At 45.8% G+C, this 288358-nt stretch overlaps 4 protein-coding genes across 6 annotated transcripts; 2 read left to right on the top strand and 2 right to left on the bottom strand.

Annotated features, from left to right (window-relative positions):
- Window positions 1-14233: 14233 nt before the first annotated feature.
- Window positions 14234-20299, top strand: IGBP1 (immunoglobulin binding protein 1). Of its 2 annotated transcripts, none has more exons than XM_029607272.1 (6): window positions 14234-14495; window positions 15846-16148; window positions 18137-18332; window positions 18553-18635; window positions 18971-19083; window positions 19824-20299. In XM_029607272.1, exons 1-6 carry the CDS (start codon window positions 14320-14322, stop codon window positions 19967-19969), a joined length of 1017 nt encoding a protein of 338 aa, XP_029463132.1. In that variant the 5' UTR covers window positions 14234-14319; the 3' UTR covers window positions 19970-20299. The 2 variants fall into 2 exon arrangements, with proteins under 2 accessions (XP_029463132.1, XP_029463131.1); XM_029607271.1 differs by having other exon boundaries at window positions 14236-14495; window positions 19821-20299.
- Window positions 20300-44891: 24592 nt separating this feature from the next.
- LOC115094324 (diacylglycerol O-acyltransferase 2-like) lies at window positions 44892-121804 on the top strand. 2 transcript variants are annotated; one of them, XM_029607269.1, is made up of 8 exons: window positions 44892-45196; window positions 50414-50542; window positions 72032-72139; window positions 82348-82418; window positions 91692-91896; window positions 92841-93015; window positions 118921-119123; window positions 120142-121804. In XM_029607269.1, exons 1-8 carry the CDS (start codon window positions 45157-45159, stop codon window positions 120294-120296), a joined length of 1086 nt encoding a protein of 361 aa, XP_029463129.1. In that variant the 5' UTR covers window positions 44892-45156; the 3' UTR covers window positions 120297-121804. The 2 variants fall into 2 exon arrangements, with proteins under 2 accessions (XP_029463129.1, XP_029463130.1); XM_029607270.1 differs by having other exon boundaries at window positions 44892-45249.
- Window positions 121805-123920: 2116 nt separating this feature from the next.
- Window positions 123921-139412, bottom strand: P2RY4 (pyrimidinergic receptor P2Y4). Its single transcript, XM_029607268.1, has 3 exons — window positions 139278-139412; window positions 127408-127447; window positions 123921-125962 (listed from the first exon to the last, which is right to left on the bottom strand). The coding sequence occupies exons 1-3, from the start codon at window positions 139297-139299 to the stop codon at window positions 124828-124830; spliced, it is 1197 nt and encodes a 398-aa protein (XP_029463128.1). The 5' UTR covers window positions 139300-139412; the 3' UTR covers window positions 123921-124827.
- A 19821-nt stretch (window positions 139413-159233) lies between these two features.
- Window positions 159234-275940, bottom strand: LOC115094710 (phosphatidylinositol 3,4,5-trisphosphate 5-phosphatase 2-like). Its single transcript, XM_029607963.1, has 21 exons — window positions 275882-275940; window positions 274252-274339; window positions 260562-260648; window positions 259735-259803; window positions 256969-257083; window positions 253941-254047; window positions 246864-246966; window positions 246310-246506; window positions 240464-240581; window positions 239566-239662; window positions 238218-238356; window positions 236964-237063; window positions 228626-228714; window positions 192094-192175; window positions 191893-191982; window positions 188425-188538; window positions 173376-173464; window positions 173198-173285; window positions 171872-172027; window positions 161611-161689; window positions 159234-161189 (listed from the first exon to the last, which is right to left on the bottom strand). Exons 1-21 carry the CDS (start codon window positions 275938-275940, stop codon window positions 160562-160564), a joined length of 2694 nt encoding a protein of 897 aa, XP_029463823.1. The 3' UTR covers window positions 159234-160561.
- Between the last annotated feature and the right edge of the window lie 12418 nt (window positions 275941-288358).

Here is a 288358-nt window from a genome sequence, read left to right as displayed (position 1 = left end):
CACCTCGACTTTAGTTCATAGCTGTGGAAGCAATCAGATGGGAGAAACTGAATCTAAACCTTTCAATTTTGTTTCTTTTGTGAACGGGAAAAAAAATCTACTACAAGGATTAAGGTCATGGAGGGGTTGAGCCTTTCTAGCCAAAAAAAAAAACTGCCCCGGTCCTCCCCTTCTGTAAAGCTGCCAGGGCCCCCTCCACTTCTGCATCCTGCCTCTAAAAGGGTAGGAGCAAGGCCTAGTCCCTTCCTACCTGGTTCCAGTGTTTTAAAAGTGGTGCCAGGGCGATGGCACTGAAGGGATGTCATTTCAGTACCTTCCAGGGGGTGGGGGCTGGCAGATTTTACATAGGAGAGGGGCCCTGACCTCTGAACTGGGCCAGGCAGTTATTTTGGCTTGGGGAAGGCCCAGCCAGAGCTGCTGGAGCAGTGCTTATCTCTGTGTGTGTGTGTGTGCGCGCGCGTCTCTTAAATTGATTTTTTTGTCTTGGGGCTTTTTTTCCCTTGTTCAATATTTTTTTCTTCACTTTGGCAAAACACAGCCAAGCAAAGGAGAAACAAACAAAAAAAAAAAAATCCTCCCTGAAATGAAAAAAAAACAAAACCCCAAAGCAAACTGACAATGGTGGGGGCTGTGGTTCCCTAAACAAAACAGAAGAGCGGCTGCCGGGGAGTAAGAATGGGTGCGGATGTGGCGTTTTTCCAGCCATGGGTGCTGTTCTACGCCCCCTCTTCACAGGGCCGTTCTCTGCTCGTGGATTTTCAGTGTAACTGCCTCCGGCTTTTTTAGGCTGCTTGCTGAAAGGGGATCGGTGTAGGGGAAAAAATGGATCTCCCCTTCTATCACGCGGAGGGGTAGGATGCAGGTTCTTTTGAGGTTGGGAGAAATGAACAGTTTCAAGGCCGGCTGCTTCAGTCCTATGAGAGTTTCTTACAATGAATTAAGAGCACCTCTAATATATCCCCGTGAAGTGAATGCCCATAGCAAATAGAATTAACCACAACTTTACTAACTGGAAGTGGTAAACATTATAGCAGTAGCGGTGTGCTTTACATTACAGGATATACACACTGATTTAACATAAATGGATTCTAGCAGTTTACAGGATTAAAGACTTAAAAGTTCTCTGTGTGCTCAAGAAAAAGGGAAGTGTTGCCAATAAAAATAAAACATGCCAAAAGAGAATTAGAGATCCCGAGGTGGAGCATGTTGGCTTTCTTTTCTTCTCCCCGTCGCTCAGAGTGCTAGCTTTTACTTTATCTTGCCACTTCTTGTTGATACCTTTACTCGCTTTAACCTTTGCATGGGAAGCCCACAACTCGCGGTTCTCCAGTTGGATTTTTGTACTCTTGGAAACTTGCTCAACACTGCTTTTTCCCTCAGGGAACCTACCTTCCACTCCATCGCTGCTGCACGCCGGCTCAGTCTCTTGGACACTGGACACCCTCACGTGTTGGGATTGTAGTAACTCAGTGCCATCTTAGCCTTCTCTCTCTCTCTCTCCTCCTAACTGCTTGGGCAGCAGCTGCCTCCAGGCCAGTCCTCGCTGTAGCTCTGGTCGATGCGCTCTCTGTCCCTATCTCTGGGCCTAGAACACAAGCATCCTCCTCCCCATGAAACTTGCTCTTGATGGACTGAGAATCCTTGCAGAGCTGTGTTACTCGCTATGAAAATTGTTTAAAAATCCTCACCCATTGCAATATGCAAGATTGATCCTACCAAGTATCAGTCCAAACTTAGGATCGCTTTGGGTGCTGGATGCCATTATTGTCCAGCCCATTTAGCCTTATAGCTCAAAGCTTTAACAGGGCAAAGGCACATGAGGTGGGGGGCCTACATCAATGGGAAGGTATCCAGGTAGTTTATTGTGGAACATGAGCTTAAAAGTATCCACATATATTTTAGGAGGGATCGTCTTAGTCCCCTACTAAAACTTGGACAGGAATATACTGTTTAGTATGTGGCCAGAGACAAGTAAATAATAAACTATTAATCTAACAATTTCCACCCTGCCTATCTGCAATGCTAGGTGGGTTACACATAACACATAATAATTACATTAAAACATAAAACTATGAATATGCTAAAACAGACAGGGCCAGATTTTAAGATGCAGGCGCAACCCGGTGTGCACAAATGTACACCCGATTCTAACATGTGCGCGCATGTTATAAAATGCGGGGTCAGCACACACAAGGGGGGTGCACACGCCGAGCCCTAGGGGAGCCCCAATGGCTTTCCCCGTTCCCTCCGAGGCCGCTCCAAAATCGGAGCGGCCTCGGAGGGAGCTTTCCTTTCGCGCCTGTTTTAGAGGTTGCACCTGCCTCTCTGCAAGCATAGGTTGCACGTGCCAGCCAAGTGCCGGCGCGCAGTCCCCCGGCGTAGCGGCCCTACGGAGGTCTCTGGCTGTGCCCCGCCCCTTTTTCAAGCCCCCGGACGTACGCGCGTCGCTGAGACTATGCAAAATAGGCGCGGTGCGTGTAAACCCCAGCTGGATTTACGCGCGTAGGGCTTTTAAAATCTGCCACGCGGCATAAAAACAAATAGATTAAAACCAATATAAAACATTTTGGGCCGGATTTTCCAAAAGGTTATGCAGGCCGTGCCCATTTTAAAAAGGCTGGGGGGTGCGCGTAAAGCCCCGGGATGCATGTAAGACCCGGGGCTTTACAAAAGGGGCGGGGTGTGGGTGGGGCCAGAGGCCTGCAACACAGCGGCCATTGCCGCTGTGTCGAGGGATCGGAGGCAGGCGCAAAAGGTAGGATAAAACTTTTGGGGGGGGTTTAGAGTAGGGCTAAGGGGGAAAAGGTTAGGGGAAGGGGTGGGAAGGTCAGGCTCAGGGAGAGGGAACGGAGGAAAGCAGCGTGGCTCAGCACGTGCAAGGTGCACACTCGTGCATCGCCTTGCGCGCGCCGACCCTGGAATTTATAACATGCGCGCCCATGTTATAAAATCGGGCATACATGTGCGCATGCCGGGTAGCGTGCGCACACGTAGACCACGTGTGCATGTTATAAAATCTACCCCATTGTGTGCTCAAGTTCAGTCCCTGCCTACTAAATGGACAATTTCAAACGCTAAAGCTCTTCATCACTCATGTGCTCCCTCTAAAGCGAGCACTCTGCATTTGGATCTTAGTTGTAATAAACCTATCTGTTGCCATCGGATTCCCTCTTGAACTCAGCATCTGCTGTTGCAGCTCTTCCCTGTGGCAGCTGGCAAGGGTAGTGTTCTCTGTCTTTTTCTAGAGAGATCACCAATGTTGCTCTCCTGGATCCTTCTTTGCTTTCAAGGAGGTGTGTTCTTCTCATTTTTCTATGTTCCATTTTAACCCCCTCCCCCATCCAGGTCTCCCTCATTTATTCCTATACAGATGTCCCCTTCACCATGTTCTCCCCTCTACATGTTCTGCACCCTCCCCATACCTGCTGACACTCCCCATTAACCTGCTCTCCCCCCCCCCCCCCCCCCCCATCTGTGACTTTGAAAAGTCTCAGTCAAGCCAGACACACACAGCTATAGCTGACTCTGTACATAGGGTCACAGGTACTGAGGAGTTTCTACCTCAGTCAGTGACCAGAAGCTGCATGCACCTGGTCAGGAATGGAGGAGGCCAGAAATGTAACTATACTCCCCCCACCCCAATGAAGGAGAAAAAAAAAAAAGGACTAAGCAGTCCTGCCACTTCTGCCCAGGCGTTTTCAGAATGCCTGCGCTGGGACAAGGCCCCCTGGGTACATGCAGAACACACGCATGACATTCGCGGCAGAGAGAACAGACAAATTTTGGCAGGATAGGATTTTCTTTCTGCAGAGATTTGTAGTTGTAATCTCCACACACTTTCCATCATGGCCAAACCACGCCCTTGGGGACGTCCTTCCCTACACGTGGCTAGAGGGCAATCATTCTTCACAACACGCGTGTTATTGTGGGGGGGGGGGGTCCCATTTATGAACATAATCACATTTACTTTTACTGGGTAACAGACCCTTGCATTCAGCTTTAATAGGAGCTTGGCTGCTGCCCCTATGAGGAGAGGCAGGATGAGACAGGGCAGATTTCAATACATCAGCCCTCCATGCACAAGCAGCAAACTGGTTTCAAGGGGAAGGAGGTTCTAGAGCAAGGGGTCAGCTAAGAAGCTCTGGAGGTGACAGAGGGAGGAGACGTAACACATCTTCATGGAAAGAGCGTTGGGAGCATGCAGTGACTTCCTGGAGCGGGTGGCAGAGCTGAAGAGGGCCCTTAGTTGCTAGATGTGGAGAGATGAACAGCATGTATTTACATGTTCATAGCATCGCTCTCCTGAATCAATGCCAGAACATATGCCAAAATAGTTAACATGAGACGCTAGAAGCCCTAGCAGTAAGGTTTCCACATGGCTTGCATTATCTGACAGGCTGCAATGGCACCTATCGGGATTACAACAACAGATCTACAATTAACCAGAATTCCTAGAGAGCACAAAGTTCTTACATAGATGAATCTCTAGTCTAGAGGCTGGCCATTTGGGCAGTGATCACACCAGTATCGGTGGCTATTGAGATGACACAGCTGTGGGGGTTAGGCAGAAGAAAAGATGGGTGCTGGAGGATGACTTTAAGATGGGTGGAGACTTGTTTTGAATGAGAGTTTCTTTCCTCACTCTCATTCCACATTTTACATATTTGAGTGTTGGGTTCCTTCCAAGTCCTCTTTGGGACTCGCTTTTAAGCTGTTTTTTGACTTTTTTTTTTTTTTTTTTTTTTATTTATTGAATTTTTCAAATATTTCAAAACATTGAAACTTTAACAAGTAAATAGGGAAAAAACAAATACAACTTTCTCAAGTAATATATTTCCAAAAAAGCAAAAAGTTCCCATATTTTAAGTAAATGGGAGACCCAGGAAAATATAGCGAATAATAGAGGCAATTTCCAAATAATATTAACGCACGGTTATTTGCTGAATATACTACTACTTCAAGCTAACACTTCAGGATATTAATCAGAGTGAGAGTCTAGATATACACGCAATTGTTCCAATTCAGTAAATACATATCTGTTATTGTTGTGTACCAAAATACACCGACAGGGGTATTTTAAGAAAAATTTTGCACCCCTAGCTACTATTTCATTCCTCAAGGAAAGAAAGGCTTTTCTTTTTCTTGAATTTTTCTTGTAACATCCGGGAATACTCTAACTTGGTATCCATAAAACAATTCAGACTGTTTCTTAAAGGATCTCCTCAGCACTTCATCTCTATCTGACATTTGTAGAAAGGTTAAAGAAACAGTTGCTCGTTCTGTAATTCTTGCTTCATAAGATTTTTCAATAAGTCTGTTAAATTATCAGGGGAGATAATTTCTTCCGACAAGGCTTCTTGATGTTCTCTCTCTTTCACTTTCCCTCCAAAAGTGTAATACATTCTTGTCACGGTTGGTATTTCTTCCGTAAAAAGTAAAACATTTTTAAAGTAACTTTTAATTAAGTCCCTTAATGGTAGCCATTTTGTTTTTGGAAAGTTTAGTATTCTTAAGTTATTTCTTCTTAGTTGGTTCTCCAAAAAATCTATCTTTCCATTAACATATGAATCTGATTTATTAGGTTGGTATTCACTTCCTTGATGTTACTGATATCTTGCTCCAGCAATACATATGTGAGTCATGTTTCTGCACTTCTTTCTTCTCCAAGCACTTAGATGTTTCTATATTCTGTTTCACAACGTTAGTTAAATCTACTATAGCTTTGTTCATTTGCATCAACGCCTTCCAAATTTCTTCAGATGTAATCTTTTTTGGGGTTATTAAAGAATGTTGTAATAATACGTGTAATGTCTTTTCCTCTCACCTCCTGTATCCTGAAGGTTCCCCTCATCTCTCTCCTCTCGTTCTGACCAGGCATTCCTCCCCTGGAGCCTGCACTTTCTAGGCTCTCCGAAGCCGGTAGAGTGTTTCAAAACCGCTTCTCTCCGGGGATCCTCCGATGTTCCTGGAGGTTGGTTCAGTGAGGTTTCTCGCAGCTGTTGTTCTCCCCCTTCGCAATCCGGGGGCTTGCATGATAGAGAGGGGATAGTCGGCTCGCCGGGACTTAGTGAGATCTCGTCGGCCTGGGCGTATGGCGTTCGCTCACCGCCATTATCGCCAGCGGCCCCCCTCACCGGCTCAATCAGCAAACCTGGCAGCACATCCTCGATTCTCGTCTGTCTAGTGGAAATAACAGGAGTAGAGGCCATCGCCTCTCTAATTCTGGCCTTACGCTTTGTGTGTGGCATAAAGGCGACTAAAGTCCAAAAAGAAGCACTTCAGGTTTAGCCAGCAGGAAAAAGACGCGGAGCTCGAGAGACTGCTTGTTCACCGTGCGGCGGCCATCTTAGGTCTCCCGACTTTTCAATCTAACAACTGGAAAAGGTTCTCGTCATGCAAGTGGCACCTCGCGCACTGGAATCCAAGGAGAGGATGACTTCCAGAAATGAAGAGGAAGGCGAGGAGATGGACCGCTTCACTGGAGGGTGAGGAGAAACGAGACAAGAGGAGAGAGACTAAACACTTTAAAAATATATTTTAATACTTCAGCTACCCTGGGAGCCAAGCGTCCTAACTTGCCTTCTCTTTCAATGCGAGGGAAGATATCCTGTATCTGAAGGAACTAAGTAATGTTGGAGAAACATCTGAACTTAAGAAGTTACAAACTTTAATAAAAGCATTTTGTAAAAAAAACATGGAATGACAAGATGCTTAAAGGGCGCCCTCTCGTGCTGGACTTTCTTTTTCCTTTCCTCCTGTAAGTTTTTCGTGAAGATTGTATAAAGATGGAGTGTTATATGAATGTTAACTGATTAAATGTAGCTGTAAATGCTTGTTCATATTATGAAATGATTTTTATTACGAAAAAACATTTTGTATCATCTCAAAGGAGAAGTACCACCGCTGTAAAGACTTAAAACGCGTCAGTGCCTCTTATCAGTAAAGAGAAATGTTGGAAACCACCAAACAACTCTCGTGTCTTATTGAGTAGTGACCTAGCTCTCCTCTATGCTGAGATTTTCAGTGCTGTGTGCAAGAGACTTTAACTACAGGAACAGTAAAGAGCAAGGTGCGGGCCTTGAAAGGACACCCCTCCCTTTGCAGGAATGCCTGGAGTATAAATCTGACATCACTACAGAGCCCTTCTAAATAGAAATATGAGAGATGGCCTCTGGGACTGGTATCTGGGCTCAAACATCACAGGGGTTGTATTTTACAATGGTGCAGGCAGCTTAAATTACCCCCAACAGGTTTAAACGTTAGGAAGGGGAAAGCAGTAGACGGACGTAGAACTAGAACACAGAAGCTGGGATTTGGACACCCTCACTTGTCATGCCGTCAATTCCTGATGGAAGGGCCTTTCGCCACCTCTGGCTCACTTCTTGGTTTTCAGAAAATAATCCCCCCCCCCCTTCCTTTTATGAAAACTGAGAGACCCCCCTCCACCCTATGCTCCTGTGAGGTCCGCTCTCCATGCCTGAGGCAGTGACTGGCCAGGTCTGATCTCCATGTCCAAAGCTGAGTAGGAGCAGCAGCAGCAGTGGTGAAGGGGGGAGGTCTGACCTATGCAAGGCAGAGCAGTGGTGACTGTGACCTTTAGCCCATACTTTCAGCAGAGGGTGGCCCGTTTCCCAACCATTGGAAGACCCAGGGGCCTGCGAGTTGGAATCGGCAGATCTGAAGCGTGTGAGGGTCTTACTGCTTTTAGCCCGGTAGTAATTGGGTCTCCTAAGTCTCTAATCTGTGTATTTATGCTAGGGGGAGGAAGTACCTTTTAAAGGAAGCTGTGGGAGAGGAGATGGATCTGCCCCTGTTTATGCAATGTAATTTGTACGAGAGGAGATGGTCTTTACTGCCAGCGGGTGGTGTTGACTGTAAATCTATGGGCTGCTTCTTGTTCTGAGGGATGGATACAATGTTACCAAATGACTTCAGATACTGCAGCGCCGTTAATTTTCAGGTTTAAAAAAGTGTGGTCATTTCTTTGTTTTTAAAGAATTGCACGGGCTGAAGATTAAAATTCTGAAGGTGAATTTAAGAACGTTCAAAAGTTGTGCTTGGAAAAGTTACCCCTTATGCGTATAAAAGAACATATCTGTGAGAATATGCTATTTTACAAATCTCAACCTACACCCATAAATCACGGTCTGAGTATATTTGTGTGTAAAAAAATAAATAAAAAGGGTGGGCCAGGATATTCTGGGGAGGGGCCAATGATTATGCGAGGAAATTGCTATTTTCTGCTATTAATTGCATCAGTAGCATGGGATCTTCTTAGTGTTTGGGTAATTGCCAGGTTCTTGTGGCCTGGTTTTGGCCTCTGTTTGAAACAGGATGCTGGGCTTGATGGACCCTTGGTCTGACCCAGCATGGCAATTTCTTATGTTCTTATAGAGGTAGGCGGCAAAATAAAATGGCCAGTGGCCCGGCAAAGGTCAGATCCAGAAGTCAGTCCGAGGGGAGATTAGGCAAGCGGAACTGAAGAGACAAGGCAAGGTTGGGCTGGAGAAACGAGGCAAGGACCAGAAACACAAGAACCAAGAACGAAGAAGCAGCAACACACACTATACAGGTCTGTTGCTGACGCAAAGTGGATGCATCAGAGAAGGCCCTTATTAAAGGGCTTGAGCTAGTGAAGTCATCAGAGAGCACCGTGGCCTATTCCTGCTGCAGGCCCTTTAAATTTGTTGATGTCGGGCATGCGCCTAAGTGTGAGCACTAGGGGCGGTGGCTGTGGTGGCATCCTGCCACATGGATGGAGGTCGGCGACGCTCACTGCAGGGGAAAGGGCCCATATGGCCGGCAGCATTGTGGTGAGTGCAGTGGATTGCGGGGATGTACTGCAAGCAGCCAAATGTAACAAACTGAAACAAATCTCAGTGAACCTGGAAGATGTACTAGGACTAATTGACAAGCTAAAGAGTAGCAAATTATCTGGACCTTTTGGAATAAGCATTGCAGGTGGTGATGTTAGGTAGCCCAGATTAAAGGAGATGGGGGATGACTGTCACCAGTTGAAATGCAGTCGAGGTTAGGAAATGCTAGAAGTAATTAAAAGCCAATTGTCATTTGGTTGCTTCCTCGGCAGGTGTGGGTCAATGTCAGGTCTGTTTCCATTGGACCCTAGAAAAATGGGCTATCCAGAAGTGGCACTAATTAGATTTCATTTGGCCAATGGCTATGGACAATTAATTACCCTCTTTACAGCACCTGCCAAGCAGTTTCTTGCAGAGTAAGAACAGAAGTGCATCGATGGGATGGTACGCAAGAAGTTTGCACTGCTGCTGGGTTTTGCACAGTAAATCCAATCAGGAGTCTTTCACAATCACTTGAAAATGTTTTTACTATTGCCAAAAACAAATAAAAAAAAAAATAAGCAGTATATGAATATATGGAATAATGAAATGAAATGTAATAGTTAATGCTTACTCTTGTCTGCTACTGCAGTCTCTCTCTCTCTCTCTCTCTCTCTCTTACAGTCATTGTTCTTTTTTTGCCCTTTCGAAGTAGTCTTTGTGGGGAACCAAAATGTGACTGCAGTTTCTGTTCTCCTTGCTTTGTCTGTTAGCTTATGTTACAACTGCCAACTTTCTATTGGAATAGTCAAAGGAGAAAAGGGTTTAAGAAATAAAACCGGCAGTCTCTAAGGTTATTATACAGCTAACTAGGAACTCCATGACTCCACAGTCAGGGATTCATAATGGCAGGAAAAGGTAGTTTGAGACTGAGAGCCAGGTGTGTACATGCAGGAGGGCGGAAGGAGGAGGAGGCGTGGGGAACTTAGAAGTCGGTATTCACTCACTGTCCTCATAGCAAAAAGAGCCAGGAAAACTTATTCGACTAACTTCAAAGGCTATATTCAATTGTGCAGCCGCACTATTGAATATAGCCAGCTAATTTTATCTGGCTAACTTTTGAACAGCTCTTTGGCTCAACCAGACGTAGGCCTGGATTTATCAAAATACACTAAATATTGCATGCGAAAGAAAAAGGGGTGTGGTTTATGGTAACAGGCAGTATATTGCAATTTGTCCTAATACCTATATGAAGCGCTAAGTTACCGCAAATTGCGATACCTTTTTTGCAGTTTGAGATAAGTGCCAGAATTGTGGTATTTCCTACATACAACCACTGGGAGGACCATGTTTACTATCAGGGCCACTGAGGGGGGGGGGGGGGAGGGAGAGGGAGAGAGAGAGAGAGAGCCTGGCCGTGGTGCCCTCACACTAGATGGGTGTTTGTGTCTCTATGGGGGCCCACCTGGTGGCTCAAAGGTGGGGTTTGGGGGTTGGGGGCCACTTTGACGTTCGGGGGTGGGACGTGCGGGCAGGGCAGTGCTCTCTTGTGGGGATTTAGTGACCTTCGGAGTGGGGAGGCTCGCTCAGGGATGGGATTTGTGCAATGTTCTCTCAACCTAGCTTGATGTTACCCAGATAGAGAGTTCATTGGGCTGGGTTGAGAAAGCATTGCACAGGTCTCGTCTTTGGGTGGGTTTCCTCGCTCCGAAGGTCATCGAGTCTTTGCGGGAGGGCACTATTCTGTTCGTGCGTCTCACTTTGGGTGTCGGGGTAGCCTGGGCTACCCCGACAGGTCCAGGCACAAGTGTAGCCCCTACACTTGTGCCTGGACCTCGCCTCGGGTTGCTGGGTGGGCCTCACATGGAGATGTAGGTGCCTGTCTGGTGTGGGGGCATTGTGATTGGGTGCTCTCTCTCTCCCCATTTGAGAAGCCTTAACATTAAAGCCGTGTGAAAGGGCTTCGCAAAACAGTGAACCCAGCCTGCCCCTAACTCCTCCGCATGTGTTGGGGGGTTTTCCCATGTGTTAAAGGTGCTTAATGCATGCGAAAACACCATAACGCTATTTGATAAATGACAGTTAGCCAGCTAGCAGGGTCATTTGTCAAAATGATTTAGTGCCATAATGTGTTAAATGCAGTCTAATGCACGTTGCAGGAGTGATAAATATTGCAATGCAAATTTTGAGTATGCAAATGGGAGGAGTTAATGCAAATTAGGGTCTCTTACCGCGTTCCGTGCTAGATTAACACACAATAACGCAGGATTTAACATCAGACATAACTACTCTTTTTTTTTTTTTTTTTTTGCTGTAGAGGGGAAATGGTCTGCTTTCACAGTGGAAAAAAGTAAACAGTCAAGTGCCTCAGGGATCTGTACTTGGACCGGTGCTTTTTAATATATTTATAAATGATCTGGAAATGGGTATGACAAGTGAGTTAATTAAATTTGCAGATGACACAAAATTATGCAGAGTAGTTACATCACAAGCAGATTGTGATAATTTGCAGGAGGACCTTGTGAGACTGGAAGATTGGGCTTCCAAATGGCGGATGAAATATAATCTGAACAAGTGCAATGTGATGCATATAATAGGGAAAAATAATCCTTGGTGTAGTTACACAATCTTAGGTTTTATCTTAGGAGTTACTACCCAAGAAAGAGATCTCGGCATCATAGTGGATAATACATTGAAATCATCAGCTCAGTGTGCTGTGTTGATCAAAAAAGCAAACAGAATGTTAGGAATTATTGGGAAGGGAAGGGCAAATATAACGGTGAATGTCATAATATCTCTGCATTGCTCCACAGTGAGATCGCACCTTGAATACTGTGTGCAATTCTGGTTGCCGCATCACAAAAAAGATATTGTTGCACTGGAGAAAGTATAGAGAAGGGTGACCAAAATGATAAAGGGGATGGAATGGCTCCCCTATAAGGAAATGCTAAAGAGGTTAAGGTTGTTCAGCTTGGAGAAGAGACGGCTGAGGGGGTATTTGATAGAGGTCTTCAAAATCATGAAAGGACTTGAACAGGTAAATGTGGAATGGTCATTTACTCTTTTGGATAATACAAGGACTCCATGAAGTTAGCAAGTAGCACATTTAAAGCAAATCGGAAATCATTCTTTTTCAGTCAATGCACAATTAAGATCTGGAATTTATTGCCAGAAGATGTGGTTAAGGCAGTTAGTGTATCTGGGTTTAAAAAAAGGTTTAGATAAGTTCCTGGAGGAGAAGCCCAAAAACTGATATTAATTAAGTTGACTTAGGGAATAGCCACTGCTTTACTGGAATTAGCAGTATGGGATCTGTTTAATGTTTGGGTACTTACCAGGTACTTGTGACTTGGATTGGCCATTAAGCCCAGTATCCTGGAGACAGGATACTGGGCTTAATGGACACTTGGTCTAACCCAGTATGGCATATGTTATGTTATGTTCCTCTCCAAAATGTTGCCCAGTTCCTAACAAAACTAAATCCCTCTTTCCTGCACCATCATCTCATCCACCCATTAAGACGCTGGAGCTCTGCTTACCTCTAGAGTTCTATGCGTGGAACAGGAAGCATTTTAGAGAATGCTACCCTGGAAGTTCTAGATTTCACCTTTGTACCTAAGAGCCTAAATTTGGCTTTCAGAACTTCCCTCCCACATCTTCTTATATCATTGGTGCCCCATCCCCAATCTTTCCTCCTTCCTTCTCCACCCCCCATCCTGATCTTCCCTCCTACTCTCCATTCCTGATCCCTCTTCTCTCCTCTCCCTCCCTCATTCCTTTTCCCTCCTGCTGGAAATCTTTTCTTCATTTTCCAGTTTTGAGACATCCTTTTCTTCTGTAGTTTCTCTCTTTCATTTCTAGATTTCCATACCTGGGAACGCTCCGGATTTAGCCCGGAGACTCCGGAATTCTAAAAGAATTACTGGGTCTCCGGGTCAATACTGGAAATCTCCGGGTGCTGCAGCAAAACCAATCTGCTTGGACCCAGAAAGAAGAAAGGAACGTCATTGGTCTTGCGTAGCTGAAAAAGAAGCGATTTCCTGCCCATGCATCAAATGAGGAGTAAGAAACGGGCAGCGTCCACTTCCGCAGCACAGGAGAAGGAAGAGGCTGCTGCTGCTCTAGGAGCACAACTTAGAGTCTGCTGTTGCTAGTGTGTTTTGAAAGGGGGGGGGGGGGGGAAGAGAATGAATGAGCAGGTCTGAGAGTGAGTGAGTGTGTATTTGTGTAGGAAGAAGAGATCTGAGACTGGATGTAGGTGAGTAGGAGAGAGCTGAGTTGAAGTGAGCATGGGTGTGAAAGTGAGTGGGCGTGTGTGTATGGAAGAGGGAGAGACGTGAGTGTTTGTGTGTGTTGAGAGAATGGCAGAAGTAAAGGTGTAAATGGACATGTGAGAATGTGAGAGAATGAGCAGTGAAAGTAAGTGTGAACATGTAAGAGTTTTTGTGAGAGCAAATTTGTGAGCATCCGATCCCACTGTGCAGTTCCCCTCCTCCCTGCCCCCCCCCCCCCCCCCCCAATCCATGGTAATCTCAGGGTGACTGGAAGTGCAAAGTTCCCAGGTATGTAGATTTCTTTCCTTCCTTTCTCCACTGCCCCAATTACTAAGCTCCCTTATCATCTAATAAAGAACCAAATAAATTAACTGGACATAAAGCTATTTTTATAAACTTTTAAAAAAAAATAATTTTTAATATGTAAATATGCCACCTCATTGCTCCAGAATCTTGAAAAATACGCTGCAGGAAACTGGGGGTACTGCATATAGCTCAGCAATGGTAATGCCCAGGGCTTAATTGGTGGGGAACGGCCAAGAACGCTATTTTTGCCACTTCTTTTCAGATTTAAGAGATAGAACAGGGGTGTTCTGCGCCAGCCCTTCTGGATTGAAGAGAAAGCTTGTACTTTAGTGGGAGAAGAGGGGGTTCAAGGATCAGCAGGAATAAGGGATTTGTGATCCCCGCTGGGGATGGAGGGCAGAGGGGGTTAGAGAGCAACATTCTATTTTCCTTACCCCAGTCATCCTGCATCCCCAACCCCCCTTCGCCTACGAGTGCTCATCGAGCATGTGAAGAGTGGGTTCAGGTAGGTGTATATGAGAGTTCTCGTCCACCCCTTTACGCAGATCACACCTGGCCTTGGCCCTGCCTCCGTCCCCGCCCATCTCACCCCACCTTCTTTTTTTGTCTACAAATTAAGCCCCGCTATAGCATTACTAGCCACATGGATCACAGTACGAGACAGGCTGTGGCTATACCTACTAATGACTGAAATGGGAACAATTGCAAACCGTTATAATTTAAGTTCTAATCACATTACATTAATGTGCATAACAACAAAGATACTATTACTACCAGAGAGCACAAGCTCAGACATTTCAAAGCTGCCTTTACAAAGATGGCGACCAGGTCACGTAGAAGCTGAGCCGCCTTTACCAACATGGCGCTGAGGGGCGTGGGTAGCCGTTGCTGTGCCATGCGCAGCTGTGTACGGAAGCCGCTCAGGGTCGTACCGTGACTGCAGAATGGCGGAGGAGGCCCCGAAGCTATCGGAGCTGCTGGAGCGCGGATGGCGAGAGCTGGAGGAGGTGGAGGCGAGTAGCGAACCGCTGAACTCCCGGTTGCTACAGGACAAGGTGAAGCACGGCCTGGCGCTGCTAGAGCAGGCCAGGCGCGGGGTCGCCGAGCTCCAGCTCTTCAGGTACGGGGAGAGGCGCCAGTGGCCCTTTTCGAAGGTCTCCCGGGGCTCGCACGCAGCCAATCGCTGCACGAGTAGCGCAAGGGGCGAGGACCCACCGAAGGATTCAAACCCCCCCCCCCCCCCCCCCCATTTCCTTCATCGCCTGTTTTCTCCCTCATGTTCCCCCGTGCCCCTGATTCCCACATTCTCTCCCAAACTCACCTTCTATTCCTGTCGCCTCTCATTTTCCGCCTCTCCTCCTCCTCCTCCTCCCCGATTCCCACATTCTCCAACATCCTCATCATCTATCCCCTCACCTCTCCCTTATTCGTCTCATCTCCTCCAGCTTTCCTTCCCCATGCTTCTGATTCCCACAGTGTCCACCAACCTCTCTTCCTCCTCACCTCCTCCTCATTCCCATGAACCATACCCCTTTCTTACTTATACTTCTGATCTCCCCTTTCCCCTGATTCTTGCATTCTCCCTGAACCTCGTTTCTCCCTCACCTTCCATCCCCTCATATTTTCCTCATTTCTATGAACCATACGATACTTCTCATTCTTCTGATCCCCACATATCTCCCTGATTCCCACCCCCCTTTCCTCTCCCCTTTCCGATTCCCACATTCTGCCTCAGCCTCTCCCTCATTCTCCTTATCTCCTATATCTTTCTTCCTTACTAACCATCTCTCCTATTCCTCTGATTCCCACATCCCCCTTCCCTCCCCATTTCCCTGATCCTCACATTTGTTACTCACCTTCCATCTTCCACTCACCTATCCCCTATTCCCATGATCCCACATCTTTCTCACCTCTCCCTCATTCTACTGTCTCCCCTCCCCCCCCACCATATATGCATTCTCACCTCTCTGCCCCATTCCCATGATCCCCACATCTTTCTCACTTCTCCTTCATTCTTCTAATCCTCACAACCCTCCTCCTCATCCCCCATTCCCCATGATCCCCACACTTCACAGCGTGTCCTCTCCTTCATTCCCATGATTTCCACATTTATGTTCCTCACCTTTCTTCTTCCCTTTCACCCCTGTCACTTTACCTAGCACTCTGGCTCTATGGCTGCTGTAAGGGAGGCATTTGCCCCAGGCTCGGTGGTGGGGGGCAGGAGCGCACATCACCTTTGAGACAGTCTAAGCATGTGAGCCTGAAGAAGGGCAGTACTGAAAGCAACTCTTGCCTGGGTGACTGTCCTGCTGATCCTCTTGCCTCCCATCCCTTCTCCATTAACCCCATTGCAGTACAGCTTCAAATTTCATGTTGATTGCACGGAGTTCATAGTTTGTGGCATTGACCAAAGTCAGATTGCGCTGCATGTGTTTTTATATATCTGGTGTTTTCTATGGTTTGATTGTAGCCGGAATGAGGAGTTAGAAGAGGTTGCATCTGCTGATCTGAAGTTCTTCTTGTTACCAGCACTGCTGGGGGCTCTCACACTGAAGCTGAACACCCCTACTAAGCGCATGGATCAGCTACAGACTGCCCGCAGCCAGTTCATGGATTTTCTGAGATGCTGTAAAGATTATGACATCGGCGCATTTCAGTTACCGCAGTCACGGGAAAATTCCAAAGTGGAGGAGAACACTGCACAGTCTATGGGAGCTCCCAGTCAGCCAAACCTGGTAGCCATGGCCACACACAGACAAGCAAAAATTGAAAGGTATAAATGTACTATTTCATATCCCAAACATTGTCATTGTTCGTGCTCTGAGCATTCATATAATGGGCCATTACTAAAAATTAACACCGACTCCATGTTCCCTCTTTGAGGCCCCAGCACTGACCCTTTGATCCCCTGTGAGGGGCTCTGATCACAGCACTGAATTCCTGATTGCTCCGTGGCACCCCAGCCTCAGCACAGCACCAGTTCCTAGTCCTGGTCTCTTATTCAGTCAGAGCTTTAGACATACTCTTAAATACTGGTGACGAGTGTGGCACAGGAATGGATGTCCATTGCCACATGGTGTAAGTATTAGAATTAAAGATGTGAGTTTCAGTATCTGCAGAAAACAGCACTTTCTCCTTGCTGTGCATACATGGCACATGAGTCACTTTAGTGCATTACTAGTGGGAGTGTAGTGCTGTAAGGGTTTGTTTGTGGTATTTCTTATTATGAAGGCATGGCTATCTCACTTATTTGATGTGGAGACCATGAGACAAACAATACCATGTGACTTTGTATGGTGATGCTTTGAAGGGCTGGTAGCAGAGCACCCACTAATGCTTTATAAATGGGGAGAGATGTCTTATTGGTTAGATTAATGGGCTAGGAACTAGGAGACTGGTTCAAATCCTGTTTCTGCCTTTGCCCTTGTTGTGACTTGTGGCAAGTCACTTTTATCTCCTGTTGCTTCAGATACCCATTTAGACTATGAGCTTTCTGGGGTAGGGAGTCACTGTAGCTGTCTATATAGGGCACAATAAACATTTTTCAGTAGTAGTAAAGTACTGTATGGCAGTGTGTCTCAACTTTTTTGTGGCAGGGATTGGTTAGCTGCTTTTCTAAACATGTAGTAGACCCTGCTGACTGGTAGAGTTGGAGGAGATTCTTTAAGAGTGGTGGGGGGAGGCGGGCAGATCAGAACCCCTTGTGGCCGAAGAGTAGGGTGCTTCAGGAATCTTTACCAGTTTCAACCTAGGCCCCAGCTACATTAGTAGTGTTTTAGTGGCTGAAAATTAGCCATCCTTTTTACTTTTTTTTTTCTTTTTTTTAATTAAATCCTTGGATCTCATCCTCCCAGACAGCCAGTGAGTGGAACGATGTGTATGTGTGATGCACTCCTTTTTCCTCTGCCCTCTCCTTACCCCCATCCACTTTCTCCTGTATGGGCATTCGCTCCCCAGCTCTCACGCCTTTGGCAGTCTCTCCCCACTCTCACTTCCGGCAGGTGCTTTCTCGCTCATCGTACTCCCTCCCTAGCATTGTCTCCTGCCTTACCTGTCTGCTGCTGTACATGGCGTGCAGCCAAAGTAAAGTTGTTGAGGCAGGCAAGGACGGCTGATGACTACCATGCTGCTTACTTCGTCTTCTCCCACTGCCACTTCTCCCTTGGCAGATGAGGTTCCCCTCGGACCACTGCCAATCCATGGACCAGTGGTCGAGAAATGCTGCTGTAGACCTCTCCCGAGTATTGGGCAAGGGTTTCTGATGACTGTGCATCCTGTAATGACTTGGGTTTGTTCCCCCATGCTTGGGTCAGAGCAGAATTAGCATGCAGTAGAGTCAAATCAATTTCTGCAGAGCCACACAAAGTCATGGGTTGCAAAATAGCCCAAACCATAAACTAGGCAGTGTGTGCAGAGAAATCTTAGGAATATTTATTGAGAATATCTGAAAACCAGACCTGCAGAACCTGGAGTTTGTTCTCTCTGACTTGCAAATTTTTGAGGGATGAGTAGGCAACTGCAGTCCTCAAGAGTTGCAGGCAGATCTGGATTTTAGGATGTCCACAATGAATACTCATCAGCTATATTTGGTCTACGAATAGTTTAGCTAATGTTCATAGCGAGGGCATCCAGTTGTTTGAGCATCAGCACTGCTTAGCCCTGTTTTGTCCTGGAGTGTTCCCTGCTGGACAACTGTAGCAGATCTTGGAGAGCGTATGACAGTAAAACCTGGAAGTGACATGGTGCTTCCCCATGCCCCAGGTATAAGCAGAAGATGGAGATGGAGAAAAAGCTGGCCAGCATCACAGACTTGGTGCGGGGTGGGAATGCCGAGGACGAACAGGTGCGGGAATTCTACCTTCTGCATATCCAGAAATGGGTCAGTACCAGCCTGGATGAGATGGAGAGCCTCGACCAGGAGATGGAGCTACTGAGGGGCAGAGAGGCCATGAAACAGGTATTGGTGGGGGAGAGGGGGAATGAAGCAATTGTGTAGAAATGGGAGGAGGTGCAAGTGAGGCTTATACAGGATTAAATGGGGAAGGAATTCCCTTGTGCAGGTATCTTGGGAGTTTTAAGGGTTCAGGCGAAACCATTGTGTAGGTTGATTGGGGAGGAGGCTGTGGGAGAGAATAACTGAAGCATTCCTAGTGCCTGACATTCCTTCTTCTTTCCAGACTGGGGGATCTTCACACCCACCCAGGCAGCCAAGACCTCCCATGAGACCTTTCATCTTGACCAGGGACACTGCCCAGGCTAAGTATGTGTCCATTTATCACACAACTGGGTGCACATACAGCGGGTATGGAGGTAGAGTGGGGGTACTGAGAGCAGGAGTAGGCCAAGGGGAGAGAGAAGCTGAGGGTGGGGAGATGTTGGGGGCTAGGCTGAGGACAGGAGTAGTAGTGAGGGGCATGACTGAGGATGGGAAGAGGCTGAAGGGGGAGGAAAGCTAAAGGCTCATTTCTGTCCCTTTTCACACTGGTGTGCTTGTAAACATGAGAGAGGTGCAATCTTAATATACAAAGTCCTCTCCTTGAGGCCAGTAGGGATTTTTCCATTCCCTCCATCGCAGTGAAATGTCTTTCTCTGTAGAGTGTTCGGAGCTGGTTATCCAAGCCTGCCTACCATGACTGTGGATGACTGGTATAGTCAGCATCGAAGGCAAGGAGTCCTGCCAGACCAGGGAGTCTCCCAGAAAACAGCAGGTAAAGGAAGGAGGGGCTCCTGGACCCCTGAGATTAGCACTGAGAACGGGGGTTCCTCTGCATCCCCAGGACCCACTGTGAGGGAGGGGCTCCCGTTTGTTCCCTGGATATCCGATGATAACTTCAGGGAGTGGCTCCTGCAAGGAGTGGCTTACAGATTTAGTGTTACATGTATATTCTGTATGCTGTATGTGTTAAAAGGTGCCATTTATGATCAACAATATTCATAGCCTCATGTCACTAAATTAACTTTTTGAATTCTTTTTGCAAACATGCTTTGTCCCTAGAAGTAAATCAATTGTTCCCTTTCCAACTACTTTCCTTTTGATTACAAATGGTGTCACTGACAATATGTGACTCCCTACCTCAGGACAGAGGAGGCATTGGAACCTATTTATGATTTCCCTCCCTTCGGTTAGAGGAAGGTGTGTGATTCCCTGCCTCAGGTTAGGGGCATAGCAAGTGTGTGCTTCCTTCCCCCCAGGTTAGGGGCAGAATAGGTGTGTGATTCCCTCCCCTAGGTTAGAGGTGGAGGTGCAGCCTGGGTTTAATTTCTCCCCCTCTGGTTACAAATGGTGATGGAATCTGGGTGTGATTCCCTCCTTCTGGTTGAAGATAGTGTTGGAAGCTGTGTGATACTCTGCCGGAGGTTAGAGATGGTATTGGAGGCCATATGACTCCTCCAGGTTACAATCATTGTCAGGTTGTATGTAATTACTCCTCATTTTCTCAACCAGCAGACCTCGCTGCCGAGGATGAAAAGAAGACCGAGCAGAAAGAGGAGGAGGAGGAGGATAATGAGGCTGCTTTACAAAGAGCTCGTGACTGGGATGACTGGAAGGACACACATCGCAGGGGATACGGCAACAGGCAGAACATGGGCTAAGACCTTGGGCACTCATTGGGGTAGGAGGATGCCTTGTAGCACCATGCTCTGGGGTGAGACTGAAGATAAATAAATCTTCCACTGTATCTGATCTCGCTCTCTGCTGCTCTTCCGCCTCTGTGACTAAAATGGCGGGTATGTCACTTTTTGATGTCAGAGGGTGGGTATTGTGGCACGTTGCCTCTCATATGCCACCAGCCAAGTGATCCTGGGGTACTGTAGTTCAGAATTGCTGAATTATGGGATGTAAAATGAGGAGGGACGGTAGGACTTTTGTGTTTTCTATTTATTTTTCTCATCGTCAAAAATTAAATCTTGCTGGTCATTTGCGATGGTGTTCTGTCTCTGTACTCTCTTGTCTTGGAGGTGGCGCCCTACATAGCTTTCCATAGGCTTTGAGAAGATCCCAGAGCTCAGAATGATCCTTGAACTGCATTAGCCTGACTACCCAGGGGGCTTGGTGATGTGTGAGCATCTCAGCCTGGCAGAAATTGTTGTAAGAAAACAGTGGCTGGATCAGGGCTTATAATTTTCAGATCACATGGGGCTTCTGATGCTTAGATGAGTCTGAATAGCCAATATCTCACTACTAGAGATGAAAAAAAACAGTAATGGTACACAAATAAGAAGTTATAAGTGATGAATATCATATAATTCATTAATTGTGGATATTAATAAAGAATCATATAAATATTCATAAAAATATAAAACCAGTATGCCCAAAGCTAAAATATATTAAGCAAAATACATAGAAAATATAAAATTATATGGTTTTATATAAATGATTAAAATATCATAAAAATAAAGAACAGTATGTAAATTAAATCAAGGTACCTAGAGAAAAGGGGGAAGGGAGTAGTGGGGAGAATAGATAAGAGAAAATTCTAAAAAACATTGGTATGCATGCATAGAATTAAAATGTGGTTTAGTATATTTCCTAGCATGTAGCCAGATAGACTCGGGACCAATGGGTTATGCTTCCCTGCCAGCAGATGGAGAGTGAATCAGGATTCAAAGCTGACATCACCCTACATATACCCCTCCAGTGACCTCAGCCCTTCAGTATCTCTCCGTCCCCAGCAGATGTTGGACGTACTTCTCCCTACGGGGATTACTGTACTTTTTGGAACAAGAAATTCTACTTTCCTATGGGCCGATACAGTACAGTGCACACTGTTAGCCGGCATTTGGACGTGCATTTTCGACGCGCTAGCTTTACCCCTTATTCAGTAAGCGGTAATAGCGCGTCCAAAATGCGCGTCCAACCCCCCCCGAACCTAATAGCGCCCGCAACATGCAAATGCATGTTGATGGCCCTATTATGTATTCCCGCGCGATTCAGTAAGTAAAACGTGCAGCCAAGCCGCACATTTAACTTTCAGAAATTAGTGCCTACCCAAAGGTAGGCGCTAATTTCTCCGGGCACCGGGAAAGTGCTCAGACAAGCAGTAAAAACTGCTTGTCTGTGCACCCTCCGACTTAATATCATGGCAATATTAAGTCGGAGGTCCCAAAAGTTTAAAAAAGTAAAAAAAAAAATTGAAATAGGCTCGCGGGTTGAAAACCGGACACTCAATTTTGCCGGTGTCCGGTTTCCGAACCCATGGCTATCAGCGGGCTCGAGAACCGACGCCGGCAAAAGTGAGCGTCGGTTGTCAAACCCACTGATATCTGCCGCTCCTGTCCGAAAAGAGGCGCTAGGGACGCGCTAGTGTCCCTAGCGCCTCTTTTTACCACCGGGTCTAATTTAAATAAATTTATTTACTGAATCACGTGCACAGGAGAGCAGGCGCTCACCCGCTTTCCCGCGTTTTTTACTGTATCGGCCCGCTAGCGTGTAGCAGATGGACTCAGAACCAATGGGTATAGTACATAAGAACATGCCATACTGGGTCAGACCAAGGGTCCATCAAGCCCCGCATCCTGTTTCCAACAGTGGCCAATCCAGGCCATAAGAACCTGGCAAGTACCCAAAAACTAAGTCTATTCCATGTTATCATTGCTAATGGCAGTGGCTATTCTCTAGGTGAACTTAATAGCAGGTAATGGACTTCTCCTCCAAGAACTTATCCAATCCTTTTTTGAACACAGCTATACTAACTGCACGAACCACATTCTCTGGTAACAAATTCCAGAGTTTAATTGTGCGTTGAGTAAAAAAGAACTTTCTCTGATTAGTTTTAAATGTGCCCCATGCTAACTTCATGAAGTGCCCCCTAGTCTTTCTACTATCCGTACTCCTGAAAGCAGATGGAGACGGATCAGATTTCAATCTGACGTCAATCCTGTAGATATACCCAGCAAGAAGTGCTGTTCTTCAGTATTTTCCGTCTCCATAGCAGTTCGGGGCTCTATGCACGCCTGCACAGCGTTAGAGTAATTTAGCAAAGAAACCTGAAACAAAAAGAAATTTTACCTCTGCAGACGAGCCCTGCTCTCCTGCGGTGACACCCCTTGGGTCCCTCCCCCCAGTTGAGAATTCCCGAGGTGATTTCCGTGATCCCTCTGAGGTTGGCCTCGGTACGGCAGCCGACCCTCAACGTGGACTTAGCCCCTGGCAACGGGTGAGGTTGAGAGGCAGTGGGTGCAACTTTGAGCACGGCGATGAAGGTATTTTCCCTCTCCCCCTGCAGCCGGAGACTGCCCGAAACAAGACTGGGAAACACCGAGACAAGGTAGAAAACTTCTTTAAAGTCTCCGGAGTTCGAAGAGTCGCCAGCCAGCGCCAGTGCCACCAGGTTGATCAGCCCTAGCAGGGCTAGGCCCCGGTCAGATTCGGGGGGTCCTCCCACGTGGAGACCCTCGGAGGTGGTCGCCATACTGGCCGCGTGGTCGCCATTGCCATCTTGACCTATTCGCCACCCTGTCCGCCATCCTGACCCGTGCGCACATCGGTACGTGCATAAATGCCATGCGCATAGCGACGCGCACAACCACACGCCTACTGTGCCGGGTGCATAAGTTTGGCCCGTGCGCACAGTGGCGCACACACCTTATTGAGCACGCACCCAACTTATGCGCACAACCTTGACGCACCGGAGCGTATAACTAGGCCGCCCGGTCCCTGTATTTTTTATGAGCACAAGCCATGGCACCACCGGAGAAGAAGCTCAGGGCCTTTGCCGAGCATGCCACATCAGAGCTGCGCAGCATGAGGAGGCCATGGCCCTGTGTATACAGTGCGAGGAGGCCCTGGGGGAATCAGCCCATGGCCCTCCCCAGCCAGTGCCGGGATTCAGCTTCTTGAACAGTACGCCAGACCTCGCATCCCCCAGCGGGAGCCTACCTCAAACGGGGCTCCCCAGAGACACAGTGCCTCTTAATTTAGACCCAGCATCTTATCTCCTGGGTGGAATTCTTCAAAGGCCTGCATACCTTTGTCCACATGCAGCTGGGGCCTCTGATAACACAGCCACAGCCTCCGCCAGAGGACCTCAACATGCCGGGACCCTCTATGCCCAGAGAAGTGCCTCCACCGCCCAGAAGGCCACCTTCGGTGACACGGACAACTCAGACGACGATTCACAACCCCTGGAGGAAGGGGAACTCCCCCCAGGGACCGAACCCACCGAACCATGAGGCGTTTCTTCACCAAGGACGAGCTTCCAGACCTAGTCACAAACACAGCTTGAAAGAGCTCGCTATCCCGGGCACAAGTGCCTTGGGAGGAACCTAAGACGAACCCCCTCCTAGAGAGACTCTGTCCGACCTCCCGTCATTTCCTGCTGTTACAAGCCATCCAGCAGCTAATTGACCTGGAATGGAAAACCCCGGAGACCACATTCAAAGGGGGTATGCCCTGGCAGCCATGTACCCTCTGGACCCTGCTGCCAAAGATCTCCTGGCATGTCTGAAAGTGGATGCCATGGTCTGCGCAGTCTTGAAGCGCACTACTATCCCAGTCGAGGGAGGAGCAGCATTCAAGGATGCCCAAGACAGACGTCTGGAATCCATCCTCAAACAGTCTTTTGACGTCTCCGCTATGTCTCTACAGATCGCGGCCTGCTGTGCCGTGGTGACACACGCCTGTTTATCACAGACCAGGAACAACACTCCCAGGGAAGCCCTGGAACCAGCAGTATTGTTCCTCACGGATGCTGCTTCTGATCTGGTGTGCCCCGCGGCTAGAGGCATGTCATCCGCCGTGGTGGCCAGAAGACAACTCTGGCTCCGAAGCTGGTCGGCCGACGCATCGTCCAAAATGAGACTCACAAGGATGCTCTTCAAGGGAACCCTCCTGTTCGGAAGCGAACTAGAGAAGCTAGCCAACAAATGGGGTGAATCCCCACTGCCGCGGCTACTGGAGGACAGGAATAAGAGAAACCAGCGACCCTTCCCCTGAACTTCTAGGGGCAGAGGATCACAGCACTCCAACCCATACAGAAGCACATATCAAGTGGCTCACCACGCAGGCAGGAGCCAGTCCTTTCAGAACAAGCACAACAGAAGGGGAGCCGGCTCGGGGCCAGGTCCCAGCCGCACCGCACAATGAAAATCAGCCGACCCGTCCAAGGGAAGAAACCATAGGGGGCAGTCTTGCCCTATTCTACCAAAGATGGGTTGAGAACTTCGGACAAGTGGGTCCTAGCCATCATTCGAGAGGGATATTATCTGGATTTCCACCACATCCCTCCGGACAAGTTTGTGGAATCCCCCTGCCTCGACCCCTCCAAGAGGCTATAACACCGGTGCCCTCACAACAAATAAATACTGGACACTATTCCATCTATTTTATCGTTCCCAAAAAAGAAGGGACGTTCCGGCCCATCCTGGACCTCAAGTCGGTCAACCGCCACCTGAAGATTCCTCGTTTCTGCATGGAAACCCTACTCTCAGTCATAAGGGCGATACAACCGGGAGAATTCCTTACATCCCTGGATCTGTTGGAAGCCTACCTGCACATTCCGGTCCATCAAGAGCATCAGCGTTTTCTACGCTTCTCGATCCTGGACCATCACTACCAGTTTTGGGCACTACCATTCGGGTTAGCCTCAGCACCCCGGGAGTTCACCAAAATCATGGTGGTAGTGGCAGCAACACTGAGGAAGAAAGAAATCCTCGTACACCCTTATCTGGATGATTGGCTGATTAGGGCGAAATCCACAGAGGAAAGTCACCAGGCGACCAAGAGTCAAAACTCTACTGGAGAGCCTCAGGTGGATGGTCAACACAAACAAAAGCTGTTTGCAGCCCTCCCAATCCCTAGAATACCTGGGAGTTCAGTTTGACACCAAACAAGACAAGGTCATCTGACACCGACAAGGAGATCAAAACTGATGCCAGTTGCGAACCCTGTTGAGCGAGCTTCGTCCCACAGCATGGGACTACCTCCAAGTTCTCGGCCTCATGGCATCCACACTGGAAGTAGTGCCATGGGCAAGAGCTCACATGAGACCCCTACAGCGCTCTCTACTGTCATGATGGAGCCCGCTGCCCCAGAACTACACCGTTCGTCTCCAGCTCCCGGACAAAGTTCGGACCCAACTACGATGGTGGCTGCAAGAAGGCCATCTGAGCCAGGGAGTGAGGCTGTCCTCACAGACCTGGATCCTACTCACCACGGATGCCAGCCTACGGGGATGGGGAGCACACTGCCAGGAGCTAACTGCCCAGGGGCAATGGAACAAAGAAGAGTCGGGATGGAACATCAATAGCCTAGAAACCCGGGTAGTCAGACTAGCCTGCCTATGATTCGGTCACAGACTCCGAGACAAATCAGTCAGTCATGTTGGACAACGCCACAACAGTGGCCTACATCAACCGTCAGGGAGGAACCAGAAGCCAACAGGTGTCTCTGGAAATAGACCCCCTAATGACATGGGCGGAAGGGAACCTTCGAGAGATCTCTGCCATTTCCCCCTGTAGCTGGAGACCATCTCTGTACTCAGCCAGTAAGCGCATAGCCAGGTAATTAAAAAAAAAAAAAAAAAGAATTTTCCTACCGATTCAGAGATGTTTGGAGGGGTTTTGGTAAGACTTCCTCCAGTTCTTTGCTCTGCGCGCCGTACCAACGTCATTTCCGATCCCTTTGGAGTAAGGGAAAGTGGGCTTCCAAGCGGGTTGAGCAGCCTCCCGGTGGGCTAGGCCCCGCTTTAGGCTTGGTCAGCACAGTGCATGGTAGGCCACGGTGGTGCCATCTTGCGCACACCTTTGTGCATGCTGTATTGCTCGCCACAGAGCGTTGGTACGCGTAGTGCGTGTTGGCTCTGCACACGCTGTATGCATAACGCTGCATGCGTACACAGCTTATTAAGCACAGAATACAAGAAAAGCCGGGTGCACGGGCTGTGGTTGCGCCTTGCTGCGGCCTGCGTAGGCACCCAAAATCTGTGCGCATAAAATTTTAAGTGTGAGCAGACTGTTACTGTCGCCATTGGCTCTGGCAGCAAAGACACATAATCGCCTTTCTCTCTGCGCTGCTTATCATATTAGGACTGCACAGCCTGACCTGGATTCTTGCTTATGTCAACACTGTGAGAAAGCTCAGGGAGAGCTGACCTTCTCGGACTTTGCTAAGCCTGGCTCCTTCCATTCAGAGGATGGGTCAGCCACAGCCTTAACTGGAAGTACCCCCAGGTCTGGGTCATCCATGGGCGAGAATTTCCCACTTACTCCAGTACCTCCTGGGCTAGGCATGGACCTGGCTGCCTTCTCTTGGGTGGAATTTTTTCAAGGCCTTCAAGCCTTCGTACAGGTGCAGTCTGCTACCTCACTTGCCCGTCGGACGGAACCTCAGCCGGAAAGGCCTCCCTCTCCCAGTCCTATCAGCAGACCTCTAGGCATGCCTCACCTCACCAAGGGTATCCCTGGCAGGGACCCGGATGGCACAGACGAAGAAGAGGATACAGATTCCTTGGAAGATGGGGAAATTCCCCCTGGTTTAGAACTGTATCAGACCATGTTACAGTTTTTCCATAGAGACGAATTGCTGGTCCTGGTTTCCCAGACTCTGAAGATGCTGGGAGTTCCTAGGGCGGACTCTGTGACAGAATCAAAGAAAAATCCCATTCTGATTTCCCTACGGAAAATCACTTGCTACTTTCCAGTACTTGAAGCCATCCAGGAGTTGATTGACCTGGAATGGGATGCCCCAGAAGTAAGTTTTAAAGGTGGACGTGTGTTCGAAGCTCTATACCCACTGGCTCCGGCAGCGAGCTATCGTTTGCATTTCCCTAAAGTGGATGTGCTGGTCTGTGCCGTCTCTAAGCGAACAACTGTCCCAGTGGAGGGAGGAGTGGTCTTAACGGATGCGCACGATAGACGGATGGAGACCATCCTTAAACAGGCCTTTGATGCAATAGCAATGACCTTACAGATTGCTTCTTGTTGTGCCCTGGTAGCTTGTTCATGCCTGCTCCTCTCTTGGGAGGTGGATGACCCAGGGGTGGATTCCAGAGTGGTTATGGAACCCCGCCTTTTTAGCTGATATGGGCTCGGACCAACTCCCTACCTCGGCCAGAGGAGTGGCCTCAGTGGTGGTGGCCAGAAAACAGCTGTTAAGAACATAAGAAATTGCCATGCTGGGTCAGACCAAGGGTCCATCAAGCCCAGCATCCTGTTTCCAACAGAGGCCAAAACCAGGCCACAAGAACCTGGCAATTACCCAAACACTAAGAAGAACCCATGCTACTGATGCAATTAATAGCAGTGGCTATTCCCTAAGTAAACTTGATTAATAGCCATTAATGGACTTCTCCTCCAAGAACTTATCCAAACCTTTTTTTGAACCCAGCTACACTAACTGCACTAACCACATCCTCTGGCAACAAATTCTAGAGCTTTATTGTGCATTGAGTGAAAAAGAATTTTCTCCGATTAGTCTTAAATGTGCTACTTGCTAACTTCATGGAATGCCCCCTAGTCCTATTATTCGAAAGTGAAAATAACCGAGTCACATCTATTCGTTCAAGACCTCTCATGATCTTAAAGACCTCTATCATATCTCCCCTCAGCCGTCTCTTCTCCAAGCTGAATAACCTTAACCTCTTCAGCCTTTCCTCACAGGGAGCTGTTCCATCCCCTTTATCATTTTGGTTGCCCTTCTCTGAACCTTCTCCATCGCAACTATATCTTTTTTGAGATGCGGCGACCAGAATTGTACACAGTATTCAAGGTGCGGTCTCACCATGGAGCGATATAGAGGCATTATGACATTTTCCATTCTATTAACCATTCCCTTCCTAATAATTCTTAACATTCTATTTGCTTTTTTTATTGCCGCAGCACACTGAGCCGACGATTTTAAAGTATTATCCACTATGATGCCTAGAGCTTTTTCCTGGGTGGTAGCTCCTAATATGGAACCTAACATCGTGTAACTACAGCAAGGGTTATTTTTCCCTATATGCAACACCTTGCACTTGTCCACATTAAATTTCATCTGCCATTTGGATGCCTAATCCTCCAGTCTTGCAAGGTCTTCCTGTAATGTATCACAGTCTGCTTGTGATTTAACTACTCTGAACAGTTTTGTATCCTCCGCAAATTTGATAACCTCACTCATCGTATTCCTTTCCAGATCATTTTTATATATATATTGAAAAGCACTGGTCCAAGTACAGATCCCTGAGGCACTCCACTATTCACCCTTTTCCACTGAGAAAATTGACCATTTAATCCTACTCTGTTTCCTGTCTTTTAACCAGTTTGTAATCCATGAAAGGACATCGCCTCCTATCCCATGACTTTAGTTTTCGTAGAAGCCTCTCATGAGGGACTTTGTCAGACGCCTTCTGAAAATCCAAATACACTACATCTACCTGTTCACCTTTATCCACATGTTTATTAACCCCTTCAAAAAAATGAAGCAGATTTGTTAAGCAAGACTTCCCTTGGGTAAATACATGTTAACTGTGTCTCATTAAATCATGTCTTTCTATATGCTCAACGATTTTGATCTTGAGAATAGTTTTCACTATTTTTCCCGGCACTGAAGTCAGGCTCACTGTTCTATAGTTACCTGGATCGCCCCTGGAGCCTTTTTTAAATATTGGGGTTACATTGGCCACCCTCCAGTCTTCAGGTATAATGAATGATTTTAATGATAGGTTACAAATTTTAACTAATAGATCAGAAATTTCATTTTTGAGTACCTTCAGAACCCTATGATGCATACCATCTGGTCCAGGTGATTTGCTACTCTTTAGTTTGTCAATCTGGCCTACTACATCTTCCAGGTTCACAGTGATTTTGTTCAGTTCATCTGACTCATCACCCCTGAAAACCATCTCCGGAACTGGTATCTCCCCAACATCCTCATTAGTAAACACGGAGGCAAAGAATTCATTCAGTCTTTCTGCAATGGCCTTATCTTCCCTAAGAGCCCCTTAATCTAGTATTGGAGGTTTTGGCAGGGCCCTCCTTTCGGCTGCTGCGCAGTCTTTCCTTACATTTATTAACCTTGAAAACGGTGTTCCTGGTGGCTGTATGCTCAGCACATCACATCTCTGAACTACAGGCATTGTCGTGTCAGGATCCATTCCTCTGGATGACTCTAGGAGCATTCCTGCTTCGGACCATTCCATCTTGCTTGCCCGCGGTAGCCTCAGACTTTCATTTGAATCAGTCCATTTCGTTACCATCCATAAGGATGCGGAAGAATTCTGCCTCTTCTGTCATTTGAATGTCAGTAGGCTTTTGGTGTGGTATCTGGATGTTTCACAACCGGTCCGAAAGATGGTCCACCTGTTTGTCCTTCACGGTGGAAGGAAGCAGGGCGAACCAGCTTTGTGGGCTACCATAGCTCACAGGATTAAGGAGGTGGTCACGGGAGCCTACGTGGAAGTAGAAAGCCATTACCTTTTCAGGTTAAAGCTCATTCGACTAGAGCTCAGGCAGTCTCATGGGCGGAAGCTAGACTGCTGTCTCTCGTCGACATTTGCAGATTCTATCACCTGGACGTTCAGGCCCGAGAGGACGCAGCCTTTGCAAGAGTAGGGTTAACCGTACCGCGGGCAGCCTCTCACCCTGATTGGGCGTAGCTTTTGTACATCCCATTGGTCCTGAGTCCATCTGGCTACATGCTAGGAAATGGAGAAATTACTTAATTGATACATTTCGTTTTCCTAGTGTAGACAGATGGACTCAGCATCCTGCCCATGGCTGCCCAAGAATGGTGCCAAGGATTTGCCCGTGGAGCAGATATGGATTCCAAGAGATTACGGGTAAGCCGCCGTCCAGTCCCTAGATCAGGGCATCTATAATCTTACTGGGGTTCAGTGTTTTATGTTTGGTTGAGGACAGTTAAGGTTATCCGTTTTTAATCAAGTTTTTTTTCAATAGTATGTCCACAGTGGCTTTTGAAGAGAATACTGAAGGGCTGAGGTCTCTGCAGGGATGTATGTAGGGTAACATCAGCTTTGAATCCTGAATCTGTCTCCATCTGCTGGCAGGGGAGCATAACCCATTGGTTCTGAGTCTATCTACACAAAGGAAAACGAAATTATCAGGTAAATAATTTCTCCATTTTAAGCATTTTTTTTTTTCAAACAGCCTTTATTGTAATAATGAAAGATAATACAATAAGTTAAACAGGAGCAAAAACATACCACCCAAACTACGAATTACATCATTCAGCAAAGAAAGGTAGAATATGTATAACATTCATCACACTCTCTCACCATCCTGATGTTGCCCAAGAGGCTGCTCTAGGTAACATTGGATACAGTGGAAACATATCCCACTTCTTTACCAGCAATTTTCAAAAAGGTATCCCAGATTCTAGGCACATTGTAGTATGTTTCTTGCACAAGATAGGTAATTAATTCTATAGAAAATACAGACCAGCATACTTGGATCCACCCTTCAAAAGAAGGATTAACTGGTAACTTCCAAAATCTAGCCACTGTACACCTCGCCGCAACAATCAGATGAATCACTAAAGGAATGCCCTCCCCGACAAGAAGTAATACCTGGAAATGGAAGACCTAGTAATAATATTCCCGGATCAAATGGCAATTGTATCCCCATTGCCTCCCGAATCCATGATAGAACTTCCTTCCAAAAAACTAAGATCAAGGGGCAAGTCCACCACATATGAAAAGGATCTCACTTCCCCACAGTTTCTCCAGCATCTGTCTGAGTCACTCAAATTCCTTCTATGCAGCTGCACCGGATTTAAGTACCTACAATAAAACATTTTGTAGCCATTCTCCTTAGCAAGCATGCATGCAGAGTTCCCCCTGACTCTGCATACTATATGCTGCCCTTCCTCCTCATCAACTTCCCTCCCTAAATCTTTCATCCAGAGATCCTTATATTTTGCTATTGGATCAGTTTCTTCACACACACACAAGGGCAGGTACATTTTAGAGATCAATCCTCTATTAATTACCTTCCCAAGTCAAAAACTTTCCACTGAATGTAGATGCAAATTGACCTGCATTCCAAATTCCCCAAAATAATAAATACCTAAATATTGGAATATCAATCCCCCCCCCCCCCACAATTTAGCATTAAGTTCTTGGATGGAGAGAAATTTCCCCTCTAAATAACCTCCAGCATATTGAAAGCCAGGCCCATACAACCAATGGAAATTGGTTTTAGTAAAGATGCTCTGAGAAACCTGGATTATCCCACAAAGGACAGTGAAGAATAACAAGCATTTTTAATTTAACTGTTTCTTAATTATTGATTTAAAATTCTATTTATATTACTATACTGTTTTTATTTTATTTTGTTTGTGAATTTTATTTGTATTAATTTTTTTTAATATTATAATATTTCATCCATTGTTTAATAGGCACCATAGAAGAATAGAATTCCAGTTGAAACAAGGCCATATATGTATACATATATATGATCATCTTTAAATTAGAAATCCCCCTTTTTTCTTGGTGTCTTGATTTATTTATTTTTTAAATTGTTTAATCATTTTTATGTATACAGGTTTTTTTTATAATTTTATGTTCTATTTATTTTGTTTAATATATTTTTTCTTATGAATATTATTTTTGTCTTTATAGTTATATGATCCTTTATTAATATCCACAGAGTAATCTATGCAATTTATGATTTATATGTGGTTACTATTGTGCTTACTATTGTTTTTTCTTTGCTTTGGTTGTGGTCTTTTGGCCTCTCTTCCTTTTTTTCCCACTGCTAGAGGGGAGAGCACTGCAGACATGTGGCACTGTCAGAGATGCTGTCTTTCACAAGCTGGCACTGCAGGCTGGTGCTAGGGAAGGCCTTGCACTGCCTGAGATGCTTTCAGGTCTCTCATTGCAAGATGGTGCTAAGGGAGGCCCTCTCCTACTGGAGATGCTGTCCTCCTAGGTCTGTCTCTGCAGAATGGTGCTAGAGGAAGCCCTGTCCTAGGTCTGTCAGTACTAGGGGAGGCTCTGCCCTGCTGGAGATTCTGTAATTCTTGTATTGACAGGAAAGGGAGCTATTGTATTTAGATGGCATGCTGTGACTAAGTCTGTAAGCCTCCTATCCAGACTCTCAGATTTCGATCTGTCAGACTGTATAGGCAGCATAGTCAATTTTGAACACTGCCTCTCCAACTCGCTTTAACTGAATTATTCACTTTCTGCTCCAGAGTGGTGAAGCCCTCCAAACATTTATTTATTTATTTAGAAGACTTATTTACCGCTCTATCCACAAATGTGGGCAGTTATACATCCATAAAATTGTTGACAAATGCATCAAAACATAACCACAAAATCAATAAATAACTAAAACAAAAAAAGTATAACCTCCCCCCCCCCCCCCCCCCCAAATAATGGATTGTTGCATGCTGTATCGAATACAAGTGTCAACAACCCTTCTGCTTACTAGTCTCAGCAAGTGAAGCACAGAACAAGGAAGATGCACTCTTTGGGACCAGAACGCTGTACAAATTGGGCTCCAGTGTGGGGCTGTCTGTAAGCATTTTGTATGCAGTTCATTCCAGGAGAATCCCAGCTTTCCTGTTGCTCGCACAAGGTCGAGGGATATGGAGAGCTACTGGCCTATTGTTTCACAGAGAATTTTTACTCCCATTATCCATAAAAATAACTGTTGACATCGCATCCCTCCCACTGTTTCCGAAGGAGCAGGGAGATTAGACGGAAAGGGTTGCACCTGCTTTACAGTAAGAGGGACCAAAGCTCTGGGGAAATTTTTAATTCTGGACCTCTGGAGGCATGGGAGAAAGACTGGGGCTGCCAAATACCTACTGCGTCCTGGGAGCCAACTCCCAAGAGTTCTGAAAGGGAGTTGGTGTGAAAATCAGGGAGGGTGATGTGACACGCTAGCTGAGCCCTTGAGCGTTTGCATGGGTTATATTCGGAGAGCTGGGAGCAGTGTTGGTAAGGGGCCAGCTGTTTACCCACTGGAAGGAATGAACAGCCTGCAGCCATGGCACGCTGAAAGTCTGGCTCCCTCTTTTTGGGAAGGGGGACTGCACAGGTAAGCAAAACTCCTGGTCACAGACCCAGTCTCACTGTGTGCAGGCTTTCCTCGCTGGCCTAGTGGAGCTGATTTAACATGCTGTCATGCATGTTGGCCATAGGAAAAGCTGCTTTTTAACCAAAGGCAGACATACCTGGATTCTTTGATCTGTGTCTGCAATACATGGATTGGGGGGGCCTAGGCCACCTAATTAAACGGGTGCTTGAAATGTTTTAGGGAGGCCAGTGGAGTGTAAGGGGATGGCAAAGATCCCAATTTTTTTTTTTGTTTTTTATTATACCTTCACTCAGATTTATTAGTGCTTGGTATCGGTACAAGGTTTGACATGTCAATAGTATGTTCTGTTTGGTCTCGGCTGTAACTTCCTACAGAATACATCATTAAAGGTCATTTGAAAATGAATAAACCAAAAGCTGAGCCATGGAAGAGCTGCTCTGCGGCCAGGACCTTGGCTCTCTGCCAGTCTCCAGGTAGGAGTGTGCTGCAGTGACTGGTTGGAGCTGCGGGTGGGACCATTACCGCACACTGCCAGCTGTTCTGTGCTGGGTCACTGGCTGTTTGAGTTCAGAGCTTCAAGTCCTGGAGAGGCCACTCAATTCCTGTCTGACCTTAAAATCTGGCACTCCACTTAGGTGTGCAGCAGCTGTGCCAGCTCAATTACTCCAAACAGCAATGGGACTGCTTTCTAGATTTTGTTTCCTCTGGCTCTTATTCATAGATCAGTCTTAAAATAAGTTTGAAATAGGAATCATGTCCACATATTATAAGGTTATTAACATCCTCCCTTTATTTCGTTTGCGTATCTGCTATGTGTTCAATGTGCCTATATATTTTTCTGTAAAATATTGGTTGAGTTTTCTGTTTAGCTAATTATGCTGCATTCACACACATCAGTCTGATGCTTCCATGGGGTTCTGATGAAGATCCTCTCTTCAGCTATCTGTGCTGTATTCATACTCTACAAGCATCAGTGTGATACCTGCGTAACCTAGTAACATACATAGTAATGATGGCAGAAAAAGACCAAATGGTCCATCCAGTCTGCCCAGCAAGCTTCTTGTGGTAGTAACTGCTGCTCTGTGCAGGGTACCCTCAAACCTTATATTAAAGGTAGTAATATTTACAATCAAAACCAAGCACTGTCAAATCCATAACAACATTACTGCTAGCAATATTTTTTACAGGGTGAGCAGCCTTCTTGATAATGCAGACATTGCTGCTTGAACGTGCTTTGCTTTTTTTGGACTTGGCTGTAGAAGCAGTCCTGCACTTTTTCCCTAATGTCCACGTATCGGTACCCTAGCCCATAAAGTCAGGGCCTAGCGTCGGCTGTCATCTGAATCCTATTCCCCTATTTTTTCCACCTGCCGTTCAAGTGGAGAGCAATATTGCAGTTGCATCAAAATCATGATAGCTAATTAAGGGGTAGCAATCCCCCTGCCTTCTGTTAGGGGTAGCAGCTGGCGCTCTGAGCAGATTACCCGCATGCACCCTCTTCTTAATTTTCCATTTCCAGCTTTTAGGGATCCACAGTGTTTATCCCATGCCTTTTTGAATGTGTTTATTTTTTTCGTCTTTACTACCTCTTCCAGAAGGGCATGCCAGACATCCCCCACCTTCTCTGTGAAGAAATATTTCCTGATGTTGGTTCAGAGTCATCTCCCCATGAAGTTTCATGTTGTGACCCCTGGTTCTACTGTTTGAGTGGAAAAAAATGGAAAAGGTTAAGTTTGTGCATCATTAAAGCCTTTCAGCTATCTGAAGGTCTGTATCATATCTCCCCTTCCCCCCTCCTTTCCTACAGGGTAGACATATTCAGATCTTTCAATCTCTCTTCATAAGTCTTCCGACACTGACCCCACACCATTTTGGTCATCCTTTGCTGGACCGCCTCCATCCTGTCTCTTCTTTTTTGTAAGATATGGTTTCCAGAACTGAACACAGTATTCCAGGTGAGGCCTCACCAAGGACCCATATAAGGGGATTATAACCTTTTTCTTCCTGGTTATTCCTATCTGTATGCAGTCCAGAATTTTTCTGGCTTTAGCTATCAGCTTGTCACTTTGCCAGACTGTCATTCCAAGGTCCCTCTCCCAGTCCATGTACATCAATCTTTCATCCCCATCACATACAGCTCTTTTGCAATATCACAAGCCAGATGCAAGACTCTACTTCTTGGCATTGAATCCTAGCTGCCAAGCTTTTCTTAAATCGCTTTTCATTCTCTCTGTTCCTTCAGCAGGTTCACTTTGTTGCAGATCTTAGTACATTTTCTCTATTTGTGGATGATACTTTCTGCCCCTTCTGCAATGTCGCTGACAAACATATTGAGCAGAACCGGTCCCCAAACCAATTCTTGTGCCATTGCACTTAACACCGTTCTTTCTTCAGAGTAAGCTCCATTTACCATTACCCGCTGTCTCCTGTAAGTTTGTAATCCACTCCAGCTGGAGTCCCAAGCTTCTCACTTTATTCTTGAGCTTCCTATGCAGGGCCATATCAAAAGCTTTGCTGAAATCCAAGTAAATCACATTGAGTGCTCTTCCAAAAAATTAATGATTTGTCTGACAGGACCTTCCTCTGGTGAATCCATGCTGCCTAGGGTCCAGTAACCTACCAGATTGTAGATAGTGAACTATCGTTTCCTTCAGCAGTGTCTCCATTAATTTTCCCACTACTGGGAAACTTTCAGTTTTTCTAGCTCTTCCCATTCATTCCCGTTTGTAAATGGAGATTTGTCTACCCCAGGCCCAGTGCATGGGGATTAGGCACCCTAGGCATCTTCTGCTTTGTGCCACTCCACCCTTGACTCCAGGGGTGGGGACCACGCCCTGCCCACCCAAATTTAAATAAAATAACCCCTCCACCCTCCCGACCATCCCCAAAACTCATGAAAACACCTGGTGGTCCAGCGGGGGGCTCGGGAGCAATCTGCCGCTCCCGGGCTGTCGGCCGCTACTAACCAAAATGGAAACTATATATAACAAATTACTATCCAAGCCCTCTAGTTAACATGTCTAGATGTTGTGTTGCTCAGTACTATGAATATTGCTTTTGTAAAGCGCTGTGCTCATATTTTGCAATGTTAGTATATAAAATGCTTAAATAAATAAGAGGATCCCACCCTCCCTCAGGGTTCCACTTCCATTTGTTTGAGCAGAGCTCCTTGAAGGGCATCCACTATCTCTACTTCTTGCAGGTTCTGGAGAAGGGATGCTCCAATCCACATCCGACAGATTAAAATCTCCAGTGAGCAACACTTCTCCCTTCTTTAAGAGCATAAGAACATAAGAAATTGCCATGCTGGGTCAGACCAAGGGTCGGTCCATCAAGCCCAGCATCCTGTTTCCAACAGAGGCCAAACCAGGCCACAAGAACCTGGCAATTACCCAAACACTAAGAAGATCCCATGCTACTGATGCAATTAATAGCAGTGGCTATTCCCTAAGTAAAATTGATTAATAGCCATTAATGGATTTCTCCTCCAAGAACTTATCCAAACCTTTTTTGAACCCAGCTACACTAACTGCACTAACCACATCCTCTGGCAACAAATTCCAGAGCTTTATTGTGCATTGAGTGAAAAAGAATTTTCTCCGATTAGTCTTAAATGTGCTACTTGCTAACTTCATGGAATGCCCCCTAGTCCTTCTATTATTCGAAAGTGTAAATAACCAAGTCACATCTACTCGTTCAAGACCTCTCATGATCTTAAAGACCTCTATCATATCCCCCCTCAGCCGTCTCTTCTCTAAGCTGAACAGCCCTAACCTCTTCAGCCTTTCCTCATAGGGGAGCTGTTCCATCCCCTTTATCATTTTGGTTGCCCTTCTCTGTACCTTCTCCATCGCAACTATATCTTTTTTTGAGATGCGGCGACCAGAATTGTACACAGTATTCAAGGTGCGGTCTCACCATGGAGCGATATAGAGGCATTATGACATTTTCCGTTCTATTAACCATTCCCTTCCTAATAATTCTTAACATTCTATTTGCTTTTTTGACTGCTGCAGCACACTGAGCCGACGATTTTAATGTATTATCCACTATGATGCCTAGATCTTTTTCTTGGGTGGTGGCTCCTAATATGGAACCTAACATCGTGTAACTACAGCAAGGGTTATTTTTCCCTATATGCAGCACCTTGTACTTGTCCACATTAAATTTCATCTGCCATTTGGATGCCCAATCTTCCAGTCTTGCAAGGTCCTCCTGTAATGTATCACAGTCTGCTTGTGATTTAACTACGCTGAATAATTTTGTTTCATCCGCAAATTTGATAACCTCACTCGTCGTATTCCTTTCCAGATCATTTATATATATATATATATATATATATATATATTGAAAAACACCGGTCCAAGTATAGATCCCTGAGGCACTCCACTGTTTACCCTTTTCCACTGAGAAAATTGACCATTTAATCCTACTCTCTGTTTCCTGTCTTTTAACCAGTTTGTAATCCACGAAAGGACATAGCCTCCTATCCCGTGACTTTTTAGTTTTCGTAGAAGCCTCTCATGAAGGACTTTGTCAAACGCCTTCTGAAAATCCAAATACACTACATCTACCACTTCACCTTTATCCACATGTTTATTAACCCCTTCAAAAAAATGAAGCAGATTTGTTAGGCAAGACTTCCCTTGGGTAAATCCATGTTGACTGTGTCCCATTAAATCATGTCTTTCTATATGCTCTACGATTTTGATCTTGAGAATAGTTTCCACTATTTTTTCCGGCACTGAAGTCAAGCTCACTGGTCTATAGTTACCCGGATCGCCCCAGGAGCCTTTTTTAAATATTGGGGTTACATTGGCCACCCTCCAATCTTCAGGTACAATAGATGATTTTAATGCTTACAAATTTTAACTAATAGATCAGAAATTTCTTTTTTGACTTCCTTCAGAACCCTAGGATGCACACATTCCGGACCAGGTGATTTGCTACTCTTTAGTTTGTCAATCTGGCCTACTACATCTTCCAGGTTCACAGTGATTTTGTTCAGTTCATCTGACTCATCACCCCTGAAAACCATCTCTGGAACTGGTATCTCCCCAACATCCTCATTAGTAAACACGGAGGCAAAGAATTCATTTAGTCTTTCTGAAATGGCCTTATCTTCCCTAAGAGCCCCTTTAACCCCTATGTCATCTAATGGTCCAACCGACTCTCTCACAGGTTTCTTGCTTTGGATATATTTTAAAAAGTTTTTATTATGAGTTTTTGCCTCAATGGCCAACTTCCTTTCAAATTCTCTCTTCGCCTGTCTTATCAATGTTTCCCACCTTATGGATGTCTTCGAATAGCTTGTCTGTCTGAAGTGGAGGCCTGTAGACCACACTGATGTAAACGGAAGCACCATCTTTTTTTTTTTAGGACATCCCATAATGTTTCTTCCTTACCCCACATCCCTTGTATTTCAGTTGTGTGGATATTTGTTTTTGACATAAAGATCTACGTCTCCCCTTTCCTGTCCTTCCTTAAGTTACAGCCCAGGATGGCCGTATCTCAATCATGAGACTCTGTGAACCATATCTCTAACAGCAATATCCAAGTCTGCCTCCAGCATAAGGGCCTGCAGGTCTGGGATTTTATTGCCCAAACTATGAGCATTTGTGGTCATAGCTTTCCAGCTTCTCTCCCTCAGGTCCTGCTCTTTCTGGACATCTTTTCTGCCCCGTTCAGCTGATTTTTGTTAATTTCTTCACCCACTTCTTAAGAGTTGTCAGGGGTGCATAGTGCTCTGATGCAGATCCTCTCTTCAGTTGTCTGTGCTGTATTCAGACTTGTGTATTAGTGTGATGCCTAAGGGGGAGACTCTGGTAAGGAATGGGACAGTTCCTCACTCAACTTTCCTTTAAACTGAGGCATGCAACCAAGTAGGAGGAGCCTGTGTGGCTCATTAAGGAATTATGCATATAAATTGAAATAAAGGCAAGCTAGTCCTGCTTTCCCCTTTATTCTAGGGGCCATCTCGCTCCATGCTGTGCACAGAGAGGTAATAGGTCATTTAAATTACCCTTTTCTGACTGAAGTCCTGACTCTTAATATTGTGTGGCTTTAGGCCTCCCAGAGGAAGCCACATGAGAGTGATCTTCTCATGAATACCATATTCTCCACTAATCACAATCCCCACCTGCTGGAGGAGAGCACGGGCCTTCCAGTAGTCAGAACCCTCCCTGTTCGGCAAAGGTGCAGGATGCTACAGCAGGAGTACAGTGTTCCTCCAGCCTTCCTTTCACTTGCTACGGGACCCCTCCTGCTCCTGTTCCCTGCAGGGGGCCAACTGGAAGGGCTCAGGACCCCTCATGCCCCTGCTCCCCACAGCAGAAGAACTGGAAGGGCTCAGGACCCCTCGCAGGAGAGCTATAGGAAGAGTTCAGGACCCTCAGGCCCCCATCCCCTGCAGAAGAGCCATAGGTGGAGGGCAGTCTGTGGTTAAATGTCCCTGAGTTGAGCAGTACGGAAGGGGTTATATTGCTTTGCTAACCCAGAGGTTGCACAGTAGTCAGAATCTCAGCAGCTCCTTATCGACTGATCATTAGATGTTCAGCCCTGTCTGAATGTCACTGGGGCCCTACAATGCTATTAGAGGTTCAGCACCCTATGAAGATTCCCAGAGTCCTGCAATACCATTGAGGGTACTTGTGACCAGGATTGGCAACAGTTGGAAACATGGTACTAGACTTGATGGACCTTTTGTCTGACCCAATATGTCAAATCTTATGTTCTGAAGATCACCAGGCTGTTATGATACCATTAGAGGTCCAGTAACTTCCTAAGGTCACCATGCCCCAATTACTTTTATCCAGTGTGATCCCATTTTAGCACTTGAAAACTCACATGAGCACCAAACCAACAGATTGATACTGTAACGTGCGGTTGAAGATTTCCCGTCTGTAACGTGCTGTGAGCGCACAATTCGGACGCGTAAGGCGATCCAGCGATACAGTCTCCAGTTTCACGCGTCCTTAGCGCTTCTTAAAACGGACGCATAACCCTTTCCGCACCCAGCATGTATATGATATGTAAATGAACAAATTAGCTGTATAATGAAGGAATTAGCTATTCCCCTCCGATACTGTGACGCGCGCTCCGATTATCTCCTTTCTAACCCGCTATTTTGCCGCGTCCTTAACCTGTTAGTTTACCGCCACCCTCTACTTGGTGTTAGTGTGGTGTTCGAAAATTGAAACGGGAATAAAGTGTAAAAAATGGGGGTAAAACCAAAGGGAGTAAAGTGTAAAAAACCAAGGACGACCTCCATATTAACATTGCAGCGTAAGTTGTTTATATATATATATGTATAAATACCTGTCACTTTCCTGTCACTTTCTGAATCCCCCAGGCGTGCGGTCATCGAGGCGGCGGTGGGGGCGGGTGGGCGCGTGTTCGATCCCGGCCGCGGCCTGGATCGAACACGCGCCCACCCGCCCGCCGGCTCCCACCGCCGCCTGGATCCAACGCGCGCCCACCCGCCTGCCAGCTCCCACCGCCGCCGCCTGGATGAACGGGCGCCCATCCGCCCGCCGGCTCCCACCGCCGCCTGGATCCAATGGGCGCCCACCCGCTCGCCGGCTCCCACTGCCACCACTGCGGCCTGGATCGAACACGCGCCCACCCGCCCGCCCGCCGGCTCCCGCCGCCGCCTGGATCCAACGCGTGCCCACCCGCCCGCCGGCTTCCGCCGCCGCCTCGATGACCGCACGCCTGGGGGATTCGGAAAGTGACAGGTATTTATACATATATATAAACAACTTACGCTGCAATGTTAATATGGAGGTCGTCCATGGTTTTTTACACTTTACTCCCTTTGGTTTTACCCCCATTTTTTACACTTTATTCCCGTTTTAATTTTCGCCCTGCTCCTTGGTTCGGGAGGGGGGGGGAACCATCCACTTCCTGGTGCCTGTCATTTGAAATGACATTTGAAATGACAGGCACCAAAGCACCCAGGATACTGTATTAGCGCCTATAAAGTAAAATGGGTGGAGTGGAGGCCTGGAGACCACACTGATGTAAACGGAAGCACCATCTTTTTTTTTTTTAGGACATCCCATAATGTTTCTTCCTTACCCCACATCCCTTGTATTTCAGTTGTGTGGATATTTGTTTTTGACATAAAGATCTACGTCTCCCCTTTCCTGTCCTTCCTTAAGTTACAGCCCAGGATGGCCGTATCTCAATCATGAGACTCTGTGAACCATATCTCTAACAGCAATATCCAAGTCTGCCTCCAGCATAAGGGCCTGCAGGTCTGGGATTTTATTGCCCAAACTATGAGCATTTGTGGTCATAGCTTTCCAGCTTCTCTCCCTCAGGTCCTGCTCTTTCTGGACATCTTTTCTGCCCCGTTCAGCTGATTTTTGTTAATTTCTTCACCCACTTCTTAAGAGTTGTCAGGGGTGCATAGTGCTCTGATGCAGATCCTCTCTTCAGTTGTCTGTGCTGTATTCAGACTTGTGTATTAGTGTGATGCCTAAGGGGGAGACTCCGGTAAGGAATGGGACAGTTCCTCACTCAACTTTCCTTTAAACTGAGGCATGCAACCAAGTAGGAGGAGCCTGTGTGGCTCATTAAGGAATTATGCATATAAATTGAAATAAAGGCAAGCTAGTCCTGCTTTCCCCTTTATTCTAGGGGCCATCTCGCTCCATGCTGTGCACAGAGAGGTAATAGGTCATTTAAATTACCCTTTTCTGACTGAAGTCCTGACTCTTAATATTGTGAGGCTTTAGGCCTCCCAGAGGAAGCCACATGAGAGTGATCTTCTCATGCATACCATATTCTCCACTAATCACAATCCCCACCCGCCCGCCGGCTCCCACCGCCGCCTGGATCCAACGCGCGCCCACCCGCCCGCGGGCTCCCACCGCCGCCGCCTGGATGAACGGGCGCCCACCGGCTCCCGCCGCCGCCTCGATGACCGCACGCCTGGGGGATTCGGAAAGTGACAGGAAAGTGACAGGTATTTATACATATATATATAAACAACTTACGCTGCAATGTTAATATGGAGGTCATCCATGGTTTTTTACACTTTACTCCCTTTGGTTTTACCCCCATTTTTTACACTTTATTCCCGTTTTAATTTTCGCCCTGCTCCATGGTTCGGGAGGGGGGGGAACCATCCACTTCCTGGTGCCTGTCATTTCAAATGTCATTTGAAATGACAGGTACCAGCGCACCCAGGATACTGTATAGGCGCTGTATTAGCGCCTATACAGTAAAATGGGTTGCGCGGGCCTAACGCCTAAAGCTTCGCAGCCGCGGCATGCATTTGCATGCAATTTGAAGAGAGTATCGAGCGGTAGGTGAAGAGAACTCTGCGTGCGGGGAACGAGGGTGCGCCCAGCACTGCCGCACTGTTTCTACCGCGACCTTAGAGTATCGATCTGCAAATTAGCAAGGGTGCAGTCCCCCTCCAACTCCACTCTCAACTTCCCTGCCCTCCAACTGATCCCCTCTGTCAACCTTCATTCTTTCAGCTGATTCCCTCTTCAGCCTAACCTGCTCGCCATTCTTTTTTGCCTTACCCAGCTGATCTCATCCCCAAATGCTTATTATAACCCCCAACTGATCCTCTCCCTTTCCCTTCTCTCCTGATCCCTTTCCCCTCACCCCATCACTCTTCTCCCTCTCTCACCTTCCAGCCTTCTCCCCAACCCTTCTCTCACATCATTCAAGCCGATCCCCTTTCATCCCCCAGTTCCTCTCTTACATTCCCTGTTGATCTGTCATTCTCCCTCACTCACCCTCCACAATCAATTTTTTTCCCCACCCCACAGTAAACCTCCAGCTGACCCCTCTTCAGACCTTCCCCTTGACTCTTAAACCCCTCCTGCATCTGATCCCTCCCTTCAAAAAGCCCTTCCCGCAAACATTCCCTTGGCCAAGGTCAGCAGCAATATTTTCCTCTGGGCAATAGCAGATGACAGCTGGTGGGAAGAGAGGGCAGGTTAATGACAGGGACAACATTTTTCTCTTGTGAAGGTTCAGCAATGGTCAGCAGAAGAGAGCAGTGGCTTTCTCCAGCAACCCAAGCAATGCTCAGTTCTCTCCTTCCCTCATGGCTGGTCCAGAGCCTGATGGTGATCTGCAAGTCAAGTGGCAGCGGCTTTAGTAATGAAAGTCAGCATGGCGCTTGTGAGGCAGTGCAAGCTTCCAGGCCCTGCAGCGGCCCCAAACGCTCCTCGTGCAGGGCTTCCTGTTACCATAGAAACTCGTGCGAGGGCAGGACCACTGCTGGGGCCGTGAGTGTGTGCAGGCTTACAAGTCCCATGCGGCCAGTTGAGACACTTCTGACTAATAATAGATCTACTACTACTCTAGTCACCCCATATGGAGTCATGACCCATAGTTTGGGTAGCCTTGCAACCAGATTAACAATCCTGTGAAGGTCACCAGGCTTCTCTGATACTATTAGAAGCTCAGCTCCCTCTGACAGTTTCCAGGATTTGTTCCCTGCCCTGTCCCAACCCAGGTATGGCTGCTATCCATAATATCCAGGTACCACACTATCAGGCCGATTCAGTAAAGTCCGCGGGAGAGCGTGTGGCCTGTGCGCACGATACAGTATTTAAATTAGGTGGTGCGGTAGAAACGGGCAAAAGGAGGCGCTAGGGACACTAGCGCGTCCCTAGCGCCTCCTTTTTGACAGGAGCGGCGGCTGTCAGCGGGTTTGAAAGCCGACGCTCAATTTTGCCAGCGTCGGTTCTCGAGTCCGCTGACAGCCATGGGCTCCGAAACCGGACGCCGGCAAAATTGAGCATCCAGTTTTCGGCCAGACAGCCACCGGCCCATTTTAAATTTTTCTTTTCTTTTTAATTTTTTTTTTAACTTTTTTTACTCTTCGGGACCTCCGACTTAATATCGCCATGATATTAAGTCGGAGGGTGCACAGAAAAGCAGTTTTTACTACTTTTCTGTGCACTTTCCCGGTGCCGGCAGAAACTAGCGCCGACCCAAAGGTCGGCGCTAATTTTTTAAAGTAAAATGTGCGGCTTGGCTGCACATTTTACTTTCTGTATCCCGCGCGCATACCTAATAGGGCCCTCAGCATGCATTTGCATGTTGAGGGCCCTATTAGGTGCCGCGGGTTGGACGCGCGTTTTCCTCCCCCTTACTGAATAAGGGGTAAAGGTCTGTACTGTATCGGCCTGGAAGTGTTGAGTCATTCTCCTGGCCATGCCCCAGGCCTAACTGCTGTCCCCAGTCCATGCTATGTTATTAGGCTGTTTCTCATCCCTCAGTCCCAGGTACAGCTGCTGTCCCTAATATTAATGCTATACGTTGGTCTGTTGCTCTGTCCCTGTGTTCCAGGCATGGCTGCTGCCCCAATAAACAGGTGCATGCTGTGTGTTAGGCTAACCCCCTGTGTACTCAGGCGTGAGTATACAGGAGGAATCTCCTCTTTCACAGATGAACGCAGAACCTGTCAGGTCAGAGTCCTGCAATCGATCGTCTGGCCAAAAGCTGCTTGCATCAGATTAGAGAATGCACCATTTTCAGTTCAGGGGAGACAGGGCAACAAGGCTACCCACATCTGCTGCCTTGTCCTCAGGAGGGGGTGGTGCTTCTCCCACATAAGCACTTCTCTGCTTAAAACTCAGGGTCCCAGCACCAAACAAACTTTTAATCCCAGGTTTCTGCAATACGCCAGCCCACAGGAGTCAGAGCGGCAACGGGTGCTGAGCCTTCTAATCTTCTGATCCAGAGTGTGTTTCAGAGTCTGATTCAAAGAGTTTTTCTTTACTACGAAAGAGTCCCTCCTGGGTACAGACTGTAGCAGCAACATGAAGACAATCATCGCAGCTTACTCCAAAGATCTCAGCGGTAAGACATAAGTTCAGAGAACCTCAGGGAAGTGTCCGCAGCGCCATAAGAAGGTAGGTACAGAACAGCCAGCTGCAGTGCAAACTTCACACAAACATATGCATACACACACACACATAGCACAGAACATGTACGGTACAGGCAGAAGCACTGCAAACTTCTCACACACACATACACACTTCCTCAGCACAGAACACATACTGCACAGGCAGAAGCACTACAAACTTCACAGAGACACACACATTGCATCTTCACAGAACAGGTAAAGCACAGGCAGCAGCAGTGCAAGCTTCCTTCACTCACAAATATACACACCACACATATATACACACCACTCACACACACACACACAGCCCCACCACAGAACAGGTACAGCACAGGCAGCCGCAGTGCAAACTTCCCTCACATACACACACACACTGCCCCACCACAGAACAGGTACAGTACAGGCAGCAGTAGTGCCAGCTTCTCTCACTCACTCTCTTTCACACCCACTGCCCCACCAAAAAGTACAGTACAGGCAGCAGCAATACAAGCTACCCACAAACACACTGCCCCACCACAGAACAGGTACAGTACAGGCAGTGCATGCTTCCCTCACACACACACTGCCCCACCACAGAACAGGTACAGTACAGGCAGCAGTGGTGCCAGCTTCTCTCACACACATACACTGCTCCACCACAGAACAGGTACAGCACAGGTAGCAGCAGTGCAAGTTTCCTTCACACACACATATGTGTATACACAGAACAGGTACAACATAGACAGCAGCAGTGCAAGCTTTCCTCACACACACATTGTACCACCACAGAACAGGTACAGTATAGGCAGCAGTAGTGCCAGCTTCTCTCACTCACTCTCACTCTCTTACAGACACACACTGCCCCACCAAAATGTACAGTACAGGCAGCAGCAGTGCAAACTTCCCACACCACACACACACACACACACTGCCCCACCACAGAACAGGTTCAGCACTGGCAGCCGTAGTGCCAGCTTCTCTCACTCACTCTCGCTCTCTCTTACAGACACACACTGCCCCACCAAAAAGTACAGTACAGGCAGCAGTAGTGCATGCTTCCCACACATACTGCCCCACCACAGAACAGGTACAGCACAGGCAGCAACAGTGCAAACTTCCCTCACACACACACACACACACACACCACAGAACAGGTACAGCACAGGCAGCAGCAGTGCCAGCGTCACACACACACACACACACACACACACACACACACTGCCCCACCACAGAACAGGTACAGTACAGGCAGCCGCAGTGCAAACTTCCCTCACATACACACACACACTGCCCCACCACAGAACAGGTACAGTACAGGCAGCAGCAGTGCAAGCTCCAGAGACACTCACACACACTCTGCCCCACCACAGAACAGGTACAGCACAGGCAGCAGTAGTGCCAGCTTCTCTCACTCACTCTCTCTCACACACACTGCCCCACCACAGAACAGGTACAATACAGGCAGCAGCAGTGCAAGCTACCCACATACACACTGCCCCACCACAGAACAGGTACAGTACAGGCAGCAGCAGTGCAAGCTCCAGAGACACTCACACACACTCTGCCCCACCACAGAACAGGTACAGCACAGGCAGCAGTAGTGCATGCTTCCCTCACACACATACACACACACACAGCCCCACCACAGAACAGGTACAGTACAGGCAGCAGCAGTGCAAGCTCCAGAGACACCCATACACACTGCCCCACTACAGAACAGGTACAGTACAGGCAGCAGCAGTGCAAGCTCCAGAGACACTCACACACACTCTGCCCCACCACAGAACAGGTACAGCACAGGCAGCAGTAGTGCATGCTTCCCTCACACACACACACTGCCCCACCACAGAACAGGTACAGTACAGGCAGCAGTAGTGCATGCTTCCCTCACACACACACACACACACACACACTGCCCCACCACAGAACAGGTACAGTACAGGCAGCAGTAGTGCCAGCTTCTCTCTCACACATACACACACTGCCCCACCACAGAACATGTACAATACAGGCAGCAGCAGTGCAAGCTTCACACACACACACATATATATATATATACACACCACACACACACACAGCCCCAACACAGAACAGGTACAGCCCAGGAAGCTGCAGTGTAAACTTCCCTCACACACACACACTGCCCCACCACAGAACAGGTACAACACAGGCAGCAGTAGTGCCAGCTTCTCTCTCATACACACACACACACACTGCCCCACCACAGAACAGGTATAGTACAGGAGGTAGTAGTGCCAGCTTCTCTCACTCACACTCTCTCTCTCTCTTACAGACACACACTGCCCCACCAAAAAGTACAGTACAGGCAGCAGCAGTGCAAGCTTCCCACACCCACACACACTGCCCCACCACAGAACAGATAAAGCACAGGCAGCAGCAGTGCAAGCTTCCTTCACACACATATATACACACCACACACAGCCCCACCACAGAACAGGTACAGTACAGGCAGCAGCAGTGCAAGCTCCAGAGACACTCACACACACTCTGCCCCACCACAGAACAGGTACAGCACAGGCAGCAGTAGTGCATGCTTCCCTCACACACACACACTGCCCCACCACAGAACAGGTACAGTACAGGCAGCAGTAGTGCATGCTTCCCTCTCACACACACACACACTGCCCCACCACAGAACAGGTACAGTACAGGCAGCAGTAGTGCCAGCTTCTCTCTCACACATACACACACTGCCCCACCACAGAACATGTACAATACAGGCAGCAGCAGTGCAAGCTTCACACACACACATATATATATATATATACACACCACACACACACACAGCCCCAACACAGAACAGGTACAGCCCAGGCAACTGCAGTGTAAACTTCCCACACACACACTCACACACACGCTGCCCCACCACAGAACAGGTACAACACAGGCAGCAGTAGTGCCAGCTTCTCTCACTCACTCTCGCTCTCTCTTACAGACACACACTGCCCTACCAAAAAGTACAGTACAGGCAGCAGTAGTGCATACTTCCCACACACACACCCACACTGCCCCACCACAGAACAGGTAAAGCACAGGCAGCAGCAGTGCAAGCTTCCTTCACACACGTATATACACACCACACACTCACACAGCCCCACCATAGAACAGGTACAGTACAGGCAGCAGTAGTGCCAGCTTCTCTCACTCACTCTCTCTCTCACACACTGCCCTACCAAAAGGTACAGTACATGCAGCAGCAGTTCAAGCTTCCCACCCACACACACACACTGCCCCACCACAGAACAGGTACAGCACAGGCAGCAGCAGTGCAAGCTCTCCACACCCACACACACTGCCCCACCACAGAACAGGTACAGCACAGGCAGCAGCAGTGCAAACGTCCCTCACACACACACAGACTGCCCCACCACATAACAGGTACAGCACAGGCAGCTGCAGTGCAAACTTCCCTCACACACACGCTACCCCACCACAGAACAGGTACAACACAGGCAGCAGTAGTGCCAGCTTCTCTCTCATACACACACACACACACACACACTGCCCCACCACAGAACAGGTACAATACAGGAGGTAGTAGTGCCAGCTTCTCTCACTCACACTCTCTCTCTCTTACAGACACACACTGCCCCACCAAAAAGTACAGTACAGGCATTAGCAGTGCAAGCTTCCCACACCTATACACACACACACACTGCCCCACCACAGAACAGATAAAGCACAGGCAGCAGCAGTGCAAGCTTCCTTCACACACATATATACACACCACACACAGCCCCACCACAGAACAGGTACAGTACAGGCAGCAGTAGTGCCAGCTTCTCTCACGCACTCTCTCTCTCTCTCTCTCACACACACACACACACACACACACACACACACACTGCCCTACCAAAAAGTACAGTACAGGCAGCAGCAGCAGTTCAAGCTTCCCACCCACACACATACACTGCCCCACCACAGAACAGGTACAGCACACACACAGCAGTGCCAGCTTCCCACACACACACCACACTGCCCCACTACAGAACAGATATAGCACAGGCAGCCGCAGTGCAAACTTCCTTCACACACACACTGCCCCACCACAGAACAGGTACAGCACAGGCAGCAGCAGTGCCAGCTTCCCACACATACACACACTGCCCCACCACAGAACAGATATAGCACAGGCAGCCGCAGTGCAAACTTCCTTCACACACACACACACACTGCCCCACCACAAAACAGGTACAGCACAGGCAGCAGCAGTGCCAGCTTCCTTCACACACACACACACACTGCCCCACCACAAAACAGGTACAGCACAGGCAGCAGCAGTGCCAGCTTCCCACACATACACACACTGCCCCACCACAGAACAGATATAGCACAGGCAGCAGCAGTGCAAGCTCCCCACATACTGCTGTACCAATGTCCCTGATCCCTGCTGTGGAAAGAGCACTTTTAGAAGTGACAGCAGTTTGGTTTCTTCCCATTCCATATTCTTGGCCACCTGAGCTGGTTTTCTGTCATACTGTCAGCCAGTATGTGGCTGAGATAGCAGTTCATGTCATAATAATGATTGTTTCTTACATGGTAATCAGTTTTGCCAACTGAGGACCGGTGTTGTTGCCACCTTATGAGAGTGATACCCCTTTAGCCCAGTGCACTGCCTGCATCAGCCATGGAGTCTCATTACTTGCAGTGAGGTCCTTGTGAGTCTCCCTGAGTCCCCTAGATATTGGCATTAATGGTTTTGTTTGTGGTGCTGGATTTGTGCTTCCCATGTTACTTTGTGCTGTCCTGCAGAGTACACGAGAGTGCAACACCTAAAATCTTTGGTCATTTTCAGAGTCTTTGTGAAATATTGCCACTTGCCCTCTCCAATGGCATTTTCTCTGCCGCTGTCCCTTCCTGTTGGATGGGAAACAGTGTGAGCCCTGAGGCTGAGTCATATCCAGCCCTGAGGTGACCCTGTACCTTCATCTCCAGTGTTGTCCATACCAGACAGCTGGTAGTATTCAGCTGAGTCAGCTGACAGCTCAGCATTTGCAGAAACTGTCCTCAGCTCAGCCCATTTTATTGTGAAGGGAAAGGCCTCCTGCTCCGGGGCTCTGAAGAAGGAAGCATGGAGATAGATTATAGGGGGGTTGTTCTCTGACTCCCCTCCAGTAGGTGTAGGCTCTGCTTGGCTGGGACACACAACAGTGTCTTTATTCTTCTGACAGGGAGCCGGGCCAGTGTCCATTCCGCCCTATGCAGTTTCTCTGCCACCTCCTGGTTCTCCAGGCCCCAGCTGCACAGATGTTTACAGCTGGTCTCTGTCCTGCAGTGGCTCTTCAGCTTCTTAGTGATGGGTAAGTACGTGATAAGAGGCATCATCGGGGAAGGTCTTGCTTCTAGGTGGCTTCAATTTACCAGATATGGACTGAAGCCTTCCCATGCAGTGCTGGCTAAGAGTGGAGAAGTCAGGCATGCCCTCAAAGGATGTTCCTCAGGCAACTAGTGAAGGAGCCAACACTAAATCAGGCACTGACAGAGACAATGTCACTGATTTCAAGGTATGGGAAAACATAGGGTCTAGTTATCATTGTACTGTATAGTTCAATATTATACTCTGACTGTACTGAGCCACACTAAGACTTGGATCTTGGACTAGGAGGACTGACTTCAAGAGGATGAGTGATAGTGTTGAGGAGGCCTTGATAAGATGCCAGAGCTGAAGAGTACAGAGGAAACTTGGTCAGCAATAAAAGGGAGCATTGAGTAGGCAACAAATCTTTGTAAGGCAGGTTAAGGAAGGTATAAAGAGAGAGAGACCAGCATGCTTTAGGATGCTTAAGAAATGGTAAAAACAAAGAGGCTGGTATTCAAAAATTACAAAAAACATTTCTGGTGAAGGAGGACAGGAAGAATGTTCAGGAGAAAATTGATAAAACCTTCTGTAGAAATATAAGAGAGGCAAAAAAGGGGAATAAGTAAGATAAAAGGAGAAAGTGGGATTTGTGAAGAGGATTGGCAGAAGGGCAAATAGATAAAGAAGTTCTCTTGCTCAATATTTTCAGAAAAAAGAGGAAATGGCACTGCTTAATGTGAAATGATTATAAAGCAGATTGTAGGGTAGGAGGTGACATGTTTACCCAAATGAGAGTGGATAAGGCCAGGGAACTTGGAAGTGTACCCCCCGAAGGATAATTAGTTAACTAGTTTATTCAATTTGTTACCTTTCAATACAATAATCACAGCAGTTTACATGACATCATTACAAAAACATAAAATAATCGCATCAAATATACCAACAGAAAAACAAAACATCTCATAACACTCTAACACAGCATCCCGAAAAACATAAAATAATCGCATCAAATATAGGGACAAGAAAAAAATGACAGTACTAAATGAACTCAAGAATGCCCTGATGACATTTCTTGCAGCTCTGTTTAACTTAGCCTTAAAGATGAGAAAGGCTTCATGGACTGGAGGAGAGCAGAAATAGTTGCGCTACACAAGAGGGAACAGGGAAGAGGCAGGCAACTACAGACCTGTTAATCCAATGTCATTTGTAGGCAAAACTATGGAAACGCTACGAAAGAAAAAGAGTAAAGCTCACCAGACAACTGTTTCGCAAAGAGAAGGTCCTGCCAAATAAACTTGATTGAATTCTTTAATGTGGTGAGAAAAGCATTAGGTCAAGGAGGTGCGGTAGATGTTGCCCCTGTGGGCTTCAGTAAGTCTTTTGACACTGTTCCACACAGCAGACAGGTAAGCAAGCTGGATGGTATGGGAGTAGAGCAGAAATTTATAAACTGGGTGAGGAACCGGTTGAGACACAGAGAATGATGGTCAGTGGAGTCCAGTCTGCTGAATGGGGTTCCCCAGGGCTCGGTACTGGGACTGTTTCTTTTCACTCTCTTTATCAGTGGCATTACTGGGGGACTTGAGAGGACAGTGTGCTTGCTGGCAGGTGATACAAAAATCTGCAACAGAGTGGTCACATCAGAAATTCTGGAAAAAATGAACAGGAACTAGAAGAATGGTTGAGGATTTGGAAAATGAACTTCAGTGCAAAAGTGTAAATCAGACATATGGGATGCAAAATTCCATTAGCCACAAACCAAATAGAAGAACAAGAGCTGGAAACTGTCAAACAAGGAAAAGGTCTAGGAGTACTCACCTCAGGTGGCCTGAAGGTAGCTAGTCAATGGAAGGAAGCCGCAGTGAATGTGAACAGCATGCTTGGGTGCAGGAGAGAGGAAGAAAAGAGAAATAATATTGTCTTTATGCAGGTCACTGCTGAGATCCTACCATTTCACTTCTGGAGGCTGCACCTTCGTAAGCACATTCAGAGGATGCTGATGGTTCAGGAAAAGGCTATACAACACAAACTCTAAAAAGGCATGTTGAGACACTTGCTAGAGGAAAAGAGGAGAAGGGGAGACAATAGAAACATTCAAACATTTGACAGGCTTCAATGAAGTACATGTAAACCTTAGTCAGTGTGTTCTTGGTTCCTCTAGGGCAGGGCTTCCAAAACCTGTCCTGGGGACTCCACAGCTAGTCAGGTTTTCAGAATATCCACAATGAATATGCATGAGATACATTTGCATACTATTGAGACTCTCTATATGCAAATTTATCTCATGCATGTTCATTGTGGATATCCTGAAAACCTGACTGGTTGTAGGGTCCCCGGGACAGGTTTCGGAAGCCCTGCTCTAGGGCCATAAAAGTATTTATTTGTCGGGACTGATCTTGCCATCTTTCCCCTCCTTCCTGCACTTCCCAGGGAGTGGGCTCTTTCTATGGGGAAGAGGAAATCCTCTGTGACCCAGGTGGTGAAGTGTCCCTCCTGATGTGTATATATCTTTCTCAAGGACAGACAGGCTGGACTCAGACTGGCTGTTCAAATCATATTTACTGATTATTTCCAAAGGGTCAATTGCTGACCCATAAACATTTAGCAAATGAAACTGTACAGCTGAACTTCTTACACAGGGTCTCTGCTGGGATGATTGTCTCCATCTCTCCAGCTCCTGGGAGAGAGCTTGCCACTGCCTTCTCATCTGTGCAACAGCCCAGTAGAGGGAGAATCCTAGTGGGAGGCCTCCATGCCACGGAAAGATCCTCCCTAAGTCCAAAGTTCAGCCTGATACCCTTGGGGTGCAGATCTGTTTGGAAGTTGATGGTCCAACCTTGATGGACTGCTCGAGGAGAGAGGCCAGATGTCCCAGTTCAGCTCACAGCTCTCCATCTCCTTCACCAGATTGTGCAGAGGGGTGGAAAAAAATCTCCACATGAACATAAAGGAAAAAAATTCAAAAGTCTCTATCAAAAAGGTCTCACACTGGGTAGAGTTGTCACAGTCTTGCTTCCTCTAAGGAGTAGAGGGGGTTTTCATGGGTCTCCAGCTCTTGCTCTCAGGATTGGAGGGGATTGCTCCTTTCCCAAGATGAAGAGGGATACATTTAAAAAAAAAGCGGGGGCATGTACTTTTGTTCGCGCACCAGGCGCAAACAAAAGTACACCGGATTTCAATAGATATGCGCGTAGCCGCGCGAATCTTTTAAAATCCAGGGTCAGCGCACGCAAGGGGGTGCACATTTGTGCACCTTGCACGCGCTGAGCCCTGCGCACGCTGCCCGTTCCCTCCGAGGCCGCTCCGAAATCGGAGCGGCCTCGGAGGGAACTTTCCTTCTGCCTCCCCCTACCTTCCCCTCCCTTCCCCTATCTAACCTACCCCGCAGCCCTACCTAAATCCCCCTCCTAACCTTTATCCAGGAAGTTATGCCTGCCGAATGTCTGCTGGTGCGGCAGACCCCGACACAGGCCGCTGTGTCGGGGCACTCGGCCACGCCGCCGGACCGCCGCCATGCCCCCAAACACGCCCCGAGCTGACACCACGCCCCCTGGCCACGCCCCCAAACCACCCCTTTTTGCAAGCCCCGGGACATACACGCGTCCCGGGGCTTGTGTGCGCCGCTGAGCCTATGCAAAATAGGCTCGGTGCACACAGGGGCAGATTTCCTCAGGTTACGCGCGTATGTTACATGCGTAGCCTTTGAAAATCTGCCCAAGAGTGTCCCCCAGAATAAGAAAACATCAAAAACTACAAAAAAATTCATTCCCTTCAAAAGGAAGGCAGACAGGGAGTGTACTGAGAAGGGATCTCCTCTAAGCACAAAAAAAATACCAAGCTGGGTTAGTGGGCCCAACTCAGGAGGAAGAAAACAAAACAGCTCCTTACTCCTCAACCTCTAACTCAAACTGACCACACTCTGTACTCCTCTAATTCCGCCTTATGCCCCTGGGATAGCCAATCACAGTCAGCTCAATGGAGAGACTGAAGGAGAATGGAAAATCCCATGATGTTACTAGTCCTGATGGTAAGGGACCTAGGGCCATCTAATGATGAACCAAAGGGTTGGTTACACACACTCCCCTTCACATGAAAAAATTGTGTGAGAGAGAGGGGAAACTCGCTCGAATACAATTTTTCCATAGTTTGGTACATAAAACACATGACATGGTAGATGTTCCAATACCTGGCCTCACCACCTGGGGATCCTTTCAGGGTGGAACTCATGTCCAGCGTAGGTTGATGGCACGGGACCTTACTTAGACACACATAACAATTTCAATACATGAGATTATACATACACCTTCTACCTCATTTTCCTGAAGGGAGAAGTGTTTTACCAATGTTATTACCTGCCCCCCAAAGGGGAGAACCATACATTATACTCTTGTGGACACCAGAGGGGTAATTCCTATGGACAATGGGTTGGCTAGCCTCGGCCATTCATACCAGTACATGAAACGAACATAGCTAACCAGGAGGTGCTTGTTTCTTGGTTAACCTGCCTGCCCATGCTCAGCTTACACATCTCACCATTCTATTGCACTGTACTCTGGGGGAGGGGGGGAGGGGGGTACTTAATCACATTACTTACTTGTTACTACCCTAAACCAATTAAGCCTGATACTTCACTTTGAATGCATATACAGCGTTGCTCTCTGCTTCAACGGCAGGGGGAAATGTGGAAAACAGGATTTACATTCAGACAACATCCAACAAGGCATTGATCTGTGCAGTCTGGGTAAACAAGCATTGGGGTAACTTGCTTGATGCGGCAGTTACTACCTTTGTTGCAATGCCAACATTACTCTTTGCATCAATGACAGGGGATGGCAGGAAATTTGAATCAGACAGTTACCAACAAGGGCCCTGAACTTGGTGGTTGGTGAAACAGATAAGTATGGGGAAAATAATTGTGGGAGCTTGCTGGGCAGGCTGGATGGGCCGATTGGTCTTTTTCTGCCATCATTTCTATGTTTCTATATTACACCTTCTCCATTAGAAGGTATAATAAAATTCAGTGGGAAAGTTTATACACTTAATTATGGTAATAAATAAATCAAGAATACCACTTTTTTTTTAATGATTTTAAACATTTTATAGAGTTTTATGGAGTTTTATGTTTTTTCTTTCAACCAAACTGTAAATACAAATCGTATTATCCATATTTATTAAATATAAAACTTTTCTTAGTCAAGAAAATTAAATAAATCAGTCCTTTCCTCTCAGGGTAAAACAAAATGTCCATTTTTAACTAGTAGGCTCTTCTGATTTTCTTGGCCTCTGGTCCAGGCCAGGTCACCTTGTTGATAGAAGAATCATCACTAGGAAACAGAAAGTCCACCTTCCACTGAGGGAAAAAAACTTACAGTTCTTTTTTACTGGAGTCTCCACAGGCCAACTGGAGCAACCTGTAACAGAGCACAAATGAACAACATACAGAGACATTTTTAAGTCCCTCATGAGATGTCAGGAACAGTTTTAGTCTTCACTCCACCTCACAGGGAAATCAGCTCTTCCAGTTCCTCTTCTTTGGCCTTGACCTTTTTGGCTGGGTCATAGTGGTCAGGGTGCAGTTTCTTTACAGTGACCCCATTGGACAACAAGCAGCATGGGTTCTGTGGTCTCCTGACCTCAGATGCATACCACGGCATGTTTATAAATGTTCCTTCGAAGCTTCATTTCTGCCACTATGCGGTCAAGGGCCCGCCTGTATTTAGGGTGCTCCCTCACTCCTTGTGGGTTGGTAGAATCTTTAATGATTATTCGATCAGCATGTTCAGCTAACCAAGCATCCCTGTTTTCCTCCACAAAATTCATTATGTGCACAGGCACATATGGATATTATAGTCCAAATATCCCCTGCACTTTCTTTTCCACAATTCTCTGTCCATGGGAAACTCGGTGTAGTGAGTTAAACTCACCCAAGTGGCTGGGAACCACCCAGGACTGGTCCCTTACTTCTTCAGGTAAAGGCTGATCCAACATGTTTCCCTTGATTTTTTTCACTGGACACAGAGCATAGTTTTCTCCCTCCTGCTTTGCAGGGAGATCCATTCAAAGGTATTGATTCTGCTCCAGAAGAGATGCCAGAGCTAGACGCTAACGTGGGTAACTCCATTGCCATCCAGCAGAGCTCTCTGAAGGTTTTGGTGTCACCACTGAATAGAAGGTTCTTACTTCTTCAGGGGTGATGGCCATGTACCACTCCTTTCGATGCTGTTACTTGGGAAACTGTAGGGGTCTAGAGGGCTCAGTGGAAGTTGAACTGGTTGATCGTTCATCAGAGGACTTTCCTCGACCTCTTCCCAGCCGAGGAGCTGCAACCGCAGTTAGTTGCCCGGTGGTATCTTTATGGGTGTTGTAGGCTGCACGGCTTTCGGAGACGCCAGCAGAGCACTTCATCGACTCCGTCCAATTACAGATATGGATAAGAGGGAATCTGATCCTTCTTGGCTCTGGGCCTCCATTTGATCAGCCAAAGATATTTTTATTGTGTCGCTGCCAGCCTGAGGATTGATCTCTTCATAGATGGCCTCCATGATAACATCCTGTCCTTCCCTCGTTAGGAAATGCCAATCCGAATCCAGGGTCCAACTTTGCCGCTACAGCCGCAGCGGGACTATTGGCCATGGTTGGTGTCAGAGGTTTCTCGGTTGATTTAGATTGGGCCCCTCTGGTGCTGCTGCTGCTCGCATCTGAGCTCACAGGTGATCGTTGCTCACTGTGTTAGTGTACTGCCATTCGCTGAAATGCACTAGTGGCTGAGGGGCCTCCTCTCCATTCCATGGAAATGCCGGGATCCACGTCGAGATCAGTGAAGAGTGGTCTATTACAGTAATAGCAGTGGGTGTTTACTGGCTCAGGGTGTTGGCACACACTCTACTGCTAACACAGTTCCCATCCCTGTGAAGGACATTCGAAGTCCTGCTTGATATTGTATGGGTCTGGCTAGTTCGGTTAAGCCAAACATATAGCTCGGGCCGCAGACGAGAACTACTGTTTGTTTACCAGTCTGCCGCCCATCTTCTGTATGGTGTAAGTTCCATCATCCAATGTTTTCGATAGGTTGCCCTCACTGGAGCTGGAGGTTTTAGCCACTGGTTTCTCTGCCATTTCACCACTAAGTGACAAAGCTGCTACCACTAGTTTGCCTCGCTCTGGGTGTTCCTTCAGGCGCAACCCTGCTCTAGTGATTTTGCGATGATCGATAGGCCGGATGAAATAATTGGAGCTAACCACTTGCTTGAAGGATAACAGCCTGCTACTTGCGGTTTGCCTTGGCACGATCTCCTCACACACGCCCTCTCTCATGCTGAGGCTTGTGCAATGAGCATGTCACCGCTTTTGTACTGTCCTGTTGGTTGTGCATACAGCCTCTCTCTCGGTATGTTCTTCCCGCTGAATTCCAAGCATGGGAAGAATCGCCATTTTGGTGAATTTCGCAGTTTTTCCATTCTTTCATAGTATGGTTACATATCTTCACTTTCCACAGCAGGAACACACTGTTGCACACTCCACCACCCTCGAGCCCCACATTCTTTGGGCACCATTTTATGTAACCCTTAATCGGGGTGTTGTTGATTCACCTAGGGCCATAAAAGTATTCATTGTTGAGGCAGATCTTGCCAACTTTCCCCTCCTTCCTGCACTTCCCAAGGTGTGGGCTCTTTCTATGGGGGAAGAGGAAATCCTCTGTGGGCCAGATGGTGAAGTGTCCCTCCTGATGTGTATATATCTTTCTTGTGTGGTGTTCTGGGTTCAGACCATGCACACTGGCATTCTGCCCAGGGGCTCTGACCTGGGGGAGCTAATCTCACTGAGGTCTACATTGGGTGCTTCCTGAGGGGCTTTTCACCTGCTTGCACACAGGATTGCCTCAGGGGCTTACCCAATATAAACACACACAATTACTGGGATTATACCTGGGGCTTGAACCCAGGAGCTTATTCCCTATACAAAGAGTCACACGCAAACTTTGATTCAGTACATCACCATTCCAGGTACTTAGGAAAATAAATTTATTTGAGCAGTAGGAGGATAGGATAGAACAAAATAAAATAAATAATAACTGCTACACACACACACACATGCATGTGTTTCAAAAGGATTAGCCTGTGCTATCACGTCCAGGAGCCACTCTCCACTCTCTCTCTCTCTCTCACTGTCTCTCCTTATACACTAAAAATGCTTGTGAAAGCAGTGATGTTCACTCCCTTTTGATTTCTTATTCCAGTTTTCTCAGTTCATTCCCAGTTTGCCCAGGTAAGGGATAGGACTTCCAAACTCTCCAGTTTAACAGCCTCCTTTCTCCCTGTTAACCCTGACCCTTAAAACCCCGCCAATCTATTTATCTTTATTTTATTACTTAACGTAGCATGGCAGGAAGCCCTGGCGCGCACCTGTGCATGTAAATATTTACGCGCTAATCTGAAGTTGAAATCCAGGAATGCCCACACTCCGCCCCCTTTTTTGGAACATTTCATTTGTGTGTGCAGTGGGAAATACACACTTACTCAGGCGGTTTTTAAAAGTTGCTCTGCGCATGCTGGCCCCTCTTGTGTGCATATCTAGTGGTTTTGGTGCATGCTAGGCTTTTAAAATTCACCTTTTAGAGGATAACTTTCAAATGAAAGTGGAGATAAAACTTACTATTTTATAAACTGTGTGGTGGGTAGCAGCACTCTTTATAAACAGCATAGTTCTGCTCTGAAAGTACATGCACATGTTTCAGTAAGTGCAAATATTTGCAATACAATAAAAGTGCTTATTTCCTCAACCTGTTTTATAAACATATGCCCAAATATTTTAGGTGCATTAAAAAAATCTAACATGCACACATAAACAGGTATTTTATGTACGTGAATATAAATACTTTCTTGCGCACATATTTGAAATCACCAGTTCGCTGATACCTCCTCCAGTTCACCCAGTCCGTCTCCAGTTCATTTAGACCCTCTAGCACTTCACTCTGAACCCCCACCAGTTCACCCAGACTTCCCACCCAAAAATTGTGGACAACAGACAAGTCCAGTTTCAATTGCATGAGGTACTTAGTGAGTTTAAAATTCCACAAATAAGTTTGATAACTTATTATGCGAATGTCTTATAAAATAGCAACTTCCATACCTCTTGACCCCTCCCTGGAACACTCCTGCACTGTCCCTTTTTATGGTAAATGTGCTCGCGAAATGGAAAATATGCATGTACTTTCGATGTCTAGAAAATACCATGATATCGAAGAAGAGTAATTCTGCACGTAATATATGCAAACTAAGGGAAACGAGCAGAATAGTTCAGAATCCACACGCTTGTTTTAGTGAAGAATTTGCTTATTTATTTCTGCGACTCCACAGTTTTTAATGCAAAACAATTCTTTTAAGTATTAACATATCCCCCAACACGGTATCCATGTTTCGCCTTACGGCTGCATCTGGAAGGATGGCAACAAATCTTAACAGATCTAAAAAGCAAAACAAACTTAGGTGTGGAAACTTAATAACTCGATGGGGAATACCTTCAATGTACAAAAAATTAATTAACATACCTTAGATGTTACAGCATACAGCAAAGCTGGGAGTGCACGGTACAGACATAACAGAGATCCCTTTAAAGATAGAAAATGGCGCAAAAACATGTTTCAGCCAATCAGAAAAGAGAAGACCTGAAAGAGGACTAACTATACATATTATGTGAAAACACCACTCAATTTCATTGTTTAACCCGTGAGGAGAAAGACAATTAAGGGTATATATCCATTTTTGTTCCCTACGGATAAGCATTTCTGAAAAATTACACCCCCCCCTCGCCGTGGAGGGGACAACACGTCAATGATGAAAAATTTTAAGTCAGAAATCTGATGGGTTTGCACTGCCCAATGGGCAACCAGGGGAGCATTTTCATGTTGGTTAGCTATACAAGAACGATGTTCAATGATTCTAGTTTTCACCATCCATGTAAAGGAAATGTTCTGTTAAGAGTAGGATGTTGAAATGAGGTTACAGATAACAATAGGAAACAGACGGAACAGGATCCACAAGGAGTACCTAGAGCACAGTGTGAGGGAGGAATGATGGCAGCGTACAGACACATGGATGACCAGCGGCAGCTTCTCAAGCTGTGGGAGTCAGCAGCACGGGTCCAGCGGTGTCAGGGTAAGTAAGGCTGCTTGAAGGACAGTCTGCGAACTGTGAACCTAACAGTACCCCCTCCTCAAAACCCCCTCCTCCAGCATCCTCTCTTTGGCTTCTGAGGAGAAGAAGGGAATCCATTACCAGCTGGAGGCTTGAAGGTACAGAGACACGATCCAGAGATACTTTAACTTTAAAAACTGAAAAGAAGTACCACACAAAGAATGACAGAAGCCTTGAAACAAAAATCAATACTGGGCTTGGAATAGTCCTGAGAACAGGTGCCTCAAGATGAAAGGCCTTTCGCAGGAAGACACTCACCAAGCTCATGGCCTTCACAAACTGTCAGAAAGCCAGCAGCCAGGGCTGGTCTTTGGGGGTAGCCCTCCAGCCACTTTGAAAGGCCCTTTTGGACCACAATTGTGCATGAGCCCCTGTGCCATGATGTGACTGACACAATCCCGGGGCTTACTGTGGTCCACATCACTGGCAGGTAAGCATATCCAGGCACAGGGCAGGCGAGGACAAGGATCCACTGAAGACCAGAACCAAGACTGCAGCCACACCAAGCTGGAACTGAAGACTGAAGTGGAGCTGAGCTGGAGATGCAGGACCAGGAACAAGGCTGAAGACCATAGCAGACTGAAAACAGAGGTCCAGGTGAGGAATCAGACAAAAACTGAAGGCAAGGTCCAGACAATGACAAGGAACCAGGCGATGGCTGAAGATAAGGATCCAGGCAAGGATGAAGAACCAGGCAAAGACTGAAGACAGGGATTCAGACAAGGACGATGAGCCAGACAAAGACCGAAGACAAGGACCAGGTGGACAATGAAGACCAGGATGGATCGCAAGCTGGAACAAGCTCTCTGAAGAACAGGAACAGAACTCAGGTACAAGGAACTCAGGAATTTGGAACTCTGGAACTTGGAACAAGACTCTAAAACCAAGAGGACTCTGAAGACTTATTCTAGCGAAGATGGACCCAGGACAGACAAGACCACGGGAGACCAGTAACTGATGATGACAGCAGACCAGAACAAGGGACCAAGAGACTTTGTGAAGGCCCTGATGCAGAGACTGAAGAGCCCTATTATACGGGAATAGGAGATCCACTGCGGGCCCTTTAAGAGAGGCAGAGATGTGCACCCGTGCACCTAAAGGACAGTGCAAGGGAGGAATGATGGTGGCGTACAGCCACATCGATGATCAGCAGCAAGTTCTCATGCCATGGGAGGTGGTAGTATGGGTCTGGCAGTGTCGCGGTGAGTAAGGCCACTCGCAGAGCATCCTGCAAGTGGTGAATCTAACACATGGTAATGGCTGCTTCCTGTAGATCAGCTGAAATGAAGTGGTTCTAGTAAGGGCATTAGCATAGGAATTGTGCAAAAACTCATCCCAGGGCAGGAGAGTAGCCCAATTGTCCTTATGCTCGTTGTCATAGACACAAAGAAAGGTTTTAAGCATGGGATTCATGTGTTCCATTCTCTTGAGGATGGCATGCTTTGATGAAGTCCAGCGTGATGCCAAACTTCTTACAATGTGAGCACAATATTTTTCTGTGAATTGCACCCCTCGGTCTGACAAAAAGTGCTTTGCTGTATAGACAGACTATGTGAAACTTAAAGAGCAGCACTACTTCCCGGGCAGAAGGGAGGCCTGATACTGGTTCAAAGCGAGACATATTTGAGAAACAATTGATGGCCACCCAGATTTCAGTGGTGCCATTTGAGAGGGGGAGGTGCATGATGAAATCTGTGGACAAGTAGGTCCAGGATTCCCTGGGGGCTGGCAGCGGTTGTAACAGCCCCATGGTCAGCCAGACTGAGGTTTCTGCTGTGCATAGGTGGGGCATGAATCCACATGACATCTTGCTTTATTTGAGGCCACCAATTGTATTGCTGAAGCAGTGCCAGGGTTCAAGCCCATCCAGGGTGACCTGTGACATGAGAGTGATGGGCCCATTTTAAAACCTTTTCATGTAGGTGGGAAGGTATGACCATCTTCCCTGGTGGGACAGTCATGGAGACAGCCAGTAAGTGGGATCGACAATGTGCCTGGGAGGCTCTGGGGTGTCTTCAGTTTGAAAGGAGCATGAGAGAACATCTGTCTGATGATTCTTGAGAGCTTGGCAGTACTGTAGTTTGAAGTCAAAACGAACAAAGAATAAAGACCAGCAAGTCTGCTTCGCATTCAGTTGCTGAGCATGGTGGAGGTGTTCGAGATTTTTGTGATCTGTATAGATCATGATATGGTGTTGATCCCCTTGGAGTAGATGCCGCCACTTTTCAAGTGCTAGTTTGAGGGCTAAGAGTTCTTTATCGCCAATGCCATAATTGCGTTCCATAGGAAAATATTTCTTCAAGAAGAATGGTGAAGGACTCCTTTCGGTGAGTGTTGACTTAATACTGTGCCTACCCCTCAGTGTGGAGGCATCCACTTTTAGGACAAAGAGACATAGAAATAATGGCAGAAAAGGACCAAATGGTCCGTCCAGACTGTCCATCAAGCTTATGGAAGTATCTGCTGTGCCATACATGTCACCCCCATAATATTAGTTTCCCAGACCTTAAAGTCAGGGCCCTTATTGGATGCTATCTGAGTCCAATTCCCCGTTACCTCTTGCCGTTGAAGCAAAGAGCAATGTTGGAGTTACATCAAATGTATCAGGCTTATTGGTTAAGGGTAGTAACAGTCACATCAGCAAGGATGATAGAGGGAAGGGGCTTTTAAAAAGGCATCCGTAAGCTCCTGGAATGCTGCTATGATGTCGGGAGGCCGATCCTTGGTATTGGCTCCTTTTTGAGTGAGAGCAGTAAGAGGTGCTGCTACTGAAGAATAATTCGGGATAAATTGGGGATAATAGTTGGCGAATCCCAAAAATCTCTGCAGAGCTTGAAATACTACTGGACAAGGCCAGTTTTGTATAGCCTTTACTAAAGTTGACTTATTCCAATCCTTAAAGTGAAAATTAAATGTTTTATTCTACCTTTGTTGTCTGGTCATTTTATTTTTCTAAACATCTCTTTCTGCTTTCCTCTTGTTATTCTCTTCTAATTCCTACTCCAAGTTCCATTTTCTATTTCTTCTTGCTCCCAGTTTTCTTCACTTCCTCCCCTACATTTGTCTGACATTGATCTTTCCCTTTTCATCTCATTTTGTTTCATTTCTCTCTGCTCTGCCTTTTTATCTCTTTCTCACCAGCCACTGATAGATTTCACCCCTTCCCTCTCTTTCACCCTTCAGTTCTTTCCTCCATTTCCTCTTCTATCTCTCCACCTTGTCCTCATTGCTTAACCATCAATCCCTCCCCAACATCTGCTTACGCTCTCCCCCCTCTCCTTCCAGCATCTTTCCCCTCTCTTCCTCTCCCAGCATCTCTCCCCCCTTCTCTTCCCCTGCAGCATCTCCCCCTCTCAAAATCTCTTTTCTCCACTTAGCCTCTCCCCCAGTACATATCTCCCCTCGTCTCCTGTTTCCCAGCATTTCTGTCCTCTTCCCCTCCATTTACAGCACCTCTCTCCCCCCACTTCCCTGCCTCTCTCCTCTACCCTCCCCCTTTTCCGAACATTTATCTCCACTCCCTCCCCCAGCATTTATCACCACTTCCCTCTTCCTAGCATTTTCCTCCTCTGCACTCCTTCACATCCTTCGAGCCAGCATCCCTTCAGGGCCTGGCTCCTCCTCCATCACCTGGCTGATCCAGAACTCCTCTGTGGCAGGGGACCCAGCCCAGGCCTAGATTGGCATTCTGATTTTCTTCTTTCCTGTGGCCCAGGACACCCCTGCTCTCTCTTTCCTGCCAGTAATCCTTTTATTTAAACAACTGCAAACTGCTCCAAATCTTATCACGGCAGGAACTGCACCGGAATGAAGTGGTTAAGGCTTAGATGGATGGGAGTCTGTATGTGCTCTGCTTCTGGGCTCTGTGGTAGCCCTACCCCTTCCTGATGGGAGGCGGGGCCTGGAAGGAGAGCATGCGTAGAATTTCTCTTCTTCCTTCTGTGCCTTCACTGTTTCATTCCGGTGCAGTTCCTGCCTCGATAAGAACTCGGAACATCTTGTAATTATTTCAAGTAAAAGTCTGCCGGCAGGGGAGAGGGAACGGGGTTGCAGCACTGCCAGCTCAGGAGCTGGCAGTGCTGCAACCCCGTTCCCTGCACTTTCAACAGTGGTGCCTACGGCATTAGCATCCACTACCCTCTCTGTAAAGAAATATTTCAATAGATTACACCTGAGTCTATCCCCTTTCACCGTAATCCCATGACCCCTCATTACAGAGCTTCTTCTCCAGTGAAAGAGGCTTGCCTCCTGTGCATGGATATCTTGGAGGTTTTGGGGTTTTTTATTATTATTTTTATTGAATTTTTAACAGGAAAACACAAGTATTACTTGTAGCAGTAAATACGACAAAATCTGTGATAAAAACAATCATGAAATATGCAAAATAAAAATTTAAATTCCCCTACAAATATTGTCTCATTAATTAATAGGAAATAAGGGAGGACAAGATTTAACAAAAGTGATTAGAGAAAGAAATATGGTCATACATAATTAATCCTGAACTTACACCCCCCCAAACGAAATTATACCGAGCCTACACATGGGGAACATTAGGAATGGGAGTCCAAGAATACCCGTAATTGAGAAGGTTAAAAAAAGATTTAATTAGAATTCTGGTATTTTAGCAGACATTTACAAGGAAATCTAAAATCAAATTTTGCGCCTTTACTTAAGACTTCAGATTTCATAGAAAGAAATTTCCTCCTGCGTTCTTGGGTTGACCTGCTAATGAAAGGGAAAATCCCAATTTTTTGGCCATAGAATAACTGATGACGATTCCGGAAAAAAAAATTCATCACAGAATTTCTCTCAGATAAGAATGCAAACGTTATCAAAGTGGCTCTATTCTGAATAGCCGTCTCTTGAGACAGTTCCAATATTTCTGATTCATTTATAGGTGACACTGGTTCAGGATCCTTAGGTAGATCTCCCTCTGATTTTGGCAAAAAAAATAAGCCTTTGTTATCATTGGAACAGCTTCTGATGGAAATTTAAGAATCTGCACTAAATAGCTCTTAAATAGTTCCTTAGGAGGGCGCAACCTTACATAAGGAAAATTTAATATTCTCAAATTTAAGATTCTTAAAGCATGTTCCGTGTTTTCTATTTTCTTAGAAGAAACGATATCTGATTGCACCAATTTATGCTGAACCGTTTCCAAATTAGAAATTCTTGTGTCCATCTCAGTTATTTTAATAGCCAATAATCCAACTTTCTTTTCTGTAACTGGAACTCACTGATTACTGTCCACAATCACAGCTGTTAAAGAAGTAATAACTTTCTCGATAGAAATTAAGGCAGACCAAACAGACTCCAAAGTTATCTCTTTTGGTTTCTCAAATAATGGTGTTAACGGCGGGCATACCTGCACATTCCCATCTCCTTCACCCATAGGGCCACCTCCACCTTCAATAATCTCTGGCAATTTTAAAACAGAAGAGAGGCCCATGGAATCCATTCCAGGCGGGATCACTGAAGGAGAGTCCAAGATGTTTCCCTTCTCAGGGCCTTAAAGATATTAATATCTCTTGATCCAAATTCAGAAATACCCAAAATCGATGAAGCTGGAGGTGGAGGCACTCTCGGCTCACTGGGCCTTAAAGATATTTCTTCAGCCAACGGAGGCAGCGATCTCTTGACTTCGTTTTTCATAGTGGCTCTCCCCTCCGGCATCTCTGATAGGAGTGCCATGAAGGAAGTGTCAATCCGAGGTTGTAATTGCTTGGGAATGGGAGAAGAGCTTGAAATCTCCTTCAGCTGAGCTTTCCTCTTTGTGTGAGACATTTGAAATAAAGTAGAAAAGAATTCCAAGAAAAGAGTCGGAAGAACACTTCTTCAATGTGAGGATCAGGTGGCGGCCATCTTGTCTGATCTTGGAGGTATTTAAATATCTCTATCATATCTCCCTTATCTCCACTAGGGTACACATGTTTAGATCTTTAAGTCTGCCCCATATGCTTTAGAACGAAGGCAACTGCTCATTTTAGTAGCCTCCCTCTGGACCGACTTCATCCTGTTTATATCCTTTTGAAGGTGCGGTCTTCAGAATTGTATACACAGTATTCCAAGTGAGATTTCATCAGGGACCTACACAGGGGTAGTATTACCTCCTTTTTTCTGCTGATCATTCTTCTCCCTTTGCAGCCAAGCATCTTTCTGGTTTTGCCATCATCTTATCCATCTGTTTGGCCACCTTGAGACCATCAGATATGATCATTATCAGATCCCGCTCTTCTTTTGTGCTTAGAAGAATTTCACCTCCAATACTGTATCTTTCCCTTGGGTTATTGCAGCCTTCATGCATGACTCTGCATTTTTTAGCATTACATCTTAGCTGCCACACTCTAGACCATTCCTGAAGCTTCACTAGATCCCTTCTCATAATTTTCACACCTTCCTGGGTGTCTTAATCTAATTCCTTTGTCATCCAATTGAAAACATCAATCAGGTTTGTTTGACATGATCGGCCTCTGGTAAAACTATGCTGCCTTGAATCCTGCAACCCATTGCATCGTAGATCATTCACTATTGTTTCCTTCAGGAAAGTCTCCATTAATATTCCCACCACTGAAGTCAGAGTAAGTGGCCTGTAGTTTCCAGCTTCCTCTTTGCTACCACTTTTATGCCCTTCTCCAGTCCCGTGGAATTGTTCTCGTCTCCAAAGGTCTATTGAACAGGACTTCAGCGGAGCTGCCTCAGCCTCTCTGAATTTCTTTAATATTCTAAGATGCATCCCATCTGGCCCCAAGGTTTTGTCCCCTTTCAATTTTACAAGTTCCATATTGGTATGCATTTCCATGAACTGTGTCATATCTTACCTGTTGTCATATGTTTTCATGTCAACAATCTGTGGTCCTTGTCCAAAGCTCAGTCAGTGAATAATGGACTGAAGTATTGATTAGCATTTCTGCTTTCTCCTTCTCTTTCACCACACGTTGTTCCTCATCACCTTTCCATCTTACTATTCACCTGTAGTCTTTCTCCCTTCTGCAGCCCACCTGAAAACTGTATCGTCAGCAATCTCTTCTTCTGCTTGAGCTTTTGCCATCCTGTTTTCTTCCTTTGTCTGTTTCAGCTTCTCCAAATATTTTTCCTTGTGCTCCTCTTTTTGAGATCCTTTCACTTTCTCAACACTGATCTTTTTGCCTTGCAGAAATAGATCGGTTTCCGTTTTCTCTTATTTCTATTTATATTTTTCATCATAAAGATTTATGGCTCTTTTTAAGCCTCCCTTTGTTTGGCCCACTCTTCTTCCACTCACTTCGTCCACCCCACCCCACTTCTTTCAGGTACTTGCCCATTTTACCAATGTCAGTATGTGATTCCTCTTCACTATGGCTGCAATATCAAACCATGCCATCTGATGATCACTGGTGCCCAGGTGGGCACCTAACCAAACCTTTCAGGTACATCCTCCATTTGTAAGTACCAGGTCTAGTATCACCCTTGGAATGCATCCACAATCTCGCTACTTCTTTCCAGTTTAGCAGATGAGATACTCCAAGCTGTGGCATACTAAGGGGGGGGGGGGTGGTGGTGGTGAGGGGGCAGGACCCCCCCCCCGGGTTACAACAGGGGGAGAGGTGCCAATGCCGTCAGCGGCAGAAAACGAGGCCCCGCATTGCTGCCGGCATTTCCCGGCACTCGTGCTAAACTTTCAAAAGGGAAACTTTGAGAAAATGAGAAAAATTGTTAGAAAAAAACTGAAAGGAGCAGCTACAAAAGTCCATCACAGTCAGAAGAACTGAAGAGAGATTTCCTCTTCCTTGCTGTTTATTCCACTATGTTGTGTAGCCAGCTTTAATGCATGGCTCAGGACCTGGTGCATAGAAAAAGGATTTGGATATTTTGGGGGCTGGGGCGTAGATGGAACAATAACAGGCGTAATAAAAGCATTAGCGGAACTGGGGAACCTTTTGGGGAAGGGGGAGTCTTCCGAAGGGATGGGCTCCACCTTAACCAGGGTGGAACCACACGACTGCTGGCGCTAACCTTGAAAAAGGAGATAGAGCAGCTTTTAAACTACAACAAAGGGGAAAGCCAACAGTCACTCAGCAGCGCATGGTTCAGAGGGAGGTATCTTCAAAGGATACTAATGAAGCATTAGAATTAGGGCATCCCGACAGTGAGGTTCCAATAATAAGAAAAGTAGTCCAAGTGCCTGTAACTAAACTCACCTGAGCTAAAAAATTCTAACTTATCCCTATCAATTAAAAAGCAGAATGAAAATACAAACAAAAAGCAGACTGAAATGTTTGTATGCTAATGCCAGAAGTCTAAGAAGTAAGATGGGAGAATTAGAATGTATAGCAGTGAATGATGACAGACTTAATTGGCATCTCAGAGACATGGTGGAAGGAGGAGAACCAATGAGACAGTGCTATACCGAGGTACAAATTATATCGCAATGACAGAGAGGAGCACCTGGGAGGCGGTGTGGCGCTTTATGTCCAGGATAGCATAGAGTCCAACAGGATAAACATCCTGCATGAGACTAAATGCACAATTGAATCTTTATGGGTAGAAATCCCTTGTGTGTTGGGGAAGACTATAGTGATAGGGGTATACTACCGTCCACCTGGTCAAGATGGTGAGATTGACAGTGAAATACTAAGAGAAATTAGGAAGCTAACCAAATTGGTAGTGCGGTAATAATGGGAAACTTCAATTACCCCAATATTGACTGGGTAAATGTATCATCGGGACATGCTAGAGGGATACAGTTCCTGGATGAAATAAATGATAGCTTTATGGAGCAATTGGTTCAGGAACCAACGAGAGAGGGAGCAATTTTAGATCTCAGTGGAGCACAGGATTTGGTGAGAGGTAACGGTGGTGGGGCCGCTTGGCAATAGTGATCATAATATGATCAAATTTGAATTAATGACTGGAAGGGGGACAGTAAGCAAATCCACGGCTCTCGTGCTAAACTTTCAAAAGGGAAACTTTGATAAAATGAGAAAAATTGTTAGGAAAAAAACTGAAAGGAGCAGCTACAAAAATAAAAAGTGTGCAAGAGGTGTGGTCATTGTTAAAAAAAAATACCATCCTAGAAGTACAGGCCAGATGTATTCCACACATTAAGAAAGGTGGAAAGAAGGCAAAATGATTACCGGCATGGTTAAAAGGGGAGGTGAAAGAAGCTATTTTAGCCAAAAGATCTTCATTCAAAAATTGGAAGAAGGATCCAACAGAAGAAAAAATAGGATAATGCATAAATGTTGGCAAGTTAAATGTAAGACATTGATAAGACAGACTTAGAGAGAATTTGAAAAGAAGTTGGCCATAGAGGCAAAAACTCACAGTAAAAACTTTAAATATATCCGAAGCAGAAAGCCTGTGAGGGAGTCAGTTGGACCGTCAAGATGATCGAGGGGTTAAAGGGGCACTTAGAGAAAATAAGGCCATCGCGGAAAGATTAAATTATTTCTTTGCTTCAGTGTTTATTGAAGAGGATGTTGGGGAGGTACCCGTACTGGAGAAGGTTTTCATGGGTAATGATTCAGATGGATTGAAACAAATCACGGTGAACCTAGAAGATGTGGTAGACCTGATTGACAAACTGAAGAGTAGTAAATCACCTGGACCAAATGGTATACACCCCAGGGTTCTGAAGGAACTAAAAAATGAAATTTCAGACCTATTAGTAAAAATTTGTAACCTATCATTAAAATTATCCATTGTACCTGAAGACTGGAGGATAGCTAATGTAACCCCAATATTTAAAAAGGGCTCCAGAAGCCGGTTAGCCTGACTTCAGTGCCAGGAAAAATAGTGGAAAGTGTTCTAAACATCAAAATCACAGAACATATAGAAAGACATGGTTTAATGGAACAAAGTCAACATGGCTTTACCCATTGCAAGTCTTGCCTCACAAATCTGCTTCACTGTTTTGAAGGAGTTAATAAACATGTGGATAAAGGTGAACTGGTAGATGTAGTGTACTTGGATTTTCAGAAGACTTGACAAAGTTCCTCATGAGAGGCTTCTAGGAAAAGTAAAAAGTCATGGGATAGGTGGCGATGTCCTTTCGTGGATTACAAACTGGCTAAAAAACAGGAAACAGAGAGTAGGATTAAATGGACAATTTTCTCAGTGGAAGGGAGTAGGCAGTGGAGTGCCTCAGGGATCTGTATTGGGACCCTTACTTTTCAATAAATTTATACATGATCTGGAAAGAAATACGACGAGTGAGGTAATCAAATTTACAGATGATACAAAATTGTTCAGAGTAGTTAAATCACAAGCAGATTGTGACAAATTGCAGGAAGACCTGGTGAGACTAGAAAATTGGGCATCAAAATGGCAGATGAAATTTAATGTGGATCAGTGCAAGGTGATGCATATAGGGAAAAATAACCCATGCCATAGTTACACAATGTTAGGTTCCATATTAGGTGCTACTACCCAAGAAAGAGATCTAGGCGTCATAGTGGATAACACATTGAAATCATCGGTTCAGTGTGCTGCGGCAGTCAAAAAAGCAAACAGAATGTTGGGAATTATTAGAAAGGGAATGGTGAATGAAATGGAAAATGTCATAATGCCTCTGTATGGTGAGGCCGCACCTTGAATACTGTGTACAATTCTGGTTGCCGCATCTCAAAAAAGATATAATTGTGATGGAGAAGGTACAGAGAAGGGCTACCAAAATGATAAGTGGAATGGAACAGCTCCCCTATAAGGAAAGGCTGAAGAGGTTAGGGCTGTTCAGCTTGGAGAAGAGACGGCTGAGGGGGGATATGATAGAGGTGTTTAAAATCATGAGAGGTCTAGAACGGGTAGATTTGAATCGGTTATTTATTCTTTCGGACAATAGAAAGATTAGGGGGCACTCCATGAAGTTAGCATGTGGTACATTTTTTAAAACTAATCAGAGAAAGTTCTTTTTCACTCAGTGCACAATTAAATTCTGGAATTTGTTGCCAGGGGATTGGTTAGTGCAGTTAGTGTAGCTGTGTTTAAAAAAGGATTGGATAAGTTCTTGGAGGAGAAGTCCAATACCTGCTATTAATTAAGTTGACTTAGAAATTAGCCACTGCTATTACTAGCAACGGTAACATGGAATAGATTTAGTTTTTGGGTACTTGCCAGGTTCTTATGGCCTGGATTGGCCACTGTTGAAAACAGGATGCTGGGCTTGATGGACCCTTGGTCTGACCCAGTATGGCATGTTCTTATGTATGTACACCGAGAAGTTAGAATACATTATTTGTACATTGAGAGCACTTGGGATGGCAATATATTCACTGAAAGCCTCGGTATATTGACGGAGGGGATATTTTTCCTTTTCTCAGGGATTGTCTTTCTCCTGATCCTCATCTATTTGTGTTTCACTATTTTCTGGCCGGTTTCTGCTCTCTACCTGACCTGGATCCTCCTAGATTGGAACACACCTGAGCAAGGTAAGAAGAACTCTTTGATCAGGGTGAGTATCTTCAAAATGATATTCTGTAATACAGAAAGTACTGAGCAGGGTAAGGGCAGGTATTCTTCTAATCATACTCTGTAATGCAGAAGGTACTGAGCAGAATAAATTAAATGAATGTATTTATTTATTTTATTTAGGCATTTTATATACCAATCATTTCAAAAGAAGATCACAACGGTTTACATTATAAGGGTTCATATTCATGGTCAATGATCATATGCTTTGAGTTAATGTTCACTCTTCGCATTCAATACCATAGAGAATACATATTTTAGTTCATAATTATACATCATCATGGCTATCATAGTAGTTCCTATCTAATTTAGTTCATATTAATTCATTCTAGGTCTACATAACAATGAAAATAGATTCCAGTTATACTTGTAATACTTTAATCTCATTCATTATTTATTAATTGTTCGACTAGCATTGTCTCATGTCTTGTGAATGCAATTATCAGCATTATAGTTGTTTGCGTTAGATCGTAAGCCTTTCTATGGAGCCATGTTTTCAGTTCACACTTGAAGTTCTTTTTTTCTGTTATCTGACATAACGACTCTGGAAGTGAGTTCCTGTTGCAAACATTCGGTCTCTTATTAGCGTTAGATGTGTGCTGCGATTGGAGGGTACCCTTAGGAGACCTTTGTTTGTGTTCTTAGGTCTCTCTGTGGTGTATAGAGTTGTAGTGTCACCCCTAATAGGCATGGGTCAATATTGTTGATTATGTTGAATATTAGTGACAACACTTTATTATGGATTCTAGACTGAACAGGAAGCCAGTGCAGGGCTATCAGTGAGGGGGTGATGTGTTCAAATTTTCTTGTCCCTAGAAGGAGTCTTGCTGATGCATTTTGAAGTAACTGTAATGGTTTCACTGGACTTGCGTGGAGGCCTAGTAAAAAGGAGTTGTAGTAGTCCAAGTTTGAGAATATAAATGTTTGCATGACAGTGCAGAAGTTTTGTACTGTTAACAAAGTTTTAGTCAATGTAGAATTCTCAATTTGGAGTACCCTGTTTTGATTAATTTGCTTATATGCTTTTTCATAGTGAAGTTCTCATCAATTTGAATTTCCAGACTCGAAGTTCATCTGATGGAGTAATATTGGTAATTCCTAGATTTAGGGTTGGCAGTTTGAGTATCATGTTGTCTCTCCTTAGCCATATAATTTCAGTTTTATTTGGGTTAAGAGTTAGTTTCTCCGGGGACTAGCAGTATGGGTGACAACATCAGATGGAGCCCCTACATGGAAAACTTATGTCAAAGTTTCTAGAACTTTGACTTGCCACACTGGGCATGCCCACCATGCCCTATACCACGCATCCATGTGGGGTCCCTCTTCAGTCTCTCTTTTTCCTTGAAGCTGCAGTTTTAAAACTGCGGAGAGAAGTCTTGTTCATATGACAGTTGATGATTCAGTAATTGGTCTTATTTAAGTTATTATGATGTATATTGTCATTGTTATGATTTATGATTTTTGGTTTCTGTGAAACCATATGTTTGTAATGATTTTAGTTTATGTATGTATTTATGTTCATCGCCTAGGCCTTTTTGTGTTAGGCGTTTAATAAATTTTTTTAAATGAAAAAAAAAATGAGCTCACATTGGCTTTTTAGTCTCTCTTGGAAAACTTTCCATTTCTTCAGATTTCAAGCACAGTTTTCTTTGCCATGTTTGACACTGGGTCTCTCTCAGTCCTCCCCATAGTATTCTTAGTAAGGGTTTTCTATGTTATTGGTAAATTGCCTTTCACAGTTGATTCCCCATGGTGCTGGTGCTTCGATGCCACTGGCCATTGAAGCCCGTTGCCATCGATTTTGATCTTGTTTCCCATTTATTTTTTCCCTTCATGGCCGCGTCTAGATTTAAGCACTGCCTTCGGTGCCCAAGGACCATGTTCATTATGGATTCCCATGATGAATGTGTCCTCTGCCTGGGGCATTGCATGATGGCTGGGATTGCCGCAGATGTGCCCAGATGACCCTCAAAAAGATGTTGTCTTTGGCTCAATAGGTTGGAGCACCTCTTTGAGTTGGAGAAGACTGAGCCATAGGCATCGGCGGCATTGACATTGAAGAACCACAGAGCCGCATCAATGGACACTGAGTCATTGACAGTGGCGGGACCATCAGTTCTGTCAGTGCTACCAGCTGGTAAGGGCACCGGAGACCAGCCATCATTGAGCTCCTCCAGGCTGAGGATGTCAGGTTCCTTGTCATCAGACTCAGCACCAGGGAAAGACCGGGCTGAATATCGCAGGAAGCCGAAGAAGCATCATCAGTTAAAGGGGCTCTTACGGAAGATAAGGCCATTGCAGAAAGACTAAATTAATTCTTTGCCTCCGTGTTTACTAATGAGAATGTTGGGGAGATACCAGTTCCAGAGATAGTTTTCAGGGGTGATGAGTCAGACGAAATGAACGAAATCACTGTGAACCTGGAAGATGTAATAGGCCAGATTGACAAACTAAGGAGTAGCAAATCACCTGGACCAGATGGTATGCATCCTAGGGTTCTGAAGGAACTCAAAACTGAAATTTCTGATCTATTAGTTAAAATTTGTAACCTATCATTAAAATCATCCATTGTACCTGAAGACTGGAGGGTGGCCAATGTAACCCCAATATTTAAAAAAGGATCCAGGGGCGATCCAGGTAACTATAGATCAGTGAGCCTGACTTCAGTGCCAGGAAAAATAGTGGAAACTATTCTCAAGATCAAAATCGTAGAGCATATAGAAAGACATGATTTAATGGGACACAGTCAACATGGATTTACCCAAGGCAAGTCTTGTCTAACAAATCTGCTTCATTTTTTTTGAAGGGGTTAATAAACATGTGGATAAAGGTGAACCGGTAGATGTAGTGTATTTGGATTTTCAGAAGGCGTTTGACAAAGTCCCTCATGAGAGGCTTCTACGAAAACTAAAAAGTCATGGGATAGGAGGCGATGTCCTTTCGTGGATTACAAACTGGTTAAAAGACAGGAAACAGAGAGTAGGATTAAATGGTCAATTTTCTCAATGGAAAAGGGTAAACAGTGGAGTGCCTAGGGATCTGTACTTGGACCAGTGCTTTTCAATATATAAATAAATGATCTGGACAGGAATACGACAAGTGAGGTTATCAAATTTGCGGATGATAAAAAATTATTCAGAATAGTTAAATCACAAGCAGACTGATACATTATAGGAGGACCTTGCAAGACTGGAAGATTGGGCATCCAAATGGCAGATGAAATTTAATGTGGACAAGTGCAAGGTGTTGCATATAGGAAAAAATAACCCTTGCTGTAGTTACACGATGTTAGGTTCCATATTAGGAGCTACCACCCAGGAAAAATATCTAGGCATCATAGTGGATAAAACTTTAAAATCGTCGATTCAGTGTGCTGCAGCAGTCAAAAAAGCAAATAGAATGTTAAGAATTATTAGGAAGGGAATGGTTAATAGAACGGAAAATGTCATAATGCCTCTATATCGCTCCATGGTGAGACCGCACCTTGAATACTGTGTACAATTTTGGTCGCCGCATTTCAAAAAAGATATAGTTGCGATGGAGAAGGTACAGAGAAGGGCAACCAAAATGATAAAGGGGATGGAACAGCTCCCCTATGAGGAAAGGCTGAAGAGGTTAAGGCTGTTCAGCTTGAAGAAGAGAAGGCTGAGGGGGGATATGATAGAGGTCTTTAAGGTCATGAGAGGTCTTGAACGAGTAGATGTGTCTCGGTTATTTACACTTTCGAATAATAGAAGGACTAGGGGGCATTCCATGAAGTTAGCAAGTAACACATTTAAGACTAATCGGAGAAAATTCTTTTTCACTCAACGCACAATAAAGCTCTGGAATTGTTTGCCAGAACTTGTGTTTAGTGCAATTAGTGTAGCTGGGTTCAAAAAAGGTTTGGATAAGTTCTTGGAGGAGAAGTCCATTAATGGCTATTAATCAATTTTACTTAGGGAATAGCCACTGCTATTAATTGCATCAGTAGCATGGGATCTTCTTAGTGTTTGGGTAATTGCCAGGTTCTTGTGGCCTGGTTTTGGCCTCTGTTGGAAACAGGATGCTGGGCTTGATGGACCCTTGGTCTGACCCAGCATGGCAATTTCTTATGTACTTATGTTCTTATGTTCTTGTGTTCCGTCGATGCATGGTGCCGGGCATGGGGATGCACCTGCTCATGCTGTGATGTCCCAGAAGCGACCCCACAATGAGGGATGTCAGTCCTGCATTGGTGCTGGGGGTCTGCGATGGTCTTCACCAGTCCTGATGCCAGTCACAGATCCTCCTCTCGATTCTGAAGAGGATCTGTCCACCCCTCCTTCCTCTCAGTTGGCATCAGCAATGTTTGAGGAGGAGCTTGAGTGGGCGATGTGGAGCATTGGTCCCGTGGCACTGACAGCACCAGGGCTGGCACTGACCATCTTGGAACTGCTGTTGGAGAAGCTCCATGCACTCATTGGTGCGTTACCGACTCATCTGACATCAGTTCCTGGGTTGGCGTCTGTACCCGTCAGGACACTGTAGCCTCCCCTTGCAAATATAGTGGTCGTGGCTGGTTCCTCAGAGGAGGAAGCTCCACCTAGGCTGGCTGAGATACCAAGGCCTGCAGCCCTCCATCCAGCTTTGCCAGTGCTTGCACCTCTGGATGAAGGCATAGGGCCCTATCTCCAGCCAATTTCAGTGAGGATGAGGGTCCCTATGACCTCCATGGAGTCCTCCACCAATGGCTCTGAGGGTCTCTTCAGATTCTTCTCCAGAGGAGCGAAGGAAGTCTTCGCCTGAGGACTTAACCTTCGCAGGGTTTCTGAGTGCCATTGTGGAGGCCATCCCATTTCAGTAACTGACAGAGGAGGATGCCAGGCACAAAATGCTTGAAATCTTCCAGTTCGTGGAGCCTCTTAAGGAGATCGTGGCAGCCCCAGTGTACAACATCTTTAAGGAGTTACTGCTGAGGATGTGGGAACACCCCATCACAGTGCTTTGCGTGAATAAGAAGGCTGACGGGGTTTACCTCATCCAGAAAGCTCTTGGGTTCAATAAGCAACAGCTTCCCCACCAGTCAATGGTAGTCGAATCCACTCTCTAGAGAGCCAAACGGTCTTGGACCCATTCCTTGATGCCCCCAAGGAAGGATCACAGAGCGATGGACTCTCTTGGGAGAATGGTTTTTCAGGGAGCATTGCTCATTGCCCACATAGTTTCCTACCAGCTCTACATGGGCTAGTACTCGTGGGATATATCCATGCAGGTGCAGGAGGTGGCCGAACAGCAGCAGCAGGACACCTTCATGTTGTTGGTGCATAAGGGCCTGGAGTGCGGAAAACACGAGGTCTGACTGACTTAGAATGTTTTTAAAATGGCATCGAGAGTCTCTCTAGGGGAAATAGGTGCCGGCAGAATGGCATGGCTGCAGGCCTCATATCTCTGACCAGAGGTACAGGAAAGACTCATTGACGTTCCATGTACTGGGGAGAATCTGTTCAAAGATAGGGTGAGGGATGCAGTGGCCCAGCTCCGGAACCACCATGAAACCCTCCAATAACTCACTGCCAGCACTCCATACCCATCCCCCTTTCTAGGAGGTCATTGAGATCGGAGAAGAAATCTTTCTCTCTCCAGAGAAAGTACTATCCTCCGCCCCCTTCACTCCCGACAACAACAGCCATCCCAGGCAGCAGAGAACCCCCAAGGTGCAAACGGCACCTCAGTCAGCTCCAGGGACGGGGTTTTGACTGGGTCATAGGGAACATAGTCCAGTTACACGTACCCGGGGCAATGGATCCTCTGGTCAGGGGCAGGCTGCGGTTCTTTGCAAACCAGTGGCCCAATATAACCTCAGACCAGTGGGTTCTTTCCATCATCCATCAAGGGTACCGATTAAACCTATTAGGTGCCATGCCAAATTGCCCTCTGAGCCCATTTTGGGAGCTGGTAGCGCATCAAGATGTACTACTAATGGGGCTGTCCTCCCTCTTAACGGCCAGAGCGATTGAGCCTGTTCCTCCAGGGCAAAGAGAGCGGGTTATTTCCAGGTACTTCCTAATTCCAAAGAAAACAGGCGGACTCCGTCCCATCCTAGACCTAAGGGCCTTGAACAGACCTAGGAGTCCTAATTGACAATCGTCTGAATTTCAAAGCTATCAACAAAACAACCAAAGACTGTTTCTACCAACTACAGGTGCTGAAAAGAATTAGACCTCTTTTCCATGCCCAAGATTTCAGAACCATACTGCAAGCAATCATTTTTTCAAAACTGGACTATTGTAACAGCATCCTACTTGGTCTTCCCGCCTCTTACACCAAACCGCTGCAGATGGTACAAAATGCAGCTGCACGAATACTGACAAACTCCAGGAGAAGGGATCACATAACCCCCATCTTAAAGAACCTCCACTGGTTACCCATACACTTTAGAATAATATACAAGGCCATTCTTACCACATACAAAAATATCCATCTACTGGCTCCCATTGACCTACAGATCCCTCTCCAACTACATAACTCGTCAAGACCGACAAGAGATGCATACAAAGGATCACTACAGGTACCACCGCCCAAATCCACCAGACACATCACGCTAAGAGATCGGGCATTCTCTACAGCCATTCCACCGTTATGGAACTCTATCCCCTCTAACATCAGACTGGAAACATGCATCTCAACCTTCAAAAAAAGACTAAAGACATGGATATTCATACAAGCATTCCCGGACTCAAACTAATATATCTCATCCTCGCCAATCCTTATCTCCAATTACACCTTGATTAACCATCTCCATTATTGTTTACATGTTTGAATTAATAACCTGTCCTTTCTCTTCTTTCTCTGCCAAGTTCCAATCTCCCTGTTATATGTAACTGCATTTTCCGCACCACTGTTTTTAGTTTATGTTTTATGATGCACCCCTGTTCTATGTGAACCAGCATGATGGGACTGCGTTCCCGAATGCCGGTATATAAAAACCCAAAATAAATAAATAAATAAATTTATTTAATATAAATTTTTGTATACCGCTTTCTCAATGGGTGTAGGTCAAAGCGGTTCATAGCAAAATATCCATAATTTATCACAAACCAAGATAAATAATATAAAAAAGGAAAAAACAATAAAATAGCAGAAAAATCATAATGCAGAAAAAAACAATAAAATAGCATAAAAGTTATAAAGCAAAAAGTACAATAAGAACAGCGTAGCAGTCAGGATGGAATGTAATGAGGGACGAGGAGGCTAGGAGGGACTTAGTCTGCAGGAGGCTGCTTATAAGCGATGGTACATAGGTGTGTCTTTAGGTGTTTCTTGAATTCTTTTCTGTTTGATTGGAGCCTGAGATAGTCAGGGAGGGAGTTTCATAAGGCGGGACCAGCTACAGAAAATGCACAGCATCTGGTGAGGTCGAGTCTAGCAATCTGGACAGTAGGGTCTTCGAGCAAGCATTTGTTCATGAAGCGTAGTTGTCTGGAAGCTTGATATAGTCAGAGAGAAGAGCAATGCCAAATTGCAGAGGGTTTGTAAGGAAGGTTACGAATGATAGAAAGGGTTTTATAATGTATATGTGGTGAGATGGGAAGCCAATGTAGAGAAAGAAGAACAGGAGTAATATGATCTCTGATTCTTGAGCCAGTGAGAATCCGAGTGGCAGTGTTCTGTACCAATTGAAGTGGATATAAAGCCGAATCTGATAAACCTAGGTATAAGGCATTGCAGTAGTCAAGTCCAGTGAGGATCAGGGCTTGAAGGACTAGGCGAAAATCACTGGGAAATAACAGTGGTTTTAAACGTTTTAATAGGTGGAGTTTATAAAAGGAATTTTTTACCACAGAAGAAATGTTATGAACCATAGGGAGTTCAGAATCTAGGGTAATACCTAGATTACGCACTTTGGTGGATATAGCAATGGAGTGGTTATCAAAGTTAAGATGAGAAGGAGGATGGTAGGACGACTGGGGAATAGTAGAAGTGCAGAATTTCTATTTTAGAAACATTGAGTTTGAGACGATTATGAGAAAGCCAAGAATTGACGGATTTAAGATAAAGAGTGACGAGAGACAGGGTATTGGACCAGGAGAGGTTGTATGGAATGAAAAATTGAATGTCATTGGTGTATATTTTAAAATTGATGCCTAGACCATCCAATAGTCGACAGAGTGGTAGAAGGTAAATATTGAAAAGGATAGCTGACAGGGAGGACCCTAAGGGGTAGATTTTTAAAAAATGCGCGTTCGCGTACTTTTGTTGGCGCATCAGTCGCAAACAAAAGTACGCTGGATTTTAGTAGATACGCGCGTAGCCGCTAAAATCCAGGATCGGCGCGCGCAAGGCTGCCGATTTTGGGCAGCCGGCGCGCGCCAAGCCGCGCAGCCTGCCTCCATTCCCTCCGAGGCCGCTCCGAAATCGGAGCGGCCTCGGAGGGAACTCTCTTTCGCCCTCCCCTCACCTTCCCCTCCCTTCCTCTACCTAACTCACCCCCCCGGCCCTATCTAAACCACCCCCCTACCTTTGTCCACGGATTTACGCCTCTCGGAGGGAGGCGTAAATCCGTGGACAAATCCGTGGCTGCCCCCGGGTTGCACCGAGACGCAACCCGGGTGCGGTTACGGAGGGCGCGGCCACGCCCCCGGACCGCCCCGGGCCGAAACCACGCCCCCGGGCCTGCCCCAAAACACCGCATCCCGCCCCCAAAATGCCGCGTCGATCGGCCACGCCCCCGACAAAAAACCCCGGGACTTACGCAAGTCCCGGGGCTCTGCGCGCGCCGGCAGGCCTATGGAAAATAGGTGCGCCGGCGCGCAAGGCCCTGCTCGCGTAAATCCGGGCGGATTTACGCGAGCAGGGCTTTTAAAATCCGCCCGTTAGGGAACACCTGAGGGAATAGTGTACCAGTCAGAGCTGTAAAGACCGATGTTGACTTGTTGAGGACGGTTGAGCAAGAAGGAAGAAAACCAGCTAAGTACGGTATCAGAAATGCCAATTGATTGCAGGCCTGCAATGAGAATCTGGTGGTCTAAAGTATCAAAAGCAGCTTTTGGTTAACATGTGCAGTAGAAACCAGTGGAACTATGGGATGCAGTAAGCACATGAGATGCAAATCAAGCAGGAGTACAAAATGTGCTAAACGAAAGAAAGGGGCTAAAAATGTGAGTTAAGCCAACAATCTGCTCACATCCAGAATAGCGCTTTATACCAGGAGTAGGCAGGAGTGTGACTTAAGACTGGCGCTGTGCATCCTGACTGGGTTACAAAAGAGTGGGAACTTATCTTTTCATGGCACTCGGCAGGCCTTGCATGCCAGAATGTGCCCAAGATGGGATGCAACCTTGCGTGCCAGGCCATTGTGCCACACTGCTGTTGCATATAGTTCAGCTATGGGTGCCCACCCCAGAGAATTTACGCTTTGTTTGGCTGCAGGTGCCATCCCCAGTGAGCTTATACTGGAAATTTAACTTCTTCCTGGCTCTAAGCAGGCTCAGCAATAGACAACATTGGCCACCAGAATAGTGTTGTTTATTCCACCTCTGACCGAGGAGTTAAAGTCCCAGTGTAAGCTCTATGAGGTTTTCTTGTGTTTCCTGAACATCTGAACAGGATGCACACAAGTGCAGTAGGTACTGTTCAGATGTTGGTGCTTGCCCTGAGAGCTTAAACTAGAAATGAAACTCCTGGGTCTGAGGTGGAGTAAGCTCACATTTCTGGTGGACGAAGTCAATCTATTGCTGTGCCCAGTCTGGTACAAGCAAGCTGGACACTACCACACAGGGCACAGCAATAGAATATCAGGGAAACCAGAAATGTGACTTCGGAGTTAAACTTCCAGCATTCAGAAAAAAATCCCTAAAGCAGTCTGCCCTTTAACGCACCTCCCTGCATTGGTGGGGAGTAGCTAATGCCTTCTTTAATATGGGAATTGCATGCACCTGCACTAACCTTAACACAGTTTTTTACTCCTGTTTTAGTGCACCTTTCTTACACTTCAAAACCTCTGTTAAATATCAGGGTTAACTTACTGTGGAAAAATGCATGCTAAAACAGGAGGGAAAACCTGCACTAACATCAGCCTGCCTTCCTACACTGGACCCCAGGAAGCTTGGAGAGAGCCAGAATAGAGGGTAGCTCAGAAACTGAGGTAGTCACATTCTGCCGTGTGGAAGTCCCAGCAGTAGACAGGACTCTCCCCTGTGCTCTGCAGGTGGGCGGCGATCAGCTTGGGTACGGAACTGGTCTGTTTGGAAACACTTCCGAGATTATTTTCCGATCAAGGTAAGTGGCGAAACACTGATACTGACGCTATTATTATTACAGCTAACAGCACAAATATGAGCATCACACAACAGTAACACAAGTGCTCACAGAAATGCACATAACACTAGGATATTAGAACATCATATAAAATGATGGAAACTCCCACATTAATTTTCACAACAATATTTTCCACAACAATTTTTTTTGTTATTGTGAAAGGAGACCTCATATACAATACAAGAGAGGGTTTTTTTGTATAGCTCTCTCTCTCTCAAAAGTATGGTGTGTTTTTTTAAATACACCACTACTAATTGAGCTGCACAGACTTTTACTGTGTTTGCTTGCTTATAATCACTGGTCTCTTTTTTACAAATATTTTGAGATTTTTTTAAAGGTATTTAAAGCTTTTTTTTGGACAAATCAAATGACACTTATCATTTCTCTTGTTGAGCAAACGCACACTGAAGGAGCGATACTTCTACCCAGAGCAGTGCTCCTGTCCTGCCCGACATGGCTCGTGTTTCTTTTTTGCTTCGTCAGGGGCAATAATTATTTCTTTTAAACTCTATACAATGAAAAAAGCAAAGCATTACCATGCTGCCTCGTAGATAAAGCATTTATCCATTCAAACAAAATACATACGCTCCATATTTGTAGGTGTCATTCTTTAGGAACTTGTCTCAACATTTCCAACTGTGATCCGCCATCTTACTTTTCCCGGGTTTATTTAAACCTCCCACAGGAAACTAAATCAGCCAATCAAAAATCTAAACCAGTTACCATGAAAGAACCAATCATAAAAAAGCTCAGGCTTCTGATGTCAGATTAAAGTTAACCAATCCACTGCTTCATTCATGCCAATCGGACTTTGAGAAGACAAATTGAATATCCACTTCTGCTCACAGTAATTTAACAGAGAATGAAGATCACCACCTCATTCCGGACATACTATTTGATCTAACACTGTCCATTGTAAATCTTGAAATGTATGTGTATGTTGAACACAATGTTTTACCATTGGGGCTTCCATGTTTACTGTATTAATTCGACTTCTGTGTTCCCTCAACCGGACTTTGACTTGTCTGCTCGTTCAACCTATATAGATGAAAGGACAAGGGCACTGAATCAAATAAACAACATTGATTGATTCACAATTGGTTATAGATCTTTTTTTTGTATAATTTCCTTGTATTAGGATGTTGCCACACAGTTTCTGTAATCGCTTGTGCACACATGTCACATTTACCACAGATGTCATGATGGCCAGACAAAACACCAGAATTTTTTAGCCTAGTTTATGCACATACTATTTTATCCTTTATGTTTTTAGTTCTTTTATAGGAAAACAAAGGTAAATCTGAAAATATACCGGGATGCAAATGTAGAATGTGCCAATGGCGTCTTATACTGTCTGCTATTAAATGTAATTTATCTGAGTGTTGTAACACACAAACATCTATGGAAATATTTTTTTTAGATTGATATTCCAAAAGGGCCGACCGATGTGAATACTTAGCCCATTTGTATGCGTTTTGAACTGCAGAATATGGGTAACCTCTTTCAAAAAATCTAAATGCTAGACTTTATGCTTGTTTCTTAAATTCCTTGCCTGTAGAACATATTTTACGCAGCCTAAAAAATTGGCTCACTATTAGACCCTTCTTGAAAGCCGTTGGATGAAAACTATGGTACCTTAACACTCAATAGGTTAACGGTAAATTGTAGTGTGTAAAATATTATCACTTTTTTTGATCAAAATGTCCAAAAAGGTAATTTGGTGACTACTAAATTCGAAAGTAAATTTGAGATGAGAGTCGATTGTATTTACCCAGATCAAAAAATCTTTCAAGATGTTTTCATCCGCTATCCAAAAGAACAATAAATCGTTTATGTATCTTATCCATAAGAACATAAGAAAATGCCATACGGGGTCAGACCAAGGGTCCATCAAGCCCAGCATCCTGTTTCCAACAGTGGCCAATCCAGGCCAAAAGAACCTGGCAAGTACCCAAAAACTAAGTCTAATCAATGTTACCATTGCTAATGGCAGTGGCTATTCTCTAAGTGAACTTAATAGCAGGTAATGGACTTCTCCTCCAAGAACTTATCCAATCCTTTTTTAAACACAGCTATACTAACTGCACTAACCACATTCTCTGGCAACAAATTCCAGAGTTTAATGGTGCGTTGAGTAAAAAAGAACTTTCTCCGATTAGTTTTAAATGTGCCCCATGCTAACTTCATGGAGTGCCCCCTAGTCTTTCTACTATCCGACAGAGTAAATAACCGATTCACATCTACCCGTTCTAGACCTCTCATGATTTTAAACACCTCTATCATATCCCCCCTCAGTCGTCTCTTCTCCAAGCTGAAAAGTCCTAACCTCTTTAGTCTTTCCTCATAGGGGAGTTGTTCCATTCCCCTTATCATTTTGGTAGCCCTTCTCTGTACCTTCTCCATCGCAATTATATCTTTTTTGAGATGCGGCGACTAGAATTGTATACAGTATTCAAGGTGCGGTCTCACCATGGAGCGATACAGAGGCATTATGACATTTTCCGTTTTATTCACCATTCCTTTTCTAATAATTCCCAACATTCTGTTTGCTTTTTTGACTGCCGCAGCACACTGTACCAACGATTTCAATGTGTTATCCACTATGACACCTAGATCTCTTTCTTGGGTTGTAGCACCTAATATGGAACCCAACATTGTGTAATTATAGCATGGGTTATTTTTCCCTATATGCATCACCTTGCACTTAAACCATACTGATGTGTAAATACTTTGCCGTTCTAAATGATCCATCACCAGATTAGCTATAGACGGGGCTGCAGAGGAGCCCATTGCAATGCCAGGGGTCTGCAGATATAATTTCCCTTCAAAACTGAAGTAATTGTGCTTCAAGATTAATTCTGCAATTTGAAGTAAAAATGAAATCAGAATTCTGGTCATTTGTTGTGTGTTCAAAGTTTCAGCAATTACCTCCAGAGCTACTTCCTGTGTTACGTTAGTGTATAACGATACCACGTCCATGGATACCTTGACTGTAGATTCTGTCATATGGTCAACATTAGCTAACTTATTTAACATTTTTACTTCAAATTGCAGAATTAATCTTGAAGCACAATTACTTCAGTTTTGAAGGGAAATTATATCTGCAGACCCCTGGCATTGCAATGGGCTCCTCTGCAGCCCCCTCTATAGCTAATCTGGTGATGGATCATTTAGAACGGCAAAGTATTTACACATCAGTATGGTTTAAACACATCTCATTCTGGATAAGATACATAAACGATTTATTGTTCTTTTGGATAGCGGATGAAAACATCTTGAAAGATTTTTTGATCTGGGTAAATACAATCGACTCTCATCTCAAATTTACTTTCGAATTTAGTAGTCACCAAATTACCTGTTTGGACATTTTGATCAAGAAAAGTGATAATATTTTACACACTACAATTTACTGTAAACCTATTGAACGTAATAATTTGTTGAGGTACCATAGTCTTCATCCAACAACTTTCAAGAAGGGTCTCCCAGTGAGCCAATTTTTTAGGCTGCGTAAAATATGTTCTACAGGCAAGGAATTTAAGAAACAAGCACAAAGTCTAGCATTTAGATTTTTTGAAAGAGGTTACCCTTATTCTGCAGTTTAAAAAGCATACAAACGGGCTAAGTATTCACATCGGTCGGCCCTTTTGGAATATCAATCTAAAAAAAATATTTCCATAGATGTTTGTGTGTTACAACACTCAGATAAATTACATTTAATAGCAGACAGTATAAGACGCCATTGGCACATTCTACAATTGCATCCCGGTATATTTTCAGATTTACCTTTGTTTTCCTATAAAAGAAGAAAAACATAAAGGATAAAATAGTATGTGCATAAACTAGGATAAAAAATTCTAATGTTTAGTCTGGCCATCATGACATCTGTGGTAAATGTGACATGTGTGCACAAGCGATTACAGAAACTGTGTGGCAACATCCTAATACAAGGAAATTATATAAAAAAAGATCTATAACCAATTATGAATCAATCAATGTTGTTTATTTGATTCAGTGCCCTTGTCCTTTCATCTATATAGGTCGAATGATTAGACAAGTCAAAGTCCGGTTGAGGGAACACAGAAGTCGAATTAATACAGTAAATATGGAAGCCCCGATGGTAAAACATTGTGTTCAACATACACATACATTTCAAGATTTACAATGGACAGTGTTAAATCAAATAGTATGTCCGGAATGAGGTGGCGATCTTCATTCTCTGTTAAATTACTGTGAGCAGAAGTGGATATTCAATTTGACTTCTCAAAGTCCAATTGGCATGAATGAAGCAGTGGATTGGTTAACTTTAATCTGACATCAGAAGCCTGAGCTTTTTTATGATTGGTTCTTTCATGGTAACTGGTTTAGATTTTTAATTGGCTGATTTAGTATCCTGTGGGAGGTTTAAATAAACCCGGGAACAGTAAGATGTCGGATCACAGTTGGAAATGCTGAGACAAGTTCCTAAAGAATGACACCTACAAATATAGAGCGTATGTATTTTGTTTGAATGGATAAATGCTTTATCTACGAGGCAGCATGGTAATGCTTTGCTTTTTTCATTGTATAGAGTTTAAAAGAATTAATTATTGTCTCTTATGAAATACAAAAAAATATTGCCCCTGATGAAGCAAAAAAGAAACACGAGCCGTGTCGGGCAGAAGTACCGCTCTGGGCAGGACAGGAGCACTGCTCTGGGTAGAAGTATCGCTCCTTCAGAGTGTGTTTGCTCAACAAGAGAAACGATAAGTGTCATTTGATTTGTCTAAAACAAAGCTTTAAATACCATCTTAAAAAAAAATCTCAAAATATTTGTAAAAAAGAGACCAATGATTATAAGCAAGCAAACACAGTAAAAGTCTGTGCAGCTCAATTAGTAGTGGTGTATTTAAAAAAAAAAAAAAACCCCACACTTTTGAGAGAGAGAGCTTTACAAAAAAACCTCTCTTGTATTGTATATGAGGTCTCCTTTCACAATAACAAAAAAAATTGTTGTGGAAAATATTGTTGTGAAAATTTATGTTGGAGTTTTCATCATTTATATGATGTTCTAATAACCTAATGTAAAGTGAATACATCATAATAGCAGTTGTTTATTATATTAGTACACAGAAATTCACAGGCAGGAATGTGCTCAGTACAGAGAGGGCACAAATGGATATGGGGATGTGTTACAGGGCTGAGATACAGGAGAGGGGTGAGTGGATATTGCACTGTGTCACAGGGCTTAGATACAGGAGAGGGGTGAGTGGATACAGGGATTGTCAAAGGGATGAGATATAGGAGGGGGAGCATGGATATGAGACTATGTCACAGGGTTGAGATACAGGAAGGGTGAGTGGAAGGGGAGCTGTGTCACAAGGCTGAGATATAGGAGGGGAGAGAATGGATATGGGGATTGTCAAAGGGATGAGATATAGGAGGAGCGAGAATGAATATATGGCTCTGTCACAGGGTGAAACACTGGAGGGGGAGAGTGGATTTGAAGCTGTGTCTCAGGGCTGAGATACAGGAGATGAGTGAACATGGGGATGTGCTACAGGGCTGAGATACAGGAGATGAGTGAACATGAGGATGTGTTACCTGGCTGAGATTCAGGAGGGGATGAGTGGATATGGGGATGTGTTACAGGGCTGAGATACAGGAGATGAGTGAACATGGGCATGTGCTACAGGGCTGAGATACAGGAGATGAGTGAACATGGGCATGTGCTACAGGGCTGAGATACAGGAGATGAGTGAACATGAGGATGTGCTACAGGGCTGAGATACAGGAGATGAGTGAACATGAGGATGTGTTACAGGGCTGAGATACAGGAGATGAGTGAACATGGGGATGTGTTACAGGGCTGAGATACAGGAGATGAGTGAACATGAGGATGTGTTATAGGGCTGAGATACAGGAGATGAGTGAACATGGGGATGTGTTACAGGGCTGAGATACAGGAGATGAGTGAACATGGGGATATGCTACAGGGCTGAGATACAGGAGATGAGTGAACATGGGGATATGCTACAGGGCTGAGATACAGGAGATGAGTGAACATGAGGATGTGTTACAGGGCTGAGATACAGGAGGGGGAGAGTGGATATGGAGATGTGTTACAGAGCTGAGATTCAGAAGGGGGAGAGTGGATTTAGGGATGTGCCACAGGGCTGAGATACAAGAGAGGAGAAAATGCATATGGAATGTGTCACAGGGCTGAGATATAGGAGGGGGTGAGTCGATATGGGGATTGTCAAAGGGATGAGATATAGGAGGAGCGAGAATGAATATATGGCTCTGTCACAGGGTGAAACACTGGAGGGGGAGAGTGGATATGAAGCTGTGTCTCAGGGCTGAGATACAGGAGATGAGTGAACATGAGGATGTGCTACAGGGCTGAGATACAGGAGATGAGTGAACATGAGGATGTGTTACAGGGCTGAGATACAGGAGATGAGTGAACATGAGGATGTGCTACAGGGCTGAGATACAGGAGATGAGTGAACATGAGGATGTGTTACAGGGCTGAGATACAGGAGATGAGTGAACATGTGGATGTGCTACAGGGCTGAGATACAGGAGATGAGTGAACATGAGGATGTGCTACAGGGCTGAGATACAGGAGATGAGTGAACATGAGGATGTGTTACAGGGCTGAGATACAGGAGATGAGTGAACATGTGGATGTGCTACAGGGCTGAGATACAGGAGATGAGTGAACATGAGGATGTGTTACAGGGCTGAGATACAGGAGATGAGTGAACATGAGGATGTGCTACAGGGCTGAGATACAGGAGATGAGTGAACATGAGGATGTGTTACAAGGCTGAGATACAGGAGATGAGTGAACATGAGGATGTGTTACAGGGCTGAGATACAGGAGATGAGTGAACATGAGGATGTGTTACAGGGCTGAGATACAGGAGATGAATGAACATGAGGATGTGTTACAGGGCTGAGATACAGGAGGGGGAGAGTGGATATGGAGATGTGTTACAGAGCTGAGATTCAGAAGGGGGAGAGTGGATTTGGGATGTGCCACAGGGCTGAGATACAAGAGAGGAGAAAATGCATATGGAATGTGTCACAGGGCTGAGATATAGGAGGGGGTGAGTTGGTATGGGGATTGTCAAAGGGATGAGATATAGGAGGGGTGAGAATGGATAATATATGGCTCTATCACAGGGTGAAACACCGGAGGGGGAGAGTGGATATGAAGCTGTGTCTCAGGGCTGTGATACAGGAGATGGGATAATGGATTTGGGGCAGTGTCACAGGGTGAGACACCAGTGGGGGAGAGTAGATATGGGGAAGTCTTACAGGGCTGAGGTCCAGGAGAGAGACAGTGGATATAGGAATGTGTTACAGGGCTGAGATACATGAGGATGTGTTACAGGGCTGAGATACATGAGATGAGTGAATATGAGGTTGTATTACAGGGCTGAGATAAAGGAGGGGATGAGTGGATATGGGGATGTGTTACAGGGCTGAGATACAGGAGGGGGACAGTGGATATGGGGATGTATTACAGGGCTGAGATACAGCAGGGGGTGAATAGTTATAGGAATGTGTTACAGGGCTGATATACAGGAGGGGGTGAGTAGATATGGGGATTTATTACAGGGCCGAGATACAGGAGGGGGTGAGTAAATATGAGGATGTGTTACAGGGCTGAGATACAGGAGGGGTGAGTAGATATGGGGATGTATTACAGGGCTGAGATACAGGAGGAGGGGGTGAATAGATATAAGGATGTATTACAGGGCTGAGATACAGCAGGGGGTGAGTAGTTATAGGAATGTGTTACAGGGCTGATATACAGGAGGGGGTGAGTAGATATGGGGATTTATTACAGGGCCGAGATATGGGAGGGGGTGAGTAAATATGAGGATGTATTACAGGCTGAGATACAGGAGGGAGTAAGTAGATATGGGGATTTATTACAGGGCCGAGATACAGGAGGGGGTGAGTAAATATGAGGATGTGTTACAGGGCTGAGATACAGGAGGGGTGAGTAGATATGGGGATGTATTACAGGGCTGAGATACAGGAGGGGGTGAATAGATATGAGGATGTATTACAGGGCTGAGATACAGGAGGGGGTGAATAGGTATAAGGATGTATTGCATGCTGAGATATAGGAGGAGGTGAGTAGATATGGAGATGTATTACAGGGCTGAGATACAGGAGGTGGTGAGTAGATATGGGGATGTATTACAGGGCTGAGATACAGGAGGAGGTGAGTAGATATGGGGATGTATTACAGGGCTGAGATACAGGAGGGGGTGACTAGATATGAGGATGTATTACAGGGTTGAGATACAGGAGGGGGTGAATAGATTATAAGGATGATTTGCATGCTGAGATACAGGAGGAGGTGAGTAGATATGGAAATGTATTACAGGGCTGAGATACAGGAGGAGGTGAGCAGATATGGGGATGTATTACAGGGCTGAGATACAGGAGGGGGTGAATAGATATGAGGATGTATTACAGGGCTGAGATACAGGAGGAGGTGAGTAGATATGAGGATGTATTACAGGGCTGAGATACCAGAGGGGGTGACTAGATATGAGGATGTATTACAGGGCTGAGATACAGGAGGCCGTGAATAGATATGAGGATGTACTACAGGGCTGAGATACAGGAGGAGGTGAGCAGATACGGGGATGTATTACAGGGCTGAGATACAGGAGGGAGAGAGCAGATATGGAGGATGTATTACAGGGCTGAGATACCAGAGGGGGTGACTAGATATGAGGATGTATTACAGGGCTGAGATACAGGAGGCCGTGAATAGATATGAGGATGTACTACAGGGCTGAGATACAGGAGGAGGTGAGCAGATACGGGGATGTATTACAGGGCTGAGATACAGGAGTGGGTGACTAGATATGAGGATGTATTACAGGGCTGAGATACCAGAGGGGGTGACTAGATATGAGGATGTATTACAGGGCTGAGATACAGGAGGCCGTGAATAGATATGAGGATGTACTACAGGGCTGAGATACAGGAGGAGGTGAGCAGATACGGGGATGTATTACAGGGCTGAGATACAGGAGGGAGAGAGTAGATATGGAGGATGTGTTACAGGGCTGAGATACAGGAGGAGGTGAGTAGATATAGGGATTTATTACAGGGCTGAGATACAGGAGGGGGTGAGTGAATAAGGGGATGTGTTACAGGGTTCCCTGCTTGCTATGAATTGCTCTCTTTCTCTTCACTTTTCTACTCTTTTTTCACCTGAAGCTGGTGAAGACTCATCCGCTGCTGCCCAGTCGTAATTACATTATTGGCTGCCATCCTCACGGCATCCTCTGCATCGGTGCCTTCTGCAACTTCATCACAGAGTCCACAGGCTTTTCCGAGAAGTTCCCTGGTGTCCGGCCCTTCCTCACCACGCTGGCTGGGAACTTCCGCCTACCCGTGCTCAGGGAATACATGATGAGCGGGGGTGAGTCCTGCAATCAAGGTGCTGCTGTCTTTATCCATTGATAGGATTGTGGGAAGAGGGAAGGAGGGACAAGCCTGATCTCTGGCTTTACTCTCACTAACCTTCCTGCCAAGGATGCGCTGCCTGCATCCTGCCTGTGGGGGGTGCTGCTTGATAATATATTGTTGAGCGGTGATTTTAATTGTTGAGGCTCTCCAGAGTCCTGCACTTGTAGTTCTGACTTTCTGTTATTTCAGGGCACTAAATGTAATTTTGTTTCATTACTCCCTGTCACTTTAGCATTTTATTTTGGGGAAGGGGTCCCTTTTTTTTTTGCAGAGATTCATAGAGAGGGCTCTTGTCCCTTTTTGCCTGATGGGAAACCAGCAGGCTGGGCCAGGCACATGGTCTGGCAGAGATGAGGTAGTTGGATAGGAGGAGGCGTAAGTGTAGGCCAGGCTCCTGATTGTGCTGTCACGGTCCCTGTAGAAGCAGTCTGTGTTTCAGCACAGACCCCACTCCTGCAACCACCAGTGCCTTCCCCTCCCTCTTTATCCCCCTCCTCCATTGGTGGTGCTTTCTCTCTCTCCCTCCCCCACCCCACGAGCAGGGTGGTGTTTCATCTGATGTCAATGTCTGATTGCGCGGGAGCTGCATGTTCAGATGTCAGATGGAAGCTGAGAGGGAGGGCAGCAGCAGCAGGGAAGGAGCACTGCTCTCTTGCACCTCCTGCTGGTAGGAGGGAGCTTTGCATCACGAGGATGGAGGAAACCTGCCACAGGTGGGAAAGAGTATTTATGCTAGGACTTGCGGTACCATGGTCCGAGAAGGACATTAGCCCGGCACACAGACATGCTGCCCTAAGAGCAACAGGATTACATTTGAATGCTTGCAGTGGGGCTGAATCAGGACAGGGATAAGTTCTTGGGTCACTCCTTCTCATGTCTTTGGTTCTGATTTCCTAGGCTTGTGCCCAGTAACCCGAGGCGCCATCGATTACCTTCTCTCCAGGAACGGGGTAGGGAACGCTGTGGTGATAGTGATTGGAGGGGCTGAGGAGTCACTCACATGCCAGCCCGGAGTCACTTCCCTCATTCTTAAAAAACGGAAAGGATTTGTGCGTATGGCCCTGCAGCATGGGTGTGTATCACACATTGACGTGCAAACTGACATACGTACGCACACACTGACATATGTATGCACACACTGACACATGTACACATACACAGAAACATACACTGACACAAGTACATATACAAACACACACACACATGTACACACAGATACGCTGACAAAGATACACATACATGCACTGATACATGTATACATATAAACACATACTGACACATGTACACACGAAAATACACTGGCACAAGCACACATACACATGTTACCTGACAACCTTAGAATGCAGCAGAATGAAAAAACATTTAAAAAAGATCTGAAAAAAATGGCTTTTCTGCAAAGCCTACAAGGAACACAACCAGCAGAATCAGATGGTTTAGCCAGCTACAACTATGTTTATTATTAGATTTTATCATGTTGCATTTTAGTTTTTTTTAACTATTTATTTTTTTACCTTCTTGATGCACTGTTATTTGTATATATTTTATTAATTTGTTTTTTGTCTCTCGATTTGAAGTATAATTTAATAATTAATATCTGGGTTTTTTTTACTTTTGTGGCACTGTTCTATGTTTATTATTATGATATTGTAAACCGTTGAGATGGAACCTCGCTAAACGACGGTATATAAAAAAATTTATAAATAAAATAAATAAAGCACATGCACACATACTTATAGTGACACATACACAGACGTATGCTGACACAAGTGCACATAAAAATGCACACTGACACATCTACACATAGACACACTGACAAGCACACATACAAATGCACACAGACATACTAACACATACTGACACACGTACACATACAAACACATGTACAGACATACACTGACACATGTATACATACCCACATTGACAATGTATGCATATAAACATATACTGACACATGTATACACAGACTGACGTAAGTACACATACATGTACTGACACATATACACGTCACATACTAACTCATATACACACATGCACCCTGACACATGTATATATAAACACATGCATGTTGACACGTACACATACAAATACACACACTGACATAAGTACACAAAACACACAGACTGACACATACACATAAACATACTAACACATGTACACATATACACACTGTCACATGTACATATCACACACTGACACACACACATATATATATATATATATATATATATATATGCAAACACACAAAGATACAAGTATACCTACAAAGACACACATACAAAAACACACACTGGCATATGTATACATATACTGATGCACATGTACACATACCTACAGTGACACATGAACACATACAAATACCAAATGAAGACCAATGGGGTGAAGAAATGTAAAATATAAACAACAAAAATCACCCCACACAAATGTTTAGACTGACTGGAATACCTTGGAAAATGAAAAGATTTATTTATTTATTTATTTATTTATTTATTTATTTGACAGTTTTTTAATACCGAGGTATAGCTAGCAGCCTTCACTCCGGTTTACAATTATAACAACTTATTACAATTAACAGAGAATGGAGAAACTTAGGAAACATTAAACTAAACTTGATACAAGCAAAAATTTCAGATTATTTTATTTTATTATTTAACAATTTTTATATACCGGCATTCGTAGGACACATCATGTCGGTTCACAATTAACTGAGAAAGGAAATTACAATGAACGAGGATAGAGAGAGTCAACGATATTACAATGAACTAGGAACCAGGATAGAGAGAGTCAACGAGCAGGGATACAACTTTGAAAAACGAACTGGATGATGATTATCCATGTTAAGAGTAGGTATGCATCAGGATGTTAAGGATGCATTTACACTTAAGAAATTAACATATGAACTTATTTACAAAATTAAAATTAAATGCAGGGGCAGGGAGAAGGGGAGAGGGGGAGCGAGGGGGGGAAAGGAGAGGAGGGGGTAGGGGTATAGGAGGACGTTAAGGCAGTGGCACTTTCAAGGAAAGGCTGTTTGTAGGAAAAGAGGGGAGGGGTAGGGGAGAGGCAGCAAGGTGCTGGGGAAGGGTGGGGGGAGGGAGCAGGGGGGGAGGGAGCTGGGGAGGGTGAGGGAGCTAGAATGGTGAGGGAGAAGGGGGGAGCTGGGAAGGTAAGGGAGCGGGGGGAGTTGAGATGGCGAAAGGGAGGTTGAGGAGGAGGTGTGTAGGCTGAGCGTGAGCTGAGTAAGATCGAGACATGACAATGCCTAGGATTGGGAGGAGTTGGGGTATGCCTGTTTAAAGAGCCATGTCTTGATTCCTTTTTTGAAATGGCTCAGGGACGGTTCTAGGCGGAGTTTAGCAGGAAGGGAGTTCCAGAGGGTGGGACCCGCAATGGAGATGGAGATGTTGATAATGGAGATGTTGATAATGGAGATGTTGATAATGGAGATGTTAATAATAGGGTAAATCTGTAATCTAACCATGTAATTTACAACTTGAAAAATGTTCTGTGTCATAGTCTTAGTCGTTCCATTACATTTCCGATAAAGGTTATACATGGGGACTCTTATGTTATGAGAAATTAACCAATACCATCTTTGAATGTTTGGCTAAATATCCATGTTTTGAGCTCTTTTTTAAATGACTCAATGTTGCTTTGTGAGCTCAAGTGCTCTGGTAGTGAGTTCCATAATTTTGGACCGGCAATGGATATGGCTCTGTTCCTTGTGGTGGATAGCTTGGCTAGTGGGAGTGATGGTATTTCTAGCTGTAATTTTCTGGCTGTTCTCGTTGTACGTTGCGATCTGTGAATATGTATGACATTGTCAAGGGCTGTGTTATCTGTTTTATAAATTGCGTTTTGTAGGACTGTAGGTAATTTGAATTCATTATTTTATCAACTGGAAGCCAGTGTAGGCTGTTAAGTACGGGTGTGAAGTGTTCTGATTTCTTTTTTCCGGTTAGTACTCTTGCTGCTGTGTTCTGTAGTAGTTGAAGTGGCTTTAAGGTCACTTTGAGTAGACCTATCAAGAGAGAGTTGCAGTAGTCAAGGCTGGTGAAGATGAGAGATTGTAAGACTGTTCTGAAATCTTGGTGGTGAAGCATCGGTTTAAGGTGTTTAAGTATTTGGAGTTTGTGGAAACCTTCCTTTGTTTTTGTTGAGATGTGTTTTTTGTAGGTTAATTCACTGTCAATCCAGATTCAGAGGTCTTTTACGTTGTCTTTAAGTTGTATGTGGATGTTATCCATTTGGAGGGATGGGTTGGTTTTGGGTCCAGAGTTTTTTCTTTCGATTACGATGCATTCAGTTTTGCTCATGTTAAGACATAATTTTAGGTGGTTTAGCATATTTTTGATCGAACCAAGGTAAGAGGCAGCTATTAACAGTGCATCTTTGGTGGTGGATGTAATTGGAATGAGGAGTTGTATGTCGCCAGTATACATGTAGTAAGTGACGCCTAGGCTTGATAGGAGTTGGCATAGGGGAAGTAGATAGATGTTAAAGAGTGTGGCCGAAAGAGCGGACCCTTGTGGTACTCCTGTTTCCAGGGGGATTGCTTCTGATGCGTTGTTGTTGATGGAGACTTTGAAATATCTGTCTTTTAGATAAGAAGTGAACCAGTCAAGAGTTTTGCCTGATAGCCCTATGTTAGCTAGACTGGATATTAGCTTTTTGTGATCAATTGTGTCAAATGCCGCGGAAAGGTCGAGAAGGATGAGTATGTGACCTATTTTGTTATCAAATCCTCTTAGTATGTTGTTGGATAGGTTGAGCAGAAGGGTTTCCATGCTGAGGTTTTTCCTGAATCCGTGTTGGGTGGGATGTAGTATTTTGTAGTTCTCGAGGTGTTCATTGAGTTGTTTTAGGACTGCTTTCTCAGTCATTTTTGCAAGTAGGGGTAAGTTTGATATTGGACGATAGTTGTTCAGGTCATCTGGGTTCAGGTTCTTTCTTTTCAGAATTGGTCTGATTGTTGCTGTATTTAACTTGCTGCCTTGCTATTGGGCCACGTACACCTAGCCTCCTCCTTCGCGTGCTCCCCCCTTCACTTCCTCGGCTCGCTTGCCTCACGTTAATTTCGGCAGTGCGAGACAAGCCCACGCTGCCTTAACATATAAACTTTTGGAAAGAGACATGTAATGGAATAGACAACAAAATTATTATTGCAATTAAAAAACTTTTTAATGTAATATTTTTTGTTTAAACTCAAAATCCTAGATTCCCTCTTGTAATCATAGAAACATAGAAATGACGGCAGAAGAAGACCAAACGGCCCATCCAGTCTGCCCAGCAAGCTTCACACATCTTTTCTCTCATACTTATCTGTTTCTCTTAGCTCTTGGTTCTATTTCCCTTCCACCCCCACCATTAACGTAGAGAGCAGTGATGGAGCTGCATCCAAGTGAAATATCTAGCTTGATTAGTTAGGGGTAGTAGGGGTAGTAACCACCGCAATAAGCAAGATGCACCCATGCTTGTTTTACCCAGACTATGTTATACAGCCCTTATTGGTTGTTTTTCTTCTCCCCTGCCGTTGAAGCAGGGAGCTATGCTGGATATGCATGAAGTATCAGTTTTTTTTTCTCCCCTGCCATTGAAGCAGAGAGCTATGCTGGATATGCGTGAAGAATCAGTTTTTCTTCTCTCCTGCCGTTGAAGCAGAGAGCTATGCTGGAAATGCGTGATGTATCAGTCTTCTCCCATGCCGTTGAAGCAGAGAGCCATGCTGGATATGCATCGAAAGTGAAGTATCAGGCACATTTGGTTTGGGGTAGTAACCGCCGTAACAAGCCAGCTACTCCCCGCTTTGTGAGTGCGAATCCTTTTTTCTTCTCCCCTGCCGTTGAAGCTATGCTGGATATGCGTGAAGCATCAGTTTTTCTTTTCCCCTGCTGTTGAAGCAGAGAGCTATGCTGGAAATGCGTGATGTATCAGCCTTTCTCCCATGCCGTTGAAGCAGAGAGCCATGCTGGATATGCATCGAAAGTGAAGTATCAGGCACATTTGGTTTGGGGTAGTAACCGCCGTAACAAGCCAGCTACTCCCCGCTTTGTGAGTGCGAATCCTTTTTTCTTCTCCCCTGCCGTTGAAGCTATGCTGGATATGCGTGAAGCATCAGTTTTTCTTTTCCCCTGCTGTTGAAGCAGAGAGCTATGCTGGAAATGCGTGATGTATCAGCCTTTCTCCCATGCCGTTGAAGCAGAGAGCCATGCTGGATATGCATCGAAAGTGAAGTATCAGGCACATTTGGTTTGGGGTAGTAACCGCCGTAACAAGCCAGCTACTCCCCGCTTTGTGAGTGCGAACCCTTTTTTCTTCTCCCCTGCCGTTGAAGCAGAGAGCTCTGCTGGATGTGTGAAGTATCAGTTTTTTCTTCTCCCCTGCCGTTGAAGCAGAGAACTATGCTGTATATGCATTGAAAGTGAAGTATCAGGCTTATTTGGTTTGGGGTAGTAACCGCCGTAACAAGCCAGCTACTCCTCTCTTTGTGAGTGCAAATCCTTTTTTCCACGTTTCCTCTTGCTGTTGAAGCTTAGAGCGATGTTGGAGTCACAGTAAGCATGTATATGTTTATTGAATAAGGGTATTGTCTCCAGGCAGTAGCCATCATTCTGGCAAGTCACCCACTCTTCATTGGCGGCCTCTTGACTTTACAGTGTTTATCCCACGCCTCTTTGAAGTCCTTCATAGTTCTGGTCTTCACCACATCCTCCGGAAGGGCATTCCAGGCATCCACCACCCTCTCCGTGAAGAAATACTTCCTGACATTGGTTCTGAATCTTCCTCCCTGGAGCTTCAAATCGTGACCCCTGGTTCTGCTGATTTTTTTCCTACGGAAAAGGTTTGTCGTTGTCTTTGGATCATTAAAACCTTTCAAGTATCTGAAAGTCTGTATCATATCACCTCTGCTCCTCCTTTCCTCCAGGGTGTACATATTTAGATTCTTCAATCTCTCCTCGTACGTCATCCGATGAAGATCCTCCACCTTCCTGGTCGCCCTTCTCTGTACCCCGCTTCCATCTTGTCTTTGTCTTTTTGTAGATACGGTCTCCAGAACTGAACACAGTACTCCAGGTGAGGCCTCACCAAGGACCTGTACAAGGGGAATAATCACTTCCCTTTTCTTACTCGATATTCCTCTCTCTATGCAGCCCAGCATTCTTCTGGCTTTTGCTATTGCCTTGTCGCATTGTTTCGCAGACTTCATATCATTAGACACTATCACCCCAAGGTCCCTCTCCTGCTTCCGTGCACATCAGCCTTTCCCCCCCCCCCCCCCATCAAATACAGTTCATTCGGATTTCCACTCCCCATATGCATGACTTTGCACTTCTTGGCATTGAATCTCAGCTGCCATATCTTCGACCACTCTTCCAGTTTCCTTAAATCCCGTCTCATTCTCTCCACTCCTTCCGGCGTGTCCATTCTGTTGCAGATCTTAGTGTCGTCCGCAAAAGACAAACCTTACCTTCTATCCCGTCCGCAATGTCGCTCACAAAGATATTGAACAGGACCGGTCCCAACACCGATCCTTGCGGTACACCACTTAAAACTGCTCTCTCTTCAGAGAAAGTACCATTTACCATCACACATTGTCTTCACCAATATCATCTTCACCAATATCACTACAATTGCCCGGCCTCCTGAGCAATTGTGATACAGGTAAGTCGTCCTTCAGAGTAAACTGAATGTGACCATTGCAACTATTGATCCATTTATGAAAAGAGTGGAGTTCTTCAACAGTGCCACTCCATAACATATATAAATATATCATCTATATACCTTTTCCAAATCTTGATATTGGTCAAGAATGGAGAACAATTAATCCATGATTTCTCAAAAGCTGCCATATAGAGATTTGCTAAGGAGGGAGCCATAGTGGCACCCATGGCGGTTCCAAATTTCTGTTGATAATATTTATTATCAAAAACTAAATAATTCTTCTTTAGAGCAATGGATGCTAAATGTAAAATACAGGTTGTGGGTACCTTATTAGGTTTGGTCCTTGATTCAAGTATTTGTTCAATTATAAAAAGTGTATCCTCCTGGGGAATTCTTGTGTAAAGTGAATTTATATCCAGAGTCACTAATAGATACAGACTTTCAGATACTTGAAAGGTTTTAATGATCCAAAGACAACGACAAACCTTTTCTATTGCAAAAAAAATCAGCAGAACCAGGGGTCATGATTTAAAATTCCAGGGAGGAAGACTCAGAACCAATGTCAGGAAGTATTTCTTCATGGAGAGGGTGGTGGATACCTGGAATGCCCTTCCGGAGGAAGTGGTGAAGACCAAAACTGTGAAGGATTTCAAAGGGGCGTGGGATAAATACTGTGGATCCATAAAGTCTAGAGGATGTGAATGAAGAGAAGAGGCATGGGGGTGGCTTGAGGGAATGATGGCTACCACCTGGAGATGAATATCCTTATTCAATAATGCGACTCCAACATTGCTCTATGCTTCAACGGCAAGAGGAAATGTGGAAAAAAGGATTTGCAACCACATAAAAGCAGGGGAGTAGCTTGCTTGTTATGGCGGTTACTACCCAAACCAAAAATACCTGATATTTCACTTTCAGCGCAAATCCAGCATAACTCTCTGCTTCAACGGCAGGGGAGGAAGTTTGACACTTCACACATATCCAGCATTGCTCTCTGCTTCAACGGCAGGGGAGGAAGTTTGACACTTCACACATATCCAGCATAGCCCTCTGCTTCAACAGCAGGGGAGCAAGACTGATACTTCACTTTCAATGCTTAGCCAGCATGGCTCTCTGCTTCAATGGCAGGGGGGAATGAAGAAAGGTGGATCTATATTCAGGCAACAATCAACAAGGACTGAATTACATAGTCTGAATAAGCAGATAAGCATGGGTGTAGCTTGCTTATTGCGGTGGTTAATACCCCTAACTAAATTAAGCTATTTCACTTAGATGCAGTTCCAACACTGCTCTCTACATTAATGGCGGGGGTGGAAGGGAAATAGAATAAAAAAAGGTTACTAAGAGCCAAGAGAAACAGAAGTATGTGAGACAAAAAAAAAAAGTGCGAAAGCTTGCTGGGCAGACTGGATGGGCAGTTTGGTCTTCTGCCGTCATTTCTATGTTTCTATAATACACACTTACACATAAACATAGTAACATATGTACAATGTCGGTATATACAAATAAATAAATACACTGGCACACATACACTTACAAACGCTCACACAATACACGTAGACATATAAACACATGCTAATATAAATACACAAACACTGACACAGGTACACTTACGGTACCTACACAAACACACTCACTGACACACATACACATACACACACTGACGCACATATAAATATAAACACATACTGACACAGGTACACATACAGATAAACTGACACAAGTACACATAAAAACATACACACTGAAACATATACACATAAAAATAATGCCAGACACACGTACACATACTGACACACGTACACATACTGACACATGTACACAATCACACACTGACACATATACAGATGTACAGATATAAACACGCACTGACACATACACATAAACCTGTATACACAAACACGCATGCTGACACATATACATAACCTGACAATACCGATGCATATGACTGTCAGTCGGCGTCAGCACAGAGACGATGGACAAAGAGGTCACATCACTGAAGTAAATGCCTTCGGGTATAAAATAGTTAAGCCTGAGCATGAGCCTTCGGCATTAGATGAAGCTGATGAAGTGAAGGAACGAAAATAAATTGTTAAGAAGAGACCAAGTTTATTTTGCATTGGGAGTAATAATTATTTTTTGATGAATTAGCCTCATTAACAAGCCCCAGACTCAGCCCCATATGGGGGCGAAACTCAGGCCTGAGTCGGGCGAACTTTTGGGTAACTTTGATTCTTATTTATTGAACATTTTGAAAAAGAATTTTAAGGCGATTGGTCATTTTTATTTTTTGCTTTCCTCCTGGCTTTTTTTGACCATCTCCCATGTTGTTTTTTTTGGACCGCGCACTTCTGGAAACAAAACAATAACCCCCCGACATGGCCATGTTTCAGCAGCTTGAGCTGCTGCTTCCATTCCTTAGAAGTGTATACAGGCCTGCATATAAAGATAAGCATTGAGCTCAAATGAATCAGATCTTTAAGACTATATGCATTAATACAAGTACACTTACAAACATGCACACTAACATAAGTATATATACACTGACACACACACACTTACAAAATGCACACTGACATGTACACTTACACATACTGACACGTGCACATACAAACATGCATGCTGACAGATGAACACATACAAACATGCCTGCTGACACACGTACACACACACATATACTGAAACACGTATTCATACAAACATACACTGACACCATACACATGCAAACTTGCACACTGACATGCGTAGATATACAAACATGCCCTGACACACGTACACATATACACTAACACATGTACATATACAAACACTCACACTGACACATATATACATATAAGCACATACTAAAAATGTGCACATAGAAGCACTCACACTGACAGATGTGCACATGCAAACACACACTGATACTCGTACACATATACACACGTACACATATACACACTGACACACATATATATACAACTATACATTGATCCACGTACACATACAAATATGCAAATTAACAGAAGTACACTTTGTACACATTGATATTCATTTATTTATTAAGCTAAGCTTGATTCCTGTTCATACCCCAGATCAGTCCAGACGTATGCGTTTTGCTCCCCTCTACCAGCAGAGTCAAAAGAAAGCTTTACTGTCACTTCTACTTAAGCTAGACTACCATCTGCAGTCCCTCAGTACTTCTCTGTCTCCAGCAGATGGTAGAGGTGTAAATCCTACAGTCTGGAGTATGAAAACAAAAGAGAATCTAACTCTCTGGAGTGTCAGTCTGTGAGAGGGCCCATGCCCCAGGCTGAGTGGCTGAGCAGGAGTTGGGGACCCTGGCTTGTCTCAGCTCATTGACAGAGGGGACACTGTCTCCTTGTCTTCCATGTGGCCTGCACTCCCTCCTCCTGGGTCTTCGGATAGCAAAGCAAAGTATTACCTTCTGTACTTTTTGTTTTTCCCTATCTTGGGGGGCTAAGAAAAAAAAGAGGCTTGCGTGGCAGTGGCGGGGGAAGCACCCAGGCGGAGGCTCAGTAGTCTCGGGAAAACCAGCTGCGCGAGTTCAAGGCTCTTGGCCTGTCAGCGGGAATATCTGGAGGGCTGGCAAGGGTTCACCGTGGGACAGTGATGCTGATTGGCAGGAGCGGCAGACAGTGGGTTGGGCGCGCAGGAAGGCAGTGTGTGTAGCGGCAAGGCTAGACCTGCAAGTCCGGGGGTGAAGGCAGTGCGGCACTGACAGAATTTGGCAAAAGAAGGTCGGCCCAGACTGCAGGAGCAAGAACCGCAGCCATTTTACCATCGGCTCTCGCATTACAGGAGGCCTGGGGGGGGGGGGTCAGCTCCCCCCTCCCCTGTGTTTTACCCCTCTGTGCCCCAACAGGAAGGAGCCTGTGAGTACTCGGGGAGTGATGAGGTGTCCTTGGGTGGGGGGACTGATACTGAGGAAGCCTTTTCGATGGAGTTTGTGCTGTTAATGCACAAAGCTTTTCTAGTATGGAAGGGCTCCATTGGGCAAGTCCTCTGAACCGCAGCTAGTGTAAAAGGAGGGCCAACAGGGGGGGTTCCGGACCCTGGTATTGGGGTTGTGCTCCTTGGGGGTAGTTAAGTAATCAAAAGGTTCGGAAGGGAATGGGCGTCTGCTCTTGGAGCCTCCAGGGAATGAAGATGGGGGAGAAGGATCCCTTGGGTTGGAAAAGGTCTCGATGGTTGAAGGAGATGATCTCAGAAAGGTCTGGCTCTTCAGGAAGGAGGAGCTCCTGCCCTTGATTCCACAAGTTTTAAAGGAACTGGGGATTAAAGAAGCACAGGAAAGAGTCTGATCATGAGGGTATGGACCCTGTCATGGAGGGACTCCAATGTCTGGCGAAGGGTTTCCCATGCCACTGGTCCATGAAGAAACTGGTCATCCGGGAGTGGGACACTCCAGAGGCTGGTTTGAAGGTCATCAGGTCTATGACAAAGCTGTATCCACTGCCAGAGGACGTTCTGGGGCTGCTGAAGCTCCCTAAGGTGGACGCTTCTGTTTCAGCAGTAACCAAAAAGATGACCATTCGAATGGTGGGATCAGCACTGCTGAAGGATGCCCAGGACTGGACGGAAGTTCATCTCAAGAAGATGTTCAAGGTCTCGGCTTTGGGCATCCAGATTGTTTTTTGCAGTAGCTTCATTAGTGAAAAAGTGCAGGACTGTTTCTACAGCCACGTCCAAAAGCAAAGCACATTCAAAGAGCATTGTTTGAATTATCAAGAAGTCTGCTTACCCTGTAAAAAGGTTGCTAGCAGTAATTGTGTATGGGTTTGTCAGTTGCTCAGTTTTGATTGCAAATATTACTACCCTTAACATAAGAGTTAGGAGTCACCTGCATAGGGCGGCAGTTACTACCTTTAACAAAAACATGTGGGTAACTTGCACGGAGCAGCAATTGCTACCACAACAAACTTGCTGGGCAGACTGGATAGACCAGATGGTCTTTCTCTGCTGTCATTACTATGTTACTATGTTTCATGGTGCATGCCTGCTTGCACTGGGTACAACAGCTCCAAGTGTATGTCAACCACTGCGAAGCAGATGGAGCGCTAGGAAGTGGGGATAGCCTATATTGCGGATGCCTTGTACGATCTCCTGTGTATGTCAGCATTAACATGATGTTGGCTATTTTGTCTTGATGTCTCCTCTGGCTGCATAATTGGTCCACAGATGTATGGTCCAAGTCTCAGCTGGGTAATCTTCCTTTCAAGGGCAAACTACTGTTTGGGGAAGATTTGGAGGAGCAGGTAAAGAACCTAGGCAAGTCAAAGGGTCATAAGTTGCCTGAGGACAAGCTGAAAGGGAGCAGGAAGATGTTTCTGGGCAGGCAGAGAAGCAAGGAGGTACTATCTAGGCAAAGGATCCTCTGCTCCAAGTCAGTGGCCCAACGAGTCGCAGTCCTTTTGAGGGACATGCAGACCTGCCTGGGAGACCGCAGGTCAGGGGACCGGGGAAGAAAAGCTGCACAATGAGATACAGCTGGTTCACTCTGCACGCAGGGTCATAGGGGAGCAGTTAGCTCACTTTTATGAGTAATGACCAAGATAATGGGCCAGTGGGTCCTAACGGTTATAAAAGAAGGCTACATGTTACAATTTGCTCATCTGATCTAGGAAACTTTCATGGTTTCTCCCTGCACCTCCAAGGAGAAGTGAGTGACAGTTCGCACCAAGCTAGGCCATCTAAAACAACTGGAGGTGATAGTGCCCAGGGAAACAAGGACACAGAAGATACTGCATATATTTCATGGTTCTGAAGAAGGAAGGGGCCTATCAGCCTATTCTAGAAGGTGAACGTGGCTCTACAAATGCCTCATTTTCAAATGGAAGCCTTACGCTCCATACCTTCATTTACGCTCCTTACTGTCACTTCTTTGGTTTATGTCCAAGTATGGAGGGTGTTTGAGGATTGGTGTCATGGGGAAGGGATTCCTCTTCTTCAGACATTGGTGCCTAGTATTTTGGCTTTTCTGCAAACTGGGCTAGCAAAAGGGTTTGCCTTCAAATCAGTTGGCAGCCCTGGGCTGTTTTCAAGGAAAAGTTCAGGGGATACCGCTGACTTCGCATCCAGATATAGTCCATTTCCTAATGGGAGTGACGCATTTGCGTCTGCTGGTACAGTGGGTGTTTCCTTTGTGGAACCTTAACTTAGTGCTGAGGGTTCTCTGTGGTTCTCCATTTGAGCCACTACAACAGGCTTCGCTGAAGGATCTTACACTAAAGGTGGTTGTTGCAATACCGCTCCCAGGAGGGCCCTGCGAGCAGCCTCACTCATTACACCTCGATGCAGCCAACTCCCGATGCCAGCGGACACCATCTTAGTGTTTCTTGTGCAGCCTGAATCGCTCCTTAACCCTAACACCGTCACTGTGAGATGTGGCAGGAAGAAATGCTCCCAACACGGATGAATGCTGCGGTCATATTCTTGAGCACCACTACTGCAGCCTGTGATCTCCCTTGTGGCAATGAGCCGCCACCGATGCCGCACTTTGTGTCCTGGTCTTTGTGGCCTGAGGGCCGCCGACTTCTATCCCTGCTCCTGCCAGCATTCTCCTTAGGTGGGCGAGCGCCATAGCTCCAAATTTAAAGGGCCCATGACAGGAAATGTCGCGGTGCCTCCCGATGATGTCATCTCCTGCCAGCCCTATAAAAGGGCTCTTCAGTTTCTGCTCCAGGCCTTTGCAAGGTCATCAGTCCTTCAAGGTTTCCTGTTCTGTGTGTTTACTGTTCCTGGTCTCCTGTTTCCAAGTGATTGTTCCTGACTCCAAGTCTTCAGTCCTGCGTTCAAGTCTTCGTTCTTACATCCACGACTTCACCGCTGATTCAAGTCTTTGGAGTCTCTTCCTTAGTTCCAGAGTCCAAGTTCCTGGGTCTGAGTCCGAATTCCTGAGTCTGAGTTTCAAGTCCATGTTCCGAGTTCCTGAATCTGAGTCCGAGTTCCTTAGTTCGAGTCCAAATTCCTGAGTCCAAAGTCTGAGTTTTGAGTTTCGAGTCAGAGTTCCTGAGTCTGAGTTCCAAGTCCAAGTTCTGAGTTCCTGAGTCTTGTTCCTGGTCTCCGGAGTTCTTGTTCCAGCCATCTGCCTGTCCAAGTCCTGAGCCCTAGCCTTGTGTCCGTCTTCAAGCCATGTCCTGTTTCAAGCCTCCTACCCTCCCCACCCACTACAATTCAAATCCTCTCTCCCTTGATCTTGGATTCTATTCTCCAGGTCCTGGAACCTCTCCTCTTTCCTTCCTACCTCTCCCTTCTCCCCAAATCCTGAAATCCACTCCCTAGCCCTTCCTCCTCCTCCTCCTCCTCCTCCTCCACACCCCAGATTCCTAATCTTCCCAATCTCCCATCCTCCCTGTCCCTAAGTCTCTTTCCTTCTCACACTCCACTCCTCTCCTCTTTCTCCTCACCCAATGTTTGATCCTCCTCCTTTCCTCTTCCCATCCCTGAAGTCTTCTCCCTGTACTGATACTTGAGATCACTTTTCTTCACTCAAAAAATAAATAAAATAAAATTATACTAATAAATGTACGGTAAAGCTAATTTCTTTTTATAATATAATATAAAATAAAAGATGGAAATTGCTTTCCAGTTTCCTTCAGAATTTTTTAATTTTTGCTACAGAATCTACCCCTGAGCTGCCACAGGAAACTAGGGGACTGTGCCTTAGACCTCCAACCTCGATGGGGGGGATGGGGTGGAGAGAGAGGGTAACAGTTGTTGACAGTGCCTAGGGGCACCAAAACCCTAAATCCGTCTTTGCTAGTTGTGTCTGCTCTGCTGGACTCTGATTTGGAAAGGTCACTGGCTGATACCGTTTTATGGCCATAATACAAAATGGTGCTGGTCTAAGGCCTGGCCAGAACTATTTTCAAATCAGAATCCAGCAGGGCGGGAGTGACTGGGAATCAGTCCTGCCTCAGTTGAGACCCCCACAGAAAGGGTAAGAGGCATCCAAGAAACTGAGGGGGCACAGAAGAGGGCTTGGGGAGAGAGGTCCTTTTCTATTTCAGTGGCACTGAGTTTTGTTTCAGCTTCTTAGTTTTCTTTCACTTTTTCTGTCTCTTTTGATGTTTATATTGTTTCAGATAAATGAAACGAATAGAAAAAACATCAAACAAAGTTAAAAAAAAAAACACACCACCAAAAAAGAAACAAAAAAAAACCAAAACAGAATATTTTTAGTATACACCCTATCCTAAACAGATAAATCTGTGAGGAGCTTTTAAGCGTTATCTCCTCTCCATCAGGTCAGTGAAGAAACAGAGTCAGCTTGGTTTTAATCTGTAGCAGATCTTAGTGTCATCTGCAAAATGGCAAATTTTTCCTACTAACTCCTCTTAAAAATATTGAGCAAAACCGGACCCAGGACCTATCCCTGAGGCACTTCACTGGTAAACCCTCTTTCCCCAGCGTAAGCTCCATATACCACAACAGAAATATAAACTGATTTACATCTGTACATACACACATAAGTGCAGAGATGCAATAACACCCTGAAACATACAAACACTCTCACACACTCTGCCCCTGTCCTTTCTCTGGGGCTGTTTCTAGGGGAGGGGCTGTGTTGTGTCTGTGCCTCATGTCACGTCTCTTTGGGGCTGTTCCTTGGGTGTGTGTGTGTCCTATACTCTGGGTAGAAGCTATATTGTGTATGTGTGTGTGTTCTTGGGTGAGAACTATGCTCTGTGTGTGTATATATATGTGTCCCCTATTCCCTGGGTGATGGCTATGTGTGTGTGTCTCCTCTCTCTGGGTCTATTCCATGAGTGAGGGCTGTGGTGTGTGTGTGTGTGTGTGTGTGTGTGTGTGTGTGTGTGTGTATGTGTCCCATTTCCTGGGTGAGGGCTGTGTGTGTATGTGTGTGTGTCTTCTATTCCTGGGTGATGGCTATGTGTGTGCATTTTCTCTATCTGGGACTGTTCCTTGGGTGTTTTTTGAGTGTGTAAATGTGTCCCATTTTCTGGATGACAACTCTGTGTGTGTCCTCTCTCTTGGGCTGTTACCTGAATGGGGGTTGTATTCTGTGTGTAAATGTATGTTTCTCCATGGACAAGCAGGACAATAGACCACAAAAGTGAGGGATGTCATCTAATGGTGCTGAGATGGAAAACTCTTTCAGAACCCAGAAAACCAAGAAGATATTCTGAACATGTGCATTTATTCCCATGCAGTCACAGTGGTGGGACTTTCCTCTATCTTTTTTGTTCTGCTCGTGCAAAAAGATGTGTGGGTTGTTTTTTTTTTGTTCTCTCTTTCCCTCACTCATTTGTTCAAATGTTTTGCTCTTCTGTATTTCTTCTTTATTATTTTCTTCTTTTGCTTTTTCCTTTGCAAGTCTCCAAAACATGCTTTTCTTATTTTCAGCTTCTCCAAGATTGAGTTTGACCTAACCTCAGCTCTCTTCAAGATGGCAGATGGCAAACCAGGCTTCAAAGATGTCCCCACTGTTCCTACAAGATAACTTTAGCAGATGAGCATGGCCACTGTGTTTGCTGTTTAGATCTATGCCTTGATGTTCCTAATTGTGCTGCCTGTGCCCAAATGTCTCATAGGGCTAGAAGAGCCAGAAGTTACACATTTAAGGAAAATTGTAGTGTTCCTCAACCCTCTGGATCAGTGAAGAGGAAACTGTCAACAGTTGAGGGACCACTACATAAATCAAAAAAGGCTGAGTCATCTCATGCTATGCGCCATGACTCTGAGAAGTCTTGGTGTTCATACCATTCCCCATCTCTTAAAGTGAGACAGAAAATGTGGTTTTTTTGCACTGAAGCATTCAGGAGCCAGAATAGGTCCTGGTGGCACTGACAACACATGGATACATAGAAAAGCATTTTTGGTACCATCACTATTTGGTACAGAATTTTCACTGGTACCATCAAAAAAAGGCACCAGTGAAAGAGGCACCATATATTGGTTGGTGCCATCAACTTCTTAGCAACAAATATTGGTGTCAATCAACAAAAAAAATCAAGTTATTCCAATTCCACTTCTATTAAATGATCCATGTTCATTCTAGATCCAGAATCAAATAGTTCATCAAATGGGGATTCCTTTTTCCAAACAAGACACCAATTGTCAAAAAATGTGGCTTGACTTTGTCAAAAACTATTTACCCATATATCAGATTCTCCACCTCCTCCATCATAATTAGAGCTAATGTCATCCATATGGAAGTATGTAGCTCCAAAATCTGAAACTCAATCCACTATTCCACCATATCAAGCCAAGCAAGAAATCCTTAATTCAAACTGAATCACAGATTATATCTCAAAGTTCACCTCAGAAGAACCACTTTTACTACTGTCTGACTTTCAAGAAAGATCACAGTCATCGAACAACTCTGAAATTGAAAAGTCTACTAGTTTTCCATTGGTCCTTTCTCTATAGTGTCCCAGAAGCACTTCTTCGCTGGAGGATATATCATATCCTGCTTTTGTACAAAAATGGCAAAAATAATTCCTTTTACTTTACATTAAGAGGTAAAACCACGAGAAGACATGTTTGGTATACTAAAATATATTCAACCCCCAAAACAAGTAGTGGTGGATCTGGTTCATAGGTTACTACAAGAACTCCAAACCAAAATGTGGCAAATGTCCTTGCCTATATTACCAGTAGCAAGACAGTTGGATCTCAAGTACAAAATTGTACCTTGTCCTGGTCATCAAAAAGTACAACCCCCTCCCCACCCACCCACCATGAATCTGTATTATTGGAATCAGCCTTGAAAAGCACAAGAGATTCAAAATGCAATGCATTCTAGTACCCCTTCAAGAAAAGATGCAAAGTTACTGGACCGTGGCAAAACAGATGTTCCAATCAATCAACTATGTTAACATCTAGAATAGCTATCCATCAACTATACAGGGTACAATACATATGTAGAACTCTTTGCAAAAGTTGCAAGATATGACCCAGCAGCTCCCTTAAGACTCTATGGATCATTTCTCTACTATGCTGCAAAAAGCAGAGGAATGTGAGAAGTATCTAATTCAATTAGTTTATGATGCATACAATACTTCCTCCAGATCATCTGCAGTGGCCATTGGAACCAGAAGGCTAGCATGAGTGCGAGCTTTAGGGTTTTTTTTTAAGATGTTCATGAGAAACATGCTGATGATCACTGCTCCATTTTCCTTAACCTGTCAGCAGCTATAGCTAAGGAGCCATCTATAAGCAGGAAAAGTTAACTTCAAAATAACAAGCGGGCAGCACTTCTGTTCACGAAGAAGATAACAAGTCTGCTCTTTTCAATGATCTTTCCCATAGCAACAGCAACAAAGCAGGCTGTGTCCTATGGAAAAAGCACAGCCCCAGCCTTTCCAACAATCACAGCTAAAATCTAATCCTACTACTTGATTACAATATCAAAAAGGCTTCCCAGTTAGATTTAAACTGTCTTCCAGTAGGGGGAAGGCTTCAACATTTCAGCCTACTATGATCTTTGATAACCATAGACTGTTGGGTATTAAAGATTATACCCAGCAGGGGTGTCAAATGAATTTCATGTCCTCTCCCCCAAACAATCCACTAAAGAATCACTCCATGAATACCGAGACCCCTGTTCCTCCAACAACAGCTTTCAACCCTCCTAACTGCAAATAATCCCAAGACTACAAAGGATTCTTCTCCAAATATTTCCTCATCATAAATAAAATAGCTGGTACCTGCCCCCATCTTGGAACTCAAAGATCTCAACAAACATCTGAAGAAAGAAAAGTTCAGAATGAACTCTTTAGTGACAATCCTAGCTCAACGGGAGATCGACTGGCTTAACTACTCTATACCTCAAGGATGCCTACATGCATTTCCTGATTCCCAAAAATCATAGAAATGTTCAGCCAATGATCATTACTAATACCAAGTTCTCCGTTTCAACCTCTCTGCACCACCCAGGGTGTTTACATAATATCTTGCTGTGGTTGTTTTTCCATATTTGGATGATTAGCTCATATCCAGCCATACTCTTCAAAAAGCTCATTCCTCCACACTCTGTATGATGAACACCCTTCAATCCATAGGATTCATCATCAATTTCCCAAAATCCAGGACGGAGTCATCTCGAGCTTTGTAGGAGCTCGCCTGATTACAATGTAGGTGTTTCTCCCCCAGCAGAGGTAGGGTACAACTTAAAACATCCATAATAAATGCATTAAAAAATAACCCAGACATATAAACTAATTCCTCGTTTTATCATAATCTTCAATTTTAATGTTAAATGCTACTGCAGTATTTTTCCTTAATGTAATTATCTTACGTTTAAGTACATGAGGATCACTATTGCCAAGCGACCCCAACAGCATTACCTGTCGCACCAGATCCTGCATCGTAGTGAGGATGAGATCTAGAGTAGTATCCCCCTCTCGTCCGTTACAGGACCTTACCTGCCTAGCATAACCCGACAAGATATTTACCCAATCAATAATAGGATAATTGAAATGTCCCATTATTATTGTGTAACTCCTGTTCTGCTTTTGGAGCCTAGAAGGCAAAGAGCACACGGTCCCGGGGCCTAATTCTATATCCTCTCTCACAGTCTCACAGGGCCCAGGGTCAGGATCTTTCCAATGGTTGGGGGAGAGGAATAAATCCGCCAAGGCCCAAGGTGTTGGAGCAACTATCGATGGCTCTGTCCTGGGAAGGTATCCGTTCACTTTCAATAGTAAAGGATGTGAGTGACATTTCTAGCTAGAATTCACAGTTCTCCAATTTTCCATTTGTGCAGATGTCTCTCAGTAGTTGGGCCAGGGAAAACTCTCAACCTTCAGGGCTTGGAGAAAGTAAGACTTCCCAGATGGACAGGGGTATTCTATTTGGGGCAGAAAAAAAAATCCCTTTCAAAAACTACTGATGGACAAAATACACATTTACAGTCTCTGTACAAATTTCCAAATGTACTTTTTTTTCCCCTAGGATGAAGGCTTTGGATGGGGATCTCCAAATGTAAACAAACAGTTCTCTTTCTCCAGATGACACACAGGATCTTTTGGATGAAAGGTCCAGGCAGCAGGAACAAAGCAGCTTTTCTGATATCCCCACTTCAGAGTAGGAAGAGAGGCAGCAAAACTCTCCCCTCCCACCCAAAACACAAAAATGAAAGTTCATCCCTGATCCATCCATGAGCAACGGACTCTTCCCTACCTCCTGATCTACCCTAGAACAGGGACACCCTGAAATTCTCTCAACTGGGGGAACCAAAAAAACGACCAAAAATCTGTTCCACAAACACTGGGACACCCTCATTGAACAGATTGTGGACCAGCGAGGAAAATCGCCCCCTTTCTATTTTGTGCACATTCCAGACCTGGAGGCCTAGTGCATTGCATAGGAAAAACAAAATTCAGCTCTGACTGTGAACCAAAAATGCCACAGCTAGCTGCGATGCAAGCCGTTTTTATATTAGCAGGGGATGGCCATTCCAGCAACCTGAGGGGAGATGCTGTTCTGAGAATGGGGCACCCTCCCTCTACTTCCTAACTCCTACTCCTAGCACAAAAAGGGCTGAGAGTCTAGGGCAAAACAGTGTTGATTCCCAAAGGGTTGCCACAAATGTGTTGCCTAATGACTAAACTTTCCTAATTTCTATTAGCATTTCACCGTCTCTTCCCATCGCATGTGGACTTTCTATCCCCATTGCATTTTGTCTCCTGAAGGACTTTAATTCTACTTGACTCAATGCCCTCTTTAACATATAGCACTACCCCACCCCCCATCAATTTGATCCATCCTATCATTTTGATATAATTTGTACCCTAGTATCAGTGTCCCATTGGTTATCCTCCTTCCACCAGGTCTCTGAAATGCCAATTATGTCTACCTCTTCATTCAATGCTATACACTCTAACTCCCCAGTTTTATTTTTTAGACTTCTGGCATTTACCCACAGGCAATTCAAAATGTGATTTTTAAATTGTTTTCCCAGCCTACCTCGCAGTTGAAATGGGTAGTACTTTGGAATCACTTATCTCTCTCTGCTCTTTATTTAAAAGCACCTGGGCTACTTCTGCCTCTCTCACAACCTCTTCATCAGAATATTCTAACTTCCCTATTATGCCTGTATCCTCTGGAGATACCATGTACTCCTGAGTGACTGTCAGTTCTCCCCCATGATTTAGCTTCAAAGCTGCTCTATCCCCTTTTTAAAAATTAGTGCCAGCAGCCTGGTTCCACCCTGGTTAAGATGAAATCCACACTGTCGGAATAGGCTCCCCCTTACCCAAAATGGTCCCCGGCTCTTGGAAAAGCAAAGAGGGGTAGGTGAATCACAAAATTAGACAGAAAAACAGGAGTGGTACACAAGACCAAAATTATTTATAGAATATATATATATATGAAACCATGAACAAATACATTAAGTAAGAGGTATAAACATAAAAACACATTCAATAAATAAAATTATATTATAAAAATTTAATATCAGAAAATAACAAAATATAAATACAATAAAATATAAATTAACAATAAAAATTGATTAACACAGTGTGTATATCTATGCCTGTGTGTGCATGTGTGTGCACGCGTGCGTATTGCACCTTCCACTGTTCTGTATATATTGGATCCATCACTGTGTAAATACGTTTTTGGGGCCAATATTCAACTTGCAGATAGCCAGATAAGTAGGAGTTATCCGGCTATCTATTGACCGGTGAATATTCACTCAAGTTCAACAGCTGCTAGATAGCCAGATAAGTCACTTATCCAGCTAATTAGATAGCTGGATAAAGGGTGGGTGGGCAGTGGGCGGATCGGAGTGGTGCTACTTAGCCAGATAACTTATCTGGCTTCGTGGCGATATTGGGTCTTAGCCGCTTAAGTTATGCAGCTAAGTCTAGACCTGCTACTGAGCACATCTAGACTTTGCCGCATAATACTTATCTGGCTAAGTCCCGTTTGCATGTGGATATTCAGCGGCACAGCCATGCTGCTGAATATCCTTGTAACTTAGCCGGATAGGTGTTATCCAACTAAGGGGGTTATTTTTCAAAGCATTATCGCATGCGTTAGGGCCCTAACGCACGCGATAAGGCCATATTGCATATGAAAAGGGCCTTTTCACATGCGATATAATGCAAATTAGGGGGAGGGGAGCAGTCGGGGCGGGGAGGGGGAGGAGTCAGCCGCGGCACCGCTGCCCGAGATAATGTGAGGAACATTATTGCCGGCAGTAGCGCGGTGAATAACTACACCTTTTACGGTGTCGCTATTCGCTGCGAAAGGCCGCAGCCAGCCCCACCGCAGCCGGAGAAATTGCATCGCCACGCTGCAAATGGCTGCGGCCTTTTGCAGGCCCGCCCCCTTTTTCGCGGGATTCATCATTCCGCGAGGAATGATGAATCCTGCCCTAAGTTACTTAGCCGGCTGGCCTCTCAATCTACCCCATTATTGTTAATTTTAATTTTTATTGTATTGGCTGTTAGGAATTGTTTCCTAGTTCCTAACAAATATAAAGCACTCTCCCCTGCACGATAACCTCGTTCATGTATTGAGACTCTGGAGCTCTCTCATTCTTCATACACCCAATTTTTCAACAATAGGGTACTTTTGAAAACTCATCCTAACTTTTTGTCAAAAATGATCTCTCAGTTTCACTTAAATCAGTCCTTAGTGTTGCCAATGTTTTTCCTGAGACCACACACAGGCTCTTCATATTCTGGATTGCAGAAGAGCTATTTGAAAAGAATAAAATCCTAGAGGAAGTCCTTACAACTGCTTATCTCCTTCAGCCCAGTCAAATGAGGATTTCAGTTACAGAAAAAACTTTTTCCACTTGGATTTATGATTGCATCTCTCATTGCTATACTCAATCAGGACAAAGTAAGGTGAAAGCCCGTCAGGCCAGAGTCACTGCAGCCTGCTCAGCCCATCTTGTCTCTGCCTCCATGGAAGATATTTGCGAAGCTGCCCCGTGGTCTTCTGCCCACACCTTCACTGCTCCTTACTGCCTAGAAAATGTTTCACATCAAGATAGCAGTTTTGGTCAAGCAGCTCTCCCTCCAACCTCTCTGTCATACAGGCTGCATGTTTTTGCACTGCTGATGCAAGATCACAAAAGAAAAAACTAAATGCAACCCATAGCTTGGAAGTCCCCACTTGTTTGGTTGATCATTGTCCTGCTTGCCCATGGAGAAAGCAAAGTAGCTTATTTGTAACAAGTGTAGTTTGTAGACAGCCACACATTCCCACCCACTTTCCCTTAGAGTTGAAGATTAGCTTTCTACACTTATGCAATGTTGGCTGCACGGGAATTCTTGCACATGCTCGGAGAGATCTTCTCATCTTTCCTGAGCTCTGCAAGAGATTTTCCATTTTGATAGTCGGATGAGGTCATACACTTGTGTGGCTGATTCATCCTTCTGTCTATGGAGAACACGTGTTACTGGTAAGCACCTCTGTTCCTAGGATGGAAGTTGTAGTGTGTGCGTGTGTCTCTTCTCCCTAGGGCTGTTCCTTCAGTGGGGGCTGTACTATGTGTGTGTGTCTCTTTTCTCTGGGGCTCTTCTATGGATGGGGGGGTTGTAGTATGTGTGTGTATGTCTTCTCTTTTAGGGCTGTTCTATGGGTGGGGACTGTAGTCTGTGTGTGCATCTCCTATCTCTGGGGCTCTTCTATGGGAGAAGGCTATAGTGTGTGTATGTCTCTTCTCTCTGGGGCTGTTTCATAGGTGGAAGCTGTAGTGTGTGTGTGTGTGTGTGTGTGTGTGTGTCTTTTCTCTATTGGCTGTTCCATGGGTGGGGGCTGAGCGCGCGCGCGCGCGTGTGTGTGTGTGTGTCTCCACGCTCTCTGAGACTATTCCATAGGTGGAGGCTGTACTGTGAATGTGTCTCTTCTCTCTGGGGCTATACAATGGGTGGGTGCTGTAGTTTGTGTATGCATCTCCTGTCTCTGTATCTATTCTATGGGTGAGGACTGTAGTGTGTGTGTGTGTTTTCTCTCTGGGGCTATTATATGGGTGGGAGCTGCAGTGTGAGTATGTATCTCCTCTCCCTGGGGCTGTTCCTGTTAGGATTTTGCCTGCTACATAGCATTATCCTACCTCCCTGACACCTCCCCACCTGCAGAGGCCCTCAGTGAGCTTCATCACTAGTCTTGTCAAGCTATTCCTTACTGCTCTTGCCCTTGCCCAAGTCCCAGCCCTATGTAACATTGCCTTGCCAGAAGCTCCTTGTCTTCTCATGGTGTCACTTCTGGCTCTGCGACCTGAGTCTTGTCTTGCCTAATGGCCTACCTGTCTTCTGCCTTGCCTTGCCTCGCCACCTTCGGGCCCTTTTAGTATCTTGTCTTGCAGTGAGGCCCTTGGGCCTAGCCTGCCTTGTCTCCTGTCTTGAGGCCATTTGGCCTATTCTCTCTTGTATCCTGCCTTGAGGCCTATTCTGTCTGTCCCACGCCTTGCTACCTTTGGGATTTTACGTTCTTTGTTTGGTGTTTCCCTTGTCTGCCTTGTCTAAGTCCTGCCCTAGTCTGCCTTGTTGTTCTTGTCCTGTCTGTTCCAGTATTCTGTCCAGTCCTCCCTGTATCAGAGTCTTGTCCTTGCTTTGCCTTACCTGTGTCTTGTCTAGTTCCAGGTTCTGCTTAATGTCCTGCTTGCCTTTGTCCAAGTCTTGTTCTGCCTGCCTTTTCCTGCCTGACAGCCTTGTCTCCAGTCTGCCTTGCCTATCCGGTCTTGCCATGTGCACACATGTTCCTGCCTTTGTGGACTCACCACTATTGTATATATACTGTCACTGCAGAGAACTAGTGGCCCCCAGAACCCAAGGGCTCAACCTGCAAAGGAGGGGGCTGGCTAGGTGGAAGATTGGCCCATATCTTGTCACAAGTCCTGCCTTGCAGTCCTATGCCGCTTTGCAGGTGGGTTTCCCAGACTCCAGGGCCTGTGACAGTTCCTTGGGTGGGGGCTGTAATGTGTGTGTGTGTCTCCTTTTTCTAGGGCTGTTCCATGGGAGAGGACTGTAGTGTGTGTGTGTGTGTGTGTGTGTGTGTGTCTCTCTCTCTCTCTTCTCTCTGGGGCTCTTCTATGTGTGGGAGCTGTATTGTGTGTGTATGTATGTGTGTCTCTTCTTTCTGGGTCTCTTCTATGGGTGGGGGCCATAGTGTGTGTATGTCTTCTCTCTGGGACTGTGAACTTGCCAGGTACTTGTGATTTGGATTAGTCACAGTTGGAAACAGGATACTGGGCTTGATGGACCCTTGGTCTGACCCAGTATGGCAACTTCTTCTGTTTTTATATTATGTTCAATGGGTGAAGCCTGTAGTGTATATGTGTCTCTCCTTTCTATAGGGCTATTCCATTGATGGAGACTGTAGTGGGTGTGTGTCTTTTCTCCCTGGGTCTATTCCATGGGTGGGGGGCTGTAGTTGTGTGTCGTGTCTCTCTGGGGCTATTCCATGGGTGGGGGCTGTAGTTGTGTGTCATGTCTCTCTGGGGCTATTCCATGGGTGGGGGCTGTAGTTGTGTGTTGTGTCTCTCTGGGGCTGTAGTGTATATGTGTCTCTTCTTTCTAGGGCTACTCCATTGGTGGGGGCTGTAGTGGGTGTGTGTCTTTTCTCCCTGGGTCTATTCCATGGGTGGGGGCTGTAGTTGTGTGTCGTGTCTCTCTGGGGCTGTAGTGTATATGTGTCTCTTCTTTCTAGGGCTACTCCATTGGTGGGAGCTGTAGTGTGTGTGTCTTTTATCTGGGTCTATTCCATGGTTGGGGGCTGTAGTGTGCGTGTCGCTTCTTTCTGGGCAATTCCATGTTTGGGACTAGTAGTGTGCTTGTGTGTGTGTGTGTTTTCTCTCTGGGGCTATTCCATGGGTTGGGGCTCTACTGTGTGTTTCTCTCATATATCTCTAGGGCTGTTCCATGTGTGGGGGCTGTAGTGTGTGTGTGTCTCTTCTCTCTGCGGCTGTTTCATAGGTGGAAGCTGTAGTGTGCGTGTGTCTCTTTTCTCTATTGGCTGTTCCATGGGTGGGGGTTGTAGTGTGTGTGTGTGTGTGTGTGTGTGTCTCCGCTCTCTCTCTGAGGCTATTCCATGGGTGGAGGCTGTACTGTGTATGTGTCTCTTCTCTCTGGGATTACACAATGGGTGGGTGCTGTAGTTTGTGTATGCATCTCCTGTCTTCTCTCTGGGACTGTTCAATTGGTGGGGCCTGTAGTGTGTGTGTGTGTGTGTGTGTGTCTCCTCTCTCAAGGGCTGTTTCCTGGATGGAGCCTGTAGTGTGTGTGTGTGTGTGTGTGTGTGTTTGTGTGCTTCTCTCTCTGGGGCTATTTCACGAGTGGGAGCTGTGTTTTCTGCATCCCCCATCCTCACACTTCTGTTCTTTTTCCGGCAGGGCTGACCTGGTTCCCAGCTTCTCATTTGGGGAGAATGATTTGTATCAACAGGTTGTCTTCCCAGAAGGCAGCTGGATGCAGAGTCTTCAGAGGACTTTTCAGAAGCTGGTGGGATTTGCTCCCTGTATCTTCTATGGGAGAGGCCTCATCTCTGCACAGTCCAAAGGCTTCCTGCCTTACTCCAGAGCCATTACCACCATCAGTGAGTCCTCCTCCTCCTCCTCCTCTCTCCTTCCCTTCCTCATCCTCCTCCCCATTTTTATTCTTCCCTTCCTTCCCCCCTCCTCCTCCATCTCATCTTTTTCCCTCCTCCCTTCCCTCCTCCTTTCTCTGTTTTTCATCCTCCTTTCCTTCCTCCTGCTCCCTTCTCTTCTTCATCTTCACTCATCTTCCTCCTTCTCTCGCCTTTCCTTCTTTCTCTTCCTGTGTCCTTTCTTCCATTCCTCATCCCCCTTGTCCTCCCTCTTTCCCTATCCCTTCCCCTTCTTCCTTTTCTTTCCCTTCTTCCCTTCTTCTTCCTCTCCTTTCTTTCCTCCTCATCTCTCTCTTTTGTTTTTTTTTCTTCCCTCTCCTTCTCCACCTGTCTTCTTCCACCTTCTCCATTTTTCTCATACCCGGTGAGTCTCAGTCCTGCTCTCAGGCTGGGCAGGGCTTCTTGAGGTGATGAGGAACAGCCAAGGCTGCTGTGGCCTGCCCTGTGCCTGCTCTCCAGCAATTTCAGTCTGAAAAGTCTGAGTGCTGGTGCAGGAGACAAGCGTTTCCTCAGCCAATCAGAGGATGGCTTCCCTGAAAATGTGGATGCCTCTGATACTGAGTATGAAAGTCACCCCCTTGTGGAACATCCTCTGAACTGCATCCTAACCAGTTCAGTTCCGGCTCAATCTCATCCCACAGTATGCAGACAGCAGTAGATCTCTCACTGTTTCATCTCTTCCTGATGTGCATCCTTTCTCTGCCTGTGATTTATACTGTGTCTGTTATGGTACAAGAAAGTCGTTCCTTGCACTTTGAGGCAATCAGAAGCTCTCAACTTCAAACTCAAAGAGGAGAGGAGTATATTTTGTACACAGTAAGACACGCCTTTTGCAGAAAACCATGCATGTGTTGCAATCATGAACAGTGGTGGCACTGCCGATTCTGCATGTCCATTTGTGCTCATTCATCCACCTTGCCCCTCTGTGCCTATCCGTCTGTGCCACTTGTGTCCTTCTCTCCCACAGTTGGAGAGCCGGTGACAGTGCCGAAGATTGAGAACCCAAGTCAGGAGACGGTGGAGCTTTACCATGGCATGTACACTCGCTCCCTGCTCAGACTATTCCACGAAAACAAGACCAAGTGTGGGCTCCTGGAGACAGAGGAGCTGCGCATCGTGTGAGGGGTGGACTCAGGCTGTCCTACCCCAGGTGTGCGTCTGTGTGTTTCAGCCTTAGTGTATGTACGTGTGTGTCCGCTTGACTTGCTGTGATATACATTTGTCTGGATGTCTATGGGTGTGTCCTCTGTATCATATAGCAGATGATGGCAGAAACAGGTCACTGGTCCATGCAGATTTCCCAGTACTTCCCATTCATATATTCCCAGCTGCCAGTCAGAGGAGGAATGTAAGATCTTTCTCTTTACCCAGGACGTTGTTGTCCTCTTCCTCCTTTCTGCCCTACCATCTTGGGCAGATGGCCATACAAGGTCCCTTACATAGTTCACACCCAGTACCCTCCCTTCCTGTGTCTAACGCAATGCTCTGAAATAATTTGGATAGCCACCAGTGCTACTGTGACTATTGCTGAGCAAGTTCGGACTCTTCAGCTTGGAGAAGCGATGAGGGGGGATATGACAGAAGGTTTCTAAAATCTCGACATGAGTGAAGTGGAGCAGGTTGATAGGGAGCAGTTGTTTATGCTTTTAAATCTTACTAGGCTTAGGGGGACACTCCATGACCCTAACTGGTAGCAGATTTTAAAAACGTATTCTTTAGTCAGTGCACAATTAAGTTGTGGAATTTGTTGCTAGAGAATGAGGTCCAAGCTGTGCGTATGCCTACGCACAGAGATTGTAAACCCTCCTGCGTGCACCAAATACAGCTCGCAGAAAAAAAAATCCTGATATTATGTGCATGATACCGGATCATAGTGAACTTGGCTTATAAAAAGTTGCAGGAAAGAAAACTTTGGCATATGCAGTCTTTCAAACATTTGAGGGAATAGTGATCAAGGCTAGCAGTGTAGCTGAGTTTAAAAAAGGTTTGCACAAGTTCCTGGAGGACAAGTCCATTAGCAGTTATTAGACAGGTAGACTTAGGGATCGTCACCTCTTACTCCAGGGAGTGAGCAATAGAGACTGGATCTCTGCATTAAGGTCTGCGGGTAATTACAGATAGGATGCTAATCTGGCCTAGCATGCCAACTTCTTATATTTTATGAACATGCAGGCTCCAGACAGACCTGGCCAGCTACGGGAGCGCCTGTGTTTTCACTAGGACTTGTACTTATCACCGTACTTGCAGCTTGCCAGACAGACCCAGCTACTAGTTAATTGTATTATTCCAGCCTTAACTAGTGATCAAATAGATATGTATGTATTCTGCACACTCAAAACTCCTTGTCGGAGTCAATTAAGAGATATCCTTATGTGTAGAATAGGAGCATGTTCTGTTTCTGTTCATGCATGCAGTGTGTATGCATGTATATGTGTGACTATCTCTCTCTCTCAATATATATATATATATATACACACACACACACATACACTGAAACAGAGTCTCTGAGAGCGGACAAGCCATTGGGTCACATGGGATACACTCTAGAACATATATGGCCAACTCTGGTCCTCAAGAGTTAGAAACAGGCCTGGTTTGAGATCTTGCCAGGTACTTGTGACCTGGATTGGTCACTGTTGGAGACAGGATACTGGGTTTGATGGATCCAGTATGGCAATTCTTATGTACATGCATGAGAGAGATTTGCATGCCCTGCTCCCATTGTATGCAAATATATCTCATCCATATTCATCATGGATTTCCAGAAAACCAGGCCTGTTTATGGCTCTTGAAGACTGGACTTGACCCCCTGGCGCTAGGATGTGAAGGAAGCTCAGAGATGTTCTGTCAAGTTTTCAGAAGGACCTGTTCAGACGATCTTTGGAGATGGGATTGATTCTGTGAGAAGACAGCTGCAGGAGTGATTGCAGTATGGAAGAGAAGAGAAAGTGTCTTTGATCCTTTAGGAGATCTACACTGGATAGTTATCAGTCTGTTTTCAAATTCTAATGTTAATTTTTAGAATTTTACAGGGTGTAGCTCCAGTTTATTGGAAATGTAAGGAGTGTTTAGTTTGGCATTGCCCCATTAGAAGTCTTAGGCCATTATTAGAAGCTTAGTTGGTGCCACCTTCTTTAAACTGTTTGAAATTGAGTAGGACTCTGGAACAAATGTTATCTGGAGTATTCCCAGTTCTATGGAACTCCCTTCTGGTTGATTTGAATCAAGAAATGGACTATATTTTTTAGGAGAAAGTCTGGTTCTTGCAATCGGATGAGTAATATGTGGTAATTAATTACCAGACAGTAGGGGTTACAATTTTTCTGCTTTGAATATTGTGAAATAGGTTCGTCTTCTTTTCAGTGCGTGTCTACTAAAGAGGAGTTATGGAAGTGTGCTGACCCAATAATGTGCATTACAGCGCCTAAAAAAAGGCTTAACTTCCGATACAGTAAGCAAATGGTGTGCTAATGCCTCGGGAGTTATGAAAGTGTGCTGACCTCAATGCACACACAGCGGCTTTAGCGCTCATAGAAACAATATTTAGAGGCAAAAACTCTTTTCTGTACAAATCCTGTTTACTGCACGTTAAGGCCTGTGGTTATCAAGGAGAGCTTGTGTAAGACTGAGAACACTATGATTCTACACATAATGAAGCACAAGCACTAAGCTCACATATAACATTAAAAGCAAAAACGGTATGCATTAACATGGAGGTACTTCCTATTTTGGTTGTTACCCATAAAGATACCAGACATGAGAGTTTATTCCCAAGGATTTATATTTTCCCTGTGTTTTGTTTATTTGTTTTCCTTTTGTTTTGCCGAGCCTCCAATCTTCAGCAGAACCTTTATCCTTGGACATTGCTCCCCCTGCTCCAGCAAGTGTCAGTCCATCATTTAGTTTAGATTTGGAATAGTTTGTACCATGTATATTTTTATGTACTTCACCCCAAACTTTGAAGTGATTTTAAATAAATAAATACTAAAATCTGGGTTATGAAACATTTCACTGCATCTGCTCCAGAGAGGGCCTGTTACCTAGGATAGAGGAAGGAAGAGAGGAGGCAACATTCCCCAGGGATGGGCCTGAATTTAATTCTGCCAACAAGTCCCTGAAGTGTATATGTCTGGCATGAGGCACCGAGGTAACATTAGCACCAGAGGAGTGTTCAAACATGTCACAGAGCAAAGTGCTTACTGCAGCTGCAAGGAGCATACAACATGCAACCTGTTAATCCTGAGCCTGCTGATAAATGCCTCTTATAACCCCTTAAGTCTGAAGGACAAAGGATACACAGGTCTTCTCTGTCCATAGCATTCTCAAGTCATCAGACATCTATCCTGCTTGTATGGCACATACATAGTTGCATGTGGAAAGGGATAAGTAGGATGGACTGTAGATGTAACAACCTTTTCCTCAGGGTCACCTCTGGAGGCTGCAGAGATGGTGAGGGGGCACTCCATGAAGTTAGCATATAGCACATTTAAAACTAATCAGAGAAAGTTCTTTTTCACTCAGCGCACAATTAAACTCTGGAATTTGTTGCCAGAGGATGTGGTTAGTGCAGTTAGTGTAGCTGGGTTTAAAAAAGGATTGGACAAGTTCTTGGAGAAGTCCATTACCTGCTATTAACTAAGTTGACTTAGAAAATAGCCACTGCTATTACTGGTATCAGTAGCATGGACTCTACTTAGTGTTTGGGTACTTGCCAGGTATTTGTAGTCTGGATTGGCCACTGTTGGAAACAGGATGCTGGGCTTGATGGACCCTTGGTCTGACCCAGTATGACATGTTCTTATGTTCTTATGAGTTACACTGCTGTAACTTCAGGATCAGTCAGGATTCTCCAGAGATCACCAGTGGGGACCAGATCAGTCTCTGGGTGGCCCAAGGGAAAACTTACCAAACAGAGTCCAATGTCCACAACAATTGTTAGTCCCAAATAAAGAAAATGTATTGAAAGTTCAAAGGTAAAACAATTCTTCACAGGATAAATCTTCAGTTGAAACACAGGATACAGTCCAAAATTCAAACAAGAACAGCAGAAATCTTCTTCATATACTTTTCTTTAAGTCTTTCAGAATGACACAAAAATCCCACTTAAGCCTAAGGTCTCCTGGGCAGCATGGGTCAACTTCTTTCCCAGAGCATCTATTAGCTTCTTCAAAACACTAAAAATTACCTATTTCTCAGGAGCCCTTACACTCTGACGTCAGACTCCAATTCTCCCATTAAGACGCCTGGGAAAGCATCTTAAATAACCTTCCATCAAGTACCAATCCCCCCTTAGAGGGCATTTACTTCCTATTACTTCAACCTTATCTCAAAACCATTACCTCATCCCCTGCAAACACCAATTCCTAATCCCCCTTTCCCCCTCCTTAAAAGGAAGGACTTTTGCAAAGTGCACAAACACTGAAACCCTGGACTAGAACTTTCTGTCCTTTAGATAACCTTTTAGAGAGCAGAGACCCTCTGAATACAGCCCTTAAATGAACCTGGAAGCTGGAGCCCTCCAGAAATTACCACACTGCTTGGTGACCCTAGTCAGGGTGACATAGACATTGTAAGAGCCCCTTTTCCTCTACAGACATGCCATAAAGCGCCACACTTCTCCTTTAGCTTGGCTCAGCCTACAAACATAGGTATTTTATAAGCTCTCTGAAGTAAAACTGTTGGCCTCTTTACTGGAGAGCACATGGAGGCCACTCTCATTGAGCTGGGACACTGCAGCAAAAGTGGACATATTTGGTTTTCTGTTTTTCGGCACCTTAATGATGGCACTCACCAGCCTTCCCCCATAATTATCTCCTGCCAAGAGATAAAGAAGAGGGTCGATGCAGCTGTTAGCACTGGCCAGTGGCCGTGTTATCTTGTAGGTGAAGTTGACCACGTTTAAGACTTTGCAGTGGGCTTCAAGAAGCCTGGCGGTGTAGTATATTGTTCTAGTAACATGGAATGGCAAAAAACATACAATAAACACAGTAAGGACAATGATGATTGTCTTGATGGATCGTTTCTTGTAAGCAGGGATGTTCTGGTTGGACACAACGTTGGGCTTCCTCAGTTCCTTGGCCATGAGACTGTAGCACACTGTAATTACCAAGAAGGGAATGCCAAAAAGAAGTGCCATGATTGCTGAACTATAGTGAACATAGTGATTAAACTCAGATGGCTTAGTGGTGTCATGGCAAAGGGTATTCCTTCCCCGGGAGCTGATCGTGACAAAGATCAGGTTGGGGATTAGGCACACTATGATAACAAACCAAACTCCAGAACAGATAATCTTTGCATGCCTGGTCTTCATTTGGAGTGACTTGATAGGATGGCAGATTCCAATGTACCTGTGAATGCTGATACAAGTGAGGAAGAGGATGCTGCTGTAGAGGTTGGCATAGAAAAGGAAGCGGACAGTCTTGCACAGTGCCTCCCCAAATGGCCAGTTGTTGCGGTCAGCATAGTAGTACACCAGAGTGGGGAGGGATAGCACATACAAAATATCTGAGATGGCCAGGTTGAACATGTAGATTGTGGTGGCAGTCCAAGGCTTCAGCTTGAACCAGAAGATCCAGATGGCGATAGAATTAAGGATTAGTCCTAGCACACACACAATCCCATAAGACAGAGGTAGGAGGATATACTTGAATTCCTCATTAAAGGAACAGTTGTCATCGGTGTTCATGTTATTACTTGCGTTTGATGTCAGCTGAAAGCTGGATGTGGAGATAGAAAGGTGGATTTGGAATATATTCTCCATTTCATCAGATTCTTTCCTGATTACACTCCTACAATTAATAAAGCAGGAATAAGTCTATAGTTGTGGGAAAGTAAAAAAAAAAAAAAAAAAGGCAAGCATTTTGTCAGATTAGTAGGGATGTGCATGTGTTACATCCATTTCAGTGGTACCCGCACACCTCGCCATAATGGATGTAACAATTTAACAAACAAATATACATCCCAACTTTATAGTACACATGGGAAAATGAATAGTATGCACATTTTCTGGCATATGCTATAAAGTCGGCAAGGTATGCAGGTACTGGTGAAACAGATGTAATGAATGCACATCCCTACAGATTAGTATCTGGTTGTATCAACGGATAGCTGATCTCACCACTACTGCAAAGGCCTTTGCTCCCCTCTGTAATAGACCAGGACCCTTTTCTCCTTGAAGACAGATGCAAAGTGAGAGGTTTACTCTTCACTTCACCGCTGATATCGTCAGGAACAGCTACTTCAGTATAATGTCAGAAGCACAAGCAAAGGACTGACCCTCTGCACCCACTGCAGGAGCTCAAAGACAAGAGGCAGTCTTCTTCCATTTCCAAATTCCCTTCTCAGAACAACTAATCAGAATCTTCCCTCAAGTCTCTAACTAACTCCCAGAACTATACAATTACAGTCATTCCTAGAAGGAAGGCCATAGCAAATGATTCAATCCATTCATGACTTTTATTCTCAATATGTCCTCAAGAGGAATAAGCATAGTAGTGAAGGCCCCTTTAGATATGCACTTTTGTTTTGAAACTTGCCACAGTAGAGAGTATTTGTGATCACCTGCACCTGCCTTTTCTGCAGCTACATATTGCTGAAAATACAATCTATGTGCATGCGTCTCCTCTCTCAATCTAAACCCCTGTGAAAACCTCAGAGTGGGTGGAAGAATGCACTGAATTTTAGCCTCATTAAGGATGGGCAATTTTCAGGCAGTCAATTAACATGGATAAAATATTTTTTACCCACTTAAATCTCATTGAAAATTGTTCTCAAGATCTACCATTGTTCTACATTTATTTATTTATTTGAGGTTTTTTATATACTGAGGTTTAGCAATAAGCCTTCACCCCGGTTCACAATAGAACAATTTGTTACACAGAACGGTCAAAAAACATTCATCCAACCAACCAGCTTTAATTCTGTATAGCAACTGTTCCCCATTCATTCAACCAGCTGCAATATACTCAATAATTCTCATTCATTCAGTCAACTAGCTATAATATATCAATCATTCCCCATCCATCCAATCAACTAACTGAAATATATCCAACTGTTCCTCATCCATCCAACCAACTATAATATATCAATCATTCCCCATCCATCCAATCAACTAACTGAAATATATCCAACTGTTCACCATCCATCCAACCAACTATAATATATCAATCATTCCCCATCCATCAAATCAATCAGTTGTAATATATCCACATCAAAACCAGCTGTAATATCTTACCTGTTCTCCATTAATCCAACCAACAGCCATGGCTCAAAACCTGGTATAAAGAAGAGATGAGGGTTTATTGGGAGCTGAGGCCATATTTGGAGTAACAGATGGCTATACTGTGATGATGCCCTACATCTGTCTGTGGGAGATGACAAATGCATGTCATACATTTACAGGTTTTTAAACTAGAAGAAGGGGTTGATGGATAGAAACTGATTGATTAAGACTGTCAACCCTAAGGAATGAATGAAACTAGTGGAGAAAGACACATAGAAACATAGAAATGATGGTAGAAAAGGACAAAATGATCCACTCAGTCTGCCCAGCAAGCTTATGCCAGAATCTGCTGCACTGGGCAGGTTACGCCCATGCTTATCAGTTTACCAGACCATAAAAGTCAGGGCCCTCGGATGTTGTTTGAATCCAATTTCCCTTAATCATTGCCGTGAAAGCAGAGAGCAATGTTGGAGTTGCATCAAAAGTATCAAGCTTAGTGATTGAGGGTAGTAAGTGCGCATCAGCAAGTTACCACCATGTTTATTTGTTCCACAAACTGTAAAAGTCAGGGCCCTCGTTGGTGCTGTCTGAATCCAATTCCCCTTTTCTCACTGCCATTGAAGCAGAGAGCAATGATGGAGTTGCATTAACAGTGCCAAAGCTTATTTGTTAAAGGTAGCAACTGCCACACCAGCAAGTTTCCCCCAGTTACCACCATGCACTCTTTTTTTTTTTATTTTCAACCTCTAGCCTTTAGGGATCCTCAGGGTTTATCTCATGCCCCTTTGAATTCCTTGACTGTTTTTGTCTTCATCACCTCTTCCGGAAGGGAATTCTAGGCATTCACCACCCTCTCCGAGAAGAAATATTTCCTGATATCGGTTCTGAGTCTTCCCCCCTGATTTCATGACTACCAATTCTATTAATTTCTTTCCAATGGAAAAGGTTTGAGGTTTGTGCATCATTAACACCTTTCAGATATCTGAAGGTCTATATTATCTCTCTCCTGCACCTCCTTTCTTCCAGGGTGTACATATTCAGATCCTTCAGCCTCTTCTCATAAGTCTTCCAATGCTAACCCCTCACCATTCTGGTCACTCTTCTTTGGACTGCCTCTGTTCTGAATTTATCCTTTTTTTAGATACGGGCTCCAGTACTGAACACAGTACTCCAGGTGAGGCCTCACTAAGGACCTGTACAAGAGCACTATCACCTCTTTTTTCTTACTGGTTATTCCTCTCTCTATGCAGCCCAGCATTCTTCTGGCTTTAGCTATCGACTTGTCACACTGCTTCGCCATCTTCAGATCATCAGACACTAGCACACCAAGGTCCCTCTCCCAGTCCGTGTGCATTAGTCTTTCACCACCCATCAAATAAAGCTCATTTGGATCGCCGCTCCCCAGGTGCATAACTCTGCACTTCTTGGCAGTGAATCCCAGCTGCCAAATCTTCAACCATTCTTTACGTTTTCTTAAATCACTTTTCAGTCTCTCTACTCCTTCAGAGGTGTCCTCTCTGTTGCAGATCTTAGTATCCTCCACAAATAGATGACCTTTATCTTCTAATCCTTCCACCAGGTCACTCACAAAGATATTGATCAGAATCAGTCCCAAAACCGATCCCTGTGGCACTCCACTTAACACCATTTTTTCTTCAGAATAGGTTCTATTTACCATTACACACTGTCTCCTTTCAGTCAACCAGTTTGCAATCCACGCTGCTACCTTGGCACCCACTCCCAAGTTTCTCATTTTGTTCATGAGTCTCCCATTAGGGACTGTATCAAAAGCTTTACTAAAATCCAAGTAAATCACATTGAGCGCTCTTCCCTGATCCAATTCTCTAGTCACCCAATCAAAAAAATCAATCAGATTTGTCTGACAGGACCTTCCTCTGGTGAATCCATGCTGCCTTGGGTTGAGCAACCCACCAGATTGTAGATAGTTCACTATCATTTCCTTCACAGAGTCTCCATTAATTTTCCCACCACCGAGGTGAGGCTCATCAGCCTGTAGTTTCCAGCCTCCTCTCTGCTCTCACTCAGGTCAAGTGGGACCACCACCGCTCTCCTCCAATCTCGCAGCACCACTCCCGTTTTTAGGGATCTATTAAACAGGTCACGCAGTGGGACCCGCCAACACATCTCTGAGCTCCCTCAATATCCTGGGATGAACCTCATCCAGCCCCAAGGCTTTGTCCACTTTCAATTTTCCTAGCTTTTCCCATACATTCTCTTCTGTAAATGAAGTTTTGTCTACTCCACCCCCATCCACCTTCTTGTTAATTAGCAATGGTCCTTCTCCAGGGTCTTCTTTTGTGAACACCGAACTGAAGTATTTGTTTAATATTTCGGCCATTTCTTTGTCTCTCTCCATACATTGATCTTTGTCACCTTTCAATTTCACTATACCACTTCGGACCTTTCTCCTTTCTCTGATATATGAAAAATGTTTTGTCACCTCTCTTTGCCTCTTTGACAATCCTTTCTTCTGTCCTGAATTTTTGCTTTCTTTATTTCTTTCTTCATCTCCCTCAGTTTCATCAGATATTCTTCCCTGTGATCCTCTTTTTGGGATCCTTTATGTTTCTTGAATGCTGTTCTATTTGCTTTTATTTTATCAGTCACTTCCTTTGATCGATGTCTTATTTCTCTTATTTTTGTTTACTTTTTTAACATATAGATTTGTTGCCTTTGTAATTGCTCCTTTTAGTTTGGCCCACTATTATTCCACCTTTCTCATTTTCTCCCTGTCTTCTAGTTCTACCTCCAGGTATGTCCCCATTTCAACAAAATCTGTATTTTGAAATGCAAAACTCGAGTCTTCATGTGACTTATCTGTATCCTATTTGCAATATCAAACCATACTGTTTGATGATCACTGGTGCTGAGGTGGGCGCCCACACAGACATTAGATACATTACCCCATTAGTGAGCACTAGGTCAAGTATAACTCCCTCCCTCGTGGGTTCCTTTACCATTTGTTTAAACAGAGCCCCTTGCAGGTCATCCACTATCTCTCTACTTCTACACAATAGTAAAGAGTATACAAGGCTCCTCTTCAACAACAGGATAGATAAGGAAAGCAGGTATGAGAGTATACAGAGTGCAGATAAGGAGAGGAGAAATAGCTGAAAGCAGTGAGCACTAATGCTCACAGTCTAGAAAATAAAATTCCAGATTTGCAAGCCCTTGTGGTAGAGGCAGACCTAGATACTGTTCTGATCATGGTGCTTCAATGAGTCCCATCAATGAGATAAGGTCATATCAGGCGAAAATCTATTTAGGAAGGATAAGGAGGGTTAGGAGTAGCTCTCTCTGTAAAAATAATAATAATAATAATAATAATATCCAACTAATGAAATGCAAGGGGCAAGAAGGAAATGGCACTGTGGATTGACCACTGAGGTGGTATACAGACCTCTGACACAGGTGGAAGAACTGGTCAAGGAAATCTAAAAGGTGGAAAATAAGGAGAAGGCCTTGGTGGAAGATTTTAACTGTCACAGTAAGGAGTGGTGAGTCCTTGTGTCGCTGTCCTTAGAGGGAACATTAGTTAAATATATCCCTTAAAATCATTGTCTGATCTGCTAATAGCAGTTTCAATAAAATATGCAAATGAAAAAATATGTTCTGCAAGAACATTCAAAACTGCTTTCTGTATTCAAGTGAAACTAATAAAGAGCAAATTCTGTTTAAAGTAGAAATGAGGAAGAGAGGATCACAATGCCGTAAAAGCCAGTGATAAGTACCATCATTTTCACAGCAAGAATTCAAGTTACACAAGAACTGGACCTTTAAAATACAGACAGACCCTCACCTAATACAGAATAAAAAAACCCATAACGTATAAACAGAAACATGCCAACAAAAACTGTACTAGAAACAACAAGCCTAACTGTATTAAACAGTGCAACAATGGAAAAACAGAACATCATCATTCCTTGAAAAAAATCAAGCAATAAAATCAAGAGATATAAAACAACATTCATAACATTACAACCATACTGATAAAAAATAAATGACAAAACAACTGACGAACATCCAATAATTTTTTAAAAAATTGTATACATTTGTTCTAATATTTACCTAACACCAATAAAATATCTCAAATCATTTGGGAAGACCAGCCTTACAACGCAGTCAGAGTTAGCCGATTAGGTTAATTGACTAACTTCATTCCTTATGGAAACACTTATTGCCTGCCCCCAGAATGCCCCTGCCTTAACTGGCTATACTTTAGCTGGATAACTCATTAACCGGCTAAAATATAGCTGGGTAAGAGTTTTAAAATTGCAGTTTGCCCATTTAGATGGATAACTTTTCAGTCAAATAACTTTTCAGTCAAACTTTTCAGATAACTTTTCAGTCAAAAATAAGTTTTGCTTATTTTTATATTTATTGCTACGTTAAATAGTTATACTTCTTATATATAAAATATTATATTTCTTTATTTATTTCCAGTTAAACTATTATCACTTTATTTAGTATTATGTTAAATTGTCAACCAGTTATACTGTTCCATATGTTCTACGGTTCCATGTAAAGCTCCGCTCTCTGTTGAGCAGTTCTTCGTTTTATGTAAACCGGAGTGATTTGTAGTCCCTACAAGAACTTCGGTATATAAAAATTAAAAATAAATAAATAAATAAATGGCTTTTGAATATCTAACTCCTGATGAATAAAGCATCCAATATTTAAAAAATGTTCTAATATTTCCCAAAACATTAGAAACATCAAATTATACCCACTAATTAAAACTAATCAGGATTTAAAAATCTCCTGCTTTCTAATAAAAAAAATAAAAATATACCTGGAATCTTTTGATTTTAGGTCACCCTGAGATTATCATGGATTAAGGGAAACAGGGAGTGGAGGAGTAGTTTAGTGGTTAGAAGAATGCGCTACAAACCAGGGAAACCAGCGTTTAAAATCCCACTTATGCTCCTCGTGATTTTGGGCAAGTCACCTCAGATTATGATCTCAGGGGATAGGGCAATACCACAATACCTGCATGTAATCTGCTTTAAAGTGCCAACAATCAGAATATAAATCAAATTCAGTAAATACATCTCTTTCTTTCACACATACTATCATATTCATTCTTTCATACACACAGGCTCTCTCTCCCATTTCTGTGAGAGGCTCTCAGACACTCAAGTTCTCGCACAGACATGCACATTCACAAAACAGCCTCCTCTTTGCTTTATGCCACGATGAGATGAGCTCCATCACGGCCCTGCCGGTCTTCCTGCACGGTGGGGGGCGGGAAGCTGTGCGTACCTGCAGGAAAAGTTGTGCATGGGAGTGCGTGCGTTCAGCTTATAGAGGGAACACTGTCGGTGAGTCACAGCAGTGGTGGGTGGCAGCAGTCTCTTATCGTTCCGGGGGAGGGAAGGGAGGGCGAGCCAGAAAAGATGCAAGAGCTTCCCAAGTTGGTGATGCACAGCACACCCTGTGGACACTATGCCCATGATGTGTGTGCGTGTGTGTGCTCCTGTCTGATGGGGATTGAGCTGGGTGGTTGTGTGTACACTCCCCCCTCCCTCACATTCTCTACTTTTCCCTTCCTCTCTCACCTCCCTCCAGGTATGTGTGTCGGAAGGGATTGGTGTAACTGGCATGTGTCAAAGAATAACTGAAGGTCTGTGTGTGTGTGTATGCTGGTGAGCGGCTGGGCATGTCATATGTGCCTGTGGGGGGGGTGATTGGGGGTAGAGCTTGGTGTGCGTGGGGGAGTGTGTGTGTGGGAGGGCATGTGCGGGCAGATGTGGCTGAGGGGGAGAGCATGTGGCTGTGGGGGCTGATATGGCTATGGGGGTACATGTGTATAAGTGTGTGGATGGGTGTTTGTGGGGGGGGGGGAGTGCATGGGGGTGTGGGAGTGTGTGCATGGGTGTGTTTGCGGTGGGGTGTCAGGGGCTGTATGTGGGGAGTATGTGTGTGTGTGTGTGTGTGTGTGTGTGTCTGTGTGTGGGAGGGGATGTTTGAGTGGGGAATGTTTGTTGTTGTGCATGTGGCAGCAGGAGGTGTGTGCATAGGAGAGAGTGGTGGTGGTGGAGTTATCAGGATGGGCACTGTTTCCACTCCAGCCTCTCTTCTCCTGCTCTCTCCCCTCCCCCTCACTCTCCCAATGCTCCCCTTCCCCTCTCACTTTTCCACTGCTCCCTCTCCCTTCTCGCTTTTCCACTGCTCTCTCTCCCCTTTCACAGGTCCCCCTCTGGCTATCTCTTCCCCTTTACTCACCTATTGGTCAGCTCCAGAGTCCCCTCTCTGCTCTTGCCCTCCTCTCTTCTCCCATCTCACTTCCCTTCTCTCCCACTGCTCTTCACGTGTCCAGCCCCTTCGTCTTCCCTATTCTCCCATTGTTCCTCCACCTATTCTGGCCCTCCCCTCTTGTCTCACTTTCCTCCCCAGTGGTGTAGCTACAGTTGGGCCTGGGTGGGCCATGGCCCACCCACTTTGGGCTCAGGCCCACCCAGTTGAGAGTCAATTACAAACAATGGGAGCAGGGTTGTATTAAGGGGCTGCATTGAAAAGTGGCATGCAGTTGGGGGCCTCAACTTTTTTTTTCCCCCTCAGCAGCAGGTAGTAGGCCCATGTAGTACCGCACTGTCAGGGTTCCCAGCCAGCATTTAGAGGCACCAATTTGTGACACACTGGCAGGGGGTCCCTCCCCCTAGCCAGTGAATAGAGGCCCCACGTGGTGCCAATTTGTGATGCATTAGTGGGGGTTCCCACCCCTCAGCCAATGATTAGAGGCCCTGTGTAGCACCGGATTGAGATGTGGTCCCCCCCCCCCCCCCCCCCCCGACAGAGATTAGAGGCACCAGAGCTGCAGCCCTCAATGCCCAGTGGTGACTTGCCAGCGGACTTCTTGGATCTTGCCAGCTGGAAGGAAGGCCACTTTGGGGAAGAGGTAAGTCACATGGCATTATGACTGAGAGGGAAGGGGAGGGGATGAGAGTGAGGGATGGTAAAGGAAGGGGAGAGGGTGGTGAGTGACTGAGAGGGAAAGAGAGGGAGTGAGAGTGAGGGGGTGAGTTACTGAAAGGGAAGGGGAGTGAGTGAGTGTCTGAGATGGAAGGGAGGAGAAAGTTAAGAAAGAGGGCTTGAGTGACCAGAGGGAGGCAGTAGGAAGAAGAAGGTGAGAGACAGAGAGGGAAGAGGGGTGAGAGTGAGGGAAGGGGTTTGAGCGACGGTGAGTGAAGGAAGGGGATTGAGTGACTGAAAGGGAAGGGGAGTTAGTGAGTGTCTGAGAGGGGAAGGGAGGTGAGAACGAGAGGAGTTTGAATGACTTGAGAAGGAAGGGGAAGGGAGAGGGAGAGGGAGGAAGGATATGAGAGCGAGAGTGAGGGAAAGGGATGAGTGATTGAGAAGTGAGTGAGAGGCAAGGGGTGAGGGAGAAAAGGGTGTAGAAGAGTGACATTCTCATGTCACATATACTGTGTGTGTGTGTGTATATATATATATATGACAAAGTGGAGGATGTTTGGGTGTCCCCTCCCCTAATCCATGACAATCTCAGGATTACTGGAAATCAAAAGTTCCCAGGTCTGGAGTGGGGGAAATTTTTTATCTTTATTATTTTTAAATATTGGGTATTATTTGATATGTCTGCTGTTTTGAAATATTTAATTGATTTTTGGGAAATGTTTCATGTTTTTTGTTTATCCTTATTGTTTTTATTTATTAGATATTCTATTCATTTGTTTTTAAATATTTTTATTAGTTTGATTTACTATTATGATTTTATATTTCTTGATTTTATTTTATGAGACATGATGTTTTGGTTTTTCATTATTGCACTGAATATGAGTCTAGCTGAAAGCGGAGGGAACTGGAAAGCTAGATTTGGGGAGGGGTAGGGGAGGAGGGTGGGGGGCTGGGGATCAAGACTGCTGGTGACTGGGAGGAGTAACAGAGTGAGACTACTATTGCTTCTGTTTCTCTGAGATGGGAAATGGAAATAATTTGATTTTCTGTGTGTCATTTTGGGAAATGTGCATTTCAGTATTTCTATTTTTTACAGTACAGAGAAAATGCAATTATTTTTATTTCTCTGGTGTTATACTGCAGGAAGAGCCTGACATATTGGCTCAATTCTGTATTTGTTGAGGGTCTGTTTGTGCTTTGTATGTAGGACTGAGGTATTTTGCTAGCATGTAGTTTCTGTTTCAGTACTGTAGCCGTTCAGTTTTTTCTTTTTATTTTCAACCTGTACCTTCTAGTACAAAGGTGTATTATGTTGTACAGCAGTGAGCATGTGTGAGCGTGAGAGAGAGCATACGTGTGTGTGAATGAGCATGTATGTGAGCCTGAGAGAGTTCTCAGGGATAACGAGCAGGGGAATTTACTAATCATAGAATCATAGAAATGATGGCAAAAAAAGCCCAATCGGCCCATCCAATCTGCCCAGCAAGCTCTCACACTTATTTTCCCATACTTATCTGTTTCACCGACCACCAAGTTCAGGGCCCTTGTTGGTAACTGTTTGATTCAAATTTCCTGCTACCCCCTGCCATTGATGCAGAGTAATGTTGGAGTTGTATCAAAGGTGAGCATAAGGCTTAATGGTTAAGGGTAGTAACTGCAACATCAAGAAAATTACCCCGATGTTTGTTTATCCAGACTGCACAGATCAATGCCTTGTTGGATGTTGTCTGAATGTAAATCCTCTTTTCCACATTTCTCCTTGCCGTTGAAGCAGAGAGCAACACTGTAAATGCATTCAAAGTGATGTATCAGGCTTAATTGGTTTAGGGTCGTAACCACCGCAAAAAGCAAGCTACCCCCACGCTTTTTTACCCAGATTGTGAAGTTCAGTCCTTGTTGGTTGTCTGAATGCAAATCCTCTTTTCCACATTTCCCCTTGCCGTTGAAGCAGAGAGCAATGTTGGAGTTGCATTAACCATGTGAAGGCTTATTGAGTAAGGGTAGTAATCACCAGGTAGTAGCCTCCATTCCAGCCAGCCACCCCATGGTTCTTCTCTTCATTCCCATCCTCTAGTCCTTTATGGATCCAGTATTTATCCCATGCCCCTTTGAACTCCTTCACAGTTTTAGTCTTCACCACTTTCTCCGGAAGGGCGTTCCAGACATCCACCACCCTCTCCGTGAAGAAATACTTCCTGACATTGGTTCTGAGTCTTCCTTCCTGGAGTTTCAAATCCCTAGTTCTACTGATTTTTTTCCAACGGATAAGGTTTGTTGTTGACCATGGATCATTAAAACCTTTCAAGTATCTGAAAGTCTGTATCATATCAACCCTGCTCCTCCTCTCCTCCAGGGTGTACATATTTAGGTTCTTCAATCTCTCCTCATAAGTCATTTTATAAAGACCCTCCACCTTTTCGGTTGCCCTTCTCTGTACCGCTTCCATCTTGTCTTTGTCTCTTTGTAGATACGGTCTCCAAAACTGAACACAGTACTCCAGGTGAGGCCTCACCAAGGCCCTGTACAAGGGGATCATCACTTCCTTTCTCTTACTAGTTTTAATTATTGGATGTTATTTGGTGTTTGCTGTTTTGAAATATTATATTGGTGCTTGGGAAAATTTTTAAAATTTGTATCCGTTTTAAATTATTGGATGTTCTATTTGTCAGCTGTTTTGAAATATTTATTCTTTTTATCAGTATTAGAATTTAAAGAAAGAAGTAATGCTGTTCTGTTGGAAGTTGAAGGATATATGCTAAATTATAATAATTATTTTGTCATAATACCAGGTGGAGCTTTAGAATACTTTGCAGGATATCATGATGTGTGTTGTCTGTTTAATACACTTGTGTCTGGTAAAGTTTAAATTAAGTTGTGAGGTATTGTTTGAGACACCTTGAAATATAACTGAATTGTTTCCCTAAGTGTGTATACGGTTTAGTGTTGGTAAGTGCTTGAAATGATTGAGTTAAAATATTTTAAAGTGTCACTCATGATGCATGACAGATGCTGCAGGCTATTTAGACATTCAAACACTTAAAAGCGTATTTATTGATAAGAGTACAACTAGTAGGGTTCAGACTTGTATGGGTACTGCCCATCCAGGTTAATCTTGAACCCCTCCAAAAAAAAAAATAAAAAAATCAGTTCTAGTTATGCCATTGCTCCTCCTCCTCCCGCCTCAGAGTCTGATATCATCTTTGTGCATCTGGTGGGACCTGGTTACCTCCATCAGTCCTTCTGGTGCCTGCCGCGCTTCTCGTTCTCCTGTGCTGGTGGGGTCTGGGAAGTCTGTTTTTTTCCTTGTTTTATTTTTCTGGGGGGCCCGGGAACCCCCCCCCCCCCCCCAGCTCTTCTGCCGCCTGCATCCTGCTCCTGTTTGTTTTGCTGATGGGGCCTGGGAACAGTCCCCCGCCCCTTGCTTTTCTGGTGCTGGCACCGCTGCTGCACTTGCTGGCCCCGCGGTGCAGACGTCGCACAGCCCCGGGTGAGGTCATTGCGTCGCGCATGCTCAGATGCGATGCAATGATTACCTGGAGCCCTTGTAATCTTATAATATAGCGAGATAAAGTGACCCCGTTTTATTGTGCTAACAATATATATCTTGACAAGCGTTCAGGACTAGACTACCAGGGCAACCACGTTATTTTATAATAAATACATATTTTACAAAGTGGTTATTAAAAAAAAAAAAAAAAAAAAAGCTATAATGAAAGTCCTTTTTGACTCTCTTCTACATTTTCTGTATTTATTGTCTCATCATAGTGTTCCCTGAAGATTTTAACTCATAAATGAATTGATGTGCATTTTCTGAAACCAAATTCTTGTGACCACCAGATCTGCTGTATGCTAAGTAACCAGTGCGATCCTATTGTTACTCCTGTGCCCCTTGTCCCCAAGGCCTCCCCAGGGGTTCCCATGGTGCTGCAGTTTGGCAGGATCCCAACTGTGGATTGCATTTGTAGGATGGAAGAAGCCGACACTCAGCTGATAAACAGATAAACTGATAAACAGATGCAAAGGCTGCACAGCTGCTCCTCAATACCCTTTACTCAATCCCACCGGAACTAATGACTCAGGAAGAAGCCCCACAGCAAGCCAGTGTCCTGTCCAAGAAAGCTACAGCAGCCCAGCTGATGTGGCAAAATAACCAGTGATGTCTAGCGCTTTCACAGCCAGACCTGGCCGTGGGCACTGCTCTCCCTCCCTTCTGCTGCACAGGAGTCTGTGCACCCTGGGTAGAGGCTGGACCACACACAGATTTCGGGCTGCTGGAGCTAGCCTGTGCCTTCTTCTGTAATCCTCAATTTGCTCATTCCTATCTCGACACCTTGCAGGGAAACTTATTTCTGGGGAATTAATCCTAGCTGACAGCGCACATATTCTGGGCTGTTAAACTCTGGGCAGAAAGACTTCAGGGGTGCCTCTGTCTTCTTCTCCCCCAAAACCTTTTCCTTCATTTGGGAAAAGTGTCCAGTTTCTTTTTGATATTACAACCAGGCGTCCATGCAAAGGGCCTGGATTTATGCATTCTACAGGGACCCAAATGTCAGAAAAGCAGGCACACGAATGATTATTGCTATCGCAGAGGGTGTCCTGATGCTGCTAACGCCACATGCTGCAGTCAGATTTTCCTGATGCCTGACACCTGATTCATATTAATGTCACTAGTTTATCGGGTCTGGCTGAGCTACACAGACACCAAGGCAGGGGAAGGAACTGCTGCTAAGGAGCTTCCAGCAAAGTCAATCTCATGTTGAGAAAACTTTGCATTGGCAGTAGAGATGCTGCTGCCCTTTGTATGCCTCTTCCCTTCCTCCCCCCCCCCCCTCTCTCCTGAAATAAATGTATTGTAACTGGATTCCAAGTATTGAAATGCAGGGTCCCCAGAGAGACCTCGGTGAGCTGCAGCGTGCTATTGGGCTGCACAGCCTGGAGACCCTTACCTTCCTTCCTGCCCCGCTCCATGTCTGCTCAGTCTGACTGCATCCACTCCTGCCTGGGCAAACCAGGACACAGGACAAAGGCAGCGACACCAGAACAGGGCTCCCTCGGTCCCACCAGGGTAGGACAGCCTCAGTCAGGTCATCTCCCTCCTTCTGGCACCAGTCCTGCTTTCTCAATCTCTTTGGAACAGTTCCAGTTGCAGAGTGGTTCTCAGACTGATATCACCAGGAAGGGGAGTGTGTGAGAAGGAAGTTGACACAACCAGTGTTACAATAGTTGGAGAGGGGGGTAGGGGTTAGAGAGATACATACACAACCCAGGCTAATAGGGAACCTGAGGGAGACAGCCAAACAGAGAGAAATAGAATGAGACAGGTAGAAAATGTCAAAAAGCCTCCCACACAGATTCAAATTTTACCTAAACCAAGAAACAGAGCATACACTAGACTAGACTATACATAACTTGGTTTGACATTAAGTACATTGGAGAGTTTTTAATTGGCCATAATCAAACTACAAGAAAAAGCTCTTTGTGCAATAAAGAAACCCCTGATCAGTTTCAACATCCCCCCCTCCCCCAGTAAAACTAATATTGAAATTATTTGACAGCATCATTCAGCCAATCCTCTTCTATGAGAGTGAGGTCTGGAGTCAATCATTAACCCCATAACATACAGAATGGGACAGAATCCTGATAGAAATCCTACATCTCCAGTTCTACAAACAACCCCTCTGTGAACACAAAAACACCTGTAAAAATGGGCGCAGAGCAGGATTAGGATGCTCCCACCTACCACTCACTGTGCATAAAAGAATATTCTAGTTCTGGTTCTCCACAGTAACAGTGATACAAACTTCCACCACTACCAGGCCCTCTGTGAAGTAACACAAAACTGCAAAAACATATGTAGCAAACCTGCCATACCAAAACAGAACTAACTGCTCAGGACACAAACAGCAACAACTCTATCTATGAAAAGGCAGCACTGCCAATATCCAGGGCCCACCGTCTCCAACAATTTCATGGCTGTGAGAAGGGCTGCAAAATCCATTCTTTCCTGTGAAATTTCCCATTGCCCATAGAATCATCATGGAAGGGGGAGATAAATCATTGGTTGCATCATCATTCCTCCTCCTCTCTCTCTCTCCCCATGGCCCTCCCCTCACCAGGCTTCCTAGGAGGATATCAGCAGTGACATCATTCTCTGTGGCCGGGATTCTTACATTTTGAACCGTGCCACACTACAGTTTCCCACAAGGTTCAAAGTGTGACACTGGCCTGGGCAGAAGAGGAGGAGGAGAAGGAGGACACAGGCTGAGGCAGCATTACCGCTCACTTCCTTCTCCTTGGAATCCTGAATGGGAGCATGAGTGAAGTAATTAGGGGTGGGGGGAAATAGAGCAGCAGATGTGGAAGAGGGAAGAGCCAAAAGCAAGCATAAGCAGATCAAGGGGGAGGGAGAGTGGGAAGATATGAGTGGATGGCAAGAGCATGCATGGGGAGATCAGAGGTGCTCTGGGTGTGATGAGAATATTAGAGTTGGGGAGAAGGGAGATATCAGAGGTACTATGGGATGTGAGTGAGAGGAATAAAGGGGGGATGTGAGAAAGGAGAGACAGGTATCAGATGCATTATTGGGTGTGAGAGAGGGGATTAGAAGGAAATGAATGGAGGAGGAGAGTATCAGAGGTGCTATTGGGTGTGAGTGAGGGGATAATAGGGGGGGATGAATGGAGGGGGAGAGATTTAGAGGTGTTATAGAGTGTGAGTGAGGGAATTAGAGGGACGATGTGAGGAGGTGTAAGAGAGAGGTGCAACAAGGTGAGAATGAGGGAATTACAGGTGGGATGTGAAGAGGTGGAGGGTATGAGAGATATTATCAGGTGTAAGTAGGGACTAGGCGGGGGATGTGAGGAGGGAGATGGTAGTAGAGGGGAGTGAATGGAAGGTGTGAGTGAATGGAGTAGAGGGGAGGTGTGACGGAGAATCACAGATGCTGGGGGTATGAGAGGGGGATTAGAGAGGAGGAAGTGAATCAGAGGTGATAGGGTATGTAAGTGAAGGGATTAGAAGGGAGATGTGAGGTAGAATCAGAGATGCTAGGGGGTGTCAGTGAGGAGGATTAGAGAGGAGGTGTGATGGAGAATCAGAGGTGCTAGGAATGTGAGTGAGGAGGTTAGAGGGGAGTTATGAGAGAGAGTCAGAGGTGCTGGGAGTGTGAGCGAGAGAGTTAGAGGGAATGTATGAGGGAGAATTAGAGATGCTAGGGGATGAGAGTGAGGGGGCTAGAGGGAAGGTGTGAAAGAGAATCAGAGGTGCAAGGGGATTTGAGTGAAGGGATGTAGGGGAGGTGTGAGAGTAAACCAGAGGTGCTAGGCGGTGTGAATTAAGTGATGACAGGAGAGGTATGAACAAGAATCAGAGATGCTAGGGGTGTGAGTTAGGGGATTAGAAGGGAGATGTGACGGTGAATCAAAGGTGCTAGGAGGTGTGAGAGAAGGAATGTGAAGGGAGGTGTGAGGATGAATCAGAGGTGATATGATATGAGTGAGAGCATTAGCAGAGAGCTGTGAGGGTGTGTGAGTGAAGGGATTAGAAGGGAGGTGTGAGTGAGACTCAGATATGCTAAGGGATGTGAGTGAGGGGTTTAGAGGGGAGGTGTGAAGGAGAATCAGAATTGCTAGGGGGTATGAGAAGGATAGAGGGGAGGTGAGAAGTATAATAAGAGGTGCTAGGGGGCTGAAAGAGGGGATTAGAGAGGAGGTGTTAGGGAAAATCAGAGTTGCTAGAGGAATGAGTGAGGTGATGTTGGGGAAATATGAACAAGAATCAGATATGATAGGGGGTGTGAGTGAGTTGATTTGAGGGGAGTTGTGAGGGTAAATCTGAGGTGCTAGGGGGTATGATTTAGGGGTTAAAGGGGAGGTATAAGGGAGAATCAGAGGTGCTAAAGGGTGTGAGTGAGAGGGATAGAAGGAGGTGTGAGTGAGACTCAGATATGCTAAGGGATGTGAGTGAGGGGGATAGAAGGGGGAGGTGTGAGGGAGTATCAGAGGTGCAAGGGGTTATGAATGAGGGCATTAGAGGGGAGGTGTGAGGGAGAATCAGATGTGCTAGGGGGTGTGAATGAAGGTATGTGAGGGAAGGTGTGAGGTGGAATTGGAGGTGCGAGGGGGTATGAGAGAGTGCATTAGATGGGAGGGGGAATCCGAGGTGCTAGGGAGCGTGAGTGAAGGGATGTGAAGGGAGGTGTGAGGTAGAATCAGAGGTGCTAGAGGATGTAAGTGAGAGGATAAGAAAAGATATGTGAGGGAGAATCAGTACATAAGAACATAAGAACATAAGAAGATGCCATACTGGGTCAGACCAAGGGTCCATCAAGCCCAGCATCCTGTTTCCAACAGTGGCCAATCCAGGCCAAAAGAACCTGGCAAGTACCCAAAAACTAAGTCCATTCCAGTAGGGCTAGGGGGTGTGAGTTAGATGGGACGTGTAAGGTAGAATCAAAGGTGCTAGAGGCTATGAGTGAGGGGATTAGAGGGGAGGTTTGAAAGAATATCAGAGGTGCTGGTGGGTGTGAGTGAGGGGGTTAGAAGGAAGTGTGAGGTAAAATCAGGTTTTAGGGGGTGTGATTAAGTGGATTAAAGAGAGAATGTGAGGGGGAATCAGAGGTTCTAGGAGGTGTGAGTGAAGGGATGTGAGAGGAGCTGTGAGGGAGAATAAGATGCGCTAGGGATTGTGAGCGAGGGGAGTGATGGCATTAGACAATCAGAGGTGCTAGGGAGTGTGAGTGAGGAGATGTGAGTGGAGGTGTAACTGAAGGGCTTAGAGGGGATGTGTGACTGAGATTCAGAGGGATGTGAGTGAGGGGTTTAGAGGAGATGTATGAGGGAGAATCAGAGGTGCTAGGGAGTGTGAGTGAAGAGATGTGATGGAAGGTGTGAGTGTGAATCAGAGGTCCTAGGAAGTGAGGGGGATAGAGGGTAGGTGTGACGGGGAATTAGAGAAGGGATGTGAGGGAGAATCAGAGGTACTAGGGGTGTAAGTGAGGAAGTTAGAGAGCAGGTGTGAGTCAGAATAGGAGGTGCCAGCGAGGTGTGAGTGAGACTCAAAGATGCAAAGAGGTGTGAGTGAGTGGTTAAAGGGGAGGTATGAAAAAGAATCAGTGATGCTACGTGTTAGGGAAAGTCAGTTTAATCCACTAAACGACCCTTGGGCCGTCCTGCAGGAGACTGGAAAGGTATTCAAATCAAAAGTCTCTGTAAACCACAGGCCAGGAGGCAGATGTTCAGGCGGGACATAGATGCTCTTCACCCTGGAAGCTGGTACTCCCCCGAGAGGAGCCCGTAGCAGCCCAACCGCTGGGACTTAGGTGGCTTCACCCTTGGAAGCCGAAGCCCCCCCCGGGAGGAGCCCATAGGGGCCCGGCTGCTGGGACTTAGGCAGTAGTGGATCAGGACTGGGAACTGGAACCAGACTAGGACAGTAGTGATACTGTAACTGGGTACGGGTTCTGGAACCAGGCAGGATCTGTAGCAGGACTCGGATACTGGAACCAGGCAGGATCTGTAGCAGGACTCGGATACTGGAACCAGGCAGGATCTGTAGCAGGACTCGGGTACTGGAACCAGGCAGGATCTGTAGCAGGACTCGGATACTGGAACCAGGCAGGATCTGTAGCAGGACTCGGGTACTGGAACCAGGCAGGAACTGTAGCAGGACTCGGATACTGGAACCAGGCAGGATCTGTAGCAGACAAGCAGGAACCAAGCAGGTACTGTAGCAGGCAAGCAGGAACGGAGCGATAGCGAGGCAGGTCGCTCTGGGGCACAGCGCAACAGGGATCCGGTAGGTAAACCCGTTGCAAGGCAAAGACTGGGTGACCGCGGCCGGCTTATCAAGGCCGCGGCGTCTGACGTCAGGAATTGGGCGGAGTCACCAGTGGCGGGAAACGGCCTAGAAAAGCGCCCAAGTGGCACGCGCGCGCGCCTAGAGACAGGGTGTCCATGGAAGGCTTCCCGGTGGCACAACCCTCGCCGGGACGCTGCCGAACAGGCCAGGAACTAGGCCAGTGAAAGTGGGAACAGGTCCAGAAACACGGAGGTAAGGGTCTGGTCACGGCGCTCGCGGCCAGAACCGCAACAGCTACGGGTTCTGAATGAGTGGTTTACAGGAGAGGTTTGAGGGAGAATCGGAGGTGCTAGAGGTTATGATTGAGTGGGTTAGAGGGTAGGCGTGAGGGAGAATCAGAGTTGCTAGGGGTTATGAGTGATGGGGTTAGAAAGGATGTGAGAGGTATAATCATAGCTGTTAGGGGTATGAGTGAGGTGGATAGAGGAGATGTGTGATGGAGAATTAGAGCTGCTAGAGGGTATGAGTGAGGGGATTGGAAGAGAGGTGTGAGGGAGAATCAGAGGTGCTGGGGGTATGAGTGAGGGTATAGAGGGGAGGTGTGAGGTAGAATGAGATGTGTTAGGGGGTGTGAGGGAGGGAATTAGAGAGGAGGTGTGAGGGAGAATCAGAGGTGCTAGGGGTTGTGAGTGAGGGGATTAGAGAGGAGGTGAGAGGGAGAATGAGATGTGCTAGGGGGTGTGAGTGAGGGGATTAGAGAGGAGGTGTGAGGGAGAATCAGAGGTGCTAGGGGATGTGATTGAGGGAATTAGAGAGGAGGTGAGAGGGAGAATTTAAGTTGCTAGAGGGTATGAGTGAGGTAGAATAAGCTTTTTTAGGGGGTGTGAATGAGGGGATTACAAGGGAAGTATGAGGGAAAATCAAAGGTGCTAGGATGTGAGAGTGAAGGAATGTGAGGGGAGCAGAGAGGGAGAATCAGAGGTGCTAGAGGGTGTGAGTGAAGGGATGTGAGGGGAGATGTGAGACATAATAAGAAGTGCTAGGAAGTGTGAGCAGAGGATTAGAGGGGAGGTTTGAGGTAGAATCAGAGGTGCCAGGGAGTGTGAATGAAGGGATGTAGTGGAGGTGTGAGGGTGAATCAAAGGAGCTAGGAGGTGTGAGTGAGGGGATTAGAAAGAATGTGTAAGGGGCAATCAGAGGTGTTAAGGGGTGTGAGTGAGGGGGCTGGAGGGGAGGAGAGAGAGGAGGAGACGTCTAGAGGGTGTGCCTGAGAGGGTTAGAGGGGAGGTTTGAGAGAAAAGCAGAAGTGCTAGGTGGTGTGAGAGAGAGGGGTTAGAGTGAGGTGTGAATTAGTATCAGAGGTGCTACTTGGTGTGAGTGAGGGGATTAGATAGGATGTGTGAGGGAGAATCTGAGGTGCTAGGGGGTGTGAGTGAGGAGAATGGAGGGAATGTCAGAGGGGGAATCAGAGTGCTAGGGGCTATAAGTGAGGGGTTTAGAGGGGAGGTGAGGAACAATCAGATGTGCTTGGGGGTATGAATATAGGGATATGAGGGATGGTGTCAGGTAGAATCTGAGGTGCTAGTGGGTGTGAGTAAGAGGATTAGAGAGGATGTGTGAGGGACAATCAGAGGTGTTAGGGGGTGTGAGTGAAGAGATATGAGGGGTGGTGTGAGGGAGAATCAGAGGTGCTAGGCGGTGTGAGTAGATGTGAGGGAATTAGAGGGGAGGTGTGCTAGGGAGTTTGAATGAAGAGATGTGAGGGGAGCTGTGAAGGAGAATCAGAGGATAAGAACATAAGAACATTAGAAGATGCCATACTGGGTCAGACCAAGGGTTCATCAAGCCCAGCATCCTGTTTCCAACAGTGGCCAATCCAGGCCATAAGAACTTGGCAAGTACCCAAAAACTAAGTCTATTCCATGTTACCATTGCTAATGGCAGTGGCTATTCTCTAAATGAACTTAATAGCAGGTAATGGACTTCTCCTCCAAGAACTTATCCAATCCTTTTTTAAACACCGCTATACTAACTGCACTAACCACATCCTCTGGCAACAAATTCCAGAGTTTAATTGTGCGTTGAGTAAAAAAGAACTTTCTCCGATTAGTTTTAAATGTGCCCCATGCTAACTTCATGGAGTGCCCCCTAGTCTTTCTATTATCCGAAAGAGTAAATAACCGATTCACATCTACCCGTTCTAGACCTCTCATGATTTTAAACACCTCTATCATATCCCCCCTCAGTCATCTCTTCTCCAAGCTGAAAAGTCCTAACCTCTTTAGTCTTTCCTCATAGGGGAGCTGTTCCATTCCCCTTATCATTTTGGTAGCCCTTCTCTGTACCTTCTCCATCGCAATTATATCTTTTTTGAGATGCGGCAACCAGAATTGTACACAGTATTCAAGGTGCGGTCTCACCATGGAGCGATACAGAGGCATTATGACATTTTCCATTTTATTCACCATTCCCTTTCTAATAATTCCCAATATTCTGTTTGCTTTTTTGACTGCCGCAGCACACTGAACCGACGTTTGCAATGTGTTATCCACTATGATGCCTAGATCTCTTTCTTGGGTTGTAGCACCTAATATGGAACGCAACATTGTGTAATTATAGCATGGGTTATTTTTCCCTATATGCATCACCTTGCACTTATCCACATTAAATTTCATCTGCCATTTGGATGCCCAATTTTCCAGTCTCACAAGGTCTTCCTGCAATTTATCACAATCTGCTTGTGATTTAACTACTCTGAACAATTTTGTGTCATCTGCAAATTTGATTATCTCACTCGTATTTCTTTCCAGATCATTTATAAATATATTGAAAAGTAAGGGTCCCAATACAAATCCCTGAGGCACTCCACTGTCCACTCCCTTCCACTGAGTAAATCGTCCATTTAATCCTACTCTCTGTTTCCTGTCTTTTAGCCAGTTTGCAATCCACGAAAGGACATCGCCACCTATCCCATGACTTTTTACTTTTCCTAGAAGCCTCTCATGAGGAACTTTGTCAAACGCCTTCTGAAAATCCAAGTAAACTACATCTACCGGTTCACCTTTATCCACATGTTTATTAACTCCTTCAAAAAAGTGAAGCAGATTTGTGAGGCAAGACTTACCCTGGGTAAAGCCATGCTGACTTTGTTCCATTAAACCACGTCTTTCTATATGTTCTGTGATTTTGATGTTTAGAACACTTTCCACTATTTTTCCTGGCACTGAAGTCAGGCTAACCGGTCTGTAGTTTCCCGGATCGCCCCTGGAGCCCTTTTTAAATATTGGGGTTACATTAGCTATCCTCCAGTCTTCAGGTACAATGGATGATTTTAATGATAGGTTACAAATTTTTATTAATAGGTCTGAAATTTCATTTTTTAGTTCCTTCAGAACTCTGGGGTGTATACCATCCGGTCCAGTCAAATGCTTTTTCTGTATTGAATCCAACAGCTAATGCCGGGATGTTATGGGACCGGCAGTGCGTCATCGCCAGCCACAAACTAAGATGATGGTGGCTGGCCTTCCTGCCTTTCACAAATCCAACCCGACTATGAGAGATTAGGTGCGGTAATACCCCACTAATCCTTGTGGCCAAAATCCAACCAAATAGTTTGACATCATAATTTAACAAAGAGAGTGGCCTATATGAGGCTGGACTCAGTAAGTCTTTGCCACTTTTTGGAAGAATAGTGATATATGCTGTAGTGGTTTCTTTAGTAAACCCCCCTTGGGCAACTGCTAAAAAATAGCATTTAGACCATCTGGACCTGGTGCTTTATGAGACTGACTGGACACAATACCATCCCAGATTTCCTGTGTAGTAATGGGTGCATTCAATGACTGTAACTGTTCTGCAGTAAGCGTAGGTAGGGAGAGATTACTAAAAAAAAACGGCTTTCCGCTATGGGTGCATGGGGTTGTGAGTCTGCATCATACAGGTTTTCATAAAATTTCCTGAAGAGGTCACAGATTTGTGGACCTGAGGTGTGCCTTGCTCCCTTATGGTCTTTAAGTGCCACAATAAATGCTGTTCCCCGTTGTGCTCTAACCTGATTCACTAAATGTTTACCCATTTTGTTTCCAAATTGAAATTTATGTGAGTGATAAAGTATATCCTGTTGCGTTCTGCGATGGATATAACAATTTAAGGTGTACAATAAGTCCCTGTATTCTTGTTTGGATTTGCCATTGGGTTGCGCTACCAACCTTCGTTTTGCTTTTTGAACTTCTTTTCCCAAGTCTATAAGCTGTTTACTGGCTATTTTCCTCTGACGGATAACGTACGCAGTTATTTCCCCTCTCATCATCGCTTTGCCCGCCTCCCAGAATAAGGTAGGATTATCTTGGTGTTGCGAGTTATTGTGGGCATAATCTTTCCATTTCTCCTGGAGGTAGGCTCAGAAGCCTTTATCCTCAGAGAGGTGCGCCAGGAAGCGCCACCGAGGCTGACTCTGTTTTGGTCCTCCCAGACCCACATCCACCCATATCATGGCATGGTCGGAAAACTCCTCTGGTCCTCTCTCCGTTATCCCAACTTTATTAAAACAGTGTGAGGAGACTAAAATATAATCTATGCAGGACATGGAAATGTGAGCCCGAGCTACGTGTGTATAGTCCCTCAATTCGGGATGTAGGATCCTATCCTCCATGGGTCTACTAGTTGCAATTGCTGACATAGATATGGTAGTCCTTTGCGCACATTAGATCTCAGATGTGATCCAGGGTTCAGTCTGTGGAGCCCAGGATCCATGACTTGATTGAAGTCACCTGCCATGATTAATAGACCCCGTTTGTGTAATGTAAGGAATTGTGTCAATGTTGCAAAGAAACCATGCTGGTAAGAGTTTGGTGCGTAAACACTACACAGGGCTGACCTCAGTGCCAAACAATTTCCCCTTCACCAAGACATATCGCCCTTCGTCATCTGAAATAGCATGGGCCTCTTCAAAAACTGTGTTTTTCCCTATTAATATGGCTACCCCCACGTTCCTGTGCATAGCTGGGGAGTAAAACGCTTTGTCCACCCAGTCTCTTGCCAGTTATTGACTTTCCACTGCCGTTAAATGCATTTCTTGCTGAAACGCTATTTTTGCCTTATGCCGTCTTATTGATTGCAACATTTTTGCCCTTTTTACTGGGGAGCCTAGGCCAGCCACATTCCATGAAATGCATCTTAGCTTTTCAGCCGTACCCATTGCTATAGGGGACTAGTGACCAGTGAACATTCTTTCCCTTAGCAACTGGAAGGCACACCCCTTCCAGCCTAGAGGTGCAGCCCTTTGGAACAGTTGTGATCCCCCTTTGTTGAGTTCTGTGTTCAGTGAACATGATTTTGTATTGTCAAAATACAGCATATCTCCGCTCATGAGAATTTCCAGCGCTACCCTGTATCCCACTCCCACCCCCACCCTCTCCCCCGTCCCCCCAACATTTCCCATTATTTCCACTTATGTCCGCCATATAAAGGAGGTAAGAGACCACCTGATTTTTCCCCACTTGCTCCCCTGCCAGCAGTTATAATGCATTAAATCTTAACCAAACAACTTTAACTGAGTATTTAACCACATTATACAACCAGATTGGCAAATAAACATTTTCGCATTGCGAAATAGGATGAGCTCTTGCGTCCAATTGAAATTTGAAATTTACCCAAGGCGTATCTCCTGGCCAAGTTCACCTTAAGTCCACTTTCTCGGCTATAAACTGTTTCACCTCCTCCACTGAATCAAAACTTTGCCAAGCAAAAAAGCAAAATTGGGAACGCTAGAATGGATTTTGGGGACTGTGAAGGATTAAAGCTGGGGAGGGGGATCAGGATTTCAGGCTGTGGTGATGTGGTGGGTGCTTTGTATATCAGCAGGAAGGACTTTGGGGGCTGTGAGGTGTTAAAACTGGGAGGGTGGCAAGAATTGGGAAATAAATGTGCTTTGCTGCTCATGTACTGTACTCAGAAACTGAGGAAGCAGTTTTGCCAATCTTGAACTGGAAAAAGCAGAGAGCAGTCTAGGACCATATCGAAAACTGCTCACGATCTTGAAACCCAGGTGAGGCAGAGATGAAAGCTGAGCACAGACAGGCCAATCTTCGTATAGGATATGGCAGTCAGCAATGAACAGTACAGCAGAACTAATTCACTTCAAAGTCAAAAAATCATTTAGATCTTTTGCTTTCAAAATAAATGGATGTAAATTCTGAGTTTAAAATATTTAAAATGTCTACTTCTTAGACATGAGCACATCTATATGTGGAAGAGCAAGCATTTTCCCAGGCTGGAGGCACAATTTCAGACTGACTCCAGCCTTAAAACGCAAGCGTAAACTTTTATTTGTACAATTAACACAGCATAACTCTTCATTACCTACCTTAGCAGTATTCAGGAACACACGGGGGTTGTAGACTGCCTTGCTTCTGGCCAGTATACACTCACTCCCTTCTGGTTTGGAAAGAGAGCATAGGGGCCTCCTGAACACAGCTGGGCTTACCCTCTTATGTTCCCAGCTGATCCCTCCCTCAGAACTCTCCCTGCCCCAGCAAGATCCCACCCACAGAGCTCCTTCCCTCTGTGGGATTTAAGGTGTACCAGGCCCTATGCCTGGACCTGCACAGGGAAAATAGGGTCACTCTGTCACATTGTACACCAGAAAGGATGTGGTATTGACCTTCCTCAGAATCACATGCTCTGCTAGCAGTGGTTGCCCCTTAGAATATGGAATTAGAGGCCTGAACAGGTGATCTGGCCACCAATGCAAGTCCGAGATCTCCATCCAGACCTTGCCCTTGTGTGTGAGGTGTGTTGGTGTAGGGAATGCGAGTGTGTGATACAGGAGGAGACTGGGCGGTCAGCATCAGCCTTATCACAGAGCTGAGGGTGCAGACATCTCTCCTTGAGAGGCCTCATCCATGCACAGGGAAGATCTGGAGAGAAATGGTTCAGGAGTCCAGGAAGGGAGGAAACCAGGAGCTTAAAGGGAGGGGTCCAGAAGGAAGAAGTTCTGGGATTCCAGAGAGAAGGTTTGTAAGAAATGTTCCTGAGGAACCCCTTAAAGAAAAGGATTGCACAGGATTGCTGGCTGAGCATGCCTAGGAGTCCTACGGGAGAATGCTCTGCCTGGGAAAATCCACCGAGCGTAGGCTAATCAAGCAACTCTGCCAGAAGCTCTCTCAAGAGAAGAGAAAGAAGGGAATGGAAAGTATCAGCATCACAGAGAAGGTACTGGGAGGGCCCAGGGAAGAACAATATCTGCCACAGGAGCTGACCTTTGTGGGAAGGCATTGTGGGGTGTATGACAAGAGTCTGAATTTGTTTTTCCTGTTTCATGAACTTGTTATTTGCTGCACTATTCACTGAATTCTGATTCCTGCCCCCTCAGTAAAGACGTTATTTTGAATAACAGCTTTGAGAATGAAGGGTGATTTTTGGTGTAAGTGGACTGGTGTGCAGAAGACCCTAGAATGAAGAAAAACCCTAAGGACCTTGCAAAGACTGATCTTCACTCCCCCCATGTGGGAACTCCAGGGCCTTGTATGGTCTGTGGCCCTCCCCGTGTGCCCCCATGCCCAAGAGCTGACTTGGGCGGTGACTATACATGTACACATCACACAGAGGACAGATGAGTTGCTGTTCAACCTAAGATCCTTCACAGGCTATTGTGTGACTTGAGGATCAAGAGGGGACATAGGCATACTGTGCGACCTTATGCCCCTGTTGGTGGTAGCCTCAGTGTTGCACAGACATAGACCCATGGCATCTGCTCCCAGCTGACTTAGATCATGCAAAGACCCTCTTAGCTCAACTCCAAATAACACACAACTCCAGTTCTGGAAGGTAGGGAGGAGGAATAGCCTAGTGGTTAGAGCAGTGGACTATGAACCAGGAGACCAGGATTCAAGTCCTGCTGTTGCTCCTTGGGCAAGTCACTTTACCCTCCATTGCCTCAGGTACAAAAACTTAGATTGTAAGCCCTCTGGGGATAGAGAAATACCTACAGTACCCAAATGTAAAACTGGTGTGATATCTCAATTGAGATCAAATGTTGGTATATAAAAATAATAAATAAAAAGCAATATCTCCTCTGATGGACTGCAAATAGCAGAGACCCTTCCTCTAGGGTCAGAAGAAGCAATCTGACAATGCCTGATGTAGCAGGTATCTCCAGAAGTGGGGTTATTTTGACCAGGTCCAGTCTGTACAGGAGATGACACCTCACCTGCTCCAGTACTCTCTGTTAGAGGAGCTGTGTACACCCACAAAGGGTCAACACTCATCTAAGCTGCTGTGATGGATGTGGCATGTTGAGATGACAATCATATAAAGGTATTTATTTTCTTCCATGTTGAGCTGAAATGATTCTGGTCATTTTCATGTTGGTGACACTAGAGTGGCCTTTCTCCCCAAATATTAGGACAGGTGTGGAAAAGGGACACATTTTCCAGTCCTGAGCCTGTGTTAATTTACATGGAACTGCAACCTCTAATGCTTTACAGAAGAGAGACCGCAGACCAGGGACAACAACAAGAGGCAGGTGGCTGGCTCCAGGGCAGGGTGGAGCATGGAAGAAAGTAGGAATCAGGCTGGGGTGGATGAGAAGGTTGGGGAGCCTGGCTGAGCGAAAGAAAAGGAGAAATACATGCAAAGACAGATGAAAAGACTGAAGAACAAAGTGATAAGGGACAGGAGAGGCATGAGGCAACAGAGAGAGAGCAATAGATTTTAAGCCCTTTGAGGACAGGGAAATACCTTCAGTACCTGAACGTAATCCGCTTTGAAGCACTGAAAAAAGTGTGAAAGTAGAAGCACCAGGCTAGGTCAGACCATGGTCCATCAAGCCTGTCTCTAATAGTGGCCAGTCCTGTCTCTGATAGTGGCCAGTCCGGGTCACAGGTACCCATCAGATCCCCAATAATTGATCTATTTCTTGAATCTCACTCCCAGGGATAAGTGCTGGCTTTCCCAAGTCTACCTGGCTAATAACTGTTTATGGACTTTTCCTTCAGATACTTGTCCAGTCCTCTTTTGAACCCCACTACGTTAGTTGTCTTGATCTCATTCTCCAGCAACAGATTCCACAGTTTGATTATGAACTGAGTGAAAAAGTACTATGCAGCGAGCGAAAAAGTACTTCCTATGATTTGTTTTTAAATCTTCTGCTTGCTAGTTTCATGGAGTGTCCCCTTGTTTTAATGTAACCTCATCATCAGGTGCAGTCCGACCACAGATGGGTTTATAAAGGTATTTTTACTCCTTGGGGCTGGATCACTCTGGCTAGCGTTTACACAAGTCTCTTTTCCCGGGGCCTGAATCCTTTGTTGATGGGGAGAAAAGAAAGTCTCTTTCAGGGCCCAGATTGACAGGAGTGCTAGGGCACTGGGGAAGGACACTGACTTCCCACTGTAGGTGTGGTAACCACACAGGAAGGCTTTGTTTAGTGTCCAAACATAAAATATTTTACTGATGAGATAATGGCATGAATAACAAAGGCCTCAGTACCACAGGTACTCTCTATCTGTGCGGGGGGGTCTCTAGCACCAGGACTGGGAGACACTCACTTTCCAGGGAGTGGAGGTAAGTGAGGCTCCCGGGTGAGCAAGGAATCCTTCGCTGGACCAGGAAAACCCCTCCAATCTGGCAAAAAAAAAAAAAAAAAGTCTCTGCACCGAGAGTCCAAATCCTCTCTCCCCGGGGGGTGAAGATTCCAACTGGGGGTCCTCACATGTAACTTGTTGGAGATCTTACTCACGGATAGTTGTCTCTCTTCTTCCTTTATCTCTCTTTGACTTTTCTTGAATCCCACAATGGGAGGGATCCACTTGGAACCTGCAGCTCTTGATGGTCCTCCAAAAGGGCAGGAAGAGGGGCAGCCGAACACTTCCTCCCAGATCTGTCAACAAAAAGTCCTTTACCCCCCAAAACCGATTCAAAACACCAGAAGATGCTGCAGTGGGTCACCTCCATTCCTCTGCTTCCTGGGAAGGTCACAGCGAGGGGCAGGGCTTCTCCATCCAGGACCCCCCCCCCAAGAAGAGGTTTCCCCAAGACCCCTCCTCGAGCCGAACCCCCTGAGGTTTCACAGTCTTCGTACAAAACTTCCCCAAAACAACCCAGAACAAACCACCCTGCTCCTAAGGAGTGGGATACAGGGGTGGAGTCCCCAACCCGGCCTAAGGACCACAGGGAAGACGGAAACAAAATCCCTAGGTAGGCCAAAAATGCAACGAAGGGAAAAAAAACCCTCCGGACTTCCTCCAAAACTCAACTGCACTGCCCCCAGCGCTCAATCCTCTCAGAGGGAACGGCCATTCCAGCTCCCTCAAGGAAGGGGCGGCACAGAATGGTGCCTCCCCCTGTTTACCAACCTACTCTGCACTGGCTGATCAAAAGGAACTACCCAGGGCTTACCGGGAATGTGCCCGGAGGGGGCCATTACATTACTAGTATCTGAAAGGGGAAATATTATAACCGTCCTTTATTTACCCCTTCCACCCCACTCAAGATTTTAGAAACTTTGATCCTGTCCCCTCTCAGCCGACTCTTTTCCAAGCTGAAGAACCCTAATCTGTTCAGCCTTTATCCATACGGGAGCTCTCCCATCCTCTTTATCATTTTTGTTGCCCTCCGCTGCACCTTTTCTAGTTCTGCTATATATGTTTTGAGATGGGGACGACCACAACTGCACACAATAGTCACGGTGCGGTCGCTCAGATCTTTCTGTGCTAATCAATCATTTCAACCCTGCCTCTATGCGCCCAGATAAACTCCTCGGCCACGAATGCATGACAGAACCTGTTAATAATTATTAAGTGTCCTCAACCCCACCTCTCCTGCAGTTTGGCCAGCGTCAGGCTCCTGTGTGTGGGGCTCGGCATGCATGCTGCATTCCTTAGGTCTCTGAACAGGAAGAAGAGGAAATGCTAATTTAAGAGTGTGGGAGATAGAATGAAATATGTAGTGGTAGACGTATAGAGCGACAGACAGATAGACACACACACACACATATACTCTGACAGGCCGATTCAGTAAGGAGCGTGGGAGAACGGGCGCTCCGTGTTGAGCGCTGTTCTCCCAACGCACGCCCAGCCACCTGTCCTGGGCGCGTGATCCTGTATTTAAATGAGGGGTCGCGCTAAAAAGGAGGCGCTAGGGACGATAGCACACCCCTAGCACCTCCTTATTAGCGGCAACCCAGGAGAGGTGTCTGTCAGCAGGTTCAGGAAACCGATGCTCAATTTTATGAGTGTCGGTTTTCCAAACCTGCCGATAGCCGTAGGTTAGGAAAACAGACGCCAGTAAAACTGAGCGTCTGTTTCCTAACCTGACCGCCCAGCACTTTTATTTTTACCATTTTTGGTTCCTCTGACTTAATATCGCTAGGATATTATGTCGGAAAGTGTTCAGAAAAGCAGTATTTTCTGCTTTTCTGTACACTTTTTCGGACTGCGTTAATTTCTGAACGTAAAATGTGCGGATTGACTGGCCTGAAAGAGGACATTTCTAGTGCTGGTCTGCATATAGTCCCTGATCAGCTTTCAGTTCTGGCCTGGTGACAAGATGCCACATATTTTGCTGCTATTTCTCGGATTATTCCAAGTTTTTTCAGCTCCTTCTTTAGTGGGAGGTCTTGGATTTTCTCTCTCAGCTTTGGGAGATGAGCCTTTCTTATCTCTTTCTTTTTATTTTTTTAATTTTATTTTTATTGCAATTTTACAGTAAACACAAGAATAACTTGTACAGCAACAGAGAGGATCACATAAATTCTAAAATACAATAATTTATCAATAGAATAGGAAAATAAATGTTCCTCATTATACTATGAAATAGGGAGAGAACCAAGAAAGAAAAAATGAGCAGAAGATCAAGAAACAAAAAGGAAATAAAAAGCATCTAACCCACTGCCTTCCAAATAATGCCAGTCAGACTAATCGAACCTTAAGTATGTGAGTCCAGGAAAGATTGCAGATGTGATGGTTCAAAAAAGACATGATTGGAATTTTGATATTTCAATACACATTTACATGATTAGCGCAGAACAAATCGGGCACCACATGACAATGCTTCAGATCTTAACGATAGAAATTGCTTCCTTCGTTCCTGGGTTATCCTGGTAACATCTGGGTAGATCCAAACCTTCTGTCCATGGAATAATAGACTTCTGTTTCTGAGGAAAAACCTGAGAACAGTGTTTCTGTCATTCATAAAGGCGAAAGTCACTAACATGGTCCCTCTTTATGAAATTTCAGTTTCTTGAGTCAACTCCAATACATCGGTAATACTCATAGATTGATGAATTTGAGACAAATTTCCAGGAGAATCCATGTCACTTACTGGCAAATAATATGCTTTAGTTACAATAGGCAGTGCTTCAGGTGGTATCTTCAATACATTAGACAAATAACTCTTAAAGAAATCTACCAAAAGCAGCATTTTAACAATCGGGACATTAAGTACCCTTAGATGATTTAAACACCTAAGAGAGTTCTCTACATTCTCCAGCTTTTTGGTATGAATAATTTCAGGAAAGGCATTTCTGTTTCTATTTCTCTAGTGTTGCATTGCATGTGAGTCTGACTTCTTGTGGTTTCCAATTTAGCTTTTGTCTGCATTTTTTTATGTTTGGTCTGTGATTCAGACATGCCAAGTCTTACACATTAAGCGTGAAACACATTAGGAGGATGTCTTGTGCTCTTGTGCTGTGACCCCCTTCTCATGCATTTGGCTGCTGGAAGCAGGGATGGCAAAATCATTAGTGTGAGCCCCTGCCTGCTGGCAGCCAGAACAAAAAAGAGGCCAGGCAATGCTGTGGTGGACCCCATCCTGCCATGGCCCAAACAAAGGGAGAGGCCCTAACAGTATGAGTGTGTGTGTGTGTGTGTGAGACAAGTGAGAGCCTGTACATGTGTGCAAGAGAGCGAGAGACTATATGCGTGTGTATGTGTGCATGTGAGAGAGGGAGCATGGGTGTGTGTAAGAGAGAGTATGGTTATATATGTGTGTGTGTGTGTTTATGTATGAGAAAGAGCATGGGTGTGTGTATGTGTGTTTGTGAGACAGAGCATGGGTGGGTGAGTGTGTCTGTGAGAGAGGGGATGTTTATATATGTGTATGTGTGTATGTATGAGAGAGACAGCACGGGTGAGTTTGTCTGTGTGAGAGAGAGCATGGATATATATAGTATGTGTGTGTATGACAGAGAAGAAAGTTTGTGTGCCCTTTTCCCTCACCTCCCTTCCCCATTAATCCACAACAATCGCAGGGTGATTGGAAATCAAAAGTTCCCAGGGATAGAAAGCAGGGGATTTTTTTACCTCATTAGTTTGAATTATGGCCTCTTATTTGATGTGTCTGCTGTTTTGAAATATTTATTCTATTGATTAGTATGGTTTTACTATTATGAATGATGTTTTATATTTTTAGACTTTATTGTCTGATGCTTTATGAGGAATGGCACTATTTGTTTTTCCATTCATGCACAGCAAACAGAAATGTGGGGGGAGCACTCAAGGCTGTAAGGTTTGCATAGGAGGCCTAATAGTCTTCCATTGGCCCTGCTCAGAAGCCGCACACAGAAAGTGCACATGGAGAGAAAGGAGGCATTAGCAGCGCCTGGAGCCACACACACACACACACAGGCAGAGACAGGAAACAGAGACAGCAAGAGCCTGGGAGCTGGGAGAGAGATCAGTGATATATTCCCCAAATTGTTCAGCATGGCTGAATCTGACTATGCTACAGGGAACAGCTCTCAGAGGGCCCAAAACAGCCCAGATTTATACTCTAGACACACTACCTGAGATATCTCACTCTCTGGCCTACAATCTCTCATTGGGGTGGTAAGTCTTACTCATTGGGAGAGATCAGCCTTGGCGCCTCTGCTGATCACTTATCATGTATTTGATATAGGTTTGCCTGTGTTCTGCCTACATGAGGTGAGGTATTTTGGTAGCATGTATTTTCTGCGTAGGAATCTATAGCAATTCAGCTTGTCCTGTTTTCCAATTTGCTCCTACCAATAGGGGGTGCATTAGTATTTTAGGGCACGTTGCAATATTTGCATTGCCGACTTTTCCTAGGCTGGGTTATAGTTGTTTGAGTTCTGGGTGTTAGTGCTGGGTTAGTATGGCAGGTTTGCTACATGGGTGCTGAGTGTGGTTTTTTTTTTTTTTGCAAGGTTTTGTGTTACTTCAGAGTGCCTGGTAGTGGAGGAGTTTGTATCACTGTTATTAAGGTAACACCAGAATCTGAATATTCTTCTTTGTATGCTGAGTAGTAAGGGGAAGCATCCTAATTCTGCTCTGCCCCCATTATTAGGGGTGTTTTGTGGATGCGGGGTTATTGGTAGACCCCAGACCTCACTCCTGTATAAGAGGATTGGTTGAATGATGCTATTGCACATAGGGCTCTTAGAGCTTTTTCTTATAGTGCCTTTATGGCCAATTTCAAACTCCTCAATGCACTTAGGGGCGGATTTTCAGAGCCCTGCTCGCGTAAATCCGCCCAAAATTGGGCGGATTTACGCGAGCAGGGCCCTGCGCGCCGGGAAGCCTATTTTACATAGGCCTCCCGGCGCGCGCAGAGCCCTGGGACTCGCGTAAGTCCCGGGGTTCTCCGAGGGGGGCGTGTCGGGGGCGTGTCGGGGGCGGGCCCGGTCGTCGCGGCGTTTCGGGGGCGTGTCGGCAGCGTTTTGGGGGCGGGTACTGGGGCATGGCTACGGCCCGGGGCGGTCCGGGGGCGTGGCCGCGCCCTCCGTACCCGCCCCCAGGTCGCGGCCCGGCGCGCAGGAGGCCCGCTCGCGCGCGGGGAATCCCCCGACAAAGGTAAGGGGGGGGTTTAGACAGGGCCGGGCGGGGGGGTTAGGTAGGGGAAGGGAGGGGAAGGTGAGGGGAGGGCAAAGGAAAGTTCCCTCCGAGGCCGCTCCGATTTCGGAGCGGCCTCGGAGGGAACGGGGGTAGGCTGCGCGGCTCGGCGCGCGCCGGCTATACAGAATCGATAGCCTTGCGCGCGCCGATCCAGGATTTTAGCAGATACGCGCGGCTCCGCGCGTATCTACTAAAATCCAGCATACTTTTGTTTGCGCCTGGAGCGCAAACAAAAGTAGGCTATTCGCGCGCCTTTTAAAATCCACCCCTTAATCTCAGGCCAAGGTATGTATAGTCTAGGGAATGCTCAATTTAGGAAAAATTTGATTTTGTGTTGGAGAGATTTTGGGCTTTTCTGGCCTCTAGCAGGTTTAGGTTTTCATGTAGTCACCCTGGGGTCAGGGACAAAAAGACCAGATCATCTGCATACAGCAGGCATTTGATTTCTGAGTCATTTAGTTTTATTCCTGTGGCTTGGGATATCGCCAGTACTGTGAAGTGGTCATTGATGTAGATTTTGAAGAGGGTGGGGCTCAGGTTACATCCTCACTCCTGTGTGAAGCTGCCTGTCTACAGGTTGTTTATTTTTACCTTACCACTGACAGATGAATACACAGATTCAGGTGGAGTTCAGGATATGGAGTGACTTTAAACTACTGCAAACTGGAATTTGGAGAACCATGAGAAGAAGAAAAAATGTTGTTTTGTTTTTTTGTTTCGTTTCTGGGGGTTTGGTTTTCCGTGAATTTCATTTCATGTAATGTTTATTTCATTTATTTTGTTTAACCTAGGCCTGATGGATCAATTGTTTTTGTTTTCAAAACAGAATGTAAAAACCAACGAAATTTTGTCGGATTTTCAATTATTTCGCTTTGAGAACCAAATGAAACAAAATAGGAAATTTTGTCTCATTTCTTATTTTGTTTCTCCCGAATGCCCTTTGATTTCCTGTATTGTTGTGGGGGTGTCGAGGAGTGTTTTATATTCTTTGACAAGTCCCTCTTCATACTGGCCAAAGGTGCTCAGCCACTGTACAAGTAGAATCCATTTCTACTGTGTTAGAGGAAGCCTAGGAGCAAAGAGAGGAAGCAGTAACACTCACTATATCAATGTCCCTTCTGGGGGCCCCCATGCTCCAGATCCCTTGAGGTGCTCTCTGTGGCCTGTACTGCACCTCCTGCACCCCACATATGGTCTTCAAGCCTGTTCTGTAGTCCTTTGTGAACAGTTTACAGATTTACATCCTTACTTGGAGTGCGGCACTATTGCAACACCAGCCAGCAACAAACACTCTCTCCAAAGAGTGTCTATGTATGGGCACATTTTTTTCTTGTGAGCAACAATTTTTTTAAACCAACAATTTTTGGGTGCCATTATTAGCATTGCATTTCTGGATATAGCACAAAGAAAAATGTATGTGAGCAACCATCACACGTTCATCTTAGAGGAAACTATACCAGCCAGTGACCACAGGACATGGCTTTATGCTAATGGGCGATGCCTTAGTGCCAGCACTGTTTGGTGACTTGTATTTCCCTGCCTGTTCTGGACCTGCCACTGTTTACTTGCCTGTCTCCACCTTAACTTTGAGTATCCTCTTTAACTCTGTGGCCCTTCCAGCATGCTCCATGTAACACTCCCAGTGCACTCTGGGTCTGACGTAACCTCTTCTTCCCAATCCTTTTTGGATGCTCAGGGATGGCTAGTGCTCCTTGTATGGATGACCCCTCCAATTCACTGAGACACTCGGCCATGTACAGTGCAGGAAGACAATGGTCTGTTATCCGGGCAGACCCAACTGGGCCCTGTCCCTCCTTGAACTGGGCCTCCACATCTGATGTTCTGCTGGTGCAGGGTGCCTCTTCTGAGGACTTTGTGTACGCAAGGTCCCTCACTAAGATGGCAGACTTTGGTCTTCTGTGGCCAGCCTTGTGAGGGACATGGATCTTGCTAGGACTTCGAAGCACCTCCACCTCCTCCAGAGGCCCCTGTATCACATCAGAAATGTGAGGAAAGCTGCCTCCACACTGTCCATGACACACAGAAGAGTCACTCTGTTTTTTCTGCTGGTTTCTGCATATTCTGAGGCTGTTGGGTGGCCCAATAAGGCATGGGGAAGGGACTTGTGATACAGAGATATCCTCAAAGATGAAGTAAGCAGGATTAGTGAAGCTGCTGGTAGAGCTGGGATCACTGAAGGGTCGAGTCCTAGAAGAAAGAAGAGATAGAAGAAACAGTATTAAAAAATCTCCCCTCTCTGACTGCTTGTGGACCAGCTCCGAAGCTCTAGAAGCACACAGAGTCCTGGGGACACAACTCCAACTTTAATCACTGTAAAAGGTGCCAGAGAGATCCAGGGGGCTGGACATAGGCAGAAGAAGGTGGATGGAGAGCATGAAGGGCTGGAGAGGGGATATGTGGGGGAGTCAGAGGTTGGAGACATGTGGAGATGGATGGATGGAGGGAACGAGTGTCTCAAAACAGGTGGAGCTGAGGATATGGAGGAGCGAGGAGCTGAAGTAGTATTGGTGAGGTGAAGGAAATGAATGCTTCAAGGACTTTGACTGTAAAACCTGTTCCTTGTGACCCCCTTCTGTCAGCAGTCCTGAGACAGTGTTGCTCATCATACCTTACTCTCTGCTGGGATGCCCTGGAGACTGTCAATCCTTCTTTGGCAGCATCAATTATAGACTCGTCCTTAATCCACTCTGAGGAGATGAATATTACAAAAATTAAACTCCAGGTTTCAGTGGAAGACAATTTCACAAGAGAAAGCAGAGTTGCTTATCTGTAACAGGTGTTCTCCGAGGATAGCAGGATGTTAGTCCTCACACATGGGTGACATCATCAGATGGAGCCCCGTTGCAGAAAACAAATGTCAACATTTCTAGAACTTTGACTAGGCACATTGAGCATGCCCAGCAAGCCCTATACCACGCATCCATGCGGGGTTCCACTTCAGTTTTGTAACATAGAATTACGATTAAAATAAAAAATTGGAGAAACCCAACTCCGCGGGGTGGCGGGCAGGTTTCATGAGGACTAACATCCTGCTGTCCTCGGAGAACACCTGTTACAGGTAAGCAACTCCAAGCCCAAGCAGGATGGTAGTCCTCACACATGGGTGAATCCCTAGCTATAGGCTGCTCCACAACAAAAAAGGGGACCAACAGAAATGTAAGTAGGTGCCAACCTGCACAACAATACCGGTGCTGTTGGTACCAGAGGGGGAGACAGCCTGAACCCAAACAACTTGCCCTATGTGGGAGAGTTGGGTTCTATACCTCAAACATGTTCTGAAGGACAGATTGGCTGAACCTACTGTTGCGTCGACCATCCCTATCCAGACATTAATGAGACGTGAATGTGTGGAGAAAACTCCACATCGCAGCCTTGCAGATCTCCTCCATGGGAGCTGCTCGTAAGTGAGCCACCAACGCTGCCATGGCTCTGACAGAATGAGCCTTGACATGACCCCCAAGATGCAGTCCCACCTGGGCATAATAGAAGGAGATGCAATCTGCTAGCCAATTGGATAGTGTCTGGAAAAGGCAATGCCCAACTTATTCTTGTCAAAAGAAATAAAAAGTTGGATGGACTGTCTATGGCCTTCTGTTTACTTCAGATAGAAGGCTAAGGTTCGCTTGCAGTCCAAACTGTGCAGTGCTCATTTGCCTTGGTGCAAATGAGGCCTGGGAAGGAATATTAGCAGAACAACAATTGACTGATCAAGATGGAAATATGTCACTACAGTAGAAGAGGACCGGAAGACTCATCTGCATAATGTTCCCAGCATCTCTGGGAGAGGACTCCAGAGGTCACAGCAAGTGATCCAGGCTTCAAACTTCAAAGCCCCAGCTTCCAGAAGCCCCACACCCTTTGCAGTAGAAGAGGACTGGTGCGCGAATCTCAAACCTCTCAATCCTTTGAGTGAAGATTAACTTAATGGTGGTTGAAGAGGATTGGTAAGTATAGCTTTGGGAAATCTTAGGACTTAAAACAGTTTGGAGAGAGGTGAAATGGTGGGCTATATTCTTTAGAGTTTGTGTGGGCCTGAGATAATAAGCAAGCCAGAGGGAGTTAATTCTAGTATCTGTCTTTTCTGCTCAATCCTTAATTTTTAGGCAAGAGACACTTTCTCATTAAAAATCAATCAGGCTCTTAGCTAAATCATACTATTGCACCAGCCCTTATTGAGAGTTTAATCATCCCCTTGTAGGTCACTAGCAGATTAATTACAGGCCGATACAGGGACGCGCGTTTTCCCTTACCCCTTATTCAGTAAGGGGAGGAAAACGCGCGTCCAACCCGCGGCACCTAATAGCGCCCTCAACATGCAAATGCATGTTGAGGGCCCTATTAGGTATGCGCGCGGGATACAGAAAGTAAAATGTGCAGCCAAGCAGCACATTCTACTTTCAGAAATTAGCGCCGACCCAAAGGTCGGCGCTAATTTCTTCCGGCGCTGGGAAACTGCACAGAAAAGCAGTAAAAACTGCTTTTCTGTGCACCCTCCAACTTAATATCATAGCGATATTAAGTCAGAGGTCCCGAAAAGTAAAAAAAGTAAAAAAAAAAAAATTTTGAATTCGGCCCACGGCTGTCGGGCCGAAAACCGGATGCTCAATTTTGCCGGCGTCCGGTTTCCGAGCCCGTGGCTGTCAGCGGGCTCGAGAACCGACACCGGCAAAATTGAGCGTCGGCTGTCAAACCCGCTGACAGCCGCCTTCTCCTGTCAAAAAGGAGGCGCTAGGAACGCGCTAGTGTCCCTAGCGCCTCCTTTTACCAGGATCTACCGCGTCACCTAATTTAAATAGAGAATCGTGCGCACCGGCGAAGAGCAGGTGCGTGCGCCGGGAGAGTGGGCGTTCGTCCACTCTCCCGCTGACTTTACTGTATCGGCTGGTATGTGAATACACCTATAAATTTAAAGTACTCTAATTCCAACTCCTTTAGCATCCTAAACTTAACTAGGAACTCAACAAAATTAAGATGAAGGCAGCAATCCAGCAGCAAGAGGGGTCTTTCCACCCTTTTGCATCGAGTGTCATATGTATGATTTTTTACCCACTAGTGAGATATTGTATGTGAGTACCCGGTTTCAAAGAGCTCCTGGCTCTCAGAGAATGAGTCTGATCTCTGGAGGCTAGAGCGGCAGACCTGGAGGAGCTGAAGCAGAGAGGTATATTGATGAGACCTTCAGGAACATTAGCCAAGTCCCACATTCAGTCTGGCAGCTCTGGTGCTGCCTTGGATCAGAAAGGTCTCCCGGTTGGAGAGCATCAACCGGTGTAGCAGGAAGTGATCCTGTATCAAGGACCTGCTCTCTAGGTGATGTGTTGTCCTCTCGCACTGAGGACATGTTTCCCAGGGCTACTACCCAGGAGTGAAGGTTGGCCATCATAGTTGGTGATTTGATTATTAGAAATGTGGACAGCTAGGTGGTTGGTGGACGTGAGGACTGCCTTATAACTTGCCTGCCTGGTGTGAAGATAGCGGATTTCATATGTCCCCTAGATAGGATTTTAGACAGTGCTGGGGAGGTACAAATGGGCACCATTTAATTAGAAAAATGTGGGAGGGAGGTTCTTGAAGCCAAATTTAGGATTTTAGGTAGAAAGCTGACATCCAGAACCTCCTGGGTGGCATTCTCTGAAATGCTCCCTGTTCCATGTACAGGTCCTCAGAGGCAGGCAGAGCTCCAGAGTCTTAATGATACAATGATGTAGAGAAGAGGGATTCAGTTTTGTAAGGAACTGGGAACCTTTTGGGGAAGAGGGAGGCTTTTACGAAAGGACAGGCTCCACCTTAACCAGAGTGGAACCAGGCTGCTGGCACTAACTTTTAAAAAGGAGCTAGAGCAGCTTTTAAACTAGAACAAGGGGGAAATCTGACAGTTGCTCAGCAGTGCATGGTTTGAAGGAATTTAACTTTGAAGGATACTAATGAAACAGGAGAATTAGGGCATCCCAACAGAGAGGTTGCAATAAAAGCAAAAGTAGTCCATGTGCCTATAAGTAAAGAATCACCTGAGCTAAAGAATTAAAAAATAGCCCTATCAACTGAAAAGCAGATTGCCAATACAAACAAAAAAACGCACTTTGAAATGTCTGTATGCCAATGCCAGAAGTCTAAGAAATAAGATGGGAGAGTTAGAGTGTATAAAAGTGAATGATGAGATAGACATAATTGAAATCTCAGAGACCTAGTGGAAGGAGGATAACCAATGGGACAGTGCTATATCAGGGTACAAATTACATTGCAATGATAGGGGGGATCAACTTGGTGGGGGAATGATTCTTTATGTCTGGGAGGGTATAGATTCCAACAGGATAAAGATCATGCAAGAGACTAAATGTTCAGTAGAATTTATATGGATAGAAATCCCATGTGTGTTGGGTAGGAGTATAGTGATAGGAGTATACTACCGTCCACCTGGCCAAAATGATGACAGATGATACAATGCTAAGAGAAATCAGGGAAGCTAACCAATTTGGCAGTGCAGTAATAATGGGAGATTTCAATTACCCCAATATTGACTGGGTAAATGTAACATCAGGACATGCTAGATACATAAAGTTCCTGAATGAAATAAATGACTGCTTCATGGAGCAATTGGTTCATTTGGTGAGAGAGGTAATGGTGGTGAGGCCACTTGTCAATAGTGATCATAACATGATCAAATTTGAACTAATGACTGGAAGGGGGACAATATGTAAATCTACAACTCTAACACTAAACTTTCAAAAGGGAAACTGTGATAAAATGAGGAAAATAGTTGGAAAAAACTGAAAGGTGCAGCTGCAAAGGTTAAACGTGTACAACAGGTGTGGACATTGTTTAAAAATACAATCTTAGAGACCACGTGACACGGTGAACCTGGATGGATGGTTGAATTTGGGCTCCACGTGCTGCCCCTGAAACATCGTTTATCATTGCAGTGGAATCTCATCTTTTCACATCCAATATCTGCAGAATGGCAGCTAAACAGTATAAGGACCGATTTATAACAAGAATTCCAAAGGTAATGTCCACCAGATTCGCAAAAAGAGAAAAGGAGAAACTACGCTTATCCAATTCCAAAATGGCTGCCGCAAAGGAGAATTCCTCTCCGACTCAGGTAAAAGATGCAAACATCACGGCCCTTACTGAAGCAGTAGTGAAGGTGCTGAGTAGCAGATTTGATGCCATTTCTGCTCAGATTGCGAACTTTGGCTCTTGCTTAGATGTGGTGGAAGGGAGAGTCAGAGTGGTACTTGTAGCCTGGATTGGCCACTGTTGGAAACAGGATGCTGGGCTTGATGGACCCTTGGTCTGACCCAGTATGGTATGTTCTTATGTTCTAGGATGACTCTGTCACAGCAATGGTGAAAATAAAGTCTGGAGAAATTGATCATGGATCAATCTGTGACTTGGAGAAGCATTCTCAACGCAACAACTTGAGAGCGGTAGGAATTCCCGAGTCGGTGGAGGAGAGACAATTAAAATCGTTGTTGGAAACAGGTCTGGCTAAGGAATTGGGCCTTTTACAGGACAGTGGGCCTATTATTATTAAATGTGCACATTGGCTTGGCGGTGTGACAGCAGGAAGAACGAAGCCAAGGATGGAAATATTAAACTGCTTAATTTCATGCAAAAAAGTGAAGATCCTGCAACTATATCACAAGCATAAAGAGCTCCGGCTGTGTGATGAGCATATCTTATTATTTCAGGATTATTCTCCTAAAGTCTCTTCCAAGAGGAAGGAGTTTGTGACAGTCTGTGCGGCTCTAATCTCTAAACAGATTCGCTTTTCATTTCTCTACCTCGCACGGCTGAGAAACTGGGTCAATAATAAGATTCATAATTTTGAATCGGTGGCTGAAGCACAAACATTTGTGTAGGAATTACCTACGTCTGGGGACTGAAAACACTGTCCTGTTCTCAATTTTTGAGGATCCAGTTTTTCTGTGGTGGAAAGGAAATTGTGGTATGACCAGAGGGGGAATGATGACTTTGGTTTATTACTGCAGCAGCATAATATTGCGCCGAGTTTTTGGGACTTCTAAAATGTTTCATTGTTATCAGCGTGAACACTGGAAACAGCTTGTAGCAGTAGACATGGTGGCGGAGTTTTGCTTAGGCTCCCCATAATATTTTCATCTAGAACTGAGCTGTTTATATACGTTTGAGATCTGCTTGATCTACTTACTACATTTTTCATATTGCTCTATTGATGAGCTTATGATCAGATGCTATAGTTTTACTGTGCTCGCTGCATAATGTTTGATATATATATATATATGTCTATGATTCTTTACTATAGGAGGTAACACCTGAATGCACCTGTTAATGGTCCTGACCTTATACTGTAGTAAGGTGTTCTATTTGGGAGATTTTCTAATTTTTCTTTATGGGGATTACATAGAAAGTTGGGGGGGGGGGGATATAGGGGAGGTTTTTCTTGGCTATTTGGCTGTGTGTGGAGGGCAATGGTGGTAGGTATACGTTTTGGAGTACTTACTGTCTTCATAACACTGTTTGAGTGTGAGGTAGTTCTAGCGTCCATTTATGCCCCCAATGTTTATCAGCATACCTTTTTACGGGTTTCATTTCCTGTTTACAGGACAATGGGCCCTGCTCATTGCGGGTGGCGATTTCAGTTTTATAGCCGATCCTGCCATAGATAGATGGCCTACCTTAAACTCGCCATCAGCTAATGTGAATAAAGGAGTTAATATTCTGTGCTACATCATGAATCTTTTAGATATTTTGGAGGCCCCTGCACCCAGACAAGAAAGAGTTCACCCATATTGCAAGGGCACATGAGACTGTTTTGTATAGATTATATATTGATTAGTGAGGACCTTTTCCATCAAATTTCAAAAGCTACGATTGGTCCTTTAGTTATATCTGACCACTGCCCAGTACAATGTACCTTAGTTCAACAGAATCTAATTCTCTGTTTTGGTGGATGCCTATGTGGTTAAATACTGATCTCCTAGTTTGTTCATTTCTGGGCTTTAAACTCCCTATTTGCACTGAAGCACAAACTTTATTGACATAGTAATAAACCAGGTAGATTATTGGCAAATATGGTGAGGGCTCAGAGAGGTTCTGTACATGTTAAAGGTATAAAGGCTACCACGTGAGAGAGTGGTGTTCTGAAACTAAAGGGATAGGGAAAGTTTTCAAGGTCTTTTATCATGATCTGTATTCTGCTGAGGCGGAGGATTTATTATTGCGGGGGGGGGGGGGGGGGGGGGATATTTATGTCCAAGGTCAAGTTGCCACAGGTGGGGGAGGTAGGTTTGAGGAAATTAAATCAAGCAATTACGATGGGGGAGGTAGCGGCTGTCATTAGGGAGCTTAAATCGGATGGTCTGCCTGCCCTCTTTTATAAAGTGCTACCTGAGCAGGAGCCACTCGCCTGTCATTTTAACTCTATGATACACGCTGGGAGTATGCCAGAATCGTCTCGGGAGGCTGTGGTGATTATTTTGCCCAAGCCAGGGAAGGATCCAGGTTGCCCTATTTCCTATTGCCCTATTTCACTACTAGCCTGGGCATAAAGATTTATGTCAAAGTCATAGCCAATAGATTAAAATACATACTACCTTCCTTAGGTCGATCCAGTATCGTCCGCTCGAGGATTGCCCGTCTGTAACGTGCTCGTAGCGCACAATTCGGGCGCGCAAGGCAATTCGGTGATACAGTCTCCAGTTTCACGCGTCCGTATCGCTTCTGAAAACAGACGCATAACCCTTTCCGCACCCGGCATGTAAATGAACGAAAAAGCTGTATAATGAAGGAATTAGCTATTCCCCTGCGATACTGTAACGGGCGCTGATATTATCTCCTCCGTAACCCGCTGTTCTGCCGCGGCCTTAACCTGCTAGTTTACCGCCTCCCCCTAGTAGGAGTTAGTGTAGTGTAGTGTAGGGTAAAAACATTGCTTACCCGCCCTGGTCCCGTCCGGTCTCCTGCAGCCCCGTCCGGACCGGACGGGGCTGCAGGAGACCGGACGGGACCAGGGCAAAAAAAACAAACGAAAAAGTAGCAAGGCTCGGGCCTGCTATGGTAAGTTTAAAAAGTGTAAAAAAACAAAAAACCTGTGTGTTATATAAAAAAATAAAACAATTTTAAATACCTGTCGGAGGGCCGTGGGTCCCGGTGGGCGGCGGGCAGCCATCAGCGGCATCCGGTAGTCCCTTCTCCCTTCCTCCCTCCCTCCCCTGCCTGGATGAGCGCCAAAATCGCACGGGCGGGTCAGCAGCGGGGGGGGGGGCGGCAGCAGGATCCGGGAGCGGCGGGTAGGCGGCAGCGGGGTCCGGGGGGGCAGCGGCAGCGGGGTCCGGGGGTGGCAGCGAGATCCGGGGAGCCAGCAGCGGCAGCATGTTCGATCGGGTAGGCAGCTAGGTGGCAAAGTAAAGATGGCCGCCTGCACGGAAAATCGTGCAATTGGCCGCTGAAGACGTGACGTCACGACGTTTGGCGTCACGGGGTGTGACGTCACGTCTTCAGCAGCCAATTGCACGATTTTCCTGTGCAGGCGGCCATCTTACTTTGCCACCTAGCTGCCTGCCCGATCGAACATGCTGCCGCTGCTGGCTCCCTGGATCTCGCTGCCACCCCGGACCCCGCTGCCGCTGTCCCCCCGGACCCCGCTGCCGCCTACCCGCCGCTCCCGGATCCTGCTGCCGCCCCCCCCCCGCTGCCGCCCCCCCCCCCCCCCTGCCGACCCGCCCGTGCGATTTTGGCGCTCATCCAGGCAGGGGAGGGAGGGAGGAAGGGAGAAGGGACTACCGGATGCCGCTGATGGCTGCCCGCCGCCCACCGGGACCCACGGCCCTCCGACAGGTATTTAAAATTGTTTTATTTTTTTATATAACACACAGGTTTTTTGTTTTTTACACTTTTTAAACTTTTTTACACTTCCTGGTGCCTGTCATTTCAAATGTCATTTGAAATGACAGGTACCAGCGCACCCAGGTTACTGTATAGGCGCTGTTACAGCGCCTATACAGTAAAATGGGTTGCGTGGGCATAACCCTTCCCTAACGCTTCACAGCCGCGGCATGCATTTGCATGCGATTAGAGGAGAGTATCGGGGAGTTAGTGAAGAGAACTGTGCGTGCGGGGAGGAAGGGTGCGCCTGACACTACCTCACTGTTTTTACCGCGGCCTTACTGGATCGACCTGATAATATCTCAGGAACAGTCAGGATTTGTTTTTGGAAGGCAGTCTAATGCTAATATTAAGTGGTTGCTATTGGCTATGGAAGAGAGTTTGTTTAATAAGATCCAAGACCCGTTGGTAGGTAGTTTTGACACGGAAAAGGCCTTTGAACAGGATCTCCTGGTCCTTCCTTCAGTTTGTGCTGGATGCCTTTGGTTTTAGTGGTTATGTACTGGAAGCGATACAGGTATTATATTTTAACCCATTAGCCTATAGGACGCTGTCGGAGGCCTTCCCTTTATATCGTGGGACCAGACAGGGATGCCCCTTTTCACCTTTATGGTTTATCTTAAGTTTGGAACCATTGATATGGAGAATTAAACAAGAAAAGTCTATTAAGGGAATTTCTTTTGGCCCACTAGATTCTAAAATCATGCTGTTTGCGGATGATATTTTAATGACCTTATCAGAGTCACAATCTTCTCTTCCAGATGTGTTAAGGTTGATTACAGATTTTTGGAAATTTTCAGGGCTGAAGCTGAATTTAAATAAATCTGAGGGGTTGGATTTAGTGGGGCATTTGGTGGTAGATTGGACTGGATTTTCTCTGAAGTGGGCAGGGGAGAAACTTAAATATCTAGGGGTTTTGGTCCATAGAGACCCTAAGCATGGTCTCTATGGCATGGATGTCGATGACATGATGTCCATCAGTGCAGTTCCAAGGTCCTTTGATGCCGATGCCGCCAATGGCGAATGCTTGGACTTTCTGGACTTCAAGAACTGATCCATCTTGTCAATTGAAGCCAAAATCCCTTCAGGGTCATTTGGGTGCACAAGCGACAAACTCGGACATCATGTGATGCCCCCAGGCACATATTTCATGAGGATTCATAATGGACACGGTTCTCAGGCACCAGGGATATCGATGAAAACCAGCCGTGGCCATGACGGAACAAAAGAAAAGGGGCAAGAGACCCTAAACAATGACGGTGGCTGTCAATGGCCATCAGGCACTGGGGCATGGTTGTCATGGGGGGAATTAACTGCAAAAGGAAACTTACCAGAAACGCTGAAAACCCTGACTAGGACACTACAGAGAGGCACTGAGAAGGACCCAGCAATGGAACGATACCAAAAAAATCACAATGAAAAAAGAAGTGTTCCACTAGGCCAGAAACAGCCAATGTGAACTCAATAGGACCACGAGGCTTACAGCTCCGTGGAAAAGAAGAAACTGAAGAGGGATCCCCTGTGGACGAGTGGTATAGGGCATGCTGGGCATGTTCAGTGTGCCTAGTCAAAGTTCTAGAAACTTTGATATAAGTTTTCTGCATCGGGGCTCCATCTGATGATGTCACCCATGTGTGAGGACTAACATCCTGCTTGTCCTCAGAGAAAGAAAATATTCAAAGTTTCTGCAGTCACAGCCTTTTCCAGCAGGAGGCACTGTAGGGAATGGTGCAAGAATGCTGGGTGTGTGGGATGCTCACAGCTCCCGCAGTCACAGCGTCTCCCAGCAGAAAGCACTCTAAGGAATGGTGCAGGAGCACTGGGTGTGAGGGGAGCTCTCAGCTCCTGTAGTTGCAGCCTTTCCCAGCAGAAGGCACTGTAGGGAATGGTGCAGGAGTGGTCTGTTGTAAGTTGAAGACAATATGCAGAACTATTTTGGGATTTGTTTTAGCAGAGGCTGAGTCAAGCTAGTTTCTCAGAGATGTGGTCTCTTATTTTCTTACCATAGAGACACTCTCGCATTCTTTGCTGCTCCTTGGGTATCTCTACTCTCATCCAACCACGGATGGAGCCTGTCTCCTCACCGTGGTGAGATAGGAAAGTCTCAAACTGCTTAGCAGTGCTGCCAATCATGGAACGCAATGCAAGGCAGCATTCACCTGTGGATCAGTCAAATGAGGATAGTATAAGAGCAGACCCAAGAGACAATCCCAGACCTGTCTCAGCATTGGAGCCAAGAGACATTCCCAGTCCTATACTGGAAGGTTCTTGCCCTAGTTTCTCTGTTTGCTGGAGGCTGCTATTGGCTCCAGGCAGAATAAGAATTATCCAGAGAGGTGACTATGCAGAAGCTTGGAGACCACACCCTAGTTTCTTCAGTTGTGAGCAGACACTGAGAGGGACCTGTGTCAGTCCTGTGGCCCCTAAGTGCCCCTGTCCATTTAAAATCCTCAGGCTCCCAACCCCAGCATTCTTGAGTATTAGCAAGGAAGAGACTCTGCAGAAGTACACATAGGCCAGAGTCTTGTGCAGGAAGGCAGGGAGAGAACAAATCTATGCTTATCTTCTCCAGTGGCTCACCTGCCTCTAGCCAGGAGCTAGCTCTGTTCTTATATTGAGTGTCCCTCTGGTCCTGGCCTGCTCTGCATCCCTGGGGCCTGTTTCTCTTTCTCTCTCTCTCTCTGTATCTCTCTATCTCTCCCTCCTCCTGCCTCTCAGGACCTGGTGGTGTGGATGGGCAGACTGGATAGGCCGTAATAGTCATTTTCTGCTGTCATGTTTCTGTCTCTCTCGCTGTCACTCAGTTCCTGGATTTCTCTGTACCTCTTAGACCCTGGCTCTCTCTCTGTATTTCCTGGTTCTTGTCACTCTCTCTCTATATATCTATCTCTTTGCTTCGCAGGCCCTGGCTCTCTCTTTCTCTGCTTCTTGAGCCTCAGCTCTCTCTCTCTCTGTGTACTGTTCAATCCCTGTATCTCTCTCTCCCTGCCTCTCAGGACCTGGCTGTCTCTCTCTCTCTGCCTCTCAGGCCTTGACTCCCTCTTTCTCTGTTTCTCAGGCCCGACTCTATCTGCGCACCTCTTGATCCCTTTCTCTCTCTCTCCCTGCCTCTTGGAACAGGCCCTGATTCTTCCTGCACCTCTTGGACCCTAGCCATCTCTCGCAGCACCTCTCAGTCCATCTCTCCCTCACTCTCTCTCTGCTTTGCAGGCCCTGACTCTCTCTTTCTTTGCTTCTTGGGCCCCATCTCTTTGCTAGCCTAGATTGCAGGAGCACAGGTATCCCTGCTGCTTCTTTCAACAGGGCAGTCCAAACCTAGCAGCACTCACCATACGCCTCACAGCTGTCCAGGCTCCGGACAGTCAGTAGCAGATGCTGGTCCAGTAGATAGTCCATGTCTGCCAGGATTGGGCACAGCTGGATGAGGAGACAGAAGTACATGAGTGACAGGGAGAGCCAAGCAGAGACCTCAGCTAGCCTGGACATGCACGCTTGCAAGTTCCTCACCTCTGGGAGCTGCTCCCTTGACCACACCAGCTTCAGGAAGCCGGCCACCTCGCTGCTTTGAGAACTGTTACCCCCACTCTGCCTGAATTCTGTGGACATGAAAATAGGGAGGCAGATGGGGAGGAAGGGGGGGGAAGAGAGAGAGCAGGAAAGGGAGAGAGAAAGAATGGAAGAAAGAGAGCAGGAACAGGAAAGGGAGGAGTAGGAAGTGGAGCACAGGAGGAAGGAGAGATGGTTGGAAAGAGAGAGAGAGAGAGAGGAAAAGGAGAGAGCAGGAGAGAGAAGGAAAGAGAGAGGCAGAGAGACAGGGAGAGGGGAGGAAAGGAAAAGGGAAAGGAAGGCGAGAGATGATTTTATTTCTCCTATTTTCTCTTCTTTTATTTTTACTCACTTCCAGATAAGTCCTCAGTAGGAGCCTGTCAGTATAGGTACAGACTTTTCAGTTCACAACAGGCCAGCCAGTTTCAGACACCAAGTACTCAAGTACATTATCATTAGATATTGAGCTACGTGACTAAAATTACACCCATACCCTAACATGGTATTTATCAATGGATACAGTCCATTGATACACTGTATTAATCGATAACATATAATCCGTGTGTACCCTAATACTGTGTTAATCAATGGCGATCAGAGCGTGCGTACCCTAACTCTGTGTTGATCTCTTCTTCTCCCAGTTCTATTACCTTGTTTCATTGTAACTGCAACCCTGATGCACCAGTTATAGTGTTATTGTTCTATGTACCCCTTGTTCTAATGTAAACCGGCATGATGTGATCTGCTCATGAATGCCGGTATAGAAAAAAACCTAAATAAATAAATAAATAAACAAACAAATAAATAAATAAATAAGATGTGCAGTCTGCGCATACCCTAACTCTGTTTTAATTGATGACCTACAGGCCGTGCATACCCTAACACTGTGTTAATCAATGGCATAAAGGCTGTACATACCTTAACACAGTATTAAACGATGGCAAACAAACCATGTGTACCCTAACATGCAGTCCGCGCAAACTCTAACATGGCATTAATAAAAGGTGTACAGACTATGCATACCCTCATACTGTACTAATTATGGCGTACAGTCCGCACATATCCTAACACCTATGGTGTTAAACAATGACATACTGTCTGTGCGTATCCTAACAAAGTATTAATCTATAGTGTGAATCTGAATATACCCTAATTCTGTGTTAATCGATGGCATACAGTCTGCGCAAACCCTAACATGGTCTTAAATTATGACGTACAGTGTGTGTGTACCCTAATTCTGTGTTAATCATTCACATACAGGCCTTAACACAGTATAAATGATGGCATACAGTCCGCGCAAACCCTAACACTGTGTTAAGTGATGGTGTATTTTCCATGCATACCCTAACATGCTGTTAATCAATGGCATACAGGTCGTGCGTACCCTAACACTATGTTAATCAATGGTGTACAATCCGCGCATAACCTAACATAGTGTTAAATGATGACTTATAGTCCATGCGTACCCTAATACTCTGTTAATCGAAGGTATACAGTCCGTTCTTACCCTAACATGGTGTTAAATGATGGTGTACAGTCCATGCATACCCTAACATGGCGTTAATTGATGGCGTATGTTATGTTTGCAGCTCGTGCGGAGGCCCTACGGCAAGGCAGACGAAGTCATGACGTTGCAGGACAGATGAAGACTCAAGACATTGCAGGGCAGACAAAGACTCAAGGCGTTGCAAGGTACAGACAGACAAGGCAGGGCAGGGCAAGGCAAGACTAAAGCCAATGGTTAAAAGTCCGCAACCTCCAGGCAAACCCTTGAAGGGTCTTACCATGGATCCCACATTGCGGGCGGCCTGAGAAGATCAGGGCCGTTGCAGAGCCCATCCTGTGGTGACCAGTGAAGAGGAGGCCCAGAAGCAAGAGAGAGGCTGAGGGCCTGTAGAATGTGTGTGTGTGTATGAGATGAGTTGAGAGATTGTGTGTGTTTGAGAGTGAGAGTGAGTTGAGAGACTGTGTGTGGGAGTGAGGACCTGAATGTTTGCAGAGACAGCATGTGAGAGCCTCTGTGTGTGTGAGAGAGGCAGCATGTGAGTGAGAGCCTGTGCTTGAGCAAGACAGCATGTGGGAGTGAGAAAGAACCTGTGTGTGTGAGTCAGACAGCATATGCAAGAGACTGTGTATGAATGATTGTATGAGAGAGAGCATGTGAGAGTGAGAGCCTGTGTTTGTGAGAGAGAAAACATGTGAGAATGAGAACCCGACTGTGTGTTTGAGAGAAGAAGACAGATGGAATGAAAAGAAATAGAAAAAAAAGACAATGTAAAAGGAATTAGCAAAAAAACAAGAAAGGGAAGGTGGAAAAAAAAGCCTGTGACCAACCGATTAGAAAACTAAGATCAGACAGCAAAGGTAAAAAAAAATAAATTACTTTTTAGTGATTGGCACATGTAATCTTTAGGAATGTGCAAGAGTAGCACTTTCTCTATGCGGATCTCACAATGTACGAGACCAGCATGGAGGAAGTGGAAGCCCACAAATTTGTAATATCACAGGGCCTGCATAGAGGAGACAGCAGAATGGGCTTCAGTGCCAGTAGCAGCAATCAGCGCCTCCCCAATAGCCACGCGGCAGCAGTGACAGTGGCAGCAGAGGAATGAGAGAGGCTCTGAGGTTGCTGGCAAAAGAAAGAGAGGGGGTCTGCATTCAGTGTGTGCATGTGTATGAATGGGAGTCTGCCTGGAGGTGTATGTGTGTGAATGCATGGGTGCCTGCCTGAGGATGTGTATGTGTATGAGAATGAATGGGTGTCTTCCTGAGGTTTGTATGTGTGAGAATAGGTGCCTGCCTGTGTGTGGTGTATGTGTGTGAGAATGAATTGGTGCCTGCCTGCCTGGGGGTCAATGTGTGTGTATGTGTGTGTGTGTGAGAATGACTGGGAGCTTGCCTGGGTGTGTGTGTTTGTGTGTATGTGAGGGAGCCAGTGAGAGTGAGAGCATGAGTGTGTATGAGAAAAATCCAGGGGAGTAAGAATTTGTGTGTGGGGGTGTGTGGAGGGGGAGAAAGTGTCTTAGAGCCTGAGAGTGTGTCAGTGTCTGTGAGAGCAAGAGATTATGGTGGGTATGAGAGCATGATGTGTATGCATGTGACAGTGTATGTGTGAGAGAGAATGGACATGTGAGTATGTGTGAGAGAGAGAGGATAACCTCCTAATCCTCAACAATATCAGGGTGACTGAAAATCAAGAGCTCCCATGTATGGACAGCAGAAACTTTTTAAAATCCTTATTAGTTTTAATTATTGGGTGTTATTTGATATATGTGCTGTTTTGAAATATTTTATTGGTGTTTGGGAAATTGTAAAAAATGTATATGATTTTAATTAATATAAATTCTATTTATCAGTAGTTTTAGAATATTCTTTTATTAGTATGGTTTTACTATTATAACTGATGCTTTATGTTTCTTGATTTTATTTGTTTTATGAGGAATGGTTGTTCTGTTTTTCCATTGCTAATACACAGAGTCTGGCTTCTTGGGGTTTCCATTTCAGTTTTTGTCTAACTTGTGCTCCTTTATTTTGTATTCTGTATTTGGTGAGGGTCTGTCTCTGCTCTGTGTGTGTGTGACCATGATGAGAGATTCTGCTAGCATGTAGTGTCTGTTGCGTGCCCCGTCCATGTCCGGCCCGCACATGGGCCTGCCGACCTCTCTGGTGTCCCTGTAGGTCCCGGGTCGGCCTCCCCAGCAGCAGTCGCGAGCACCTCCAGGCCTCGGTGTCCCGCGGCGGAAGTCGCCGGGCCTTCCAATGTGCACCAGGCCTCATTCTGGAGTTCAGCGTCTCCAGTGGCATTGGCCATGCCCCTACACACGCGCGCACGGACTGCAGGGGCGGGTCCTAGCTCCGCGGCACACCTTGGTTGATGGAACAATATAAGGAAGTCCCTGCCTGCAATTCCTTGCCTTGGCAATCAGGTTGGCATTGTGCTAAAATTGTCTCTGCATTCTAAGCCTTGTTCCAGTCTTGTTCCAGTCTCATCCCAGCCTTGTTCCAGGTTCCTACTGTTCCAGTCTTGTTCCTGCATCCTCCTGTTCTAGCCTTGTTCCAGCATCCTCCTGTTCTTGCGTCTGTCTATTCGTCTTCCCAGGTAGTACCCTCGGACTGTCGCTCTGGTACTGACCTCGGCCTGTTCCTCGACATTCCTGTCTGCTGCCTGCATCCTGACCTCTGCCTTGCTTGTGACCTCGTCTGACCTCCAGAACCTGACCTCTGCCTTGCCTGACTACTCCTCAAACTGATCCTCGGATTCTGACCCCTGCCTGATTGACCACGTCTCCTGAGCCTGGCTCTGTCCCTTGTCTTGTCATCGCCTATGCTGTTCTGGTTTTCCTTGCTCCATCTGAACCTCAGTCTCAAGTCCGACCACGCTCCCTTGTTGTCCGTGGGCACGCCTTTCTACCACCTCTCCAGGAGACTCTGCGAGGCCCACCTAAGACCAAGCAGCGCGGGTCCCTACGGGCTCCACCCGGGGGGACCGCGGGCTTCCAGTGATGAAGCTTATCCTAGCCTCTGTTTCCTCCAGTGCTCCGCCCCCTGGGGGCAGGCGCTTCCTGGTCCCTACCAGGGAGCCGTTCTCCATTGCTCCAGGACAAGGGTCCACCCCCGTGCGCAAAAGGTTGCCAAGGCCATGGAATTGGCGGAGTCTCCCGCCTCCAGGGCCCTACCGGGTTTGGCCGCCACAGTCAAGGAACATCACCAAGCTTTGGAATCACTAGCCTCCCGCTCTCCAATCCCGCATACCACGCATGTTCTGAGTCCTCCAGCCAAGACTCCAGCACCACCACCCTCTTCCAGGGTGCATCCTATGGAGGGGAACCATGGGCGACTGTCTCTGACTGAACATCTCCGTTGGAGAAAGGAGGGTCTTTGCCTTTACTGTAGCACTTCTGGACATCTTCGGCAGTTCTGTCTGGCTCGTTCGGAAAACTGCAATGCCTGAGCACAGCGGGGGTCCCGAGTTTAGGCGCTACTGTCACCGGCCCCCAACTCCTGCTTCCCATCTTTCTGGGCATTGCGGCCCACTCCGTCACCACCACCGCTCTAGTTGATACCGGAGCAAGTAGCAGCTTCCTGATGGATGACATTGTCAAGCTTCTGAGCATTCTTCTTCAGCCATTGGATGTAAACCTTCGCATCGCCTCCATTCAAGGAGAATCCCTACTACCGGGGCTCATCACCCATCGAACAGTGGCTGTCCATCTTACCGTGGGCACTCTCCACGAGGAGGAGATGTCCTTCTATGTATTGAAATGTTCTACACATCCAGTTATCCTGGGGCTGCCCTGGATCCAGGCCCATGAACCTCAGTTCGATTGGCATTCCCTGCAGTTGGTATAGTGGGGTCCCAAATGCCAGAAGACATGTCTATGTCAAGTAGCTCCCGTAGTCCCTGTTCTGAAGTCTACCACTCTATCTGGGTTGCCTTCTCAGTACGCTGACTTCGAAGATGTCTTCTTGAAGCAGAAAGCAGATACCTTGCCTCCGTTACGCAGGTTCAATTGTCCCATAGAACGTCTGCCAGGCACCAAGCCTCCCAAGGGCAGAACTTATCTACTGTCTCACCCAGAGACTCTAGCCATGTCTGAGTATATCAAAGAGAACCTAGAAAAAGGGTTCATTCATCCCTCTGATTCTCCTTCTGGTACGGGCTTCTTCTTCGTTAAGAAAAAGGACAGCGATCTCCGCCCTTGTATTGACTACAGAGGGCTCAATGCCATAACCCACAAAAACCAATATCCCCTGCCCCTTATCAGCGAGCTGTTTGACTGCCTACAAGGAGCACGGATTTTCACTAAGTTGGATCTGAGGGGTGCGTACAACCTGGTACGCATCCGACCTGAAGACATCTGGAAAACCACATTCAACATGCAGGATGGTCACTATGAATACACTGTGATGCCCTTTGGGCTATGCAATGCCCCAGTGTTCTTTCAACACCTTATGAACGAAATCCTCCAAGACCTCTTGTACTCCTTCGTAGTTGTATATCTTGATGACATCCTGATCTTTTCCAAAGACCTTGAATCTCACCGAGATTATGTTCGGACTGTTCTCCGTCTAAGAGAAAACTGTCTTTATGCCAAGTTAGAAAAGTGCCTCTTCGAGCAAATTCATTTACCCTTCTTAGGGTAAATCATATCCGATCGAGGTTTCTCCATGGATCCAGAAAAAGTCCAAGGGATCTGAGCTGGCCTCAGGCAGTAGGCTTACGGGCCTTACAACGTTTCCTTGGCTTTGCCAATTATTACCAGAGCAACTATTCCTCCCTAGCTGCTCCACTAACTGCCATGACCAAGAAAGGGGCTAACACTCGTTTGTGGACTTTCAAGGCACAAGCCACCTTTCAGACGCTTAAAGAAGCTTTCTATTCCAGTCCCTGTCTTCAGCATCCAGACCCAAGACATCCTTTCGTCATTGAAGTCGACGCCTCTGCAATTGGAGCAGGAGTCGTTTTAAGCCAGTTTTCCCCCATGGGTAAACTGATACCATATTCTCTCTACTCACACAAGTTCTCTCCTACAGAGCAGCACTACACCGTTGGTTACCGAGAACTTCTTGCCATCAAGTTGGCATTGCAAGAGTGGTACCCCTGGTTGGAAGGGGTGCAACACAAGTTTACCATTTTCACTGACCATAAGAATCTTGAGCACCTTAAAGAAGCTAGCTCTTGAACCCTCAACAAGCCTGATGGGCGCTCTTCTTTGAATGGTTCAACTTCATTCTATGTTATCGCCCAACTTCCAAGAATCTCTGTGCGGATGCACTTTCAAGATCCTTTGAACCTGAGGATGTCCCGGACATGCCTAGATATATTATAGTTCCTGCCTGCGTATCCCTTGCCATGACCACCACAGTTCCTGCTGGGAAAACTGTTGTTCCATGTAGATTACGTGAACGAGTCCTGAAATGGGCTCATGATTCCAAGTTGGCAGGACACCCGGGTTATGCCAGGACCCTAGAGATGTTACGAAGATACTACTGGTGGCCCAACATGGTGCAAGACTCTTGTAACTATGTAGATTCATGTCCCGTCTGCACCCAACAGAAGCCGCCTACCGGGAAGCCTTGGAGCTTACTCCAACCTCTTCCAGCACCTACCGAGCCATGGTCTAGCACAGACCTGGGCAAGGGGCGGCCCGCGGGCTGAATCCGGCCCGCCTACGGTCTGTGACCGGCCCGCCCACTGCTGAGAGCAGACGGGGAATGAGGCACGCTGCCTTCCCTTGCAGAAGGAAGGCAGCAGTTCATTCTCCGTTCCCTCGCCGGAGAATGAACTGTTTGGTTTTTTTTTTACAGCGTCCGGTGGGGGGGAGGGAGTGACTCGAGCGAAGGCACGCTGCCCTATTGGCTGGTGCTGGGCAAGGCTTGCCCAGCACCGGCCAATCGGACAGCGTGCCTTCGCTCGAGTTTCTTTCCTACATACCGTATTTTTCGCTCCATAAGACGCACTTTTTTCCCCCCAAAAGTGGGGGGAAAATGTATGTGCGTCTTATGGAGCAAATATTAAAAAAAAAAAAAAATCTAACAAACCCCCCCACCCTCCTGACCCCCCCAAGACCTGCCGACTTAATTTACTGCAACCCCCCACCCTCCTGACCCCCCCAAGACCTGCCAAACGTCCCTGGTGGTCCAGCTGGGGTCCAGGAGCGGTCCGGAAACGATCTCCTGGGCGTGGGCCGTCGGCTGCCAGTAAACAAAATGGCGCCGACGGCCCTTTGCCCTCACTATGTTCACTGGGACCGACCGCTGCTATTGGTCGGTCTCAGTGACATAGTGAGGGCAAAGGGCCGTCGGCGCCATTTTGTTTACTGGCAGCCGACGACCGAAGCCCAGGAGATCGTTCCCGGACCGCTCCTGGACCACCAGGGACGTTGGCAGGTCAGGAGGGTGGGGGGTTGCAGTAAATTAAGTCGGCAGGTCTTGGAGGGGGTCAGGAGGGTGGGGGGTTGTAGTAAATTAAGTCGGCAGGTCTTGGGGGGGGTTGCAGGAAATTAAGTCGGTAGGTCTTAGGGGGGTTTGCAGTAAATTAAGTCGGCAGGTCTTGGGGGGGGTCAGGAGGGTGGGGGGTTGTAGTAAATTAAGTCGGCAGGTCTTGGGGGGGGGGTTGCAGTAAATTAAGTCGGAGGTCTTGGGGGGGTCAGGAGGGTGGGGGGTTGTAGTAAATTAAGTCGACAGGTCTTGGGGGGGTCAGGAGGGTGGGGGTTGTAGTAAATTAAGTCGGCAGGTCTTAGGGGAGTCAGGAGGATGGGGGGTTGCAGTAAATTAAGTCGGCAGGTCTTGGGGGGGTCAGGAGGGTGGGGGGTTGTAGTAAATTAAGTCGGCAGGTCTTGGGGGGGTCAGGAGGGTGGGGGTTGTAGTAAATTAAGTCGGCAGGTCTTGGGGGGGTCAGGAGGGTGGGGGTTGTAGTAAATTAAGTCGGCAGGTCTTGGGGGAGTCAGGAGGATGGGGGGTTGCAGTAAATTAAGTCGGCAGGTCTTGGGGGGGGGTCAGGAGGGTGGGGGGTTGTAGTAAATTAAGTCGGCAGGTCTTGGGGGGGGTTGCAGGAAATTAAGTCGGTAGGTCTTAGGGGGGTTGCAGTAAATTAAGTCGGCAGGTCTTGGGGGGGGTCAGGAGGGTGGGGGGTTGTAGTAAATTAAGTCGGCAGGTCTTGGGGGGGTTGCAGTAAATTAAGTCGGAGGTCTTGGGGGGGGTCAGGAGGGTGGGGGTTGTAGTAAATTAAGTCGGCAGGTCTTGGGGGGGGTCAGGAGGGTGGGGGTTGTAGTAAATTAAGTCGGCAGGTCTTGGGGGAGTCAGGAGGATGGGGGGTTGCAGTAAATTAAGTCGGCAGGTCTTGGGGGGGTCAGGAGGGTGGGGGTTGTTAATTTAAAGGGTTGGGATGGGGTTTTTTTTGGGGGGGAGGGGTTCCCAGAGAAAGAAAAGTTTTCTGATCTGGGGAGTGGACCAAAATGGCCCTCCCCAGACCCGAAAACAAAATGGGGAGGAAAAAAAAAGCTATGCACTCCCCTAATTTGCTCCATAAGACGCCCAGACGCAGAGCCGGTTTAGCACAAATTTTTTTTTTTATTATTTTCCCCCTCTGAATCCTAGGTGCGTCTTATAGTCAGGTGCGTCTTATGGAGCGAAAAATACGGGTATGTCACAGTTCCGCCTTTCGTGGTCTTTTTTCAGGGGTCCCCAACCACTGGTCCGCGGACCAGGCCGTGGGAGTTTTTTGCCGGTCCGCAGCGCTCGCTCCCGGTCTCTCCCGCTGCCGTTGCCGCTGGGCTGTCAGCACGTTCAAGCCCAGTGGTAACGGCAGCGGTGTTAGAAGCTGTGGCACCCGCGGCTGGCCTTTTCTTCTTCCCGCACCTGCACCCCCCTTCCCGTGACCCGGAACAGGAAGTGATACACGGAGAGGTGCGCGGGAAGGAGAAAGAGCCGTGCCGCGTCGGCTGCAGCGTCTGTCCCCGAGCAATTGAAGCAGCCGATAATCGAGAAAGGAGTCAGCAGCATGAGCCTCCCACGGCCGATGGGATTCTTCTTTCTTGGCCTGCGGGGGCTGCTGCAGCTCCCATTTGTGCTCGGGGGGGGGGAAAGGAAGTGAGTAAGAGAGAGAGTGAGAAGCAGCCAGCCAGCCTGTGTGTGATTGACTGGTCAGAGAGCTGATGTGTGTGTGTATGTGAGAGACAATGAAAGTGATTGCTCAGGGAGATGACTGATGTGTATGTGAGAGTGTGAGACATTAGTCAGGGAGGTGACTGATGTGTGTGTGTGTGTGAGAGAAAAAGCATGGAAGTGAGAAGTCTGGGTATGTGGGAAAGCATGAGCGTAAGAAGCCTGGAGTTGTGGGAGTGAGAAACCTGGGTGAGTGTGCATGCATGAGAGAGAGAGACTGCTTGGTAAGGTGACTGTGTGTGTGAGAGAAAAAGACTGGTGTGTGTGAATGTGATTCAGGGAATGAGAAGCCTGTGCACGTGGAGAGTGAGCATGGAAATGAGAGAGACTAGTGTGTGTGTAACAGAGAGAAAGTGATTATGGGAATGAGAAGCCTGTGCATGTGAAGAGAGTGAGCATGAGAGAGAGAAACCTGGGTGTGTGTGAGACACAGCATGGGAGGGAGAAGCCTGTATATCTGAAAGAGAACTTGGGAGTGGGAAGCCTGTGTGTGTGTGTATGCATGAGTGAGATCAGGTGACTGGTGTGTGAGAGAGAGAGAAATAAAGTGATTATGGGAATGAGAAGCCTGTGCATGTGAAGAGAGTGAGCATGGGAGTGAGAAACCTGGGTGTGTGTGAGACACATCATGGGAGGGAGAAGCCTGTATATCTGAAAGCGAACATGGGAGTGAGAGACTGGTGTGTGTGTGTGTGTGAGAGAGAGAGAAAAAGTGATTATGGGAATGAGAAGCCTGTGCATGTGGAGAGAACAAGCATGGGAGTGAGAGACTGGTGAGTGAGTGTGTGTGTGTGTGTGAGAGAGAGAGAGACAGAGAAAGTGATTATGAGAGTGAGAAGACCATATATGTAAGTAGAACACGGGAGTGGGAAGCCTGTGTGTGTGTGTGTGTGTGTGTGTATGGCATGAGAGAAACTGTTCAGGAAGGTGACTGGTGTGTGTGTGCCAAAGACTGTTTGGGAGATGATTGGTGTGTGAGAGACAGAAACTGGTCATGGGGGCATGACTGGTATGGTGTGTGTGTGAGAGACATGGGCACTAAGGAAGAGGACCATAAGTATAGAGCTTAGCTTCTACTGCTGCTTCTGGTGTGTGCCATGGCCTGCAGGGAAGGGGAGTAGGAGAGCTGCTGGAGGGGGTAAGTAAAGGTGGCTTTAAGTTTATTTTTCTTGACTGCCATTTTAATTGTGTGATGTCTGCTTTTTTGAAATATTTTATTGGTGTTTGGAGAATGTTTAATAGTTTTTATGAGTTTTTAATTGTTGGATGTTATTCTGTTCATAGCTGTTTTGAAACATTTATTCTGCTTATTAGTATAGTTTTACAATTATTTCTGTGTGGGGATCTATAGCTGCTTGCTAGTTCTGTTTTCCTAATAAGAGGTGTATTGGTTTTTAGGACCTGATTTAATATTTGTAGTGTTGCCTTTTCATAGATAGGGTTGCTCCTGTTTGAGTGTATTCCATAATACAGGTGTAACTGTGTGCGGATTAGTTTATGTGCATTACTACAGATCCTGGGAGTATGTTAGGTCGGTTCTGTGTCTGTTACCGAGATGAGATATTTTGCTAGCATGTAAGCGTTTGTATCGGTCTTATTTGTTGTGTTTTCTCAGAGGACATGCATTGGTGGTAAACTGCTGTCTTTTCATAAGTAGGGCTATTGAGAACTGAGTTAATTATATTAGTCCGGCCCTCTAAAACCATCCCAATTTCTCATGTGGCCCCATGGGAAAATTAATTGCCCACCCCTGGTCTAGCATCTCAATGGACTTTATCACGGACCTGCCTCCATCCCGCAACAATACTGTAATTTGGGTCATCATCAACCATTTTTCGAAGATGAGTCACTTTATCCTCTTTCCGGGCCTCCCATCAGCCCCAGAATTAGCCAAGTTGTTTCTGAAACATATTTTCTGTCTCCATGGACTTCCAAAGGAAATTGTCTCCAATCGAGGACCACAGTTTGCCGCCAGGTACTGGCACTCCCTATGTAAGAAGTTTAACATTGTCTTGAGTTTCACATCGGCCTATCACCCACAGGCCAATGGTCAAGCTGAAAGGACCAACCAAACCTTAAAGACATTCCTCCGTTCCTACGTGAATGATCAACAGGACAACTGGTCTGATCTACTACCCTGGGCTGAGCTGTTGCACAATACCCACATCGCCGCTGCCATCGAGGTATCTCCATTCTTCGTAGTACTTGGACGACAACCTCAGCTGCCACTCCCAGTTCCTCTGACTGTTCCTTCTCCAGCTGCACAATCCATGGCCCACACCATGCACCAGGTCAAAGAGCGCCTTACCCAGGCCACTGAATGTTCCAAGCCCATGTCTGATGCCCATAGACATCCTGCTCCACTCTTCCGTCCTGGCCAGAAGGTGTGGCTAAGCACCCAACACATAAGATTGAGACTTCCCTCTCATCATTTGGCCCCCAGATACATTGGTCCATTCCCAGTGATTCGAAGAGTGGGAGTAGTATCGTATCAGCTCCAGCTGCCAAGTGTCATGGGTGTCCATAACACGTTCCATGTTTCGCTGCTGAAGCCATTGGTCCTCTACTGGCCCTCACGTAGAGTTCCCTCTCCTCTGCAGGTCTCTACAGATCCTGACACATCTCTTCAGGTAAGAGAAGTCCTCGACATCTGCTGGCGTCAAGGGAAATGGGAATATCTCCTAGCATGGGAGGGTTATGGGGCCGAGGAGAACTCGTGGGAACCTTCCCACAACATTCTTGACAAGGAACTCCTGAAGACCTTCCATAGGACTTATCCTAACAAACCACGGCCGTGTAGAGCGAGGCCTAGAAGGGGGGGGGGGGGGGTACTGTTGCGCTCCCCACCAGTGTCCGGCCCGCGAACGGGCCTGCTCACCTCTCTGGCATCCCTGCAGGTCCTGGGTTGGCCTCCACAGTGGCAGCCACGAGCACCTCCAGGCCTCGGCGTCCCGCGGCAGCGGTCGCCGGGCCTTCCAATGTGCACCGGACCTCACGCCGGAGTTTGGCGCCTCCAGTGGCGTTGGCTACACACCTACGCGTGCGCGGACCGCCCGGCCTCTTGTAGGGCCAAGGGCGGGTTCTAGCTCCACAGCACGCCCTGATTGATGGAACGATATAAGGAAGTCCCTGCCTGCATATCCTTGCCTTGACAATCGGGTTAGCATTGTGCTAAGATTGTCTCTGCGTTCTAAGCCTTGTTCCAGTCTTTTTCCAGTCTCGTTCTAGCCTTGTTCCAGGATCCTACTGTTCCAGCCTTGTTCCTGCATCCTACTGTTCCAGCCTTGTTCCAGCGTCCTCCTATTCCTGTGTCTGTCTTTTCGTCTCCCCAGGTAGTACCCTCGGACTGTCTCTCTGGTACTGACCTCGGCCTGTTCCTCGACCTTCCTGTCTGCTGCCTGCATCCTGACCTCTGCCTTGTGACCTTGTCTGTCCTCCAGAACCTGACCACTGCCTTGTCTGACTACTCCTTGGACTGATCCTCGGATTCTGACACCTGCCTGATTGACCACGTCTCCTGAGCCTGGCTCTGTCCCTTGCCTTGTCATCGCCTACGCTGTTCTGGTCTTCCTTGCTCCGTCTGAACCTCAGTCTCAAGTCCAACCGTGCTCCCTTGTTGTCCGTGGGCACGCCTGTCTACCAACTCTCAGGAGACCCTGCGAGGCCCACCTAAGTCCAAGCGGCTGGGTCCCTACGGGCTCCACCCGGGGAACCACGGGCTTCCAGTGGTGAAGCTTATCCTAGCCTCTGTCTCCTCCAGTGCTCCGCCCCCTGAGGGCAGGTGCTACCTGATCCCTACCAGGGAGGCGTACTCCACTGCTCCAGGACAAGGGTCCACCCCCAAGTGCAACAGTGTCTGTATAGGGATCTATAGCAATCGGGTTTGTTTTGTTTCCTCAGTAGATGGTATATTGGTGTTCTGGGACCCAGTGTAATATTTACCTGTGCTTTTTCACAGGTAGGGTTCTTGTTGTTTTGAGTCCTTGCTGTTATTACTGTTATGTTACGATGGGATTGCAGTATAGATTTTGAGTGTTTATTTGCAGGGTTTTCTGTTAGTTCACAATGTGTCTGGCAGTGGAAGGTGTTTGTGTTGCTATTACTGTGAGGTGACATCAGAATTTGAAAATATCTTTTTGTATGATGAGCTGTAAGGGAAACATCCAAGCTCCATTGTTTGGGTGAATTTCTGTGGATGGACAGTGTGTTACAGAACTGGAGGTGCAGGATTTATATTGAAATTCTGTCCCTTCTGTATACTTTCCAGACTTCACTCTCATAGCCATATAGAATCAGTTGAATGAGGCGATCAAATAATTTTAATAGTAGTTTTATTAGAGGTATGAAACTGGAAAGCTTTTTTAAAATTACGCAGAAGACCCTTTGGACTTTTTTATTAATACTTTTTTTTTTATAGCCAATTTTAAAGTAGGGGACCCTGCTATGGAGGTGGGTGTGATGAGGAAATGTCATTTTGGCTCCCCCCCCCCCCCCAAATTCTTCTGTCTAGAGACGCCACTGATTTTCTGTGACCTTAAGCAATAGTACAAGAAGGATTGGGGGGGGGGGGGGGGTTGCTGGAGAGGCACAGAAATGCATTAGGCCCCGGGCGCTGGAGAGCCTTGGTGCGCCACTGGGTGCAAGCCATATGCGGCAGCAAGCAGCGGAAAAGAGGAGTGGAGAATTGGCAGGCTACGAGCAGTGCCCAACCTGCTCGCGACCCAGAAAACCACACAGTCGGCGGGCGTGATCGAGACTGAGGTAGGAGTTGGGGCCGAGATCAGGGGTTTGCGGCGTGACCAGGGGAGAGGGGGGAGGCACAAGGGAGAAGGCTCGCCTAGGGCGCCTAATCCCCTTGCACTGGCCCTGTGCCTGCCTTTGACCTGGACTGGACTTTGAATTTCTCTTGCTTGCTTGCTGCCTGCCTATGACCCGGACTGGATTTGCATCCTTACCCTCCTCGCTGGCATCCAACCTTGGCTGGGGCTCAGGTAAGGCTGTCTTTCTATCATTGGGTTCACATAAACATAACAATTTGTTTTATGTGAGAATGTATTTGAAGTTATCTGTTGCATTTCTGCTTTTGTTTTTAAGATGTATGCTGAAGATTTTATTATGAGTGTTTTTATTGTTAGTCGCCATAAATGTACATATATGTGTAGCTTTAAGTCTTTAAAATATATAAATAAGAGGGTGAGATGGAGGGCTGCAAAGGAGCAGGGTGTGCATTTGGAGATGTAATGGGAAAAGGTAGATGTGGAGCTGTAAGGGGGGTAATGGATTTTGTGATATAAGAGGGGAGAGGGAGATGCAGGGATAGGTGTGTTGTTTGGACCTGACTTACCTTCCAGACAGGTGGAGTGGAATCGGATGAAGCATTGGCTCCGGTTTCTGGTTTTAATGATGACCTCGATGCTCTCAAACTCTATCCGAGCCGGTTGCAAACTGGCACTGGGATCTGGGATTAAAGAGAAGGTGAGAGCGTGGTAGTACATCCTCAATCCCCAGCCCTCACTTCCACTGGTTGCTCTGCACAGATACTTCACTGATATCACAGGGAGGGATGGGCCTGCAGGGATCTCTCATTAAAATGCTGGAATCTCTTTTGGAATTTCATTGGGTTTAATCCCGAAATTCAATAGCCAATGGCACAGATCTTGGAAACAGCCTGGGGGACTTTGATGTCTTACGGGGACAGTGGTAATGAGGAAGCATGAATCTGACTAGTGACAAGGGAGAGAGGATCTCTGAACTGTTCTGCATTTATTCATCCTCTCTTCCCTTCCCATCCTCTTCAGCCCTTTCTATACCCCTCTCCTTCCACCTTCAGCTCCCTATACATTTTTCTCTGTCCCCATGCACCTCTCCCTTCTTCCACCACAGTGATTGAAGTAGATATTTGCCACTGTCCCATTTCTTACTAAGACTACTGGACCTAGCCTGGAGCAAGAACTTATAGTAACACCTTGGCCCAGCCCCTTGTGTCATAGGGTCCATTGTACGGTGAAAGGTGCAGAAAAAGCAAATGGATGGGCTGATACCTCTAAGAACCACCACAGCCCCACATGGACAACCAGTGAGGGAGGAAATGAGTGGTAAAATCTGGGTTAAGCACAGAGGATCCTTAGATGTGGAGGAATGAGAGGTAAAGCCTGGGATAAGCACAGATGATCTTTAGCTATGGGGGAGTGAGGGGGTAAGCACAAAGGATCCTTAGCTGTGGGGGAGTGAGGGGGTAAAGCCTGGGATACGCACAGAGGATTCTTAGCTGTGGGGGAGTGAGGGGTAAAGCCTGGGATAAGCATAGAGGATCCTTAGCTGCGAGGGAGTGAGGGGTAAAGCCTGGGATAAGCACAGAGGAACCTTAGCTGTAAAGGACTGAAGGGTAAAGCCTGGGATAAGCATAGAGGATCCTTAGCTGTGGGGGAGTGAGGGGGTAAAGCCTGGGATAAGCACAGAGGATCCTTAGCTATGGGGGAGTGAGGGGTAAAGCCTGGGATAAGCACAGAGGATCCTTAGTTATGGGGGAGTGAGGGGTAAAGTCTGGGATAAGCACAGAGGATCCTTAGCTGGGGGGGAGTGAGGGGTAAAGTCTGGGATAAGCACAGATAATTTTTAGCTATGGGGGACTGAGGGGTAAAGTCTGGGATAAGCACAGAGGATTCTTAGCTGTGGGGGAGTGAGGGGTAAATCTGGGATAAGCACAGAGGATCCTTAGCTGTGGGGGAGTGAGGGGTAAAGTCTGGGATAAGCACAGATAATTTTTAGCTATGGGGGACTGAGGGGTAAAGTCTGGGATAAGCACAGAGGATTCTTAGCTGTGGGGGAGTGAGGGGTAAATCTGGGATAAGCACAGAGGATCCTTAGCTGTGGGGGAGTGAGGGGTAAATCTGGGATAAGCACAGAGGATCCTTAGCTGTGGGGGAGTGAGGGGGTAAAGCATTAAATATGAGCAAAACTGAATGTATTCTAATCGCAAGAAAAAACTCTGGATCAAAAACCACACCACTCTTCCAAATTGACAACATCCACATTCAAATTAAAGACAACGTAAAAGACCTAGGCATATGGCTAGACAATGAACTAAACTACAAAAAACACATTACTACAAGAACAAAAGAGGGCTTTCATAAACTACAAGTAATCAAACACTTAAAACCTCTGCTTCACCCCCATGATTTCAAAACCGTCCTACAAGCCCTCATCTTTACCAGTTTGGACTATTGCAACTCTCTCCTGATTGGTTTACCTAAAACATCTTTAAAACCCTTGCAGCTACTTCAAAATGCTGCTGCCAGAGTCCTGACGGGTAAAAGAAAATCTGACCACATAACCCCCGTCCTCAACAATTTACAGTGGCTACCGATAGAGAAAAGAATAGAATTCAAAGTTCTCACAATTCTTCACAAAGCAATTTACAAAGCAGACTACACAGCCCTGGATAACATTATACATATTCATAGATCACTTCGCACAACAAGAACAACAACTAAACTCCAACTAGTGATCCCATCTCTTCCACATGCTAAACTGTCCTCCACTAGAAACAGAGCCATTTCCATCATCGGCCCGAAGTTATGGAATTCGTTACCTCATCACCTGACCGCTCAAGAAAACATAAAATCTTTTTTAAAAGACCTCAAAGTCTGGCTACTCAGCCAAACTCTCTAAGAAAACACTCTCAATGGCTATAAAGGATAAATCGACAGATTTATCCATTTGTGTGTCCCTCCATCTGACACACAATCTCCCTACAATGACTAACTTTCTTTCTGACTACCAGAATCATTCCCATTTTGTTCTACAGCAGATATCCCCTACTAGATTTGAATTCTGATTTTTTACATATTTTAATGTATATCTTAATCAGTTATATGCTATTGTTCTTGACCAATGTTTACAGTTTTGCTGTTAAACTACTTTAAATGTATCAGGTTGTTGTAACTGTAAACCGGAGTGAAGGCAACTCTGCTATACCTCGGTATATAAAATATGCTAAATAAAAATAAAATAAAATAAATAAAGCCTGGGATAAGCACAGAGGATCCTTAGCTGTAGAGGAGTGAGGAGTAAAGCCTGGGATAAGCACAGAGGATCTTTAACTGTAAGGGAGTGAGGGGTAAAGCCTGGGATAAGCACAGAGGATCCTTAGCTGTGGGGTAATGAGGGGTAAAGCCTGGGATAAGCACAGAGCTGTGGGAGGAGTAAAGGGTAAAGCCTGGGGTAAGCATAGAGGATCTTTAGCTATGGGGAGTGAGGGGTGATGCTTGGGATAAGCACAGAGGAGCCTTAGCTGTGGGGGAGTGAGGGGTAAAGCCTGGGATAAGCACAGAGGATCCTTAGCTGTAGAGGAGTGAGGAATAAAGCCTGGGATAAGCACAGAGGATCTTTAACTGTAAGGGAGTGAGGGGTAAAGCCTGGGATAAGCACAGAGGATCCTTAGCTGTGGGGTAATGAGGGGTAAAGCCTGGGATAAGCACAGAGCTGTGGGAGGAGTAAAGGGTAAAGCCTGGGGTAAGCATAGAGGATCTTTAGCTATGGGGAGTGAGGGGTGATGCTTGGGATAAGCACAGAGGAGCCTTAGCTGTGGGGGAGTGAGGGGTAAAGCCTGGGATAAGCACAGAGGATCCTTAGCTGTGGGGGAGTGAGGGGTAAAGCCTGGGATAAGTACAGAGGATTCTTAGCTGTATGGGGGAGAGAGGGGTAAAGTCTGGGATCAGGTAGGGTCTGTGATACTTCAGCAGATACAAATAATGGACAGACAGGATGGGCCTGGAGGTCTTTATTTGTCAGAGCCATATCCAGCCTTTACCTTTCTTAGGTACAAACTGAGAAGTTACCCCCACGTCAAATGTGGCAAAGACAGGTGAGTGATCACTGCTTGTAATATCATCAGAGCAGCCTACAAAAGATAACACAAGTAGCATGAGATCTGTGGAGCTGCCTGATACACCAGCGCTGGAACTGCACGAGATCCTGGGACATGGCACTTCCTCTGTCTATCTGTACTCACCATAAGAGGTGCACAGGACATGGGTCTCAGGGTGAGATCTCCAGAGAACCCGATCACACCAGGATGGAACACTGATTTTTATCTGCAGCAGAAAGCACATGCACAGCTGCTGAGAGGGAGGGAATTTGATTTAGTTTTCATTAACTGCCTGTCTTATAATAAATCAAAGTGGTGAACATCACAGAAACCTACACACTGAGGTCCATATTCAAAACCATTTAGCCGGATAACTCTCTGTCTAAATGGCACTGCTTCATGCTGTGTCTATCTAGTGCTGCGTGGGCCCGACTGGCACTTTGAACTGGACTGCACTATAGTGTCCCTTGCAGCCAAACTGCATGTCTAGCACAGGCAGCAAGAAGCAGATGTAGCCTGAGGCACCAGTTTAATCCTCCTGCTGGAGGAGGGCAGGGAAGCAGAGGAAGGGATCAGCCTAGTGGAAGAAGAAAACCGATTCCTTGGAGGAGACATAGCTGGCTGGAGGAATGAAAGTCTGAGGAGGGAAAATAGGGAAGAGAAAGAGATTGTGAAGCAGGAAGAAATAGGATGGGGAGGAACAAGGAAGAAAGAGTATAGGGATAGGACAGGGAATGGACAGATTTGAGGATGGGGCAAAGAAGAGGGTAATGTGGGAGAGAGGAAAGTTTGGTTAGGATGCATGACGAAATGCAGAGGATGGAACTGGGAGAGAGAGGGATAAGATGACAAAAGCCAGAAAGAGGCTTGGCTGTATAGGGCAAGGAATGGCTTAGCAGAAAAAGGAAGGAGATATTGTCCCTGTATAGGCTCCCTGGTGAGACCTCACTTGGAATACTGTGTACAGTTCTGGAGTCTGCACCTTCAAAAGGATATAAACAGGATGGAGTCAGTCCAGAGAGTGGCTACTAAAATGCTCCGAGGTCTAAAGTATATGGAGATAGACGTAAAGATCTAAACATGTATACCCTAGAGGAAAGGTGAGATAGGGGAGATATGATAGAGACATTCGAATATCTCAAAGGTTTCCATGCACAGGAGGTGAGTTTCTTTCAACAGAAAGGAGGCTCTAGAATGAGGAGTCATGGGTTGAATGTGAAAGGGGGAAGACTCAGGAGTAATCTTAGGAAATGTTTCTTTACAAAGAGGGTAGTAAATGCATGGAACAGCCTCCCAGTGGAAGTGGTGGAGACAAAAGTAGTATCTGAATTCAATAGAAACATAGACATGACGGCAGAAAATGACCAAATGATCCAGCCGGTCTGCCCAACAAGCTTATGTTAGTATCTGCCACGCTGTGCAGGTTACCCCCCCATGCTTATTAGTTTCCCAGATCGTAAAAGTCAGGGCCCTCATTGGTTGCTGTTTGAATCTAATTTCCCTTTACCCACTGTTGTTGAAGCAGCAAGCAATGACGGAGTTGCATCAACAGTATCAAAGATTATTTGTTAAAAGTAGTAACTGCCACACCAGCAAGTTACCACCAGGCACACTTTTCTTCATTTCCATCCTCTAGCCTTTAGGGATCCACAGTGTTTATCCCATGCTTCTTTGAGTCCTTTCACTGTTTTCGTCTTCACCACCTCCACCGGAAGGGCATTCCAGGCATTCACCACCCTCTCCAAGAAGAAATATTTCCTGACATTGGTTCTGAGTTGTCCTCCTTGGAGTTTCATTTCATGGCCCCTAGTTCTACTGATTTTTTACCAATGGAAAAGGTTTGATGATTATGCATCATTAAAACCTTTCAGATATCTAAAAATCTATATCATATCTCCCCTGCACCTTCTTTCTTCCAGGGTATACGTATTCAGATCCTTCAGCCTTTCCGCATAAGTCTTCCGATGCTGGCCCCAGACCATTTTGGTCGTTCTTCTTTAGACTGCCCCTATCTTATCTTTATCCTTTTTGAGATATGGGCACCAGTACTGAACACAATACTCCAGGTGAGGCCTCACCAAGGACCTGCACAAGGGCATCACCACCTTTTTTTTCTTATTGGTTATTCCTCTCTCTATGCAGCCCAGCATTCTTTTAGCCTTAGCTATCGCCTTGTAACATTGCTTCAACACCTTCAGATCACCAGATACTAGCACACCAGACACTAGCACTAGACTCTCCCAGTCCGTGCAATTAGTCTTTCACTGCCCATCACATACAGTTCTTTTGGATTACTGCACTCCAGATGCAGGACTCTGCACTTCTTGGCATTGAATCCCAGCTCCCAAATCCTCGATCATACTTCAAGCTTTCTTAAATCACTTGTCATTTTCTCTACTCCTTCAGGAGTGTCCACTCTATTGCAGATCTTAGTATCAGCTGCAAATAGACGAACTTTACCTTCTATCCCTTCCACAGTATCACTCACAAAGATATTGACCAGAACCAGTCCCAAAACCGATCCCTGTGGCACTCCACTTAGCACCATTATTTCTTCAGAGTAGGTTCCATTTACCAATACACACTGTCTCCTGTCAGTTTGCAATCCACGCTACTACCTTGGCACCCACTCCCAAGCTTCTCATTTTGTTCACGAGTCTCGTTCTTCCCTGATCCAATTCTCTAGTCACCCAATCAAAAAAAAATCAATCAGATTTGTCTGACAGGACCTTCCCCTGGTGAATCCATGCTGCCTTGGGTTGAACAACCCACTGGATTGTAGATAGTTCACTATCCTTTCCTTCAGCAGAGTCTCCATTAATTTTCCCACCACTGAAGTGAGGCTTACCGGCCTGTAGTTTCCAGCTTCCTCTCTGCTATCACTGTTGTGGAGTGGGACCACCACCACTTTTCTCCAATCACTCATCACCACTCTCATTTCCAGGGATCTATTGAACAGGTCACGCAGTGGGACCCGCCAGCACATCTCTGAGCTCCCTCAGTATCCTGGGATGTACCTCATCCGGCCCCATGACCTTGTCCACTTTCAGTTTTCCTAGCTCTTCCCATACATTCCCTTCTGTAAACGGAGTTTCATCTACCCCCATCTCCATCTATGGTCTTGTCAACCAGCAACAGTCCTTCTCCAGGGTCTTCTTTAGTGAACACTGAACTGAAGTATTTGTTTAATATTTCTGCCATGTCTTCATCTCTCTCCACACAGTGCTCCTTGTCACCTTTCAATTTTAATATACCACTTTGGGCCTCCCTTCTTTCTTTGATATATCTAAAAAATGTTTTGTCTCCTCTTTGGCAATTCTTTCTTCCACTTGACTTTTTGCTTTCCTGATTTCTTTCTTTGTCTCCCTCATTTTTAACAGATATTCTTCCTTGTGTTCCTTTTTTTGAGATCCTTTATACTTCTTAAATGCTATTTTTTTTTTGCCTTAGGTTTTTCAGCCACCTCCTTAGAGAACCAGATCAGTTTCTTTTTCCTCTTACTCTTCTTTACTTTCCTAACATATAGATTTGTTGCCTTTGTAATAGCTCCTTTTAATTTGGCCCACTGTGGTTCCACCTCATCCATTTTCTCTCAGTCTTCCAGTTCTTCCTCCAGGTACATCCCCATTTTGACAAAGTCGTATTTGTTTTTGGTTTTTTATTGTTTATAAATTTTACAATATATTTCAAGACAGAAACAAAAAACATCTTGATTGAAATGAGAGATAACAGAAATAAAAAGAAAAATCATTAAACAAAAAAAAAAAAGAAAATTTCCATAATAACTCTGTTCCTGACTACAAGTCCTCAATAAGAGGATCCAATACCACTACCTCAGATAAACTTAAATCTGAGAGAACAAAAAGGTAAAGAACCTGCTGTATGGCGTGCTAAATCATTTATATGGACATTAATATGGCAATACTACTCAGTTGCGATTGGAGAAGAGCTGAATACTGATATAACTTTATCTAAGAGAAAAGTAGAAAGTTGACTTGGCTGAGCAAAGAAATAGGAAAGACCTTGGTATTTACTATTTAACAATACATTTCCATAGAAATTTAAGCAAAAACATAGCCCCAATCTCAATAAACTTAGGCCTTAATAACAAGAATTGTTTCCTTCTTTTCTGCGTGCCCTAGATAAATCTGGAAAAATACTGATCTTAAGATCCATGAGTTTCTAAGTGGTGGCGAAAAAACATTCTCAATGTCTATTCCTTGTCAGCTTCAAGAAGGAACAAAACTATCAATGTAGCAGGAGTAACAGAGTCCTTCTGTGATGTTTCATGAATTTCTGTTAAATTCAATTGAGGAGGCACAGCTGGGGTTAGAACTTGGACTCCTTTCTGATCTAATAAATCCTTCCTTTTGAAAGGTGGAATATAAACTCGGGAAGTGCCTGTTCAGGAACTTTAAGGATTTTGGTCATATATTTCTTCCACATGTCCTTCGGGGGAATCAATTGATCTCTAGGAAAATTTATGAAACATAAATTCTTGCCTCTTAATGTATTCTCCATATTTTCCAACCTTGTGGAAACTAGCTGGTTTTCTTTAATCAAAGAGTCATGCAAAGATGATTTATTTTTTGCATCCTGTTCCAATAAATCAATAGAATTCTTATTCTTTAAAACTTACTTTTCCAGAGATTTTAAACAGGTATCAAATTTTCCCAAGTAAGAGTAAACAGGAGCCATTTGGTTGAAAATATTTGTGTTTAACATTTGAATTGCCTCCCAAATGGAATAGAGGGAAATGACAGAAGGTCTTACCAAATCTACCTTCATTATCTGAGGCAATACATTCGCAAACTGAGCATCAGTCCTTCTAGTCTGTTCCCCGGCTCCCAACAATGGTAAAGAGGTCATAGAAAACCTCTCCAGTGCCACAACCTCTAGCAACCAACTGGGTGTTTGTCCACTTTCGGATAGTGAAGATCCACAAGATTGATCAAGTAGTCTCCCTTCCGCTAGATTAGCTGGGGCCATCCAGTCCTCCAGGAACAAGGTGATTCAGAGCTCAGGGGAGGAGTCAGGTAACGCTTCCTCCTGAACGCCTTCCAGCAAGACAACACCTGGGTCAAGTGCTCTCTGCAGAACGTGAGCGTTCATCGGGCCAGAAATTTGAGGTAAAGATGCTGGCAGGGCTTCTCTTTCCCTGGCCCTTCATTTTCTTGCAGAATGTGGCCACATTGCAGAATGTGGCATTTTGAAATAGTTACCAACTAGGCCCAATCGAAACTCTCTCATGCACAGCCAGCAGGGTCGGCCAACTTGGATCATATTTCCGACAGTCCGTATTTGTAAAATTCAAAACTTGGGTCTTTGTGTGACTTCTCTGTATCTTATTTGCGATACTGAGACTCAGTGAACCATGTCTCCGTAACATGGTTCACTGAGTCTCAGTATCGCATGTCCAATTCTGCCTCTACCATTACGGCCTTGTAGGGAAACATCCCATGTTTTACCACTGAAAGCACCAAATATGAATCATAATAACCAAGAAATATACAGACCAAAGTACTGACAGGCCAAGACTCTTTCTCAGTGGAAAAAGAAGAGACCTTGCCCAGATGAGAACTTTACACTGAGGGATACTTTATCAAGGTCAGCCTGTTTGTATGCTCCTGTGTAAATAAAAACCAAGGCAGCGAGACAATGCAGCAGCTAAGCTCATAAGCAGGAGTCATGGACTGGCCAAGGCAGTCCAGAGGTCAGTCGGAAGAAGGGAGGGCAGTCTGAGACGGAGGAATCTCTGACTCTGGCATACAGCTTGGCATACAGATGTGACAGTACTTCCCCCGAAGAAATGGAGAGGGGAGGGGAAAAAAGACCTGCAATGTGGCAAAAACCTCCACTCACCACATGATTATGCATGAGCTTATTCACATTTATCAGCTGGATAGTATTAGATGGGGGGGGGGGGGGGGGAAATCGAGAGAAGGGAGCGAAACCAGAAGAGCGACTCTGAGAGGAGCAACACTGAGAGGAGTAACTCTGAGATCGAGCCCTGAAAGCAACCCTGAAACCAGCAAAGAAACTTCTGAAAGAAAAGAAACCAGAAGAACGAAAGGGAAGCTTGAAGCAGAACAGCACCCCATGCTATCAAGGAGGGAGAAAACTAGTTGTGGCCAGGAGACTGGGGAAAGAGAACAGAGAGAGGAGATGCCCTGCTCAGGTTCAGAGAGGGATTCAGAGTCTGAGACAGTGAGGGGCAAGAGCCAGCCCCAGACAGCCTGGCAAATATCAGAGCCAGAAGTAAGTCTCCTTCCTAGACCGCTACCAGCTTTGCAGTAGCGGTCTAGGAAGCAAATCTCCTTCCCTGCATACATTCTCCAGACCTCCAGCCAGAGCTGCTTCAGAGGTGAACAGAGGGATATCACCTGAAGTTGGGACGAGGGGTAAGTAAGTTAGCCATAAGTATTAACATATTAAGCAGGCTAAGGTTTATGGCATGTTTGAAACCACCCATGGTACAGAACTTTCTTAGGGTCAATTGGTGCTTAGTGGCCAGGATGTTAGAGGCAGGAATTGTTGTTATCTTCTAAATGCTAAGCCCTTCCAAATCTGATAAATAAGTCTATTTCTGAGAAGAACACGTCTTTTTCCTGAGATTAGGATCGTGAAGTGAAGTGGGAGGTGAACTGGAAGTGTCCTGTAGCAGACAGGTCCCTGCACCCCTAAACTTGCTTACAGCCTACAGGTCTGGGATTTTATTGCTCAAACTATGAGCATTTGTGGTCATAGCTTTCCAGCTGCTCTTCCTAGTTGTCTTTTCTGTTTTGTTTTTAATAGATTTTGTTACTTTGTCTTCCCATTTACTGTATTGCTTGGGGGTGACATTTCAATTTCACTGGCCACCTCCTGCCACCCCCACTTCCTAGTTTAAATGCCTGATAATGCATGATCTGAATTTTTCTTTCCTGCCACAGACAAATGTAGGCCATCCTTACCATATAATCTTTTATTGCTCCATGCATGGCCCTAGCCTCCAATGTATTCAAAACCATTTTCCTTACACCAGGTTTTGAGCCAGACATTGAAATTAACTATATGATATAACCTTTCCTTTCCATTTCCATGAATTGGTAGTACTTCTAAAAAGGCAATAGTCTTAGGCAAGTGTCTAATCATCTCCCCTAAATTTTGGAAATCTTCCTTTACCTTGTGGACACAGTTTATAGTGAGGTCATTGGTTCCCAGATGGATGATAACATAGATATCAGCACTCCTACTTTCTTCTATAATTGTCCTGACCACCTGGTTTGCATTTCTATTAGTTGAGCATCCTGGAATGAATTTAACCATTGTGTCCCCATCAAACTGAGTTCCCAAACTGGTTCCCAGAAGAAGCAGCTTTCTTTTATGACATTTGACCATGTTGGAGGGTTTCTGGGTGCATTGGATGACTACTTCTTTTTCAGGTATCACTTCGTGTTCTCTTGCTGGGGTTTCTTCATTTTTCAAAGCAGAAAAAGCTTTATGTAAGGGTAAGAGCTGAGAGAGTGGGTGTCCCTTAATCACAGGCCTTATGCTGCCAGAGCTGACTGTAATCCAGTTATTCCTGGGATTCTGAATCTTGGATGTCTGACTACTCTCTGGGAGTGAGGGTGGGTGAGTGATAAAGATATTGAAAAAAAAAGTTCCTACTTTCTTCTACAGTGACTATCTGGTTTGCACTTCTACTAGCTGAGGATCCTGGAAGGCATTTAACTCTTGTGTCACCATCAAAATACACTCCCAGATCGGTTCCTCTGATGATCAAGTCTCCCAGCAGAAGCAGTTTTCTTTTAAGACATTTGATCCCATTGATGGACTTCTGGGATAAATACAGGGGCTCTTTGAGGGACTGATGGGAACTGTAAAGCTTAATTAGTTGGGTGGATGGGAAGTCTAGATGGGCCACATGGTCTTTTCTGTTGTCACTTTTTTTGTCTGTAAGACACTGGAGGGAGCAAAAATTGCAAGAAGAATCAAATAGAGATGTGGAGGAAGAGAGTCTACAAAGAAGAGAGAAAAGAATAGTAAGAGAGGTGGAGGAACTTCAGAGTAAAGACCCCTTTAGGAGGGAGTAAGGCAGAAGAAAGTGGAGAAAGAAAACAGTGGAAGTTTGAAAAAGAGCTGTAAATATCTGTGCCCACTTGGTGGGAGAGCACTGGTGTTCTCCATTATCATATAAACATCTCTCAATCTAGGGATTATTAGGAAAGGAATGGAGAATAAAACAGAGAATATCATAATGCCTCTGTATCACTCCATGGTGCAATCTCATCTTGAGTATTCTGTTCAGTTCTGGTCACCACATCTCGGAAAAGATATAGCAGAATTAGATAAGGCACAGAGAAGGGCGACCAAAATGATAAAGGGGATGGAATGATTCCCCTATGAGGAAAGGCTAAAGAGGTTAGGGCTCTTCAGCTTGGAGAAGAGACGGGTGAGGGGAAATATGATAGAGGTCTATAAAATGATGAGTGAAGTGGAACAAATAAATGTGAATCAGTTGTTTATTCTTTCTGAAGTACAAAGACCAGACTTCTGGGTAAGACGTCACTGGAGTCGGCAGCTTGAACGGGCAGCTCCGCCCCCCCCCCCCCCCCCTTTCTTAAATCGGGCGGCATCCCCTGCCTGATCGGCTCCCGGACGGAGCCACAGATGATACAGTAGTGAGGGCTAAAAGATGGGTGGTGGGAGGGCACGATATGCGCCACAGAAACACGCGTGGCCTTCCCGGGACCAGAAGCAGCATGGCCAAGATGGCAGACGCGGCTGACGGCAGCAAACAGCTCGCGGCAATTTCTGAAGAGGCATTCCTTCAGATCTCAGCAAGTGTCTCTGCTGTGCTTGTTTGCAGGCTGCTAAAAATCCAGGCATCCATGGAGGAGATAAAAACTGCGGTGGAAGGGCAAGCGCGACGCATAGACATGACAGAGCAGTGCATCCCAGATCAGGAGGACAGACTGGGTTCAGCAGAAAGGCAAGTTCAAACTTTAAATACACAACAGGCTACTCTCCTAGCACGGCTGGAAGACCAGGAAAACAGAAATAGGAGGAATAATGTAAATATTGTAGGACTCCCTGAATCTATGTCTGATCGTGACCGCTATGCAATTGTGGAAACCTGGCTCCCTGATAAACTGGGCCTGGTGATGGCCCCTGACTGTCTGCGCTGTGAACGAATACACCGGGTGAGACCACCGAGAGAGGCAAATAGCAGGCCAAGACCAGTGATGACTAGAATATTGAACTGGTCTCACAAAGTGCAACTGTTAAAAGCTTACCGCCAGCACCCTGGGGTCGAATACCAGGGAGAACGGATCCTGCTATTTAATGATTTCTCGGCCGCAGTTGCAGCGCAACGGACAGTTATGTCCCCTGCATGTTCAGAATTACATAAAAGAGGGATCTCCTTTGCCTTGCTTTTTCCCGCGAAGCTGAGAGTGCAGCATAATAACAAGGTCCTCTGTTTCAACAAGAAGGAGGAAGCAACTTCCTTTCTGGCATCGCTGGATCGCGCAGAAGTGTCCTAAGCCCTCTATATCCTGTCATGGGACTTGTCTGATCTCTCTTTGTGGGGTGTGCAGCCAACTATGAAAAGTTTTTCTACTGAGTTATTGCAGACACCCTGTTTTGTCTACCATGTGCTAAAAGATTAAGTACATACCCTTTTGGTCAGCGGTATGGCCAAACTGTTCCTATGTTTTAAGGTTGTAGTCCAGCTACTGCTTATACTTAGTATATTTTTGTTCTACCTGCGATGTTCTAGCTGATGTTGTGGCTCTGGTGCAGGGCAGGGGGCGGGGCTAGAGGGAGGGCCTACGCGCCCCACATTAGAGGGGCTAGCGGACACCTCAAACCTCTTGGAGCGTAGTGTATGGCTCTGGTGAGTTAGTTAGGATGTGTGAGAAGTGTGTGTGTGTGTGTATGAGGGGTGAATGGCAGCAGAGGGGATGGGTTGGGGGAAGGGCAGACCAATTGAGGAATCGTGGAAAGTCACTGGATTCAGTTCTAATGGGGTTTTTTCGATGCAACCCGAGGCTCAGGCTGGGGAGCGTCGGGCTTTTTCTCTGTTCACAGATCTTTAATTCACTTGATGGGGGGATGGGACCCAGCTTAGACAGCTGAAATGGCCACAGTAAATAGTACCTCATTAAATGTGGATGGTATACACTTGCTAATTAAAAGGAAGAAACTATTATCCATGTTCCAGGAACTGTGGTCTCAGGTGGTATTCTTGCAAGAAACCCACCTAATGGATGTAGAGCATGCTAAACTAAAAAGGGAATGGATGGGTAGCTGTTACTATTCCTCCTACACCTCTCGAAAGAGAGGAGTAGCAATCTTGTTTCATAAACAATTGGCAATTCAGCTGGAAAAGGTGTGGCAAGATGCAGAGGGTCAATATATCTTGTTACAGGATTGCTTCTTCAACAGAGGGTAGCTTTTTGCAATGTTTATGCCCCAAACTCTTATTCACACAAATTTTTCACTCATATAGTAGGAATCCTTGCAAATCTGTCCGACTATGCCCTGGTGGTGGGTGGAGGCTTTAACACGGTTATGGACAAACAATTGGATTGCAAACCACCTCGGCTACAGGGTAGTAAGGACCACCTTATGGGAGTGAATTTTGTCTCTACAGAGTTAGGTTTGCTTGACATATGAAGGCTATTGTATCCTGAGGAGCAAGACTTTGCATTTTTCTCCCACCCTCACCTTTCCTACTCACAGATTATTTTTTACTTTCTAACACACTGTTTTGTAGGACAACAGTGGCTACCATAGGCACTATGTCGTTATCAGATCATGCATCCATATCGATTAGTCTGAAGATAGGAAGACCTCAGAGGACGGCTTTTTCATGGCGCATGCCCCCAGACCTCATTTTAGATAAATCTTTTCAAGACTATCTACAGGCGGGATGGGAAGATTATGTTATGCTTAATTCCACCCCCAATGTAGCTCCTGATATCCTGTGGGCTGCGGGGAAGGCAGTGATGCGGGGCAATATAATTGCATATGTTGCTAAAAGGAATAGGAAACGTAATGCGGAAATATTGCGCTTAATGGCCGATTTAAAAACAGCCCAATTGAGACATATATCAGATATGTCTGCCTCCAGCAAACAGGAGGTAGACTGTATACAAGTTGCCCTAAACTCTCTTTTGCATCAACGGGCCTCCAAATCGCTTAGATATTATAAATATCAGCTTTATAAACACGGAAACAGACCTAGTAAACTGCTGGCGAACTTGGTCAGAGCTAGGGCCCCAAAATCCGTCATCTCAGGAGTTAGGGGTAAGGATGGTGTCTGCAAAACCTCCACAGATGATATTACCTCCAGTTTTTTAGATTACTATCAATCCCGCTATTGTGCAAAACCCAGGAACGCGTAAGCCTCTGAGGTCTTCTTTCGGGATTTCCCATGGCCAAAGATAAATAGGGAGCAATTGGGGATTTTGAATGCCCCCATTAAAGATAGCAAGGTCTATGAGGTCATACAAGGGTTGAAGATTGGTAAAGCGGCTGGGCAAGACGGTTTAAGCAATGATTTTTATAGAATACTAAAATTTCTCCTGCTGCCGACTCTAATCTCATACTATAACAATCTCCTCATCAGCAAGCTCATACCTGCGGGGGACAACCACTCTACAATTGTCCTTATACCGAAAACAGGCAAAGACCCCTATGACGTAGGATCCTATTGCCCGATCTCGCTAATTAATGTAGACATCAAAATTCTAGCAGCCATTTTAGCCACCCATTTAAATGTCATACTCCCCACAATAATACACCCGGACCAAACAGGTTTTGTTAAAGGTAGACAAGGAGTACAAAATGTATGCCGTCTGATAGCTGCCCTCAGCTACCACCCCCAGGCTGAAGCATTAATCCTAAGCCTAGATGCAGAAAAAGCATTCGATTCCCTGTCTTGGGACTATCTGTTCTGGGCGCTCCAAAGCTATGGGTTTGCCGAGAATTTATGCATTGGTTAGAGGTGCTCTATTCTAACCCGAGTGCCCGATTATTAATCAATGTTTTGCTGTCCATGCCGTTCTCTTTGCATTGTGGGGTGCGTCAAGGGTGTCCTCTTTCTCCTGATAGAACCCCTAGCTGAAATACTTAGGCATGACAAAGAGTTCTGGGGCCTCTGCATTGGCAATCATTTGTTGAAAGTGGCAATATTTGCTGATGATATCCTTTTGTTTGTGGGTCGCCCCCGAGTGAGCATTCCAACCATAGTTTCACTTTTCTCGCAATTTCATGATATTGCGGGTTTACGTATTAACTTTTCTAAATCTGAAGCATTAACCTTAGATCGAATGCTGCAGGCAACTTGGCCCGGATTTTTTCCCTTTCTGTGGTTCCCTGGGAAACTTAAGTATTTGGGGGTGTTGATACCTAGGGACCTCACCATGAATATACGGGAAACGATCACGAATATAGGAGCCCAGCTGCTGGCTTGGCATCCACTTCCCCTAACATTTTTTGGGCGCTGTGCCCTTCTAAAAATGGTGATCGTTCCCAAGCTTTTGTACAAATTATTTGGCTGTCTAATGTAGATTTACGACGGCTACAATCAGCTTTTCAAAAGTTTTTATGGGCTGAAAAGAGGGCTCGAATAAAGTACCAGGACCATATGTGCTCCAAGTTGGGGGGGGGGGACTTGGACTCTCAGACTTCCGGCAGTACAATGTTGCCTGTCAGATGCATTTTGTGGGGGAATGGCTTTTCGACTCCTATTCTTACTGCCAGAAGGGCTTGGTTACCAGTATGTCTGCTCCATGGTCTCCCTTATATCTCCTGCAAGCATGCACGAAGATGCTACAGAGTCTGGACATTCCCAAAGTGCTACTCCGTCCCTGCCTACGTGCTTGGAGGTGGCTCTTACTCTCTGTTATTACCACTAGTAGGCAACAAGGACTTCCTACCTGGACTCGGTTGTAGTGACATTTTTCATGCCTGGGCTCGTAATGGATTGACCTTCATTTTTCATCTCTATGAAGAGGATAGCCCAGTGGTATAGGAGTTTGCCTCCATAGCCCAAACATATTGAATACCGAAGAAACAATTCTTTGTGAACCCACAAGTCCGACACAATTTCCACTCATTTCACTGGACCCAGGAGGTGTTTCAACGAGAATCCTCTTTTGCTAAGAGTATATTCAACACCGTGTACTCTCGCAACTCTATCAAGGGCTGGAGCGGCTTGAGCAAGCAATCTACTACAGCAGACTCCCTGGACGCACTCACTGCTTATTGGTCGGCGGTATGGTCGGAGCCACTTACAAAGTCCTATTTACAACTCTGTTTTAAGACTCTGCACTCTCATATCCCAGATCTGGGGCTTTGGGAATTACCATTTCGGATCCTGCATCACACCATCTGCGATGACGCTCATCGATTCAAAATGGGCCTTTTGCCATCTCCGCTATGTATCAAATGTGCGCGAGAGACCGGCACCATGGTTCACTGACTTTTTACTTGCTCATGCCTTGAATCTTTTTGGTCTACAGTATTAGAGTTCATCGTGAGATGTATTAATAGACAGCTCCCGAAGTCAGGAAGATTTCTTATGTCAGGTCTGAGAGGGGTCCTGACACCATGTCCCACGACCGTTTTGGAAGACTCGCCATTCTATTAGCTTGCCGGGAGGTTTTGACAAAATTGAATTGACCCCCTTGCGTTACCTCAAGTAGCAGCTTGGCATCGACGGATGGCAACTGCCATGCAGATGAAGTGGATGGACAGTATAAGGAGCTGCAGGATGCTATTTATTTATTTAAAAAGTATTTGTATACCGTATACCGTTGCTAGATAGGAGATACTGTGAAAGTTGGTCCAAATGTTATTATCTTTTGCCTGCAGATATACAAGCCAGCCTGCTGGCAGTCGGTTATCAGGTGAATTGGCTATAGTCAGTGCTTACGTTTTTCTGTCCGGCTGGGCACTATTCCTTTAGCCTACGATACATATTTTTACCCAAATAGGATGGGCTATGAGGAACTATGAGGATTGCCTTATGTATTTGTCGTTCCAATATCGTCTCTTAGTATTTTATGTTCTTGTGCTGGGCGAAGGCTCGTTGGTCTCTCAGGGAAAGGGGTGGGGATAAGCAGTGGATGACTGTGGGGATGAACGGGATGTATGAGTTGGAAGGATTGAATGGATGGATGTATGGCTGGATAGTGAGTAAGTCTGAGGTTGAGAGTGTTGACTTTTCTACAAAACAAAGATGTGCATGCTACTCTATACAGGACTTGGCAACAGGAAGGGACGTGGCTGTCGTCTCAGTATCTATGCTTTATATTCTCTGTCTCTTTTTCTAGCCTTGTATTTTGTACGATACTGTTCTGCCTATGTGTTGCACATCTTCTTAATAAAAATGATTTTGTTTAAAAAAAAAAATAAGTACAAAGACCGGGGGACATACAATGAAGTTACTAAGTTGTACATTTAAAACTAATAAGAGAAAATATTACTCAGCTCATAATTAAGCTCTGGAATTTATTGCCAGAGGATGTGATGAAAGCTATTAGTGTAGCGATGTTTAAAAATGGTTCGGACAAGTTCCTGGAGGGAAAGTCCATAAACCATTAGTAATGTAGAGTTGTAGAAATCCACTTCTTATTCCCGGGATAAACAGCAAGGCATTTATTTACCCCTTGTGATTGGCCACTGTTGGAAACTGGATATGGGCTTGATGGATCTTTGGTCTGACCCAGTATGGCAAATCTTATGTACTAAAATGGAGAACTGAATGGTGCAATAAAGGTAAGGGCTGTCCCGAAGGCAGGAACAAGAGATTGGAGCAGATATATTACTAATTTATAATCATGCAAGTTAACACACTGCAGTTTCTTAGTTTTTAGTTACCTTTCTCACACAATTTGCAACTCTAGTGCTCTGTATGAGATAGGCACTCTCCTTATTAGTAAAATAAACATTTATTTACAAGTGCAGAGCACTGGCAGGCCAATATCTATTTCCTCTCATTAGGAGGCAATACCCGGTCACATAAGTCACCTTTCTAAGAAAAGCTTTGGCTGGTGTTTCAAATTCAGTTCTTCTCCTGATAGAGACTACACAGCATGCACGATGGGACAGTCCCACAACTTGCAGGTAAGTACGATAGAGCAGCACCTGCTAGGAGTCAAGCAAATACTGTTGATATATTTATGAACATCTATAATCTGTTCTCAGAGTTGGGAGGTTTAGCAGTGGGTTTGTTTATTTTAAAAGTATATTGGGTTTCTATTTTGTAGGAAGTTGCCCCCTGAAGCAGTCCAGTGGTGGGGTGAAACCAGGGTCCCTTGTCATGGAATATCAAGCTAATTGTGACGGAAGCAGGGAACATTCTAGCTGATTGCTTTAAAGGATAGAAGAAAAGCTGTGGAAGCAAGTTATGAATTTGGCCCAACAAATGTTGGTGCAGTGAAGATTGTTACATTTGGTTACCTTCCCAATGGTGTAGGTTTAAATAAGGGAGGATTGCACATTCATCAATTTTCTATTTAAAAACTGGTGTTTTAAGTTAGTGTATGTGTGAATGTGAGTGGTTGTGTTTGATTAGATATGAATGTGGTTATTATTTTTAATGTGGTGTGTGGGATTGATACATGTGGGTGCTTCAAACATTTGTAATGAGTTTCAGGAAATGACAAAATTAGACAGCTATACTGTGAGGATGTATATTAATGATGGTGATGTAGTATATTTGTATATTGTTCAGTCTTCGCTTCACTGTGCAGGGGAGTTCAGAGTACAATAGCTTGTGTGTTAACACTAGTAACCTGAACTTACACCATCATTATACCGGTAGCCAATGGAGGTCCTTCGGTGCCTGTGTAATATGATCTCTCTTAATTAGACCAGTCAATACTCAGGCAGCAGCATGCTGTACTAAGAGCAACCCATGCAATAGGCCCCTCAGGGAGCCCATTGCATAAATTACCAAATAATCCAGGTGCTCTAATACAAGAGCTTGTAGTACAGTGTGAAAGAGTTCTGTAGGAATTGTTAACAGTTTTAGGAATTTTAATTTATAACATGCTAGTTTTGCTCAGTGGCGTAGCCACGGGTGGGCCTGGGTGGGCAGGTGCCCACCCAACTTAGACCCAGGCCCACCCAACTGGCACCGGAACTGCAAGGCTGTCGCGGGATCCCATCCCCGCGACAGCGAACAAGAGAACCCACGCCTCGCGCGCCATCACGGCACACGTGGGGAAGCGCTGCTGCGGCCGTATGGCCAACCGGTCTTCCTGTTCGGGGGGGGGGGGGGGGGGGCGGAAGCGCCGCGCGCAGCTTCCGCTTCCTCCCCACAATGCAGGAAGATCAGCTGCCTCTCCTGCTGCCACCCGTTCTCCTGCTATCTTCGGACCAAACGGCCCGCCGAACTTCCTGTTTGGGGGAGCGGTTTTTAAATAGAAATTGATGAATGTGCAATCCTCCCTTATTTAAACCTACACCATTGGGAAGGTAACCAAATGTAACAATCTTCACTGCACCAACATTTGTTGGGCCAAATTCATAACTTGCTTCCACAGCTTTTCTTCTATCCTTTAAAGCAATCAGCTAGAATGTTCCCTGCTTCCGTCACAATTAGCTTGATATTCCATGACAAGGGACCCTGGTTTCACCCCACCACTGGACTGCTTCAGGGGGCAACTTCCTACAAAATAGAAACCCAATATACTTTTAAAATAAACAAACCCACTGCTAAACCTCCCAACTCTGAGAACAGATTATAGATGTTCATAAATATATCAACAGTATTTGCTTGACTCCTAGCAGGTGCTGCTCTATCGTACTTACCTGCAAGTTGTGGGACTGTCCCATCGTGCATGCTGTGTAGTCTCTATCAGGAGAAGAACTGAATTTGAAACACCAGCCAAAGCTTTTCTTAGAAAGGTGACTTATGTGACCGGGTATTGCCTCCTAATGAGAGGAAATAGATATTGGCCTGCCAGTGCTCTGCACTTGTAAATAAATGTTTATTTTACTAATAAGGAGAGTGCCTATCTCATACAGAGCACTAGAGTTGCAAATTGTGTGAGAAAGGTAACTAAAAACTAAGAAACTGCAGTGTGTTAACTTGCATGATTATAAATTAGTAATATATCTGCTCCAATCTCTTGTTCCTGCCTTCGGGACAGCCCTTACCTTTATTGCACCATTCAGTTCTCCATTTTAGTACATAAGATTTGCCATACTGGGTCAGACCAAAGATCCATCAAGCCCATATCCAGTTTCCAACAGTGGCCAATCACAAGGGGTAAATAAATGCCTTGCTGTTTATCCCGGGAATAAGAAGTGGATTTCTACAACTCTACATTACTAATGGTTTATGGACTTTCCCTCCAGGAACTTGTCCGAACCATTTTTAAACATCGCTACACTAATAGCTTTCATCACATCCTCTGGCAATAAATTCCAGAGCTTAATTATGAGCTGAGTAATATTTTCTCTTATTAGTTTTAAATGTACAACTTAGTAACTTCATTGTATGTCCCCCGGTCTTTGTACTTATTTTTTTTTTTAAACAAAATCATTTTTATTAAGAAGATGTGCAACACATAGGCAGAACAGTATCGTACAAAATACAAGGCTAGAAAAAGAGACAGAGAATATAAAGCATAGATACTGAGACGACAGCCACGTCCCTTCCTGTTGCCAAGTCCTGTATAGAGTAGCATGCACATCTTTGTTTTGTAGAAAAGTCAACACTCTCAACCTCAGACTTACTCACTATCCAGCCATACATCCATCCATTCAATCCTTCCAACTCATACATCCCGTTCATCCCCACAGTCATCCACTGCTTATCCCCACCCCTTTCCCTGAGAGACCAACGAGCCTTCGCCCAGCACAAGAACATAAAATACTAAGAGACGATATTGGAACGACAAATACATAAGGCAATCCTCATAGTTCCTCATAGCCCATCCTATTTGGGTAAAAATATGTATCGTAGGCTAAAGGAATAGTGCCCAGCCGGACAGAAAAACGTAAGCACTGACTATAGCCAATTCACCTGATAACCGACTGCCAGCAGGCTGGCTTGTATATCTGCAGGCAAAAGATAATAACATTTGGACCAACTTTCACAGTATCTCCTATCTAGCATCCTGCAGCTCCTTATACTGTCCATCCACTTCATCTGCATGGCAGTTGCCATCCGTCGATGCCAAGCTGCTACTTGAGGTAACGCAAGGGGGTCAATTCAATTTTGTCAAAACTTCCCGGCAAGCTAATAGAATGGTGAGTCTTCCAAAACGGTCATGGGACATGGGACATGGTGTCAGGACCCATTCTTATCCACATATTCTTATCCACATATTCAAGCTTCCATTCTCACCCACCCACACAAACCCAGGCTCTCATTCTCACCCATATATACACACATTCAAGCTCCCATTCTCACCCACCCACAAACCCAGGCTCCCATTCTCAACCACACATACACACATTCGAGCTCCCATTCACCCACATATTCAAGCTTCCATTCTCAACCACATACACACCCAGGCTCCAGTTTTCACCCACACACACTCCCATTCTCATCCACACATACACATTCAAGCACGCGCACAGCTTCCGCTTTCTCCCCCAAAGCAGGAAGATCAGCTGCTGCCACCCGTTCTCCTGCTATCTTCGGGCGTCGGGCCGTACTGCCCGCCGATCTTCCTGCTTGGGGGGGAGGGAGGAAGCGGACGTTGTGCGCTGCGCTTCCGCTCCCCCCCCCGACAGGAAGTTCGGCGGGCAGTACGGCCCGACGCCCGAAGATAGCAGGAGGTCGGTGGCAGCAGGAGAGGCAGCTGATCTTCCTGCTTTGGGGGAGAAAGCGGAAGCTGTGCGCGTGCTTGAATGTGTATGTGTGGATGAGAATGGGAGTGTGTGTGGGTGAAAACTGGAGCCTGGGTGTGTATGTGGTTGAGAATGGAAGCTTGAATATGTGGGTGAATGGGAGCTCGAATGTGTGTATGTGTGGTTGAGAATGGGAGCCTGGGTTTGTGGGTGGGTGAGAATGGGAGCTTGAATGTGTGTATATATGGGTGAGAATGAGAGCCTGGGTTTGTGTGGGTGGGTGAGAATGGAAGCTTGAATATGTGGATAAGAATGGGTGCTTGAATGTGTGTATGTGTGGGTGAGAATAGTACCTTAAATGTGTATATGTATGGATGAGAATGGGAGCTTGAATATGTGAGGGTGAGACTGGGAGCATGGGTTTGTGGGTGAGAATGGGAGTCTGGGTTTATGTGTGTGGGTGAGAATGGGAGTCTGGGTTTATGTGTGTGGGTGAGAATGGGTGCCTGGATGTGCGTCTGTGTGTGCATAAGAATATAAGCCTGGGGAGGGGTGAGAAAGTGAGAACTTGAATGTGAGCTTGGGGGGGGGGGGGGAGAGCATATGAGAGTGACAGCTTGAGTGTGTGAGAGGGAGTCTGTGAGAGAAAGCGTGTATGTGTGTGTGAGTGTGTGTGTGTGTGTGGAAGGGAAGAAGACAGTAATAGAAGAAAGACACTGAAAAGGAATTAGGAAATGAGCTATAAGGGAAAAAATGGGAAAAAGAGACCAGGACCAACTGATTAGAAAAATACAAAGATCAGACAACAAAGGTAAAAATATATATCTATATTTTGAGATGTTAGCAATTTAAATATAAGCAACACAACCGCTCTCTCAAAATTTATGGACAGGTAGGAGCAGTGTATAAAATCGTAATAATAAGAAGGCTAAAGTACCACAAATCACCGTGAATTATGTTTGTATCATTAAGTAAACCTCATACTTAGGCGTAGATGTGAATGCTATGCTGCATAATTTGGCATTATTTATCAGTAAAAAACCAACTAGTAGACCTGCATGCCTACAGCCCACCCATGTTAACCTTGTGCCCACCCAAAAAATCAATTCTGGCTACGCCACTGGTTTTGCTACATGTTGTACATGTGTTTTCAATGTCTTCCACGCCGGGTCGGAGGTTTCATCCTCCATCTACTGGCCTGTCAGGTGCGTCGATCACGCTGGGTCCCAAGGCTCCGTTCAGGACGTCGCTGCTGGGAGTTGTCCGCATTCCTTCTGTCCAGATGTCCGTCTGCTGTTCCCGGATTCCTTGTGGGCCGTCGTCCATCCTGTGCTAGTTGCTGCTCTTCAGTGAGTGTCTGCCAGCAGCAGGAGGCCCTCTCCTCTTGGAGCTCCAGACTTTTATCTTGTCTGCTTTTTTTTTGTCAGAATAATTTTTATTGGCAAAACACATCCAACCAGCCAAGGAAAACCATAAGGTAATAACAATCAACCCCTCACAAGTAGGGAAATACAGCAAAGAAGCGAGACAAACCGTAAGCACAATAGCCGTCCAGGCCAGTAGATGCGCCCCAGCCTTTTCTTAAGTCTAAATATACCCCCTCACCCCCTCCCCCGTCCACCCAACCCATGCACACTACATTCATACCGGGCCACCCTTCCCCCTTCCCAACCCCTTCCCCCCAGAGACCATATTAGCAATCCAATCAGTAGTGTACCCACTCTCCCGCAGGCCGACCTGGACTGAGGTCGGCAACAATGAAACACACTGAGTCCAACAGTCCCCATACAGTTTATCAGTCGTACGGTGGCCTTTCAAAAAATCCAAACGTTCCATCTGCAAAACCAAGGCCATGCGCTGAAACCACTCTGCTGAAGTGGGGGCCATCACAGGTGTCGCCCATCCAGACAATATGGTGCGGCATGCCAGCATAGCCGCAATTCGTCCAAAGCGGTCCTTGGATCGGCTGACAATAGCAGTACAGGCCTGAGGACTGGAAAGAAGAAACCTCCCCGTTGTGGGCGGCGGTGCTCCAGTGCACTGGGAAATCACGCCCAGCACCGTGGCCCAGAAGGAGTGAAGAGTGGGGCACGAATACAGTCGATGTACCAAAGTGCCCTCCTCCTGGCCACATTTAATACAGAGAGGAGAGTCAATACTCCCCATCTTAAAGCGTCGCACATCATCACAGTAGATCCGCTGAAGGATACGAAACTGCACCTCCCGCAGTCCAATATCAGGTAGTTGGCGATGCACCGCTTCAAAACATTTCGCCAAGTATTGCTCAGTAATGGGTTCTCCAAAAGTAGCAGTCCATTTATCCGCCAACACAGCAAGACGCGGGTTTGAGCGCCATGATCTGCCAAGTTTAGCCCACTTCGCGATGGTATTAGTTAGGTAGGCCGTGTCAAAAACCTGGTTAGCATAGGAGCACTCCAGGCCCACCCGGTCTGACGTCCAGTGGAAAGAGTTTAAGTAGTGCCTGGTTTGCAGATACGCAAAAAATTGGTGAGTCTGTAATCGATAAGTGCGAGCCAAGGTAGCAAAGTCCAGCAGTATATGAGTATCTGTGTCATAAAAGTGAAATGCAAACATCACCCCCTTTGACACCCACTCATGAAACAAAGCCCCACAGTCCCGTCCCGGCAAAAAGCCCACATTACCAGTCAGGGGCACTAGGAGGGAAATCACCCCCTCCAATCCCCGCTGCCCCCGTAACCATCGCCATGCCGCAATGCATGGAGACAGCAAAACCCTAGGGTATGTAAGCCCACGCCGCTCCCCAGCACTGGATTGGATAAGACTCAGGGGCGACCAAGGGGCTGCCATGCCGGAGATCAGCCCCCTCACGCAGAATTTATAGTCCCCCGTAAGCCACTCCCCTATGAAGCGCAGCTGGCAGGCCGCATTGTACAAGCGGAAGTCAGGCAGGCCACATCCCCCTTGATCCCGAGAATAAGTCATAGCCTGATAACTAAGACGGGCTCTCCGTCCCTGCCATATAAAGTGCTGGAGGGCCGCGTACAACCGTTTTAAGTCCCTATCCCGTATCCAACAAGGAACCATGGACAAGACATACAAGATCTTGGGAGCAATGATCATTTTAATAAGAGCGCAGCGACCAAAATGAGACAGGGGAAGCGAGGCCCAAGCCTCCAGCTGTGAGCTGATCCGCTCCAATAGGCTAGTGACATTCAATTCGTATAAGTGCCGTAGGTCCCTCGGAATCCAAATACCTAAGTATTTCAGTTTAGCTGGCGCCCATCTAAGTGGAAAAGTGCCCACCCAAGAAGATTGCAGCTGAGGATTCAAGGCCAGCGCCTCCGACTTCCCAAAGTTAATACATAGACCCGCCACCTCTCGAAATTGGTCAAAAAGATTAATAATAACGGGAACGCTTGCTTGCGGTTTGCCAACAAAAAGCAAAATATCATCCGCAAAAAGAGCAGTACGAAGGGACTGTTGGCCCACCCGCAATCCCCGTATCTGTGGCTCCTCCCTCAACCTAATAGCCAGTGGTTCCAGCGCTAAAACAAAAAGTAAGGGAGAAAGGGGGCAACCCTGACGGACTCCACAGTGTAAGTCAAACGGCGGGGTCACTGTCCCATTCAATAAAATACTAGCACTAGGGTTACTATATAGCACCTCCGCCCACTTCACAAAAGCCCCCTCAAAGCCATACTGCCGTAACACCCAAAAAAGAAAATCCCAAGACAATGAATCGAAGGCCTTCTCTGCGTCAAGACTCAAAATAGCCGCGTCCGCACCAGCAGAATAACTAAGAGAGGCCAGCAGGCGGCGCACGTTCCGAACCCCATGTCTGCCCCGTACAAACCCAGTTTGATCGTCATGAACGAGTGTGGGAAGAAGACCACTAAGTCTAGCAGCCAAAATAGCCGCAAATAACTTAACATCCATATTTATCAGAGAGATAGGTCTGTAAGCCCCCACCTCCTCCGGGTCCTTTCCCGGCTTGGGAAGAACCACAATAACCGAGTGATTAAGCGCAGGAGAGAGGCCCCCCTCCTCCAACAATGTATTATAGAATGCCCCCAGTGGGGAAAGCAAATGAAATTTTAAAATTTTATAGAACTCGGAGCCGAGTCCGTCCGACCCCGCAGCCTTGCCCAACCGGAGAGCATGAATGGCCCGATGCACCTCTTGATCAGTAATGGGAATGTTGAGAGCTGCCAACTGAGCTGGAGTCACCCTCGGCCATTCAATCGATTGGAATAAATCCTCCCGAACCAGCGGATCGCTACGTCGTTCCGCATACAGTTGGCGATAATATTCAAGAAACCGAGCCTCAATATCTCCAGGGGACATTCGACGTTCGCCCCGACTATCTTTAATACTAACTATGACCTGCCGCTGACCCCGAGGGCGAACCAAGTGAGCCAAGAGTCGACCGGCCCTATTACCATATTTATAAAGTTGATATTGAAAATATTTAAGCGATTTGGACGCCCGTTGATGGAGCAAGGAATTCAGCGTAGCTCGCGCCTGGTCAACCTGTCCCTTACCTGCCGGGGTCATATCAACCACGTGTCTCTGTTGGGCACTTTTAAGAACCTGCGTAAGGCGGATTATTTCAGCATTCCGTTGACGATTCGTCTTAGCCACATACGCAATGATTTCCCCGCGCATCACCGCTTTCCCAGCCTCCCACAAGGTCGCCGCAGAAATATCTGGGGTAGAATTATGCTGTACATACTCCTTCCAGCACCCCTGTAAGTACTCACGAAACTGCTCATCGTGGTACAAGTCCGGGCGCATACGCCACGAAAACGGGGACCGCTCTCCCGTACCACTCCGCAACAGGACGGACACCGGGGCATGATCGGAGACCGATCGAACGCCTATAGACGCCTCCTCCACCCTGGCAAACCACTTCTCAGACACCAGCAAATAGTCCAAACGGGAGTAGGCCTGATGGGGATGAGAATAGAATGTAAAATCAAGTTCACCAGGGTGAAGAACCCTCCACACATCTAGCAGTTGAAGTTCATCACATAAAAAGCGAACTCCCAAAGAACGGTCCCGAGCGGCGTCTGACCTGGGCGGTTTTCGATCCAAAAGATTGTCCGCTACTACATTAAGGTCTCCCCCAACCACCAACACATAATCCAGAAATTCTGTGAGCAAGCCCGCCAGGGATGAAAAGAAATCCTGAGAAAAAACATTGGGCCCGTACACATTACAAAAAACTATCTTTTGGTGACCTAGGACCCCAGCTGCAATCACATACCGACCCTCTGTATCATGACAAGTTCTAGTGAGGCGGAAGGGCAGGTTTTTATGAAAGAGGATAGCCACTCCCCTCTTGCGAGAGGTGTAAGAAGAATATATGCATTGACCCACCCACTCCCGCTTAAGTTTACGATGTTCCGCATCGTCCAAGTGTGTCTCCTGGAGAAAAACAACTTGGGAATGCATGCGACTAAACATAGCTAATAGTTTTTTCCGCTTAACTGGGGAGTGTATCCCATCTACATTCATGGTAGTTACTCTAACCTTCGCCATGGCGCACGGTTCCCCGCACAAAGTGTATGGGAGCCCAACCAGTGGGCTCTAGAAGCGTACTCCACCTTCCCTCATGGCCCCCCAGCCTAGACCACAAGGGGATAGAAAAAACAACAGGAGAGTTGTAGCACCACGGTCCCTGGACCCAACCCCCCCATCCCCCAACTATCCCAGCCCTCCCAGCCTTCCCCCCACACATTACCTCCCCCTGGCCCCACAAGCACCCCCACACACACACCCCCACACATACCCAGAACCGCTCAAGGAGGTACAGAGGCATCTCACCCACCGATCGTTCCAGTAGGTCAAGCATACCCCCCTCCGTCCCGCTCCCACCCCGCGAACCCCCATCCAACATAATTAGTGAAACATGGTCCATACAACAGAACATACACCTTAACAGCAAACCAATATAACCAGAGACAGGAATCAAATAACATCCGTGGGCTCTCAAGCCTTATTAGCAAAAAGAAAGGAAAAAAAAAAAAAAAAAAATAAGATTGCTTTATGTCCTTCGTAAGAAACCACCAGACTGTCAACCGGCAAAGTGGAGCCAAGGATAAAAGTCACACCATCCTGACAAAGCAACCAACGAATCTTCACCCCCCCCCCCTCCATGGAGGGGGGGTCGGTCAGCTCACAAAACCACTATGGTGATAAGAGAGAAGAAATCTTGAGTCCTGTGGGCGTCTTAGCTTGTTTAGTCCCCAGCTGCCCCAGGTAGACTAGCAAGGAATCCATCAGCTTCCTCCTTGGTATTAAAGAAGAGGACTTTGTTGTTGTGATACACACGGAGCTTAGCAGGGTACAGCAAACCAAATTTGATACCCCTCCTGTAGAGCTCCGAGCAAGCTGGCGTCATCAGTTTCCTTTTAGCAGCAGTAGAGGCGGAAAAATCATTAAATACTAAAATCTTGTGATTGTTGTATTCCACAAGATCCTTTTGCTTAAAGGCTCGCAAGAGTTTAGTCTTGTGCTCCCAATTCAAGATCCGCGCCATCACCGGTCGGGGTCTGGGCGCCCCATCGCGCATGGGCCCAACCCGGTGGACCCTCTCACATTTTAGCTCCCCGGGGGACAAGGCCAAACCTATGTGGGCAGGGAGCCAATGCTCAATCCAGTCCAGAAGCTCAGTGTCCTTTACTGCCTCAGGTAGCCCCACTATCTTAAGGTTATTGCGGCGCCCACGATCCTCCAAATCCTCAACCTTGTCTAGCAGCTCTTTTTGCTGCGATCGTAGCTCAGCCACGTGGCGCTCGGCCGCCGCCATCCGATCCCCATGATCAGAGAGCACTTGTTCCGCCTCATCTAGGCGCTTAGACTGACCCTCCACAGCCGCCTTAAGATCCTCCATCGTGGATTGTATGCGGATAAGCCGGGCATCCAGAGCCGCAGTCACACTCTGGGAAATCTGCAACAACGCGTCCTCCGACACCGCTTCTAAAACTTTCGCGCCCGCTGGAGAAGATGGGGCCGCCGCCATTTTGGAGCAGCAAGGTCGTCGCACCGCAGTCTTGCGAAGGTTCCTCTGCCGCATCCCCCACACCTCCCACGCAGATCGGAACCGCCGTAGCCCGTCCCCCGAAGTTGGCAAGTAAATTGGGGAGCGTTTTGCCGCGATTTTACGGGGGTTTGCCGCAGAGGCAGGGAGCGGGACTCCGGAGCTCGAAAGCCGTGCTGCCGGCGCTTCTACGTCATCGCCGGAAGTCTCATCTTGTCTGCTTTTAACCTGTCCTAGTCATTGTCACTCTCTGATATGTCTTCATCAGCTCCGCTGTCTTCAGCATCCACGTTCAAGTCCTCATCTACCTCTGCCTCATGTCCAGCTTGCCGTCTCTGCCGTTACCCAATGGCAGGTCCGAAAGGGCTTGGAGTGGTTGGAGGGCTACTCAGAGGCCAACCTTGCATGGTTGCTCTCACTGAGGTGTGCAGGTCGGCAGAGGCCTAGTCTCCGCTCCGCTCCCAGACATGGACTGTCTCACCGCAAGGGCACACACTCCTCATCCCGCACTAGGGAGCACCCCCTAGCGCTCCCTTCCATCGCAGTGCAACATTGACAGAGCAATAAATCTAGCACATGCCCAGCCATATGTATCGGTTCGTGCACCAGATGAGCAAAATTTATGGTGCTAATTGTTGCCATGAGTCTTCATGTACATGCACAACCCAAGTCATCATAATATATGTTAAAATCCCCTACAAAATTAAATTTGAGTATCTAAAAGCTAAAGTTATTATAAACTCCTGAAAGTTAAAAAAAACTCTGCTGCAGTTATATCTGGGGGACAATATAACTAATACAAAAAATAAATTCAATTCCTCTGGGTTGCTGATGAACCTTGTGATGTCTCAGCTTATACCTAACAATTAGAAGCAGGATCTGTGCATTGTAATCTAAAGATAGAATACAATTGGCTATGGCCTTTAGGTGGGGCTCATACCATGCTCCGGTGTAGGAATTTAATTTCTTTTTTTTTTTTGTAATTTATACTTTATTAAATTTCACAATATATCTCAAGACAAACCTTGACATGGAAATTTGACAAGGCACAGAAATTAGAACAAAAGGAAAAGTAATAAGAAACACAATCTGGCCTATTACAAAACAAGTCCTCAAATTAGGAGGAGCATTTTAACAATTTCAAGAAAAAATATATTCATATTATGCATTAGAGAAAAAGGCGGTGCATCGAAAGAGGCTATATCTAGAACTCTAACGCCGCAATAACGATCTTTAAGTTGCCAATGAAGCTGGCTCAGTAACAGGCAATTTACCGGCAAGAAACATTGATAGTTGTGATGGTTGAAAGAAAATGTAAGAATAACCCCTATATCTGATGTAACACTTGCATGGAAACTTTAAAAAAAACATAGCTTCCACTTGCATAGCCCTTGTTTCAGTATCAAAAATTGCTGGCGCCTTTTCTGGGTCTGTTTTGCTATATCAGAGAAAATTCGAACTTGCATATCCAAAAATAATACAGATTTATGCCTGAAGAAAAGCCGTAAAACCCAGTCCCTGTCCGGTTCAAGAACAAATGTTACTATCAAAGTAGCCGAACTAATTTCTTCTGTAATAGATGTCTCCAAAATCATAGTTAAATTATCCATAACCATTGATGAATCTTGCTGTAATGTCGATACAGGTTCTTTCTTGAAATTCAGAATGTAATAAGTTTTAGATATAGGTGGTAATACTTGTTCTGGAATTTTTAACACCTCGAGAAAATATCTTTTCAACATGTCCTTAGGAAGTACTGACGGACATTTTGGAAAGTTTATAAGCCTTAAATTACGATTCCTTAAAGCATTTTCCAAAAAAATTCTCAACTTTAAATGCGTATTCTCCTTGATTATTGACACTTGCAAGCCTTTAACCGATTGAATCTCAGTCTTAGTTTCCTCACATAGACCTTTAATTCGAGACTTATCAGCTTCCAAAGAATTAAATCTAATCTCCAAATCCTTAACTTTGTTCTCCTTAGGATTAAACTGTAAATAAATCATCTTGCTCAGACCTTCAATGGCACCCCATATAGATTCTAATGTAATATGGGTTGGTCTTACCAGGAAAGCAGGTAAATTTGTGATTCATCAACTTCTGTACTGTCTCCAAATTCAGCTCCCCATGGAAGACCAGATGTATTGAGCACTTGAGCTCCAGAAGATTCCGACAAACCTTCCGACTTAATCAAGGATGGAGGAAATTCGGTTTCCTCTGCCTACAAAGCTTCCCCTCCCGGGGTCGATGCTCTCATTAATGCAGGATTCGGCGGGGGAGTCCATATGCTGGTTGAGGAGATGGTAAATGAATCAGGGGAAAGGGCGAGTAACTCTTTTTCCCGCTCCTCTCCCAGCGATTCCACCAGCATTCTTGAGCCTCTAATTACATGAGCGTCCATCGGCCCAATCTGAGGTTCCTCAGAAGGGGCTTCAACGATAGCCCGTTCCTTCAAGCGTCTCTTTCGGGAGGAATGAGGCATTGCAATAAGCTTGAATCGTTGAGACGCTCAGTATTCGCATTGCACCGTCATTTTGGTCAGGCTCCTCCCCTCCCAGCAGGAATTTAATTTCTGTTGTCTGCTATCAGATTGCATTTTATGGAAAATCATGCATAATTATCCATGCAAAAATCCGCGGCAGGTTTTGCACAGCTTATTACATTGGCCCCTAGGGAGAAGTAGCTCAATGCTGCCACCTGCAGCTTTTATTACATAACCATTCCCCATCCTAGTGGTCTCTATTGTCCCTATACATATTCTCAGTGTGTAGGGCAAATTATCTTCCTGTATGTTAAATTGTAGAACTCTAACTTGACCAGTGATCTATGACTGATCATCCAAGATTGCATACATCCTTATTGATCTCTCAGGTTATCCCTTAGGATCTATCTTATCAAGGCATATTTTTGAGTATTTTGGGAATGATTCTGGCATTGCTGCCTGTCTTCAGCTCCTTCCTCACTGTTGCATTGCTACCCGCGGAGGCCCGCAAGCGGCTCACTCACCCTCTGACGCCGTGCTGCCAGTTTCCATGTACTAGTGCAGCTGCCGCTGGCCGAATCTGTGCTGCGCTGTTTTGTGCTGCGTGGGCCACCATCACCTTCCTCTCTTTGCGGCTGGAGTGCTGCTGCCGCCTCTGAGCCACCATCACTCCTGCTGCTGCTCCTGCCATCCACAATGTGGCCAGGAGCACCACCGACACAGCCATCTTCGCAGCTGGTGAAAGCCAATGCTAACTTTGTGGCCTGGACACCGCCAACTTCATCCCCTGCACCTAATGCCTCTAGGCATGCACGCGTGCCTCTCTTCACAATTTAAATGGCCCGCGGTGGGAAAAGCATCGCAGCCCCATTTGATGATGTCATCCAGGCAGGCCTATTAAAGGGCTCTGCAGTCTTCACTCCAGGCCTTTGCAAAGATCTTCATGGTTGTACATGGTCTCTTCATCCTGCAAGGCCTTCCGTGGTCATGCTCATGTCTTGATGGTCTTCATGTTCTTTGTTGGATGTTCCTGGTCTTCTTGTTCTTCGTCATAGCTCCTTCATATTGCCTGTTCCATGTTCCTGGTCTCTCATCAATTCCTTGCCAAGTCTTTTGAATCTTCTCCTCGTCTAAGTCTTCTGAGTCCTCGCCTAGCCCAAGTCTTCTGAATCTTCAATCAAGTTCCTGTTGTTCCTGTCTTTGTTCTAAGGTCTGCCTTCTAGATCCTCTCTCATTGCCTCCTCCAGGCATGCCAGTGACGTGGTCCGCGACCAGCCCATGGGGGGCTGTGTAGGGCACTTCCTGGCACAAGGCGTATCTTCAAGTCCATCTTTGCTGGATCAAATCCTCGGAGTCCATCCTTGTTTTTAGAATTCCAAGTTCCAAGTCAAGTTCCAAGTCAAGTTTCGAATTCCTAGTCATGTTCCTAGTTCCAGGTCTCATGGAGCTTGTCCAGTCAGCGGATATCCTTGTTCATGACCTGACTCCTATCCTCATCCGAGTCTCAGCTCAGAGCCTGTCTCACTCCCAGTGTGGTCCACAACCAGCCCATGGAGGGCTGCATAGGGCATGCAGCAGGACAGCCAGGCCTTCCCACCTGCTCCAGCAGGTCTAGAAGCTCCGTTCTCGGCATTGGGGGTTCGCCGCGCCATTCCCTGGGGGTTGTGGGTCGATCGTGTAGCTCGGGTCGTTTTGTCGGCAGTGTCGGTGCAGGCCCCTCAGGACGCAAGCACACGAGTCAGTGACGTCATCGGACGTCTTAAAGTGGCTGCAGCTCAGTTTCAGGGCTCGAGGCAAAGAACTGTCATTGGAAGCTTTGGAGCTTATTTAAAACAGCAACTGTCTTGGATTTTTGTCCTGGCAACAGCCAAGGGCGAGTGAAGTCTGTCAGTCAGCTCCAGCTTCAGTCTTCTTAGTTTTAAGCTTGATCCTGCTTCGTCCTGATCCAGCTTCAGCTTGATCCAGCTTCAGCTTGATCCAGCTTGATCCTGATCCTGTTTCATCCTGATCCTGCTTCAGCTTGATCCAGCTTCTTCCTGATCCTGATCCAGCTTGTTCCAGATCTAGTATTTTCTACCATTCTACAACCTTTCGCTGACGTTCCCAACATCTAAGACTGAACTCGAGCGGAACGTGGACTGATATGAACTAATGTTCTGTTAAGTTTGCTTCGATTACACCACCTTCCGCTGACAAATTCTCAGGGGCTTCACCTTTGAGATAAACTTCATAATGTCGTGGAGAAAGGGTCCACGATCACAACAAGCTCGCTGCAGTGCAGTGCCCCTGGAAGCTGAAATCTAACCTGAACCAGAGCCTTTGTCCATGTTTCTTGTTTCCAGACCCCTTTGGTCATGTTCCACATCATGCCATGTTTTGTCCTCAGCCTTCTTCTGTCCTGATGCACTCGCCATTCCATGCAGCAGGTCTAAAAGGTCTATTGAGTGGCCGGAGGGCTACCCCAGAGACCAGCATTGCGTTGTTGGTCTCACTCTGTGCGTACAGGTTCAGCGGAGGTCTGAAAGCTATGTTCCAAGTCCAAGCTATGTTCCAAGTCCAGCCCATGCCTGTGTACGTTTGCCTCCCATGGTGTCTACCTTGGAGCCTTGCCCTGAGGTTGTGCTAGTGATCGCACCCTGCACTTGCAACAAGTTGCGAAGGTCATGAGCTCAGTAAGCATGTGCCTGCGACGGGCTCATGTTTTCTGGACTTTTTGTATCTTGATACAAATCTAGAATTTCACTCAAGTCTGTTTGCTTCAGAATTTTTTTGATGACCCACAGGAGGCGCCTGCATCCAAGATTCATTTCAAGTTCTTCAGTCCGTTTCTGGAATTTTTCCCTACGACCCATAGAAGGTGCCTGCAACTGTTCCTGGAACTTTTTCTTACAACCCACAGGAAGCACCTGCATTTGTTCCTGGTTTTTTTTACAACCTGCAGGGGGTGCCTGCACCCTGGTTTATCAACTTCTATAGCTGCTTCAAGCCTTCTGGTTCTCTCATCCTTATGTTTGCCTATGACCCGCAGAAGGCACCTGGATTCCAGGTATATTTCAAGCTCTTCAGTCTGTTCCAAGTTTCCATTCCAGTTTCTTGGAAGTCCAGCCTTTAGCTTCCTCTCAGCATCTGCCCGTACCGCTTTGGTTCAAGCCTCTAGCTATGTCCCACGCCATCAGTCTGGTAACAAGCTGTCAGCCATGTTATCATCTAACCCTTCAGTTCATGCCATTAGCCTTACCTTGCCAGTCTTCAGCTCTGGGATATGAAGTTAATATTGACAGTGGCCTCTCTGGATACCTCCTGTTCTCTAATTCTTAACTGAGTGAGACCTCTGCATCAACTTGTCAAGACACCCATGTGCAAGGAGTTACCTGCAATTCTAAGGAACCTTGCTTCTGCTATCTATGCTACCACCCTCTTACATCTTCCTCCCCCAAATCTTCGGGAATCTATGAGCCCTAGCCATAAGTAACGGAATAGTAATCCAGTTCTGCTATCTGGGCAACTATTATTTCCCTTACCCAGGAGTCAAATCAAAGGATGTCTTTTCACCTCATTTATGTGCTTCTTGATCACCTTGAAAGTGTGCACATCACAGTATGACTGTCCTTTGGCACTGCATTCAACTGCTTCTGGAGATTTTATGCTACCCACCTGGTCCATTGCCTCATTAGTCAGAGACCTTACTTTCTAAAATAAAGTTTGGAATTTCTACCTCTGTCAGAAAACATCTGAACAGCAGCTACTGACTATGTAACTTGAGAGTCAGGTATCGAGTCGCAAGGAGAGTAAGATTATCATTAAGAACTCAAGAGTGTGTCTGATCTCCAGTGATCATATTCTACATTTTCCTGGGGAACTCTACTCTTGCAAGAAGCATCTAATTCCATTGAGGATTCTTAAAATCAGCTCAAGTGTCACCTCAGGGAGGGAAACAAGGTTGACAGTCTTCTTGTGATTGCTGGAGAGAGAAAGGGTTTCTAATGTTAATTCACTGCACAATTTACAATTCATCTTTGTGGAGAAAGCATAAAATACTCTCCATGAATAAGACTTGAAGGCATGACCTGATAAAGAGATGTTTTCAGCTAAGTATGTTACTGGATGGTCTACCTTCCCCAGTCCGAGAATAATAAGCCCTGTTCAGGTCCATTTCTTCGTGCTCAATGGAATGCAAGAAGCTGAGTCCAGCCTTCATTTATTTCCTGCCCATGTTTCAACTATGTAGAACAATCTACTCTTGATTTATGAGTCTGCTCAAACTGGTGTATCATGAAGCCAAGAATTAAGTGCATTTCCTAAACTATATTCTGCCAACCTCCTGTTACCTTCAATCCTGGTTTTTGTCTTGTGGCTGGCTCTACTTTTGAAAGAGACACTGTCATGTTACCTGTTCTACTGCTAACTCCAAGCCAAATGTTCTTGCACTACTTGCTTGTGGCACTTTCATCATGAACCCAGACCACAGTCATCTAGGACTTCAAATTTCCTGGGAAAATATTTTTTATGTAATAGGAGGGGTCCAGCGTTTTAGCGGTGCACCCAAATTCTCCTAATCAGCCCCTAACCCTACACTAATACCTAAACTTCACCTCGAGTTACTAGGTGGGCCTCCCATAGATATAAATACCTATCTAGTGTGAGGGCATTGTAGCTAGTCAGTCTCTCTCTCTCTCTCTCACTCAGTTTTGAATACAGAGGTAGGGCATGTTTGGTCCAGTGCACTCTGGGCATGTGTCAGATACCTTTGCTGGAGGCTAAGACTGCAGCCAAATCATGGCCCCAATTCATATAGGATAGTTGAATATGGGCATGAGGTTGTGTGTTTCTCAGAGCAGATGTACTTGGATCTGAAGCCAGTGGTAAGGCGTGCGTTGAGCTAATCTCTGTCAGGAGCGATATTTGCTTAGACTGAAATGCCTGAACATCTGACATCTCCTCATCACATTGGGTGGGCAAGCTGGAGTATCTGGCAGAATGGCTTAAAACATACAGTAGGCCCTGATACGCTGGGCTAGATTCTCTAAGGCAATTCAACTATTCTGGTTCGTCCCACGGCCATTTCATGGATCTCAGCCTGGGCATTAACTGCAGCTTCTTCCTTTTCTTGTTATAATACTTCTAGGTTAGCTTCTAACTCTGCTTTCTCACATGCAGCAGCAGCAGTGGTGGTGGTAGCAATTTGCTCCTGCTCCTCCAACTCTGCTTTCTTGTGTGCAGCAGCGGCGGTAGTGATCTCCTCCTGCTCCTAAGCTTTAGCTTGTTCCAGTTTTAAGGCTGTCTCTTTCCTGCTATAAGATGCATGTATCTTTGTGGCCTCTGCTTTAGTGCATGCTCTGGCAGTAGCTGCACTTGTTGAAAATAGGTTTGAGCACACTGATTTTTAGGAATGTGTCATGTGTCTAGAAGACCTGGAGCACTGAGTCGCAGTTTCTTTTGAAAATTCCATTTGAGATTCTACTTGTGCTATAATCTCTCTGATCAAAGTGTCATGTTTTTGATCAGTATCTTTCTAAAGATTATGCTCCTGCAAGCTTTCCTCTGTATTAATTTGTTAGGAAAGTGAGATATGCTTGTAATAGGAACTGGTAGTTTCTATAAGTGGACCTTAGCTGGCTGACAGCTTGGTTATTTGCTGTGCTTGTAATATTACACATATCACTGAGAATCGTTTCTCAGGTTTTATCTAATTTCTCATGATACTGGTTGCTGACAAGTCATAGTTTTTTATGGCCTTCTGTGTAAGAGTCACAGTTCATTTAGGCCTTCCACTTTAATGAATTTGCTGAGGTGGGATTTCAGCCTCTGTAGTTTCTGGAGACAGGGTAGTGCTGGCTGTTTGCTTAGGTTCTGCCATGATGCACTGCTTAGTGCTTATGAGTCTGTAGCACTGGTAACAATTTAAAAGTAATTAACTTGCAGGAGGGATGAAAGCTGACCGAATTCAGATGGCGCTGCTTAGAGCCTGGTTGCAGAATGCTGAATACTGTCTGAGAAGTCACAGTGGTCAGTGGAACAGAGTGTCTGGAGCCCGTGCTTCGCTCTTGGAATTGACTGTATGCCTGAAGCATGGCTGTGAGGAAGGGCCTTGCTGTAGGGATGTAGGCACAGGAGTGAATCTACTGTGGGAGCCCCTGCAGCGTTGCTTCTTTTCTAACCTCAAAGTTTAATCTTTTATGTCCTATGCACATGCTCAACAGATAGCTTAACTCAGTCCTTACTTGCAGACAGAAGGGGCTGCTTCTTCAGCTCCATGTTTATTAACAGGTAAAACAAATAAGCAGAGTCTTATTGTGCATAAACTGAAGATTACAGCGACCAGCACAGTCTGGGGCACAGAAGTAAGGACAGGTAAAATAAAAATAATTATACAGGGATAATCAGGTTAGCTGCTGATTCACATAGGCCTGACCAATACTGACCAAAGATGAGAGAGAACCAAGAGGTAAGAAGATTCCCCAGCACCCCTGCTTCAGCCAGAGTTAACCATTTAGAGCCAGTGCACTGAATATAACAGAAGCAGTGAACGTGCAGACTAATCACCAGTTACATTATAACAGCAAACACAGAAACTATGCAAAGTAAAGCATAAACACAGCAGCATTAGGAACAGAAATAGAAAAACTGCTGTGGAAGCAGGACACTGTGATTAAACAGGAAATCACCTGTGGAGACAGGACAAGAGTGATGAATCAGAGGAACTGAAACTAATCAGTTCCCAGGAAAAGAACCTTGGGAGGCTTTTGTGAAAACCTCAGCTCAGTGTGTGGTCAGAAAAAAAATAGAAATAGAGAAACATGATGGCAGAAAAAGACTGTATGGCCTATCCGTCCAATTAATTTAGCATTATAACTCCCATCACTTCCTTACAGATCCCCAGTATTTAATAGAAACAATGTGGCAGAAAGAGACCCTGTAGCCCCCAACCCACTTTCTTTCTCCAAGCCAAATTCAAACCCACAGCCCCTAGCACGCAGAGTGTGGCTCTTTTGCCATCCAAGCCATAGACACACACACACAAAAGGAAAGAGATACATTAGGTATTATTGTAATCTGCCCTGGACAAATGCTGTAATTTGGAAGAAGAGAAATATAAATATTTTAACATAAAAAAATTAATAAAACCAGAAAATTTCATTTTCCTTCTGCATTGCCTCATGGTGCGACCTCAGCTTGAGTATTTTGTACAGTTCTGGTCACCGCATCTCAAAAAAGATATAGCATAATTAGAAAATGTACAGAGAAGTGCAACCAAAATGATAAAAGGAATAGAATGATTCCCATATGAGGAAAGGTTAAAGAGATTAGGACTCTTCAGCTTAGAAAAGAGATGACTGAGGGAAGCTGGGATAGAAGTCTATGAAATCATAAGGGCGTGGAATGGGCAACAAGAGAATGGTTGTTTGCCCTTTCACATAGTACTAGAACTGGGGGACACTCCATGAAGCTAATGGGTAGCACATTTAAAACAAATTAAGTAAAGTATTTTTTCATTCAGTGCACAATTAAATTGTGGAATTTGTTGTCAGAGGATGTGGCAAAGGCAGTTAGTATAGCTGGATTTTAAAAAGGGTTTGGACAAATTCCTGGAGGGAAAAGTCCATAAACTATTATTAGCCATGTAGACCTGAGAAAGCCACAGCTTATCCCCTGGCCTGGATTTCAACATAGGCAACTACCTAGGGCATTAGATTTTGAAGGCATCAATTATCCAGGCCAAAGAGAAGCCTGCTTCATTTGCTTTAGGCAGTGTGCTGACCCAGCTTCAAAGGCGTGTCACCATGGCACTCGGCCTATGGGCACCAAAATCTTAAATCTGGCCCTGCTTTTCCTTGGTTATGAGCAAAAAGTATTAGACCTATTCTTTGAGATCCTTGCTTCATGTCTTTCTCAGACAGACAACCTCTGATCCAACTTCAGATAGGAAGGATGGAGAGAGGCAGACAGCTAGAGGGAGGTGAGAAGGAGGGAAACAGGTGCAGCTGGTGAAAGGGAGGAAAGGGAGGAAAAGGAATGCCAGTGAGAGGGAGGGAGGTTGGCACAACTGGTGTGTGAGAGGAAAGGGAGAGAAGGCCAGGAAGAGGGAGCACTGTCAGTGACACAGAACATTAGAGACTGTTCCAGAGCCACAGAGAGACTCTCCAAGTCTGAGAAAATTAAGACTGCTCCCAAAGAAAGCTTAAAAATGCTGTAACAAGTATAATTATTTGTTTTTAAGATTGTGTATTTAATTCTTTGCCTTTGTGAGCTGCTGTGAACTTTCCCATGGAACATGAAGGTTAGAAGACTCTTTAAATAAATAAATACATAAATAAATAAATAGATACCATCAAGTGTTTCGCTGCTGTATGCAGTGATTTACTTACCCCCGTGCGTTTCACCTTCTGCCAACAATAACTGTCCCGGGTGCCTTTCTCATAAGGGCAGGTAGGGGGGAAGGTAATCTCCTCTTCACCTACAAATCATGGAAAAAGACACTCATAGAGCTCCTGTAGTCTGTGCAGAGAGAGACATACACACAGATACAGGGCCAGTAGTCATTCAGAGAGAGACACACACATACAACTCCTGCACTCACTGCAGAGAGAGAGAGATATACAGTGCCTGTACTCACTGCAGAGAGAGAGACATACACAAATACAACGTCTGTACTCACTGTAGAGAAAGACACACAGATACATTGCCTGTACTCACTACAGGGAAAGAGAGAGATACAGTGCCTGTACTCACTGCAGGGGGAGACGCAACAAAGATACAGTGCCTGTACTCACTCCAGAGAGAGATACATACAGATATAGTGCCTCTACTCACTGCAGATAGAGACACAGATACAGCGCCTGAACTCACTGCAGGGAGAGACAAACAAAGATACAGTGCCTGTACTCAATGCAGGGAGACACACACACAGATACAGCATCTGTAATCACTGTAGAGAAAGCACACAGATACATCACCTGTACTCACTGCAGGGAGAGACACACACAGATACAGCACCTGAACTCATTGCAGGGAGAGACACAACAAAGATACAGTGCCTGTATTCACTGCAGGGAGAGACACAACAAAGATACAGTGCCTGTACTCACTGCAGAGAGAGATACACACAGATACAGCGTCTGTACTCACTGCGGGGAGAGACACACAAAGATACAGTGCTTGTACTCACTGCAGGGAGACACACACAAAGATACAATGCCTGTACTCACTGCAGAGAGAGATACACACAGATACAGCGTCTGTACTCACTGCGGGGAGAGACACACAAAGATACAGTGCCTGTACTCACTGCAGAGAGAGACACACACAGATACAGTGCCTGTACTCACTGCAGAGAAAGACATAGATACAGTGCCTGTACACACTGCAGATAGAGAGACACACACAGAAACAGCGCCTGCACTCACTGCAGAAGGAGACACACAGATACAGTGCCTGTACTCACTGCAGAGAGACAGACACAGATACGGCAGCTGTACTCAGGAAGATTGGTTCTTACCTGCTAATTTTCATTACTGAAGTACCACAGATCAGACCAGACAAGTGGGTTTTGCATCCCTTACATGAGATGGAGGCAGAGAATAAAAACATTGAGGCACTGCTATGGAACCGAGAGTGCCACCTGCATATCCTCAGTATTGACCTGTACCCAAGTCAAACTAGAGTGAAACACAACTATTCCCTGTCTTCTTAGGGCGAACGTCAAACCAAGGGTTGGGGCCCCCTGAACTAGAGCCCCACATGAGCCCCATGGATCCAATTAAACCTGGTGATCCAGTTTAGGTTCTGAATATATACAAAATAAAATTTTTCAGATTGCATCCATGCAAGTCAAACGTCTTCAGTCTTTCGTAAATAAGGGGCTGGGTCTCTGGACTGATCTGTGGTGCTTCAGGAATGAAAATTAGCAGTTAAGAACCAATTTTCATTTCCTATTTGTACCCGAGATCAGTCTAGACAAGTGGGATGTTACAATGCACCTCTAAACTGGGCGGGCATGTGAAAGACCCTCTCTTCTCCTGGGGGAATTCTGCGCAAAAAAATTTAAAATTCTGCACACAAAATCGTTAAATTCTGTAAACTTTATATTGGTCAAAATAACACAATTTACATGACAGTCTTTAAGAAATTACATTTTAAATGAATACAGAAACAAATTATTACTTAAAGATGCAGAATTTTAAATATTTTGAGCAAAATTTCCTTACAAATTCACCATAAGAGTGTCCCTTCCACTCGCTCTCCCTACTCCCCTGGCCACTTTGCCCTCTCAGGCCCCAATTCCTCCACCTGCCAATATCCCTCCCTTCCACCTCTAGGCTCAACCCCTTCCACTCTATCGCCACTCTCAGAGTTTGACCCCATGTTACACCCCTCTCCTCTCTCACCCTCCCCTCCCCTCTCTCACCCTCCCCTCCCCTCTCTCACCCTCCCCTCCCCTCTCCTCTCACACACACCTCTCTACACACATTCACTCTCACCAGGGCCTTCATCTTCGCTGTGAGTGGAGCATGTCTTGTGGCACACAGGGTTTTCATCTTCACCGCAAATGGCCCACGCTCCATTCCTGGATCGCCGGGGCCTTCAGCTTTGCTGCAAATGGTGCACTGCGGCCTATATCTTCACCATGAAAGGCGTGCACTCCATTCGCAGCATGCTGGGGTCTCTTGTGCCATTTTCTGCAGTAGTGCAGAATTCCCCCAGGACTACCGCTTTCAACACACTCTTGCCAAAACTCAGCTCTGCCGGTGCCTGAGCATCCAACTGGTAATGCCAAGAGAAAGTGTTCAACGAAGACCACTTTGCCGCCCGACAGATCTCCTGTGGCAACACTAACTGACTCTCAACCCAAGAGGCAGCCTACACCCTAGTAGAATGTGCTTGCAACCCCTCTGGAACCTTCCGACCCTTGCAGAGATAGGCAGAAAATATAGTTTCCTTAAACCCAGCAATAGTATCTTTAGATGATTTACATCCCTTCTTTGGACCACCAAACAATACAAATTGATGATCTGATCACTGGAAACTGTTGGTGACCGTCAGATACTGCAACAGTACCTGACAAATAGCCAACAAATGAAACTCCCTTGCCTATGGCATCTCAAATGACCAATTCAGAAATGTGGGAAGTTCCACCATCTGGTTAAAGTGAAACAAGGCAACAACCTTAGGCAGAAATGAGGGTACCATGTGCAAAGACACCCCCTTCTCTGTAATTCTTAGAAACCGCTCTCTGCAGGATAAAGCCTGCAACTCCGAAATCTGTCTGGCTTAACAAATCGCCACCAGAAAAACCACCTTCAGGGTGAAATCCATAACGGCTCGAATGGAGGTCTGTAAAGCACTTGGACTAAGTTCAAACCCCAAGCTGGAAACAATCTGTGCATCAGCTGCCATAAATGCTTGGCCCCTTTCAAGAACCTTACCACATCCGGATGTAACGCCAAAGTCCTCCCTTGTAGCATATCTCTGAGACATCCCAAGGCTGCCACTTGCACCCAAAAGGAATTGTAAGCTTAGCCTTTGAACAAGCCCTGTTGTGAAAAGGCCAAAATATGAGGGATCTCCACGTGTTAAAGGTCTAGACCTCCCGCTATACACCAATTCTCAAAGACCCTACACACCGAACATAAGCCATAGACGTGGATGGTCTCCTGGCCTGAAGCAAAGTGGCAATAATTGCCTCTGAGTAACCTTTTAACCTTAAACATCACCACTCAAAAGCCAAACTTCGAAACAAAAGCTATCCACCTGATTTGAGAAGATAGGACCTTGTTTTAACAGGCCCAGAAGATGAGTTAACCTGAGGGGCCCATCTACTGAGAGATGAAACACATCTGCGAACCACGGATGACGTGGCCATTCTGGCGCCACGAGTACTACCCAGCCTGGATGTTTCTCAATGCATCTCAACATGCGACCTATAAACACGTACAGTAGGATCCCTGTCAGTCATGGGAGAACTAGAGCATCTATGCCCTCGCCTTCAACATCTCTTCTGCGATTGAAAAACCATGGCATCTTGGCATTGCTCTGCGACACCATCAGATCCAGTTGGGGGCTTCCTCAGCAAACCTGAATCAGGTCGAAGGTCTCCATCAACAATTCTCATTCCCCTGGGTCCAGCTGTTGCCTGCTGTGATAGTCTACTTGCACATTGCCCACTCTGGCCACATGCAAAGCTGCTATCCCTTCTAAATGCCAATCGGCCCAGACAAAAAGCTCTTAGGCCTCCCAAGCTATGGCGAGACTCTACCGATTGATATATGCCACTATCGTTGCATTATCCTAGAAAACTCTCACCATATATCATCGGACTTGAGAAGTAAAAACATCAATGCCCTGCGAACCGCCTTCAATTCCAAACGATTGATAGTACAGGCTGCTTCCATAGGCGACTACCAAACTAGAGCCATCTGTCCAAGGCAGACCAACCCCCAAACCACTGAAGCTGGCATCCGTGATCACCATTACCTAGTCTGGAGTATCCAGATCCACCCCCTTCTTCAAATTGTGGCGAGACAGCCACCACAAGAGACTGGATCTGGATTCCCACTGCAGCGGTAAAGGCTGTTGATACTTCAACAACGGATTCCAATAAGAAAGCAACATCGCTGAAGAGGCCGTAGGTGGTCAAACACACATGACACCAAGTCTAGCGTGGATGCCATAGAACCAAGCACCTGTAAATAATCCCAGGCCTTAGGAACTGGCAGCCTCAAGAAATGCCAAATCTGACCTTGAATCTTTGTGATTCACTCCAAGATGAGAAAAACTGCCATTCTGCGTACTGAACCATGGCCTCAGATAGTCCAATGACTGGGTTGGCATGAGATGACTCTTGGCCAAATTTATCACCCATCCGAGCGACTGAAACACCTCCATCACCCAGTGCACTGCCTGACAACATTCCCCTTTGGATTTTGCTCGAATGAGCCAGTTGTTCAGATAAGGGTGGACCAGAATCCTTTCCCTCCTTAATGCTGCTACCACCACCACTATCACCTTTGTGAATGTTCGTGGAGCCATGGCCAACCCGAAGGGAAAGGCCCAAAACTGGAAATGCTGTCCCAGCACCATAAATCTCAAAAATTCTGTAGGGATATGCAGATATGCTTCCGTCCAATCCAGGGCCGCCAGAAATTCTCCTTTCCGAATCACTGCAATGACCATCCACAGCATCTCCATCCAGAAACATGGCACCTGCAGTGCCAGGTTGACCTTCTGGAGATTCAAGATTGGTCAGAACATGCCCTCTTTCGCGGGAACCATGAAATAGATCGAGTACCTTCCTTTTCCCCTTTCCGGAGCAGGAACCGGAAAAATAGCGTCCAGGCTTTGCAAGCGAAGTAGAGTGTCCTATATCGCCTTTCACTTGGATCGGGATATGCAATGGGACATCATGAAAATGTCCCATATTGGTCGAGAAAATTCTAAGGCGTAACCGTCTCTTATCATCTCTAGAACTCACTGGTCCGACGTGATCCTGGTCCACTCACCGTAAAAGCGGGACAATCTCACTTCTACCGCTTTGACCAAAGAGTGGACCAGCCTGACTTCATTGCAAAGTCTTACCTCCTTCGGTTCCCTGACTGGCACCATCCCTGGAAATCCAGTGGGAACCCTGAAAGGACTGCTGCCGACCTGAGGCCTGTTTTTGCCCAGCGCTCGAGGAATCAATTGCTCCAGGTCTTCACCAAACAGCAACTTCCCCTTAAAAGGAAGATTACATAGCTGCAACTTAAACCACACATCTGCCAACCAGCTACACAACCATAGCAGCCTTCTCGCTGCCACCACAGAGACCATATTCCTGGCCGATGTCAGGACCAAGTCTTAGAGTGCGTCTGCCACATAAGCTACCCCAACTTCCATTCGAGTTGCTTGCTTAGAATGTTCTGGCAAATCATCCTTCACTTGTGCCTTTTGCACCCAGCTCAAACAGGCCTGCTGAATCAGGCTACCAAAAATCGCTACCTGGAGGCTCAAGGCCAACACCTCAAACATCCTCTTCAACTGGATCTCCAGCCTGCGGTCCTGCCCATCCTTTAAGGCAGCTGACCCCGCCACAGGGATAGTGGTCTTCTTTATGACCGCCGAAACTGCCACATCCACCTTGGCAGCCTCAGTTAATCCAAGGTCTCCTCCATCAGAGGATACAATTTTGCCATTGCCCTGCTGACCTTCAAGCCGGCTTCTGGAGTATCCCACTCCTGATCCACTAGCTTACTGATCTTCTTGAACAATGGAAAGGCCCTAGGCGGATCCCACAGGCCATCCAAAACTGGATTCACACTCTCAGTGTCTGAATCCTCCTGACCTTGATACCCAGCTCATCGAAGACATGGGAAATGAGGGGCTTCAAATACTCCTGAAATAACTGAACAACCCTTGGGTTATCCTCTTCAGTCACCGGAGTCTCCTTTGGATTGGCCGCATCATTATTTGCCCCTGGATCACCTCTCGGCATGCCCGTTCCTAGGACAACCCCCGGGTTGTCTCCTAGATCATCCCCTGGGTCTCTACCATCCTCAAACTGATCCTCCAGATTTGAAAAATCCTTGGCATCCGCATAGTCCATCTCATCCTAGGACTGAGCCAGTCCCAGATGGCGCAGCAAGGTTTCAGAGCTCCCCCCTCCTGGGCCCACCTTGACCGTTTGAGGGGCATTGCGGCCTCCCCCTTAGGAGCTGCTTCTCCGCTGCTTCTTGCTTGGCCAAATAGGCCTTGTGTAGGAGCAGGACAAACTCTGAAGAGAAATCCTCCCCAGCTATGGGATCAGACTCCTCAGGATCCCCCTCACCATCCAAAACCTCCTCCAAAGGCTGCCCCACTGGGGAATAAGAAGGGGGGTGTCCCTGGGCCCTGTGGGAGCAGAGGTCTTTCTGCTGCGTGTCTCAGAAATCACCTCCGCACTCTCAGCTTTCCCGGGAGCAACTGATATGGGGACCAACGAGTGGATGCTTCTCTAGCTGTCTGTCACCTCCACAGAGATCCCCCCCCTCCCGAGGTGCAATCGCTGCAAAGGGCATTTGAATTCAGCTGTATTCGGCATAAGCTGCAGACCCAACATAATTTGGCACGCTGTGATGTGGGCACCAGTGGGCCTATCACGTGGCAACCTCACTGCTAATGCACCAGAAAAAAATCATCCCACAGCTGCACCAAACAGGCAGCCCCAACAAGCTCCAGGAACCCCAGCAACACTGGATACCTCCAACAGCCTCTCCCAGCTGTAATCACAGCCCTGCTGCACCAAGGCCTGCCTGCGATCGAGACCAGCCTCAGCTCCAGTCAAGGGACTTTTTTTTTTTAATTTAAAACCGACAACAAAAAATAAATGAATACAAAGGCTGCAATACTTCCCTGGTGTCAGCAGGTGATCCAGGAAGAAGCCCTCCGCGGGGATGAAGGAACCAGGACTCCTGGCTAAGTGTCCCCCAGGAAGATGCAGGCAGAGCCAGCCAGGAACTACCAACCCCTCGGTCTCCCTCTCCACCCGAGGGATGGCCCACAAAGGTAACTAAAACTTCAGGGAACGCTAACTTCTTTCTCTCTTGCTTCTTCTTAAAATCTCCAATTTCTCTCTCTTTTTTTATTTGATTCTCACTCAGACTGCAGGTTTGCACCTGGAGACAGAAAAATATTGAGGGACTGCAGGTGGCACGCGCAATTATGTAGCAGTGCATCAACATTTTTATTCTCTGCCTCCATCTGCTGGTAGGGATGCAAAACCCACTTGTCCGGCTTGATCTGGGGTATGAACAGGAAAGAACCTGTAGTCACTGTAGAGAGAGACACACAGGTACAGCACCTGTAATCACTGCAGGGAGAGACACACACAGATACAATGCTTGTACTTACTACAGAAAGAGGCACACAAATCAGCGCCTGTGCTCACTGCAGAGAGAAACACATAGATACATTCCTTGTAGTCACTGCAGAGAGAGAGACACACACACAGATACAGGACCTGTTTTTACTGCAAAGAGAGATACACAAATACAGTGACTGTAGTCACTGCAGGGAGAGAGACACACAGATACAGCACGTGTATTCACTGCAGAGAGAAACACACACAGATACATTCTTAGTAGTCACTGCAGAGATACACACAAATACAGTGTCTGTAGTCATTAAAGAGGGAGACACACAAGTATAGCACCTGTGCTCACTACAGACACTTGTGTCACCTAAATCACAGCAACACAAATGCACTCCACTATCAGAATATCTGTGAAATAACACAAACCCTGCAAAAAATATCATCAGAACCCATGTAACAGATCTGCCATACCAAAGCAGCACTAACTCCCAGGACTCAAACATCAAAAACATTACCTATGAAAAGGCAGCACTGCAAATATTATAACATGCCCTAGAACACCAATACACCTCCTATTAGGAAAAGCGTGCAAGCTGGACTGCGTTTGATCCCTACACAAACTCCATGCTAACATAATCCCTCACCTCAGCCACACACGCAGAATACAAACAGACCCTTCCGAAATACAGAATAAGTAACTGCAGCTGCATCAGCAAGAAAATGTAGAAGGCTCTAACATGGTTTTCCTAGCAGACTTCTGCCAGATGAAAGAATAAAACAGAGCATACGTGTAAACCTATGCAAATATGTACAGACATGCATGTGCACACATGTTCTGCTGAGGACACAAAGCTCTAGGGACTAGGCTTTCGCTTTCTTACTGAAGTGCAGGAACACTTTATTTTTCTCTTTTTCTTGGTTTAGCTGATCCACAGCCCTCAGAGTTTCAAACTCTTTCCTGCTGACATGACTCAGAATATCCTAAAAGAAGACAAAGACCTTGTCAAATTAATCTGATCACTTTCTCTGATTGGGTGACCACAGAAGTAGATGAGCAGTTTGCACTGGACGTGGTGTACTTGGATTTCAATAAGGCTTCTTGGGATGGGTGGTTGACTGGGTTAGAAACTGGTTGAGTGACTGACAGAAGATGCTGGTGAATAGAATTTACTCCAAGGAAAGAAGGTTTATCAGTGGAATGCGTGAGTGCTTGGTAGCTAAGCTTCAGTGCAGTCATACATTTGGGGTGCAGCTTTTTTTGAATATCATCCTCTACGTTCCTATAAGCAAGGGCAGAGAGGAGATCATGACCCTGGCATAGGAAGGGAGGCTTTGTTATTAAGCAGAGAATAAAGGGCTAAACCTACAGCACTGTTGAAATGATATGAGTTTGGTAGCTCTCAGCTTAGGCCTTATTTGTATGGTCAACACATCACAAGTAATACCATGCAGACCTCCACAGCTTCTGCTCAGAATACATAACTGTGCATGAAATGAGGGGATGCTCTTGCAGATACCGCTGAGGGATGGGTAGGAACCTAGAGATGTTTCCGTGGGATGGGAGTGGGTATACCTGTAGTGTCTCTGTGAGATGGAAGGGGGAAGAGGAAAAGGAAGAGTGGGAGTACCTAGAGATGTCGCTGTGGGATGGGAGGTGTAACTGGAGATGGCTCTGTGAGATGAAGGGGGGTTATACCCTGAGTTAAGGCATTCAGATAAAATGGTACCCTGGGCAGGGATTGCTTTCCCTTTCAGGTTTGCGATGTCACAGACTCATAGATAATAACTCAAAAGGGTGGCTTGGTGCCCCCCAGCTTGGTACCCCAGGCAGTTGCCTGTTTGCCCATTGCTTGTGATGACCTTGCCTGAAAAAACTTTCAAAGGAAGAGGGATGTATCTGGAAGTACCTCCATGAAATGGGAGAATATGTAACCATAACCTATAGGATGGAAGGAGGGGAGGGAGTATCACAGCAGGCGCTTCTGTGGGATGGAAGAGTGGGGTGTGTGTATCAGGAGGGTCCCTGCAGTATGAAGGGAGGGGTTATGAACTAGGATAGTCCCTGCAGGATAAAGGGGAGGGGATGAGTACTGGGAGGGTCCCTGCAAGATGAAAGGGAGAGGGAGAAAATGTACCTGTACATCCATTTCAAGGCGATAGTTGAGGTCTCCAAACCAAAATATGTGGTTAAATCTCAGAGAGATATCGAAGTCACTGAGTGTCTTGTCTCCCAGGGTCAAAGAACGTAGAATGTCCTTGTAACTCTGATTCCGCCTGAGGGAGCCACAAGAGGTATATGACTATGGGATTCCTTCCTTCACTTTTAGCCCTATGATCTCAAGCACATCTCAGCCTAATCCCTAATGAGCAAGTAGCTCATTTAAAACAAATTGAAGAAAATTCTTTTTCACTCAACACATAGTTAAGCTCTGGAATTCATTGCCAGAGGATGTAGTTACAGCAGTTAGTGTAACTGGGTTTATAAAAGATTTGGATAAGTTCCTATAGGATAAATCCATAAACTGCTATGATGGTAATTAATAAGCAATAGTAGCTTGTGATCTATCTAATGTTTGGATATTTGCCGGGTACTTGTGACTTGGATTGGCCACTGTTGGAAACAGGATACTGGGCTTGATGGACCCTTGGTCTGACCCAGTATGACATATCTTATGTTCTTATATTCTTCCCATATTCTTAATATATTCCCCCAACTCCATCCTGTTTTCATATTTCCACTTTCCCATCATTTGTAACTTCCATAAACTCTCTCCTTCTCTTCAACCCATTTCCAGCCCCACCACCCACTCCCCAATACCACCACCTGCTCTTCAACTCATCTTCAACGCCTCCACCTTCTTCTCAACTCTTCTCCAGCCCCACTATTTGCTCCCTGACCTAATCTTCAGTCCTATCAGCTTCCCAATATTACTCCAGCCCTACCACCTGTATCACAATTCTACCACATACTCCCCAAACTGGCGACAGCTCCACTATCTGTGCTCCAACCCCACCACTCACTTTTCAAGCCATCTACAGCCCTACTATCTTCTTTCAACCCTACCAGTCATTCACTAACATTATTCCAGCCCTACTCCCTGCTCCACATCTCCATTAACCCCATCATTTGCTCCCCAACCCTACCTCCAGCCCTACACCTTCTGTCTGAAGTCTTAACACCTCTCTGCCACCTTACCATGCAATTTCCAACCATATTCCATGTCTGCCACCTGCTCCTTAACCCTTCTCCCCTGTCAAATGACCTTAGGCCACTTGTATTATTTTAGGCCATTCCTTGCTGCAGAGCTTCAAACCTACAACACTGTGAAATGTGTAGTCATGCTCCTTGTCAGTTAAAGTAATTCCAAGAATGCCTTGCTATTGCAAATAAAAAATATAATTGACCAAACATGGACCTGCTAAGCAGGAGCTGGCAGCGAACAAGAAGTCCTGAGAGATGATAATGGTTTCCAGTCTACACACCTGGCTGTCTTCTCGCTCCCTGAGGCCAGATGACAGTTCACAAATGCCAAAGAAGTCCCATTGAACAGGAAGGACACTCCCACTGCACCTTTATTTCCTGAAATATCATGCATGCAGTCATTAACCTTGGAGGGTCTCCCATCTGCCCAAGAAATTTATACACTGGCTATAGACCTGAATTCAGTTCCTGGGCCCAGCTTCTATCTGAAGGCTGCCTGGTGCTGGGGATTATGTGAGGCAGTGATCATAACCCCGGTGAGAGTGTCCCAGCTATGGCTGAATAGTGACAGTTATGAGTGCATCATGTTTCAGAGAGAGTCATGGTCTCTGGCTTCTGGTCAAGGACTAGGCGAGGCAGGTTTCTCGGGGAATGCAACTGAAGGCTAATAGCACCATAAATCCAACAGACTCTGGTTCTGATTTAGCTGAAAGCCCAAAGGAGCAGGAGGAAACTGCCGATCCAAAAATACAATAAAGAAAAAAAATGAATCCTTGGTCAAGTAGGAGTAAGAACACCTCATCTCCTCTCCCCCTATTACAGCTCCAAGCCTGACCTCCTCCTTCCTGACTTTTAGAGGCAGAATCAAGAACTCCCTTGCCCCACTCCTTCTGCTCGCAGGGGCAAGGAAAACAGCCCCTCCCCCCATGACTTTCAAGATCCTTCTCCTTCAGAGGCAGGAGCCCTCGTCCCCCTGCAGATACTCCTCCTTCCTTCTCTCCCTCCTTCTCCAGGGAAAGAACCCACCCCACCTCTGCAGATTATACTATTCCACCCCTCCGCCTCCAGAGCAGAAACAAGAGTCCTCCTGTGGCTCAGGCCCTCTTAAGTCAGGCTAACAATAGCCCTCTCAAGCTATTTGCTCACCCAGCCTCTAGCTGCTCCCTAATGCGAACATACCCAGAGCATGGGCAAGTCCAGTTTTGACTGTGGATGTAGTGACATGACTGATCCGATGCTCGTGTTCCGGTTTTACCAATACCGCCAATTTAATACCCCACAGCGTCTGCACTGCCACCTGCAAAGGAGAAATGGAGAGGCAGGCTAATGAACTCCAAACAGCAGAGAAACAATCCCTTCCTCTCCACAGCATCTCTACCAGCACAAAATCACTCCCCCAACACAGTATCCTTCCCCGGGACATAAATCATTCCCTCAGGATGAAATCACACCCCCCTTCACAGCATCCCCCACCCCCCCAAGGGCAATGTCTTCCCTTCCACAGCATCCTTCCCCCAACTAGCCTCCTCCAGGATATAATTAAACGTCCTCTCATACATAGTATCCTCCTCTATAATAAAATGTCTTCCCCATCACAGCATCTACCCTTGGATATAACCCTATTATAGCATCCCCCAACAGGACATAAGCTCTCTCCCCTCCACCAGCATCCTCCTGGGATTTAATCACACCCTTCCAACAGTATCCTTCCCTCTGTCATGATCTCTTCACCCACCAGCATCCTCCCTAGGACACAGTCTTTCTCCCCCCCCCCCCCATTTTATTTATTTAGATTTTTATATTCTGATTTTCACACTTTTTTTAAGCACTTCAAAGCAGATTACATTCAGATACTGTAGGTATTCCCTATCCCTATTTTTTAGAAGGTTTACAATCTAACAGGCCGATACAGTAAAAATCACGGGAGAGCGGGGAGCGGGCCACTCTCCTGTGCGCGCGATTCAGAAAAAAAAAATTATTCAAATTAGGGCCTGTGGTAAAAAGAGGCGCTAGGGACACTAGCGCGTCCCTAGCGCCTCTTTTTGGACAGGAACGGCGGCTGTCAGCGGGTTTGACAGCCGACACTCAATTTTGCTGGCGTCGGTTCTCAAACCCGCTGACAGCCACGGGTTCGGAAACCGGACGCCGGCAAAATTGAGCGTCCGGTTTTCAATCCGCAAGCCGCGGGCTGATTTAAAATTTAATTTATTTTTTTTAATTTTTTATTTTGGGACCTCCGACTTAATATCGCCATGATATTAAGTCGGAGGGTGCATGGAACAGCAGTTTTTACTGCTTTTCTGTGCACTTTCCCGGTGCTGGCAGAAATTAATGCCTACCTTTGGGTAGGCGCTAATTTCTGAAAGTAAAATGTGCAGCTTGGCTGCACATTTTACTTACTGAATCGCGTGGGAATAACTAATAGGGCCATCAACATGCATTTGCATGTTGCGGGTGCTATTAGTTTCGGGGGGGGGGAGGGAGTTGGATGGGCGTTTTCGATACGCTATTATCCCTTACTGAATAAGGGGAAAAGCTAGCGTGTCGAAAACGCGCATCCAAACGTGGGTTAACAGTGCGCTCTGCCAGAGCGCACTGTACTGTATCGGCCTGTAAGTTTGTACCTGAGGCAATGGAGGGTAAAGTAACTTGCCCAAACAACAGTGGGAATTGAATGCTAGTCTCCTGGTTCATAACCCGCTGCTCTAACCACTAGGCTACTCCTCCACTCCCTAATACACACTCTCTCCTCTCACAGCATCCTCCCCAGGACATAGTCTCTCCTCCCCCCCCCCCCCCCCCCCGCAGTATCCTCCCCAAGACATAGTCTCTCTCCCCTGCAGTATCCTCCCCAGAATACAATGAGGGCAATTCTGAAACTGTTCACATTGTGGCACAGACCATGAGTACTTTTTACCTGTGGTCTTTGCATTAATTCTCCATGAGAAAGTGCACAAGGACCTTCCCTGTGAACATTTCTACTGGTGTGAAGCACCCCGGAACATTTGCACTGGCTTTTGGCATGGGTATTTTTCCATTCTTGTAGAGCTCATGATGTAATCCTTCCCCACCTCGGAACACCTCCTCATAATGCAGCTAAATTCCACACATCCTGGGAGGTCACGGTTGCTTGTAGCCAGGTTACAGAGGTGCAGTGCTCAGACAGCCCCGTTACACAGCTAAAACTTTCAAGAAGGATCTACTCAGCTTACTTAGAAAGGTCCATTTAGAAAGGTCCATTTAGGAGAAGTCTACGTATTGGTTGAGTCGGGGTATGCCTGCTTGAAGAGCCGTGTTTTGACTCCTTTTTTGAATTTGTTGAGTGATGGTTCTATTCGGGGGGAAGGGGGGAGGGAGTTCCAGAGGTAGGTGCTAGCTATGGAGAAAGCCCTTTCTCTGGTGAGGGACAGATGCGCAGCCTTCAGGGAAGGAATGAGAAGCTTTGCTTCATCTGACAGCTCCCATTCTCCAGGATGCAACAACTGAGCCTCCTGAGAAACCATCCAACTTTTGGTCTCTCCCTGTCAGTTGATATAAGCCACCATCATTGCATTGTCTGATAAAACTCACACTGCCCAACCTTGTAACCATGGCAGAAAGGAAAACAAGGCTAAGTGCACCGCTCTTGTCTCTAAACAATTGATAGACCATGATGCCTTCTCCTTTCACTATTGACCCTACATGGTCTGACCCTGACACACCACTCCTCAATCGGAGAGGCTGGCGTCAGAGGTCACTATCACTCAATCCGGGATGTCCATCTCCATTCCCCATTCCAGATTGACATGACCAAGCACCCACTCCTCCACCCTGAGGGGAAGAGTTTTCAAATCCTCTGATAATGGGATCCAATGGGAGGGGAGCACTCTTTGAAGGGGCCGCATATGCGCAAACACCAGGGAACTAGATCTAGTATCAACGCCATAGACTCCCGAACCTGTAAACAATTTCAAACTTTGGGCACCCTGAGTTGCAACAGGCATTGACTCTGTAGCTTCTCCATACTGTCCTCCTTGAGAAACACCTTGCCAATCTCGGTGTCAAATCAATACCCTAGGTACTCCAAGGAGTGAGATGGCATTAGATGGCTCTTTGCTAGATTCACAAACCCTCAACTTCTCTAGGACCTGGTGTACTGCCAGCTGATAGAGGTCTGCTGACTTTGCCCGAATGAGCCAGTTGTCCAGATATGGTTGTACCAGCACGCCTTCCTTCCAAATGGCAACAGCCACCACCACATCACTTCTTTGGTGAATGTACACAGCACCGTTACCAAACTTAAAGGAAGGGCACAAAAGTGAAAATGGCCTCCCAGAATCATAACTCGCAGGAACTTCTGGTGCTCCTGCCTGATTGTGATATGTAGGTACGTCTCTGTGAGATCTAGTGATGCCAGAAACTCTCTCTTGTGAACGTCCACTATTACCAAATGCAGCATTTCCATATGAAACTGAGATACCTTGAGGGCCGCATGGATCTTCTTTAAAACCAAAATAGGTCTGAACATCCCTCCCTTTTTCAGGACCATGAAATAAATGGAATATTGACCTTTTTCCCATTTTTCTCGTGGAACTGGCACCATCACCCTTAACTATCATAAGTGGTTCACCGGGTAACAAACCGCTACCTAGTTGGTGCAGGTAGTGCAAGGGTAGATGATGAAGGCTTCCCAAACTAGGCATGTAAAATCTAATGCATAGCTGTCATTTTATCAATCCCAAGACTCACTGGTCTGTTGAGATTCTGATCCACTTCCCATAAAAGTGGGCCAACCACTCCCCGAAAGCTGGAAGGGAAGAGTTGACTAGCCTCATTTCATTTTGAAGACTTACTGTAGCTCCCCCAGTTCCTTGACCAGGGGTATCTTGGGTCAGCTTTCGCCCACCTCAAAATGACTGGGTCCTGCCCAAGTTTTTTGTCTGTACTGCCGATATCATCTATAGTCTCTAAAATGCGAATGGGTGGGAAAGGATTACTTTCCTCCCTTTGGCTTGTCCTCTGGAAATAAATGTCCCTTGGACTCCCAGATGCTTCACCAGCTGCACTAAATCCTCCCCGAACATGTCTTTGATTGGGAGGGCCCTTAGCTGAGACTTTGACCAAACATCTGCAGACCAGTTTATTAACCAGAGCAGTTGCCTGCCCAAAACTGCTGACATCATAACTCTGAAATACATCCTAATCAATTCAAACAAGGCATCCGCCACATAGGCCACTGCTGGCTCCAAGTGCTCCACCTGCTTCGTGGAAGATGATGACGATGTCTCTTTCACCTGCAACTGCTGAACCCAGTGCTGAACCCAGTGCAAACAAGTTCTCTGCATAAAACTGCTACATACTGCAGCAACATCAAAAATCCTCTTGAAGTGAACTTCCAGTTTCCGGTCCTTCATATTTTTCAGTACGGCAGACCCTGTCACCAGAATAGTGGTTTTCTTGGTCACCACCAGAGAACAAAGTGTCTACCTTCGGAAGCATCAAAAGCTCGAGTATCTCCTCAAGTAATGGGTACAACCTCACCACGGTCTCAGGGGTGTCCCACTCCCTAATGACCAGCTGCTTTACCGACTTGTGGAAAGGAAAGGCCCTAGCCAGTCCTCTCAGGCCAATCATGACAAGGTACACCCCTTCCTGGTCCAACTCTAGCTGAGGAAGTTTGATGCCTGGCTGTTTAAGCCATGTGGAATCAAGAGTCACAACTCTTCCCTGCGAAACTGCCAGACCACCTTAGGGTTGTCCCCTTTGGTCACCAGTATCTCCTCCAGATCTGGATTCAAAAGGTCCTGAGGGGACTCCGCTCTCAGAGACCCATCTGACGGAACATCATCGCCTTCAGAGTCCTGGTGGCCATCGCCTTCAGAGTCCTGGAGAAGGTGGCCTCATGGAGGCCACCTTCCAGATGTCGGATGATGTCTTTTTACAAGGCTTGAGTCACCTGGATGCAAGGACGCTTCTTCCCTGTTGCCTTTCTAACCAGATAGGCTCTGTGGAGAAGTAACACATAATCCAAGGAAAAGGCCTGAGAATCTTCTGAATCCTTCTGCATTAAGGCCTTCTCATCTTCTGAGGCTTCCAGCCTGGACTCTGCTCAGCAGGCGATAGGGAAGGAGGAAAATCCCCTGTCTCCCCAGGAACCTCCGGTGCCACTGCGACTACACTCAAGATGGTCAACATTCCCATGCAGTTGCTCCCAATGACCTTGTAGGCCTTTTATGTGCTGAAATGGAGTTTGCACTCTTATGCGCTGAAAACGGAGCCTGCACAGATCGAGCTGCCTTCTCTCCAGGAGACACAATATGCGCACAAATTTGCATGGATGAGACGAGCTTACACATCCCTGCACGAGCGGCAGGCCCTGCCGCGATGTTTGGCTGGCGCCATGTGTACCCCACATATGCTGCCTCTTCATCACTCACCACTGCAGTCTCATCAACGCCAGGACCCCCAGCTACCACCGGCTCTCACCTGTATCTGGTGTGATCACCAATCACTCAGAGAGCCAGTCGAAGTCAAGAAACCCTCTCCAAGCCACCATGTAAAACAATCAGGTCATTTCTTTCTTTTAGGGGGCTGGGGGGATAAAGACAAAAGTACTTTCCTGAATGCTGCAGTGCAGCTGCTGGCTCCCGAGGGCTCTCTTGAGGATCGAGGGAACACAAACCCTCTCAGTGTCCAGGGACGAACCAGCATCAAGGGTCACCAACCCCCTGTTTGTCCACCTCAAGCAGGAGGATGGTCCCCACCAGGAACCTAACAACCCCCTAGGAGGAATCTCTTGAAAGAAATCCATCTTCCTTTTCTTTTAATTCTAGATTGCAGGTTTTAAATCTCTACCATCTGCTGGAGTCATTGAGACACTGAGGGACTGCAGGTGGCACGCTAGGTTGAATAGCACAGTGTCTCCATCTGCTGGCAGGGAGGCAAAACCCAGGCATCTGAACTGATCTGGGGTATGAACAGGAACAGGGATTCTAGGACAACTCCGGAGATCCCCTGTCCTCTCTGATCTTAGGTGTCTTTCTTACCTCTTTGAAGTCCATTGCCACCAAGGACTTCAGGGAGTTCCGGAGGAAGTCCAGCCATTCGCAGTCCCTCAGCGAGTTCTCCTGGGTGCCTATCACATACACATCATGAGGGATGCAAGCCATGCTCTCTTCCTGGCTGTGTCCCAGGCCCTTCGCTGTCAGCCAGGAAGAGACAGAGTGGGGAGGAGGCGCACCGCCTGGGAGAGAGGAGTGAACATGTCATTCCAAGAGGCTGAGAGCGATCCTCATTCTACCTGAAACTAGCACAGACTGAGGTATCTTGCTACAACAATGGAGTCACGTGTTACCCTCCCCATGTGGCACACTCTCCCTGTACGCTTCAGTGACAGACGTGGTTCCCATGCCCCCTGTGCCGCAGTGATGGACGTGGCACACTCGCCACATGTGCTGCAGTGACAGACAAAGCTCTCACTTTCTGTGTGCTGCAGTGACAAATGTGGTATCCACTCCTTGTGTGCTGTACTTGCAGGGGTGGCTCCAATGCCCTGTGTGCTGCAGTGACAGACGTGGTTCCCACAGCCTGTGCACATTACCCATATTCCATGCTCCGATGTACAAAGAGATTAGATCTGGCTCTTCCAGGTTTGCGTGTTTGATCTTTATCAGCTGCAGTAAGTAACAAAAGGCCTCACGTTTCTGTAAGATCAAAGACCAGCAGGAGAGTTAGTTACTGAGAGAGGCAGCACACAGGAAGTGGTTAGAGTCTGATGGCTCAGTGAGAACAAGTGGCCACAAATTAGAAACAGAAGCAAGCAGATGAAAACTGAACTGGAAACCCCAAGAAGCTAGACTGCATTCAGTGCAACATCAGAATGAAAGACACAACTATGCATTTTCTCCTGAGCTGTGCAAAATATAAAGATATTAGGGGTATGCAACCAGAAAATGTTCATGCTTTTTTTCAGATTGCTTAATACTTTTTTAATTTTCATTTTATTTTCTTATTAATGTAAAATACATCCACATAGTGAGCACTGTTTTGGTTTGGTATGCACTATTTTTTAGTTAGTGCACTCATTTATTTTATTTTATTGAATTAAAAGCGATACATTGCCAAATGCAAAACAGTTTAAATAATATGGAAGTTTCAAAGATGCAAAATGAACATCCTAATGAACAAATGGATCCTTTTAACCTAAAACCATATGCGATCCAAATATCAATGCAGAGAAGAGCTCCAATATACTGTAACCATGAATCCAACTGGCCCAACCTCTAACTTTATGTGCACATTAAACACAAAATTGAAAACAAAAAAAAATGCACATCGCTAAATGATATCAGAGAAGCATATTTCCCAAAACTGAGAGAGAAAATCAAAGCCTTCCCACAGAAGGGAGAACGAGCAGAAATGTAATGGGGCACATTTTCAGCAGGACCCTAACTGGCAGCCGGTTTTCAGACACAAGGAGCCCCCGTAGAGTGTGGATAAAGGTTGGGTTATGCGGCTAAAACTCCACTTCCCCAGAACAGCCAGTCAGGCTTGCAGGATTTCCAGAACAAGCGTGCATGAGATAAATCTGAGCAACCTCGGGCAGAGAGTCCCGGATAAAGGCCAAGGGGCAAACACCACAGTTCAGATTTTTCTAGCCCAGTTCCCATAAATGGGACTTCACTCTGATGGTCCAGGATTCCCTGGGTGGTGGGGGGAGGTGAGAGGCAGATTAACTTCCAGGCCCTTTTCATTGCTTAACTATTAACATCCCCTCTACTACAGTGTAAACAGCACAGATAATCTCATAAAAATAGACAGCAGCAAGATTTTGACTCGCTTTTACTGACAGTTGATAAAATGGAATAAAAGGGTCTTTACAGCTCATTGATGTTAAAGTCCAACTGATGTACAATCAGATTTCCAATAAATTGGTGACCTTTGACTTCCAGCAAATATCTCAAATTTGAATCAAGCCAGTTTCAGCGAGAATTTACCTCCTTTTTTTCCCAAGGTCCATAGAGTTAAATTCAGCTCTTCCCATTGTAGAATTGGCAGAATTTAGTCCCCATTAATCACCAGAATGAAAAAGACTCAGGTGTCCCACCTCTCCTACTTTCTTTTTTGCCCGGTCAATGCCAAGTTGGCACCATGTTACCTCTCTCCTCACCCGGGTGGCTGGTGATGTCCTCTTGAATGAGCCCCCTCAGCCCCTTCTCTCTGGTAACGGCTATGAATTTCTTCCTCCTTGAGAACACAGCTACTCTTCGGGGTCTTTCTGAGAAAGAGACCCACTTCCTCTAGATGACAGCAAATCCCCGGGTCCCCGGGCCCTAGGGTACTTTGTGAGTATGAAAAAGGAAAACAAATCTTATTCGGAAGAGAAAACAAATAAGAGGCGGGAAGGGTGGAATAAAACTTCCTCCTCAATAAACTAAAGGTCTGCAAAACGTGGACATAAATAGAGGTAAGGCACTCTGTCTCCAGTTCCTTGCCCCTGGCCTCTGTCCAAGGGAACCCCCCCCCCCCCCCCCCCCGAGTCCTTTTCACTGAAAAATGAATCAGAAGTGGGGACAGCACAGAGATGGTGGCAGGGGTTTCTATACAGTCAGAGCACACCCACCTGCTTCTCCCACTTGGGGGAGCCAAAACCCACAACTAGCACTAACTACATCACTCCCCTCCGCTCCCAAAGGAATGGATCAGTCTTTCTAGTACAGGATCCTTTAGGTCCGCCTCATTTCCATGCAAATTTATCTCATGCATATTAATTGTGGATATTCTGAAAACCTGACTGGCTGTGTCATCTGCAGGAAAGATTTGGGCAGCCCTGGCATTCGCGGTGCTAAGCAATGGCGTACAGACCGTGCGTAACCTAACACAGTGTTAAACTGATGACGTAAAGTTTGTGTGTCAGCAGCACACGTTTTAGACGTTTACAATTTTTAAACTAAAATGTTCACGCAAACTTTCCAGACATGCTCCCAGAACGCCTTCTTTCTATTTAACAAAATGCGCGCAGGTTTGAACGTGCACTTGTACCCTCTGGATGGTAAAAATCCTCTTACCCGGACATAGCTACCTTATTCTACATTTTAACCATGGGAAAGGTGCCGAAGCCTTTGAAAATATTGCCCAAAATGACCAAAAACAGTTCTGAATGTCTTCAGAAGGCGGGAATGGTGTTAGTTATTTCTATTCTGCCCTTTGTAACTCTTTCTTTTTACGATTCTGAAAGGGTTCACTCAGGAACCGTGTTTAGACTGCCTCATCGGCACAAAGGGTGCGCACATTTGATCTGAATTCTGCTTTTTGTGCTTTTTGTTGGAAAAGTACACACAAAGATCTGAAAATGCCTCTATGTATGGACTTTTCCTCCCCCAACCTAAACGCCCGCCCTCCCCACCCGGAAAGCCCCCTTTGAAAGCAGCAGCAACAAGTCCATGCATTGTGGAAGAGCTGGTGGCCCTTCAGCCGCCTCAGCGCCATTCTTTGAATGTGCAGGAAGAGGCAGTTTTTCTGCTTGGGGTTGAAGAACATTTGCTTGACATTTAGATCTCCATTTTGATCTCCTGAAGAAGATTGCTTGTGCAATCGAAACATGTCGAGACAGTTTTAAAGGACAGCTTTAAATGTGATGACGGTGTTTTACACTGTATGAGCCCTTTGGGCCGTGTTAAATTAAGCTAAGTATATGTTTCTTTGACTTTTGGATGATAGTGGGAGAAAGTGGGAATTTTAGTATTTGGGGTAGTTTATAATATGGGAAACATAGTAGATTTTTAGAATTTCTAGTGGTGTATTATCACAGTGTTGGAGATTTCTAATTTAAAAATATTATTAAAGTAATTCTCTTTATAAAAATTTGTTGTAACTTTACAGCATGATGACAATAAATGATTATGAATAACTAACTGCTTCACTGACCGATTGCGGCTTGCGGCCCATTGAGTGGCGAGAGGCTGCAAAGAGAGATCTTGAGGCAATCATTGATGATATTGTCATCTGCTGTTATATAAGTTGTTTATATTTATTATTTTTGCTTTACAAGTTATACATTGGATTTAGATCCTTTTTCCTCTTCTTTTTCTTTATTGAATATAATTTGGAGAGGGTTTTTGCTTCTTTATTGTCGAATGTTCTTATATAATCCACCTTGAGGCCATTTTGGAAAAAGGCAGAATATGAAATGTTTGGAAATAAAAATAGTCTTTCTGCCAACCTCCAAACACAGATGTAAGACATTCAAGTTCATTTGTACCTGGGTTAGTTTAAGGTACTGTTGTGGAAACGTGGGTAGCGGTTCCATCTCTGGTGTTTTCGTGTGCCCCTGGGCCCCGATATAGCCGCAGAGGAGCTCCGGCAAGCACCAAGGCAGGTGAGAGGTGCCCCAGCATGGGCTGAAGATGGAGACCGATGACCTCAGCCACACCTGTACGCAGCAAAAGAGACCCAAACAACGCAATGTTGGTCTCATGAGTGGTCCTCCGACTACTCCAAGCCCTTTCGGACCTGCCACACGAACAGGGCGAACAGTGGTCAGAGGATGAGGATATCAAAGACGAAGACTTGAAGTGAGACAAGACCCAGGATACGTGAAGTGGAACATCACTCTGGCTACAAGGTAAGACTAGACTTCAACACATGAAGAATGCAATCTGGATACGTGGAGTGAAAAGGAACTCTGGTCACGTATATGAAGAAACTCTGGAAGGCCATGAATTTTTTGAAGAAGACATGGTCGGTACCAAACGTCATGCGCTCTACACAACCTAGCCGGACTGGTCTCGGACCACACAGGCGGCGTGCCCTACACAGCCGGGATAGGCTGGTCGCAGGCCACGCTAGTGGTTCCCCACACAAGTTGGCAAGAGCTGAGTCGGTACTGCACATCACACGCCCATATACTCAGCCAATGAAGACAGGTCACGGACCACACTGGTGGTTCCCCACACAGAGAAGATAGGAGATGAACTGAAGACTCCGACGAAGCCTGTTCCAAATGCACCCTGCACCGCTGATAAAGGCCAGGCAGGGCCACGCTGGAACGGATCGGATAAATAGAGTTCATTCGTGAAGTGGAGGCAGGGTGCAGACTCCGAGGATCCAGGTAAGGTTTAGGGTTCGAGGGGATGCCTCTATGATGAAGGTTAAAATAAGAAGCTGGAATCTCTTGGAGACTTGCACACTTGTACCAGATAAAGAAGACATCAAGACAAGACATCTGGAGACCTTGAGACGATGAAGATGAAGACGAAGACATAGCGTGAGGACATCACAAAGACACAGGATCCTACATATAACAACGTGCTTTGAGAGGCAGATGACAAGAAGTCCTAAGGAGGACTGGCTCCTTGCAAAGGCAAGGCTGGAATGAAGATTGAGGCTTTTTATACTGCAGAAGAGGCGGATCCAATGATGACTTCAGAGCTGGACCTCCTCCCTCGCTGTTCCTTTAAATACTGAAGAGAGAGCCAGTCTTGCCCCCTAGGAAGAACAGGAAGTAGAGCAGGACCCTGGACAGCAGCCCTGTTGCGACTCTGAAGCCTGTAGAAGGAGAAGCAGGCCTCAGGACAGGCCCCGGGATGGACAGCGGCTTTCCTGCCACAAAGGATGAACCAAAGGTGGCTTCCTGCCGCAGGAAAGACCGGGGATGCAGGCCCTCTTCCCCCTGAGGGCCCAAGGTAAGATGGTGGCCTCTGGCCACATGGGGACGCCAGTCGGCAGCTTCCCAGCCGCAAGGGAATTAGCAGCGCGGCTCCTGATGCATGAGAAGTGCGTTGGCGGCTCCGGGCCGTGAAGGAAACACTAAAAGGGGAAAAAGGTGGAGATACTGTCCAAACAGGGCAGAATTACCACAGGTACCAGCATCTCTTTCTTCTGGGCTGCTTACTGAGGACTGGTCCCTCTCCATATTACTTTGGCAATGCATTTTTTTAAAAGATTTATATTCTGCTTTTTCAGGCACTTTCAAAGTGGATTACATTCAGGTACTGTAGGTATTTCCCTATCCCCAGATGCTTACAGTCTTAACTGGGAGATGCATCCAGCCACAGTAGTGCTCTAACGTAGATAAATAGCGCATATCACGCAATATATGCAATATTTAGCATCTATCCACCCAGGTACCCTCCCCTATCACAATGACCTTCTTTGCATGCATGCAAGAATAACAATTTTATGTTAATATTTTATCGCGGCCGACCGAGAAAGTGGTCAGCTGCAATAAAATAACACCTTTTTGAAATGCAGTAAATGTGAGAAGGGGGCCCCAGGACACTAACATGGGTCCCGAGGCTCCCACCTCACATTTAAAGTGCTAGCAAAAAAAAAAAAAAAAAGTCACAGCTCAAGAAAAAGTTGAGCAGGGATCAGTGCTGATCCCTGCTCAACCCAGGTCCGTCTGCCCAAAGATAAAAAAAACAGCAAAAATGTGCCTGCGCGGAAACAGCCCCCCCCTCCCTCCTCAAAGGTCAATCAAACTCACTGGGATTCAGCGGTCCCCTCTCCTCTCTCCCCAAAGGAAAACTCACACTCATTGAGGTTTAGTGGTCCCCAATGTCCTCCCCCTCCCCCCCCCCAAAGTGTATTGAAAAATTTTGGATCCTAGCCCCGAGGGCACCACCCCCACCTTCCCACACCCCCCGAACCTTTCAAAGCCGTCACGAATCCCTCGTTGGGGCCGAGGCACCCCCCCTTTCACCTGTCCGGCTTGGCGCCATTTTTCAAAATGGGGCCGACCTGATCTTCCCCCTGCCCTGTGACTGGGGCAAGGTCCGAGGATCACTGAGCCCCTAATTAATTAATTTGATTTTTTGGGGCCATTGCCATGCGGGCATATTACTTCTATTTTTTTACTTTTGAATGGTGGTCTTGGGTTGAGGCGGGGGTCAGCAGCCCTTTAAGGCTATGGCGGACCTTTGAGGTTAGGGCCGCCAACGTTTTAAAGGGCCACTAGCCTCATTCTTTTCTCCTACAGTGTTTGGGCGCGAGACAAAAGAACATACCCACAGAGCTGCAATGTTTTTTGGGGGAGGGTCCCCACTATTGCAACGACACCTATCCCCCCCCCCCCCCCCTTGCCACAAAAATACATTGTGGCTTAAGGCCTAAGTTTGTACCGGAGGCAATGCTCAAAGTCACAAGAAGCAGCAGTGGGATTTGAGCTGTAGTTGCTCTGGTTTTCAGCCCACTGCTCTAATTACTTGGTTACTCTTCCATAGAAACATAGAAATGACGGCAGAAGAAGACCAAATGGCCCATCTAGTCTGCCCAGCAAGCTTCACACATTTTTTTCTCATACTTATCTGATTCTCTTAGCTCTTTGGTTCTATTTCCCTTCGACCCCCACCATTAATGTAGAGAGCAGTGATGGAGCTGCATCCAAGTGAAATATCAAGCTTGATTAGTTAGAGGTAGTAGGGGAAGTAACCGCCGCAATAAGCAAGCTACACCCATGCTTATTTGTTTTACCCAGACTATGTTATTCAGCCCTTATTGGTTGTTTTTCTTCTCCCCTGCCGTTGAAGCAGGGAGCTATGCTGGATATGCATTGAAAGTGAAGTATCAGGCTTATGCATGGACTCGCTGTCAGTGCAGGATGGGGGTCTGTATGCCAGGCTGAGGCTTGTTCCTAGGAAGCAAGGAAGGAGAATAAGAATGTGTGACTGGCTCTTACCCTTGCAGTCTGGAACAGAAAATCCCAGGTTTGGCTCTTGCGCAGACCTTGGACATACATCATGCGCAACTTGTTCCTCGCACTCTGGGATTTAATCAGCTGTGAAACTGAAACAGCAAAATCACCAACTTACAACATGCCTAAAATTCGCCAGAGCTGGAAGAGGCTGAAAAAGAACACCAGGATGCACAGAGGTCCAGGTACAGCCCCAATCCCCAGGGTAAGCGATAGAGAAGAGACACTCCTAGTGTGGGAGAGAGGAAATGGGGGATGATGGAGAAGAGACACCCTCCCATAAACATAATGAGAGCTGCATGGCTGATACTTCCCCCAGAGGCTGGATATAATATAAAATGTGGCTGAGGACTCCAGGAAATGAATAAAAAGGGTACATGTGAGCAAGTGAGGCAGCGCAGAGGGTATTAATGGAACATAGTGATACCTCCTCCTCCCACAACACTGGTGGGGCAGACACCCCCCCCCCCCCCCCCCCATTATCTTAAGAGTCAAGATGAATATTATTGGGTACACCTTGAATATCGCTTGAATATTTCCCATTTCTGACTGTATTCAGCAAAACTCATGTTCAGCGACACTGGCCCACCAGAATGTAAAAAGAGCAGGGGGTAAGCTGACCCCGAAGTGAGTCTGCTTTTTGCAGGCGGGGATACTGTGGGGGAATTGTGAACCTTGGATGGGTTTTGTACAGGAAAATTTGGATGAGCCGGCCCCTTTCATTCCATTCTCCCGGTGACTTCCATCATGGCATGCTACAAGTCTGAGTGCTTGCTTGGGATAAATCCTCACCTTCTGGGTGTGCTGTATACTCCTGGCTTTATTTACATAGACAAACTACTACTGTTGACCCGCTTCCTGATTCATGCACAACTTTTGACGCTATTGTAAAATTGTATTGTGACCATCATACTAGGCATCATTGTGTGGTTTCACAGCCATAATCACTCAATGGCATTTATCATTATTCTTCATAGATCACCTCTGTATCAATTTCCAAAGGTTTTATAATAATTCTTATTCCAGATACTGGTATTAAATGTTGTACTTATCTCATATTGAAAACCAACCATGAAAGTTCTGCCAGCATATATCTCAGCGTTGTGGTACTTCACACAAGCTCTTGTCTTGCCCGACACCGTACTGTGTTTCAGACTTCACCATGTCCTTCATCAAGGGCTATACATCTGCGTTTTTAAAGCAGCATGGCGTTTCTCGGCGTGTACATTTTAGCTTCTCCATTCCGTGAATGAAAAAAATTTTCATTCACGGGTGTAATTAGCACAAGAAAATACTTTAAAAAAATTGATGTTCCACATGGACTGACCGATGATTATATATAAGGTTGAGTGATTATGGCTGTGAAACCACACAATGATGCCTAGTATGATGGTCACAATACAATTTTACAATAGCGTCAAAAGTTGTGCATGAATCAGGAAGCGGGTCAACAGTAGTAGTTTGTGTATCGATCGCGACCTCTCCGAAATTGATTCAATCTTGCTAAGCATTGTTTTTTGAGTTTATTTACATAGAAGCACAGAAACAGAACATGACGGCAGAAAAAGATCATGTGGCCTATCTAGTCTATTCATCCACACCAACTATTTGGCTTTACAATTCCTACCACTCCCTCTGTGCTCGTCCCATGCTTTCTTCCATTCAGATCCTGTCCCTGTCTCCACCACCTCCACTGGGAGGCCGTTCCATGCATCTACCACCCTCTCTGCAAAGAAATATTTCCTAAGATTATTCCTGAGTCAACCCCCTTTCACCTTTATCCCATGCCTCCTTGTTCTAGAGCAAAGATAAATAGCTCCAGTCCTGGAATGCTATGAACAGAACTGGTTTCCAGGACATCCACAATGAATATGCACGAGATAGATTTGCATACAATGGAGGTGGTGCCTTCAGCAGCAGGAAGAAAAATCAGGGCTCACAGGCAGCACCACCCCTCGTATAGGTGCAGAATGCTTGTGCAAAATAAGAGGGTGGGGCTGCCGCGGGCCTTGCAAGCATATGCTGGTTCAGAATGGCACACCTGCTGCTGCTGCTGTCGCTGTGGCCTGAATGTCTCGATGAAGTAAGAAAGGACCTTGGGGAGAAATGAGAAGGGGCGCCCCCACCACCTAACTCCTAGCCTCATCCAGTCTTTATCCAGTATTTGAAACAAGCTCCGGCTCTTCGCTGCGTGCTTCTGCCTGCACACCTCCTCATCCTCACCCGGCCCTTAATGCACACAGCTCTGACAGTGATCACAAACGATCCTATACTTCTATCTTCAGCATTACTGGTAGCAGGTTCCTAATTAAAATGTTGGCTTCATGACATCAGGAGGGGAGGTAAACAAGGGAACAGCTTTCTCTTGCTGCAGGATAGATTAGTGTGAATCTCTCACCTTTTCTGCTACTAGAAGGCCTTCTGCTACACATTCACCAAGGAGAGAAACCTACCCCTCCCTCTCTGTTTCCCCATCCATCCCTCTTCCCTGTCCCTCTCTGCAACCCTTTTCCCTCCCTTCCATATTCATCCTCACCCTCTCCCTCCTGTATACAACTCCCTCTCATGTACCTCTCTCTCACATGCCTTCCTACCTTTCACAACTCTCCCTCCTGACTTCATCTACACATCTTTCACTAAATACACGATCAAGTTGTGGAATCTGTTGGCAGAGGATGTGATGAAGGCGATGAACATAGTGGCATTTTAAAGGAGCTTTGGGCAAGTTCCTGGAGGAAAAATCCATAACACATTATTAGCCAGGTAGACTAAAGAAAGCTATGGATATTCCTGAGAGTAAATAAAAGGAATGGATCTTCTTTGTAGGATCCTGCTGGGTATTTATAATGGCCTGGATTAACCACTGTGGGAGACAGGATGCTGGATTCGATTGATCTTTGGTCTGACTCAATATGGTACATCTTAGATTCTTATGTTTCTTCTTGTATTCTTTCCCACCTCCCTTCAACATCCCTCCCCACCTTTCAAATCCTTTCCTCTGTCCCCATCTCACTTTGGTCTTGGTTGATGATCTCTTCAGGGGAGCTGCTACCCGTCTTTATGACTGTCAGTGTCCCTGTCTCCAGACTGACTCTCAGCAGCATCTTCTGGTCTTTTCCTGCTGTGACCTGGAAGAGTTAAAACACAGAGAAGTCAGTGATACAAATAGCACACTCAGTCCTAGAATCCTAATATACCTCCTTTTGGGAGATGCAGATGGGAAAATATAGCAAGCTGCAATGCAACAGATCCCTACACAGAACCATGCTAGCAGAATCCCTCACCTCAGTCACACATGCAGAGCATAGATGGACCCTCACCAAAAACAGAATAAGTGATCAGAAACTAGAAATAGAAATCTACAGTAAAATACCTATCTGAAAGCCCATGAAGCCAGACTCTGTATGCAATGCAACACTGATAGATATTAATGATGGACAAACTCCATTGGAAAGGAAATGGTAGAACTAGGGGTCATGATATGAAACTTCAAGGGGGACGGCTCAGAACCAATATCAGGAAATATTTCTTCATGGAGAGGGTGATGGATGCTTGGAATGACCTTCCAGAAGAGGTGGTGAAGAGAAAAACAGTAAATAAATTCAAAACAGCATGGGACAAACACTGCGGATCCTGAAAGGATTGAAGTTGAAAAAGAAGAAAGGGATAGTGTAACATTTCTACATGGGAGTATCTGCACAAAGCAGCAGTTACTATCCTTAACAGAACGCTTGAAAATAATCTGAACAGAATGGCAGTTACTACTTTTAACATTGCATGGGGGATAACCTGCACGGAGTAGCAGTTACTACCCTTAACAGAAGACATGGGAGCAACTTGTATGGAGTGGCAGTTACTACTCTTTGTTGCGATCCTGCTCGCGGCAGGGCCATGAGCAGGCTCTTACCTTTTCCTGGGAGGCTGCAGCTGAAGCCGGGGCCTTGCCTGAGCCGCTGACGCAGGGACCCTGCGGCATGGCAGGAGCCTTGCGGGGCCTTCCCTTGCGTCCTGGGAGCCGCTGACACCGCCATCTCCACCTGCGGCTTGGAGGTCACATCCACGATATCGCCTGCGGCAGGGAAGCCGCTCCTCAGCCTGTCTTCATGGCTCGGATGCCGTCTCTTCCTCGTCGGGCCTGGTTGGGGCCTGCTCCATCTCTTCTTGCTTTCCTCTGCACAGCGGCAGCATGGCCGCTGTCCAGGGTCCTGCCCCTTTCCTCTTAGGGGCGGGCCCGCGGCTTCCTCCTGGATTTAAAGGGCCAGCGCAGGTGTGGCCCTTATAAAACTCCTCCCAGGGAGTTGCCTCTTCAGCCTACAAAAGGCCTTTTCGCTCAGTCTGTCTTTGCCTTGGCAAGGGTTCAGTCCTCCCTAGGACTTCTCTGTCTTGTTCCTGCCTGGCTTCCTTGTCTTCATTTCCTGATGATGATCTGCAGTATCTCTGATGTTCCACTCCTGATGGTCCCGGTTCCGTGTAACCCATGCCTCTAGAGGTTCCTGTTTTTATTGTCAAGGTTCCGGTCCTCAAGTTCCCTTGTTCTGACCGCAGAGGATCCAGGGGTTGCTCAATCCTTTCCTTGTGTCTTGTCTTGAGCTCGCCCGCTCCCCACGTGGTCCGCGACCAGCCTTCGGGCTGTGTAGGGCGCCTGGAGGACAGTGTGGTCCGTGAACAGCCTATGGGCTGTGTAGGGCACCTGAGGGACTGTGCTCACCCGTCTCATCTGTTCCAAGTTCCAAGACCTTGCCTCGTCTGTTCCAAGTTCCAAGGTCTCGTCTGTTCCAAGGTCTTCAACTATCTTGACCTCTGTCCGGCCTGCCGCCTCTACTCCCTGCGGCAAGTCCGAAAGGGCTGGGAACGGTCGGAAGACCGTTCAGAGACCACCACAGCATTGGTGGTCTTTCTGGGGCATGCAGGTCTGGCAGAGGCTCCGGCCCTCCAGATTCCTTGTGTCCACCCAGAGGGATAAGTCTGACCGCATGGGGCACGTATCTTGTCCCGCGCTGAGCAGCGTCCCCTGGCGCTCCCGTCCACCGAGTGCAACACTCTTAACAGAAGGCATGGAGGTAACCTGCACAAAGTGGCAGATACCACCCTTAACAGAAGGCTTGGGGGTAATCTGCATGGAACGGCAGTTATTACCATTAACAGAAAGCATGGAGGTAACCTGCATAGAGTGGCAGTTACTACCATTAACAGAAGGCTTAGGGGTAACCTACATGGAGTGGCAGTTACTACCCTTAACAGAATACATGGGTGTAACTTGCACGGAGAGGCAGTTACTACCCTTAACAGAAGGCGTGAGGATAACCTGCACGGAGCGGCAGTTACTATCGTTAACAGGATACTTGAGAGTAACCTGAATAGAGTAGCAATTACCACCTTTATAAGAAGGCATGGGAATAACCTGCACAGAGTGGCAGTTACTACCAAAAGCAAATTGCTGGACAGACCGGATGGACCATTTAGTCTTTATCTGCTATCATTACTACTTTACTGGAGAAATAGAAACATAGATTCATTTCCTCCTGTGCTGTGCAAAATACAAAGAGATCAGAGATGCACATTTCCCAGAGCTGACAGAGAAAACCCAAGACTTCCCAGCGTACCCAACATTGTGATATGTAGCAGCCTTGAAGGGTATGCAGCCAGGGTGTGGCATGTATCCTTCATGAGATGCACCAAGCAGCCTAGGACACTACATACCAGGCTGGCAGTGATAGTGCCAGTTGGGGAAGATGCTGCAGGACGGTGTAAATGTGGCAAAGGGAAGAAAAGATCTCACCTGGAAGGTGTGAGTGGTGGGGGGATTCTGGGAAGAGCCAGGGAGAGCTTCGTGCAGTAACTTTAGTGCCTGTGTAGAGGAAGAAGGGAGGGTTAATGCTGCATCCTCTGCTGCCGGTCTCCTGGCTCTTTCACTTCCTCTATTGGTGTAATGTCTAGGTATCCATCTCTTTTGGCCTTTTATATATATGTGCATATATATATATATATATATATATATATATATATATTTAGCTTCAAGTATTTTAACACATAGACGGGGCATTTTCAGACACCCCCTAGGGCATGTAAGATTGCCAGCTAAAACACAAAATTATGAATGAAATGTTCCCTACTTCTAGGCAGCTAAATTTAGTTTATGTGAGGGAGGAATGTCCTCCTGTGGGATGTAGTCAGCGGGAATCTGCATAAAAGTGACTCTTTCCTGGGGACCTTGCCTGGTTAGCCACGAGATGAGCACAGACACATTTAGGTCACTGAGATGGACCCAGCAGTGTCCTCCTCTCTCTTTGTACTTGTTGCTCAGTCAGTGCCAGGGCCGGGATCTGGCACCAAGAGCCTTCATTCACAACCACCCGAGTGGGGATTTCCCCCCCCATACTTTATGCCCGTCATGCATCCCTTCCATGATCCCTCATACATGTTCCATGTGTGATCTCTTGCCCATATGCCGTGTGTGATCCCCTCACATTGCTCATCACCTGTGTTCCATGTCCACATCCCACCCAACAGTCCATGTCCCATGTGTAATGCTCTTGCCTACACCCTGGGTATGACCACTTGCTCACACTGCCTATCATCCTAGCCCACTGGCGCAGGACACAGTACCTTCTCCTCCAGTGAGCTCAGCAGACTGTTCAGAGTGGAGATTTTAAGGATGAGCTGCTCAAGGTCTGGTTCACTGCTGGGAGAACCCTACAGAAACATGAAAGGACATCTAAATACAGCGCCATGTTAAAAATGCCTGCAACATAGCTGTTGGGGGATGGGCGGGAGAGAAGCAGAAGGGAGTACTGGAATAGCAGGGTAATTCAAATTTATTAACAAGCAGCAAGATATTTACAGATAAACATTATTTACAATCTCTTCAGAGCAGAAACTGAAATCATGGCATTGCATAACTTATAGCTTTTGCATTCCAAGGTGTTATTTGACAGGTCTTCCCTGAATGTTCCCCAGAATGTTCTTTTACCACCTTCCTAATTTTTTTATGTTCAGCTCAGTATTGAATTAAGACATCTCTTCAGTAATTGGAACATGAATTTCTCTTAATACTAATGTACACCTGGATAATTATCATTTATAATTTATGACAGCGATTAGCCTCAGGGTGCCGGCACACTGAACTTTAAGGGACCAGAACCCAGTGCCAGGCTGCTATTGTACTTGCCAAACAAGACTACTACATCCATCTGACAAACTCTCTTGTACTTTACCTATTTTCAAGACAAGCTAAAATGCTCTGTAGAGTCACATTTAAAACTTTTTTTTTTAAATCTTAGAAGCCCAGACCAGAAGTAATCCATGCACTAAAAAAGGTGGAAGGAAAGCCAAAAGATTGTTGGCAAGGTTAAAAGGGGAGGGGAGGGGATCACGTGATGCAGTGAACCTGGGAGGTAGACTCTCTCTGGGCTCCCAGTGCCACCCTCTCTATCATCTCTAATTCCACTGCATCCTTCCTCCATGAACAACTAAGCCATAAGGAGTGGTAGCCTGTATGAATATTGACAGGTATATGACAAAATCCCCTTCGGGCATGCCAGCGAAAGCTGCTAAACACTAACAGATTTCGGCTCCAGTAAAAAGTTGTTTATCGATAAGGCTGGTCTGATAGCGAAAAAAAAGTAATACTGTCCAACTGGATAGGCAAAGAATGCCCACAAATAGCTCAATGGCAAACCAGATTTTATGCTAAAATTACTTACCTTTGAAATTCTCTCAGTCAAGAACAGGCTCCAATAAAAGTTAGAAGTCTGGCAAAACGTTTTAGATGGACTCTTCCCCTCAGTAAGGAATGTAATACTAAATTTATAATCTTGGTCATCAAGCATACATGTTCTAATCCATAACAGGTCAAAATAAGAGAAAGCAATGAAGAAGGATATTCAGAATTTTGCAACAGATAATTAAATGTGGCAAGATGCAGAGTTGCATTGAGACTTTAAGTTTAATCAAAAGGTAGGATGGGGAGGGGAGGACAGGAGAAAAGAAGCCATGAGTGCAACTAAGGGATTTCTTTGTAACTGTTCTATTTGTGTTATCTATCTTTGCTATAGTGATTTCACATTATTGTACATTGTTCATTCTTGATAATCATTGTATGTTGTTACTCATTGTTTTGAAAACTAATAAACAAGTTTGAAAAAAAAAAAAAAGGTGAGGTGATAGAGGCTATTCTAGCCAAAAGAACTTCCTTCAAAAATGGAAAATGTATCCAAATAAAGAAAATAGGAAACAGTATAAGCACTGGCAAGTTAGATGCAAAGGACTGAGAAGGAAAACAAAGACAGAATTTGAACAAAAACTTGCTATGGAAGCAAAAACTCATAATAAAATGTCTTTCAGGTACATTCGAAGTAAAAAGCCTGCAAGGGAGTCAGTTGGACCATTAGATGATCGAGGGGTAAAAGGGGCACTAAGGGAGGACAAGGCCATAGGAGAGAGATTGAATTCTTTGCTTTGGTCTTTACTGAGGAAGATGTAAGGCAGATACCCATGCCAGAAGTATATTCAAAGGTGATAATTCAGAGGAACGGAAACAAATCTCAATGAAACTGGAAGATTTACTAGGGCAAACTGACAAATTAAAGAATATCAAATCATCTAGGCCAGATGGTATACATCCCAGAGTGCTGAAAGAAATGAAAAATGAAATTGCAGACCTGCTAGTACTAGTAATATGTAAACTATCATTAAAATCAGCTACAATACTTGAAGACTGGAGGGTGGCCAATGTAACAGTGGTTTTTACAAAGGGTTCCAGAGGTGATCTAGGAAACTACAGACTGATGAGCCTGATGTCAGTGCTGGGAAAAATGGTTGAAAGTCTCCTACAGAACAACATTACTGAACATATAGATAGACATAGTTGAATGGGACAAAGTCAACATGGATTTAGCCAAGGGAAGACTTGCCTCACCAATCTGCTACTGTTTTTTAATGCATGAATAAACATGTGGATAAAGGTGAGCCAGTTGATATACTATATTTGGATTTTCAAAAAGCATTTGACAAAGTACCTCATGAAAGACTTTTCAGGAAATTAAACTTGCTGATGACAGAAAATTATTTAAAGTTGTTAAATCCCAAGAAGATTGTGAGAAATTGTAAGAGGACCTTGCAAGACTGGGAGACTGGACATCCAAATAGCAGATGACAATAAATGTGGACAAATGCAAAGTGATGCATGTAGGGAAGAGCAACCCAAATTATAGCTACACAATGCAAGGTTCCACATTGGGAGTCACCACCCAGGAAAAGGATCTAGGCATCATCGTGAATAATATGTTGAAATCCTCTGCTCAGTGTGCAGCGGCAGCCAAGAAAGCAAATAGAATGCTAGGAATTATTAGGAAAGGAATGGAGAATAAAACAGAGACTATCATAATGCTTCTGCATTGCTCCATGATGTGACTGCACTTTATGTACTGTGAGCAGTTCTGGTCACCACAATTATTTATTTATTTGGTCATTTTATATACTGCATTCCAAAAGTAGATCACAATGGTTTACAAAGTCAGCATTCAAATTCTGGACTGACATTCACATACTGGGTCAGCATTCAGCATTCATGTTCTAGGTTAACACTACAGCAACTACATATTCTAGTTTATATTATATATTCTAGGTCATATTCATACATATTCTAGGTCATATATATTCTAGGTCAATACCTCAACATCAAGTACCAGCTAATTCAGGTGCTTTTATAGTGGATTGTAATCCATATTTTCCATTTTATTATCCATCACGTAATAATCAGTCTGACATCATGATATACTTTACATCGCTCAATAATAATTGCTCAATCTACTAACACTGTCTATGGTTCTAACAGTGAAGTTATCGTCATATTGGTAATTTATGTTAAATCATATGCATTTCTAAAGAGCCATGTTTTCAGTTCACGTTTGAAACTCTTTCTTTCTGTTATCAGACGTAATGATTCTGGAAGAGAGTTCCACATCTTGGGAACATTCATTCTCTTATTTGTGTTAGATGTGTATTTCATGTTGTAGGCACCTTTAGAAGTCTTTTGTTTTGCGATCTTAAGGCTCTCTGTAGAATGTATGGTTGAAGTGTCACTCCTATTAGGGATGGGTTATTGTTGTTTATGATATTAAAAATTAGTTAATACTTTGTAATGAATTCTGGATTGTACGGAAGTCCTGTATTGTTAGTAATGGTTTCAGCCGATGTAGTATTCTCAGCTTGGAGTATCCTGTTTTAATTAATTTGTTTATATGTTTATTCATTGTAAAGTTCTCCTCGATTTGTATTCCTAGGTCCCGTACTTGCTCTGAGGGTGTAATTTTAAAATTTCCCAGGTCTAGGGTTGGTACGTAGCCGCGCGTATCTGTTAAAATCTGGGATCAGCACGCGGAAGGCTGTGCAAAATTGGCAGCCTGCGCCCGTTCCCTCCACCCCCCCCCCCCACACACCTTCCCCTCCCATCCCCTACCTAACCCCCCCTACCTTTGTTGCACAAGTTACGCCTGCCTGAGGCAGGCGTAACTTGCGCGCGCCAGGCCGGCTGCCGGCGTGCCATTCCCAGGCCCAGGAGCCTTCAGAGGCCTCGGCCATGCCCCCGAAACGCCCCCGGGCTGGAACCACGCCCGCAGCCCTGCCCTAAATGACGCGCCGCCGTGACACACCCCCCCCCCCCGACATGCCCCCCCCCCACCCAGGAAAGTATAAGGAGTTATGCGCGTCCCGGGGCTTGCACGCGCCGCCGAGCCTACTCAACATAGGCTCAGCGCGTGCAGGGGGAACTTCGGGCAGGTTTTCAGGGGGTACGCACGTATCTTTCGCGCGTACTCCTTTGAAAATCTGGCCCTATGTGTGGCCGTCTACCAGTGAGAACTGCACCACTGTTTTCCAGCCTGCAGTCCAAAACCCTTCTGAGTCCAGTACAATTCTGTTGCTTAAAAAGTTCTGAATGTAATTGACCTTTTAGAAACATTTCTTAATTTAAAATTATTCTCTTTCTGCTCAACAAGACTAATTCAAGGACAAATGGACAGAAGACAGCTCTAGCTACTGTTTTGGTTAAGAGCTTCCTAATTTATAAAAGAAGGCAAATGTCTTTGTGAGTGGCAACAGAAGGGTAATTAAATTTGTAAATAGTAGGATAATATGGCCTGTACACTTTTTTGAAGTTCTAAAAAAAAGACTTGCTACTAGCAAAAGGTTCTGTTGGCTTGAATCCAGAGATGTGCTATTTCTTGGTCAACACTGACCCCATGAGGAGATCCAGAAAGGAAAAGGGATACCATAACTAACTGCTCTTTGGGGCCGATGCAATACATTGTGCTCACAAGAGCGCACTATTTAACCCGCTGTCGGACGTGGGTTAAATAGGCGCTAATCCACCCCCAATGCAATAGGGAGATTAGCGCCTATTTAACGCGCGTCCGACGTGGAGTGAATGAGTTAGCGCTCATCACACGCAAATGCACGTGAATGAGGCTATTATTCATTCACTCCGCATTCAAAAAAATAAATGTGCATCTCAGACTCACATTTATCGCTCAGATATTAACGCCTGCCTGGAGCACGTAGAAGAAGTACAGAAAAGCAGAAAAAACTGCTTTTCGGTACTTCTTCAACAAAAAAAAAAAAATACCTTGGCAGACCACTGAGTTATGAAGACCAACACTGGTAAACTCGGCATCGGTTTTCATAACCGGTCGTCTGCCAGTAATGAAAACAGATGCCGATACTCAGATGGCCGGTTATGAAAACCGATGCCGAGTTTACCGGCGTCGGTCTTTATAACCGGCAGCCGCCACGGGGGTCGTGTTAGCAAGGAGGCGCTAAGGTCGCGCAAGCGACCCTAGCGCCTCCTTGCTAGCGTGACCCCCTAATTTGCACATTGCGTGGTGACCCCCCTTGCGGGCGCCATGCGTGCGCTAAGAAAGCGGCTTCTGAAAAATCAGAGCCCACTTTCTGCTAAATTTATTGCATCAGCCCCTTTTGTTAGTTTATGAGATACTGGTAAACTTAAATGGGCAAAGGAGATACCTTTGTATCACAGCTTAAGTAAGCAATACATTATGTGCCCAATATTCAAAGAGATATGTTTATCTAAATTATCTGGAAATAACTTATCCAGATAATTTAGAAGGATATTCAGCAGCACGGCTATGCTGCTGAATATAACCAGATAAGTTCTAGTTAGCTGGATAAATGATATCCGAATAACTTTAGACCTAATATTGAACAGGTCTACTTATTAACTTAACTGGATAAAGCTGAATACAGGCACTTATCCGGTTAAGATAACCAGATAAATTGCCCCGCGTTGATCTGCTCATTTCCCGCCCTCAAGATCTATCTACTGATCTGATAAATACAAAGAGGCTTATATTTATTGCTACTTAGCTGGATAAGTACCTAGTTATGTGCTATTTTGTAACAAGGACAAGTAAGTTGATTTTTAGATATTTCCTGATTTTGTTTTATTTCAGATTAGGTAAACAATATTAATATAGTACCTGCATTTAATGAGTAACACTGAGGTCCATATTCATTAGGCTGGGTAGTGGACACGATATTTATTTATTTATTTTATTTATTTGAAGGTTTTTATATACCAATAACCGTTTGCACATCATATCGGTTTACATGGAACAGAGTAGTTAGATAATAATAAGTAATAGTTACATGGAACAATTGGTTGCATAATATGATAAGATATGGTACATAACTATAAGCATAGTAGTAACTATAAACAGATAATGTGCTACTTAACCAGATATCTTGAAAAGATATCCGGCTAAGTAACACTGTCATCAGTCCAGAAGATCAGGAATGAGCAGGACAATCCCCTCCCCCCAAAGCATAATAGCAAGGCTGTGCTCTCCTAGCCCCCCACCCCTACCCCTCCATCCAAACCTTTTTAATGAGTTAGAAAGAGGCCAACATTATATGCCGGCCCAGTCCCGATTCTCATGTAAAAACATATAGTGCCTGACCCCCACCCCCATCCAGAAGCAAGTCTAGTGGCTCCTACCCCCCATCGTGCTCTCGGAGAGAGTATACAAAAAACTACCTCAAACTACCTCAGACTACATTAAAGAACCAGGCCAGCAGTCTCACCCAGTCCTCTTTAAGATTCAGACCCACAGGGAATCTTGGGTGAATGGAGGAGCCCTTCACGAGAGTATAAGATCTCATGGCCTAGGAGGGTTAAGTGGGCCCCAGGAAACAGACAGATACCCATCCTAAGCTGAGACCTGCTATGTTTAAGGTTTGAGAATGACAGGAAGTCATATATTGAAAGATTGTTTCCTGACGTCAAGGTGAGCGGCCTAAATTGTTTGTTTTGCTTTGCATTGCCCTTTATTATTTGAGAGATACATGAACTTCAAGGTGAGCTGCCAGATTTCTTTGTTTAGCCGTGTACTGCTCTTTGTTTTCACTGCAAATAACTGCACTTAAGGAACAGCAAGAATCTGCCTTCTTTTTCCTCTGGCTGTTCCCAAGCTGCTACCACTCAAGTTACCACTTGCCTGATACCTTTCTTTTGTGAGCCAGGAGCAAGGGACCCCTTCTCCTACTCCTAGTGTCTCCAGTGCTGTTCTGACAAAGGCAGCACTGGAAGCATAAACCTACGTTGAAATTTACGCTTCCAGTATTGCCTCTGTCAGAGCAGCACTGGAGGCACTGGGAGCAGGGCAGAGGGTCCTTCGCTCCCACCTCAGATAAAAAAGGTATCAGGTGGAATAGGGAGGGGCATGGGGATGGGGGTAGGCACCACTAGTTTTACTTGTGGATGGGTGAGAATCAGGCCAATTATGTTTTACGTGAGAATCAGGATTGGGCCGGTATACAATGCCGGCCCCTTATTAACTCATTAAAAGGTTTAGATAGGGGGTGAGGGGCTATGAGAGCACGGCCTTACTATTACACTTTGGTGGGTGATTGTCCCACACATACCTGATCTTCTGGAATGATGACGTTATCCGGCCCTCAAGGCTGCATAACTTTAGACCTGGTCAGAAGCAGGTCTAAAGTTATCTGGCTAACCTAACTGGATATACCTGATATTCAGCTAAGCTAACTGGATATCTTAGTCCCTCCTTGGAATGCCCCCAAACCGCCCCTTTTTTATCTGGCTAAATTATATTTTATCAGCTATAGTTTAGCTGGATAAGTGGCTGAATATGCCATATTTGCCATTTAGATGGATAACTTTTGAGATATCTATCTAAATGGCTTTTGAATATGGACCTCACAGTAAATGATGGCAGATAAAGACCAAATATTAGGAAAACTTAGTTTTGAGGGAAATTTCAGAAGAGTTGTCAGGAGTTTATTCAGAGTAGAGAGGGAGAAGATCATCTGGTCTACCTGGAGCTCTGGAAGTAATCATAGATACCCCCAAGCATCAGCAACTGCTTTCATCAACCATTTGGATTGCAGAAAATTAATCTAAAGTATTCAACAATCATGTGAGATTGAACTGAAATTAAATGCAAATATTCTGGCTGGAATTTAGATGGGAATTTTTAGAACTCATTTTTGATTTGCTTGAACTGAAAATTGAGATAAAGCATGGGGTTTGGGATTTTTTTTTGTACACTCTACAAAAAGCTAATTTTCCTATATAGGAACCCTTGCTTTCCCTAACTAAAAGGAGCATACTAACTTACTGGGGAGGTTCTGTGCCTAAATAAATGTGAGAGGTTTGGGATTTGCTCCCCTATGTGGGAACATGCAAATGGTGTGTGCTAATTGTTTATCAGCCCAAAGCACCTGCTATCCTCATGGATTTTTAGTTCAGCATTTAAGGAAGCAGGAGCTCTCTGCTCTGTGTCTTCTAATTTTTCCTCTTAAGTTATGAGAAAGGAGTAAGGAAGCACCCATTAAGGGTCAGTCACTAGTCGACTCATCTACTTGACTTTAAACTTGTTTTGGACTCTTTTAAGCCAATTTTTGAGGATTCCCTGTGAGAGCCCACACCCCTGGTTGCAGTGGATGGGGCATCCCTGTATTTGAGGCCGGATGTGGGGTAAGGAAGACCTGCTTGTGCTATGTCTCCTAATGAGCATACACAGTGACAGTGAGCTGCTACAGAGGAAGTATATTTTTGCATTAACCGTGTTGAACTATCTCCTCTGTTGTGAGGCATGGAAGTTTTTGCACCCTTCCTGCTTCTTGCTTAATTTTCCCCTTTTGGTTTCAAGTAATCTTTTTCTCCACTTTGGGGCTGATAACCCAAGGTACCTGGAATCAGCATCCTAAACCTATTGAAGAGAGTCTTTCCATCGGAGAGACACAGAGGAGACACCAAGACCATCTAAAGAAAGGGATCCTAGTAGAGTGCACTGATATGCACTGATAGGAGAAACAAGGAAGATACAACATAAAGATAACAAGAACTTTGTTGCTACTAAGGGAAGTCAATTAAGGGTATGAGAAGTGCCCACCAGGCACTGCCTAAGTAGTAGAAAGAATCCAGGAAAATTCAAGGGAGAGTGAAGAACCCTTCAGGTGCTGCATAAGAGGATTTCTGGAAGAGTATTAAATCTGGGACTGAGTTCCGATTCAATATTGTGACTGTCTGCATATTCTAATCACCTCCCCTGGGAAGAATCAAATAGAAGTAAATTGGGAAGTAACAGAAGGTTAAACTAACTTTAATCTGCATGATTGGAGGAGTTTAGGGAATTAGATACAAGAAGGAATTATGTGTAAATACAGAGCTTCCACATAGAAGTAGAGACTTTACCAAGAAGTGGAGTCACAAGTTCATTCTGTCTGCTGTTTATTATTTATTGCTGCTATCAAGTGAATGAAAGAAATGTAAATATTATTAACTCATCTGAACAAACTATCAGTAAACAAGTTGGAAACAACAATTCCTCTACTGTGTGTTCTTTGGATGCAGAGCCTGTATAAATATTGATAACGCGCACTAAGGACGGGAACAGGGCATAATTGAAAAAAGGAAGTGGGTATAAGAGCTATTGTTTGTCCCTACAAACTGGAACTCGTGGCCTCACGTTAAAGCTATCCGGTAGGGAGAAGAAGTTGAATAGGAACCGAGGGGAGTTGTGCAGTTGCCTCCCTTTTCTTTCCATGTGCCCCTGGCCTCACCTGGAGTACTATGCTTAGATCTGGAGACCATATCTCAAAAAGGATAAAGACAGAATGGAAACTGTCAATATTAACATATGTTAATATGTAAATATCTTTAACCCTTTAGTTTCAAGTTTTCAGGCTCACGTACAGAGCCTCCTTCTAGCTGCAGCACCTTTGTTGCAAATTGTTACTCTTGTTGCTCCCCTTTCCCCCCTCCCTGTTTTTTGTATTTTCCACCTTTTGTTCAGATGTAAACCGATATGATGTGCCCTCGAATGTCGGTATAAAAAAAAAAAAGCTGTTAAATAAATAAATAAATAAGGAAGGCGCCCAAAATGGTGTGGGGTCTGTTTCAGAAAACCTTTGAGGAAAGGCTGAAGGATCTGAATATGTACACTCTGGAGGACAGGAGGTGCAGGGGAGATATGATACAGACCTTCAGATACCTGAAAGGTTTTAATGATGCACAAACTTCAAACATTTTCCATTGGAAAGAAAAGAGTAGAACTAGGGGTCATGATATGAAACTCCAGGGGGGATGACTAAGAACCAATATCAGGAAATATTTCTTCACAGAGAGGGTGGTGGATGCCTGGAATGCCCTTCCACAAAAGGTGGTGAAGACAAGAACAGTTAATGAATTCTAAAGAGCATTGGACAAACACTGTGCATCCTACAGACTTAAAGAAAAGGATAGTATAACATTTCTGCATGAGGGTAAACTGCCCGGAGCAGCAGTTACTACCCTTAACAGAAACATGGGGGGTAACCTGCATGGAGTAGCAATTACTACCCTTAACAGAAACATGGGGGTAACCTGCATGGAGTAGCAATTATTACCCTTAACAGAAACATGGGGGTAACCTGCATGGAGTAGCAATTACTACCCTTAACAGAAACATGGGGGTAACCTGCATGGAGTAGCAATTACTACCCTTAACAGAAACATGGGGGGTAACCTGCATGGAGTGGCAGTTACTACTCTTAACAGAAACATAGGGGTAACCTGCACGGAGTAGCAATTACTACCCTTAACAGAAACATGGGGGGTAACCTGCATGGAGTAGCAATTACTACCCTTAACAGAATGCATGGGGGTAATCTGGAAAGAGCAGCAGTTACTCTCATAAGCAAATTGCTGGATAGACTAGATGGACCATTTGGTCTTTTTCTGCCGTCATTACTACGTTACTATGTAAGTAAAAGAATCCATCCTGCCCAAGGGTTACACCTATTTTTCCAATACTAATTAAATTCTTCTTTTACTGTAATGACATGTGTTTCCATCTTCCATAGAGCATAAGAATCTATATGTGTTATGTAAATGTGCATACACTGAGTTTGCTTATATTACTTGCAATAGTAATGTGAGGATACTTGTGCAGTGGGCCAGGTTACCTGCTACTCAGCACTCCAAGCCCTTGGAGGTTCTGCTGCCAGCCATGTTTTTAGCACTGCTTCTGCATAGCTTGCCCCATCCTGAGCTCTTGGCCTCAGCTTGGAGTCTCCTGCACGCTATATTATAGCTATCCTAGTTCTGGGCTATACCTTGTCTTTGCTCTGTATTTGGCCCTATTATTGTGGCCCTCTTGCTCAAGTCTATGTTTGTGCTGTCTTGTTGGTCTTGTTCTGTTTGCCTGTGTGCTGTTTGCTTGTGTGCCCTAGTTTAGTGGCCTTCTCGTTCTCTGTCTGTCCTGTCTTGGTTTTGTTCTTATGTCTTGTTTTGTGGTGCACTCCTTCTCCTGTGTTTGTGGGAACCCTTTTTGTTTCTTGTTTATTCCGGCAGCCTGCCCTGCCTTCGTGGGCGCCTTTTTGTTCCGGTGTGCACCTCCTGCCAAGTCCTGCCTGCCTGCCACCAGAACCTGAGAGCTCAGCTCAAGGGAGAGGTGGCTGGTCAGGCAGAAGATCCTGCATAGCCAGCTCCTGGGTCTTGCCTGCTCCTGCTTTGGAGGCTACCCGTGCCCTGAGAAGTTCTATTTTGTAGGGTTTTAAAAATGTTTTCTTTGCTCCAGCCTCTCCTCCCCATCCCTGGGAGAACCTTTATTTATGTATGTATGTATGTATTTATTTATTTATTATATACCGATGTTCGTGGGGTACATCACATCAGTTTACAAAAAATCAAATTCAATAACAAGAGATCACAGTATAAAAAACATCAAATGATAAAAGTACAGTTAAATATCATAAAATACAATAACATTCAAATTATAAGAACATAGTTAAAATATCACAAACTACAATTAAGCGCTGTATAAATTTCTAATTGTTCTAGTAAAGATAGATGACTGTGTTATAAGTAAAATGAGTAAAAAATTCTATATATCCAGTATTATGAGAAAGCTTTTTGGAAGAGCCAGGTTTTAATGCCCTTTTTAAACGTTCTACTGTTTGAGTCCATTCTTAGTTCTTGAGGTAGTAAGTTCCATAGCTGAGGGCCTGCGATTGATATGGCTCTTTGCCTTACGCAATTGAGATGTGCTGTTTTAGGGGAGGGGATAGGTAGCGTCCCATTATTCACGGATCGGGTGATTCTCTGAGGAGTGATTCTCTGAGGAGGGGTGATTCTCTGAGGAGATGTTCAGATCTTTTGGTTGTGTGGGAGTGTTGCACGTGCCCATTCTAAATCACATAGCTAAGAGGTGGAGTTATTTATGTGGCCCTTCCCACTTAAATAACATTTGCAAGAAAATAAAGGTCTACTTGCAGTTTGGTGTCCTAGATTTTGTTCTTCTGATTCTGGATATTTTCTCTGGTAACCAATGCAAGTTTCTTGTCTTTAGCTTGCTTCTTTCAGCTCTTTCCAGGTGTTTTCTCCACTTCCAAACACAATTTCTTGTCTTTGGCTTGCCTCTTTCAGTTCTTTCAAAGTACTTTCACCATTTTCCAGCAAACTTACTTCCATCTCCATGCACATGACAGCTGCCATGCCAATGGCCACTGTGCACTGAGCTTCCATTCCCAGCTTCCTCCCACCACCAGGACAGCAGGGGGTGTTACAGGGCAGGCATGAGGTGCACTGGCAGAGCGGTGTGTGTATGTTATCTTGCTCTTAGAATAACGGGCTGCTGCAGAATTGTGTGTGAGAATAACAGGGTGCTGCAGGGCAGGAGTGAGGTGTGTTGGCAGAACTGAGTGCAAGTGTCTCTGACCTAGAATAACGGAGTGCTGCAGGGCAGGAGTGAGGTGCGTTGGCAGAGCTGCGTGTGAGGTGTTCTGTCATAGAATAACCAGGTGCTGTAGGGCAGGCGTGAGGTGCGTTAGTAGAGGTGTGTGTGAGGATCTCTGACCTACAATAACTGGGTGCTGCAGGGCAGGATTGAGGTGCATTGGCAGAGCTGTGTGTGAGGGTTTCTGTCCTAGAATAACCAGGTGCTGCAGGGCAGAAGTGAGGTGCATTAGTAGAGGTGTGTGTGTGAGGGTCTCTGTCTAAGAATAACCAGGTGCTGCAGGGCAGGAATGAGGTATATTGGCAGATCAGTATGTGAGGGTCTCAATCCTATAACAGTGTGCTGCAGGGCAGGAGTGAAGTGCATTGGCAGAGGTGTGTGTGAATGTCTCTGTCTTAGAATAACAGTGTGCTGCAGGGCAGGAGTGAGGTGCATTGGCAGATCTCTGTGTGAGGGTCTCTATCCTATAATAACAGGGTGCTGCAAGGCAGGAGGTGCATTAGTAGCAGTGTGTGTGTCTCTGTCCTATAATAACAGGGCAAGAGTGAGGTGCATTAATAAAGGTGTGTGTGAGTGTCTCTGTCCTATTATAACATGGTGCTGCAGGGCAGGAATGAGGTGCATTGGCAGAGGTGTTTGTGAGTGTCTCTGTTTTAGAATAATGGGGTATGGTTCTCAAAATTGCAGTAACAGAAGATGATGCAGGACAGGAGTGATATATAAATGTAAATAAGGGATCTCTGAAGGAATGATGGGAATTTTAAGAGATATGTAAATTGGACAGATGAGTTATATAGTCTTTTTCAGCCATCATGTTTCTAATTTTTCTAACTCTGGAAACTGGAGAGAAAGGGAAAAGAAAGCAGCGTACAGTGTAGGAGATAGGGAGGAGAGAGCTGTGCAACATGAAGCCTGAGTAACAAGGACATCCCACTGATTGCTCCTGACCCAGAGACAGACACAGCCCTACTAAGAAGGAGGTTGAGGATGGGATAGTCTTGCTCCCCTGATAGGCTGAGGGGATGAGCAAAAAGACTTACCTGTTTTCTGACAACACACATAGCTGATTGTGGGTAATCAAACACTTTGACCAGTGTCTCCAGGCTGGACAGTGCCATATCTGTTTCACTGCAAGAGAAAAATATCATCAGAGCAGAATCAGTGTTCCAGACACCCTACTGACTATCCCACCCACAGACACTGACTCATATACCCATCATTGCCTGCACACCCCAGTTCACAACCCGCCTGCATACCAGCACTCACTGCCCTACTGCACTGCACCAGTACACTTCTCACTGCCCCATACCCTAATTCTCTGTCCTGTTTGCATACCACTTCTCACTGCCAGCCATGCCCTGCACACCCCAATTCCAACCTGCCTGCACACCACCACTCACTGCCCTACCTGCATTACAGCAGCATACCACTACTCACTGCCCCCACACCCCAATTCTCTGTCCTGCCTGCATACCACTACTCACTGCCCATCCATGCTCTGCATATCCCATTTCCAACCTGCCTGCACACCACCACTCACTGCCCTACCTGCACTGCACCAGCATACCACTACTCACTGCCCCCACACCCCAATTCTCTGTCCTGCCTGCATTCCACTATCTCAGTGCCCAACCATGCCCTGCACATCCCAATTCATAAATCCATTCTCTCAGGTTCATACTCTGTCAAGTAGTACTGGATGAGGAAATCAATAACAAGGAGTATGGGTCAATTTCTCTCTCCAGAAACCCATGTCATATATCTGTAACACATCATTGTCCTTAAGAGTTAATGTATTAATGAGAGCAATAATAATAGTGCTCAATAATCAGACAAAAGAATATTCATATAAGAATATGCTTATTTTATTATATATGAGTAAATCGATCAAGTCTCTTGGGAACTGGGGGAGGCTTGATTACATCGCTACATGTAATTTACTTAATTTCCCCCCCTGTGCCCACCACCTGCACATGCATATGCACATGTTATAAAATCGGTGCGCACAAGGACGTGCATGCGCATATTTTAAAATCTATCCTTAATTGTTTTCATTTATAGGCTTATACATTTATACCTTATTTGCATTTATAGGCTTAATTGTTGCAGGCATACATATCTTATCTCTTTGAGTTTAGCTGGCTGTATGCCCAGACATCTAGCTATCCAGTTACATTGCAGTTTATTTATTTATAGTTTATTTTACTAATTTAATGCTTCTAATAATTAAGTACTGGATTATAAACTTTTAACAACATGCTGCTTTTCTTTTATGGCAAATCATAATAATTTAATGGCTTACAAAAAAATTTGTACTGAGCTGTTGTCTCGGATGCCTCCCAGGTCTTCTAGTTGATGACATGTAATCTCAAGGAAAGGTCATGAAAGTCCTTTCTGGCAATGTGTTTGTGAGAAGATGTCCATTAGACATCTGTGAGCATCTTGGAGTCAAACGGAATCCCATATCAGAAGTTTCTGTTTGTATTCCTCTGCTCTGTACTGAAGAACTAACAGGCAGTATTGTTCTTTTCTTAAAGGGTAGTGGATTTCTTGTCATCAATGTTTGAGGCTCTCGTCCCCATGATACCCTCTCCATTCAGTCAGATACCTCTGAACTACTGCAATTTAACAAAGATTGTGTAGCTTTTATCTCTTCATCTAAACACATACCTTCCACTGTGCCAGAGCACTTGGCCCTGCCCCCAGACCGCTGTCATGCCTCTGGACATGCCCCAGACATGCCCCAAATGCCACGCTGCCCCCCGACATACTCCCGACACGCCCCCAAGCAAAGCCCCGGGGCTTTGCATGCGCCGGCGGCCTATGCAAAATAGGCGCACCGGCACAGGGCTTTTAAAATCTACCCCAATGTGTACACACTGAATTGCAGCTGTGGTGTACATGATCCATATCAGAAAAAGAAGCATTGCCTGTGGGGAGTCTAACAACCAGACAAAAGGGACGCATGATAAAAGAGACTTGTAATGCTGAAACCACAGGCACCATGGCAGGGCTGAAACTCAGATAGAGGAGAGATTACCTGTGGGAACAGGAAAAGATACTAATGGAATAATAATAATGGGCTAGGCTAAGAAGAAAAGAAACAGATCCAGCCGTCATTATGCTGAGATAAGAGCAAACTGGTAAACAAAGAAAGAAATTCTTTATATAAGCAGCTAATGTGCAGGCAGAAAACTGAAGGAGCTCCAACAGTGACTGTTAAGTCATTTGTTTCTCCTTCCCGATTCCCTGTCTTATTTTGCACACCAATAAATTCGTCTAACCTGACTGAGTACCATTTGTTTATCTGTAAGCAAGGGAATAAGCACTGTAAGTGTTAGAATTCGTAGGTTAATGGGCCCTTGGCCCAAAGTGAAAGATGATCAGGTCCACGGGGAGGAGCCCCACTGAGCCTCACTGTCGGGAGGCGAGGTCTGAGCAATAGGTGATACAGCCCAGTGAGTACAGGGAGAGCAGGAGACTGGGGTGTGGATGCGGTTGCCAGAATAGGTCCTCCTAGTGGTGGAGTGCTGAGCAGGCCCCAAGGAGCAGGGTATGGAGGAGTGCTTGAGAAGCGACCCCAGAAGCCACAGAGAGAGTCAGCTTGGGAGGTATGATGTAGGCTTACCCAAGACGTGGGGAAGCCCAGGAGTCTCTGGCAGTGCAAGAGGACACTACCCCGAGGAGCGGGGAGCAGGACGTAGTAACACGAATATACAAGGCGCTGCCCCGAGGAACAGGGGAGCGCGGCACAGTCCCAAAGTTCACAATGCACTACCCCAGGAGCAGGGGGGCACAGCTTGGTCACAAGTGAAAGGCAATAGCCCGTGGAGTAGGGTACACTAGCGCTAGGTCTCCATGAAGCAGAGTAGTGAGGCAATGGCCTGCAGGGTGGGGTGCACCTACGTTGGTCTCCATGAAGCAGAGTCGTATGGCAATGGTCTGCAGAGCGGGGCACACCACGCTGAGTCTCCCTGAAGCAGAGTAGAATGGAAATGGTCCGCTGAGTGGGGTACACCGATGTAGAGTCTCACAGGTAGAGTAGTTCCGGGAGGAACCCCGAGGAGCGGGGTGGGGGTGGGGGGGGGGGGGCTGGCAGACAGTGTCTGAGGTGCAGGGCCTTCCGAGGAGCGGATAGCCAGAGACAAGAGCAGGGCCCCCAAGGAGCTGGTACCCGAGAGTGTCTCACGCCAGGAGGAGCAGGAACCAGGAACCAGCATCCATAGAGAGATCAGCAGGATTCGGCAAGGAGGGAACTCGTTGCCAAGTCAATTAGAGCCAGGCCCTGATGGTGCTTAAGAGCCTAGGGCTAGTGATGTCATCAAGAAGAGACGCCCCTGAGGTTCCAGCCCTGGCGTCCTTAAGGGAGGGCCATGTAGCGCGTGCAAGTGCCTAGGAAGGCCTGGGAGAGACATGGCAGTCAGTGGCATCCTCACCGCCCTGAGGAGTCCCGGAACAGAGCCATATGCATCAGAAGCGTCTAGCCACAGCCATGAGTTTCCCTAGAGGAGAGAGGGTAGCAGCACACAAAGTGAGTAATAGCGGTCACAGCCGTCTGCGACCAATGGTCATAAAAGTACCCCCTCTCTTAAGGTCCCCCCCCCCGGGTTTGGATTTTCTAGGATGTGTGGCATGGAACTGCCTTATTAGATCCTTGTCAAGGATGTTGGCTTCAGGCTCCCAGCTGTTTTTTTCAAGCCCAAAGCCCTCCCACGAGAGGAGATATTCCCACCTCTTTCCATGCTTTCTGACGTCCACAACATCCGATGACAGAGGTTGGGGCTCAGGTGTTTTTTTTGAGAAATCGGACAGTACCAGAGGTTTTAGTAGCGAGATATAGAAAACATTATGGATTTTAGGAGATGCAGGTAACTGGGCCCAGCTGGCGAAGCACGGGAAAAGGCCCAATGTATCTGGGGGTGAAGCAGGCCGAAAGCAGTTTAAGATGAATAAAACGAGTGCTGAGCCACACTTTGTCTCCTGGGTTAAATTGCGGAGCTTCTCGATGATGGGCATCGTAGAACTTTATGGATATTTGGGCGACTTGCTGAAGGAGTTGTTTGGTGTGGTCCCAGAGTCGATGCAACTCCTGCGCTGCTGGGGACGGCACTGACAGTGAGAGCGGGAGAGGAGGCAGCGGCTGGCATCCATAGACCATCTGGAAGGGTGATGACCCGGTGGATGTGGACTGGTGGGAATTTAGAGCAAACTCAGCCCATGGCAAAAGGTTGGACCAATCATTCTGCCGGGAATTTACATATGCTCGAAGGAACTGTTTTAAGGTCCTGTTTGTTCTTTCCGTCTGACCATTGGCTTTGGGATGGTAAGCCGATGTGAGATCCAATGCGATGTCAAACGTTTTGCAGACGGATTTCCAAAACCAGGCGGTGAATTGTACTCCCCGATCAGAGAGAATATGTCTAGGGAGACCATGGAGGCGGAATATGTGGCGGATGAACAGATTCGCTAACTCCGGAGCCGAGGGAAGGCCAGGTAACGCCACAAAGTGAGCCATTTTCAAAAATCGGTCCACGGTGACCCAAATCGTATTATTGCCACTTGAAGGAGGAAGGTCCATAATGAAATCTGTGGCTATGTGTGTCCACGGCTCACTGAGCGTGGGAAGAGGTTGCATGAGACCCCAAGGATGACCTGCCAGAGGCTTATGATGAGCGCATGTGGGGCAAGACTCAACATAGGCTTGTGTGTCCTTCTTCATGGTGAGCCACCATTAGAACCGTTGGAGAGTGGAAAGGGTTCTAGACTGTCCCGGGTGGCCTGCTGTTAAGGAGTCATGAGCCCAGCGGAGTATCTTCCGTCGGAGTTGTCGGGGAACTACTGTTTTCCCAGGCGGCACAATAAATGTGGCAGAAAGGAGGACTTTAGCTGGATCAATGATGTGCCATGGAACGTCGGGGACATTTTTAGTGACAAAGGACCGGGAGAGTGCATCAGCATGGCAGTTTTTATTGGCTAGACGGTATCATAACAGGAAATTAAATCAAGTTTTAAAAAAGGGCCCAACGGGCCTGTTGATGATTTAGGCGTTGCGCACGGTGCAAATACTTGAGGTTCTTGTGGTCAGTATATACTGTAATCTGATGCTGCGCCCTCTCAAGCCAGGGATGCCACTCCTCAAAAGCCAGTTTAATTCCCAACAACTCCTTATCCCCGATTGCATAATTACGTTCTGCTGGAGAAAAGCGTTTTGAGAAGAATGAGCAAGGGTGTAAGGTATGGGTGGCCAAATACTGGCTGAGTACTGCTCCTACGCCAACATCAGAGGCGTCGACTTCGACGATGAAGGGCCATCAGGGGTCTAGATAGTGCAGGCATGGCTGCTGAAGGAAGGCGGCCTTGAGGTCCTGGAAGGCGGTCATGGCCTCGGGTGACCACTGAGACGGATTGGCACCCTTGCGAATCATGACCATGAGCGGGGCGGTCAGCGTAGAATAGTGATGAATAAATGATCTGTAGTAATTGGTGAAGCCAAGAAATCTCTGCAAAGCCTTGAGGCCTGTGGGTTGAGGCCAATCGTGGATACTTTTGGATTTTTGGGGATCCATCTGAAAGCCTTGGCTAGAGACCACATAGCCCAGGAAGGGAATGGACTCTTCTTCAAAAGAGCACTTCTCCAGTTTGGCATACAACTGGTTGTTCCGCAAATGCTGAAGAACACTGTAGACATCCCGGTGATGGCTCTGAAGGTCTTGAGAAAAAACCAAGATGTCATCCAGGTATACTACGACACATCAGTAGAGCAAGTCTCTGAAGACCTCATTCATCATATTCTGAAAAACCACTGGAGCATTACAGAGGCCGAATGGCATCATAAGGTATTCAAAGTGGCCATCACGCGTGTTAAACGCGATTTTCCATTCATCGCCCTGGCGGATTCAGACCAAGTTGTAGGCCCCTCTAAGATCTAATTTGGTGAAGATCTTAGCACCCTGAAGTCTGTCAAAGAGTTCCGAAATTAAAGGTAGAGGGTAGCGATCCTTCAGAGTGATCTCATTTAACGCCATGGTAGTCGATGCACGGCCAGAGAGAGCTGTCTTTCTTCCCCACGAAGAAAAAGTCTGCTCCAGCGGGAGACTTGGAGGGCCGGATGAAGCCCTTGGCTAAATTTTCACATATATATTCCGACATAGCTTGCGTTTCAGTCAAGGACAATGGGTAAATCCTACCCTGAGGAGGTTCCGTGTTGGGCAGCAAATTTATTGCACAGTCAAAAGAGTGATGTGGGGGCCATGTTTAGAGCCGGACCCCGATGGTGCTTAAGAGTCCAGGGCTAGTGATGTCATCAAGAGGAGACGCCGCTAAGGTTCCTGCCCTGGCGTCCTTAAGGGAGGGCCATGTAGCATGCGCATGCACCTAGGAAGGCCCTGGAGAGATATGGCGGTCGGCGGCATCCTCGCCGCCCTGGGGAGTCCTGGAACAGAGCCATGTGCGTCAGAAGTGGCTAGCCACAGCCGCGAGTTTCCCCAGAGGAGAGAGGGTAGCAACATACGAAGTGAGTAATAGCAGTCGCAGCCGTCTGCGATTGACGGTCATAACAGTTGAAGCCTTCAGATAATAAGGAAATTCAGAGTAGGATTAAATGGACAATTTTCTCAGTAGAGGGGGTGGGCAGTAGAGTGCCTCAGGGATCTGTACTGGGACCCGTGCTTTCAATATATTTATAAATGATCTGGAAAGGAATACGACGAGTGAGGTAATCAAATTTGCAGATGATACAAAATTATTCAGAATAGTTAAATCACAAGCAGATTGTGATAAATTGCAGGAGGACCTTGTGAGACTGGAAAATTGAGCATCCAAATAGCAGATGAAATTTAATGTGGATAAGTGCAAAGTGATGCATATAAGGAAAAATAACCCATACTGTAGTTACACGATGTTAGGTTCCATATAAGAACATAAGAAATTGCCATGCTGGGTCAGACCAAGGGTCCATCAAGCCCAGCATCCTGTTTCCAACAGAGGCCAAACCAGGCCACAAGAACCTGGTAATTACCCAAACACTAAGAAGATCCCATGCTACTGATGCAATTAATGTACAAGGGAATCCTTGTCTGGTGGTTTTTTTGTACGGAGGTTTCTGACCAGGGTAACCGATTTGCAGTTATCTTTTTCTTTTCCTCCGTCTATTATTCTTTTATTATTTTCAAAAAATATTTCTAAAGATATTCACTTTTTTATTTTTTCTAATTTTTCTTAAAGTCCCTTCTCCCCTGCTGCTTTTCCAACCCACTTCAATTTCTGTTTCATACTTATCAAGGTCGCCGCCTTTATTGATGTTTCATGGGTACGGAGCTGCATGTCCGACACGGGCCATGTTTCGGCACTGTGTGCCTGCTTCAGGGACTGCGGGAGAATCTACTGAGTCCTATATAGGGTTACCCTGGTCAGAAACCTCCGTACAAAAAAACCACCAGACAAGGATTCCCTTGTACGTTCAAGTTGGCGAATTGATTAAAAAGGGAAAGAGGTTGGTTAGTGACTGATGCAATTAATAGCAGTGGCTATTCCCTAAGTAAACTTGCTTAATAGCCGTTAATGGACTTCTCTTCCAAGAACTTATCCAAACCTTTTTTGAACCCAGCTACACTAACTGCACTAACCACATCCTCTGGCAACAAATTCCAGAGCTTTATTGTGCGTTGAGTGAAAAGGAATTTTCTCCGATTAGTCTTAAATGTGCTACTTGCTAACTTCATGGAGTGCCCTCTAGTCCTTCTATTATTCGAAAGTGTAAATAACCGAGTCACATCTACTTGTTCAAGACCTCTCATGATCTTAAAGACCTCTATCATATCCCCCCTCAGCCGTCTCTTCTCCAAGCTGAACAGCCCTAACCTCTTCAGCCTTTCTTCATAGGGGAGCTGTTCCATCCCTTTATCATTTTGGTTGCCCTTCTCTGTACCTTCTCCATCGCAACTATATCTTTTTTGAGATGCGGTGACCAGAATTGTACACAGTATTCAAGGTGCGGTCTCACCATGGAGCAATATAGAGGCATTATGTCATTTTCCGTTCTATTAACCATTCCTTTCCTAATAATTCCTAACATTCTGTTTGCTTTTTTGACTGCTGCAGCACACTGAGCCAACAATTTTAAAGTATTATCCACTATGATGCCTAGATCATTTTCCTGGATGGTAGCTCCTAATATGGAACCTAACATCGTGTAACTACAGCAAGGGTTATTTTTCCCTATATGCAACACCTTGCACTTGTCCACATTAAATTTCATCTGCCATTTGGATGCCCAATCTTCCAGTCTTGCAAGGTCCTCCTGTAATGTATCACAGTCTGCTTGTGATTTAACTACTCTGAATAATTTTGAATCATCCGCAAATTTGATAACCTCACTCGTCGTATTCCTTTCCAGTTCATTTATATATATATTGAAAAGCACTGGTCCAAGTACAGATCCCTGAGGCTACCACCCAGGAAAGATAATGATGGGAAAACCAAGTAATTTCTTAACACTGTGTCATAATGTCCTGAGGCCAAATGGCTCCCACATTTACAAGTAAGCATGTTCATAATCTTTTCTGTTTTTGGGTTAATTTTTTTGACCTTTGCTGTGGGCCTCAAACTTCCCTATGGACCTATCTTCGGGAGTAGAGGCATGCAGTCAGTGCAGTGAATGGCATGTGGGTGCATTGCTGGTGGGTGAGTTAGGGTAAATGAGTTGTATATTGTATAATTCACAAACCCATCAACACACCACTACTCACTGTCCAGTCTGCACTGCACCAGCACACCATTACTCACTACCCCACCATGCCTCGAACATCGAATACAGGATAAAATACAAAGCCTTATGCACCATACACAAACTAATATATGATAAAGAAGCAGACTGGCTAAACACAGCCTTACGAGTACACGTTCCACAAAGAAACCTCTGCTCAGCAAACAAAGCACTACTAACAATCCCTTCAGTAAAGTCAGCAAAATTAACCCAAGTGAAAGAAAGGGCTTTATCATTGGCTGGGCCCATACTATGGAACACGATGCCACCCGAACTCAGATTACAGAATAATCTCAAAACTTTTAAGAAAAATCTAAAAACATTGCTCTTTAAAAAAGCCTTCACTAAAGAGTGTGGAGGGTAGAGAGAGAATGAAAGTACAAGGTAATGCAGATGAGAATGAATTTAATCAATCCTACTTTTAAGAAGTAATATTTCAAAGCGATAGTAACTCAATAATATACCTGGACTTGACCAACATTACTCAAATAATGATTTTATTTATGAAATTGTAACCGAACTTTATTGGCACCTGTTAGAATGTAAGATATCCTACATTTACTTACCTTAGTCTATGTGCCTATTTGTAAACCGTTGCGATGGTATATAACTTAGCGACGGTATAGAAATGTTTTTAAATAAATAAATAAATAAATGACCTTCCTGCTTATCACTACTCACTGCCATGCCCACACACCCCAATTCAATATCCTGCCTGCATTACACCAGTGCATCACTGTTTGCTACCTGATTCACACTGCCCCATATACTATTCACAACCCCACCCAAATTGCTCCTGCACATCCCCATGCAGTATATCACCCACACAGTAACTGCACACCTTTAAATTTTGACACACCTATGCTACATGTGTATATCCCCTACTTCCTACTCCACCTTTTCCACACCCATACACCACTACTTGCTGCTGTCCACTCATTCCTATTAACTGCCTACCTGTGTTACAACCACATGCCACTATGCAATGTACAACTTATTTACCCTCACTCACCCACCAACAATGCCCCCACATGCCATTCACTGCACTGACTGCATGCCTCTACTCATTCCTTGTCTGTGCTGTGCCCATACTCATGCTGCATCCACACACTCCCTACTCACTGCTCTACCTGCATGTACCTGTACATCCCTAAAAACTGTCCTGCCCACACACCCTAACTGAATTTCCTACCACATTCCACCAGCACAACACTCACAATCCTACCAATACTGTACCTCTGCAATCCCTACTCAATGCACCATAACCAGTGTGCCCACCTTAAAGATCCACTCGCCATCTGCTTGCAATGCTCTCCCACTGGGCCTCTGCCAGTCCTACCTTATCTATGCTAAGCCTATGATTCTTACCCATCTCACAACATCAATTCTGCCCCACCCACACTGTCACTGACACCTACCTACCTACCTACCTCCCACCAACAATCCAGCCACACCCAAGCTGTCACTGATGCCTACCCACTTCCTACTAACAATCCAGCCCCACCCACACTGCCACTGACACCTACCCAGCTCCCATCATCCCCATTAATCCTTCTCCACCTATACTGTTACTGAAACCTACCCATCTCCCACCATCAATCCTACTCTACCCAACTATGTCACTGATACCTACCCTCTCCCACTATCAGTCCTGCCCCATTGAAACTGTCATTGATACCTACCCACCTCCCACCATCAATCCTGCCCCACCCATACTGTCACTGACACCTACCCACCTCCCACCATCAATCCTGCCCCACCCATACCGTCACTGACACCTACCCACCATCCCACCATCAATCCTGCCCCACCCATACTGTGTCAAACCTACCCACCTCCCAACATCAATCCTATCCCACCATACAGTATCCCACCTACCCATCTCCCACCATCACCATCAATATTTCTCCGACTATACTCAGAGCCCCTCCCACCCACATTTCCTGCAGCAGATTTTTCAAAATTCTGCAGCAATTATATGGAAAATTTACATAATTTTGCATATAATTTGCTATTTGTAATATATATTTTTTATTTTATAAAATAAAGGTCGCTTTCTGACATTATTGTGTCCAGTTAATTTGGCTCTTTATTAGAAGAACAGGGATATTAATGACTGGGGCTGAGGAGGAAGGAGAGGTAGGAGAGGAAGGGATCTGGGAATGGGGAGAGAGGAGAGAGGAGACCTCAGAGGAGGGAAATGAGGAAGGCAGGAGGGGCACAGGGATAAGGGATGGAGGAGAATAGAGGGAGGATGGAGAATCCAGGGAGGAGTAGAAAAGGAAAGAGAAGGGGAGGGAAGAGGGATCTGGGATGGGGAGGAGAGAAAAAGGGGTATTGGGAATAAGGATGAAAGAAAAGGACAGAAGATTGGATAAAGGAGGAAAGAAAAAGGACTGGGTATGAGGTGGAAGAAAAGGACAGAAGATTGGAATGGGGGCGAAGAAAAAAGAAAGCCAGAACCCTCAATCCCATCCCATCCCATCCCATCTTTCCCTTATCCTCCTCTCCAAAGCCCACTCCAATCCCCTCTCTCAACTTTCACCCACAATGATCCCTCAGTCATGCTCCACACCTAAACCAATCTACCCCCATTTGCTCCCTCACTTTCATAAGGGCTCTCTCTCCAATCCCACAATCCCTCAGCCACTTTCTCCTCTCCCTCCCTCCCCTCTAGTGATCCCTCACTCTTCCTCAGTCACTTTTCCACTCAGCCTCAAGATCCCCTCTTTTACTTTATCCTGGCACTCTCTCCCATCCTCCACATTAATTGTCTTCTCTCATTCCCTTCCCTTCTCTCATGATCCCCCTCACTCACTCTTCCAACCACCCTATCCCCACTCTCCCTCATTCACTTCCCTTTCCCCATTATCCCATCACTCTCACTCATTCACTTCCCTTACCCACTCCCAACAATCTTCACACTCACTCTCCATGTTGAGGAAGAGGAGGAGTAGGGCAGCCTTGCAGTGCCTCTTCCTCTGCTTCCGGGGCCTGAGTGAGCTGCCTTGGACCACATGGCAGTGCAGGAGGAGGACGTGGACTGACTGTACAGACCCCCAGCCTACTGCTCCTTCTCAGATGCCAGTATCATAAGTAGATACAAAATTCATCATCTCCCCTTGCACAAGGGGGAGTAGATCTGAGGGTACTGGGATGAGGTGGGTATCTCACACAGCACACCCAGGATATGGAGAAGTTGATTAGCTGGTGCTGCAGAGGGTGCTGTGAGAACAAAGGCCAGTTGGCCGAAGTGTTCGAAATAAGAGAGGCAGAAGGCGTTTGGGAGTGGTAGTTTTAGGAGTTCATATTGTACAGCCAGTCAGATGGCAGAAAATGACAGCACCACTTTTAACAAACCACTTTTGTCTCATAAATTCCAAGGCAGCATACAACACAGTCATCAAGATTTATCAGAAAAATAAAATGTAAATCAACACAAACAATAACAAGCCAAGGACATCCACTACAGGAGGGATGGTCAACTCTGTTCCTTGAAAACCACAAACAGGTCATGAATATGCATGAGATTGATTTGTACACACTGCATCCATTGCATTCAAATGTATCTCATGCATATTCATTGTGGATATCCTGAAAACCTGGTCTGTTTGTGGCAATTGAGAAGGACCAGAGTTGGCCACCCCTGCACTACAGAAAGAAAAAGACAAAACCAAGCATGGTGGAGCAAGGTTATCATCTTGAAGATGAAGGTCATCAGTTTAAAGTGGATTCTCTGCTGGCGTGGAGGAGTAGCCTAGTGTTTAGAATAGTGGGCTACTAGCCAGGGAAATCAGCATTCAAATCCCGCTGCTGTTCCATGTAAATGTAGGCAAGTTACTTTGCCCTCAGTTACAAACCTAGATTTTGAACCCTGTGGGGATAGGGAACTACCTGCGGGTAATCCACTTTGAAACGTCAAAAAAGCAGAATAGAAATAAGTAGGGGAAATAGGAGCCACTCATTTACAACATAATTGTAGCCATGCTGCAGAATTTTGTATCATTTGAAACTTAGACAATTTAGTTTCAGGTAATTTCTCATACAAGGAGCAATTAATGTGATGTATGTATATATATATATATATATATATACCTCCTTCCATGTAGAGAGCATCTACCCTTCCATCCACTTCTGTCCTGTCTTCCTTAGAACCATCCAGCGATGTACATAACCTCTGTACTGAAACTCTGCATACACTGCCGGTGTTCTCGCAGCACCCAGAGTCCTCTACTGCATCTCCTCCCATCTCTACACATTCCCTTTGTCCAGCCACGGATTTAGGGTTTTGGCCCCCTAGGCACCGTTGGTGCTGTTGCCCCCCTATCACCCCCTCTCCCCGCCATGGTTGGACAACAGGAAGCAGAAAGTCTAAAGCACAGTCCCCTAGTTTCCTATGGCAGCTCAAAGGAAGATTCTTTTGTGGCAAGAATTTAAAAATTTAGAAGCAAATTGGCAAACATTTCCATCTTTTATATTACATTATAAAAAATAAAGTAGTTTTACACTATGATTAGTATAATTTTATATTATTTTTATGGGGTAAAAAAAAGTGATCTGAAGTATCAGTACAGGGAGGAGGCAGGGATGGGGAGGGGAAGGGAGGGGAGGGGAGGGGGATCAGGAACAGGGGGAGGAGAAAGGGGGAGGAGTGTGAAAAGGAAAGAGGACTAGGAATGGGGAACATGTGAGATGGGGAAGATTAGAAATCTGTGATGGGAAAGAGGAGAGAAAGAGGAAGGATTTTGGATTGAGGAAGGAGAGAAGGAGAGAAGGAGAGAAGGGAGTAGGACGAGTTGGGTTTTTCAGGATCTGGAGAGATGGGAGAGGTAGGAAGGAAGGGAGGTTCCAGGATCTTGGGGGGGGAGGGGGGGGGAAATCCAAGATCAAGGAAGGGAGGATCTGAATTGCAGTGCAGGCGTGCGGAGGAGAGGAAGGAGGTGTCCCCAGCCCTGCTCTATTCCTGTTCTTCCTTGCATCCCCCTCTCTAAAATCCCACCCAATCTGACACACACACACACACACACCCTTACCCCCAGCCTCTTTTCCCACCCTCTGGTGATCTATATTCAGCCATTCCTAGTCTCCCCAAAATGATCCCCCTTTGATCTGTCTGCTGCAGGCTCTCCTGTTCCCTGCATGCTGCCTGGAAGGGAGGCGCTGGATCAGGAAGGTGAGGGCTGTTCTCTGCTGAGTTAGATTTAGCTTCAATTGAAATGCAGCAAATCTTCGGCCAGCCCATTGCCCCCCCCCCATCCCCCATCCCCCCAGGTTTCTGCAGCCCTGCTTTCAACACCCAGACCACTCCACAAGCCTTTTTCTCATACACCCTCCCAGTGGTCAAACCATTCTGCAGCTTCTTCCTCCACAGCCTCCCAGTGCCC

The sequence above is a fragment of the Rhinatrema bivittatum genome, chromosome 6 (genome assembly GCF_901001135.1).
Source record: "Rhinatrema bivittatum chromosome 6, aRhiBiv1.1, whole genome shotgun sequence".
In the NCBI taxonomy this organism is placed as follows: domain Eukaryota; kingdom Metazoa; phylum Chordata; class Amphibia; order Gymnophiona; family Rhinatrematidae; genus Rhinatrema; species Rhinatrema bivittatum.
Note: the sequence above shows the minus strand (reverse complement) of the source record. Positions and strands in the feature narration are given on the sequence as shown.

Excerpts from the sequence above, each read along its gene's own strand:
- LOC115094710 (XM_029607963.1), bottom strand. The coding sequence starts at position 275,940 with ATGTCCAGAGGCATGACAGCGGTCTGGGGGCAGGGCCAAGTGCTCTGG. Across the intron at positions 188,539-191,892 it reads TCAGTTTGTACCTAAGAAAG|ATCCCAGTGCCAGTTTGCAA; the intron begins GTAAAGGCTGGA and ends CTTTAATCCCAG. Across the intron at positions 173,286-173,375 it reads CAAGGGAGCAGCTCCCAGAG|CTGTGCCCAATCCTGGCAGA; the intron begins GTGAGGAACTTG and ends CTCCTCATCCAG.
- P2RY4 (XM_029607268.1), bottom strand. The coding sequence starts at position 139,299 with ATGGAGCGGGGCAGGAAGGAAG. Across the intron at positions 127,448-139,277 it reads GGAGCGGGGCAGGAAGGAAG|GTTTTGAGCCATGGCTGTTG; the intron begins GTAAGGGTCTCC and ends TCTTTATACCAG. Across the intron at positions 125,963-127,407 it reads GTTGGATTAATGGAGAACAG|GAGTGTAATCAGGAAAGAAT; the intron begins GTAAGATATTAC and ends TATTAATTGTAG.
- LOC115094324 (XM_029607269.1), top strand. The coding sequence starts at position 45,157 with ATGAAGACAATCATCGCAGCTTACTCCAAAGATCTCAGCG. Across the intron at positions 72,140-82,347 it reads TTGGAACACACCTGAGCAAG|GTGGGCGGCGATCAGCTTGG; the intron begins GTAAGAAGAACT and ends TGTGCTCTGCAG. Across the intron at positions 82,419-91,691 it reads GAGATTATTTTCCGATCAAG|CTGGTGAAGACTCATCCGCT; the intron begins GTAAGTGGCGAA and ends TTTCACCTGAAG.
- IGBP1 (XM_029607271.1), top strand. The coding sequence starts at position 14,320 with ATGGCGGAGGAGGCCCCGAAGCTATCGGAGCTGCTGGAGCGCGGATGG. Across the intron at positions 14,496-15,845 it reads GCCGAGCTCCAGCTCTTCAG|CCGGAATGAGGAGTTAGAAG; the intron begins GTACGGGGAGAG and ends GTTTGATTGTAG. Across the intron at positions 19,084-19,820 it reads AGTCTCCCAGAAAACAGCAG|CAGACCTCGCTGCCGAGGAT; the intron begins GTAAAGGAAGGA and ends TTTCTCAACCAG.